The 249,465-nt window shown below is 42.0% G+C and overlaps 2 protein-coding genes across 5 annotated transcripts; one reads left to right on the forward strand and one right to left on the reverse strand.

Moving 5' to 3' along the window:
- Positions 1 to 1,039: 1,039 nt before the first annotated feature.
- SYTL5 (synaptotagmin like 5) lies at positions 1,040 to 85,534 on the forward strand (the record flags this gene model as incomplete). Of its 4 annotated transcripts, none has more annotated exons than XM_084259176.1 (17): positions 1,040 to 1,158; positions 13,581 to 13,790; positions 34,749 to 34,864; positions 36,294 to 36,396; positions 39,761 to 39,895; positions 54,642 to 54,777; positions 56,644 to 56,773; positions 58,378 to 58,484; positions 62,162 to 62,254; positions 63,351 to 63,416; positions 66,040 to 66,218; positions 69,089 to 69,188; positions 71,199 to 71,360; positions 79,695 to 79,803; positions 82,165 to 82,300; positions 84,173 to 84,381; positions 85,392 to 85,534. In XM_084259176.1, the coding sequence occupies 17 exons, from the start codon at positions 1,040 to 1,042 to the stop codon at positions 85,532 to 85,534; spliced, it is 2,253 nt and encodes a 750-aa protein (XP_084115302.1). The 4 variants fall into 4 exon arrangements, with proteins under 4 accessions (XP_084115302.1, XP_084115303.1, XP_084115304.1 ...); XM_084259177.1 differs by having other exon boundaries at positions 58,378 to 58,478; XM_084259178.1 differs by lacking the exon at positions 63,351 to 63,416.
- Positions 85,535 to 107,441: 21,907 nt separating this feature from the next.
- SRPX (sushi repeat containing protein X-linked) lies at positions 107,442 to 227,394 on the reverse strand (the record flags this gene model as incomplete). The annotated part of the gene is made up of 10 exons (XM_084258098.1): positions 107,442 to 107,625; positions 146,966 to 147,087; positions 149,359 to 149,492; positions 151,081 to 151,260; positions 151,995 to 152,116; positions 155,471 to 155,597; positions 163,068 to 163,244; positions 164,730 to 164,921; positions 170,216 to 170,275; positions 227,319 to 227,394. 10 exons carry the CDS (start codon positions 227,392 to 227,394, stop codon positions 107,442 to 107,444), a joined length of 1,374 nt encoding a protein of 457 aa, XP_084114224.1.
- Between the last annotated feature and the right edge of the window lie 22,071 nt (positions 227,395 to 249,465).

Raw genomic sequence — 249,465 nt, forward strand, 5'->3', positions numbered from 1 at the left:
CCATCTTGAAAATCAACCATTGCTCAATATCATTTAAGTTCCTATGCTCTCCTCTCTATCTGAATCTGCTGTGAGTTTCCTTATATTTATACTATAAATGTATGTATTCCTAAATTATATATCATTGCCAGGCAGGTTATTTCCTTCATATATATTCTGTAATTTTTGCGTGAATTATCCTGTAACTTAACCTTTTTCATTCAGCAGTATGTTTGTAAGGTGTATTGAGGCCAATATACGGAACGCTGCATCATATCTGCTTTGCCAGCTGTGCTTGTTATGAGTGGTCTTAGTTGTGGGGAGGGAGGGACACGAAGGGAACCACTTCCTGTTGTGGATGCACTTAGAGTGCCAACATGGTGAGACTGCTCACCCCGTGGGTCAGCTGCAGACTGATAATGGAATCCAGCTGGTAGTTGAAGTTAATTATATTGCAAGAAACTGAATTTTCATAGAGAATGTTGAATTAATGAAATCTAAAATTTCACAGCAATAAACATACAGTATTTAATAATGCCTGTTTATGGAATAACACTTGGGTGTTTTTGTTTTTTGGTTTTTTTTTTTTTTTTGCTACATGCACCACTATTTCAGAAATGAGAAATTAGATACTCTTACAAGTGCTGTAGGCTAACTTATTCTTCTTTGTTTTCTCCACATTTTTAGTGTTTTCTGGATTCTCTCCCAGCAGATCTGATTCCTGTTCTGTAGCTGTTTAAAGGATTGACCTGAGCGTCTTTAGTGAAACTTAATGGCCACCTGATTAGACACCAAACAAAGGTTTTGGAGATCATTTTTGGTTAAAACAATAATGACTTTCTTGGAACGCAATCCCAGTGGAGCTTGTTTTCTGTATAGCCTGGAAAACCACCTAGCAACCATCAGCAAGTCTTCAGGGGACTTGTAACAGTCACGACATCAAACAACTAAGTGACTCGAGGTTGTTTGGGGGACCTTAAGAATTGTGAATATCAGTTCATCTGGAAGATCAACAACTACTAGTCTGCTGACTCAACCGCTGCAGAGCTGCTGCTGAAATATGTCTAAGAACGCAGAGTTCATCAATCTGTCGTTTTTATTAGATCATGAGAAGGAAATGATCCTGGGAGTCCTAAAGAGAGATGAATATTTGAAAAAAGTGGAAGACAAGAGAATAAGGTAATACCCTTATCTTTTCTGCCCTGCTTGAATATTTTCTGTTTAAAACAATTTAGATCACAATGGGGGTACTGTAATCACTCTGGAGACAAATGATGATCATACATTTCTCTTTTCTGTCTCCTTACCCAAATCTCAGTTTTGCTCAGCTTTGGTAGTGGAATTTTAAAAACAATCACCCCATGACTGGGATTCCTCAGGCAACTATCATTGAACTGGAGGTGGACATGAGATCAAAGTTGACCCATTCAGATATATAGTCCAAATTTTGAAAGGCTGTCATTTCCACTGGACATGGGCAATGAAACATATTATTCTGGTTGCTGCTGAGGATAAAAGCGAGTACAACAATGAAGCTGAGCCTAAAGAATGGCAGAGAATTGTTAGCATCCTGATATACTGGAACCTGCCACACCTCTGGTCTTTAAGCAATATATTTCCATGTTATTTATAGCAATTCAAATCAGATTTTCTGTTAGCCTGTGGCCAAAAGTATCCTACAGTCCCCAAGATTCAGGAGTAATCAATATTTGTTGAGCACATACTAAGGGCTGAGTGCCATACACTTATTGGTGGAATAATGGAGGTGAGCCTGTGATAACCTTAATATAATAATATTAACCTGTAATGATAATAACCTGACCCTTCAAATGTTGCAGGGCTTTCTGCAATTTCTTGGTATTTCATACTGTTCTCAAGAACAGCAATAAAACACATTAAAGCCGTCCCAACATGTCGTCTTTTTTTTTTTTAAAGATTTATTTATTTTTATTCAAGAACCAGGGTACAGACTAGATGCGTGGGAGGGTGAGAGGATCACCAGAGACAGAGCGGGGAACAGAACAGGCAGACTGATGAAATACACAGCTGAGGGGAGCAGTGGGTGCGACAGGAGAGGTCTGCTGTGACGTGTGGGATTCTCACTGGCCAGCCAGGATCGAACCTGTGCTGCAGAGGCTGCGGACAGCTTCACAGTGCGGTGCTCAATCGCCTGTGCCACCAGGGAGGCCCCAACATGTCATCTTAATGCCTTTGTAATCTTAATGTTCATTGGGTCCATAAACATGAAGACATTTCCCTTCACACATCTGCCTTTATCTGTGGTGTAGATCAGGGGTCAGCAAACATTTTCAGTCAAGGTAATGTTTTCAGTCAGTAAATATTTTCAGCTCTACAGGGTATCTGTTCTCCATTACAGCTAACTTCACTCACCATTGTAGTATGAAAGCAGCAATAATCAACTTGTAAACAAATGTGTATTGCTATATTCCAATAAAACTTCATTTACAAAAACAGGCAGTGGACTGGATTTTGCCCAAGGGCTATTGTTTGCTGACCTTTGGAATTGAAGGCATTTGGTAGGTTCCAGCCTTGGGAATAACTGCATATACCTGAAGTCTTGATAAGGTACTTCAGGGAGAAGCAGGGCATAGATAATCCAAGGGATTAAATAGAGTTGGAGTAGAGATTACCAGCTATGAGAGCTAGAATCTGGGCTTCTGTTGGGAGCTTAGGTGATTTCACAGGCTTCTACCATCTCCAAATTTGTCTCACCCAACCTGTAATAGCTGACGTGCTGGGACAGCTTTAATATGTTTCATTGCTGTTCTTAAGTACAGTATGATGAATCTGGAGGTATAGAAAATACCAAGAAATTCCAGAAAGTTCTGCAACATTTGAAGGAACAGGCTACAAATTCATTTCTTAATGGTATAAGAATGATCAATATCTGCCTTTGCAGATGAGGAAACTGAAATACAAAGTACAACAGCTTGTCTAAGTTTGCACAGCTAGTGAATGGAAATACCACAGTTTGTAGCCCCAGAATCTGGTGCCAGAGCTCACACTCCAATCTTGTGCACTTGAAATGCTCTCTCTGACCATGCAGGAGGGTGGGCAGGAGAAAAGACACCATAAACTAGTCAATGCCTACCTCCCTCCAGAGAATGTATTGCTGGATTCCCCCCTGAGGATGGCGCTATTATAATGTACTATAGCTGCAGCACAGAGCTGAAAGAGATTCACTGATTAGTCCAGCTGTTAAAAGCATCAGAGCTGAGAGTCTTTGATTCCATATTGGCTCTTTTTCTTCTATACTCTTCTGCTTATGCAATAAATTCACCCATTTTGCGACCCCCGTTGAAAACCAACAGCCATACCTAAAAGCTGTCTGAGAAATGGGACAAACAAGCATTTCTTAGCATCCTGTTCACTGACAGTTCTGACGTATAAGCTGTAAACCATTATCCAAAGTTACTCTGAATTCATAGAAGCACTGCTCTTGTACTATAAAACCTGGTAAGCGTTCCTTATGATGGTCTCCTTTTTTAAGCTGACTAAAAATCAAAATGCAAGTCTCAGGTTTTATTCCACACACCTGGCTCAGCTGCCATGGGCCACTAAGCAAGTTGGAGCTTAGTATCGTTAGGGACCGTGGACCCCAGTCTGAAAACTGCCCATGGCTTTGTCTTTATGTGGTTAATTCCATTATTTTAGAGCGGCGTAGGGGAGGAGAGAAGAGGGAAACTGAAGGGGAAAGTATATTCAAATAGGCTATTTGGAATCCTGCTGATAAGCTAAGTATTTGGTTCAAATACATTTGAAGCAATTTGGAGAATTATGCATTCAGCCTAGAAGTTAGGGGGATCCAGAAAGTGCTAACCAATATGATCCTGTTACTACCGCACAAATGTTTGATCTGTGGGGCTGTTTGTTTTTCCAAATATTATCACTACCATTAAGAACAAAATTAGTTTGACCTTTTCAAAAGCCTAAAGACTCTCTGACCCTGTAAAACACCAGGAGAACTATAGGAGTGAACTTCTAGTTTGGTAAACATTCTGTTTTAATCCTAATGGAATTACCACCAAGCTTCTTAATGGATTAACAGAAAGTCCCAGCATGAACATACTGGCTTCTAATAGAATCCAAACTCTTGATGAATCATAAAGAAAAAATTTTAAAAACCCATCTTTGCCTTAAATGAATTAAAAGTCTTTTGGGTTTTACCATGAAAGACCTTTTTAATCTCTCTCTCTCTCTCTCTCTCTCTCTCATATATATATATATATATATATATTCTCTCTCTCTATATATATATATTTATATATATACACACACACACACACATATATATAGGGAACTAATTTAAATTTTGATTCTATCTCATTTTGCCTCCAAGTAATTCTTGTTGGGCTCCGCAAGGCACAAATACTTTATATTTGGAGAAATTTCAAATTTTGAATTGTCCAAATAAAAATTCCAGGTCTTTTTTTTGTGTGTTTGAATTAATATGGTCACCATAGGCATAGGTAAGATTTTTATCTGGGTATGTGTATGTGGGTGTATGTGTATGTACATGTATATATGTGCATATTATGTGCATGTGCTTGTATTTTGGACTCTTCCCCAAATCCCCCTTTATTGCTCTTTCTCTTCCTGGTGCATTGTCTTTAACCAGAATTGGAGCAGAGGACATACCCTAGGCAGCAGGTTTTGATCTGCATTCATATCCAAAAAACTACCATTCCCTTTCACTGTAGGTTGAAGACACAGTGAACTGTAAAGCCCATGTAACTGACAACATGGCTGAATTTTTGTGGAGTAGGATGCTGGGGCTGGGAGAGTGAATGAAAAGGAATCACACTCTCATAGCCCCCCACAGAGGTAGGTCAGTTCATAAAGGAAGATCTAAGTAAATACCAACTATGTTCTTGGGGGAAATGAGTACTTTATTTGTAAGGAAAAAAATATAAGTGAAAAGTTCATGAACAAAGAACATTACAGTTTCCAGGCATATCGGCTATATATATATGAATATTCCTGTATTAATAGCAGTTAGGGTTTAATTGACTTAAATCTGTAATGAGATTAGGCTAACATGCATTTAATAATTTTTCTGATCATTATTTCATTGGAGACTAAGCAGAGCTGCTGAACATTTCATGCAAATGTCTCAAACTTTGGCACAAGAAGATTTTTGAAGTTTTTAAAACTGTGTAATGCACTAGGATCTATAAAGGGCACCACTGTCTACCTTCAGATAATCTTAATATAAAAGTAGTGAGTTTGGACCTCCCTGGTGGCCGAGGGATTAAGGCTCAGCGCTGTCACCACTATGGCCTGAATTCAATCCCCAGCCAGGGAGCTGACCCACATATGGCACAGCAGACCTCTCCTGTCTCGCCTGCTGCTCCCCTCAGCAGTATATTTCAGTAGATCTGCCCGTTCTGCTCCCCACTCTGTCTCTGGTGAATCTTCTCACACCCCACAGTTATGGCCTACACCCCAGTTCTTCTATGCATAAATAAGTAAATCTTTAAAAAATGTAATGAGCTCATGATTAAAAAATAAGAAAATATATATACCAAAATATATATACCATGAACTTTTAAAAATCACTTAGGAGCCCTTTTCTTCCTAGAGATAGTTCCCACTTCTCATGATTTTTCTTCTCGTGGCCTTTCTGTGTGTACATATAATTTTTACATAATTGAAACTACGTTGTATATGCAAATTTGCATCCTCTTTTTTATTTTGTGCTTCATATTTTCTTTTAATTGAAAAATTGTTTTCCAGAAGTGTCAGCTGTTACACTGTACCACTGCCAACACCAGTTATAAATCTTTACTAATTTGATAGTATCCTCTGTTAATTTGTACGTATGTGATTATAAGTATTGTCACATGGTTCCCAATCATGATTACATGATTCTGAATTTTTGATTTCACATCCTTTGTTCATTTACTATTGGATGTTAGTATTGTTTTAGTATTGATTTGTATGAGTTCTTTTTTGTTATACATTTGGCAAATTCATTTCTAAGATACAGCAAAAAAAATCATCGAGCTCTTATATGCAAGATTTATGAGATGGAGATGAATTTCTAAATTAACAAAAGTAAAATTGTATTTTATAGGATTGTGCAAAGTTTCTACTTTCATGTTGACTCAGATTGAATTGATCAATTCTTTGTGTAAAATATAAATAATTTACATCTTTAACAGACTCCATCTGCAATAGTATTTTTAATCCAGGATTTGCATTATTCTCTGCTTCTGTAAAATTCACCATATGATCTATAGGTATAAGAATCAGGGTAAGTTCAGCTCATTGGAGGCCTAGGCTGCTTCTGATTGTTTGTTCTGCCACTATCAACATGGGCTAATCCCTGTAAAGTAAAAAAAAATTCTGACACTAAAATGAAGATTTATCCAGGACTATTGCGATAGTTGTCAAGACATATACACAAAACCAAATTAACAAAAGACTGTGGCAATAGGGGGGAGAGATGGGACAACCCCAAATACAGCCAAGTCACCTGGGGAATTATAACCAACAAGTAGAATGAGGAGTCACTGAATGGAAAATTACTTAGAAGAGACATGGATGGTGGGGATTCTTACTAAATTGACTAAACAGGATTTTTGCCAAAGGCAGGCCAGGGTAGGGGATGAGGAGTTGAGCAGATGTCTAGGGTGATCAGGTATCAAAGAGTAGGAAATTCTCACTAAACTATTGAGCAGGATTCTTGCTAAATCTAGGCTCTGCAAGCTAAGGAATGACAGGGTCTAAGGACAAGGTATAATTGAAATGAGAGCTTACAGGAGCCCATCTCTAGTTTGATAAAGGAGAGAGACTTAGTCACACCTCGTGGTCCAAGATAGCTGCTCTAGCTCCTACCATACCATCCTCATTTCAGTCTGCAGGGAGGAGAGCAAAGGGCAGAAAGAAAGGCAGGCCCCCTTGCCTTCAGGACATTTCTGAGAAGTTTCCCATATGTCTTTGCTTATGTGATGTTGGCCAGAACTTACACGTGGCCATACTTAGCTACAAGGGGGCTTGTGCATTGAACTGGGGAATGTAGTCTTTATTCAAGTTTGCATGTAACCAACTCTCACTTGAGAGTTTTATTAGTATAAAACAGTAGAAGGTATATTGGGAGAAAACCAGCAATCTGAAAAAAATGGATGCAGTTAAGATCATGCATCTTATGAATCAGAATTATATGTTGTTCAGCATATATCTGAAAGAAATTAATTGCCAGTGATGATTTTCCGTGAAGCACATAAGAAAGAAATAGCACATGAACGAAAAGCATTTATACTCATCCTTGGTGAATTTCAAAGAAATGGTGACTTGACATTTCTTATATCATATACTAGAACTGATAACCAGGACACTACTGGAAGTGGTCTTTGTAGCAGTCTTTGTCTATGAAAATTTGAGTCCCCATAAACATCAGCTAAAGAGGTAAAATGGGAAAACTTAAGTTTGTCTTTGCTAAGCATATGACTCCATTGCTGCATTTAAAATAGTTCATATAAATTCAATTTAGAGATATTTTAAGAATAAATTTCAGCCCTATGTTCATAAAAGTTGAAACTAAAATCCATATATGTGCCTCTGTTTAGCAGCAGGAGTAGTTTTAAAGAATTTTTCAAGGACAATATGTTCTTTTTAAATGATCTTTTTTTGTGTGCAAATGTCCAGTTTCCTCCCATCAAGTCAGTTCTATCCTAGCATTGTCATAGCAATAATCTTCACAAGCCCAGTATTTTATCCTTTTTTTCTTAATAAAAAGAAACACAGCTTTCCCACTTCTTACTGTACTATTGATTCTATTTTGCCTCCTCTTTTTCTGAGTAATTTACCATATTGGTGACAGAAATTTCTGCTCTTTCCAATACTCAAGATAAAGGTATCCTTTGGGTTTCAGATTGGTAAAAAAAAATATCCCTGTTCCTTGTCAGACCAGGAAATTGGGACGACAGTTATTTCAAGGTATTCCCAGATGGAAGACTTGGTTTGGCAATTACATAGAGATCAATTTCTGGTATGATTTTAAACCGATAGCTAATAATCAGTTGCCTGTATAGGTGCATGCTTTTTGAGATCTCCAGCTAGATTCCTGCGAGCCAAGTCTTCTCCTGGCAAGACGTGCTTGGTGTCATCCCCACACCCGAAGATTTCGCCATGTTCTTTCTCCTCGAGTCAATTTCTAAACACATTCAACTGGTACTGTTCACAAGATCCCTTTAGCAACACAAGTATTCTCTCAAACCTGTTCCTAGTTATTGTCTCTAAAATTGCTTTCTATCTAGAGGAAAACTTCTCCCCAGTTCTCAGAGGGGTCTTTCTTATTTTTAATAGCTTTTGATTTGAAAACTAATCAAAAGCTTTGTAATGTTTATTAGGACCAGAGTGATGTTAGTTGAAGAAGCTCCATTGGGGAGTGTTTGTGGTGGGAGAGTTTATGGTAGGAGGCCACTTGGGCAGATGCCACTTGGTGGGAGAAGCAGGGCAGGCAGAAGGAACCCTTTGTGTTTTATGAGACCTGGTTTTACACAAGGAAAGAAATAGTAGTTGTTTAATACAGTGTTCTTTCTGAACAAAAACATTTTAAGAGATTGAGCACTAATGAGAGGAGCCTGGAGTAGGGGAAGAGTGTAGATTTTGGAATATAAAATATTGCATCAGAATCCTGAATGCAGCGCTTACTAGCCCAGTGACCCAACTCAGGTTTCCTCTCTGAGATTCAGCCTTCTTGTCTATAATGGGAAACATGCCTTTCTCACAGGTTGCCGTCCAAACTTTAATGGCTTGCAAAACAGAGTGCCTGTCATTATTAAGGGTAATTGTTGTGATGTTTAGGTTTAAATAATAGGTTTTGCACACCCAAGCTTCCATCAAGATGAAAAAGTAATACTCTTATATTCAGCATTGAGAAAGGAGATCTGGTCACCCCTGGGTTTTCCTTAGGCAGATGTGCAACAGCCCCAGTGTTGAGGTGTGAGTGAAAGCTGGGAGTGCTACGGGCTGTGAACTCATCTACATCAGGCTGCTGTATCATTATTCTGCCCGCATATATTATTTCAGTGATTCTTGTCTCATTGTTTCTGGGTTGACAGCACTTTCTGGCAGTCCCCAGGGTCATGCTCTCTTAGAGGAGACTGAAACTATCCCTAGGCAAGGCTGAAGCTTGCAGGTATACAGCACAGGCTGAGAGCAATACCTCTGCAAGTCGACAATAATAACGAGCGCTAATATTTACTGAGTTTTCATTGTATTTGTTGGGAAATAGGTTTGACTGGAAGTGACAGAGAACATATTAACAGTTTAAATGTGATGGGAATATATTACTCTCTCATGGAAAGGTCTGGGTAGTTTGGCAACTTTGTGATACTATTAGATGGTTCCATTATAGTGTGGGTCTGGGTGCCATCTTGAGAGTTGAGCTTTTGATCCAGTAGTTCTTTTCTATGTTCTCATCTCAGCCTCTTGGAAGGAAGGAGGATTTGAGACAAAGAGATACATACCTCTGTCTATTAGGGGCATAACCTAGAGGTTGCCTGTGTCATTTCTGATCACATATTAGCTAACATTGAGTCTCATGACAAAACTAACAGAAAGGACACTGGGGCATATAGTCTTTTATTGTGAATGGCCATGAGCCTCACCAGACATCCCACTAATAGAAAAGATGAGGGCAGACATATTTGGAGACACATACCAGAATTGTTTCTTCTCCAATTTCTGTGCTTTACTCATTACTCAGTGCTCACAAAGGTACTGTCTTGAAGCTCACAACAACCCTATGAGGTTGTAACTATTATGGTTTTTGTTTTCCAGAGGGGGTGTTTTTGACACAGAAAGGTTAAACGTCTTTATGTCCTGAGACACAGATTAACTGATTTTCGTAAAGTCACCAAAGAAATAAGTGGCATTGCCAGGATTTGAATGCAGATTGTCTTGACTTCAGATTCCCGTAATCTGAAGCCACCACATGCTCCTTCCTTGCTCATTATCTGTCTTAGACCTAGAGGTTTAGCAAGAGGAGATTGGGGATTGTTTAAAAGCTTCAAGGAATCAAAGATGCTTTGTGAATTGATACCTATTGCTTCTGTTCTAAAATCCCTCTTATTTGGTGCAAAATAGTGTTCAGTGCATTTGGGTCTACACAGGATAACAAAAGAAAAATAATGTTACACAAATGTGACAGGAATTTTAATTAAAGCAATTCCTGATTTGAAGGGAATGTGTCTGCACAGTGATAAAGCAAGCAATCTTAGTAATGCATTGAACATTTTTGATGATGGGATAGCAAATAATGAATTCAGGATGTCATCAGAATATAGAAATAAAAAGATCCTATCATTCAATTACAGTTGAAATTTTTTTTCTCTCTTCAGCCTTTAAGCTTTCAAATACATATGGGTCATCAATTCACATGGTAATGTGGATATATCTGTAGCAACAAGGAGATCTAAAGAAACAAAAAGACACTGATATTTTAAAATGCAAGAGCGTCCTGAATTTATCTCAGATGAAAAACCGGTGTCAGCTGGAATAAAATGTCTTAAGCTTTTTTTCTTTCCTTGCATCCCTGTAGTCTTCATCAGTTTTGAAAGTTGGTTTTAGCCATATTTATCTGTACTAAACTTTTTCATCCATCTCCTATAATCTGCTCTTCAGACAAGCACAAATAGACAAAATAGTCATTTAATGTTTTCAAGAATCAAAATTTGCTTTCTGAACAGAAGTGTAGGAACAAGGAAGATAGAAAAAAGTTCTAGAATAATCTGTCATTTTCTCAGGCTTATGTTACTTTTTTTGCGGTGTATGTGATCTGAATTTTAGCCCATTTTAATTGTACTTTATTCTTAACAGGTCCAACATTGTACCTTTGTTTCTCATCTCATTCTCTTTTTAATAATGATGGCTTCATATTATAAAGGCCTTTATAATTTAAAAAGCTAAGTACTACCATAGTTTATTGCCTCTGGATCTCAAATAAATACCCTGGGAGGAAGAAAGGAAAAGTATTATCTTCATTTTGAAGTTGAAGTAACTGAGATCCAGAGGGGTTAACTGGAATGGCCAGTGGCATCTAGTAAGCAGCGTGGCTGAGCCTGCCTGCCTCCCTCCCTCCTTGCTTTGTTTGCTTTCACTCACTCATTCTTTCTTCTTCCTTCTCTTCCTCTCTCCAAGTGACTTCCTAACATAAGCTTTCTTTTATTCTTTCCGTGAAGTGAGATCTCTTGTGTTGTAGGTGATGGTTATGTGCTGCAAATTCAAAGCTGAACAAAATAAATAATGTATAGTCTTGCCTTCATGGAAATTACAGAGGATTTGGGAAGACAAACATTAAGCCAGTAAAACCAGCCCAGCTCTCTGTGTTTCCATTTGCTACTAATTCTTCAATTGGACAAATTTTTTCCTGATAGGAATTACCTTTCTATTGCCCCTCCTCCACTTCTTTAGTGTCTGAAAATGGCTGTGTCCACTTAATATGAATTATCCTAGATATGGCTGAAGTAGGTGAATTTATAAAAGAGATTTGAAAAACCTGGAAACTTAATATTTTGTGGCAGCCTATGGAATTCTTCCCAGCTGATCCCACTTGTCCTAGAGCTAGCTCCCAGAGTTTGGGGGGGCAGTTAGCTCCAATTGCCCTAGGAATTCCCCAACTAGTATATTTGAACCTCTAAATACTTGCTTCCTGGTGGCCTATATGTACTGAGCCCCAAGTCCAAGTCCTTTCAGATTCTAGAAATGTGAACTAAGTGAAACCCTATTGCTAAATAAATTCGGTTCAGCACAGCATAAGGGGAGAGGCAACATAAATGTTTGACTTTATGGCCATAGTTTCTCTCAGGGGTCTTACCCCCTCTACTTTAAGGAACTGCAAAGTGGTTAAAATATCAGGTATCTGATCATAGAATTTTTTTCTAGAAGAAAATAACCTCTAAAATATCCTGAATTACCCCCACTTTCTCAGTTTGTTACTCTCTGGTCCACTAGCCTATTCAGATATGAGTGCTGTGTGAGATTGCTATTTTTATTCCACTCATTTTGATCACTATGTTTCTTTATTGCACTTACATGAATTTTTATAGATTTTGAATTGGCAGTGTTTTGTTTCTCCTCTGGTCTGTGGTATTCAGAAATCTATTGCAATCCCCAAATAATATAATTGTGGTTTTCTTTTTGTGCCCCCCAAGTTTCAGACATTTACTAATCAATGTAAACCCCAATATAATACGCCAACATGATTTTGTGCATTTAGGGGAAGTATTTCCTGATTGAATGGAAAGTTGTGCTGATGGCTTCCAGAAGACCTTCATTTTAAGCAGGTTTATAGTGAAATACTTCATGTAGAAGCCTGGGCCTTCTTTCTTCAGTTTGCTGTCATCTACGCTCACCAAGTACAACTTGTGTTGATCATTGGGACCCACTTTGCTCTAGGAGCCTGGGTTATTCTTTCTGTTCCAAATAACACCTGGGTTGAACAAAGCCAGACACATGATGTACAGCGCTTGCTCTTGTCCCTCTGGCTCCAGTGAAGATGAAGAGGGGGATCAAGCCAGGATGCCTCTCATCCTGACTGGTTGTAGGAGAGACTTTGGGCTGGAAGGAGAGAGAATAAACCTGCCAGGCTCTGGACTAAATTTCTGCACTGAAGCCATTCGTTGAAGTAGTACTCTACTTCCAGAGTAGTGCTATCCAAATTTGGCGGTATATTACACTAAATAGGAAAGTTTTAAAAATATTATGTAGGCCACACCCTGAACCGATTACATTAGCCTCTGTGGAGAGGAGACTTGGGAAATGCCTTTCCAGGTATTTCCACTGTATAGCAGAATTTGAGGACAAATTTTCCAAACCAGTGCTGCTCATCCTTGAATCACCTGGAGATATGGTTAAAATGCAGAATCTACTCTACTAGGTCTGATGTGGGACCCGACACCCAGCATTCCTAACAAACCCCTAGATGATGCTGTTATTTCTAGAACAAGGACCCCACTTTGAATACCCAATTCTACAGTGTATTTTTGTATACATACATCATATAACCACACATCTTTACAGATCACAGGTCAGCCAGGAAAAGCAGGGATATGGAGCTAGCATTTATTTAGTACCTATGTGCCAGGTACCATGCTGGTAACTTTACATATATTATCACATCTAATCTTAAAAACTGTCATATAAGACCATTATTGCCCTCAGTTTAGAAATGAAAAGACTAAGCTGGAGTGGGTCACTTATTGCCTAAGTTTGGACAACTAATTCATGAGGGAACTTGATTCAAACAGACATGTCTGACAGCAGAGCCCACAGGTCAATGGAAATTGTTGGGAACCCTCAGACGCTAAGCAGAGCATTTCGATCTGGAGTGGTGGGCCAAGTCTTCCTAGCAAATTCTTCTTAGATCACTTAAGGAAAGTGTTAACAAGTTTGATTTTCAACTCTACGCTGGTGAAGTATACCTACACAGGTAAGGAATGTAATATTACACCTGCTCCTGGCCTGGGCTTGTGCTCCAAGGTAATGGTGTCAAAGATATACTGGAGAAGTTAAGGGAAATGTAAGCACACTCTCATGACAAAATAGTGATTTTTTTTCTCCTCTCCTTCCAGGAAGCTGAAAAATGAACTCTTAGAAGCAAAACGTAGAAGTGGGAAGACCCACCAGGAGACCAGGAGAGTCTGTGTTCACTGTCAGAAACACTTGGGCTTAATCTTTGACCGGGGAGACCCGTGCCAGGCCTGCTCACTCAGAGTGTGCAGTGAGTGTCGGGTCTCGGGCCTCGATGGCAGCTGGAAGTGCACAGTGTGTGCCAAAGTCGCGTGAGTTCCATTGCCCTGGTGTGAATTTTGTGATTTTGATGACTGAGGGGATTGGACTAGCGGAGGAAGCCAGAGAGAAAGCATATTTTAAATGTAGGGATAGAGAGAAAGGTTAAAAGTGTCACCCAAGCACCACAGGCTCAGCAATGCCTAGGCAGGTCTTGTGTGTGTGTGTGTGTGTGTGTGTGTGTGTGTGTGAGAGAGAGAGAGAGAGAGAGAGAGAGAGAGAGAGAGAGAGATAACAGTATTTCTACTTTTAAACACTACAAAATAGAGCAAACTTAGTACTCTCACAGAACCAGGTCTCTCTTTAAGTTTCAAAACCACCCAGGGCTTCCTCTCTTAGATCCCCAGTTGGCTTCTCAGAAGGCACAGGCTGTTTCCCTTAGACCTCCTCAGACATTTTGGGTGGCTGGCAAGATGACTATGAAATATGAAGCATGCTTTCCAGATCCGCTGAAGAGCAAATCTGGAGTAATTGCTGAATTTCCTTCAAACCTCCTTGAGAAATTAGAGACAGCCAAGGGAGGCAATCTTCTCACTCACTCTGTTTCGTCCACGGGAATAGAGTGGCCGTGAGCTTCACTCTGCTGGCCCGGGTGCTAGTCATGGATCTTTGTTCTCTAAGTTCAGTGAAACTGGAGTCGAAACGTGACACAGTCTCTACTACTCCTGAGATCTGCCCAACTCCATTCTTTTGAGACATTTCTCCCTGGATCCACAGGTATGTCTTCTCTCTCTCCAGTTACCTTTATCTCCTTTGTCCTGGGAGATCTCTAGTAATGTCATCTCAAGGCAACTTCAAGTTCATCTTTTTCTGCTGTGGTTGATGTCGCAGATGCTGGCATCACTTGGTTGGTTTGGAATTCATGGTTTCCCTTCATATTTCATCCTCTTATAGGAGTAAGAGATTATCTTAGGAAAAGTGCATGTTTAGTAGTAAGTGTCCGTGATTTTCCATTCCATTCCCAACTTCTTTGAATGTCAGCTCCTGCATTCTATTGCAGATTCCCATATTGGGTTTTTAGAATATTTAACTAGTGTTACTTTTCCTATACTTTTTCATAAAACTGATCCTGAATTGAGTAATTCTTATCACTTCAACAATGCATTGAGCTAAGCAGTCCTAAAGAAATGAAGCATTCATTTTATTACTTTCCTGGGGTACATTACTTTGATTTTGTTAAGTAGCCATGTTCAGTTCTTTGTCACACAAAAATAAATCTCCTTTAGTGCTTACTGCCCATAAAGAGGGAACTCTCTTTGTCAACTCTGGGGGAACGGACATTGATGGGATAATTGACATGGATCACAGCACAGCCTTTGTCAGTATCTGTATTTTCTAAACTGAGTTCAGTCACCTGCAAGTCAGGATGCAAACATACTTCTGGATACCCTCTGATTTTTCCCATGAAATCAAATTACTGATTTTGGATGTTTCTCCATATACTGATACAGATAAAATAGCATATCCTTATAAAGTATCAAGAATACACTTTGAGAGAACAGGATATGTTTTCATAAAAGTATCATATCATACTTTATCATATACTTATAAAGAATCAATAATCTGCTTAGAAGCAACAGGATACGTTTTCGATTTGGTTAAGTAATGTGAAAGTCTGTTGTACACAGAAAACACTTCTTAGAAAGTTTGTCTCAGAACGAGTAAGGGCTCTCCAGTTTTGCTCCCCTTAATTTGTCATTTCATGATTTGGCCATAATGGTTCTTCCAGTATCGTAAAAAATGAGTCACTGAGGAAGTAATAACTAAATGAACAGAATTTCCCCAACCCTAGTTTCCTGTGCTTACAATTTTGCAGGAACATGTGTCCCACTCAGCTCTTAGTGACCATTAGAAGGCAATAAATCAATTTAACAAGAAGCAAAAACTAAAAGAAATAAGAAAACTTGGAAAGAGTAGCATCCTTGTGTAATTGTGCACACATATGCACATGGCTTCTCTCTCTTTTTTACTAGAGAGTAGTTGCACACATAGTAAGTGCACATTGAGGTTTCTCACTTTCAGCGTTATTGATATTTTGGGTGACTTGATTTTCTTATTGGAGCAGGGGGTCTGACCTATGCATTGTGCTATGTTTAGCAGCGTCCGTGATCTCTACCCATTAGATGCTAGTATCACCCCCTCATCCGGAGTGACACCAAAAATTCCTCCTAGCATTGCTATATGTCCCCTACATTACCACTAGTTGAAAAGCACGGGTGTACTGCTTGGCAAAGTATCCCAATTTCTGTGTAACTGTCATTAGGTGAAGAAGTGGAACACTAGAACCACCCCCAGAAACATTTCTCACTCCTCCTAATCACTACTCCCTCTTTTCTTTCCCAATATAAATAGTATTTTGTTAACACCATGGATTAATTTTGACTTTTATATACTTTATATAAATGGAATCATTGAGTGAATATTTGTTTGCTTATAACTCTTTTGAATAACATATTTATAAGATGGATCCATTTCTGTTGCATGTAATGGTGACCTATATTCATCTTAACTCTTTTATAACACATTCTGTATTATAAAACATTATACATATAGTGTGCTTATGTGGATTTATATAACCTTCTACCATTGATGGATGTTTAAGGTGTTTCAATTTTCACCTCTTACAAATAATGTTATTGTAAATATTCTTGTGCATGTCTCTTGGTGCACATGTGGGTGTCTTTTTTTATTGGATAGGTACATGGGAGTCAAATTACTGGGCCACACATATACTGCACATGTTCACTTCCAGTAGATAATTCCAGTTTTCCAAAGTAGGTGTGCTAAGTTCCCTTCTCACTAGGCATACAGAAGATTTGCAATTACTTCACATTTTTACCCACCATTTTTAAAAAATAATTTTGTTGAGTGTACAGTGGATTCATTTGCATTTTCTTTATTACTAATGTGAATGGGGATTATTTTCATATTCCTCCACTATCCAAAAGTAGAATGTTCTTATTTGGTATGATTGGGTAGGTTATTTTTGGGTCTGAGGATGCTCAATAAATTTCCATATAAATTCATGGTAATAGCATTCCCATATCCAAAAATATAACCTGTCAAATCATACCAGATAGGAACGTTCTACTTTTAGATGGCAGGGGAAACCTGGATGTTTATTCACCATTTTTTTTTTCAAAGTGCTAATTCTAGTCTTATGCCTATTTTTTTTTTTTTTTTACTGGATTGCCTTTTACTGACTAATTTGAAGGTGTTCTTTATTTTGCATGTGGGCCATGTTGGTTACTATTTTGCATATCTCTTCTCCCCCTTTTATTTGCCATTTCATCTTCATTCTCATGCCTCTTCATTTTCTCCATTTGATGTATAGAAATCCCTCTTTTTAAGTAACTCAATGTGTTGTCCTTTTTCTGTATATTTAGTGTGATTTTTTTCTGTATTCTCTTAAAACTTTTCCTAACTCCTAAATCATGAATATATTCTCCAATGGGATCTTTTGTAGTTGCTAGGTTTTGGCTTTTACCTTAAGACTTGCACTCTACTTGGAACTGATTTTTGTGTACGCCATGAGTTATGGATTGGTTTTCACATTGCAATATGGGCATCTGCTGGGCATACTGACATTCATCGAAAAGGCCATCCTTTCCCTACTGGTCTATTCCACAAAGCAGTGGTCCTTTCTGGGCACTCTGTTATGTGTCTCACATTGTGCCAAGGCACATTTTATAATAAAGTTTGACCTCCAGTTCCATTGGTACTTTGTTCTTCTAGTTCAGAAATACTCTGGCTAGTCTTGGCCCTTGGTATTTTCATGCAAATTTTAGAATCAGCTTGTCAGGCACCGCAAAATACATGCTACCATCATTTTTCTAGGGAGTCCATCACATCCATAGATAATTTGTGGGAGAATTGATATCTTTCAATCTCTCAAGTCCACTATCTGCCCCTCCATTTATTTGACTTTAATGTCTCTCAGTAATATTTTATACTTCTCTGGTGCGAGATTCATACTTTATTAGATTTGTTCAAAGCATTTTATTTTCATGTTAGTATGAATAGTATTTTTCATTTTTATTTTCTAATTGTTGATATATAGAAATGTATTTGATTTGGGTAGCCTTACCTTTTATTCAGAAATCTTGCTAAATTCACTTATCAATTATAATTGCTTCTGTGGAGTTTGTCATATTTTCTTTATCCACAATCATGTCATCTGTGAAGAATGACTTTATTTCTTCTTTCCTAATACTATCTTTTTGGCACTTCCAATGCAATACCAGGACCTTGCACCCCTGTAGCTCCCTGTACTCTCCTCCTCATGCTAGTGTATATTTTACATGCCTATATATCTGTGTATATCTATACACATATGAATAAACACTTATCTATACTTAGAGGCTTAAATGCACACATATATTTTTGTAGTCCGTGCAGGCTGCTATAATAAAGTACTGGAGACTAGGTAGATCACAAGCAACATAAACTTATTTTTCATGGTTCTGGAGTCTGGAAAGTGCAAGATTAAAGTTAGGCAAATTTGTTATCTGGTGAGGATCTGCTTCCTGGTTCATAGTCAGTTGTCTTCTTACTGTAACCTTGTGGCAGAGGGGCAAGGGAACTTTCTGTGTCTCTTTCACAGGGCAATAGTCACTTCCCAAAGGTTCCAGCTCCAAATACTATCACATATGGGGTTGTATTTCAACATATGAATTATGGGGAGGGCACAAACATTCAGTCTATATGATATTATTGTTATTTCATTGTCAGTATACACTTAGATTTAATACATAGTTCTCCTGTCTGTTATGCTATATTCTTTAGTACTACTTCTCTGTGTGAGCATCTGAGATAATTTTCCTTCTGCTTTCTACAGGGTACCTTTTAATAGTTTCTTTTGGGTACTAATGATAAATACTCTCAATATTTGTTTGTCTTACCATGGCTTGATTTCACTCCTAATTTTCAAGCATGATTTTGCTGCTTATTGAATCCTAGGTTGAAAGTTATTAACTTTCAGTAATTTGAAGATAGTATTCCATTGGCTTCTATTTTTCAATATTTTTTTCAGAAATCTGATTCCAATTTATTGATGCTCTTTTGGTTTTTTATTACATTTAATATTTCCCCCTTTCTCTTGGATATTCAAAAGTTACTGTAACATGTGTGGTTGTTTTGTTTTTAACCATGTTGGAGAGCATCTTAAACTATACTTTAATGTCTTTTGTTACATTCGAACATTTCTCGGATATCACTTCACATATTACTTTTTCTCCATTCTCTTTCTCCTTTACTCTAGCTTTTCCAATTTGTATCCTAGTCCCATTTAATGTTGTTCATATGTCTCTTATGTACCTTTCCATATTTTCTATCCCTCTACATTTCTGAATTAATTTTGTATGTTTTGGCTAACCTATCTTTTAGTTCACTAATCCTATTTGGGCTTTGTCTAACTTTCTGATAAAGCCATCTATTTAAGTCATAAATTCAGTTGTGCTTTTCAATTTTAGAATTTTCATCATGTTCCTGTTATGTTTTCAAACTCTGCCCACCTTCTCATTGCTTTCTTGTCATTTCTTGAATAAATTCTTTGTGTAATTATTTGAAGTCTATGAATTATAGCTCCATCTTCAGAGTTCCCAGGGGACTGTTTCTGTTGTTTGTTGCTTCTCTTTGTTGGGGCCTAACTTTGCCTAACTTTATCTTCTTATAAACCTGATAGTTTTTGATTGATGGTCAAAATATATGAAAGTTGTAAAGCTTAGTGAGAGTCTATATACTATTTTATGTCTGTTGAGAATATAAGATGGTAATACTAGATTTTCAAGATTACCTCAATCAAGACAGGGTTTGAGCTCATTTCAAAAGCAGAGCTTCAGGCCCTGGGAAAGCTGATCTATTTTGGGATCACATTTACTCCTAGAGAATAGTCCTTCAGGGTCTCAAAATAGACCTACTAGGTAAGAAAAGCAATTGATGTTGTTTTATAGATAGTGAAAACAAGCACACAAAGTGGTTAGAATGTGTATTACTAGAGTCGAGATGAGCATCATAGGTTTTTTTTTTCTGTTGTTGTTTTTCATCTCTCAGCTCTTTTCCACCAAACTGCCAAGCTGAGGTTTGCCATTTCAGGGCAATGGAAAAGGAAATGGAATTTTAACAAATGACAACAGACCTTCCGTTTGTGGAGTCTGAGAACTTAATGGGGAATCTCTCAATAACTACTTCTCCATTTCATATCCAATATTATTTTATTTGATCTCTAATATTTAATTACTTCCATTTTTGTTCTATTGCTGTTTACCCTCTTCCCTACATCCTGAACCCAAATTTGCTCAGACAGCAGTAACTAGGGACTGTGCTTTATGGACACTTGAGTCAATCAGGAGTTACCTCAAGCTTCTATATGTAGAGTGGAATTTTGTCAATAACTTTTAAATGCCCCATGTAATTACTGACACATACTTCTTAATACAAGACTTAAGAGTCTTGTGTATTCACGTACTGCTGATTGAAAGTTTTGTCGTCAGCTCATCTGCTAGTCAGAATGGATGGTAACTACAAGTCTAAATCATACAGACTTTCCTCCTACATCTTGTCAGATCAACCTTAGGTTATATTAATGAGAAATAAATTCTTCATATATTAAGTTGGAATTTGGAGGTTGTTTGTTACAGAAAATATCCTACCTAAACTAATATAACTTCACCCTGTTTTTCCCTTAATACTGGTGTCCTGTATATTTTACTTATTCATCTTGTTTATTATCTTCCTCAACTAGAATGTAGTCTTCCAAACCATGAGGGTCAGGGTTGTTTATAATGTTCACTGATACACTTCTAGTGCTTAGAACACTGCCTATTGTGGGTGCTAAATATTTGTTAAATAACTAAATGAGTGGATAAATGAATGAATCAATGTATAGATGAATAGGTGGCAGGGTCCCATTTAAACCATTTTGGGCTTAAGCAAGTTATAGAAATTATGTATCCTGGCAGGAGCATGCAGTTAAAACACACACACATACACACATCCAACATCCCACATATATATTTCCCCACTGAACACAGTAAATTTATAGCTGTTGCAGAAATATATAAGACAACTTGAGGTCATGAGAGTATATGAATAAATTATGACAAGATGAAAGTTCTCTGTCCTCCTTAGGAGATGTTAATGTATCAATGTGAAACGTCTGAATCACTTGTATTTTTTTCTTTTTTAAAAAAAAAAGATTTATTTATTTATGCATACAAGAGCTGGGGTACAGGGCAGAGAAGGGGGGTGGTGGTGAGAGGATTCACCAGAGACAGAGTGGGGAACAGAATAGGCAGATTGACTGAAGTACATAGCTGAGGGGAGCAGCAGGCAAGGCAGGAGAGGTCTGCTGTGCCATGTGGGTTGTTCCCTGGCGGCCGGGGATTGAACTCATGCTGCAGAGGCTGCGGATTGTTTCATACTGCCGTGCTTAACCCCTTGAGCCACATACTTGTATTTTTTTCTGATTAAGCAATAACTTAATAAACCCAACCATCCATCTAGCCAATTGATCCACCCTCTACCCATCTTACAGCATATATTGCTAACCTGTTGGTATTACTGAGGACAAGGATGCAAACATAAATAAAACATGGGCTACCCCCAGTGGTTTGACAGTCTAAGGAGGAAGATGAATTTATTACATTATTGTCTAGCCAACAGAGAAAATACTTTTTCATACATTAAAATGCCCTGAGGAAGAAATTAAAATGCCCTGAGGAAGAAACAGAGCTTTTCATGTGTGGTTCTTTTTTTTTTTTTTTTTTTTTTTTTTTTTGAGAAGAGCTTGCAGTTCCGCCCTTTCGTGGCAGCTGTAAATTTAATATGATGAGTGTTTAATTTGACATATCACAGTCTCCCCTCATTTTTAAGGCTAAAGCCAACCACTGCTTCTCCTATATTCCAGCTACTAATCTGTGTGATCTCAGGGACTTGAACTTTCTATCATGATGGGAAGTATCTTGTTTGCTATTCATAGAGTGGTTTTCAAAAAGGAAACGTGTATGATATTTTATTGGCAGTGAACGCCCTTTGTTTGTTGTGAGAGAATGCTGCAGCACCACTGGGCTGTCTCCATGTTTAATAGACCATAAAATTGAAATTTCCACTCTGACCTCCAAGAGATGAGATGAGTCAGAAAGTGATTCATTCTCTAATCAGTTGGAAGCACAACCTTTATTGTCATTTACCTTCAATTGGGTAAAAGCAAAGAGATTTTATTGCAGTAGCACTGAAATGATTACAGCAAGGAATGATGGAGGGAAGGTAGCTGTCACAATGGGCTGGGCAGCCCTTGACATTTTCTCCAACTGCTTCAGATTCTAGCAAGTTGGTTGCTGTAGGTCTAGTTTTAAAACTAACTCTATAGAAACAGAATGAAAGGGACCCTGAGACCGACTGTTGGTTCATTTTGCTTTGCTCTCTTAATGAGACCTATGAAATTCCACATGATTATGTTAGCTGAGACTGTTGCCATTCAACACAAGGACAGTCCTAATGATCATTTTTCCTAATTAGCACCCCATTGAATCATAAAGATCCAAAAGATAACAGCAACATGACAGAGAACCAAGAAATGAAATACTAACTTAGTATTCATGAGCTGATCTTATTGTATTCGTGCCATGTTGTGACATTTTGTGCTACTATATGTCCTTGTTAGTCTGTCTTTTTAAAGGAGAAGGAACCTGGTGTTTTTGTTTTTGATTAATTGGTAATAATAACTGAAATAGATGAAATATGAGTCTCTGCCAGTAAATTTGAAAGAAGATAGTACCAATGGATGGAAGCTAGAAACAGGGAGTGCATAAGCCTTTGTTATGAGAAAGAGAAATACAGCTCCTGGCATCTGGAAACTTGTACGACCCTTACATGTGAATGTTGATGTTGTTAGAAGCTGGTCTGGCACTCTCAGGCTGGCCATGATGGTTTCCTGTTTGACATAAACAACCTCAGAGCACCAGCATCCTGCAGGATTCTTCTGCAACCATCATGAAGTGAGGCAAAATAAGAACACTTCATGATCTCGTGCAAGTGTAGACAAAAACAAGATGACTGATCAAACCACAAAGTACCAAACATTGCCCTTTTTAGCTGATAAATGATCTGCTGCTTCCTTACAATTAGAGTCTTAGTCTTATTCTACTCTGCCTTCCTAGATAAAATTTATTAAGATACCATTGACAGAAATGTCCCCACTTTCTGATATCACCTAATACAGAGCAAATCTGTGCTTCCATTGAACTTTAGCCAAAATTACTCAAGATTAAACCAAATCCTATAGTAAATCTTTTCAAATGTCCTCTTACCACAATGCCCTATGGTTTTTATGGTATGTGTTTTCATTCTTTATGGCATGTTTTTCTTTGTTGCAATGAATAAGCATCTCAACTTACTCAGCCAGAAGTCGGTTCATGGCTATATTTAGTCTGATGGGTATTGCCAGTTGTGACATAGTCATTTTCAAAGTTACCCCTAGTTTAGCAAATTTGCATAATCAAGCTGCAAGGAGAGAGTCTCATCAGAGATATTTGGAATGGTGAGAAGCTGTTTCGAGTACCTTGACATGCTGTTTTGCGTCACCTGCTTTACATTGTATTTGTGCCCTCCCCTTTTTAGAAAGCTTTGTGGATCTTAATACGTAGACTAGAGGAATTGTTTTAATGCAAAACATTCCAGACTTATCAAGACACCCTATAATGTATTTGTAAAATTTAAGCAATGATAAAAAGATTATTTGTGTATTTATCACAGTTCAGAAATGAGCATATTTTGTTTTGCATTTTGCATTTCCTTGCTCTCTTTTGCCACAGTTGCATGTGTCCTAAGTAACCCATTTTCTGCTTTTTCAGTGTCGAGTGCTATAGAACTGGAAGTCACACCATATGTTTTCTTTTGTGACCTGTTTAGCACAGTATTTATGTGACCTTTGGCAATGTTTATGTGAATATTGTTGCATTCATCTTCACTATCATGTCATATTTCTTTCATGTGTCTGTTTTCTTGTTGATCGACATTAATTTTATTTTAGTTTAGAATGTTAAAAAAGCTGTGATGACAGTCTTTGTACATATATGCACATGTGCAAATATGTACATTCTTTGTACTCATAACTTGATGAGTACATTCTTTGTACTCATAACTTGATGGACATGCACAAGAGTTTCCCTAGTGAGGTTTTTTAAAACTGTGAGTCTTGGCTCATTTCTGGGTTGTGATCAGTGTTACAAAGTAAAGAAATAGAATAGAAAACATATACACATACATAAGTATATGTGTGTATATGTGTGTACTAAACATATATACATAAATGTCTGTATGTAGATACTTATTTTCTGGATTGTGATATAAAATATATTTCTTACTGTGACCTTTGCCAAAAATATTTGGGAAAGATTCCCGTAGGGAGTACACCTAGGAATGAAATTGCAGGTCAAATGCAATTTTCAGCTCTACAAGATAATGTGAAATTGTTTTTCATAGTGGTTGTGCCAATTTAAACAGGAGCAGCATTGTATAAATGTTTCCTTTACCAACACGAAAAACTTCTTTTTCCAAACTGATAGATATAAATTGATATCATACTATGATTTAGCTTTGAAATTTTCTCATTAATGTAGTTGTGAGCATCATTTATAGATTTATTGGACTTTTTGTTCCTTTTCTATGATATGATTGTGTATATTGTCCAATTTCTATTAAGCTATTAGTCTTGTATTTACTAATTTATAGGTATTTTTTGATGACCCCCTTCATCTCTGGAAATGTTTTTTTTTTTTCCTTCAAGTCTATTTTGACCATTATTAATGCAACTACATCAAAATTCTTTTTTAAATATTTAAATGGTATTTATTTTTCTACCATTTGACTTTCCACATACCTAAGGAATGTGGATTCCTGTATGTAGCATATATGTTATTTTAATTGTATCTTTAATGCATTTAAATATTTGCTATCATATATGCTGTATATATAATGTATGTGTGGTATGTACAAATATGTATGCATGCTGTGATATGCTATATATATCTTGAACCTGACAATATTTTGTCTTAAACTGTAGCATTTAGTCTAGTTATATTCATTGTGATTACTGCACTATTAATACTTTTTTCTACTGTGATTACTGTTTTCTGCATTTATATTATCTTTAGATCGATGAAGTATGTTTCTCTCACTCAGTTTATCTTTTCTATGAGAATAGATAGTATATGAGTTTTTATTTCCACTGGTTATCCTAGAAGTCACAACATTCATATTTAATTTTACAAATTAGTGGTTTTCCCTTCTCCCAATAATTAAAAGGAACTTAATATTTAAACTCCAAATGTCTTCTCCTTGGCTTGTAGATAATTGTTTTCCTGTATTTCATGCATATCTTATTTTTAATGGAAAAATTTAGATATTAGAATTTGTGTATATATCAGTTTATTTAAATGTATCCGTGTGATTTACCAGTTTCATTGTTCACCATTCCTTTTTATATCTCAGATCTATTTTATTTCCTCTTGCAGTACAGTGTTTAGAAATTCCTTTAGTGAGACTCTACTGGTGATAAATTATCTCAGTTTTCGTTGTGCTGAAAAATGTCTTTATTTCATCCTCATTTTGAACAGTGGTCTCTAGATGTACAATTCTAGGTTGATATTTATTTTCTCTCAGAACTTTGAAGACATTTCACTGACTATGGATTTCATTATTACTAGTGAAAGTAAACTGTCATTCTAATTGTCACTCCTTTGTATGTAATCTGGGTCTTTCTCCCCCACACACACCTCACTACTTTTAACACGTTCTCTTTACCTATATAGTGTTCTGTACTTTCACACAAATCTTCCTGTTTGGAAAGAAAGACTACATGTAGACCATCATCTCCTTAAGTTCAGGGTCCTTGTTTTCTTACTCATGTCTGTGTTATGAGCCTTAACACCAGGGCCTCACACATAGTAGGGAAACAATAAATATTTGACATGTAGTGAATACATTTATAAATAATTATCATCCGCTTATGAATAATAAGGAAACTCATCTCTATATTTTTTTTTGTGTGTGGAACCCTCGCCGGCTGCCAGGGAACGAACCGGCTCTGCAGAGGCTGCGGGCAGCCCCACAACCCAGCGCTCAACCGCTGCGCCACCAGGGGAGGCCCCATAGAGACATATTTTTAATGTCTCAGCATATAGAATAAGCATATCTTGCCTCAGATGTCCTCAATAGTAGAATATAAAGGAGGAATATGAATCTCTTGGTTACTATATATATATATATATATATATATATATATATTTTTTAAGGATGAGGTTACCTATTTCCCTCTATAAATCTAAGGAGTGCTTAACTTGACTCACCATGTCAATAAGTGTCCAAGTGAAAGTTTGAAGTCCCGGGAATTTAATGTTAAAGAAATTAGGGCGGGATAAGTTCTGAATCCTCTGTAATCATTAACAACAAATAATGATTAAGCTACACACAGAATATGACTCATTTAATTTCAGTCAAACTCATTCTTCAGAACACAAAATAACTTAAGTCTTATATTTTCAAATACCAGAATGATGTGGCAGAGAGGGAGATAAATTCCTAGTGGATATGTTTATTTTCCTTCCTTTTTCTCTCCTTTTGGCCTATCATTCTATTCCCAGCATTCACACCAGCACTAACACACTAGGTTTTCACCCCTTTTTTTTTTTTAATAAATTTTATTTTTATATTCCCCATACAATTGCAATCCCCTTATTTTGACCCCGATCCCTCCCCTCCCCTCCCCCCAATCCTCAGAGAGTGTCTCTGGTTCATAGTTGTTTGTTGATTTTGATTTTCACTTTCTTATAGTTATTCATTTTCCTGGTCCCTTATTTAAGTTTTCTAGATTCCTGCTATGAGTGAGACCATCCGGTATTTTTCTTTTTCTTTCTGGCTTATTTCGCTGAGCATGATCCCTTCCAGCGCCATCCATGTTGCTGCAAATTGCATGTGTTTATCTTTTTTTGAATGCTGAGTAATATTCCATGGTGTATATGGACCACATCTTCTTTTTTTTTTTTAAATAATAAATTTTATTTTTATATTCCCCCATACAATTGCAAACGCCCCATTCTGACCCCAATCCTTCCCCTCCCGCCCCCCACCCCCCAAAAAGTGTCTCTGGTTCATAGTTTTCTGTTGATTTTGATTTTCACTTTCTTATATTCATTTTCCTGGTCCCTTATTTAAGTTCTCTAGATTCCTGCTATGAGTGAGACCATCCGGTATTTTTCTTTTTCTTTTTGGCTTATTTCGCTGAGCATGATCCCTTCCAGCGCCATCCATGTTGCTGCAAATTGCATGTGTTTATCTTTTTTGAATGCTGAGTAATATCCAATGGTATATATGTACCACATCTTCTTGATCCAGTCATCTATTTTTGGGCATTTGGGTTGTTTCCAAAGCTTAGCTATTGTAAACAGTGCTGCTATAAACATAGGGGTGCAGGTGCTCTTTGGAATTGATGTTGCTGTGTCCTTTGGGTAAATACCTAGGAGTGGAATTGCTGGATCCTATGGAAGCTCTATGTTTAGTAGGTCCAGAAATCTCCACACAGCTCTCCATAGTGGTTGGACCAGTTTGCACTCCCACCAACAGTGCAGAAGAGTTCCTTTTTCTCCACACCCTCGCCAACATTTGTTGTTGCTAGTTTTTTTTAATATGTGCCATTCTCACTGGTGTGAGATGGTATCTCATGGTAGTTTTGATTTGCATTTCCCTGATTACAAGTGATGTTGAACATTTTTTCATATGTCTGTTGGCCTTTGCATTTCCTCTTCAGGGAAGTTTCTTTTTAGTTCTTCTGCCCATTTTTTGACTGGATTATTTTCTTTGTTGTTGCTGAGTCTCATCATCTCTTTGCAGATTTTTGTGATCAGCCCTTTATCATTAGTGTTGTGTGCAAAAATGTTCTCCCAGTTGGTGGGGTTTCTCTTTGTTTTTGTTATTGTCTCTTTTGCTGTGCAGAAGCTCTTTAATTTGATGTAGTCCCAGCTGTTTATCTTTGTCTTCACTATCACTGCTTTGGGTGATGTGTCTGTAAAGATGTCTTTGATGTGCAAATCCCGTAGTGTTTCGCCTATATTTCCTTCTATGTATTTTATGGTTTCAGGTCTTATGTCTAGTTCTTTAATCCATTTTGAGTTGATTTTTGTGTATGGTGTGAGGTAGTGGTCAAGCTTCATTCTTTTGCATGTAGCGACCCAGTTTTCCCAGCACCATTTATTGAACAAACTTTCTTTGCTCCAATGCATAGTCTTTGCTACTTTGTCAAAGATTAGTTGACCATAAATCTGTGGGTTTATTTCTGGATTTTCTATTCGATTCCATTGGTCTGTATGTCTGTTCTTGTTCCAATACCATGCAGTTTTGATGATTATGGCTTTGTAGTATAGTTTGAAGTCTGGGAGTGTGATGCCTCCATTCCCTTCTTTTTTTTTCAGTAGAGCTTTGGCTATTCGGGGTTTTTGGTGATTCCATATGAATTTCATCAATAATTGTTCTATTTCTTTGAAGAATGCCATTGAGATTTTGATTGGAATAGCATTGAATCTGTATATTGCTTTTGGTAGGATGGCCATTTTAATAATGTTTATTCTTCCAATCCATGAGCAGGGGATGTCTTTCCATTTCTTTGTGTCTTCTTCTATTTCTTTTAACAGTGTTTTATAGTTTTCTTTGTATAAGTCCTTTACCTCTTTTGTTAGATTGATTCCCAAATATTTGATTTTTTTTGTTTCGATAATAAAAGGGATGTTTTTTTTGATTTCTTCTTCTTCAGATTTATTGTTTGTGTATAGGAAGGCTACTGACTTTTGCGTGTTGATTTTGTATCCTGCCACTTTACTGAATTGATTGATGAGTTGAATTAGTTTTTCTGTGGAGATTTTGGGGTTCTCTATGTATATTATCATATCATCTGCAAATAGTGATAGTTTGACTTCTTTTCCTATTTGGATTCCTTGGATGTCTTTCTCTTGTCTTATTGCTCTGGCTAGGACTTCCAGTATTATATTGAAAAGCAGTGGTGAGAGTGGACATCCTTGTCTTGTTCCAGATCTTAATGGAATTGCTTTCAGCTTTTCACCATTGAGAATGATACTGGCTGTTGGCTTGTCATAGATGGCCTTTATGATGTTGAGGTATGTTCCTTGTATTCCAAGAATTTCAAGGGCTTTTATCATGAATGGGTGTTGCACTTTGTCGAAAGCTTTCTCAGCATCTATTGATATTATCATATGGTTTTTATATTTCTTTTTGTTGATGTGTTGGATAACGTTGATTGATTTTCGGATGTTAAACCATCCTTGTGCCCCTGGAATGAATCCAACTTGGTCGTGGTGAATTATCTTATGGATACATTGTTGGATTCTGATAGCTAAAATTTTATTGAGGATTTTTGCATCAGTGTTCATTAGGGAGATTGGCCTATATTTTTCCTTTTTTGTGTTGTCCTTATTCAGTTTTGGTATTAGTGTAATATTGGCTTCATAGAACGTGTTTGGTATTGTCCCTTCCTTCTCAATTTTTTGGAAGAGTTTGTGAAGGATAGGCACGAGGGGGGCGGAGCAACATGGCGGCGAGGAGACGCTGCGAGTAAGATCTCCCATTAAAAAAAGTTAATAGGGAGGAAAAGCGGCAGGTCCCAGTGAGAACTGGGACACGGAAGATAAATGGGTGACGCCAGCAAACTACCCGAAGAAGAAAGTGGCCATAAAAGAGGACTAGAAGGGAGGGAAGCACAGAACCCTGCTCCCCTCCCCCGCCCAAAGAGGCGGCACTCTCCGACCGGCAGAGAGGAGGAAAACAACAAACCAAAACGGCCAACAAGAACAAACGACGCAGCAAGCGGGACTGTGAGTGGAAAGGAACTATTGCAGCCACCACACCCCGTGAATGGGAGCTGAGGCGAACCCTGCAGGATTCGCCGCGGCGGTGAGCGAACGGCTCCGGGCGCCATTAGAGAAGAACAAAGACCCCGGGAGACGCGCACACAGCCCGGGCTGCCGGTAAGCTTGCGCGGAAAAGTGGCATGCTGGGCGCGCTTGAAAAGCAAGTGCAGACCGGGATCGCGGCTGCCCAGCTCCCCGTGCCTGCGACCTAGGCTTGCGGGGAGACGCGTGGAGGTCCTCACTGAGGTGAAGGTCCCTCCCTGAGTAAGCAGGAACCAGACGCCCAGGCATGGGAGTGGTGCAAAAGGCGCCATTCCCGCGCCACTGAACTGGGCTACAGCCCGCGTCCTGGAACTGAGGGCTTTGAACTGAGACCCGGGGCACGAAAATTCGGGGCGTGGGTTCTCCACGACGGTGGGGCACAAGGCAGACACAGCACCCCAAAGCTGTTGAGGTGTACCCTACCATTCCCGCTCTGTTCCCTGTCCCACGGGGTAGGGGGAGGCGAAAAACAGCCCCCCAAGGACAATAGGAGAGATCTCTGGCGCCACCTAGCGACCAGGAAAAAAAAAGTCACTAACACCCCATAGAACAGGAAATTTCTTAAGACTGCTTGAAAAGGGCAGAAGGCTTCTGGAGGACCCAGTGGCCAGCCGGGAAGTTAGCCCACGCCAGGCCCCTTCCGACCAGCAGTCTGAGCCCACAGAGGGAGCAGGCACCCACGTCCGGGGCAGACCGGGTGCGCAGAAGAGTGTGCCTGAAACCGGAGGCGCAGGGACTGCATCCCGCTTCGCCATTTTAGAACAGGGACATTTCTTCAGTAAAAACTGCCTAAAACCAGCAGAAAGCTCCCCCAGAAGACAGAGATGGCTCCTGGAAGAGCCAGAGGGGAGCGGAGAAGTTCACCCAAGATGCCAGTCAGTCCGAGCAACACAGTGTCCCAACGCATACGACAAATTAGAAAACAGACAGTAGGGAGTAGAAGAACCACACGCAACCTAACAACTCCTCAGGAAAGAAGCACACCACAAAAAGAAAACCACTCCCCAGATTGCAACGACAGCAACTTGGAAGAACTTCTGAGCCTTCCAGAAAGAGAATTTAAAATTGCCATGATTAAAAAAGTGATAGATCAGAAGAAGGAAATTGAGTCCCTAAAGAGGGAAGTAAAAGAAATGCAGGAGATCAAAGAATTAATGGAGGAACTAAAGAACTCTGGGAAAAGCAATGAAAGCAGAATAGATGAAATGGAAGAACGAATAAGTAATCTTGAAGACACAGAAATAAAAAGAACCAAAACAGAAAAGGAAAGAGAAGTACGAAGGAAAAAGAATGAAGAAAGACTTCGGGAACTATCTGACTCCATGAGGAAAGGAAATATAAGAGTTATAGGAATTCCAGAAGGAGAGGAGAGAGATGTAGGAACAGAGAAAATATTCATGGATATAATTGAAGAGAACTTCCCAAATGCGAAGAAGGAGCTGAAAATTGATATACAAGAAGCAAGAAGAACACCAAACTTCCACGACGAAAGGAAAAACACAGCAAGACACATAATAGTAAAGCTCCCAAGAATCCAGGACAAGGAAAAAATAATGAAGCTGACAAGAGGGAAGAAACAGATAACATTCAAAGGAAAACCAATCAGGCTGACATCAGACTTCTCTGAAGAAACACTACGGGCAAGGAGAGAGTGGAGGGACATAGTCAACAGACTCCAAGAAAACAGATGCCAACCAAGAATACTCTATCCTGCAAAGCTCTCTTTCCTCCATGAAGAAAGAATATGGACCTTCCCAGACAAAGAGAAACTCCGGAATTTCATTACGACTAAACCTTCTTTTTTTTTTTTTAAAGATTTATTTATTCATACAAGACCTGGGGTACAGGCCAGAGGTGTGTGGGGGGGTGAGAGGATTCACCAGAGACAGAGTGGGGAGCAGAACAGGCAGATTGAGTGAAATTCACTGAGGGGAGCAGTGGGCGAGCCAGGAGAGGTCTGCTGCGCCTTGTGGGTTGCTCCCTGGCCGGCTGGGGATCGAACTCGTGCTGCAGAGGCTGCGGATTGCTTCATAGTGCGGTGCTTAACCCCTTGCACCACCAGGGATCCCCCTAGAGATTGTTTTGATGCAGCTCTGTGTTCAGACAGCTGACTCAAGTGCATGTCTGAGTTGAAGAAATACAAGGATTATAGTTACTGTTCTTGCAAGGATAGCAAGAGGTAGTGACTAATAATTCTGGGAAAGTCTTACTTGTTTTACGTGTTGGCAGCTCTAGACCTATGTGGTAAAGGCCCATGTCCTGGGGTGTCAGACTGTATGTTCCCTAATTTCCCCGTCACATGTGAAACTGCTGTCATGTCCTAGCCATCTCACCCCATACGTCTAGAATATGTGGGGGGAAGCAAATATTGTTTAAAAATGAACAATGCTGTAAAAAATAAAAATTTTAGAAAAAGAATATAAAAAAAGCAGCTGTGTTTTTGCGATGCCACTGTAAGATGGCTTTCAGACAGTAATCTCTATTAGTGCCCTTGTTTTTGTTTCTTTTTGTGTAAACACTGCCCTATTGCAGAGGTTCATGATTAAAAAAATAATCACAATGCCAGAAAGTCAATATTATAGGCTTTGCAGACCAGGCAGTCTTTGGTACAATGACTTGATTTTGCAGTTGTAGCAAAAAAGCAGCCACAGACAATATGTAACCAAGTTGCCATGGCTGTGTGGACACTGCATTTTGAATATAAATTCCATGGAATAAGGTGGTCTCCCCTTATCCATGGGGGATGCATTCCAAGACTCCCAGTGGATGCCTGAAAAACTGGATAGTCCCCAACCTTGTATATGCCATGTTTTTCCCTAAATTAAACTTTGATAAAGTTTAATTTTTTAAATTAGGCACAGTAAGCAATTAACAATCTTGACTGATAATAAAATAGTATAATTATAACAATATGCTGTGATAAAAGTCAATGTAGATATGCTCCCTCGCTCCCCCTACCACTCCCCTGTCTCCCTCCCTCCCCTTTTGGTTTTGTCCACCCCAAGGGATCATGCTCAGTGAAATAAGCCAGAAAGAAAAAGAAAAATACCGGATGGTCTCACTCTAGCAGGAATCTAGAAAACCTAAATAAGGGACCAGGAAAAAGAATAACTATAAGAAAGAAAATATCAAAATCAGCAAACAACTATGAACCAGAGACACACTATGGGGGGTGGGGGGCGGGGAGGGGAGGGATTGGGGTCAAAATAAGGGGGTTGCAATTGTATGGGAATATAAAAAATAAATTTATTTAAAAAATGAACAATGATGTAAAAAATTTAAATAAATAAAAATAAATAAAAAAGTTATAAGAAAAAAAAATGTATATACTATACCTAGCTCTTAGGCCCTACAAAATAGGTAGTGGAGTAAATCTGGCCCACAGGCCATAATTTGCCTTCTTCTGCCCTATTGCTCTTTTGATTTTTCCACATTTATCTTTTCATAATCTGTTGCAAGTCATTTCTTAGTTGAATAGTGAAGCAAGTATATTCTTATTTAATTATTGTATTTGTTTTCTTTTACTACTAGAACAAGTTGCCATAATTGAGCAGCTTAAAACAGCACAACATATTATCTCACAGTTCTGTAGCCCAAAAGTCTGGGTTGGCTTGGTATGTTTCTCTACTCAAGGTTAACAAGACTGAAATTAAGGTGTCAACTGGCTGAACTCTTGTTAGGAGGCTCCCGGAAGATTCTACTTCCAGGCTCATTTGGCTCTGATTCCTTTGTATGTAGGAATGAGGCTCCCGTTTCCTGTATATGTTATTCAATCACCCGGATGTATTACTTGTCTCTCAGCTGCTTTTCTTGAGCCAACAAGTCAGAATTGTCTCCAATCTCACTGATCCTCATCCTGAATGGCCCATCTCTCTATATATCTTAAATTTTACCCCTCACTTCATGATACTTGAGTTACAGCTTTATTTCCTATCCTATCTATTGGAATAACTTCCCAGTTGGCCTGCCTGCTTCTGTTTTCTTCCTTCGCCATATAATGCTCCAGAGACAATATGATCCAACCTGAACGTCAAAAAAAAGCTGCCCGAGTTCCCCATTGTCTCCAGAATGGCATTCTAACTCCTTCGGATCGCCTTCAGATATTTCTATTATGTGACCTAATCCTACCTTTCAACCTCATTTTCTATGACAATCCCTCATAGAGGTGTTGGGATAGTCGTAGGTGAACATGGCTGCCCCAGCACCCCATGGACCATGCTCTGAGAATAGCAGATCAACCTGTGTCACTGCAGTAAAGAGTTTGTGCAACCACAGCAGATAGGGCTTAAATGATGGGTCTAATTGTTCGAAGATCCTTCTTTCCCACCTTCAACATTCAATTGATCCTGAAATCCGGGCAGGCCTTTCTGCTGCCTACATGTTTCTCTCCCCCTGGCTGTTACTCTTGCCATTGCCCAAGCTTGGTGCTTGCCGTCTCTATACTGGACTGTTGCCCTGGCCCAGCTGTCTCGTCCCATTCTCTTTTCACTTCCGACCAGTCATCATATAGCTTCAAGGTATATTTCTAAAACAGAGTTTGATCTTGGTATCTTTGTCTTCAAAGCCTTCACTTGTTCCCTGGTTTTGTTTTGTTTTTTTTCCCTTATAGACTTAACTTACAGATCCAGTAGTTTAGAACTTGAACCCTAGGCCAAACTGCTTGGGATAGGATCCTGATCCTGCTACTTATCAATTGTGTGATATGGGTCTAGCCTTTTTTGCTCTAAGGCTCAGTTTCCTCATCTACAGAGTGGGGTTAATAGTGTTTACACAGGGTTGCTAGATGCATAAAAATATATTAAGTATAAATAGCACTAGCTAAGTACCTGGTACACAGTATATATTCAACTAATAGTGGCCAGTTTATAATCCTTCTAAAATGATTTTGAGTAGGGCTCTGTAAGTAACTATATTTTACTTAATTAGGGATTTTTGAGAGTTAATTATTTGGCTAAATAATTGAATTTCAATGATCTCTCATTTTCCTTGGAGTAGGCAACTAAGGATTGTAACTGGTGAATGGTTCTTTGAAGAAAAGGCAAAGCGTTTCAAGCAAGTCAATGTTCTAGGCACTGATGTTGTCCGACAGTCCATTTTAAGAAGAAGTCCAGGTAATTAAGGCAATTATTTGGTTTCTAAACTGCTTTAATCCTCATTTGGATGAGCTAAATAACTTCCCTGTAATATGTAGCAAATGAGAGTAGTTGAATTTCCTAAATCCCTTAGGTCATTTCAAAACGCAATAGCATGAAATCTCAAATCTGCGTTGCATACAAAAGGAGAGGAAGTCAGTAAAATCCATGTTGATTTTTTATTTATTTGACACAGAGATTTTCAAAGGAGACATTTATCTTCATTATTGGCAGTTCTTTTCCTGAATGCGCTTGCAGTATTTTACTAAACATTTAAGACAGTAACATTAAACAGATGAATTCAATGAGTCACATTATAAAAGCAAACTTTGATTTTTTTTTTCAACAGCATTTATTTCAAATTTCTTTTCAACATTACTTTTTCTAATCCAGTGGTTCATAGCCAAGGGTAGATATTAGCACTTGGGCTCCCATCCTCCAAGCCAGGGAAACATTTAGAAATGTAAGGGGCATTTGTGATTGTCACAATGACTTGGATGTGTGTGGGGGGTGGAAGATAAATAACCACATTTAGTGGCCTGAAATTCACAGGACAGTCTCTCTCAATGAAGAATTATACTGGCACCAAATACAAACAAGAGCCAACTGAAGAATGCAGGTCTGTGAATTGAAACTACAATTTAATTGGTTGGTTACTGAATGAAATATATTTAGGACCACACTTTTCATGTAGAAAAGGGCATCTTTTGGCCTATTTTTAAACTACTTTGTCTTTCATACACTAGAGACAAATGTCCTTGCATTTTAGTCTAACTTCTATGGCTGGGAGCCTTAGAACTAATTCCAGTGCCACTTGCCGTTATGGCCTGAGCAATGAAGGGCTTTCCCAGATGGGTAACATCAGGTCTGATGTCACAGAGTGACAGAGTAGGGTAGAGTTAGAATTAAGTGGTTGGCAATGGCTGATTCCTGCACTCAAACCAGCACCTTCCAGAGTGTCAACTGTCCCTCAAATCATGATACGTCTCTACAGATGCCTGTCCTCCCAGGAAGTCTGACTTCTATGCTCAGAATTCAGGCTATCATTTCTAGAAGCCTATGCTAGAAGCTAGTCTTCAGGAATTCGGAGTTCATGAACCTGGGCTGGTCTGTCCTAAAAATATCTATAGAGGGATGATGTATCATTCCTGCTTTGTATGGTTCCTAAGAGAGCTTATCTCAGCAAACCTCCCACACATGAGCACTCATCTTAGTCCTCAGTTAACTCTGGATCACTCACCAGATTAGAAATAACAGTGTGACTGGGAGACTTGGTTGGGAACGTCATTGCAAATTATTATAGACTTCTTTGTCCTGTGTCCATGTAGGAAAGTGAACACAGACTAGAAAATTGCTCTCATTTCTGGCCATTTGTATTTAAATTCGTCTTCTGATTGTTTTTAATGAGGAGCTGAAGAAAGCCAAGAGCAAACCCGCCAGGATGCAGCAAAGTCTGACACGTCACCTTCTGCTGGGCAGAAGGCCAGCCATGATGGGCCCAGGAGGAAGGGGTAAGACACAGCTTTTCCAGAGGAACTTTTGATCTTTCTTCCAAACATCTCTAAAAAAAAAAAAAAAAAAAGCCTTCATTACTCAAGTCTGATATCACTTCTGTGACCCAGAGCTGGTCAGGGACTGAAGCGAGGTAACAGTTTGCTATTATTGTCCTCAGGATATGTGATTTTAATTACTTTCAGTCTTAGATAAATAAAGGTCCTTTCTGACCTGAACGTGTAAGTTTTTCTTTCATTTGCATATCTGCTCTTGTATCAGTGTTCCTATTACTTCTAGGTGGAAGGTTTCATATCAGAACCAGTCTTGTCTATAAAGAGGTGACAAATGCCTCTGTAGAAGAATTTTAACCCTCGCCTCCCTCCACCCCAATGCTGACACATGAAATAGCCAAATCAAAGATTTGCTGATTGGGTTTAAAACAGTGTATCTCCTGTTTATTTTATTTTTTTAAAGATTTTTATTGATACATACAAGAGCTGGGGTGCAGGCCAGAGGTGTGGGGGTTGAGAGGATTCACCAGAGACAGTGGGGAGCAGAACAGGTGGATCCACTGAAATACACTGCCGAGGGGAACTGCGGGTGAGTCAGGAGAGGTCTGCTGTGCCATGGGGGTTGCTTCCTGGCCAGGGATCGAACTCGTGCTGCAGAGGCTGAAGAAAGCTTCATAGTGCTGACGCTTAACCCCTTGCGCCATCAGGGAGGCCACATATCTCCTGTTTAAAACGCAGGCTTACTTATGGTTAAAAAAAAAACCCACATTTCGCACCTCACTAACTTAATTCAGAAAGCAAATTTTTGTGTCAAGTATAGAGAATAGCAAAGGCACATGGGGAGGCAAGGCTTAAGGAAGTGTTAGGAAACTGGGGGCAAAGGGTCCCATTAATGGAAAAAATTCAAATTCAAAAAAATTCAAAAAAAGCCAAAATTCAGGCTGTAAGAACCAGAGGTGAATGACTGCTTCACAGCCCTGCATTTTACAGTCTTCTTTTCTCAGGCAGCTGCCAGCTCGTTTTGAGGCTGAGGTGGGGTGAGGTCTCGTACACATCAAGTCACATCACAGTCCTTTCCCAGTAGCGTTGCTCTGTGTTCTCTGCAGAAGTCCGTGGAGAGATCGCCAGCAGCTGAGTCTTCATCTGGCTCCATAGAAAGTTTGCAGGTTTTTTTTTTTTTTTAAGAATCTTGATTTCTGAATACCAACTAAATCTAAATGTCGTCTTACTCAAACTCTATTGACTAACCCTGTCTTGGCTAATTAGCAGAGATGAGAGGGGAAGATAGGCCAGAGTAACCATTCTTCCATGTTCAATATGTTTATCCTGAATCAGGGCTCCCACAGTGCCTTGTGCCATGCATCACTGGGTACTTTGCACTTTGACACCACCACCACCCAGCACACACACTTAATTGTAAGCTCCTGTTGTGTAGAACAGTAGCTCTTTTATTTTTGTGCAATACCAGCCACAGTGATGCGTGGGCCCAGCAGACACAGTCCATGGCCTTGTTGAATTAGAAACTTAGAGCCCAGATGTGTTCAAGAAGTTATAATTCGTAGGCTCCAGCCCAGGCATCACAGCATAGGTTACAGAATGGCAGACTTGGAACTGGGAGACAGTAGTGATTCCCAGCTCAATGAAATGTATAACCCTGAATGGTCCACACAATCCCAGCACTGAGCAAGCCCTGCTGGAAATCCACACTGGGATCTGATGGTTCTTAGTCTTCAAGGAACACAGTGCAAAGTTTGGAGAAAGGGTGCACACCTGAAAAGTAAATATGTAAAGAAGAATTGTTGGAAAATATAAGATGGCAATAAGAGCTGTCTGAAGCCTTCTGAAAAACAAAGTGGGTGTTAATTAACTACAAGAGATGTCATAAGGCAAAAGATAATCAAGTGCTAAATGAGTGGCTTATGTAATGTTGGGAAGATGCAGGGCCTGTCTGAAAAGATGTTGGACTGTAAGTGAAACACAGATGAGGTCCAGGATAGCAAAAGGGGGGAGGGGGGGCGAGTGAGTCCAGGTGGAGGAGACACCTTAAATGCCAGTGCATAGATGGAGACTTGTATCAGTGCTTTCCAGAACAGCACAGACTGACATTATGTTAAGTGCTATTCTCACCAAAAATGTAATTTTCCCAGTTCGACTGAAGTTTCTGACATTTTTCACAAGATAGTCTTCCAAGGGTCTTTGAAACAGAGACAACTTGGCAGATTCTATTAGTGTCCCAGTCCATTGAAATTTATTATTCCTCCAAGAAAACTGTAGAATGTAAAGTTAATGAACTGGTTTGTTTTAATGCCACCACCAAAAGAATATAGCTTTGCTTTATTATTATTATTATTATTTTATTTTTATTTTTTAAGATGCACTTAGAAACAACCATGTTTAGGGCATTCAGTAGCCTGGTTCATGACTTGAACCTTGGCTCCTCAAAAGCTATTTTTCCTAAGTTCCACATAATTTAGTGAAATGGGAATGCAGTTGAATTTCTTCCAACTGGAGACAATTCATTGTTCAAACTTCATTACCCTGGGGGATCGTGTCATGGAAGATGTAGAGATGATTTCCCCCACATGGGCTCTGTCGTTTCACAAATGCAGTTGGGTCCTAGTATCAGGCAGCACTCAAGGTCCAGGCACCAGGCAGCAGGCAACAAAGGCAGAGTTAGGCTCTCAGAGAGCACAGTCCAGTTATTTGCTACCTTATTTTGTCCCAGAGGCTTATCCAGCAAAGTAAATTCAAGCTCCCTTTTCTTAGCACCCTTACAAACAGGCAATATGTCTTCATTCTTAGGTGACCATGGTGAGTTGCTGTTAACGGTCTTTTTCTTAGCAGGGCCAGAGGCCTGACTTACCAGCAAGTCATCTGGCCTTGGGAAAGAATGTCCTAACCGCCTCCACTGCCACCCTTGACACTATGCTGCAGAGGCACTAGGAACTCTCCAGAACCCTTAGCCCCAAGGCCACTGTAAATATGAATCATTTAGTCTTGAAAATTACCAGAAATGATAACCTTGAATGATAATTAAAATGTTTTGGGGGCCTCTCTGGTGGCACAGGAGGTTAAGACACAGCACTATGAAGCTATCAGCAGCCACTGCAGCACAAGTTTGATCCCTGGCTGGCCAGGGAGCTACCCACATAGCACAGCAGACCTCTCCTGTCTTGCCTGCTGCTCCTATCAGCAGTATATTTCAGTAGATCTGCCTGATCTGCTCCCCACTCTGTCTCTGGTGAATCCTCTTACCCCCATACCTCTGGCCTGCACCCCAGTTCTTGTATGCATAAATACATAAAATAAATATTTTTTAAAAATAAAATGCTTTCTTTTTTACCTGACTTTTCAATATATATAATTTCAGATTTCTTCTTAGCAAGTTCAGATCAGCCACCAGAGGAGAAATCATAACTCCGAAAACTGAAGGTGGATGGAGCTACAGCTTGGACTTAGACTGCCAGCATTTTCGGAGTTTCAAGTCAGTCTCTGGTTCAGACAGGTAAGGGACCCTGAGGACATACCCTGAGGATCAGGTTGGCATATTTCCACCCAAACAGCGCTTCTCTATAGCCTGTAAAGTATTGCCTCTTGGAGAACTAACACATCTTGTGAAAAGCCAGGAGGCTATTTTTTTGGTTGAAACAGAAAGCATTTGCCCTTCTTCTGAAAATACAGCTTTTGAAATCATCTGTGTCACCTGCAGGGATGAGACTTTATGTTATTGGGATTCAGGGCTAAAATTCAAATGAAGATGCACGGCGAAAGTAAATTCTTTTCATTGATTTCTTGATCTTTCTCTGTTTAAACTTCTTCAAAAGAAACCCGTAACTGCCATATACATTCCTTGAAGCTCTTTAAAAAGTATTAATAATTTCGTCATTTGAATTGCCTCTGAGAATTTCCACAAATTCCACCTTTTTCTATTTCCACTTCCTCCAACTCATTATCAGTGGGGCCAAATGAGAATCGTCTATGCCCAATTATCACCCTGTTGAGAAATAGAAGTAGCTAAGAGCGTAGTCATTTTGTATCAAGCTTGATTTCCTTTAGCCCGCTGGAGCATATGTCAAAGCATATTTTCATGATTAGTGTATTATCAAAGCTAGAGATGAGAAAAAAAGTCTAGCCTTATGTTTCCCTGGTTTGTCTAAATACTAACTCCCTTGTGTTTGCTACCGCTGCAGCACTTCTGCAAAGTTAGATAGTAAAATTTTCTTCCCTCAAGTTCTGCAAGCAGAATTACATTCTCCCCTGGATTTATTTTACAGCATGGAACAGTGAATTCCCCAAAAGAGTACACTCTTGACTATTGGGCCTGTTTTCATGGTGACTCTCCATATCTGCTTTTTAGTATTCCTACAAACTATAGTCACATTTTTTGTCATCACAAAAAAATAAGCTAGCATTTAAGAAATCATTTGTCACCTACTATCAAAAGATCTTTACTGCATTTAGTATTTTCCCAATTTTCAAGAATGTAGGTAGATTTCCTTTGTCATAGGAATTTTTTTTTTATTTTATATATTTTTTACATCATTTTTCATTTTTGCACACTGTATGCTTTTTTATTTTGGCTATAGTCCCCCTACAATTCCCACCTTCCTTGTTTTGATCCTACTCCCTCCTCCCCCCACCCTGTAGTGTGTCTCTGGTTTATAGTTGCTTATTGATTTTAATTTTTACTTTATTATAATTAGTCTTTTTCCTGGTCCCCTTATTTAGGTTTTCTAAATCCCTGCTATGAGTGAGACCATCTGGTATTTTTCTTTTTCTTTCTGGCTTATTTCGCTGAGCATGATCCCTTCCAGCTCCATCCATGTTGCTGCAAACTGCATGAGTTTATCTTTTTTGATTGCTGAGTAATATCCCATGGTGTATATGTACCACATCTTCTTGATCCAACCATCTATCTTTGGGCATTTGGGTTGTTTCCATAGCTTAGCTATTGTAAATAGTGCTGCTATAAACATAGGGATGCATGTGCCCTTTTGAATTAATGTCTCTGTGTCCTTTGGGTAAATACCTAGGAGTGGAATTGCTGGATCATATGGAAGCTCCAACTTTAGCAGGTTGAGGAATCTCCACACAGCTTTCCATAGTGGTTGGACCTGTTTGCACACCTACCACCAGTGCCGGAGAGTTCCTTTATCTCCACATATGATAAGAAAAATTAACTGTGGTTGCCTTTGTCCTTAAAATAATTTCCTTTGACTTCCCTTGGGGTAACCCCATCTCATGTCCCATAATGCCTTTATATAAAAGTGTTGGCTTTGATTGTTAAACTCTGACTCTCAGAAAGCAATCAATTTTATCCGGAGGTGATGAACTAGCTTAGTGTTCCCACTTTATCTCCGTCTATCGGGACTCCATGCATTAGCATCTTGGCTTACGCTTCATGCTAGCTAGCATTTAAGGGGACAGAATATATAAAACAAGGGAATGTGTTGCTCCCAATTAAAAAAGTTCCCAATTGAAAAAAAAAGTCCCCAGTACAACAAAATTAGATTACTTCACCTTAAATTAATTTTTCTTGTGACTCATCAAAAATAATGGGCTCTCTCTCCAGTGTCAGGGTGCTTATACCATTTTTCCAGGATCTATCTGCCTGGGTTTATTGAGTCTTGTCGACCGTTGAGTATAAATAACCATAAAGCTATAAAGTTGTGTGGACATGTTTACCTAGGAGTTTCTTATACTTGTAGGTCTCCAGGTAGACTATCTTTTAAATTGTAAATACCTGAAGTGGTTTACAGATAATTAGGATACAGTCAGGTGTGGTTTGGCTTCAGCATGCCAAGAACATTGTTTTCCCATTAAGAGACCAAGATGAAAATTCATACATTGTGCAAAAATGAAAATTGATGTAATATATATATATATATATAATAAAAACCAAAGAAATAAAAATAGAGAGAGCAAAGATGCTTGAGATGTCAGTACCACAATATGTCCTTCCTTTTCCTACAACCTGCATTTATCAGAGGCTCATTAATGCACGGCCCCGGTGGGATGACTTACATTATCCCAAAATCCTTCCTTATAAAGTTGGCACAGGAGGTAGCACATCTTAAATCTCATCACCTAAAGAAGTTAATTTCCTTTTGTTTATTTGGAGCTGTAAGCAGTTCTACAACTCCAGCAAGTAAAACTCGTGGACTTTGTTTTCTTCTGATGTCCTGCAAACACAATTGCATTTTCCCCATGTAATTCATCTAAGCATATGCAACAGAAATTCCCCCAAAGAGATGGCAAGACTCCAGTCTCTCTGGTTTCTTACCTAACCCAGCAAGCAATTAATTTTCCTTTTTCCTCTAGAAGGCATGTTTCTTCATGGTTCAGTGTTCTTTTCCTGGAGCGGCTGGGCTTGAGCATTTTTTTTGACGCTTTAGAAACTTAAGGACAAAAGGATGTCAGCTCCCAGTCTCTTGGGGTGAACCAAAATAAATAAGGGCTAAAAGGAATGCAAAAGGCAGGGCAGGAATGGGTGGGGGTGCATGCCTTGAGGGCAGCAGAACCAACTGCAATGAAGCACAGGATGTTCCTGCAGTTCTAGCAATAGTAATTGACCACAGCTTTGGTGCAGACTTCAGTGGGCTCGAGGGAGGGTCTTGGCTGGGATAGCAGCATCTCTTGTCACCTAGGTGAACCTCATGGAAGCAGTGAATGGCTGTCACACAGGCTCTGAGATACTGCCTTGGGACTAGAGTTCGAGGGGGCAGACTGCTGGGGCCTGCCTGGCTTGTTGGGGGCTCAGACTGGAATGAATGAAGATGGGGCTGGCATAAAATAGGCTTTCAGAGATCAGACTAGTGGTCGCTTAGAGCCCACTAACTGCATTGGGCTAGATTCTGGGCTTCTAGATCCCAGGGAGCAGGCCTCTGCTACCCCTGATTGTACCCTCGGGGAGGGCCCCAGGACTCCAGTCTGCCCCTAGGAGTAGGTCTGAAGGGGTCCAGTCTTCATTGAAGAACAGGGTCCTGATCCCATAGGCTGTTCCTGGGCAGAGGGCGCTGGTATCTCAGCCTCTCTCCTAGGGCAGGACTCTGGGGGCCCTGGCTCCTGTGAAGAACAGGCCTGAGCCACCTCAAACTCTGTTCCAGTGCCAGACTATGGTTCCCCACATTCTTCTGAAAGGCCAGGCTTTGGCAACCCAAAGTGCTGCAATTGTTCAAAAAAGTGGGAGAAGCCTCAGATTTATGCTCTGGGGCATTCAGCAATTTAGAAATCTCAGCCGACGGGGCCTGTAGTTCAACCACAACCATAGAGGCCCCTCCCAGAGAGGTGCACATTGGCTACAGGATACTAATGTGCTTCATCCTCACTTCCTGGATTTTGGGGACTTTACTGGGGTGGGGTCTAGAAGGACTTGCCACAGGTGGTTTCCCAGGTACCTCCTCAAACCTTATACAACTCTTTTGGTCAAATACCCTTACTGTACTCCATCCCCAGCACAGGGCAGGTCTGGTCTACTGGACTCTGGGGGCCCATAGGGTGGGTGTGAACTGGGTTTTGGTGTGAATGGTGAGAAGCCATGACACTGAATAGGAGGTTGGAGCTGAGGGGTTAGGGGAAGGTTCCCTTTGAGCCCTTCTAACCTGGGATGGAAAGTGGCACCACCTGGCCAGGGAGGGCATCAGGTGGGAGTCGCTCCGCTGGAAAGATGACTCTGTGCAGTTTATCTTAATGGCATCCACTGGGCCAGATGAAGTGGCCCCTCCTCCTTCACCTAAGTGACACCTTCATGCTCTCTTCCAGGGAGAGAGGATGCAGGCTGGACTGGGGTCTCCGGGAGTAATCCTGAGACCTGGCTCTCTGATGCCCAGCTGCTGCCACCTGAGAGAGGTGGAAACTGGAAACTGGAGCAAGTAGAAGGGGAAAGGAAGGTCCTGAGGATGGAATCAGCACCTCTGACCTCTGGGGACACAAGATCTGATCCCTCCCTTCTCGAAGCAGGAAGTACTGGCAAGATCCAGTCACTGGGTGGAGGTTCTAGGGCCCAGATATGCAGAGGTCCAGGCACCCTGGTCCCTCCAGATAGGGTGTCCCTTCTTCCCTGGAATAAGGACTCTTATTCCAGACTGGACTGGCGCCCCCAGTGACAGCTCTATACCCCCTCACCTGACAGGATTTTGATTTAGGCTCCGGAAGCCTTTGTCTGGGGAAGGGACCCAGGCCCCACATTTTATCCCCCAGAACCTCAGGGGTCCTAGAGCTGAGTGCTCCCCAACAGTATTTGTGATTTCTCTGTTCATGTGTGGCTTTCGACCTGGGGTCTGCTGAGTCAGAGGGAGCCCTGACTGTGGAACTTCTGCTTTAATCTCCTGCACCTTGGTTCTCCTGGTCCCGGGTGCAGGATTTGACTGTCGGTTCTGGGTGGTGTGGGCTCTGTGAGAATGTAATGAGTAAAAGATAAACCCCAGAGGACAGGATCCTTCTTAGCTTGGAGGGTGCTCGTGACGGCCTACAACTGTGCCAGAACCCTTCAGGGTCACCCACACTTCCTTCTTTTTCCCCCTGACTCTCCCAGCTTCAGCAGCATCTACTTAGCTGGTTTGGAAATTACAGCAAGCTCCTGATTGGCTGGGCTGCGGAGGCGTGTGCCTCCTGACCCCGCTGTCCAATCCGCAGGCTTCAGAGGCGGGGCCCAAAAGAGCGTGGGCTTTGTTTTTCAAAACACAGGTAATAGAAGTCTGGAAATGATGCATTATCATATACCTAACTGGATTTACTTCTTTTCATTTGTTTCAAAGTGAGGAGAAGTATGAATGGGTCAGGCAAGGCCTAGCAGCCTCTCAGAAGAGGCTCTTCAGTGGTTGTTAAGGACCTGACATATGAGGCAAAGGAGATTTTTTAAAAGACTATAAATATAATCTATAAGTAATGAACAGAATGCTCTTTGAAGCACTGATTCCTAAGATGCCTTGTCGATGTGGTATGATATGTGACATCTTTATCTTAAGACATGCTCTCCCAGAAATGGATGCATAGGCAAGAATTCATAAGCCGGTGATTTATTAATGAAAGGATTCCAGAGGAAACCAATAAGGGAGTAAGAGTAGCAGAATAAAGAAGAGGGAGAAGCTACACATTGGTGCTGCCTCAAATGAGGTTTGAGTTTGAGGATGCTGCTTGATTTGCAGAAACACGCTGGGCATAAATTGTATCTCAGAGTTTTTCCATTTTTGAGGCGCTGGCTCATTCTACTATTTTACCAACCAGTCATTGACTAAGAGTCTCTTGGGTAGGGTTTCCAGTTTTAGAAAATAAAGATATAGGGTACCCAGATCAATTTGCATTTCAGATGAACAACTTTTTAAAAAGTATGCCTCATAAAATATTTCATTTATATGCCATATGAACATTAGTATGTTTTAATACTAAAAAATTCATTTATCTGAAATTCAAATTTAACTGAGAGTTATGCATTGTATCTGACAACTCTGCTGGGGGGATGGAGGAGACACACTCCAAGGTATGTCACCACTCTGAAGGCCTCAGGTAGAAGCCATGATAGAAAAACACTCAGAAACTAGGGTTTGACGTGCAAAGCTGGGACAGGGGATCCAATTGGGACTTCAATAATGTCCCCTAAAATGCATAAAGAGAAAGTGGAGTTTTGAACATGAAATTCACTCTGTTCAGTAAAAATAGATAAAGGATGATGCTCTGTTTCTCAGCAGCACTTGGATCATGTCGCTGGAGGAGAGGGCAAACATTTTACCACGGGCCCTGGTCTCATTTTCTTAACCAGCTGGTTTCTCACCCTTCTTCCTCTCCCCTGCACCTTCCACATCACCTCTCCCCGCAACGCATAGCGGTTTTCTCCAGTTACTCTCAGTTGCTGTCTGGGAGGCCTGGGATGACCATCTACTGTGTGTCACAGTTTCTGTGACACTTTACAAACTGCTTTGGTTGGCTCTGATCCAAAGCAGAGGCCACAGCACTCAAGGCCGCCCTTAGTCCTAGTGCGCATTCTAAGCACCGCACTTGCTGTCACTTTCTCACCCCCCCTCACCCCCCCCTTTCTCTATGGTACCGTCAAGACTAGAGCAATCATTCTTCCCTCATAGCTATTATTTTGGTAAAGTGAGCTTATGAAAGCGCTCCATCATTAAATGACACGACATCCTTTTCTCATCAGAAGTAAAATTATTTTCCTGTCCTGAATGTAATTTTCATGGACCATTTTGCAATCAAGATGCCAATTAAGCAGCATCCTCTTACTAATAATTGGAATAGAGCAAGGTGAGTGTGTTCGAGCTCATCCGCGAAGGCAATGCTGGTTGGTTTTTGCATAGTAGCTGGAATGCTTTGTAGTTAGTTGCAAACCCCTTTCCTTACTAGGCTTCAGAAATTATTCACATTTATAGCACATCTCTAAAAATACATAAATATTATCCCATAATCTCAGCCACAATAGTGTGTGACACAAAAGGACAAAGACTTTAAGGATTGTCCTCCAAAGGAAAATCACTTACCTCTTTCCTGTGCCTTTGCTGTGTCTGATACTCCTTCTTCTTTCTTCCTATTTTAACCTACTTGGGTGAACTCACCCCTCCATAGTGGGAGCAGGGGTAGGCGAGCAAAGTCACATGTCATCACAGATGCTAACAGCCTAATGCGATTCACAGAAATATGGTGACCTGAGTAGAGTAAGTCATACTTCCATGATGATGAACATGAGCTGAACAGGCAAGAAAAGGTGAAATCAAAAGAGGATTTCATTTACTTGTGCTTTGACCACATCAGTGGGAGTTCCATAAAGTCCGGAGTGGCCAGATAATTCCTCAGCTCTTAACTTCTACTTATACCTCAAGACTACCCCTTTTAAAACTCATCCTTTGGGCACCATGCCCATCTAACTTGACTGGGAGTACCAGAAGGAAACCCTGAAATAAGGATTTCAGGAGCAAGTAATTTACTTAGGGTGTAGTCTTGAAAACCCCAGGGGACTGAGAAAGTGAGCCATGGAATGAAAAGAAGGCAAAAGAATGTGTATCATTATGCCAGTCACCACTTCTGGCAACTACGGCTCAACCTCACTGGATGACTCTTGGGATGGTGTTCAATACAAGTCACCGTTGTCCTGTCAAGAGATTGGGGGTCTGGGGTCTATATAAACCAGCTTTCTCTTTGTTGGTTGAGGGCCGGTTCGGAGGCCTGGACTCTCTGGCACTTGTGTCTTGCTCTGTGCACAAAGCTTCAAGCTCCTGTGATCTGGAAAGGTCTTGGGCTTGAAATAGAGGTGTTCTCAGTACGCGGGGTTTTAATGAGGAGAGGCGAGTGCTGCAGGAAATGGGGGGAGCACTGATACCTGCTTCAGCATCCCTCCTTCAAAGATCCAGTCTGTCAGACTACCAGTTGCTCAGCCTCTGATGTATGTTTGCTTTACATTCCTGTGACTTACCGTATTATGATTCCCATATCAGGATTAAGGAACCTCAGTAGTTCATCCAGGCTCTTGACACTATCCTGTGGTTGCACCACAACTGAGTTCTTGACTTGTCTCTCCCTTGCTACTTAACTGTTTTTCTAATTTTGTTTCCCCCACATTCACTGTCTCAGCTGGTTTTCTTTCTAGGAACTAGATGAACACACTTCCATCCTCCAACTTAATACATTTCTTTCTTAGTCACTGCCATGTCAAGTGTATTATGTGATATATTTATTCTCAGGGTATTGAAGACACAATATTGGCCTTTCTTCTACAAATCATTGAGTAAAGATCTAGAAATTGCTCACCTATGCATCTTATCTGAATAAATTGAACACAGTGCTATCAGCATTATGGATCTAGAATGATATGCCAAGTGGAAAATGTTGACATTCTTAGGCAATGATACCATTCCACTCCTTATGAACTCCCAATTTGGCAGGAAAGATTGGAACAACTAAATAATTTCAAGACAATATGGCATTGTGATCGAAAGATGTTCTGTGTGTTATGGGAAAACTAAAGAGACTTTTGTACTTTCAGAGGATTTCAGGAAGCTTCATGGAGTGGGCCTCTAAGCGATTTGAAGGGATGAGGAGGAATTGGCCAGGTGAAGAAAATTAAGACCATTCTAGACAGAGAAAATAGAAAGTGCAAAGGAAAAGAGGCATAAAGCAATCTTGCCTGCACTGGAGAGCAGCTCAGGGTTGTAGAGCATAAATATTGAAATGTGGTGTGCAAGAGACAAAATGCAGAGCTAAGTTGAAACAAGATGTAGATGGATTTGTTTCCCTTGATAAGTTCCTAACTATAAACAACGTGGGTACAAGAGTTTAGCAAATCTGAACTAAGTACAGACTAAGTGCTTGCTCCACTTAGCTACCGAAAGCTCAGTTCTATTAAACATTTGCTTTCCTTGGTGTCTGTAGAAGACATGACTTTCTTACTCCTAACTTCTAGTCTACCCATGGTTTTCCATGGCTGCTGTCCTCTCTTCCCAGAGAGGGAGCTGCCAGACATTATTTAAAAAGAAGACATGGAATTTTGTATTTTACTGTGATAGTAAAAGACCAAAACAGTATCTGAATGAAAGTCTACCTGTTCTTAGCATCTCTTTCATCATAACTAGTCAGTCCTTTCTTCCCTCTTAGTGACTGTCTCCTCCATTTTAGAAGCATCCTTTTAAAGGAAACAGATGCTTTAAGGAAACCCTAGATATTTTAAACCACCCGTCAAATTAGCTTTTGTTTTAGCAAATCAAATTATAGAGACTCATTATAGAATTAACAGTGAGATCCACTGAACCAAATTTCAGTGAGTGCCCACCACATTGTCCTGTCTCCAGGGAAGAAAGGGAAGGAAAGTACATGTGATTAAGCAACAGAAAGCCTGGGCCTTCAGGGAAAATTGCAGCCGGAGAAACTGTCTGAAGAATTCCTGCTGCTGCTTCATTTCTATACTTCCTTAATTCTGCATTCAGGAGCCCCTGTGATGGTTCTCCTGTGCCTACATATAACGCACACGTGCATGCACAGACACACACACGTGCACACATAATACACATGCACCCAATATATGAAATGAAGTTCATTCCCTTGTGATATGTTGACTTCTTCAAAGAGTTTGGTCTATATTATTTTTTCTTTTTTTAATTTTTAATTTTTTATTATTTTTAAATTTTTTACATCATTGTTCATTTTTAAACAATATTAGCTTCCCCCCACCCCCTCAGGTTGAGTCCCCATAGAATTTCCTTCCCCAAGGCACCATCACCACAGTCCCCTGTGCTCCTCCCTCCCTCCCTCTGATCCCTCTCCCACCTCCTCCCCTGCAGGAGGTCTCTGATTTATAATGGTCCGTTTTTGCTTTGTTGTGTTTTGTACTGTTGTTATTTTTTTTACACTGATGTCTTATTTGGTTCCCCTATATTCCTGCTATAAGTGAAACCATCTGATATTTTTCTTTTTCCTTCTGAGTATGTGCCACATCTTCTTGATCCAGTCTTCTATTTCCGGGCATTTGGATTGTTTCCAGGTTTTACCTATTGTAAATAGTGCTGCAGTAAACATAGGGGTACAGGTGCTCTTTTGAATCAATGTTTTTGTGTCCTTTGGTTAGACCCCTAGTAGTGGAATTGCCGGATCATATGTTAGCTCCATTTCTAGTAGACTGAGGAACCTCCACACAGCTTTCCACAGTGGTTGGACCAGTTTGCACTCCCACCAGCAGTGTAGGAGAGTTCCTTTTTCACCACATCCTCGCCAACATTTGTTGTTGCTTGTTTTTTTGATATGTGCCATTCCTACTGGTGTAAGGTGATATCTCAGTGTGGTTTTGATTTGCATTTCCCTGATTATAAAGGATGTTGAACATTTTTTCATATGCCTGTTGGCCATTTGCATTTCCTCTTTGGAGAAATATCTTTTAAGTTCTTCTGCCCATTTCTTGACTGGGTTGTTTATTTTGTTTTTGTTGAGTCACGTGAGTTCTTTGATCAGTCCTTTACCCAGGTCCCTGTGTTTGTGTTCCTGTGCACATGGGCACACACAGTGTTCGACAAACTATTTCTGCAAAAGTACACACAATTGATATTTTGGGTTTTATGGACCACATGGTCTCAGTCTCAACTACTCAGCTCTGTTAGTGGAACATGAATGCAGTCATGGACAACACTTAAATGAGTGGGCATGGCCAAATTACAATAAAACATTATGGGACTGGAATTTGAATTCCATGTTTTCACACATCATAACATTTTATTCTTCTGAATTTTTTGATCAACCACTTAAAAATTCAGCAAACACTATTAGTTCACAGGCTGTATAAAAGCAGGTGGTGGGTCCATTTTGATCCACAGGCCATAGTTTACTGATCCCTGGTATGACAGATTCCCTCCCTGACACAGAAAATGTCCTTCCCCTTTATCACCATCTGAGCCAGGAGAACAGCTCAGCGATTTTGATGTGAGCACGGTGCTGAGTGAGGAAAATGAGGGGCAGTGAGGAAAATGAGGAGTCGTCTATGAGGAGCAGACAGTGTGGGCGGAGAAATGTCTGAGATCAATGAACTTAATCCACAGTTCATCTGGGTGTTGTCTGCATTGCTTTCATTTTGGAATTGCTGGAGGCCTGGTCCAGGGGTAGTGGTGGGTTAAAACATGCTGATGCCTAGATCCCATTCTCAGAGAGTCTGGTAGCATTAGTGTTGGGTATATTCTGGGCATGGGATTTTTTTAAATTGCCCCAGATATTTCTGATACGCAGCCAAGTGCAAGGGCCACCATCTCATACAAGACTGTTGACAAGGACATAGCATTGGGGGAATCACAAAAGACCAGAAGGGTGAGCTATATTCAACTTTCCCCTTTTATTTCTCATTTTTAACATCTCTACCCTATTGAACAGGCTTAGTTAACTTTCTCTCTTCCCTCACTTGTCTTTCTTACATAGTCATTTGTAAATCTGAAATAACTCCAAGGCAGAAAAGTTCATAAACTGCACAAAGAATATTCTACATTGTCTTTGTTGTGCTGCTCACTAGCCTCATTGCCCCAGGGTTAGTCCCTCTCAAGTGAATATTGCCTTTTGGTTCTTTAGGGCAGCACCTGTGTGACCAGGCAGGGCCACACTCAACATTGTCAGCCTAGCCCGGCAAAGTTGGATCCTGGGAAAGTCTTTCCTGACTGCAACTCCTGGGAGACTATTAGGTAAACCAGAAAGACAACTCCTTAAATTACAGTCTCTGCTCCTTTACCTTGGCTCCTTAATCTAGAAATGTATACATCTAGGAAGCCATTATCAAAGTTTGTGCCAGTAGGAATTAGAGGTAACAAAATGGAAGGATTTTTAAGTATGTTTCATAAAATGACTCTTTCCTACCCTAGGAGTTGTGTCTTTCAGATAACCCAGATTATCTAAGCTCCCCAGTATCCTATCCCCACACTTTGGGCTCTATTAGAATGAGATCAGTGTATCTCTTTCTTGTCAGTTTCCCCATAAGTCCAATGTACCTGGAAGGTTCATTGGCACTGATTTCTAATATTTCTAGTTTTGTAAATAATTTCTAAATTAACATTGGTTTACAATACTGCATATGATTCAGAAATATAGGATCCTACCTGTTCAGATGTATGTTGCCACATCACAGTGTAGGGACAGGAAGAGACAGAGCAGGATATCTATGATTTGAGCAGACGGGGTAAAGGAGGAGAGTTCTGGAGCCTTCAGTGGCTTTTGCAGGCCTTTACTGGGATTTATCAGGTACACAGCAGGCAGGGGTGCCAAGGGGGGAGGGGGCACCAGCAAGTCTTCACTCTGCCTAGTGTTCTCTCGTGGTCTCTGCTTCTCTTTCACTCATCTCTCTTTCGCTCCTTTTGCTCTGCTCTTTCCGTGACATCACCCTTATAAGCCCAGTCTCTCAGCCCAGGTGTATCTACCTACACATGCCCACACCCCACTCCATGTGCCCGCCATCAGGCATGCATTCATGACCACAGGGTTCCATCATCAATCCTAATGGTGGGAGGGCAGAAAAGCCTGATGCTTTTTTTTACCTTACCCTACAACAGCCTCCACCAAGGCACCCATAGTCCTTCACTCTTTGCTCCCCTCAGTTTTACTGAACTTTGTAGGGTTGGTTTTGGTTTGATTTTGCCTTACTCTTTGTTTTCTCTATATTACACCTATGATCAAAAATTTGTTATTTGTCTTTCTCCTTCTGGCATATTTCACTTATTTAAATACCAGCAACATGATATCTAAATCAAAAATAACTGTCCTAATTCAAATTTCAACTTTTCTAATTTAGACTTGAAGCTTTTCTCTTATTTGTGGCAAAGATACATTTTTACCATTTTATGTCATATTTTTAAAAAAGATTTATTTATGCGTACAAGAGCTGGGGTACAGGCCAGAGGTGGGGGGTGAGAGGATTCACCAGAGACAGAGTGGGGAGCAGAACAGGCATAATGACCGAAGTACACTGCTGAGGGGAGCAGCAGGCGAGTCAGGAGAGGTCTGCTGCATCATGTGGGTTGTTCCCTGGCTGGCCAGGGATCAAACTCGTGCTGCGGCTTCAGAGGTTACATCTTAACTGGTTGCACCACCAGGGAGGCCCTTATGTCATGTTTTTATGTCATATTTTATATAACATCTAAAAGGGTCTGCCTCATTAGACTAAATCTGATCAACTGAAACAGCCAACTGTGAGGAAAATATTTTGAGAGAAGCTCACAGTAAATGCCAAGCACAAATGTGAAAAGTGTCTGGCATTTTTGATATAATACTTCTGGCAACAATTCCTTCCAGCAGCTGTCTTACAATCACAGGAACTTTTTCCTTATAACAGGTTAGCCTCTTAATGTCATCTCCACAATGAATCCACTTCTGCCAAAGCTTCTACATAAACAGGACTTTGGGTTCTAGCAAGTTGAATCAATGTTGGGGACTTTTTCAAAACTTCTAGTTCTGGGAGACCCTTTCAGTATAGACACAAGAAGAAAAATCCATAAATTCCTTTAAATTGTAACTGATTGGCTCCTTTTTATTATTTTTTTTTAAGGAGAGTTTGCCTAAAACAGTAGGGAGAGAGATGTGTGTACTGTGTTCTAAAGCAGAGAACTTACAGTCAGAGCACAGCATCACTCAGTAGGTCTCTAAGCTCCCTTCTTTGTAGGACTAAGGAGATGAACAGAATCACCTAGAAAGACATCAATATGGTTAACTCTTGTCAAATGTGGGAATGTAGCTCCTGAAATAGGAGGGCTTAAAAAAACACCAATGAACATGGGATTTCAAAATGAATCAAGTTGTTCCATCACAAAATTTTATTTTGTTGTCAGAATGAAAAGACACAGTCCTGAATCCCTCCTGAGAAGAGTCCAATGGTACAATAATGTATTCAGTGTCCTCATTAGAAAGAACCCAGACACTGTTTCTGTGTAGTATTAAAGAATACTATTCTGAAAATTTTCATAGTTCTCTTAAATCCAAGATATGAACTCCTAGCTGTGTGATCTTTTGATTATCTTCTTAATAGCTTATTCTACCAATGTTGAACTCATCCATTTTCCTTAATCATAACTGAATGGAGTTTAATCAGTTTTAGCAAACGTGAAAGTCAGTCAAGCTCATTTACCAAATGTCATTGTTTTTATACCACATTTATTAAATATAGACCATGATCCAGACACTAAAACAATACAAAGAAAAAATATATGACTTTTGATTACTATGTACTGAGTGCCTCCTCTGACCAAGGCACTCTGAAGGTGCTGGCGATATGGTAAATACATTATAAGGCCATCCCCAGGGAGCTCATAGTTAAAAGAGACACCAAGGTCCTTGTATGTTGATCAGTTAGGGACTGATCAAGACATTGTGTAATCAAGGGCTATATAATTTGGCGAAGACTGTAAGCCAATATGAACTGAGTAAAACAAAAGTTCACAAAGCCTGTTATTGACAGGAAAGGCTGGATGAGGGAGGCTGAACTTTATCTGGGCCTTGAAGGATGGGGAAAATTTGAACAGGCAGCATCAGCAATAGGGCGTATTAGGTGGGAAAAGTGTGAACAAAAATACAAGCATGAGCTTGGTGAGAGTAAAGCTTAAAGGCCAAGACCCTGAAGTCAAACAACTGGGTAGAACCTAGCAAGCCCCTGAAGGTGCTTGAGGAGGAGGGTGACAGTATGGCCACCGCGTGGCTCTTCGTGTGGCCTGCAGGTTGCCTCATTTCCTTATGACCTCTTCCCTGACTGTGTCTTGGGTTGCTGCTTTGCTTCCATGTTAAAGTCAGAGTATTCTCTCATTTAGGGGGAGCACGGGTTCATCAGATCTCAATGAGCAGGAACCTGGGACACCAAAGAGCTGCCGCAGCAATGGTATCACTGCAGTCACTCAGAAGTCACCGGCTCCCAGCTCACGCAGTATGACCTCAGGCAGCAGTAGAGTGAGTACACAAATCTGAACGGATGCACAGCTCCAGGACTTGGCCTTGTGTCTGTGGCAGGGGGGGTTGCAGCCCTGTAACTCGAGGTGTGTTATTTGTGCTGCTTAATGGTAGGTGCTGCTTTATCAGCCCTGACCGTCCCACACCCCGAGCTCTTGGTAGGAAGTCTAAAGCAAGGAGGAAGGGAAAGGATGGGGGTTCAGAGGTGGCATTTGTATGATGGTTGGTTATGTGGCTTATATGATTTCTTTTCTTTTAAAAGATTAATTTTCTTATGCATGCAAGAGCTGGGGTACAGGCCAGAGATATGGGGGATGGTGGTGAGAGGATTCGCCAGAGACAGAGTGGATTACAGAACAGGCAGATCGACTGAAATACACTGCTGAGGGAAGCAGCGGGCGAGACAGGAGAGATCTGGGGCGCCATGTGGGTCACCTCCCTGACCGGGGATCGAACTTATGCTTCCGAGGTTGCCTGTAGCTTCATAGTGCTGTGCTCAACCCCTTTCAACACCAGGGAGGCCCTATGGCTATATGACTTAAACCAGATAGTCTTTAGAAGTGTCTCATTTTGAGCTTCCATGTAACTTCTTAGATTTTAGATTTTTCCAAACTGATTTATGTCAAGAAAGGTAGTATCTTGAGATCTTTTTATACTTTTCGTTTCTATGCTCTATTAAAATAAGGGATCAACACACAATGAACTTGTATCATGCAGTTCATTTTATATACAATGGAAGTCATTCTCTTGAATGAATGAGCATCTACTAGATTTTTTTTTAGGTAAGAGTCACCAAACATATTAAGCAAGAAACATAACATCTATATTTAAGAAATCTTTGTAGATGAACTATAATTCTTTGACTCAGTCAACATTTAATGAAAGCCTCCTGTATGCCAGACCCTGGTTAAGCAAAGACTTAAAGGAAGCAAAAGAATTAGCCATATAGGAGTCTGGCTCAAGGTGTTCCTCTAGGCAGGACAACGTTAATACACAGCAGGTACCTGCAGGGAAGACTGTTTCAGTTCCTCATGCTACTTTCCACCTTGAATGGTGAGTGCCCTTGCTCAACCAGTATCTAAAATATTTTTTACATGTGCAGATATTTTAATTTGTTTATTCAGGTAACATTGCTTTACAACAGTATATAAGTTTCAGTTGTGCATCAGTGGAAGTCAGCCTGTATATGCACTCTAATAAATGCCCCTGGAGAAACACCAGTCCACAGACCAGGAGCTTGCCTGGTATGTTCAAGGAAGAGCAAGTGGGCCAGAGTGGCTGTTGTGAGTGTACAGAGAGAGGATTACTAGGGAATGAGTTCAGACAGTTGAATTGGATCTCTTGTAAATGCTGATAAGGGCCTTGCCATGCACCAATATTTCATTCCAGAAATGGCATAACCAACCATGTTTTGATCACCCAATATGGTAGATGGAAAAAGTGGCATATCTTCTGTTAAATGGGGTAAAAGAGGTAATGGGGGTTTGGAGACAGAGGGTGTTGCCAGGGCAAACATGGAACCAGAGTGCTAAGCCTGAATGGCCAGATTCTTGTACATGGTTTGTGCACGTACCTTTACCATCTTGTTTAGTTACCATACATTAGAACACTCATTAATTTTGTGAATGGAAAAATTTTTTGAACACTTTTTGTGCTAATTAATAAAACTTTCTATGTAGATTTTTGACAGTAATTGTTGATAGTAAGTTTTAATAGTTGTATGGACTCTGACGAGGGTCTTCCAAACTCTGCTAATGGCTGATACACATCAGTGTGTTTATATTCAAGTACATTTCTATGGAAGGATTTTAAAGTTAGGGAAAGTCCTTTGGTATAATGCTTGTTTTCATTTTACTTTGTGAGAAGGAACGTGCCTTTGACAATTCCATGGATTTGGCTGCTGCTGAAAGCATCTCTGAGGACTTCACAAAGAGCCATCGCAGAAATACTTCTGGCACACCCTCTATAGCAGTGTCCAGGGCCTCCCTCTCCTCAGGTAGGTATTTACAACATGACTATTCTGTCATAGAATATGAATAAATTAAATGGAGTTGACTGCTATGTATAACAGTAAAATGGTTGTTTCATGCCTTAGAAAACAGTCACCCATTCTTTGACCACCCACAGTGTTGGACCCATGCCATAAAGACTGCTTGAATGTAGACACAAGTGATGCCTTAAGCCTCTTGCATTCATGCAAAACCCATTTATTAAATGTCTACTCTTGGCAGCCATCACTCTCAAGTTTCAGAGTTATACCAAATGCTGAGAGTGGAGTATAGGAAATGTCATTTGTTCATTCAATATGAAAGCTCAAGTACACCAAGACTGCAAGGAAATGGTAGCTCAGTTGATATGGGTGATGAAAGTTCCCTGTATCTAGACAGTGTTATCATTTCATGGTTGAAATAAGGAGTTATTTGCAAGCAGCATTAAGGTGTTAACAGTGATCCCTTGCATTTGTATGGTACTTTCAGGTATATCATGACTTGATCATTACAGCAACTCTTGTAACCCACAAAGCCATTTTATTACCTATGCTGAAGGAAACTCTTCAGAGAAATCTGCAGAAAAAGTTATTATAATTATGATGTTTATGTGCCATGCATAGAATTAAAATCATGACAAGATCCTCAACATGGCAAAAGTGACCTGCTATCTAATGAATTGTATTTGCATGAAGCTTAAGGCCGGATTTTGAGTTAGGGAGTCCCCTAGCCAAGTAGCTCCCAAAGGATTCTCTAAATGTTTGTGGTTATTGTTGCTTTTTGTTCAGAATTAGAAAACCAGTTCACCTATTAAACGAAATTTTTAAACTAGCCTGAAGGTCAATGTCAGACTACTTTTATTTGCATGAAGTTTGCATAACTCCTGTTTATTGAGCACTTACTGTGTGTGAGGCACTATGCTAAGTGCTTCTACATGTTTTCATTTACCATTTCATACTTAAGTACTTGGCTGCTCTTTTCAGTCTTTCTCATTTATAAACAGCCATATCTCAGTGGGGCTTTGACATAGATCTGTCTTGGCAAGCTCTGAGTCGTGCTTTATTCTTTAACTTACAGTTTTAAAAGGAGGAGATTCTGTTGGTAAAAAATGCTTGGCTACCTAAAGAAAACTTTCTCTCGGTTTACCTATAGGCCACTCCCTTTTTGTGTAAAAGGAACAGCCTGTGTCATTTAGTTGCATTTTATGACAAATATGAAAACACAGTGAATTTTCTAAAACATTTAAAACATTTAAATCAAGAATGGTTAATGTTTATTTTTTTTCTGAGAGTTTTTTGAAGTCTCTAAACAAAGCAGAGCCTTAAACAGCTTAAAAATGAGCATTTTATAGTAGAGCATTTAACCTCCTATGATCGAAAGAGACATAGGTGCATTTGGTAATTCAGTCCAAGAAAATTCAAAATAATATAGGAAAATGGATTTACGTTAGCATGAACAGTATGAAATTACTGACTCTGACTATTGCTTTTATGATACTATGTCTTATGTCTAGATAGAAGTAGAATGAAGATGAAACATTTATAATGAAAAATGAAGCCTTCTAACAAAACACGCTGATTCATATCTTTCTTTTTCTCTTCCTTTCTTCTAGACCGGAGTCGATCTGAGCTAGATTTGAGTGGGTCATTTACAGAAGACTTAGAGGATACTGTCAGCATAAGAAGCAAGTCTGTCTCTGGGACTTTGGACAAAGATTTGGTAAGAGGGATGCATAAGAATAAGAGTCTGATAATAATAACTAAGGCTGCAATCTTTTCTCAGCCTGTCCATTTTCAAATGATGATGAGTTGAGAGTAAAGTAAGAATGGATAATCATCTCTCCCTGTTAGCTTTTACCATCCACATACAAAACAACTAAATAATGATTTGGAAAAGTCAATAAGTTTTCAGGTTAATGAGTGAAGATTATCTCTAAGTAAACCTCTATTGTGGATTTCAATTCTTGGATAAAAGCAGATCACTTAATTTAAACCTGGAAAACAAGGGGTCTCAACATATCCTAAGCCAGACATTTCTAGATTTATTTGACTACATATTCTGTATGAATATTTTTACATCTCAGGTATTCCTAATAAGCTGTCTTCTTACTTGATACTAAATTATGTGAAAATTAATGTTTAAGTAAACTCATTTATAAAATGAGAAGGTTGAATTAGATTATTGTTATGTCTCCTTCCAGTTCTAATATTCTGATATTATGATTTCTGTAATTGCCATAATGCAATTTGAATTCCTTGCAAGAAAGATATAACACAAAAGTTAAATGACATTAATATAATTTTTCCAAAGCAAGCTGGGAAACTTATTGTTCTAAAATACAATGTTATTTATTATCATATAAAAAAACTGGAAAAGTATTCTGTGATTCACCACAAGAAGAGAGAGTAATACATTCAAATGGTTTCAAAGGTTACTTGTATTCAGCCTTTAAAAAACATCTGAAAGCTTCAAAATCATAGTATCACCATTATTACCTTAATATTCAAAGTGGATTTATCACAGGTCTACAAAGATATTTTAAAATAAACTTTTATTTTAGAATAGTCTTACATTTATGGAAAATTGATAAATCAGAATTCCCATATACCCTGTACCCATTTTCCACTATTGACATCCTATATTTGTCATATTTGTCACAATTAATGAATTGATATTGATATAATCAGCTAAAGTCCATACTTTATTCACATGTCCTTAGTTTTTACTTACTGCCCCTTTTATGTTCCAGGATTCCATCCAAAATGCTGCATTATTTTTTCATTTTCACTTAGACTCCTCTTGGCTATCACATATCCTCAGACTTTCCAATATTTTCAGTTATCTTAATAGTTTTAAGGTGTGCTAGTCATGTATTTTGTAGACTTTTCCCTTAATTTGGACTTGTCTGATGTTTTTTTCATTATGTGTTTGGGGGAGGGAGACCACCTTGGCCAAGTGCAATTCTCACCACATACCAAGGGTGCACACTGTCCACGTGGCTGGTCACTGTTGACATTGACGTTGATCACCTAACTGAGGTAGTGTTTGTCAGGTTGACCCACTGTAAAGTTACTCCTTTCCCCCTTTTCTGACCTGTACTCTTAGAAGGCTGTCACCTTGTTCAGCACACACTGACAGAGTGGGGCATTAAGCTCCATTCCTTGAAGATGGAATATCCATGCAAATTATTTGGAATTATTTTGCATTGGAGATTTTTCTCTTCTCGCCCATTTATATGGCATTTAGTCATGTATTTATAGTGGTCTGTACTGCTGTTTATTTTAGTTTGAGTTATAATTCAAAACTATTTTGTTATTCAAATGTATCCAGCCTGAGTCATTTGGAAATCTTTCAGTTGACTCCTGGTTCCCTTTGACAGACTCTTACCATTGTGGGTTGGGGTTTTTGTTGTTGTTATTGCTAGTTTTATTTTGATTACTTTCTTCCATGAGTGAGAAAAAAAGGCAAATGGAACAATGAAAAAATAAGCAAGTTTTGAGCAAGTACTTGACAAAACAGATGATTTAATTGGCCAATGTCCAGGACGAAAAAAAAAAAGTGCTCAACTTAGTTCTTAGTAATAAGAGAAATGAAAATGAAAATCATGAAGATTTGGAGTGCCTTCTGGATTCACAAAGATGAAAAATTATATGAAAACAAACTGTTGTGAGGCAAGGATATAGAGCACAGGGAACTATCAGACATGGCTCATTAGATTAAATTGGTACAACTACTGAAAGTTTGACATTCTCTTAAGAATACTATAGATAAGGGGCCTCCCCTGGTGGTGCAGCTGTTGAGCGCTGGGTTGCGAGGCTGCCCGCAGCCTCTGCAGCGCCAGTTTGATCCCCGGCCACTGGCGAGGGTCCCACAAAAAGAATACTATAGATAAGCATGTGGATATATGATGCTTTATGTCTCATCAGTTCTCACTGGTGTATGCTCAAAGGGACACTTGTGTTTCTGTGTGCCAAGGGACATTTTAAAAAATATTTTTAGCAGCTTTGTTCATAATAGAACAAATCTGGAAACAACCCAAAGATTTAGCAAAAGATGCAAGGATAAGTAAAGCGTGGGGTATCACACAACAGAACACTAAATCAAAATGAGCAGACTGCACATGCAACAGTTTGGGTGAATCTTTAGACTATGGTACTGAGAAGAAGAGGCAAAACCCAAAGGAATCTAGAACAGTTCATTCCATTTGCATAAAGTTCAAAAACAGACAAGGCAAAAATCATCTTGTTTAGGGATATATGGGGAGGTGGTAAAACAAAGATGTGATTACCATAAAAGTTAAGATATTTCCAGGGTGGGAGGAAGAGCTTGTGATAGGGACAGGAGAAGGGGGGCTTCTGCTTGATAATTTCCTATTGTTAATATACTGTATATTTAGGTTATGTGTACTTTTATAGAAAAAAGATTTTTAAAGCAAAAGCACCCCAGTAGATATATAAACTCAATTAAACTACAGCTAAAAGAGATTCTTATTTATGACTACTTTAATTTGTGTATTATGTAATTTTTCACACAAGTGGGAAGAAATGTATAAAATGGAATTTATACAGCAGGATGCAAAACATTAGTTTAACGTTGAGTGAGAGGAGGACCAGGGAAGAGATAAAGCAATAAAAAAAGGTATCCATAATTTTAAAAAGCAATGTATCTAATCCACATATGTACATGTGTGTATATATGTATGTATGTGATATAGTATATATGTATCACATATGTACTATCAGAAATTACTGATTTTGTTCATTAATCTGTTAGTGGGAGAACTAAGTTTAATTTGTATTTGTATGGCTTGAAATATTTTACTATAAAAAGGTGTCACTGAAATAACCAGGAAACCAGGTTTTTGTTAGGAGGGAAAAAAATGCAGGAGGCGAAAAGTAGAATTTGAGATTGTGGACAACAATAGCATCTGAAACAATTTATTCTATTGGAGAGATTTTCGAGATATATTTTCCCCATCTTGACAGTTAATATCACACACACAGTCCCTTGGTGATGGGTGTTGTGCAGTAACATACCTCTGAAGAGGTGTGATCCTATACCTCTGAATCATATACAGTGGTGTAAAACCTATGTTACCCTAAAAAAAATTAATTTAAATATGTTGTCCACAGTGAATCACCTTTGAGATCAGGGAGGGAGAAATTGAACACCTCGCTCTGTCTGATTCCAAAGTTCATGTTCTTTCCATAAAGGAAGCACTGGGAAGGAGACCCTATTCCTCTTTTGGCATAGTTCAAACTGAATGGAGGACAAAAAAGAACTAAACTAGATATTTTTACCTCAATTTTCATGTATTTAAAAAAGTGATTTTATAGTGAAAGAACTTTCTAGGAAAGAAAGAAACCAAACCACTGATTTTTTTTCTTCCATCTTAGGACTTCTTGGAAGAGACTGAAGAAGGCATCAATAACTTAGTGTCCACCCGGTTTTCTGCAAACACTTACAATTTAGCAAGTGGCCTGTCAACCGTATGTAGTTTTCTAACATGTGCTAGAAATTCTTGGCTTCTCTTGTTGATTTTCTGTACTTTTCCAAAGGAGATGTGAATGTCTTTGAGAAAATATGTGATAGTGAGTTAGAAGTTATTATGGGTTCCTGTTTGTCGTTTGCCAACAGAGTACACTTTGGTCTATTTGTACGGGCATTTATTTATTTTTTTAATTTATTTTTAAAGATTTATTTATTTATGAACTGGGGTACAGGCCACAGGTGTGGGGGGTGAGAGGATTCACCAGAGACAGAGTGGGGAACAGAACAGGCAGATTGTCTGAAATACAATGCTGAGGGGAGCAGCGGGTGAGACAGGAGAAGTCTGCTGCACCATGTGGGTAACTCCCTGGCTGGGGATTGAACTTGTGCTGCAGAGGCTGCAGATAGCTTCCCAGTGCTGAGACTTAGCCACTTGCCCCACCAGGGAGGCCCCCGGTATGGGCATTTATTAAAACTTCTGATTCCTTTTCTTTCCTTTCATGTTCCTTGCCTGGTTTAAAACCTCTTCACTTCTTTATTCAGGCTCACGTGAGATCAGGTCCTTAAAAAAATGTTGTTGGGCTCAACCTTGTTTTATTATATCACTGATGAGAAAAACAATTAGAGCCCACATTAAGGAAATGACATTGTTGGAAGACCTGGCTTCATTATACATTACATTTAAAGTTGCAGTTTCCAAGAACCTGCCTATGTTTAGTGAAGACTCACTGAAAGTTGTCTGGATGGCTTTTGACAAATTTCCCAACTACCATTCTCTAAACTCCCCAACCATCCTCCCGTCCTCCACACCGCCATTCACTTTCCTAACACTCTTGCTCAGTCAAGTTCTTCTCCTACTCAGACACCATCCATAGTTTCCCACCACCTACAGAATCAAGTCCCTTCTTAGAGCAGTGTTCAAGGCTTCCTTGAGAGGAAGGCTTTAGGCCCTGAGTGCTTGTGCCCGCCTATGTGCCTCTAAGTCTTTTTTCTTTTCTTTCTTTTTTTGTTTTTGTTTTTGTTTTTGCTTCTCTGATTTCTGTCTGTGGCTCTGATACCCTTTCTCCTTTTGACCTTTGGGCAACTTCCTTAAAGAATTCTCAAGCAGGCTCTGACAGGAAGTGGACCTACCTAAATGTGCCTGACGCTGACTCCGACACTGTGAGTTTTCATTCTTTCCTCTTCTTTCTTGCCAACCATACTTCACAAAGTACATGATATGGGAAACAGGATGAGGTGGGCAATTTTTCCAGAATTCATCTTTTCTTGTGTATAATTAACCAGGGGTTCTCTTTTAAAGGATAAGTAAGGTTATTGGACTCCAACTATTCCAAAGAAAAAATATTCATTAAACATTAGACTCTGTATGCCAGTCAAAAGACACATGGTCCTAAGTATTTAATGATACCAAGATACCTTTAGAATAAATATCTGTATTTTCAATCACAACATTAACTTCGTTAAGTGCATAAAATATGGTTAGTAATAAAAATGCCCTAACTGCCTTAATTTCTCCCAGGCATCAGCATTTGTAGATTCTTACATTTTCTTCTAAACATAAGGGCTTCCTGTTTAGGGACAACCCTCTCTGAAGATGTGGCTACAGAAAGACATGTAGACACAAGGTCATAATATAGGGAGGCAGTGAGAAGTGGTGGGAGGTGCTCAGATTAAAAGTCTGGAGAGTGTATCTTAGCACTGCCAGTAATTTCAATGAGCCACTGTTTTTTCATGTAACACAAGGGGGTTTTGGGCTTAATCTATTAGTTCCCGAAGCTCAAAGTATGGTCCATGGACCAGCAACACCACATCACCTGAATGAAATACTCTAGAAGTTAGTTCACAGAAACCCTTGTGTCTCCGTGTTTCTTAGACCAAAAGTAACACCTGGGTGGCCCATTTATCAATAGATCAGAAAAGCTTAATGAGCACGGGTCCATGTAAGTACTGGTTGCATCCTAACTTCTTAGTAGCCATTTGAAAAAAAAAAATAATGCACATAAGCTGAAAGAAAAATAGTATTTCTATTCTGTTGTTAAATAGCCTTTTTTACTATTCACTATTTTACCATTGGAATGCATGCCTGCAGGACACTGCATGAATTGCCAAACCTGGTATCTGATTGGTATCACCACTTTCATTTCCTTTTTCACATTGATTCTTGTGCAATACTTGCTTTTGGTCACAGCAAGTGCTGAAACTCAGTTTCACAATGATAGGACGTCATTGAAAAGAGTAAAGTGTGATGCAGTGTTGACACTGAACTAGTATAGTAGTTTGCATGGTGATCTGGTAGGTCTCACTGTGTTTCCCTTGATTTTTAAACTACCCTTTGGTACCCTCTGGGAGTCTGCTATGATGCTCTGGGATGCTTCGACACAGCTTAGGAATCGTGGGCCTAGAGTTGGTCAGAAAAGCCAAATCTTAGATCCCACCTAAGACTGAGTATATCAGAATCTTCATTTTAACAAGATCACCAGGTGATTTATATGCAATCAAAGTTTGGGAAACAGTGCTCAAAGCGACCTGTTCTGTGTGAAAATTCTGTTGTTTTAGGAATAAGATAGACGAATAGATCACTTGCTAGCTCTCTTTAATTATGCTCTCCAAATTATGGAATTCTTGGTTTGCACTTCCCTTTGACTGAAGCTTAGAAGAGATACTGGCCACATTACTACATTCTGTTCTCAATGTCTTTGTTGAGCAATTGGTGTAATATAATGACTTTTGGGTGCATGTGTGTACACACATATATACATACACGTGTATATATTGTATATATACATATATGTGATATTTATATAAACAAAGAGAGATTACATGTCATACCTTTTCGTGTGTGTGTGTGTATGTGTGTGTGGTGTGTACACACATATACATAGTCTACACTCTTCGTACTCACCATGATCCTTACTTCTCAGCTGCTCACAGACAGGGCTTTTGAAACTATTGGGTCAATAATATCAGCCTTCCGGGTGGTCTTTTGTGACAGTCATGTTGCTAAGATACAGATGTTGTGCTTCTGGCACTAAAGGATAATTTTATTACATTTAATTTAAACTATGTCTCATGTCATTAGTGTCTTATCAGAAACTTCATTTGTCCCGACAGATTGGGACTTTTTTCATTTTGTATTTTGTTTATTGGTTAGTGTGTGTGTTTGTGGTTTAGTGTTTTATTTTGTGAGTTGCTGTTTCACAGAGGTTTACAAAACTGACCACACAGCTGCTCAGGGAAATCTTAGCAGCTATGGGTGTTTGCTGTCTCTTGTTAAAGCTGCAGGCCTGGCTCCCCAGAGACAAATGGAGGAGTTAGAGAAGCTTGTGGTTCTTGCTCGCACAGACTTTGAGATGAGCTTTCCTTTGTCCTGATCAGTGCAGTCTAGACATTGAGGTACATTGACCTTGAGTCTACTGGTGAATAAAGAAGAAAGCAAGCTACACAGATGGGAACAGGAGGTGGGATTGCAAATCCCTCAGTGACCTAGTATTCATTAGCAAAGGATTAACAAAGGCTGTTCACTAACCCAAAAAGGCCATGCTTCCCCTCTCAGCAACTTTCCTGCCTTCTTACTAATTGTCCTTGACCTTGTTGTTGTCTCTCAGGATGGGATTTTTATACCTCCCCAGGACAACAAGCAAAACAAATGATTTTTGCTTTCTTCACTCACCATAGATGTCCCTGCTTTTTATAAAGAGCTGGAATTGTAATCAAATGAAAGTGTGGGTTCTGTAAAGAGATTATTAGACTAACACTCCACCTCTTTCCATCTTGTTTATTCCAGACCAGCCTTAACAGCATGATGAGTGTTTACAGCGAAACAGGAGACTATGGCAATGTGAAGGTCAGTGGCGAGATCCTTCTGCACATCAGCTACTGCTACAAAACTGGTGGACTCTACATTTTTGTCAAGAATTGCAGAAATCTCGCCATAGGTGATGAAAAGAAACAGAGAACAGATGCGTAAGCATGTGGCACATTCCTCAGACTATTTCAATCACTGCATTCTTTGTCAGTATGTGTGTTTCTTTTTAGAAAAGTCTTAGCAATCCTCTTGATTCCAAGCCTGTTCAAGGTTGATTTTCATGGTCCTCCTTTGCCACATTTCTAAATATTCTCTGACATGCACGTGTAATGGTTTGTCCACCACTGTGTGATTTTTATTTATTTTTTAAAAGATTTATTTATTTATGCATATAAGAGCTGGGGTACAGGCCAGAGATGCAGGGGGTGGTGGTGGTGTGAGAGGATTCACCAGAGACAGAGTGGGGAACAGAACAGGCAGACTGACTGAAATACACTGCTGAGGGGAGCAACGGGTGAGACAGGAGAGGTCTGCGCCATGTGGGTTGCTCCCTGGTGGGCCGGGGATCGAACTCATGCTGCAGAGGTTGTAGATTGCTTCATAGTGTGGTGCTTAACCCCATGCGCCACCAGGGAGGCCCCACTGTGTGATTTTTAAACAGCTATTACTCAACATGATTCAGGACTGACATATTTGTAGTTTATACAGAGGCAGCTCTTTGAGATAAAAAGTGGACACATTGGCCCATCCCGGGAGGTATAAGAGTATCCTGTTAATTTTTGTTCTGGGAAACCCTCCAGAAAAAAAAAAAAGCACCAAGCTGTTTGCCCAACTGAATAATTCAAAAAAGGCAGCGGTGGGACTCAGAGGTCCAGGGAGCCGTCTGGGAGGGCAGGGATGGACCGTGGCCTCTTGGAAGGGAGGCCTTGGGGTGGATGTTTTGGGATCCCCAAGGCCAGTATCAGGCTCAGTGATTCACTAGGAGGATTCACGGGACTTCGCATGTCATTCTTTTCAGCCACAGGAAAAGGCAAATGCAACAAAGTCCCGGAGAATCCAGACACAGCTTCCCAGTGTCCTTCCCCAGTGGAGTCACACGGCATGTGTTTCAGTCTCCCAGCAGCTAGCTGTGACGACACTTGCTCACCTAGAGACTCCGCTGGTCATCTAATCAAATTCCCATCTGCAAGAAGGAAAATATGTGTTAGGTATAAGCCATGTTGTTTTTTTAAATAGTTTAGTGATAGTGAGCCACATACATCGCTCTGAGAATGATGGAAGTCCTCCCAAAATCCAGGTTACCAGATGCCAGCTGATGCCTATAAGCAGGCATTTGTAGGTAGAGCTGTCTCGGGCCTGCTGTGATACCCCTTTTCCACATAATGAATGATATAGATTCAAAAAATTCAGTGACGTTCTCTCCAGATGTCCTTAGACAAATGAATTAATTCTGAGTGCAGATGGGCACCTAACTCCTCAGCTAAATATCAACATGAGGCGGTGTGAGCTGTTAATTTAGCCCTTGAACCACCACAGGCTCTTGTCCCATGAAGCCGTCAAAAAAAGAATTGGCAGATCAGGAAAAAGACTAATCAATACAAAGTAAAAATCAAAATCAACAAGCAACTATAAACCACAGACACACTGGGGGGGGTAGGGGCGGGGAAAGGAAGGACTAGAGTCAAAATAAGGGGGTGGTGTGCAATTGTATGGGGAATATAACCAAAATGAAAATGCATACATTGTGCAAAGATGAAAAAAGATGTAAGATTTATATAAAATAAAATATTTAAATAAAAAAGAAAGGAATTTGCAGACGTTTTAGATAAGTAAGCAGAGAGAAGCAAACTTTGTTCAAGGAGGTAAAGAAAAGTTTATTTAGAGGAAAAAGAACAAAGGCAAAGGCTCCAAGGCAGTGATGCCAAGGAGGGGCAGAAGACGCCGGATGGGCCTGTGTCCAGGGGATGTTTAAATATTTTTTCTCTTTTCTAAAATCTCGTCAGCTTTTGTGACTGGCTTTCTCAGTGGCTGTACTTCCCTGGGCAGCTGCGTCCAGCTTTACAGCTCTTGTCTTACCCTTTCTTTCACTGCCCTGTCCAAGGTCTCTTAAAATTTCCTCTCCTTATTAGCCTGAAAATGTACTGCCCTCATTAGCCCTCCTGGATTTCTTTGTCCTTATCTCAGAAGCTTTTTTTTTTTTTAACTCTCCCAAAGCCCCTGCCTGCACTGTCCCTGAAGCTGCCTAATTAACTCTAACTTGCCCTAAGACTCAAGAGGACTTCAGAATCACTGTGATCATCTCAACTAGCAGCGAAGGGGATCATCTAAAGCTCCAGTAGATGCATTCTGGGACTGTGGTAGTATCTTGTACATTTCAGTCTTGTGCATTTCTGGGTCTACCATGAGGCTCCTGCCTCAAAAGACTCCTGGGATAGCTCAAGGCAAGGTGTTGGGTAGAATTGCTATTGTGACTTCAGGTTGTTATTTTCTCTTTCTTCTTTTTCACCATTTTCCTTCATTTATCCATTATCACAAACTCTACTCATGAGGAGTCTTAACATCTAAATGGAGACGAATATAAGTCCATAATATTTTGTGAGTCCATTGAACATAATAATAGATTACATTTATTGAACAGTATATGTGAGCTCCTTGTATGTATCAACTAATTTAATTCTCACAATGCCACAAATTACTGTTATTCTCCCAGTTTTACATATGAAGAAACTAAGTCAGAGAGATCTCAAGTTCTTAAGTTCACCAAAACCAGGGAGACACAGAGTGATCCAAACCCAGTTGGCTTGAACCAGAACTCACAGTCTTTACCACTATCCTCCTTCTCTCTTAGGGAAGGTCTAAAATTACATGTTAAAGTGTCCTGTTATGTAGAGAACATTCTCATTGTTTCTCTTATGTTCATATAAAACTATGGTTTATTTCCTTTGCCCCTTTTACTCACTGAAGTCCTGAACATTTCTTGCAAGTTAGCTGTTTCCCAGTAATCACTTTTGACTTTTATCACCTACAGTTATGTCAAGTCATACCTTCTTCCTGACAAGTCTAGAAACAATAAGCGCAAGACCAAAATCAGAACAGGCACCAATCCAGAATTCAATGAAACACTGAAGGTAAATATTCTCTCTTCTCTCATAGAGTATCTCACATAGTATTCTTCTCAACCTCATTGGTTTAGAAGTAACTCCAGAGTCTTTTCATGCCAAGGCATGTGTATGTCTAGAAAAGCACAATTTGAGTAAATTAACATAATACCCTTGGCTTTCTTAACAATTTTTGGAGAAGAAAAATGTAAACCAATCTTAGTTTGTTTATTTCTTAGCTACTGCCAAAGTTCCACGTTAATTAGAGATGACCCAGCAAAATGACATCTGTGCTGACACATCTTGCCCAGAAATATGCTTCACCCTTGGAAAAACTGTTTTTTCTAGTTTCCCTTAAAAGAAGCGTGTCACAGTTTTGACACAAACTTAGCAGGTCAATTTGTACACATTCATTATTTTGTTAACACTGCTTAAATATGTTTTGTTTCTTGGTATGATTTCAGAACTTAGCTAAATTTAGGCATGTCGTTAATGAATGATAGAGATGCAGGGTTGGGCTTGAAAACTTGCAGAGAAGGTAGCCTAGATAGCATTTGACCCAGACTCCCCAACCCCAGAGAAATTACTTGTCCCCACGGGCTGCCATCCTAAGCCACCTGACCTGGTAAGGAATATCCAGAGATACTAGAATATAGACAGCATTGCCAGTTGTGGGGATGTTTTTGAAACATGTAGTCAGAAATGATGGAGAGTCTGCTGAAGCAAGAAATTGGTGAGGGTAGAAAATCATGAACCTGCATGCAGACAAAAGGAGCCAATGCCAGGACAGATGAAAATGAGAATGAATGAATACAGGCAGAGGGTGAATCCAGTGACCATAATAGGACAACAAAGATGAGCCCAAGTGGAACAGGTGAAATTGGTTACATGGCAAATTCAGAAAGCAGGGAGCCAAAGTTAATCATGCCAGGGACAGCAAAGACAAGCGCAGATGCAAATATAGATTCAGAAATCAGTCCATCCAAAGTGGTAGTTACACAGAAGAAGCAGGATGGTTAAGGATGTGTGCACAGTTTTGCCCTCATAACAGTCTGCTGGCAAAAGAAAAGGTAGCTATCCCTAAAGTAAAGAGATTTACTTTCTGCAAAATGTATGCATGTGTCTTTTCACCCCTGCAGTTAGGGTGGGCTTTATGAAGTTTGCTGTTTGCCTGTGGAGAGGAAGCTAATCTTCCTCTACCCTTCTAGGTCCTTCCTGTGGGAAAAGAATTAAGTTGACATAGGGAGATTAACAAAAGAAAAGACAGATTTAATTACATGATCCATAGAATATAGAACCTGTGATCTGTCAGCCAGGGATTTTATGTAGTTCTTAGAAAAGGGATAATAAAATGTGGGAGGAAAAGAAGATCAAAAAGAAACTTTGAAGTTTAGGAAAGGAATTTTCCTGGGGTTTATTGCATATGCAAAGAGACCATACAGACCCTAGTCTGAAGGATGCCTCTCTCTCACCACAAGGAGTACCACAGAGAAGAGTTATTTCCTGTTTTTAAGGAGATAATTTGGCAAAGCGTCATTCTTGGATTTTTGTTTCCAATTTCCTTCAGTTCAAAATAATCCGCCTGCCACTTTGACACATCCTGGGCAGCCTGTCCTAGGTCATGACATGAATTTGTCATTGTCAGTATTTTGGAGGTTCTAGTTTTGAATATAATTAGAGGAGTGGAGAATTGATCACTTAAAACTTGAGCTTAAAGAATAATTATTGAAAATAATGAGGCACGTGAAAAGCAGGTAAAGCTGGAGAGGGGGATAAGATTCATCACCTAACACTTTTTATAGCATCTGAAGGTTATTGACTCCCTGGATTAGTGTGTGTATGTCTCTCACTGCTAGGTCTGACACAGTGGGTTCATGGACTAGAACCTCACTGTTGCAGAACCCAAGAAATTATTTTCTTTGCATTTTGTTCATGTTACTAATGCATATGATCTGAAAGATGATGGAAGTGAATTTCAGCCTGTCCTGGAGCTGTACTGAGCCCTCTTTCTGGAAGGTGATGTTCAATTGTCATTTACAGTACACCATCAGCCATACCCAGCTGGAAACACGAACTCTGCAGCTCTCTGTCTGGCACTATGATCGATTTGGACGTAACAGCTTCCTTGGAGAGGTGGAGATTCCTTTCGACTCATGGAACTTTGAAAACCCAAGTGATGAGTGGTTTGTGCTTCAGCCCAAGGTAGGAAGTGCTTCTATATTAGTCAAATAGTTATACCACTAGACAAGTTATGAGCAAAATTGATGTCACATACCTAGAGAACCCTAAGACTACCAGTTGTCAAGTATACTCTGAAGGTTAGTACAGATAATTTTGAAATAAGTGCAAATTCATTCTTCTGGAATTACTTCAATGAAGAATGTATAATACAAGCCACATAGTCATATATATTATCAATTTGTTTTAACTAAAAATGCATTCACCATTTGAATAACCAAGAGAACATATCATATGAGCCTATAGAAAGAGAAAGTTTTCGTGTTCACGTAGATAAAACAAATCCATAGAGCAAGATCCATGCTAGAACATTCTCCACCATCAGACCAGAAGCAGGAATGGTCTTGCCTTGACTCACATGAGGCAGTGAGCAGTAGCTAAAGGGCCTGGTTTCCTACATCCCTTCTTAGAGATTCACACCCCAGGTCTTGAGAAATATTTAGAAAAAGAACTGCCAAGCTGGTTCTAGAAATTAAATGACAGCATAGTATGTTCTAAACTAGACCAATAGGTACCTTGGATTTACTCTGTGCATCTGGAATCTCTATACACTGGCAGTAATTTTTTAAACCCCAGGTGAGGTATTAAAAGGTCATATTTATGTAAGCAAAGACTGCTTTTTTTTAAACAGGGTTAAAAAGAACATGATGGTAAAGGCACTGGATTCAAATCAAACTTCATGACTTCACAACTGTATGACCTTGGGAAAATTACTTAAAACTTCTCATGCCTTGGTGTTCTCATTTGTGATATAAGTGGACATAGCTTGTAGAGATGCTGTGAGACTTGAATAAGCACTTTATGTGATGTGCATGAAGCTGTGTAAGGCACAGTGTCTATTTTCAGTAAATGCTAAGTAGTATTCATGTTATATCCGAGTCCTTATATTACAGTGGGCAGAAAGCTCATACTGCTTTAAAAAAAAAAGGAAATTATTGGTCAGTGGGTATCAAGCATGGCTTGATCCAGCTGCTCAAATCTTATCAAGCCCTGGAGTCTCTTGGTGTCTTTACTCCTCTATATTAGCTTCATTTTCAGACTTCACACATGCTGACCCTGCCTTGCTAGCTCCAGGTATGTTTTTCTTGGGCCCTGTAGCAGCTGCAAGCCTCTCATCATTGCATCATACTCCAAGAGAGTGAATACCTCCTCCTCCATCAGCCTAACCAGTGTCCTGGGCCTGGCTGTCCTAATTCTGATTGCAGTGTCTGCCCTGAGATGATCCCTTTGGCTGGTTTGAAATAATCAGCCTATACCCTGGTCCTGAAGACAGTATTGGCCCAAAGGAAATCAGGTACAGAGGTGCTAAAGGGAGTGGTGAGAAGATTCTATACAGCTGTATAGAAGATTCTATACAGCAAAGCAAACAAACAGAAAGCCCAATCATCATCAACAGCAGCGTTGTTCATTTTTCATGATAAATTTACAACAACCCCATGAGGTCAGTATCAGGATCCCCATTTTATGTGCAGACAGTGAGACTCAGCAGTTAAATGCAACTTTCTGGTGGGGTTTTATACCTGTTGCCCTCAAACTTGGTATAAATAACTCATGGAGGGCCTCCCTGGTGGCGCAGCAGTTGAGCGCTGTGTTGCGAAGCTGCCCACAACCTCTGCAGCACGGGTTCAATCCCCGGCCACGGGCGAGAGTCCCACATGGCGCGCAGACCTCTCCTGCCGCCCGCTGCTCCCCTCAGTAGTGTACTTCATCCATCTGCCTGTTCTACTCTCTGCTCTGGCTCTGGTGAATTCTCTCACCCTCCCACACTTCTGACTATACCCAGTGCTTGTATAAATAAATAAATAAATCTTTAAAAAAAAAAGAATTGAAAAAAATAACTCATGGAAACTTTTTAGGAGATGTCACTGAGCTCTGGGTACAATTGAAAATAAAATACAAAAATCCTTAAGCATAAAATAACTGCAAGTCCATGACTAACAGGTAACTACAGGTAAGGCCACAGCATCATAATGTTCCCCTGACATCAAGTATGGAAACCACTTGGCAGTGAGAGCACAGTCTCTTAGAATTGAATACAAAGCGTCGCTGTAAGGGAGAGCACTTGCTCTGACTCAGCATTCTCCTGTCAGTGCAAAACCTGATCCCCACACCATCTCCTGCTTCTTGAGTGACTCATCCTCAAGCAGAGCTGGACTCTGTGTGGTAGATTGTCAGCGAACTATGCAAGCATCTCTTCATGCTCAGACACTCAAAGCCATAGTCCCATCAGCTGCAGCTGTGGGGTGAGCAGCCCCGGGGACTTGGTGTCTCCTGCACATTACCCGGCTCAGGAGGTGAAGTATGTGCCACAGGGACTAGTTGCCTTTGTGATAGAGGATCAGAATTAACAGGCCTTCAGCACTTGGAAATACCGCCAGCAGTGGGACTGCTAGGAAGACGAGTGTTTTATTGCTTCTTGACTTTGTATTCATGGAAATCACTCGACCCAGACCTTTGTCTTCGCCAGGTCTTAGATCACGACAGCCAACGAGGAGGCTGGTGCAGAGGGAACTCAGGGTGCCCTAAGTGCTGTGAAGTCATTTAGCACTGTAGCTTCCATTTCACTACACGACACGGGACTGTGTGTTGTTATTGCTGTCTCTTCCGGAAGGGCATTCTAGCAGTTAGACGAGAAGCGTTTGTCATTACGAATTGCCTTTCATATCTTCCTCAAAGGTGCTATTATAAAAATAAGGACCTTTGAGTATCAATCACATGCTTAGATAGTTTTCCAAGAAACCCTCTCTGTTCTGCCTGCAGGCAGAGAGTAAATGCACATTCCTGTGGCATTATTACCTAGTAGAAAGACTTTCTCTTTATTCGGTAGTTTTGGCAGACTTCTCTGCAATTTATCACCTTAGATCTGTAAATGCCCTGAGAGTCTCTTCTCCTTACTCTAATGGAATTGGTATCTCTCTTTTCAAAAAGCAGAAGATAATGGAGTTATCTGATTCTGCCATACCTCTACTCAGATGACCTCCATCGCTCCCTACTCTTTGGGGATCTGGTCTGAATAAGTCCCAACCCTCACCCTGGCACTCAGTGCTACTGTGATGTGGCCCAGCCTTCTGTAGCAGAGGAAGATGTCAGTACTCTACTCATATCCCCATTTTCATTCAGGCGTGGTTCCCCAAGGCTGTCACTCCTACCAGCCAACACCCTCCAGTCTTTGTAGGAGAGGACTCCTCAGACTAGTTGAGTGGGCTTGGTCTGTGCATATGAAAACCCAGAGTTGCTTGGGTATTTCATCACCCTGGGAGTGGGGGAGGGCAGAGCCCTCCATCAGTGATGTGAATGGAGGAGCATACACACTTCTGCCCTTGCTTCTGATGGGGAAGCGCTGACGTAGGATCTGTCATATCTCTAGTAGTCTCCTGTGAGACTGAGCAAAAGTCACTCTCCATGGAACTTTGTCTGATGGTAAAATCCTTGTTAAGTTTTCCTGTATTGTGAAGTCCTACTTCCCTACTATCCTTCCTCATAAAACACTATAACATAACTTCATGGCTTTGGGTCTTCTAGACAATCTGTTTCCATCTTTCCTTCCCCCTGCATGCATGTGTGTGCGCATACACACACACACACACACACACTCACACACACATACCCCTACACCTCTAATCACACCTGACTTCCTACTAGTTCTTGAACTCATTCTACACAGTCCCCACTATATTTTGCTGGAGCTGCTTTCTTAATGTGGACTAACCTTCTTTCCATCCCATCTTCATCTGGAATCATCTCTCCCATCCTTTAAGATCCAAACAAAGGGCACCTCTTTATCCCAGTCCGATTGCTATCTCTTTGTACAGTAGTTTCTTTGTACTTGTATTAGAGCAGCTCTCACTGTCTGACATTGAACTTGCTGTGCAGTAGAAGTCCAAGAAAAAAAATCCCAGCAGGGGGCCTCCCCTGGTGGCGCAGCAGTTGAGCACTGGGCTGTGAAGCTGCCCGCAGCCTCTGCAGCACTGGTTAGATCCCGGGCCTCCGGCGAGGGTCCCACATGGCCCGACAGACCTCTCCTGTCTCGCTTGCTGCTCTCCTCAGCAGTGTATTTCGTCAGTCTGCCTGTTCTGTTCCCCGCTCTGGGTCTGGCTCTGGTGAATTCTCTCACCCTCCCGCACTTCAGACTGTACCCAGTGCTTGTGTAAATAAATAAATAAATCTTTAAAAAAAAAAACAGAAAACAAAAAAAATTCCCAGCAATCAGGACCAATGGTAGGTGAGTTAATAGAGAAAGTCATAGAAATCACACACATTAAAACATATGCCCCCCAATGCATTTCTTTAATATTTGTTTCACCTTAAAGCAAATAAATATGTGATTGTGTTCTCAAGTCTTCTTCAAATATACAATTATGCTTTCAAGTCTTCTGCTATAAGGGCAATTAATTTTGTTTGAGTACAGTTTTAGTGATTAAAATTCTGCCATATCTTCCTGGCATAAATTCTACCTAATGCAGCAGCATCAACAGTTTCCAGTTTGAGTTTCTCTAAAATGAAATAAGAACTTAAGAATACATTCAAAGTAAACCAAATGCAAAATATTCTCACATACAATATTTTTCCTAATTTGTTACAGCTTCAAGCCCAAATATACTCTAATAACAAATTTCAAATCTTTAGTTCTTCTAAAGTATTGAACTTAATTTTTATATGTAACAGCTGTCTGTTTTTGTAATCTGGTTTATGTGATAATAAATTACATAATCAGAACCACAAATGTCTGATATAGAGCTTGGGGGAATAATGCAGCTGACTCATGATGGGATAGGAACAGACATTCCTTCTTTTTGCAGAGAGGATTCTGCTCTTCATTAATCAATCTGAGTCCATTAAATAAGGGCAGATTAATAGAGCTTTTACTATACATATGTAGGTCTCCTAAATAGAATGAAAGGTCATTGAAAGCAGGGTCTGTGTCTTTTGTGTCCACAGAGCACATAGCAAAACTGCCTTAAAAGCATTACTTGGAGAAGGCATTTCACGTGTGTTCGTAGAATTGAATTGTGCTGAGTGGAAGTTAATATTATTAACTTAATTATTAACTATTAATAATTATAACTATAATCAATTATTAACTAATTATTAGTTGAATAATACAGAATGGTCATATGCCAGGAGAGGTTGTTGTCTTATGAGACTACCACAAATAGCTCGGGACATTACTTGTGTGCAGGCTGCCAGATGACACCCTCCTTGGAGTTTCTGTATGTGATTATAATGCTGTCAGACTTCATCGTGATTGTTTTCTTCTTTTCCAAGCAATGAGGACTGTGTTTATATAAGGTCACGAGCATATTTTAACTGAAGCTAAAAACCAATGGAACATGAACCTATACCGATAATGTGTGTGTTGATCCTTGCTAGTAAGTTATGTATGAATGAGACAACTGCACACATCACTTTTCTACCAGCGTATTTTCCTATCCAAACATCTCAGCCAAAAGCAAACAGAGCCTGCACTAGTTAACTGTTTTTGCATAGAAAACAACCCGAAGCCTTAGTGGCCAAAAACAGCAATTTATGGTGATCATCATCACTCACGATAATGAGGGTTAACTGGGCTTCATTGGGTGGTTCTTATTAAAGCTCTCATGTGGTTGCAGCTAAATGGTAGACTGAGGCTGATGTTGTCAAAGGCTTGACTGGGCTGCTTGGTCCATTCCCACACTGGATGTTGGGTGCCAAGGAGGAGCTCAGTTAGGCCTGTCAACTGGAACACCTATCTGTGCCTTCTCCATGTGGCTTGGACCTCACATGAGTTCCTGAAGGGAACATCTCGTGACTAGTCCTTCCAAGAGAGGAAGCCTCTTAAGGCCTGTACCCCAGGTACTTTGTTACTTCTGGCATATTCTGCAGATCAGAGTAATCACAGAACCCACTTAGCTCCCAAGAGAAATGACATATACTCTGCCCCTCGTTGGCTAAGTATCCAAAAAGTAGTGGCGTCTTTAATACTCTCCATTCTAACTTTCCATTTATGACACTCACATTAACATGTCTGACACTGTCAAGATAATAAGAAAATCCTTTTACAAGGCACCTGATCTAAAATAATCAGATTAAATATTGGATAGTCTAGTTCTAATCTCATTTTTGCCCCAGGTGAAAACATTGAGTGAAATACCTTCAATGATTTTTCCCACCCTCATGAATTACTTTTACTACCACCAAGAGGAAAGAAATTCAGACAAGGATTCCTTTTCTTTGTCATGGTCTCATTATGCTTGGTATTTTTTGCTGAGACTTGGACAGCCTCTGGCTTTGCTGTGAGTATGGGAGTTTCTGAATTCTTTGTCCTCTCTCAGAGCCCAATAATTCCTTTTTTTAAAAAAAAAAAATTTATTTATTTATACAAGCACTGGGTACAGTCAGAAGCACGGGAGGGTGAGAGAATTCCCCAGAGCCAGAGAGGGGAGCAGAGCAGGCAGAAGGACCAAAGTACACTGCTGAGGGGAGCAGCAGGCGGCAGGAGAGGTCTGCGCGCCATGTGGGACCCTCCTCCGGCGGCCGGGTTGCAGCCGGGGATTGAACCGGCGCTGCAGAGGCTGCGGGCAACTTCACAACCCAGCGCTCAACCGCTGCGCCACCAGGGAGACTCAGAGCCCAATAATTCTCAGTCCCTTGTGGAACAGGTTGTAAATAGTGCTGCAGTAAACATAGGAGTGCAAGTTTCTTTTTGAATTAGTGTTTTTGCATTCTTTGGGTCGATACCTAGGAATGGAATTGCTGGATTGGCTAGCAGATCCATTTTTAATGATAAGATGTATCTTATAGGGAAATATATAAAGTTTTAAATTTATTCATTTTTTTTCAACAAACACAAATGAAAATCCTATCCAGAAGGAGTCCACTGTAGTAACATCAAACATTTAAATGTGTACATGGAAAATACACAATTATGTAAAGACCTGACTGGATCAGCTTATGAGAAAATCTTTGTGATTTTCTTTGTCAGTATAGAAATGGAATCCGTGATCTTTCTCTGTTCTTTCTCCTCCTTCCTCTTCCTGCCCCTTGCCTCCTCAGATTCCCGAGAGGGAAAAAAGGCCTGAGAAAGTATACTCTATTTATGAAAAATCTAAGTTCAGTTGACTCAAAGGCAAGTATGAGGCCTTCAGAACGGAGGCTCTGGACATACACTCATATTGACTATTTTAATTTAAACTTTTGACTTTGAGATTATTATAGATCCACTGAGACAATCTATTTATGCTTTGCCCTGTTTCCTCCAATGGTTACATCTTGCAAAACTATATGATAGTATGATAGTATAACCAAGATACTGACATTGATATTATACACTGATTTTATTCAGATTCTCTCAGTTTTCATTTGTGTGTTGGGGAGGAGCATTGTTTATTTAGTTCTATGCAATGTTATCACATGTAATTCTCTGTCTCCACCACCACAGCCAAGGTACAGAGCAGTTCCATCACCCCAGGAAGCCCTCATGGTCTTCTTTTATAATCAGACCCATCTCCCTCCTGCCACCTCCATCCATACATCCTAGCAACCACTAATCTGTTCTCTGTATGTATTTTGTCATTTCATGAATGTCACATAAATGGAATTGTGCAGTATGTATCCTTCTGAGGGTGTTTTTTTTTTCATTCAGCATAATTCTCTAGAAATTTTTCCAAGTTTTCACATGTATCCATAGTCATTCCTGTTTATTGCTGCGTAGTATTCCATGAAACGGCTGTATCACAGTTTAATGGTTGAAGGGCTTCTTGGCTGCTTCCAGAAATAAAGATAATATGGATATTTGTATAGAGGTTTTTATTTGGGCATAATCTTTCGTTTCCCTAGGGTAAATGACCAAGAATATAATTTTTGAGAGGTGTGCTAGTTGCAGATGGATTCTTAAAAGAAACTGCCAGATTTTTCCAGAGTAACTGCACAAGTTTACGTTTCAGCAATGTTTGATTGAACCGGTTTTTCCACATTGCAACTGAATGTGAATTACCAGTGTGGTTTTTAATAATTGATGGTCAGCACCAGTTAAGTGCTATTGCCAATTTACCCCCTCTTGGTTACTTAAGAAAGCCCTGAGGCATTGAGGGCAGACAGGGAGGATGCCTTTTATGTGAATGTTAAAAGTTGTATGTAAATACCTCCATAGAGATTTCCAGCCTCTTTTCTCATACTGAGGCACCTCTTTTAACCAGTGGGTGTGTGGGAATGGATTGTCCAATTTAAGTCACCAAGTAAATATTGTACATTCAAACATGAGTTGCAAAACAACAAACACACATTGTTTTCTTTTCTTTTCTCCTGTCTCCCCTTGGTTAGGTGGAGTTTGCTGCCGACATCAGCCTTCAGTACAAAGGAGAGCTGACAGTTGTTCTGCGTTACATCCCCCCAGAGCACAGCTTGATGCTTCCACTAGGACAGCTTCAAGGTAGTTGAGAGTCTATGACTGTGATCAAGGGCATTCAAGCTTGGGGAGTAGGATCAGGGCTTGGGCAGACTGGGCTCCTTTTGCATTACACTTGTGAAATGTAAAGAGTTGGGTGTCACTGTTTGGGAGGAGAGCTGAGAAATACCTACTCTGTGTGGGGGAAGGGTATGGGATTCCTACAAGGAAAGGACAAAATGAATATTTAGAATCCAGTCTGATGGTGAGATTTCATTTGTGAAAGTTCAAGAGACATAGGATCTTCTGCAGAGTGGAGTGAGAGAAGGAGCGGGGTGCGGGGTGGGGACAGTGTGCTAAGAAGGGGAAGTGTAAAAAACTGCTGGATGGATTGATGACGTTCATAACTACTCAAGGAATCTTCAGGAAGAACTTGACTTAGAATATAAATTGCAAAGGAAACATCCAGATGGAATCAACTTTTAAATCCCTCTTGCCCTTCACCTGCCATCAGTTTTTACAGGCAGCCTCTCTTCCCAAACACGGTCACCCTCTTCCCTGTGACCTTGGGCAAGTAACTTACTTACTATCTTACTTGGGCACTTAGGTTGTTTCCACAGCTTGGCTATTGTAAATAGTGCTGCAGTAAGCATAGGAGTGCATGTTTCCTTTTGAATTAGTGTTTTTGCATTCTTTAGGTCGATACCTAGGAATAGAATTGCTGGATTGGCTAGCAGATCCATTTTTTTTTCTTTTTTTTCCAAAAAGATTTATTTATTTATTTATTTATTTATACAAGCACTGGGTATAGTCAGAAGCTCGGGAGGGTGAGAGAATTCACCAGAGCCAGAGCAGGGAGCAGAACAGGCAGAAGGACCGAAGTACACAGCTGCGGGGAGCAGCGGGTGGCAGGAGAGGTCTGCGCGCCATGTGGGACCCTCGCCAGCAACCGGGAATCCAACCAGTGCCGCAGAGTCTGCGGGCAGCTTTGCAACCCAGCGCTCAACCACTGTGCCACCGGGGAGGTCCAGCAGATCCATTTTTAATGATAAGATGTATCTTATAGGGGAATATATAAAGTTTTAAATTTATTAATTTTTTTGTCTTAGCCTCAGTTTCCTCAATACTTACAGATGTAGTAAGGATTAGATAGGGTCATTCACTTCCAGTGTTTAAAACAGTTCTAACTATAGGTGGTGGTGGTGGGTTTTATTCATGTTGAACATCCTTTGTCACAATAGAAATGTGACACTGGAATTTTCTTTCACTCAGAAATTTAATTGGGCCATGACCATAGCCCTTAGAACTGGCCCTGCACATAGTTGACAATTCATGAGGCTACAGTATCAAAGAAGGGAGTTATAAAACTTTCTCTTTTGGATATTTGGTGCTTGTGTGTGGCTTTCATTGTAGCACTTTCTCATTGAGAACAGGAAAGTGACACAAACAGTTCTCATGGTCTTTTCCTCCTTTGTGCCCTGTGAAAAAGATACGTGTTTTTTAAAATAAAATTTTTATTGACGTATCAGTGGCTTACATTGTGGTTAGTATCCTGACAGTACAGGATTTCCCATCTCAGGTGTCGTCACCGTAGCACACCCACCACCACAACACCCATAGTCCTCACCATAGTCTATTGTGCTCCCTCCTTACTGTGTTCTCTGCCCCTCCTCCCCTTCCCCTCAGCTCTGTGATGAGCTTTCATGGGTTAGTTTTACATTTCACTTTATCTGACCCTTTGTTTGGTTTCTCTATAATCCACATATCGGTGACAACAATCAGTATTTATCTTTCTTCTTCTGGTTTATTTTCCTTAGCGTAATCCCTTTCCCGCTCCATCCATGTTGCCACAGAAGGCCTGAGTTTATGTTTTTTGAGCACTGAGTAGTGTTCCATTGTATGCATATACCCTGTATTTTTGATCCACTCATCTGTTTCTGGGCACTTATGTTCTTTCCACAGCTTGGCTATAGTAAATAGTGCTATAGTAAATAGTGCAGTAAACATAGGAGTGCAAGTTTCCTTTTGAATTAGTGTTTTTGCATTCTTCGGGTCCATATCTGGGAGTGGAATTGCTGGATTGGCTAGCAGATCCATTTTTAATGATAAGATGTATCTTATAGGGGAATATATAAAGTTTTAAATTTATTCTTTTTTTTTTTCAACAAACACAAATGAAAATCCTATCCAGAAGGAGTCCACTGTAGTAACATCAATCATTTAAATGAGTACATGGAAAATACACAATTATGTAAAGACCTGATTGGATCAGCTTATGAGAAAATCTTTGTGATTTTGTCAGTATAGAAATGGAATCCGTGATCTTTCTCTGTTCTTTCTCCTCCTTCCTCTTCCTGCCCCTTGGCCCCTCACCCTCTCTTGCTCTCATTTTGATGGCTGATGCAGGAAAGAAGGCATTTAAAAGTGGAAAAAAGAAGGAGTCTTCTGTAATCTCTGGAGGAATACTGGAAGTTTTCATCAAAGAGGCAAAGAACTTGACAGCGGTGAAGTCAGGAGGCACTTCTGATAGCTTTGTGAAGGGGTAATTTTGTTTTGGCTTATTTTAAAATCATACTTAATAGAAGATGAGAGGATCTGTGATCCACAAGCAGTGGTGGCCGTGAGGCTTCCCGGTTCTTACTCTAAATATCCTAGCAAAGAGCCGTCCTCAGTGCTGGCTCCAACACCTAAAACAGTGCCCATGTAGAGGGAACTGCTGTTTCTGGTTTTCAGCCCCCTTCCTGCATATTTCACGATTTCCCCATCACTCTCACCCTCAAGATTGGCAAAATTTTCCATGAGATTCATTTCTCAAAGGAGGAGCAAACATGATTTTCTACATGTGGTATTTTTTATTGTGCTTTGTTATCATTCTGTGCTGGCGATGTGCAGCAGCAAAAATACTGGATCCTTGGCATTTTGCTCTCCTGGGGGAAATTGTAAAATGTGGAGATGTCAGAGCATCCTCCCCGGGGACATCTACTAGACATTGCTGCGGGTAGCTCCGCGACCATCTGCTTGGCATCGATGCCCACTTTGTGGCACAAAGGGCAGTTTCTTGAGGGAATGCAACTGTTTATATGAATGTGCTTACCCTTTCTAGACAGCCCAGACAGCAGAGCCCTCTTCATTTCTGTTTGAGATTTATTTTCCCTGTAATCAGAGGAACTAGAACAGGAAGGATAGTTTCTACTGATTGAAGCAAATTCATAAATACACATGGATCAAACCGTAAACACAGGTGGTAAACCACCATGTTGCCTATCATGAGGGTGATTCCTTGAATTAGATGACGCTGTTTTTCCTCAGTACTTCTTAGAAAATGGGAATTTTCCATTCAAGGAAATGAATGAGGCCTCTTACCCTCACATACTCTAACTCTGATTAGAGTTGGACATCAGCTGTCTCTTCTTGTTACTTGCAATGAAATCTCAAGTGTCCTAATATATCTTCGTCGCTAGAAGTTCCTTTGTTTTATGGAATTTTTTTATTTTTGCTTCATGTGGTAATTCCATACACATGTGTCTCCCTTCCAAGAGCATGCTCCCTGATCCATCAGCTACCTAGAGCCTAGTTCTCCACTACAGTCAAAAACTTTTTGTTTTAATATTAATTTGAATGAAGTGACATTGCTTTATAACATAATAGAAGTTTTGACCATAGTAGAGAAGGCCTGGGATTGCATGTATTTTATTGAGAAGAGATTCCAGGAAGCACCAGTGAGAGAGTAGAGAATATGAGACAGGGAAGGGAGGGAAGCTGCTAAAACTATAACATGGGTTACCCCTGTGGGAAAGTGGGGCTCATTTCCACTGGGAAAGCAACAAGGAACCCTGTGGAATATACCTTACGATTATCCCTTCAAGGGACAGGGAAGCTGGGGGATTCATCCACCAATTCCAAAACTCATTGGCTGAGGATTGCTCATAAGCATATGAGTTCCCCAGAAATCCCAGTGTTCTCTGTCCATAAGCTGAGCTCACACATCACCAGAAAAGTCCTTAATTAGAGAAGCCAAGAGATGCAGGTGCTTAAGGTGGGAAGCTGCCAACATGTGAGTAACTGCTCATCCTGCTGCAGGTCAATGCAAAGGTGTGCCAGAGGTAACAGGCAGTGTGACATTAAGTAGCATCTGGCACGGGAGGGTTTGTTTGTTTGTTTGTTTGTTTGTTTTGGTCATGATGAGGAAGGGGCCAAAATAGGATTAGAAAGGATAGTGAGGAGCAGTTTATTATTGACCCAATTAACAACAACAGTAACACCTTCCATTCAATAGATCCAAATTTAAATTTGTAAGCACCAGAGAGAGAAAATCAAAGATTTTCTCAGAGATCACGCTCCCACACCAGGAATTATGGGAAATTCCATTTTCTTCCTACCCAGTCACTGATGGCATGATTGTGTTTTCCCGCAGCTACCTGCTCCCTGATGATAACAAAGCCACCAAGCACAAAACCCTGGTGGTGAAAAAGAGTGTTAATCCTCAGTGGAATCATACTTTCATGTTCACTGGCCTGTACCCCCAGGATATAAAGAATGTCTGCCTAGAACTTACCATCTGGGACAAGGAGGCCTTTGCCAGCAACATCTTTCTGGGAGGAGTTCGTTTAAACTCTGGAAGCGGTGAGGGACTTGGGGACTTGAGGTGGTTTGTGACTGGGCACAGGACAGGGGAGGATTCCTGCAGGTATGACACCTGGAAGGTCTGTATGTAGCTGGACCCCTGCAATGCCCACAGGTGCTCCGTTCCTATTGCTAAGGATCTGTTTGTTGTTAAAACACTACTACATAATTTGTATCCTTGGGGTCGAAGTTTGGGATGTCTACTGTTCATGTTTGGTCCTTTCAAAGAATGTCATTTACACTTTAGTGGAAATGAGTTTCACCTCCTTTCTTGGGCCTTCGGGTTTTGCTCAGAGGGGTATATGCAAGACAGTGCAGCCTTCTGATGGGGTAGAGGGGGCTTCCAAGACCAACTTTCCTCCATCCTCTTCTCAATTCTGTCCAGCACTTGTAGTCATTATCTACTTGGTTGAATTGAAAAGAAATCAGTTATTTTCCCTAAAAAAAATAACATCTAACATTGCAAACAGGTTGTGGAATCAGACCACAGTAGCCACAAGACACAACAATAACAGGGTGAATGGTGGAGGGAGGGATTACAGTATTAGAGCATCTGCACCCCCACTGAACCCCCTTAGCTTAAGGCAGACATAGATGGTCGGCAAGCACAATGGTGAACAGGAGCCTCCCATGATGCTGATTTACAAATAAAGGAGAGCTGGGAGTAACCTGTGCCAGTAAAATAATCTGAGAAATTTGGAAGGGGGGGAACCTCAGCTCAGCTTCACCCTGTTCTCTCATGTTGACTCAGCTCAGATGAGCCAGCTCTGCTAAACTGCCCAGGAGGGAAAGAAATGAGCCATTAGTGCCATCCTGGTTTATCTCTCATTCTAGGCAGGTGACAGTATGCAGGCCGCAGAGGGCGTGTTCCGTTCTAGCACCCCCACTAGCTGTGTGAGAAGTCAGTGAAGTGCTTTGGTCCGAAGTCCCCTTCAGAGGTGGACTGGTGCCTTCCAGAAAATCCAAACTTTTCAGCTGTGAAGGGTAATGCTCCCCTTTCCCTTCTTTAGGTGTGAGCCATGGAAAGACTGTGGATTGGATGGATTCTCAGGGGGAAGAGCAACGCTTGTGGCAGAAGATGGCAGATAATCCGGGGACTCCTGTAGAGGGTGTGCTCATGCTCCGCTCCACCATGGGGAAATGTAGGCTCTAAAGGTACACTTCTCCATGAATAAGGCTCCTGGGACCGACTGGCTGCCATTTTCCACCAGTATCAGACTTGGACCTGGTATTTTGCTTCCATGACATTTTTCACCTGAGGGTATTGGGACATGTGGAGAGAGATGTCAGTGTTAAAAAAAAAATAGGGTCTTGCCAAGTGTTTAAAAAACATGTAGCTTGCCATGCTATGAGCCAGGGTATTCTTGATTGGATGATAGAAAGTGCAGCGCACTGTGTGCTCAACGAGCAAATTGTGTGATGATGCATGTAAAGGAACTGGTGCAAGTGTATTTGAAACTACATTTGAAAATGGGGGCACCCAACCTTTTACTAGATATGAGTTACTTTAGGTTTCCTCAAATGGTTTGCAGGAAAAGGGAGTCACTGAGAGCGTAGACCACTTGAATAGTAGGAAGAAGGGATGCTAGCCACCCTTCCTCACCCTGGGATTCCCATGATCCATTGTAGGGATGTTTGCTGGGTGAGGGGGTAGACCTGTTATTGTGACAATCTTGTGGATTAAACAGGTAAGTTTTTAAGATGAATTGACAGGTTTTTCTGTGGTGACTATAGAATTTATAATCAAAGTCAGCCCACTTTTGAGAATGAAGAGAGCTAAATCATTACATCAGAACAACTGATGTAAACCAGAATTGACCTGAGAAAATTGGGTTGCAGATTCACCATAGTTATCACCTAACTATTTAAAAGTTCTGTGGTAAACTTTTTTTTTTTTTTGAAAATTCCTAAGCCATTAACTGAGAGGGAATGAGAAATAATATGGTTTTTCAGCTCTGCTTGTGTTGTATCTACTGAGGTCCCACAGGTCAGAGGAAGTTACGAGACCAAGCCCAACATCAGGAGGCAGGGAGGTACTCTGTTCACAGTAAAGCCATAGAGGAGAGAAGGAGCTGGAAGGGATGAAGAATCAGGGCCAGTGATTCAATTTACCATACCTTCTGTCACCTGGAATCCCAGATGCCTTACCACACTTAGATGCGCAGGTAGTTAAAACTGAAAGGGGACCTCAGACCTGGTTGCTTATTTTGCAGTTTCCAAACCTGAAACCAGGAGAGCTGAAATGACTGGCCCAAGGTCATATAAAGGCTATAACTGTATCCAGACTTAAATGCAGGGTGGGTCTCCAAACTTTGGCATGATCCCATGCTTATCAGAATGGACAGGAGGACATTAGCTGTACTTGTTTATCATTATTAATGTCCATCCCCAGGGTGATCTTGTAAAAAAAAATTCTAATCTGTTAAAAAAAAAAAAAAAAAAGCTTTAAAACCCTCCATGACTTTCCATTGCTCTGAAAATAAAGACCCACATTCTTGCCTACCCCTGCCTAAAACAGTTGCTGCCCCCTCTCCAGCTGGCCCAGGCCAGGCCAAGCCAGGTCTCCCCACCCCTTCCCTTCTCCTCAGCCACTCTGTGTTCTTCTGCTTCTCAATTGTGTTAGGCTGTATCGCATCCGGCCTTTTCAGGGAATCTTCTTACTCCCCCTCCTCGTGGCCTAATTTCCATTAATCACCCAGGTCTTAAATGTTACCTGCTCAGGGAATCCTCCCCTGATCACCCTCTGTCTAACTAGGTCACAGCAGCCTGCCTCTATTTCCCCTTCACTGCACGCATCACAATTATAATAAATTATTCTCATAACGAATCCTTTCATGCCTGTGTCAGTTCCCTTCCCATAACATCTCCAGAACATATGCGTCATAAGAGCAGAGGCAACACTTCTGTAGCTTATATTTATATTCTGTATCTCTGTCCCCTGTGCTTGGTTCAGAGTGGAAGAAGTGAAGAAAAGCCACCATCATAGAATATTAGGCCAGTACGCATCTTTAGAGACTGCTGTTTGTAACTTGCAATTAACAGATGTGGAAGCTGGGGTCCACACAGATCAAGAAAAATATCAGCATGTGCTTACTGGTTGATCTTTTAAAAGCAAACTTTCCATAGAAGTACTGCAGTCACAGCTCTAGGCAGTGTGTTCCAGTCCGCCTTGACGCTGGTAAAAGCACAGGCTGCCTTCTTCTGCCTGGCTTATCAGTTTCTTGGGAGAAGAGACCCCAGCCATGCTTGGATCTTCCTGTTCCTTGTTTAGAGATCTCAACTCTCAATTTTCCCTCACTTGAACCAGACAAATTGCAAAGGCCTCACTTTATAAATTCAGTATGTAAATAGCATCTGCAGGTCACTCTCACTTCACTTAATGTTGTTACTGGCACTGGATCCATCAGGATGTACTTTTTTTCCAGGTCACAGAAACAAAGATAATTTTGATGGGACTTTGTATTCTTGGCCTTCTTTTCCATAAGGAATGTGCACAAATATATGACTAGGAACCATTAATTATTGTAACTAATAAATTAATTGAATATATCTCATTTAGAGTATTATTAGTTTCATCATCACCATTCCAAAGTTTATATTTGGTAGGGAAGGAGGAAGCCATGGAAGAAATAGGTTAACCCCACTTCTAGAAAGAAAGCAGGTTGCAATATCAACCCCCAGAAACACCTCAGAGTGAAAGCCTATGGCATTTGGGGTGTGGTCAGTGTTTTTTTTTTTTTTTTTTTCTTCCAGGTAAATAGTTCACAGTAAACTGAGTTGCCTCTAGAACCTGGCAGAAAGACTTTACTCCTCCTCCTACAGGGTCATTTTTGACCTCTGGAATTAAAGAAAAGCAGGAGAAAGTCTACATAGGTAAAGCAATGGCAAAAAATGTATCTGGCAAGGTTTGAACAATAGTCATGGAAGCTGGACCACATAAAAAATTCCAAAGGATTTTCTGAAGCATCTGAAATGTGAGTTTGTAATATGACTCCAGGGCATTGTTATAAGCCTACAGAACAAGAATCTCCATCAATTTTTATCAAACGTTTTGGGTGATTATAATACAAATGGACCACAGTGTGACACTGAAAGGACGAATTATGTGGCTATGTTATTTAGAACAAATATATGTCACGGTGGCACATTTGGCCAACCTGGACATTATTAATTGCATAGCACTAATGAGGAGGTGGAAAGAACTTAAACTTGGACTCAGACAACATTAGCTCAAGTCTTGACTACTTACCAACCATGTGACCTCAATCTAGTTAATCGTCCAATGTAGATCTTGTTCTGTTCTTCTATAAAATAGGAATAATGAGAGTAATGGAAGATATTAAATGAGGTAATTTATCTAAAAATGCTTTGTAGATTTTAATCCACTGTAAAAAAAAGTCATTACTACTACTACTGAGCTAGTTCTACCACTCTGTGTTTCATATTCTTTGAGGCCCCCTTTTCTGGATGCTGATGTGGACTAACGGGTTCTATGTGTAATGAAGCAGTAGATAGCAGAAGTATTCAGAAAACCCATTCTCCTGTGCTGTGTTACTCATTGTGGATAATAATTAGTGTATTTATATTCAGGCTGGAATTTCCAACCTTGTCTGATTAGATCACAGTTATTACAAAAAGTATTTGATGGAGAGAAAAATGGTGGTCAGATTTTTCTTAACTGGTATGGAGCGTACAAACAAGCCAGCTTTCCTTCTTCCACTCTGATGCCACCTACAGCCCTGCCTCAGCCCTGCCTGTCCCTCTGTGCAGCCCTGGCCTGCCCCCCACAGCAGGAAATCACACCTGCCTTTCTCAACGGCCTGTTTTTCTGAATACTGTTTTTTATCTACAGAAGGAAACTCACCATTCTGTCAAAACAACTCCCATAGAAATAAAAATTACTTCTGTCATTATGAGGAGAGGAGAAGGTCGTGCTTTTCTCTCCAGCATTTCAATGCAGGAGGAGAATTTGTTTTCCTTTTTCTCTGAATGAGGAAGAGGTTAACGCCACAAGCAAAGACAGTAGTTCATTACAATAATTAAAGAAAAAGTTGAAATCTTGGCATTTGCTGGAGAACAAAAAAGGTCTCTATAGAAGGGCAGAGAACTGGCTATATGTGCTTAACTCTAGATATTTTACTTGTATCCTTTTATTGTTAGATCCACTTACTTTGGGGGAGGATGTTGCTCCTTCCTAACTTTTTTTCTACTTATCGAACAGTTCATTTTGTTTTCAGAAATTTGAAACTCGTTTGTGCAAATCCATGGAAATAGATGAATCCCCACAACAAAAATTGCTTCTGAATTACTCTTGTTTTGAAGCAAGGAAGCAAACCATTCCATTACCAAGCAGTTTATGTCAAACATTCATGGTTGAATGGTAGTTGGAGTGATAGTGGTTGACAATCTTTCCTTTTCCATCCTATTGTTCATTATTCATAAATGAACATTTTTGAACAGAATTCATTTGGCTTTTAGTTGTCATGAAGAAAGAACTGTCTAGAATTTCCTGAATCTTCTTGCTTTTGACCTTTCCACACTGTCCCCACCCCCCGTTTACTTTGTCCCCCTTAATTCCTAAATATCTTTTTACATTGTCCCACTGGGGACAATGTATGTGTCATAAACCAGAAACTTAAAAGAGATGCCTTTAATGCTTTTTCCACATGGATTGGTGGAAAATATTATTACTAATGTTCAACTCTTTTCTGTCACCTCCAACCCCATCTATTGGAGTTACTTGGCTTGCAAAGCGTCTGAATGCACGGAACCAGTTGGACACTGCCAAGACAGCCAAATTATAAGGCCCACTAAACATCCCTGAAAAGGTAATGAGGTGGAGAGCTCCTCTTGGGAAGAGAGGAGTGTTAGCAGGAAGAGTAATGTCTGCTTGAGTGGATAAGTGAGGGAGTACCTCGTGCCTGAAGAACAATTCATGGTAGATAAATTCTCAGGAAGATGGGTCTGGTTAGAGGCATGGTTTTTGTTTTACTGAATGGAGTATACAATTTGAACCAGACATGAATTGCTAAGGACATAGGGGAAAGGAAGTGTGAAAAAAAGGAGTGTGTCTCCATTGGGGATTTCTTTTGAATCCCTTCCACTAGGCAGCTGTTCCTGAAAATAAATGTAAAACTATTTAAAGAACATCTGAGAGGGACATCCCATCATTAGTACAAGAATTAGCCCAACTCTGAATGCACTGGGGCCCCAGTCCTGGATTCAATGTACTTGTCACAGGCGGGCTGTTTTCCTCTGGGCCTGATGAGGAGTCCAGGTTTAGTGAGCCACAGTAGGAAGGAACACTTTCAATATCCAAAGAACAGCTGAAGACCACTGGATCGCTGGGACATTGGAATGGGGGCCCTCTTTGGGAAAACATTATAGAGTAACTTTCCAAACTCTGCCAAAGGCTGGGTCACCGACACGTGTTCATTTCTCTTTTGTTCCTGACACCCACCACATCTGGCTGCCAGTGAACTGTACTCCTACTCTGATAGGAAGTTGCTCTTCTTTGTCTGTCTGGTTTTAATGAATGGACTTCATTTCTTAGAATAGTATTAGATTTATTTTAAAAAAGTTGAGCAGAAAGTACGGAGTTCCCATATACTATAGCTCCTTGTCCCTTCAAGTTTCTCCTATCATTGACATCTGGCATTGGTGTGATACGTATATTACAGTTGCCGAACCAATATTGGCATATTAAGTCCATAGTTTACATTAGGCTTCCTTCTTGGGTTTTCACAATTACTTGATCATACAAGCATAGATATATTACCCTAGAAATCCCCTCTTCACAAACCCTTGGTAACCACTGGAATTTTTTCCTGTCTCCATAGTTTTGCCTTTTGTATTTGGAGTCATATGATATGCGGTCTTTTCCAACTCAATTCTTTCACTTATTCATATGCCTTTATGGTTCTTCTATGTCTTTTTGTGGCTTGATGGCCATTTTTTTTAATTGTGGTGAGTGAAATGATATATTATCTTTGTTTTTGAATAGAGAGAGAAAAGGATGGAAGAACTCTAAGTAACAATAACAACTTTTTAAGAAATTCCCTAGAGATGATGGGAGGTTTGCTTTCACTTTGCTAGGTTTTTATTGGTTGATTGATTTTATTTGTTGGCGACAAACATGTATTTCCTATTTACTTGTCTTCCCGTGTTTAGTGCAAAATAAGTAACAATATGTAAATGCTTAACATGTCTGTCTCTAAGCTTCTGTACGGACTGTGTACCCCAGACCAAAGCGTTGTTCCACCCTGTACTTGCTGCAAAGTGTACTGTCTTTTTCATTAAATTCACTTTCCGAACAGCTAATATGTTCTATTACAAGTTATCCTTGAGTTCTTGAGATGGATTGTGTACCCTTATATTGATTGTATGTCACCTTTTCCTCTTGTTTTTATTCTTATTTGTCTTTGGAGAAAAACACATCTGCTGAATTAACACACACATTTGCATGGTGTCTGGTTTCTATTTCCAAGGCTGGGATGATGTTGAATTCTTCTGAGTGTTCAGCTCTTGATTTTACCCCTCATTTTGGTTTTGGCTCACCCCTCTTCCTGTAAATCTAAACCATGACACCATCTTCCCTTGCCCTACCCTGAATAAATTGTGGGTAGTGGCTAGGGAAGGGATCGAAAATGACATTTATTGAGCACCTACACTGTATCAGGTGCTGTACAGCTTGTTGCCTAATCTAATAGCTGGTTTTTAAAAAGGCAAAGGATCACAAAATTATTTGAGTTTCAGAGAAGTAACTTACTCAAGTTACCCAGCTAGTATGTAATAGTACCTCATTCCACATGAACCCTCCCCCACAGTTCAGATTCCAAAGCCCATGCATGCTCTTTGTACTTTACTAAACTGTACCCCAGATACAAAGTCTGTGTTTGCCGTGAGCTGGCACCTTGCTTCTCAAAGTTGCGAGTCATGAGCCGGCATCCTCAGCCTCACCTAGGAACTTGGAAATGAAGAATGGTTGGTCCCAAGCCACACCCACTGAATCAGAATGCTCATTACTAGATCCTTAATTGAGGCTCAAGTCTGATAAACAATGGGAAGCATTTGGTATAAAGAATATGGCAGAATGCACCTTGTACCTGAGACTGTTGCTTGTTAGTTAGTAAAAATCATAGTCAATGTGAACATTGGCCTAAAATACTACACCTACCAGTCTTGTCTTTGAGCCTCTTCCTCCATTTTTGATTTCTTCCCCATAAACACGTGCTCTGTTACTAATGTCTATTTTATCCCTGTGTTCTGTCACTATTTTGAATCCATTCCCTGGGTGTACAGTTTAACCTTACTTCAGAATAGTTGGAAAGAAAGACCTGGATTTTTTTTTTTTATTCTAGCTGAGTTTTTCAACCTGCTAAATCCAATGAAGATCAACCGAATCTGGATAAAATCTCCTCTAAACCTGAAGAGGTAGAGCCCATGGAAACTTTATTCCATAATACTGGTCAAACATCTTCTAGATGATATCTCTTCTACTTTCAGTCAGAATTTAGCTCTCGTGTTACTGATTATAATCAGGTACAGATACCAGTTGTGCTTGGGCAGGCTAGTGAAAAATGTGAGTCTAAGCCAAGAATACATCCTTGTTAATCCAGCCTTGAAAGAGGAGAGTATATTTAAAGAACACTGGGTTAGAGGCTTAGGAGACCTCACCGTGGATTTTGAGCAAGACATTTCCTCTCTGTAAGTCTCAGTTTTCTTATCTGTAAAATGGAGGCCTTGGACTGAGTGACCGCCAGTGTCCCCCTCAAGCGCTAAAGTCTGCAACACCTTGCACATGCTTGAATTCACTTACTCAAAGATGCCATTTATTGTAAAATGCAACATTAGTCCATATGCTGCTACACGGGAGACACTCTGCCATTTATAACTAAGTTATCATTCTGGTGTAATGTCTGTCTTTCTATATTTTCTCTTTACCTTTCTTCAGTCGGCTTTCTGTCCAAGAAAGCAAACCTTAATGACTTGCTTCAACAGGGGCTCTCCAGCCCTGTGGATTTTGATTGGGTTTGACCAAAGGCCAGGATCAGTAGGAGATTGAATGATAGGGTGGAAAGTGAGATTGATACAGTTATTCCCCTGGCTCCTTCTTGCTGAGTAATGAAGGGACAGCAGTTGCATCTCTGTCAGGGCTGTAGGTGTTGCCAGGTGGCCCTCTCCTCCAGCTACAGCTGTAGTAAGCACCTCTGCTTGCCTTCTGGTCTAGGAGCTCTAAGTCTCTCTGCTGTTGCTAGCCTTGCCATTCCTTGTTTACTTTCTTGTAATCCTGACGTCACCTTTATAAATACCTCATTTACCTATCTTTCTTCCATGTCACAGTCAGGTTTAGTGCTCCATTTATTTCCTGCTGGGACCCTGGTTAACAACATAATTGGTATCAGGAGTATCCTTAGGCTCACAAAACAGAATTTTATGTTTATGTTGCTCACATATTTGAAAAGCAATCCCAGCCCTTTAGGTACTTAGTAAATATTACTTTGAATGATGGGGGGAATGATCTTCTGATCCTAGTGCCTTTAATCTCTAGAAAAAATATCAGGAAGCCATAAATCAAGAGGGATTTCCCATTTATATTCTCCGTAATGTGCGAACATTGCCATTTAAAATACATATACTCTCGGGCCTCCCTGGTGGTGCAGGTGGTAGAGCACAGCACTGTGAAGTTGTCCACAGCCTCAGTGTGGGTTTGATCCCAGCTGGCCTCGGAGATACCCACATGGCACAACGGGCCTCTCCTGTCTCGCCCGCTGCTCCCCTCAGCAGTGTATTTCGTCAGTCTGCCTGCTCTGTTCCCCACTCTCTCTTTGGTGAATCCTCTCACCCTCCCGCACATCTGGCCTGTACCCCGGTTATTATATGCATCAATAAATAAATCTTTAAAATACATATACTCTCTCAAGAAGATCTCCCGTGCTCTCTACACAGACACTCCTACTGTTGATTATATTTGCTGGTAGCAATGAAAACAAAACAGTTTCCCAGTCAGTACTGGGGAACCATGTACTAAAGGTTTGATCACTTTGCTTTAGTGAAGATGGCACATTTGGAGTGGCATGGAATGAATCAATGTTCTCCCTGTCATATGAATGCACTGCTGTATTTAAACTCAAAGATTACGTTAATGATATCTCCTCTATCAGGAAACTCATTTTACAGTGAAGAAAGTTCTGTGAAGAAAGTACTGTGAGCTATTGATATGGAATTCAGTGGTCTTACCATATGCCTCCTCATCTCCAAATAGCTGGTTTGATGAAATAATGGCGTGGCTTGCTCAAAGCTCGTTACAGAATTAGCTGATTGAGTCTACTTGGTGAGGCTGGGCAGATATCTTATATGATGTAGTATATGCCTTGAACCAACAGCCAAAATATGGTACTGCCTGCCTTATAGCCTAAAGCACATGGGTTCAGGGACCAAGATGTAAAGCTGGGGGCGATCCCTCTCATTATTACATCTAATATCCTACTTAAGAATTTTTTTCTGAACCAATGTAGACTGGTCCAGGAAAAATATCTTAAGTGGGGTAGTAGGTATAATAACAAGAGAGACCATTCCCAGCTCCAAAGTAGACTGGTCTAGTTCCTATGGAAAACACTGTGGCGGTTTCTCAGAAGACTGAAAATGGATCTGCCATATGACCCAGCAATTCCATTCATAGGTGTCTACTCAAAGAATACAAAAACACTACTTTGAAAGAAGAATTGCATTCCCTTATTTATTACAGCACAGTGTAAATAGCCAAGCTATGGAAACAACCTAAGAACCCAAAAACAGATGAGTGGATCAAGAAGATGTGGTATATGTACACAATGGAATACTATTCGGTGATGAAAAAAGATAAACTCATGCCATTTGTGGCAACATGGATGGAGCTGGAAGGGATTATGCTAAGCAAAACATGGGAAAAGACAAATACTGGATTGTGTCACTTATATGTGGAATACAGAGGAAACCAAATGGTCATATAAAGTCAAACTTAGAAACTAGCCCTTTAAAGTTGACTATAGAACCGAACCATCCAGAGGGGACAGGGAGAGGTGAGAACTAAGTATGGATGGAGCACAGTGGACTGTGGTGAGGATTAGGGGCGCTTTGGTGGTGGGTTCACTACAGTGACTACACCTGAGGGGGATAATCCTTTACTTCCAAAATACTAACAAAAATGTCAACTATTGTACTTCAATAAAGAATTTTTATAAAGAATTTTTGTTTTTGATCTCCATGGATTGGGGTTCATTGAGGCTAAGGGTTCTAGTGCCCAAGGCCAGATGCTTACCTAGGAAGCCTCTGTTACACTGGAAGGTGAGAATCCTTTTGGTAATCAGGGTTCAGAAAGTTTTCTTCAGGGCTAGCTAAATAGTAAATAGTTCAAGCTTTTCAGGGCATCTGGTTCTCATTCTGATTACTCTTCCCTGCTGTTGCGGAGCAAAAGCAACCCTGAACAACACACACAAAAATGTGTGTGGCAATGTTCCAGTTAAAACTATTTTTAAAACCAGACAGCCAACCTGTGGGCTGAGTTTGCTGACTTGTGCAGTAGATGACGTGGATGTAAGACTTCTATACAAAGAGGAGAGTAGATGCTGGGAATGAAAAGGAATGCACTATGCTGAGTGCTCTCTGTCCCGCCAGACCCACTCACTCTGCCATTTTCCAAACTACTTTGTGCTTTGCTCCTTTGTCCTCTGGGTTTCAGTTGGGTTTGGCCAGTTGGAGCCAACCCCAAAGAGACAATGGAAAGTTCTTCTTAGCTCAGCATCCTTAGGGTGGCCATGGTAAAGCGGTGTGTCTGTTTAAGCAAGATAGGCAACTGTCACATTATACATTATAACAAAGAGCAATAGAGATGATGTAGCATTTAGATCAGAAAGTAAACTGTTCTCTCTGTCGTGAATGTGTGGCCATATTTAAACTCAAATTATTACAGGAGATTAGAGGGCAGGAGAAAGGTCAGGGTGTTTATTCCTTGGCTTTCCCCCGCTCAGTCGAAAGTTATTAAAGGCTGTGCTGCTACTACAGCTCCTTTTAGGTGGTCTCTGCAAAACTGAACCTGTACTTCTCTCTGGGTTTCCACAATCCCTCTGTTCCCTTGACTTTCAGGCCTGGACTGGTAAATATCCTCTGGTGTAGCTAGCCTTGAAGGACTTCAGCATCCCTTCTTGAGTTCCCCTCATCATGCTTACATCATTATAAATAATCCTTTGATTATGCCCCCTTCAATTCCCCTTTGGGTCTTCCATCTGTTTCCCCCTGGGACTTTGACTAAGAAGGGTGTCATTGATAAACTCCCTTCTTACGAGATGTTAAAATGTGAACCCAAAAATATCCATCTTAGGATCAAAGTCTTTGCTAGCTGGCAGTATATTCCTGGTGAGTGAATGAATCAATGAGATGTTAGTATTCCCAGTGCAGCTCATTTAAAAGACAGATGCAGTATGGTAGCATGAGAGATTGTGTGCTGTTCAGAATGATCTTTAAAAACTGAGTCCACACTGATTCTTTCTATCCTTACAAGCTCTTTCTCAGCCTGGAGACAGACTTTCTCATTTTGGTGATCTGCAAGGTGGCAATGGCCTTGCCTAGGACTCCTAGTTGTTACCCCACAGCCCAGACATTAGAATGCTATTTACACATTCCATTTCTCCTGAGATAAAACAACTCCAGCTGCAGCCAGCATGGACACAATTTTCCTTTTTGTGACATGGTGCCAGTTACTGTTGTCCGTGACTCTTCTGGAATTGAGTTCAGAGCTTTTTGCAAGAGGAGGGTGGTCTAACATTCTGGGACACACCCGATTCCACAGCAGCTGCAGTTATCTCACATTGCCTGCCCTATGTGACATAATCTGCCCCAGCGTATTTTAACGTACATGGGCTATCTTCATAGCTCTTATTTCTAATCCATTAGTCTAGATTGCCTGTCTAGAACTTGCTAAGCTTTGAGCAAGCTGATGATCAGAGCTGCATAGACTGTATTATTACAGAAATGTAGCGGTGACTGAGGCTTCTTGAGCTGATGCAAGAGCTCCTGTGCCTTTGGAGAAGTCTGCTGTGTTTCCTAGTTCCTAACCGTCCCCATAGAGACAAACAGAACAAGTGTGCACCCCGGGCCCTCCTCTAAAGCAGTGTCACTGTACAGCACTGGTCCATAATGAAATAAGGAGCTTACATCAGAATGTATTAAATTAGTATGCTGCTTCCTTCACTGAGAGAGTTTTGCTATCAAAAAATATCAGCTGAACTAAATAATGCATTTACTGTCATTTTTGATTTACATTCTGGGCCCTGCTCCCATCTCCTGGTGAAACAGAAACAAATGATCTGGGGACCAGCAGCCCATAGGGGTCCTGTCCTCTGAGGAGTCCTGCTAAGATGGCCTCGGGACTCTGTCCCTTCGTAGGGCCACCTTTTGAAATTACTGACACTTGTTGAAAAATGAGAGGATTTCTTCCCTTTCCATTTTTTTCAATAACAACTTTAAGTCCATGTTTCATCTCAGAGAGCGTTAGAGAACTGCTTAATAGCCTGTCCAAGAGTCAACTGGAATTCCATGGGCCTAAGAGTTGCATTGGAAGATACTCAGGACTCAGATTTTATCTCTGGTCAGACAGATGACAGCATTTCAATTCTATTTGAAATTAGTCTCAGAGAGAGAGACTCTAAGAGAACACCAAATTCTGAACTCTTCAGAAAGTAAATGTCTCCCAAGGCCCAACACAGCCATAGAACAAACAGAAAAACATTCCCTTCAACTGAGCATTTTCAGATCCAACACCACAGTAGAAATGCATCTTCACATTGTAAATTCACCAGATTGATACTGACAAACAAAGATGTCTTGCACCATTCCCGTGCCTTTTTCATAAGGAGAAACAAGTAGTATGTTTAAAATGAGTTAAGCATAATTCTAACTTTGTGATGCAAACCATGGTTAGGCAGCGAAGCAACAACTGCTAAGTGTTTCCATCCTTCTCACCGCACCCAAAACAGTGATTCTCACCCTTGGCTGTACATGAGAATCCCCTTGGATGCTTTTATCTCTGGCAGTGGCACCAAGGCATCCATATTTTTTAAAGCTCCCCAAGTAATCCCAGTGTGCACCCCAAAGTTGAGAGCTACTGACATAAAGGGTTCTGGGAGAACTAGTAGGCCATGGGTGTGGTGGTGGCAGGTCTTGTAGAAAAAAACACAGCCCTCACCATGGCCAGCCCTAGGGTGCTGAGGTCAGGAGAACCTTGCCATGTCCCTTCCATTCTCTGTGTGGCAAAGTTGATGTTTAAAAGCAAGCAAAACTGGGAGGAGAGAAAATTTTGACTTTTCATAAAGATAATATGAGCTAATGAGCCTGCAGTGTTTCAGTTTGGATTCTCAACGGCCCAAAAGAAACCATTCATTTCCAATTAATTTAGCTAAGGCTATAGAACTTAATTGAAAGAACATTGCAGAAAATAAGAACAGATGCAGCAAGCTGGAAGGGATTTTTCCTTGCTTTTGTGGTCTCTACAAGGCATGTAGCTACTTGGGACACTTCGTGAGTCCTGTCAGAGCTGATTAAAACAAAAGCAAAATTTTTGTTATGCTTCCATTCCTTTCTCCTGAAGCTTCTGTCACCATTCCAGAACTCTATTTATCAGCATACTTCAGCTAAGCAGCAGTCCATGATGTGTGGTCTCAGAATGTCTGGGCATCCTAAATCTTTTTTGGGGATCCACAAGGTCAAAACTCTTTTCCTTATTTGTTTTTTTCACTGTGTTGGCATTTACATCCATGGTTCATAGCAGCAGTGGGTAAAGCTGCAGGCACTTTAGCAGGAATCAAGGCAGTGGGTTTGCCTTTATAATAAAAAAGTAAAATACCACATTCATTTAAGAAAGTCCTTGATGAAATAGTGAAAATTAATGTTATTACATTTGACCTTTAAGTATATGTGCTTGTATGTTTGAATTACAAATCGAACTGGCTGTACTTTTGATCATTTTTATTTTAATGGACAAGGAACAGAAAATCTATGTTGTTCAGGCTTGAGGATTGGGCATTTTCTCGAAAATGAACAAAGTGAGCCTGTCACTTCAAGAAAAGCAACTGACATTATTCGTTGCCATTGATGAAATTTAGGCTTTGAAGCAAAAATTAGAATTTTGGAAAATTCATCTATGCTGTTATGTCACTGACAGCTTCCCAATGCTCAGAGACTTGTCGATAAGATTGTCAGTGAGAAGAACCAATGTGATTTTTGATACTGTGTAACCAAATTTATCAACCATTGGAAGATCTGCATGACTATGTGAATCAATATTTTCTAAGTGAGCACTGCAGGAATTACAAAAATCACGCATGGGAAAAAGATCCATTCAGAGTGCAAAGTGGACCAATGAAGTGTAGTGCAACAGGGTACAAATAGCGCCCCATAGCGCCATTACTTTTAGAGCAAGCGCTTGCTGAGTTTTGATGAAGTGTCAAAGAAACATAGCCACAATCATCTCAGTAGGTTTTTAAAACCTTCCCTTTCCAAATATGTATCTCTGTGGGGCCAGATTTTCTTCATATACTTCAGTCAAAACAGCATGTGGATATTGTAGCAGACTGAATAGGAAAGCACGTATGAGAAGCCAACAGTCTGCTTTTATGACAAACTGTGAAGACACTTGGAATAATCTAAAATAATACCACTCCTTCTCACTTTGTCTTGGGAAACACTTTAGTTTTTCTAAAAAAAAGAAAAATCTGTGAAGATGTAATGAGTTTTTTTCTAAATTAATTGAAATATAAAATCATTAAAAATGTATCTCAGTTTTATTTTCGGACAGCTAAAATATGGATAGACGTACTCCACGTGAACAAAAGTGCTTTGGGGTCTTCCAAAGGTTTGAGAACTGGTGGTTGAAGGAGCTGGTCTTGTTTTTGTTCTGGCTGAGAGTTAAGGTACTGGTGTGTCAGCTTGCTCTTGTGAAAGTTTCATTTTTGGCTTTGTTAAGCAGGTCTATTTTGGTTTGTATTAGTCTTTTTACTTCTGTGTTGTTAGTGGAAACCCAAGATGTCAGGAGTCCATTTGCCTTGACTTTGTCTCTGGCACTGATCAGAGACTGTGCTTCAGCTCTTTTTCCTTCAACTTGATTGCTCCCCCCAACCCCCCAACTCCCCCACCATGGACTCCTTGGAGCTTCACTTTACATACCTTTCGGGTCATTTAAGGATTTGACATGAACTTACACATCTGGAGCATTCCTCCACCAGGCTTTCCCCTTCTCAGTATTCTCAATGACCAGCCCCTCTGGTCACCCCACCATGTCCTCTGAACCCGTACCCTGTGAGACTGCAGCCTTCTGCTTGAGCTCTGCATCCAGTGCACCAAGCAAATAGAGGAAGCTTCAGGAAAAAGCCAACTAATTGTGGATCTCCTCCACATTTCTTTCCGTGTTCTGTCTCTTCTTGTCTTTGCCTGCTTCTGGTTGAGTGTCTGTGAATTCAAACCATTTCCCCCTGGTTTTCCGGAGTTCTTTTAAGCCTGGAGAGGTCAGCATGTTATGAACTTACTTGGCTGTTAACTGACATGGAGTTCCTGTCTCTTCCTCCCTTTGAACCAAGATCAGTAAAGCCATGTCTAGGGGAGACAGCAAGTCCTTGAAAAAATATGTCTTCCTCTAAATGTGCAGTGTTCTATGAAGCATTTCTCCACAATCCACACACCAATTGTGATTTGCTATCCTCCTACCTGGGTGGTTGCGATGTTAGGCCAAGGGCCCTCATCAGACACCTGTTTTTTCACAGTCGACACCTTCATCCTCCATAGATGCTCATCTAGCCAACATCTTGGGTCCCACACTTGTCTTTTGTGATCGATTCATATCATAACACCTGCCTTTTTCAAGCACACTGGCCATTTTACATCATTATGATCTTATGGTTCGAGTTGATATGAACCATTAGATTTTTGGTGCTTAAACTGTTAGCACTCAGCCTTTCTTAGCCTTTTATTCACATTAAATTTCATTTTTATTCTTTTATAGCTAACTATAATTTAGCTACAATAAAATGCATCTATTTAACACATGCAGTTAGATGTGTTTTAAAAAATGGATACAGCCATATATGCCACATCTTTATCAACACAGAGACCCTTCTAATTCCCCCATGAGCTTTTCCTTGTGTTCCATTTCCAATCAGTTTCTACCCTGACAGTTGAAGCCACTATTGTGATAATTTCTCTCACTACAGACAAGTTTTGCCTTTTCACAAAGTTCATATAAAGGGAATTACATAAAATGTACTCATTGCAGTCTCACTTCTTTTGCTCAGGATAATGATTTTGAATTTCATCTTTATGTTACACGTATCAGTAGAGTTTGTTCATTTTTATTAACTGAGTCATAGTCCATCATTCCAGTTTATCCACACTCCTGAACTACTTCCGGTTGGGTTTATTATGAATAAAAGCTGTAAGCCTTTGTGTATATACATTTTCTTTTCTCTTGGATAAATACGTAGGGGTGAAATTGTTGAATCTTATGGAAGGTGTATGTCTAACTTACAAGAAGCTACCAGGTTTCCAAAGTAGTTTTACCACGTCATACTCCTACCAGCAGTGTATGAAGGTTCCAGTTTTTCCACCTTCTGCCAACACCTGGTTATCAGTCTTTTAAATTTTAACCACTCAGGTGGTATTTTATTATGGCTTTCATTTTCCTAATGACTAAAGATAATGAACACCTTTTCATTCGTATATCCTCTTTGCAAAACTGATCAAATCTTTTGCTCATTTGTTGTTGTTATTTGTATTTTATTACTGATGGTAAGGATTATCGTCACTTTTTAGAAAGGGGGGAAGGCATTTCTGCCTCCATTTCCTCTGAAAGCATTCTTGCCTGCTGACCACAGCAAGATGCTTCTGAGTTTTTGTGCCCCACACAGGGAACCAACTGTTCCTTAGGGAATCTTGTCCCCTTGTGGAACTCATGGTGATTCCTGCGTAAGCGCTTCTCAACCTCAAGACAGGTAGAGTCTGGCCCCCTCCCCACCATGGTGGATCTCCACAGGTATGCCCTGTAGGACCAGTAGGATACTCTGGAAGTAACGCTGTGTCTTCTGAGGCCAGGCCATAAAAGATACTGTCACTTGTACTTCATGCTTTCTTGGATAACTCCACTGAAAGAGGCCCACCACCATGTTACGAAAACACCCACGACACTCTCTGGAGAGGCCCATGTGGGAAAGAACAGAGGCCTCACTAAACAGCCAGTACCATCTTGCCAGTTGTGTGAAGGAGCCAGCATGGGAATGGAGCCTCCACCTCAGTCAAGCCTTCAGGTGAACAGAGCCCTGGCCAACATCTGACTGTACACTCAGGAGAGACTACAAGCAAGAACTGGTAAGCTAAGCTCCCCCCAAATCCCTGACTCACATTGTGAGAGAGAGTGTTGATTGTGGTTCTTGACTGGTAATTTTTACTCTTTCAATATGTCATTTCATTCTCTCTGGGCCTGTAGAATTTCTACTGAGAAGTCTGGTAGCCTAATAGGAGTGGTTTTATAACTTACCTGCTTACCCCACCCCTACCTCCAAACACCTTTCTTTGTCTGTCTTTATCTTAGTTAGTTGGTAGTTTCGCTTTGTGTTTTGGTATAGGTCTCTTTACGTTTAGATAACCAGATGTTCTGTTATCTTTATGGTCTTGTATATTCCCTTGTTTGGGAAGTTTTATTTTATTTTTTTTATTTTTATTTTTTTTTAAATAGAGGCATGTTTTATTTATTTATTTGTTTGTTTGTTTTTGTTTATACATGCACTGGGTACAGTCAGAAGTGCGGGAGGGTGAGAGAATTCACCAGAGCGGGGAGCAGAGCAGGCAGAAGGACCGAAGTACACTGCTGAGGGGAGCAGCGGGCGGCAGGAGAGGTCTGCGCGCCATGTGGGACCCTCCTCCGGTGGCCGGGGAGCAGCCAGGGATCGAACCGGTGGGCAGCATCGCAACCCAGCGCTCAACCACTGCACCACCTGGGAGGCCCTGTTTGGGAAGTTTTAAACTAGGTCATTGAATACACTCTGCTCCCTTCTCTCTCTCTCTCTCTCCACCCTTTGGGATACCCATAATTCTTAGGTTGCCTTTCCTAATGTAGCTGGATAGTTGTAGCGTTCCTTCACTTTTTTATATCTTAGTTCTCTGCTTCCACCTGGATCATTTCTAGGTTTCTATATTTTTAAATTTATCCTTAATTGGGGTAATATTTGGATACTCCCAGCTTTGTATCTTTGAGTTCACTGGTTCATGTCTCCGTGAGGTCTATTCTTTTCCCATAGCTTTCTGTACCGCTCTTGATCTAATTTATTGATTCTTCACACTCTGAATCTGTTATTTGCTTGTTTAAACCTTCAATTTCTATCCCTGCTTATCAGTTTTATTACTGATCGTATCGAGTTGCTTTTCTCAGCTATTTGTATATCTTTGAATTTCTTTTCTGAGTCGTCTTGTATCTCTTTCATTTCCTTTATGATAGCTATTTTGAATTCTTTATCTGTTCAAAAGTTATAGTCTTCCGTGTCTTTGAGTTTGCTTTCTGAAGAGTTGTCATTCTGTCCTTGTGATGTCATATTGAGTTCTCACTTTCCCTTGTGTATTTTTTGCCAGCCCATTTGAAATCTGGATCAGCAACTTAGAACTAAGCTGCTTATATTTTACTGTTCCAGCAGGTGGTGCTGTGGCTTTGTTTATTGGTTACTACTGGGTGCCTAAGGTACTCAGACAACGGAATAGGTGGTGTATAGCTGTTGTTTCAGTGGGGGCTGCATGGAGGGTACCAACCACTGTTGTGGTTGTGCTGGGGGAATGTGCTGGAGGAGGGCTGGCTCTTTTGAGATCCAGCACTGTTATCCTTTCTGTCTGAGGTTCCAGATCTAAGATTCAGCAGTTTATTTGCTATCGGAACTCATCATGGTACCAGCACAGATTCTAAAGTGTGGGAAAGGGGGAGTATTGTCTAGCACTTTCTCTGTTGTCCTTTCTGGGATCCCAGCCTGTATGGAGTACCCTAGTTCTTCCACCTTTGGCTTCACCCGGGCAAACCTAGAAATGATCCGGGTAGACACACAGAATTATCCTGACCCTATACTGCCTCTGCTACCCCCTTCTCAGAGTTGGGGTAACTTTTGATGTAAGAGTAAGTGAATAACATAGTCATCAGCATTCAGGAAACTAATCTTTCCTTCAATTTGCTTTCAGTAACATTAACTTCCTTTCTTCTCATTCATCCACCCCACCCCACCGATCTGAACTAAAGCCCAGAGTTGCAGGCTTATGGAAGTGAAATCTGTGGTTCTCTGGTAATGACCTGGACTCTTCCACCTTTTGGTTCACCCCTCACTAATCTTCTGATAATGAATGACCAAGCAACTCCTATGAGCCCAGCTTCTTACAGACAACTGCATCAGAAGGAAATATAAAAAGCTACCTGAAGGTGTTGGAGAATGACCAAAAGCAAGCAGGTGCTAGAGGATGATCATCACTTGGAATAAGGTAAATAAACTGAGTCATGAGGATTGGTTTTTTTCCTATATGTTTCTATCAGGTTGCAGTTGGGGAAAGGGATAAGTGCATAGAAAACTGTAATTTCGTAGGTTTACAAACCAGACGAGAGGGTAGCTATCATCACAGCAATTGAAAATTCAGGAGGGAAATCCCAGATAGGAGAGGGCAGAGTGGGAGCCCTTGGTTCTGCATATAAACTTCTCACTGACTGCTAAATTATGCATGAGCAGGCCAGGGGCGGGGCAGACTTCAAGCAGCCCAGCAAACGTTAAAATAACTGACCTGCTATTCCAGCTGCCATCTGTTGTTTTCACTTTGAGTTCAGCCAATTTAACTGCCTATCCTTGTACTACGCACACACAAGTTCTGCTCCACAAAATAGCGTGAGTAGGTAGAACTGAGTTGTTTTTTTTTTTTTAATGCGGTCCAGAAGGTAGATAGAATAGTCCTATAGAATTTGCAATGAGAAACCAGTTGTATAAAAGCCAATTAATCTTTAGAAGTGCCCCTATTGGGACCGATGACAGGTTGCCCCATGATGTGCTGAAGGGGCATGCTGATTATTTTAAATGGAAGGAAATTGAGATACAAAAGATCTAAGAATGATTTTTTTCCCCTAATTAGGTCCCTAAAAACAGGAACTAAATCTCTATGGCGATCATGGAAGTGACAGACCATCCTAGACTACTGTTTCTAAGGTGTATTTATGTTTTATCTTTTCCTAAAAACTAACCTCACTGGAATGACCAGATGACTGGTTCATATTCTGTGGATCCCCATGAACACCTGAAGTTGGTCTTCTCTTGCTAACCTCTTATGTCAATTATTAGGTCATCCAAAATATCTAAGCAGGAGAGTACCCACAAATTTGGTACAGGGTGTTTTAAAAAATGACCACAGTACATGCATTCTTCAAGTAGTCTGTGTAGCTTGTTGGGTGATGTGCCAGTTCATTGGGAAGACTGGTTTCAGGGGTTCCTTAGATATCAGCCTATCTTTATGGTTGGCCCTCTCCAGGCTGTGGGTTGATGGCACAGGCTGGCTTGTCACAGAGCTGTAATGTGGGCTGATATGATTTGTCACAAACATCTTGTGAAATTTTCTTGGCTTCTAAACTGGTCACTGGATAACAGTCTCCTCCCAAACATGCCACTGACCTTTGTTTGATATATCTGAGGGAGACAGAAGTCAGTGAGGTATCTAGTGTGGTTTGTGAAAAAAAAAATCAGTTATTCATAGACTCGCAATCATCACCTAATGTTAAAAAAAGTATCAGGTTTGATTTCAGTTTTAAACCTTTGTATGTTGGAATTTGGGCTTTTCATTATTTGTTACTTTGCTTATTCGGGAATAGATGAGCCAAACTGGTACTCAAAGGGCAGGGAGAATTTCAGGGTGTGAGTGGGATAGTCCAATGCCTGTTTATAAACCAATTTGATTTTTCAGGCAACACTTTAGGTAATTCCAAAGGCTTTACCCACAAGGTCTCATGGGAAAAACCAGCCATTTCCATCCAGATTTGGTCAGTCACTGCTGTCCAGTCTCCACAACTTCTTCCAGTCAAGGATTTGGTAGGCCCACGTGACACTAGCCATGTTTCTTCACGTACAGGTCTGAGTAATATTTGGTTTAACCTCATTTCATTGCAGATGAGGAAAACCTCCCAGCCTATGTTGAATGAAACCAAGTTTCCTTTTCTTTAAAGGAAATGGCATATAAAGCCATGGATTGAGAACTGAATGTCATTAGTTGAGAACTTAATGTATTTGTTTCAAAGCCCAGGTGCTGCCTTCATTCCAGGTTCATTTTCTGAGACCTCATTATAGGAGAAGGGAAGAATCTCGAAGATACTCTTCCCCACTCGGAATCAGTATGGGGTAACCTTTCTATTTCTCACCCCTACCTGACATCAGGGTCATAAAACTGCTGGAGCTTGGGGTTCCCTCAACAGTGTGACTGCCTGGTCTTCCGTGCTCCACCTGACCTTCCTCCGGACTTGGCCTCTTGTGTCTACCGTCACAGTAAGTGATAACAGGCTTCACTTTCAGCTTGTAGCTGAGCTGACAACTCCAGCACCTGCAAGTTGGAACTCAGCTACCCAGAAGCATTCCAGTGACCACATGAGCAAGGATGGCCACCACTCGAAAAAGTGAGTTTGAGAAAGTTCTCATAAATTTGCTCCCAAATATTTTATTAGGTTTTATAAAAAGTTTCATATAAAAAAAAACAGGAAAGTTATGTGTGACACAGAACACCACATGGAAAGGGTGCTGATGGGTGTGTTTTCTAATTTCTCTACAAAATTAACCAGCCATGATGAAGGGGAGAGAGTTAAAAAGTATCATTTCAGAGTACAAAAAGCATGTGCTAATTTTTAAGTGCAAAGAAAGCTCATAATAAAATAGACTTTAAAAATTACAAATAAAAATCTGTACATCGAGGATATTTTTAAGGCCTTTCCATGGATATAGCACTTGGTAGAAAGAGGAGACCGACCGCCAAGAGGAGGGACCGTCACGTCAGGTATTACAGGTCTGGCCCATTTCTGCTTGCAGGACCATCTCTTCTTTCCTCAAGGGGAAAGTGTCGATCAGGTTGAAGAGAGTCAGAGGCGTCACCAGGGAGACATAGCGCTCCTTGTCCGTTCCATGCTTATCCACTAGCACCATGCTGAAGGAATACAGTGGGATTTGTAACAGCAGCCTAGGAAAGACAGAGTCAAGAGAAGACGAGGTCAAACTCAACCGTCAGGAGTTCTGGCTAAGTACCATTGTCTGCATCATCCTTTACTCTCCTGCTACTAGAATTGTGGTCCCTACACATGGGGACTTGTTAGAGATGGCACATCCCACACTCCACCCCAAACCTACTGACCCAGAGTGTGCATTATTAGCAGGACCCTTAGTGACCCTTAGTGACAGCACTGCTTTAGACGATGGTCAGGGAGACTTGAGGCCAGCAGTGTTGCTATGCACGTGCTATCTGTATGCTACAAGGCGGGTCTAAAGTTATTTTGTGTTGGCTTGGAGTCAAACCAGTCTGTAGAATAGAAATGTTTGCACAGCCACATTAGGACTAGATCAATGGTTAGCAATAGAGGCATTCAGAGATGTTTTAATTACCACAATGGGGGGATTGAGCGCCCACAATGGGCACTCCTGGTCTCTAGTGAGTAGGGGCAGAGATGCTGCTAAACAGCCCACCATGCATACCCCCTCCCCACCAAAGAATTATTTGGTTCCAAGTGATAATAATAGTACTGCATCTATAGTTCTGGCCCATGGGGTGGCCAGCTCAGGACTACACAGTGAAGAGAGGATTGAACTTGGCCTCTATCCCTAGCTATATTGACTTGGTTAATTGTAATAGTTTTTGTACTCTGCCTCATTAGAATTTAAACTGCAAAAAATATTTTATATATAATAGTACAATGATGTTTAAAATTATTTTGTTTAAAAATATTCTTTTAATTATGATAACATTAGGATTTTCCCCAACAGATATATCCCTGCCATCTTGAAAAGGAGAAAATGATCAGTTTAAATACATGACTCTGGAAATGAGGTTTTGGATTTTCCTGCCTTTTTTAAAGATTGATTTATTTATGCATACAAGAGATGGGGTACAGGCCAGAGGTGTGGGGGGGTTGAGAGGATTCACCATAGACAGAGTGGGGGGCAGATCTACTGAAATGCACTGCTGAGGGGAGCAGCGGGCGAGTCAGGAGAGGTCTGCTACACCATGTGGGTCACCTCCCTGGCCAGGGATCAAACTCATGCCATGCCGCAGTGGCTGCTGACAGCTTCACAGTGGTGTGTCTTAACCCCTTGCGCCACCAGGGAGGCCCCAGGATTTTCCTGCTTTTGATACTGAAAGCATAGACATGCAAGTTTACTTAAGTTTATGCTGCTTCCTCTAGGCATAAGGGGCTTTTTCTTTTTTAAATTCTGTAATTAGGGGCCTCCCTGGTGGCATAAGGTGTTAAGACGCAACCTATGGAGCTATCCACAGCCACTACAGCATGAGTTCAATTCCAGGCCAGGGAGCTACCCAAATAGCTAGGCAGACCTCTCCTGACTTGCCTCCTGCTGCCCTCAACAGTGTAGTTCAGTCAATCTGCCTGTTCTGTTCCCCACTCTGTCTCTGGTGAATCCTCTCACACCCCACCCCTCTGGCCTGTACCTCAGTTCTTCTATGCATAAATAAATCTTTAAAAAAATAAAATGAAATTCTGTAATTAGGTCAAATATTTCTTTGCATCCTCAGCACTCTATGGAAAAAAAATCACATTTTGAAAGAGTTGGTAGTGTGTTCAACCAGTACTGTTTAGTAACATTGAACTACAGTCTCTAGGGCTTTTTGAATTAGTGGAAGTTTCTCCTCAATGTTCACTTATGTTCATGTCCTTTCCACCACACAGGCAACCTTTCTAAGGGCCGATACATTACCAAAATATGTGCGCATTTAAGGTTGTGTTCTGTGCATCTGAACTTTAATTTATATGAAGTGTATTATAAATCACATTCCTTTTCTTTTTATTCAAATGGGTTTTGAAATCTTTTTCCCTTTAAAGGTTCTTCACCAAGTCAGTATTTCAAAATACTTTTCTGTAGATTGATGACTTTATAAAACTTTTCCAATGGATTATTTATCATATTGGGTTGAGGAAATCCTACATAAAAATATATACTTTTATCCTTGGGATTTAGTCACAGTACTAAATTATCGATATATTAAAGTATAACCTTTATCTACCCATACATTCCACAGAAAAAAACTTTAGAAAACCTTGCTGTAGGTATATGTAAGTATACATGTGCTTTAACTATTTCTTGAACTTTACTATTCTTGTACACATTGCATCTTTGAAAATATTGCTCCAGTGAGCTGAGTCCACAATTTAGTATAAAGATGTTTAGATGAAAATTGGAAAAATGAAACACATGGACAAGAGAGCCCAGTGGGAAAAAACTAAGCCTGCTCACTGCCATCTTTGGATTTGTTTTAGATGTCTGCAGGCCGTATGTGAGGCAGAATACACACTGCCCTCTGGACTTGCTGTGAAATATTTTGGAGCGAGGTCACCAAGATGGCGACGTAGGTCATTCCTGACTTCACACCCCCTCAAGAGCTACTAGCAATTCTTAAAGGACAAGACTGCAGAACATCTAGAGCCTGGGAGTGAGACGGAAGTGCCCCTTGCACTACAGGCTGGATTAGAAAGGTAAGAAGCTGCTATTGCTGGCCGCACTGCCCTCTTCCTAGGTTGGAACATTCATTACACTAAGAGGTTTCCCTGGAGCCTAGGTTCCTCCAGTGGGAAAGGAACCAAAAAAGTGACATCCAGCACCCCCAGCATTGTGGGTCACTTTGTGGGAACCCCTACTCTGATTCTGCCACACATGCATCATGGGAAACAGTGGTAGAGAAACAAGGATGCACTTCTAGCACTAGGATCTTGGCAGGTAGAGTTCCTACCTCCAGAGCCCAAGTAGCAGCCCCAACTGGGTGCACAGTCTGAACAGGATACTCAGCAGGGTTCAGGTCTGCCTGGTTTGGGCCCCTAAATGCAAAGTTTTGCAGGCTCTGGAGCCTGGTGTGGTCCAGCCTAGGCAGGAGAGCTTAGTTGTAAGTCTTGGTTCCGCCAAGAAGGGCTGATAGCTTTGGAGCAAGGGCCACTTTGAGTCAAGACCACAAAGAGCCTTAATGGCCCTGGGGCTGCTTCCCCCCTGCACCCTGAAATGAATTCATGGGCCCACTTCATGCTGATACAGCCTACAGGCAACCTTACCAGCATGCAGGAAGCTGTGTGGCCCTATGAGCAAGGCTTTTAGTGGTTTTTGCTCTGCTGATAGGAAAAGCCACTACTTCAACCGGATCAGGATACACAGTGCACACACTTGCCTGATTTGAGTCCACAAACTATGTGCCCTGCAGGGCCTATCTACTGTGGCAGGAAAGTTAATTCAGAGCTGACCCACTGCTAGTAGGCCTGATCAATCAAGGCAACAATAAAGCGCATCCTACAGCCTCACCTGGGCAGGAGTCAAACTAGCTGTTGTCAGCCAGTGGGACACCCCCTCAACATTAGAGCTTGAGCAACTGCATCTCCCAAGTAGACCCTACTAGCAGGCCCCATCTGCTCAAGGATGTTACCAGAAGTGTCCAGAAAGCTGAGTTCACCATAGGTTTGCTTCCATTGAGAGAGTTCTTCTCCAATATCTGGCAGAGGATACCACTTAATCAAATATGCAGATACCAATGTGAAGAATCAAGGGTCACAAAATAACAAGTGAATACAAAACCACCAAAGGAAACTAAAATCTCTAGTAACTGATCCTAAAGAAATGGAAATATAGGAACTATTAGACAATAATTCAAAATAATCCTCTTAAAGTGAATTATAAGAACATGAGCAACTAAAATTAGCAGAATAGAAGAGAAAGAATTTCAAAGAAACCCCTAACAGAAATCCTAGAACTGAAGGAGGGAGGGAGGAGCACAGGGGACTGAGGTGATGGTACATGCGCGAATTGGTGAAGGAAAGTCTGTGGGGACACCTGAGTAGGGGGAAAGAAAGCAAACTGAAAAATTTAATCAGCAGCTTCAAAAGCAGGCTTTACTATGCAGAAGCATCAGTGACTTGCAATTCCCCAGTTAGAACAGCAAAAGTAAAGAGGGAAGAAAGTCTCCTGGACTTATGGGGACACGATGAAACAATGTTCGAATGGGGGAATTTTACGAGGAGAAAAGGATAGAAAGCATACTTTAGGCAATAATGGTTGAAAGCCTCTCAAACCTAGAGAGAGAGACAGCCAGGAGACCCAAAATAGAGTGAAACCCAATAGACTACACTGAGACACATATTGGAATTATATTGTCAAAAGCAGTAAGAAGATGTTCATTATATACACAGGAACCCAAACACAGCTATCATTTGATTTTTCAAGAAAACCTTTTCAGGACAGAAGAGAATGAGCTGCCGTATTCCAGAGAAGCTGTCCTTTAGAAGTAAGGATGAAGACTTTTCCAAAAAAAAAAAAAAAAACAAAAGAAAAGCTGAAGGATTCATCCTCTGCTTTAGGTCTGCCTTGCAAAAAAATATGATAAAGGGAGATCTTTGAATGGAAGTAAAAGTATGCTAATTAAATACATGTATGGCAATAGTAGTACACAATTTACATAAGTCTAAAAGTTAAAAAATGACCAAACCTGCAATGATTTGTTATAAAAATTATTTTAAATTGTAACAGCAATTGGGGGGGGGAGTGTAAAATTATAATAGAAAAACTATTTTGTTGTCGGAAAAGTCACGATGCATTTTTGCTTGAAAAGCAGAAAAAATAGGTCATGACATTTCTGAGAGCTGAATAGGTTTTTCTATTAAAGTCATTATAGTTTAAAATATTTTATGGTAACAAAAAAATGGGAAAACCTGTAGTAATCATGATAAAGAAGCCCAAGCATTCTGCTACGAGACATCAACACATAAAAAAAGACAGCAGGAAGAAACAATGGACCGCCAAAGCAGGCAGAGAACAAAATGGCAGTAGTAGTCCTCACTTCAAATGGACACATACTAAACCAACCAAAAGAGCCCTTCAGCCATTCTAAGATTTTTTTTAAAAAATGGGATCCAAGAAAGAGGTTCAAGGTGGAGGAGCAGCGAGATCCTGTGTCACCTCCTCCCCACAACACAAGAAGCCTGCAATGATATAGGAACAGCTGTTTCTCTGAAAAAGCAATGAGCATAAGAAGCTGTGATGGAAACCACTGGAAAGCATAGGAAATGCCTAGACAGTCTTACCAGGCCTGCCACTGGGCACTGTGGTCCACGGTTGGGATTCGGAACAAAGGCAACACAAAGCTCCCCGGCAACTAAACGGTTTACTTCCCACATTGGAAGCTCCAGCACCCACATCCAGGTAAAGAAAAGAGAATTTGAGTTCCCCAAAGGAGAGATGCCAGAATGGGTAACAAAGGGAGTAGATTGATCAAAGACCTAACTGAGGAACTGGAATTTTATTTTATTTTTTTTTTTATAAATTTTATTGTTATATTCCCCATACAATTGCAGCCCCCCATTCTGACCCCAATCCCTCCCCTCCCGCCCCTGCCCCCCTAAAAGTGTCTCTGGTTCATAGTTTTCTGTTGATTTTGATTTTCACTTTCTTATAGTTATTCATTTTCCTGGTCCCTTATTTAAGTTTTCTAGATTCCTGCTATGAGTGAGACCATCCGGTATTTTTCTTTTTCTTTTTGGCTTATTTCGCTGAGCATGATCCCTTCCAGCGCCATCCATGTTGCTGCAAATTGCATGTGTTTAACTTTTTTGAATGCTGAGTAATATTCCATGGTATATATGTACCACATCTTCTTGATCCAGTCATCTATTTTTGGGCATTTGGGTTGTTTCCAAAGCTTAGCTATTGTAAACAGTGCTGCTATAAACATAGGGGTGCAGGTGTTGTTTGGAATTGATGTTTCTGTGTCCTTTGGGTAAATACCTAGGAGTGGAATTGCTGGATCATATGGAAGCTCTATGTTTAGTAGGTCCAGAAATCTCCACACAGCTCTCCACAGTGGTTGGACCAGTTTGCACTCCCACCAACAGTGCAGAAGAAGGAACTGGAATTTTCAACAAATGTAAAGCCATCTGGAAGGAGGGGCAATCTCTCCAAGAATGGAGATGCAGCTCAGCGCCATCGCTGGGCCATGTAGTGCTGGCACAGGCTGATGCCACACTGGTTGAAATCAACAGCACCAGGGATGGAGGACAAAACACCCTATCCCTCCGCCTCACTGCTCTTGTAGCTTTTCAGATAGTTCTCGTGACTCCTGGGGGCCCATCCACCCACCACCTTCTGGACACCAACAGCTGGAGCTCATGCCTGTGGGGAAAACCAGAACCTGCAAGAACAGGCCAGTCACAGTTTCCTCCTGGGCCCGCAGCTCCCACAGTCCCCATGAAACACCCACCCCTCCAAGTTGGTGGTGCCTCCATTTCTATGCAGTCTATTCTGCTACAGGACACCCATATTACCTGCCTCCAGCCTACGTCTCAGTGGCCCTACTCTTGCCCACATTCCTAGGGGGAAAACCTTTGCTGAGACTAGAGCTCAGTTATGGCAGAGGGGCCAGTTCCAGCCTGAGACTAAGGGCGTGCTCTGCTATGGTGCAGATCCCTCCCTCAGCTTAAGCAGCTGGACCTCCAGCATGTGTCCTTGGCATTCCTCAGCAGCAGCAACCTTGCTTCCCACTGCCCTGAAATCCCAGCCTCGAGGCAGGGATCTCAGGCCATCACCCTGCACTGGCTTCCAAGTTCCAAATACCATGACTGTTGAAGAGATTTCATCCTGCACAGCAACAGGAGGCCCCGCATCCCGGCCCACACCCTAGGCCTACACCCTGCAACTTGCAGCTCTAACACAAGGTGATGCGTCAAGACTGGGAAAGAAAGCTGTTTACCCAAACCCACAGAAACAGACAGGACTAGACACTAATTTCAGGTTCAAGATAAAACCCCGGGGGGGGGGGGGAACCTCACTGCCACAGAATGAATTAAACTATCTTCAGATTTTCAAAGCATCAGTTTTAAGGATTCTCTCTGAAATGAGAATGGATGATGAACAAAATGAGAACTACAGCAAAGCAAAGAATGGCAAAGCTGCAAACAATCCTCGAGCTAAAGAATGCAGTACCAGAAAAAAATACAAGAGAGGCTCCACAGTGGACCAGGTGAAGCAGCAGACAGAGCCAGCAAGCAGAGAGAGGGTGGTGGACAGCACCTAACCAGACCAGCAAAAAGGGAAAAAGTTCAGATTCCTTTGTAAAAATGAAGATTACTGAAGAGCCTCATAGAATGAAATCAAGAATATTCACATCACGTGGGGGTCCATAAGGAGCGGGCGAAGGGGCAGACATCTTGTTGAGAGATAGCCGAGAATGTCCTCAGCCTGGGGAAAAGAGCATCTAGATCCACGAAGCTTAAAGAGTCCCAAGCAAACCCAAATACACATGTACCAAGACACATTATAAATATTACAATTAATTGGCGACTCCACCCACAACGTGATGGGGTTGGGATGCACGCCCTCACCTAAAAACAACTAGAAAAAAACGTTTGCTCATAGGAAGATCCAGAAACTGTCCTGTCTAGAGTCCCAGGACTTTCTTCAAACTAAGGCTGGTGGCCCCGGCAGGGAAGTAAGGGGCGGTGCCGGGGAGAGTAGATAACCCAGCCAGCAGAAGGGGCTTAGGGGTCAACAACCCATTCCACGAGGGGGCAACTGAGGGCCTAGGGAGAGTCCCTGGAGGCACGCTGCTGATACACGTGCAGGCGCAGACCTGGGAAATTGGAAAATTTGCAGCGGACTCGGGCACCAGAAGCTCCCTCCCACCCCGCTCCCGGGAGAGAGAAAGAAGACACCAGGTGGAGGCAGCCTGGCCTCCGGACTCCATAAAGGGCCCAAGAGCAGAGAAGGACTTCTGAGGTAACTCATAACTCCCATAGGAAGTAAACAAACAGCACGAGGATCCTGTAGCCCACACAAGCAGCGACCATTGTCAGTGGCCATGGTGATAAGGCAGCAGGTGCCCGCCTGCCAAGCACAGTCTAGACCTGGAGCATGAGCCTGGCAGTCCTGACCTAGCTCCCCCCACCAGAAGACTCAGGTTTCATAGATCACACCCTGCCGCAGGAACAGGGAGGTGAGGTGGGCAGTGAGATAACCTGCACACAGAATACAGCTTGCTGTGAAATGAAGGAGGTAGACGTGACCAATCATGCCTGTAATGGAGAATTAAAGCCCCAGACTCCCCTCCTACCCACACCTCATACCACAGCACACCGAGAAAACTAAATCCCTAGCACCCAAACACACACACACACACCACAAATAAGGCCACACATGCCTAGGAAGCAAGGAACATCTGAACACAGATGGAAAAGCAAAATGAAGACGCGAGCTCCTAGGACAAATACAAAGGATACAGAAATAGGAGCTGTCAGACAAAGGCAATATTACAATAAATAACATTAAAAATGCTAAATCAAAGTTCAAAGGCAGTTGTAAGATCTTAGGAAGGAGATCCAGGAACAAAGTTCTTCACCAAAGCAACTGAATAGATTTTTTAAAATCATAGAAAAAAGACTGCATGAAATGCAGGCAAATTCAGAAACCGCTTTAAATAGAATCAAACCAACAAAATGAAGAATTTCAGAAGTAGAAGATTCAAATGAACATATTGATAGGGGCTAGGGAGGGGGAGGCGATCTGTTGAGACACAGGGCGTGGTATAGTAGGAAATCTGCACACATATTGTTTATGGCCGCTTGTCTGCTCAGAGTTACTTTTCCAGCCCAAGGACACATCGGTATCTGAAGACCAGCTTCATTACACTGGGACAAGCATGAAGCCAGGTGTCCAGCAGGGTGATAAGGAGTTCCAGTGGGTGGACATCATGAGCTCTGGCAGCAGCGAAGGCCTGCTTACTGCTGCACTGTCTTGGTTCAACTCACTATAGAAAGCCAGCTGGAAATGAAATGTTAAGGTGGTACTTTAGGGTGTTAACACCCCATTTTCCAGATTGCCAGCTGTCTGATGAAAGCACACCTCAAAGAGTCAATTCTGGTCTCTGTTTTACTGGCATTCAGTGGTGACAGGCTGCCCAAACTCCAGTCTTCTGGTTACAAAATCACCCATTCAGAAAGAGAATCAAGGCAAAGAACAGGTGAGAAAACTCTGAGAGGTATCAGACTCAATTAGAAGAGGAAACTTAATTGGGATCCCAGAAGGTGAAAAGAGAACTAGGAGCAAAAATCCTATTCAAAAAAATAACTGAAAATTTCCCAAAATGAAAAAAATGAATTAAATATGGATGTCCAGGAAGCAGAGAGAATACCCAAGTTTTTAAATGGTAGAGAAAAAAATTTGGAGGCAGGAAGGAAAAAAAACTTATAAATTAGGCTCATCCAGACACTCTCCAGGCAAGAAGAGATTGGAAGGAAGTGTCCACAATCCTCAAAGATAAGAACTGCCAGCCAAGAGTAGTCTATCCTGCAAAATTATTATTCAAGTATGAATGTGAAACAAACTTCATTGGATTCTGTTTGGGAAAACCTTTGTCATCACCAGACCTGCCCTTCGAGAAATGTTGAAGAGTTCTAAAAGAAAAAAAATAAAACACAAATTCCTGAGCAAAATGACAATACAAATAGAAAACCAAAAGCATAAGCAAGATTATGTGTCAACAAAACACTAAGGGGAGGTGAAATGGACCAAACCTGTATAGTTAGAAGTTGGAGAGCAGGCACCAGCTCATAAAGATCTTAAAACATGGGAATGAAAAATTCCATCATAACCAAAAATCCAGAAGAGTCCCACAAACAAATTGATAGACACCATAAGGAAAGCCATTTAGAAAGAACAGAATCAACAACAAAATAACAGTTCATATCGATTATCACCCTAAAAGTGAATGGTCTGAATTCACCAATTAAAGACATGCACAAAAACGTGGGCAAAAGAGTTTCAGCCATTTATACTTTGTTTACAAGAGACCCATTTAAAACCAAAAGACAAAAAATTCCCTAAAAATAAAAGGTTGGGGCAAGGTCATCCATGTTAATTCACAGTGAAAGGAGGAAGTGCTGTTTTCATCAGATAACAGACTTTAAACTAAAAACAGCAAATTGGGGGCAAAGATAGGCATTATGTAATGACCAAGGGAACAATTCACCAAGATATAACTTATTAATATTTATGCACCTAATACAGGAGCACCTAGTTACATAAAGCAACTATTAACACACCTAAAAGATCAGCAAAACTATGGTCATTGTCTGAGAACTCAACACACCTCTGACATGAAGGGCTAGATGACCCAGACATAAAATTAAGAAAATAAAGTTGTTTGATGAAATGTTAGAACAGGTGGATTTATTGGACATTTACGGAGTGTTTCATTTCAAAGTAAATGAATACATTTTCTTTCCAAGTACACATAAAACATACTCAAGAATAGATCATATAATAGGATATATAACATGTCTCAGAAAATATACAAACATAAGAACCACACCAAACATCTTCACAGACCACAAGCTATAAACCTAGAAATTAACCAGAAAAAGAGTCCCGGAATAAACCAAAACATGTGAAGACAAAACAAAATGCTCAAAAAGAAGTCAAGGAGTACCTAGAGATTAATGAAATGGAGACAAGCTACTTGACCCTATGGGATGTTCTCAAAGCAGTACTTATATAGGAAGTTTATAGCAATAGGGCCCATGTTAAAAAAAAAAAAAAAAAAAAAAAAACTCAACAATCTAACGCTGCAGCTGAAAGAACTAGAAAAAGGAAAAAATAATCCAAAAACCAGTGAAGTAAAATTTGAACAGCAATAAATGAAATAGGAAACAAGAAGACAGTCCAACTGGTTCTTTGAAAAAAATAAACAAAATTGACAGGCCATTAACTAGGCTTCAGGAGAGAGAAAACTCAAATAGACTCAACAATAAAAGAGGTGAAATTACAACAGATACTGCAGAAATTCATAGGATCATAAAACCCTTTCACAAAAGTATGTAAACAAGCTGTGTAACCTAGAATGGACAAATTTTTATATTCATACAACTCCCAAGATTCAATCAGGATGAAATGGACAGCTTAAAAGTCCTAATCACAAGTGCCAAAATTGAAATAAAAAATTTCCCTAAGAAAAGCTCAGGACTAGATAGCTTCTCCAGTGAATTCTATGGAAACTTCAAAGAAGATCTAATACCTATTCTACTCAAATTCTTAAAAAAATTGAAATAGGAGATAAACTTCCTCATATATTCTGTGAGGCCCACATTACCCTGACCCCAAACTACAACAAAAACAGTACAAAGAGGTGGGCCTCCCTGGTGGCGCAGAGGTTGAGCGCTGGGTTGCGAAGCTGCAGCTTCTGCGGCGCCGGTTCGAACCCCGGTTGCTCCCTGGCCACCGGAGGAGGGTCCCACATGGCGCGCAGACCTCTCCTGCCGCCCACTGCTCCCCTCAGCAGTGTACTTTGTCCGTCTGCCTGCTCTGCTCCCCGCTCTGGCTCTGGTGAATTCTCTCACCCTCATCTTTAAGGGAAAAAAAAAAAAAAAGTACAAAGAGGGCCTCCACAGTGGCGCAGCGGTTGAGTGCTGGGTTGCGAAGTTGCCCACAGCCTCTGCAGCACCTGTTCAATCCCCGGCCCCGAGGCGAGAGTCCCACATGGCACGCAGACCTCTCCTGCCGCCCGCTGCTCCCCGCAGCAGTGTACTTCGGTCCTTCTGCCTGTTCTGCTCCCCGCTCTGGCTCTGGTGAATTCTCTCACCCTCCCGCACTTCTGACTGTACCCAGTGCTTGTATAATAAATACATCTTTAAAACAAAACAAAAAAAAAACAGTACAAAAGAAAATTATAGACCAATATCTAGTGAACATAGATGCAGAAATCCTCAACAAAATCCTAGCACACCAAATACAGCAAGTGGGTTTCATCCCAAGGATGCAAGGCCTGTTCAACAAACATACCAATGTCATTCACCAGATCAACAGAAAGGAAGATAAAAGGTGCACAATCATCTCAATAGATGACAAAAAAGCATTTGTTAAGATTTAACATCCATTTATGATAAATCATTCAATAAAATGGGAATAAATGGAAGTTATCTAAACATTATAATAGCCATATATGACAACCCCACAGCCAACATCATACACAATGATGAAAAGCTGAAAGTGTGCTAAGATCAGGAAAACGATAAGGATGCTCACTTTCACCACTATTTTCCCACAAGTCCTAACTGAACCAATTAGGTAAGAAAAATATGTTATATGAATCCAAAGTGAAACTGTCACTATTTGCAAATGACATTTAATATACTTAGACAAACCAAATGACTACCAAAAAAATAGAAATAAATGAAAGCAGTAAAGTAGCAGGATACAAAAATCAGTAGCATTGCTATATGCAAACAATGTGTCAGAGGCAAGGGAAATAAGGAATACAATCCCATTTATAGTCATGCCAAAAAAGAATGGAATACCTGGAGGTTAAGGGCTTATATATTTAAAACTATGAAACTCTGAAAAGAAAGAAAAGATACAAAGAAATGGAAAGATATCCCGTGCTCCTATTTACAGTAGGTAAGCTATGGAAACAACCCAAATGCTCAAAAATAGATGACTGGATCAAGAAGATGTACATATACACCATCGAATATTACTCAGCAATCAAAAAAAGATAAACTAATGCCATTCGCAGCAACATGGATGGAGCTGGAAGGGATCACGCTCAGTGAAATAAGCCAGAAAGGTAAAGAAAAATACCGGATGGTTTCACTTTTAGGAGGAATGTTGAGGATCCAAATAAGGGATCAGTTAAGAAAAAAAATTATAATAAATATCAACATTAACAGGCAACTATAAACCAGAGACATTCTACAGGCAGGAGCAGGGGGGAGGGGAGTAGGATGAGCACAAGGGACTATGGTGATAGTACATGGGTGAATTAGTGGTGGAAATTTCACAGGGACTATAACAGAGATGAGAAAGCATACATTGTACAAAAATGAAGAATGATGTAAAAAATATATAAAATAAAGAAAGTTATCCCATGCTCACAGATTTGAAGAATTATCATTAAAATGATAATTATCATGAAACATGGTCATATTACCTAGAGCAATTTACAGATTCAATGCATACCTGTCAAATTGATTTTTTTTCAAAGTAACAAAAATGTTATAAAAGATATACAGAATCACAAAAGGCTAAAGCAATCTTGAGAGAAAAGACAAAAAATGAAGGTATCACGCTTCCTGACGTCAAACTATAAACTTACACAGCAACAGTAATCAAAGCAGTATGGCACTGAAACAAAAAGAAACTAAGACCAATGGAGAATAGAAACTCCAGCGAAACTCACAGAAATAGAGACAGTTAATCTGAAAAAGGTGCTATAGTCATACAATGGAGAAAATTAGCCTCTTTAATAAGTGATTTTGGAAAATATGGAGTAAAGATCTGGATATAAGAACCAAAACCATAAAGCCCTTGGGGAGAAAACAAAACAATACAGGGGACACATTATAGGACATTTTTTCACAAAGATGTATTTGGGGACTCAACATCAATGACAAGGAAAACAAAAGCAAAAATAAGTAGGACTACATCAAACTAAAAAAGCTTTTGTACCTCCACAGAAAGCATCAGAAAACCATAAAAGACAAGCTACAGAATTGGAGAAAATATTTGTACATTGCAATCTGACAAGATGTTACTCTCCAACATTTGCAAAGTTCCTATATAATCCAACATCAAAACAATCCAGTCAAAAATGGGAAGAGGATCTGAATAGACACTTTCATAAATAAGACATTCAGATGGCCTACAGACATGAAAACGTGCTCACTATCACTTACTATAAGTGAAATGCATATCAAAACCACAATGATATACCACCTCACCCCTGTGAGAATGGCCAATTAAAAAAAAAAAAAAAAGACTGGAGTCTACTAATGTTGGCAACGCTGCAGTGGAAGAGGAATTCTCATCCACTGTTGGTGGGAAATACAAGTTGGTGCAGCCCCTGTAGAAAACAGTGTGGAGATTTAAGAAAATGAAGACTGCTGTGTCAACCAGCAATACCTCTATTAGGCATTTATACAAAGAAATGCCTGTGTACATAGCAGCGTTGTCCACAATTGTCAAATCATGGAACCACCTAAGTGCCCTTCAACAAATGGATAAAGAAATTGTGGAATATATATGCAATGGAATAATACACAGCTATGAAAAAGATTAAATAGTGGGCTATGGGACATAATGCATGGACTTTGAGGTGATTAAGTGAAATAAGTTAAAAAGTGAAACAAAGATAGATGGTTTTCTTCATTTGTGGACTATAAATAATAAAAAAAACATACAATGGCAAAATGCTATAGGAATAAATCCTGAAGTCAGTGAAAGAATATAATGGGTACCAGAGGAAACAGCAGGGATGGAGGAACAGATGGGGGGGTAGAAGTAGATGGGGTATTGGCATGATTGCTGGAGGGTGAGTGGTACATGTGCACATATGAAAGAGCAAAAATTAAAAGAAAATTTAAAAAATTGTAGTTAGAGGCCGATTTTAACACACCAGGCCCTCTTTGCCTTCTCTCCTGTCCCAGAATCACAGTGGTAGAGTGGGGATAGAGGGGGACGTGCAGGCGAACAAATGCTAATAGAGCACCCATGCTGGAGGCCAGAGAGCTACGGGGTAAGGGTACAGAGGCAGAGAGGGGAGGGAAGAGAACTAAAACTATGACAGTGGCTGCAAGTGTGATCTGGAGCGGGGGTACTCTACTACATCGATAGACACTAGGGGTAAAATTTTCCTGATTTTAAAATAAAGTCATGCAGTATAGGGAAAAAATTGCAATAATTCAAGAACCTTAAAAGCAGCTAGAGAAAAATGAGGCACATACAAGGGAAGCCCCTGTAAGATCAGCGAATTTCTTCCAGAAACCTTACAATTTAGAAGGAATGGCATAATATATTCAAAGTGCTAAAAGGAAAGGTTTCTAATCAAGAATACCAGGTAGGTTGCCACTCAGAACTGAAGTAGCAATGAAGAGCGGTACAGACAAATGTTAAAAAGAACTCACTATCACTAACCTGCCCATGCAAGAAATACTAAAGGGGTGTCTATAAAATTAAAGAAACACCACATAGAAGCAGCAAAAAACAAAGGGGAAGAAAACCCCATGCAACGAGCCTAATAAGTAAACATAGTAAAGGTGCAGAATCAATCACATAAAAAAATCTAGCACAAAGCTTGAAAGACAAAAGCACCATGAATAAAAATTACATAACCAGTTAATGGATACATAGGAAGAAATGGGAGGACAATAAAAACAAAATGTGGGGGTGGAGGAGAATAAGAAATGTGGACTGTTTAAATGAGCTCAAGATTAACTTGCTTAATGAATTGAACAAACCTAGTGGAAATGGACATTCTTAGAATTATACTATCATCCAAGATTGACTAGGGAAGAAATAGAAAACCTGAACAAACCAATCACAAGCAAGGGAATTGAAACAGTAATCAAAACTCTCCCCCAAAAAACAAAAGTCCAGGGCCAGATGGCTTCACAAGTGAGTTTTACCAAAAAAAAAAAAAAAAAAAAAAAAAAAAAAAAAAAAAAAAAAATCAAGGAAGAAGGAATTCTCCCAAACACATTTTATGAGGCTGACATTACAATAATACCAAAACCAAAGACAACAGAGGAAACTACAGGCCAATCTCTCTAGTGAACATAACTCAAAAATCTTCAGTAAAATCTTACCAAACCAAATCCAACAATGCATTTAAAAGATCATAAACCATGACCAACTGGGATTTATACCAGGACAAAATGATGGTTCAACATCTGAAAATAATCAATGTAATTCACCACATCAACAACCAAAAAAAAAAAAAAAAAAACATGACATATCAAATACTTTCTCAGCATCTATTGATAAGATTCAGCATCCATTTATGTTGAAAACCCATGGAAAATTGTAAATAAATGGAATGTACTTTAATATAATAAAAGCCATATATGACAAACCCACAGCTAGTATCTTTCTAGATACTAGAAAGTATCTAGTTTGGTTTTTTGGTGAAAAACCAAAAGCCTTTCCACTAAGATCTGGTACAAGACAAGGATGTCCACTCTCACCACTACTATTCAACATAGTGCTAGCAATCCTGGCCAGAGCAGTTAGACAAAAGAAAGCAATGAATGGAATGCAAATTGGAAAAGAAAACTGTATTATTTGCAGATGATATAATATAGAGAACCTCAAAGTCTACTCAAAAAAAACTAATTGAAACAAATAGTTCAGCAAATGGCAGGAAACAAAATCTACACAAAAACCAGAAATAGAAGGCACAAAGAAATGGAAAGCTATTACCTGCTAATGCAAAGTAACAATCAACATTGTCAAAAAGGCCATCCTACTCAAAGCAATTTATAAATTCAGTGCTATCCCAATAAAATTACCAAGTGGCATTCTTCAAAGAAATAGCACAAAGATTACAGCAATTCATATGGAACCACAAAAGAAAAAAACCAAATAGACAAAGCTATTGATTAAAAGAGGGGAAAATGGAGGAATTAAACTCCCAGACTTCAATCTATACTACAAAGTCATAATAAAAAAAAGCATAATTGTAACAGATCAATGGAATCAAGTTGAAAGCCCAGATATGGACTTTCATGGATAAAATGGATATGTATAGAAGACTTGAATGTAAGACCCAAAAACCATAAAATATATAGGAAAGAATATAGGCAAAACACTCCTTGGCATAAATTTCAGAAACATCTTTGAGGACTCATCTCCAGAAGCAAGGAAAACCAAGGAGAAGATAAACAGCTGGGACTACATCACACTGAAAATCTGTGCAGCAAAAAAGACAGTAGCTAAAGCAAGAACAACTACTGAATGGGAGAAAAGATTTGCACACCATACAACAGTTAAGGGACTGATAATCAAAGATCTATAAGGTTTTTATACAATCAACAAACAACCTAGTCAAAAAAATGGACAGAAGAGCTAAAAAGAAACTTCTCCGGGCCTCCCTGGTGGTGCAAGGGGTTAAGCACAGCACTGTGAAGCTATCCACAGCCTCTGCATCAGAAGTTCGATCCCCCGGCCCCCAGGGAGCAACCCACATGGCGCAGAAGACCTCTCCTGTCACGCCTGCTGCTCCCCTCAGCAGTGTATTTCAGTCAGCCTGCCTGTTCTGCTCCCCACTCTGTCTGGTGAATCCTCTCACCCCCCCTACACCTCTGGCCTGTACCCCAGCTCTTATAAGAATAAATCTTTAAAAAAAAAAATGACACTTCTCTAAGGAAGAAATACAAATAGCCAACAGGCAGATGGAAAAATGTTCATTATTATTATCAGGGAAATGCAAATCAAAAACCACAATGAGGTGCCACCTCACATCTGTGAGAATTAAAATTTAAAAAAACTAGAAACAACAAATGCTGGTGAGGCTGTGGTGGAAGAGGAACCCTCTTATACTGCTGGTGGGGATGTAAACTGGTCCACCCACTATGGAAAGATGTGTGAGGGGCCTCAAAACTCTAAAAATGTATCTATCATATGATCCAGCAATTCCACTAAGACTCTACTCAAAAAACACCAAAACACTAATTTAAAAGGAAAGCTGCACTCCTATGTTTACTGCAGCACTAATTACAATAGCCAAGATATAGAAACAACTCCAATGATCCAGAACAGATGAATGGATCAGGAAGAGTTGGTATATACACAATGATTTACTAATCAGCAATCAAAAAAGAAAGACATGCCATTTGTGGCAACATGGATGGAGCTGGGAGGGATTATGCTAAGCAAAAGGAAACAGATATCTAATGGTTGCACTAATATGGAAATGCAGAAAATCTAAATAAAGGGTCAGGAAAAGAGACAAAACTTGAAGCTGACCATAGGTCTCCTGCAACCAGTGGGGGAGGGGAAAAGATAGGGGTCAAAACAGGGAGGGAAGAGCACAGGGCTATGGTGGTGGAGAACTATGGGGACTACACCTGAGGAGAGAAATCAAATACTATCCAAAAATGAACACCAATGGAAGAAAGTAAATTTGATTAAAAAAAAAGAATCCTGGGCTTCCCCAGGGTGCAGTGGGTTGAGCACAGCACTGTGAAGCTGTCCATAGCCTCTGCAGTGTGGGTTCGATCCCCAGCTGGCCAGGGAGATATCCACATGGCACAGCAGACCTCTCCTGCCTTGCCCGCTGCTCCCCTCAGCAGTGTTTTCAGTCCCTCTGCCTGTTCTGCTCCCCACTCTTTCTCTGGTGAATCCTCTCACCCTCCCGTGCCTCTGGCCCACACCCCAGTTCTTGTATAAATAAATCTATCTTAAAAAAAAAAAGAATCCAAATTGGGAAAGTAAAACTGCCACTATTTACAGATGGCATGATAATATAAATAGAATCACTAAAGACTCCACTAAACGATTAGAAACAAATCAGTGGGCTAAAAAATTCAACATACAAAAATTTTTGCATCGCTATATGCAAATAACTAGATGATAAAAAAAGCAATCACATTTACAGTATCGTCAAAACATTAAATACCTAGCAATAAAGTTAATAGAGGAGAAAGATCTGGTCAACAAAATTTGTAAAACATTATTAAAAGAAATAGAAGACACAAAGAAATGGAAAGATATTCCCTCTTGTGGGTTTGTTGAAATTACCATCTTATTTATGGCAATTTACAGATTCAGTGCAATCCCTATCATTTTTGCCACATTCTTCAAAGAAATAGAGAAAACATTACTGAAATTTATATGGAACTACAAAAGACCCCCAATAGCCAAGGCAATCCTGACAAAAATTAATGGAGGTATCACACTCCCAGACTTCCAACTATCCACAGCCATAGTGATGAAAACATTATGGTATTATTAGAATAAAAATAGACAAAGCGATCAATGCAACAGAATTGAGAGCCCATAAGTAAGCCTACACTTAGTTAATTTATGATAAAGTAGTCAAGGGTATATAACAGAGAAAGGAAAGACTTCACCAAATGCTGTTGGGAAAAATGGACAGCCATATGCAAAAAAAATTATCTAGACCATTCTCACACCCTACAGAAAAATTAAAAACGGATTAAAGACTTGAATGTAAGACCCAAAACCATAAAATACACAGGAAAAAATATAAGCAAAACATTCCAAGACAGTGGCCTTATGGTTGTTTTTGTGGTTTCTACACCAATGGCAAGGGAAACAAAAACAAAAACAAACAGATGGGATTGCAACGAAGTAGAAAGTTTCCGCACAACAGAAAAAACTGATAAAGACACCCTACAAAATGGGAGAAAACGTTTGCGCATTACACATCCAACACGGGGCTAATGTGCAAGATCTATAAAGAACTCAGAACTTAACAAAAAGAGTTACCCAAATCCAAAAACAGCCAGAAGAGCTAAATAGATAGTTGTCCAAAGAAGACATACAGATGGCCAACAGTCACATGAATAAAATGTTCTACATTTATCAGGGAAATGCAAATCAAAACCATAATATAATGCCATCTCATGCCTTTAAGAATGGCCTATGTTGAAAGGAGCAGAAACAACAGGTGTTGGTAAAGGTGTACAGAAAATAGAACCCTCATACACACTGTTGGTAGGAATGTAGATCGGTTCCCCACCCCATGGAAAACAGCATGGATGTGCCTCAAAATATTAAAAGTAGAACTACCATATGACCCAGAAATTCCACTCCTTTTTATCCAAAGAATGCAAAAATACTAATTCAAAAGGATATATGCACTCTTGTGTCCATTGCAGCACTATTTACATTCACCAACTTATGGAAACAACTGGAGTGTCCAAGGGCGGATGACTGAATAAAGAAGATACAATATATACACAATGGACTACTCAGTGACAGATGAAATCTTGCCATTTGCATGCACCACATGGATGGACTGAAGGGCATCATACTAAGTGAAATTAAGTTAGAAGGAGAAAGACAAACACTGGATCATTCCACTCACGTGTGTAACAAAGAAGCAAACAAAGGAACATATAAAACTGAACAAAAAAACCCTAGAAATATGATTACAGAATTGAGGCCACCATAGGGGGAGGGGGCCTGATGTACTATGGTGGCAAATATTGGTGGTTGGTATGGTAACATATATCTGAAGAGTTGTAATCTATTCTAAATCATACATAGTGCTGTAAGCCAGTATTATCACAATGAAAAAAAATGAAATTCTCAGTATGAAAAAAATGGGAGGACAAACTCAAAAAGCTTCTATACAGCAAAAGAAACAACCAACAATATGAAAAGTACCTATGAAATGGGGAAAAAACAACAAATTGTATTATGTGATAAGTGGGTAATATAAAGACATTTAACAACCCCATACAAATCAGTTCAAGGGAAAAAAAATGATGAAATTTAAAATGGGTAAAAGTCTTGAATAATTTCTTCAAAAGAAGATTTAAGAATAGCTAACAGATATACAAAAACATCTCAACATCACTAGTCATTAGAAAAATGCAAATCAAAACCATAGCGAGGTATCAGCTCCTGCCAGTTAGAATGGCCATCGTCGAAAATACAAGAGATTATATGCTGATGAGGATGCAGAAAAAAGGAATCCCTTGAGTACTATTAGTCATATATTCCACAGTGGCCTAAGGGTTAAGTCTCAGTGCTTATCACTGCTATGGTCCGAGTTCAATCCCTGGCCAGGGAACTAACCCACATATGGCACAGCAGGCCTCTCCTGTCTCACCCACTGCTCTCCTCAGCAGTGTATTTCAGTAAGTCCGCCTCTTCTTCTCCCCACTCTGTCCCTGGTGAATCCTTTCACCCCCTGCACCTCTGGCCTACACCCCAATTCTTCTATGCAAAATAGAAATAAAATAATAAGGCAACATTTAAACAAATTTAAAATAGAGCTATCATATGATGTATCATTTCTACTTCTGGGAATATATCCAAAAGAAATGAAAACACTAACTCAACACATTCACAGCAGCATCATTTACAATAAGTAAGACATGGAAATAACTTCAGTTTCCATCAACAGATGAATGGGTAAAGTTGTGGTATATATACACACAGTGGAACATTATGCAGCCATTAAAGAGGGAATATTGCCATTTCCAACATTATTGGATGGACCTTGAGGGCACTATGGTTATGTGAAATTCAGACAGTAAAAAAATTACCATCTCACTTATACATAAAATCTAAACAAAAACCTCAAAAAAGGGGGGGTCTAGAATTGAGGTTACCAGAGGCAGAGGTACAGAATTAGCATTGGTAGAAGGTGGTTAAAAGGTACCAACTTCTAACATAAATGAGTACTAGGCTTGTAATGATTTATTTAACACTGCTGTATGCTACATGTGAAGGTTTAAGAGTACATCCTAAGAATAGTCACTGGGGAACAAATGGTTTTCTTTTACTTTCTGCTGTGTCTACATGAGACCTTGGATGCTAAATACTTCTTGCTATAATTGTTTTATAATACATATAGGTCAAGCAATTGTGTTACACCTTAAACTGATACAGTGATAGATGTCAATTATATCTCAGTAAACCTGGGGGAAATGTGACTTTTTCCTCCCTCCCTCAACTGGATCAAGAGGAAAAAGTCATGACTTAAAATCTAAACTGACTGCACTTTGCCTTTTAAGGGGGAATTTCCAAGAAGATAGGGGAAAGGAATATTTATCTCAATGGGTTGCTAAATTGCTAATTAACTTCTACTGACCAGAAATGAGACAATCTGAAGTCTCTCCCAGGTTTCCTGTGGTGTTAATAAGGACACTCGGGAGTAGATGACTTTGAGAAATGCATTAAAATATCTTTGGCCCAGTAAATGGAGACCATGATGTGAGGTATGAATGGAAAGTTAAACTGCTCTGCATCTTTAAGAAGAGGTGTAGTGGGTGGGGTGAGTTATGATGGGGAGAAGAGGGTTAAGTCCTAGGGCAGGGGGTGGTCCAAGAATCACAATGTTGTAGTGGCTGGAGCCCGTGGGAAATGGGAGCATTGGCGGTTGTAGTGATTTTGAGGCCAGCATGGAGACCCCCCCATGGTGCCAGCACATACATTCCTCACATGACCCTTGTGCCTTGACTGAGACTATAAAGAGGGAAACCAACCCTGGAAGAGCTGAGGCATCAAATCAGCACACTGCCAATAGGCATGGGAATGTATCCCACCACAGCAGAGAGACCACAGAAATCTTGGGGATGGATGGTTGGACCCCACATGTTGTGTGGGAGGAGGGGTGGTGCCAGCACTTTGTCAGGGTTACAAAAATATCTTGCATTTGAAATGAGGTTTCCTTGGAGAATCTTCTCCAGAGGGCTCTGGAGACTCAAAATATCTGGGAGGTTTTGGTTCAAGATAGTGATACAGGAAGATCCAGCACACACTTCCTCCCATGGGCACAATGAATCTATATCTACTTATAGAACATTTCCTTTGGGGTGGGGAAAACCCCTAAAAACTAGCAGACTGGCTCCTGCCTACCAAACAAGCGAGAAGGAAATGACATCAAAGTAGGCGGGAAAGAGTCTCACCAAAAGCTCCAGCCCCTGTGACCCACTATTGAAAGGCTCAACCTGGTGATTTTCCTTGAGGAGCAAAGGGTTTATACCCCATATCTGGCACCCCAACATTTAAGATCTGCAACTGTGAGACAAGGCCCTCAAACATTTAGCTTTGAAAACCAACAGGGTTTGCACCCATGGGCTGTGGCAAACTGAGAAAGGGCTGATGCAAGGCCTTACCCCAGGCACAGCACAGACTCCAGTACACTGAAAAGCACCAGTATACATGTGAAAGAGGCTCATTTGGTAATTTTAAGGCATTGAGCTGAGGAGCATGGGTCTGCCAGGGTACTCTCTCAGGACAGACTGGGGGGAGTGCATTGTTATGCTCTCCCTCTGCCTTCGCTAAGTCACAGGAACCGACTTTTCCTCCTTTAATCCCTTTTTTCTCTTTATTTTGCTGTGTGTCATCTTCAGACTCTCTGCCTGCCTTGATCCAGCCAGTGGGCAACATCTTCATGCTCTCCCTCCGCCATCCTCCAGAGCACCAGTCTCCCCTGGAGGGGAACTTCTACATGTTTCCAATACCCAAGATTTTTACATCTGATAATCTGTGTGCCTTGTGTCCAGGGAACGTCCCTTGATTGCCTGCCTCGGGCGGCCACTGGGGCTTGCTTTCCTGGGTCCTCTGAGATTCTAACAATTAGACAATTATTGGCAAACTACCATCCCTACCACAGTGCACAGACAGTGCACTGAAACACACCTCTAGTTTTTTTTCCCTGAAAAAGAAGCCTATTTGCTTGTCCAAGACTTAGGCCTAAAAGGCAAAAGCAGTTGTAAGCAGGCCTTCATAGTGATAAATACCTACTCCAAGAAGAAAAATCTCAAGACAACCTGGTGTCACACCTCAGAACTGGAAAAAGGACTTACTAAGCCAAAGTTAACAGAAGGATGGAAATACAGATTAGAATGAAAATGAAATAGAGACTGAAAAGAAAATAGATCAATGAAACCAAGAATCAGCACTCTGAAATGAAAATTGATAATCCTTTAGCTAGATTAACCCAGAAAAAGGGACCAAATAAAATCAACTAACTACAACTAATGCTACAGAAATATAAAGGCTCATGAGACATTAGTATGAATTATATACCAATAAATTAGACAACCTAGAAGAAATGGTTCAATTCCAAGAAACATAAAACCTACTAAGACTGAATCATGAAGAAATAGAAAGTCTGAACAAACCAATACTAGTAATGAAACAATCAGTAATTCAAAACCTCCCAAAAGTCCAAAACTGGATGACTTCACTGGTGAATTCTACCAAACAAAAATTAATACCAGCCCTGCTCCCTCCACCCCCCTCCCCAATTAAAGGAATGCTTCCAAACTCATTTTAAGAGACCAGCATTACCCGGATACCAAAACCAAACAAGGACATCACAAAAAAAAAAAAAAAAAAAAAAAAGTCAGTACCTCTGATGACACAGATGCAAAAATTCTCAACAAAATATTCACAAGCTGGATTCAACAATACATCAGAGCAATCATACACCATTATTGAATGGGATTTAGTCCAGGGATGTTTTAACATATGTAAAACAATCCACATGCTACATCATATGAACAAAAGCATAAAAATTAACAGTCATCTATTTTTGGGCATTTGGGTTGTTTCCATGTTAACTATTGTAAATAGTGCTGCAGTAAACATAGGGGTGTAGGTATTTTTTTGCATTAATGTTTTTGTGTCCTTTGGGTAGATTCCTAGGAGTAGAATTGCTGGGTCATATGGTAGCTCCATTTTAGTAGTTTGAGGAACCTCCACACAGCTTTCCATAGTGGTTGGACCAGTTTGCATTCCCACCTCCTCACCAACATTTGTTGTTGCTAGGTTTTGTTTTTTTTTTTTTCTTAATGGATGGAGCTAGATGGGATCAGGCTCAGTGAAATAAGCCAGAAGGAAAAAGAAAAATATTGCATGGATTCACTTATAGGCAGAATATAGGGGAACCAAGTAAGAGATCAAGAAAAAAAAATTAAAAATTAGCAGCAAACCATATATCAGAGACATTCTGCGAGGGAGGGGGAGGAAAAAGGAGCAAAACAGAGGAGAGAAGAGCACAAGGGACTACGGTGATGGTTCACTGGTGAATTGGTGGTGGGTATTTTACGGGGAATTTTACAAAACGATGTAAAAGAAAAAAAAATAACATGATCATCTCAATAGATGCAGAAAAAAATATTTGACAAAATATAACATCCTGTCATGATACAAACCCTTAACAGTTTGGGTGTATAAAGAACATGACTGAAGATAGCAAAGGCCCTATACAATAACCTGCAGCTAACATTACCCTAAATGGAGAACTATTGAAAACTAAGATCAAGAACAATATACTTACACTCCTATTAAATACAGTACTCAAAGTTATAGCTAGAGAAATTTGGCTAGATGAAGAAATAGGCATCCAAATCAGAAAGAAAGCTAAATTGTCACTGTTTGCTAATATATGATCTTATAGTTAATCCCAAGGAGTTCATCAAAAAATTCTGGGAAGTGATGAAATATTTCAGCAAAGTTGCAGGATACCAAAAAAAAAAAAAAAAAAACCACAAAAACCAACAACAACAGAAAACCCCAGAGAAATCATTTGCATTCTTTCACACTAATGTTAAAGTACCTGTAGAATAAAGACACCCATTCACAACAGCATCGAATATCAGAAAACACTTCAGAATAAGTTTAACCAAGGAAATAAAAAAATCTATATAATGAAAACTAAAAGACTTTACAGTAAGAAATCAAACAGACAAATGGAAATCATTGCATGGTAATGAATTAGAAGAAGTAAAACTGTTAACATGGTCATCCAACTCTACAGGTTCAGTATAATTCACATTAAAATATCCAAAGCACTCTTCACAGAAACAGAAGAAACAATCCTAAGATTTGTGTGGAACCACAAAGAAAAAAAATAAGCAATACTGAAAAAGAAAAAAGCTGGAGGTATCATGATTCCTAATTTCAAACTGTTATTACTAAACCATGGCAATAGAAACAGCACAAAAACAGATACATAGTACAGGAGCAGAACAGAGCCCAGAATTAAATCCTGGCATAGAGAGTCAACTAATATTTATCAAGGGAGTCAAAAAACACCCAATGGAGCAAGGACAGTCTCTTCAACAAACTGTACTAGGAAACTGGAAATATGCATGCACAACAATAAAATTGAATCCTTATTCCACACCATTCACAAAATTGACTCAAAATGGACCGAAGACTTAAACCAGACCTGAAACCATAAAACTCTTAAGTTATGGTGGTCATTTAAAAATATATACAAATTGTAATCATTTTGTAGTCCTTAAATGATGTTGTCAGTTATATCTCAAAAAAAATAAAATGGGTTTATCTTTTTTGATTGCTGAGTAATATTCCATTGTGTATATGTACCACATCTTCTTGATCCAGTCATCTATTTTTGGGCATTTGGGTTGTTTCCATAGCTTACATATTGTAAATAGTGCTGCTATAAACATAGGGGTGCAGGTGCCCTTTGGAATTGGAGCTGGAAGGGATCATGCTCAGCGAAATAAGCCAGAAAGAAAAAGAAAAATACCAGATGGTCTCACTCATAGCAGGAATGTAGAAAACCCAAATAAGGGACCAGGAAAAAGACTAATTGTAATAAAGTAAAAATCAAAGTCAACAAGCAACTATAAACTAGAGACACACTATGGGGGCGGGAGAGAAGGGAGTAGGATCAAAACAAGGGGGGTGGGAATTGTATGAGGACTATAACCAAGATGAAAATGGATACATTGTGCAATAATGAAAAGTGATGTAAAAAATATATAAAAGAAAATAAATAAAATGGGTACAAAAACAACAGTATTCTTGGTCCTTATCAGCCATGAGATTGCTGGACAACTACCCTTGGGAGTATTAATTGTCCTTACATCCAGATATAAAATGAGGACAAGGAAGCAGAATATGTAATGACCTTGCACCACCAGGCACTGTCTCCTTTCTGCTGTTGCCCTTTTATTTTTTGCCATGGTTTCAGAGCTATTTGAAAATTTTATAACCAGATGAGAGGACTTATAGATTTTCCAGGCATTATGCTTCTCTTTTTTCATGCTCCCCTATATTTGCCTCAATTGTTTCTTTTCCTATTAACTAGACTTTTAGGGTGGTACTCAAAGGTCCCATTTATAATTGCATCAAAAAAGAAATACTTAGGAATAAACTTAACAAAAGAGAAAAAGATCTGTACAATGAAAACTATAAGACATTGTTAAAAGAGAAATGAAAAGATAAATAGATCATGGATGGGACAAATCAACATTGTTATCATGGCAATCTTACCCAAGGCAATATACAGATAATGCAGTCCCTACAAAGTTTCCATCATATTCTTTAAAGAAAACATTGCTGAAATTTACATGTGATCACAAAAGACCCTAATATAGCCAAAGCAATCCTGACCAAAATGGAGGTATTGTTATAGGGCAGCCCCGATATTGAACAGGTTGCCTGGCTGTGGGTCCTCACCAGCACGCTTAAAAGGAACTTATTAATACTCCACTACAGGCACACACAAAAGGTTAATAAAAGGTTTATTTACAAGGGAAAAGGAAATAAGGAAAATGTACAACTCAGGGAGAAAATAGGGAAATAAAGTCTTTAATGCGTCCTACCCGATCCAACGACCTGGAAACCCAAAAAGCACTCTCAGAGCTGGCAGGACACTGCGAGCTGGCGGAGAGCCAAAATGGGGGAACCCCTCCAAAGCCCACGTGTCTGGCTTTATACCAACCTGGCTGCTTAACCCCACCCTCAGGTCCCAGCCACCTTCCCTTTGGTGGTGATGGGATTTGGAGTTTCCAGTGTCTTTGGCTTTGGCCTGGGGTGTGGGTGGAGTCCACAAAGCCTGTATGGAATTAGCTTTAGGACATCCTTTTCCCCCTAACAATTCCCCCCTTTCAATTTTTGACTTCCAAATATACTACAAGCCTATAGTGATTTAACAGTATGGTATTGGAATAAAAATAGACACACAGATCAATGCAATAGAGCTGGGAGCCCAGAAATAAACCCACACTTATGTGGTCAGTTAATTTACAACAAAGGAGCCAAGAGTATGCAATGGAGAAGGGAAGTCTCTGCAACAAATGGTTTTGGAAAATCTGGACAGCCATATGCAAAAAAGAAATCTAGACCATTCATACCATAGAGGAAAATTAACTCAAAATAGATTAAAGAAATGAATGTAAGACTTGAAACCATAAAAATACACAAAACATAAGCAAAGCTCTCTGCAACATTGACTTCAGTTCATTTTGGGGAACTTGACTAACAGTAAACAGAAACAAAAATGAACACATGGAACTGCAACAGACTAAAGAGCGTCTGCACAGCAAAAGAAACTCATTAAAATGAAAAAGAAAAAAAAACCCATTCTACTGAATGACAGAAAATATTTGCACATCATACATCTGACCAGGGGCTGAAATCCAACATCTTCAAAGAACACATACAACTCAACAAAAAGAAAACAATCCAAACAAAATATAAGCAGAAGAGCTATATGTTCAAGGAGGACACACAGAGGGCCAACAGGCACATGAAAAAAATGCTCATCATTACCTATCAGGGAAATGTAAATCAAAAATCACAAAGAGATGCCATCTCACACCTGTAAGAACAGCCCATATAAAAAGATCAGAAATTAAATACCTGGGAATAAACCTAACAAAAGTGATGAAAGATCTATACAAGGAAAATTAGAAAACATGGTTGAAAGAAAATAGACACAAAGAAATGGAAAGGTATTCCCTGCTCATGGATTGAAAGAATTAACATTATCAAAATGTCCATGCTACCAAAAGTTATTCACAGATTCAACACAATTCCAATAAAAATCTCAGTGGCATTCTTCAAAGAAATGGAACATATATTGCTGAAATTCATATGGAATCACACAAAAACCCAAATAGCCAAAGCGCCCCTGACTAAGAGGGAGAAGAATGGACATACTACACTGCCAGACTTCAAACTATACTACAAAGCCGTAATAAAAACAGCATGAAATTGGAAGAAAAACAGACAGACCAATGGAATCAAATTGAAAGCCCAGTAATAAAACCAGTCTATGGTCAACTAGTCTATGACAAAGGAGCAAGTAATATATACACTGGAACAAGGGAAGCCTCTTCAATAAATGGTGTTGGGAATACTGGACTGCCACATGCAAAAGAATGAAACTATACTACTATCTCACACCATACACAAAACTCAGCTCACAATGGATAAAAAAAACTTTAATAAGAGCCAAAACCCATAAAATATATAGAAGGGAACATAGACATAAACCTCAGAAAACATCTTTGAGGGCTTATCCCCAGAAGCAAGGAAAACAAAATAGCTGGGACTACATCAGACTAAAACGCTTCTCTACAAAAGGGACAATAGCCAAAATGAAGAGACTGCCTACTGAATGGGAGAAAATATTTGCACACCATACAAATGAGAAGGGACTGATATAAAAGATCTACAAAGATATGACTCAACAAAAACAAAGTAAACAACCCAATCAAAAAAATAGGCAGATGGGGCCTCCCTGGTGGCGCAAAGGGTTGAGCACCGCACTATGAAGCAATTCACAGCCTCTGCAGCATGAGTTCCATCCCTGGCCAGGGAGAAACCCACATGGCGAGGCGGACCTCTCCTGTCTCACCCGCTGCTCCCCTCAGCAATGTATTTCAGTCAGTCTGCCTGTTCTGTTCCCCACTCTGTGTCTGGTGGATCCTCTTACCCCCCATATCTCTGGCCTGTACCCCAGTTCTTGTATGCACAAATAAATCTAAAAAAAAAAAATAGGCAGAAGTGGCAAAGACACTTCTCCAAAGAAACACAAATGGCCAACAGGCATATGAAAATATGTTCAATATCGCTTATCAGGGAAATGCAAATCAAAACCACAATAACACTTCACACCAGTGAGAATGACCCATATTAAAAAAAATAAACAATAAGTGTTGGTGAAGATGTGGAGAAAAGAACCCTCTTACACTACTGGTGGAAAAGTAAACCTATCCAGCCACTATGGAAAGCTGTGTGAAAAGTTCCTTGTAGCACTATTTACAATAGCAAAGGTATGGAAGCAACCCAAATGCCACAGAAGAGATGAATGGATCAAGAAGATGTGATACACACATACACACTGGAATATTACTCAGCCATCACACATTCACACAATGGAATATTACTCAGCAATCAAAAAGATAAACACATGTCATTTGTGGCAACATGGATGGAGCTGGAAGGAATTATGCTAAGCAAACTAAGTCAGAAGGAAAAAGATAAATATCAGATGGTTTCACTTACATGTGGAATATAGAGAAACCAAACAAAAGTTTAAAATAAGACAAAACTTGCAAGCTGACCGTAGATCTAAGGCATACAGCAGGGTTGGGGATGGGAGGAAGAGCATGAAGGACAATGGTGATGGTTCATCGGTACTATGGGGGTAGGAGAAGTATGGGGACTACACCCAAGGGGAGAACCCAAATACTGTATCAAAATGAACAATGGAAGAAAATTAAACAAAAAGACCAGAAACAAGTATTGGCAAGATGTGGAGAAACAGGAACCCTCATATGCTGCTAGTGGGAATGTAGGCTGGTCCAGCCCCTATGGAAAGCAGTGTAGTTTTTCTCAAGATATAAAAAATAGAGCATATGATCCAGCAATTCCTCTCCTAGGTATCTGCCTGATGAATGCAAAAACCTTTAATTTGAGGCAATATAGGCACTCCTATTCACTGCAACATTTATAATAGCCAAGTTATAGAAACAAGTGCCTGAGAACCCATGAGTGGATAAAGATATGGTTTATATACCCAATGGAATACTACTTAGCTATGAAAAGGAAAACAGATCTTGCCACTTGTGATGACATGGATGAATCTGAAGGGGATGATGCTAAGTGAAGCAAGTCAAAGGGAAAGCATGATTTCATGCACATGTCCAATATAGAGAAACGAAAGAAAGAAACAGACAAAACTAAACCAAAACTAGCTCTAGAAATTATAGACTCTAGAATTAAAGACTAACAAAGCAGGAGGGTTGGGTGGGAAGCAAGGGTGGAGAGGACCCTCTGGACCACAGTGGAGGATTATTGGTGTTTTGGTGTGAATGTGGTATGGTGACATATGGCTGAAGAATTGTGATCCTATACCCTGAATCACAGATGGTGTTATAAGCATGCCACCGTATCTCAAGTAGAAACTAATTTAAAAAAATGGAAAAAAAATTAGTTGATTCTGCATGCCGTTTGCCAACTTCCTTGTTCCTCACTGATAAGCCTGATGAAGGGGAGACATGGCCTGACACCGATCATTAGCTAATGCCTCCGAGTAATCACTTCTCAGGGCATTCAACTGGATGATCTTCTGGCTACCCAATAATGACTGATGTATCTTACATGGGAATTTGCTTTGCAAAATTCCCATTTTAAAACCGAAGCCTTTGCTAAAACACTAGGCCTCCGGTTCTCACAGTATGATCTCCAAAACAGCAGCATCAGCACCACAACTTGTTAGACCCATTCTAGACTTACTAAATCAAACTCTGGGCATGGGGCCCAGATAGGTTTTAAATTTGGGTTCCACTGCAGAATTTGTTCATGCAACTTATGTGTTAAAATCCTCAGCCTACACAGTTCTGAAATAGCCCCAACATATACAACCTGAACGATAGCATTTTTCTTAAATCAGATTTTTCTTAAATCAGATTACTATTCTTCAAATTTAAGCAGTTTTAAATCATATCAAGATTTTATAAAGATTCCATTCCTTATATACCTGGAACCCAAAGATGTTCAAATTCTGCAATAGGTCATTAAAAATGTGAGCAGGTATTTTCTAAATAAGCAACTGCTTCATAAGACATACTAAGAATTTTCATTATAAATTTTCAGATGTCAGTATTACCTTTTCTCGGTTTGTGGTCTTCAACTTGAGGTGTTGGTAAATACACTCTTAAAGGGTCCTATTGCCCCGGGTAGTCGTATAGCTGTTTTACTTTAGAGCCATTTACTCCACCTAGACCAACATGGTGCCAGGGACTATGCTCGGGTACTAGGTTGCAAATGTTGAAAAGAAGATCTGGTACTGATATTACTCTAGCAATTACACTCTAGGGAGGTACTAGTGGAAATGCAGTAGGACAAAAATAGAATCTTATGTATGTGCCCAGCCTTCTTCCTCCATTAGCCCACTAAAGAGAATGCAGGTACCCTCTTATGTATGCCCAGGCCTGTGAGTTTTGGAGGTTGGTGTGGATGGGTAAGGTTCAAGTGGAGAGGGATATAAATCATAGACGGGGTAGGTCAAAGGTGGGTGGAAAATAATGAAACTGGACAAAGAAGCTGCTGTGAGTCTATAATATCACACATGCTAAGGGTGTATTTCCATCAAGGAATTTCTGTAAACCTCTCTGAACATGATATAGAGTTCACTAGGTCCTATTTCATTTTCTTCTTCCTAATACAGAAAGACTGCATTTCCCAGCCTCTGCTGAGAGTGTAAGGGATCATCTGATGAGTTCTTGCCAATGGTCTGGGAGAGAGCAATTTTATGCCTCCAATGTGACATATAAAAACGTGTGATTTGTGTTTACTCTTCCCTTTTACAGAAGCCTGGAAGCCACATGTTCCGGAGGCTGATGCTATGAGATGGTGGAGGGTTATCAGCCTGGGACCATGAGACATATACAGAGCAGAGACCTGCACCCTCCTTTTCAGTGTGTGAGAAAGCCAGGTGTTCAGGAGTTTTGCTTTAGACTAATTATGCTTTTCACGGTGATTTAAGAGATGCAAGTAAGGGGGCGGAGCAACACGGTGGCGAGGAGACGCTGCGAGTAAGATCTCCCATTAAAAAAAGTTAATAGGGAGGAAAAGCGGCAGGTCCCAGTGAGAACTGGGACACGGAAGATAAACGGACGACTCCAGCAAACTGCCCGAAGAAGAAAGTGGCCATAAAAGAGGACCAGAAGGGAGGGAAGCGCAGAACCCTGCTCCCCTCCCCCGCCCACAGAGGCGGCACTCTCCGACCGGCAGAGAGGAGGAAAACAACAAACCAAAACGGCCAACAAGAAAAACGGACGCAGCAAGTGGGAATGTGAGTGGAAAGGAACTATTTCAGCCACCACACCCCGTGAACGGGAGCTGTGGAGAACCCTGCAGGATCCGCCACGGAGGTGAGCTCCAGGCGCCATTAAAGAGAGTCCCGCCCCCCAGGAGGAGACCAGCACCAGCACACAGCCCCAGCCGCCCGGTAAGCTTGCGCGGAAAGCTGCGCACTGAAAAAGCAGACGCATATCCGGATCGGATCTCAGCTGCCCAGGTCCCCGCGCCTGCGACCTAGGCTTGCGGGGAGACCACGGAGGCCCTCCCTGAGTGAGCAGGAACAAGGCGCCCAGGCAGGGAAGCGGGATTCAAAAGGCGCCATTCCCATGCCACTGATCTGGGCTACAGCCCGCGTCCTGGAACTGAGGGCTTTGGAACTGAGACCCGGGGCACGAAATTAGGGGCGTGGGTTCCCCACGACGGTGGGGCACAAGGCAGACACAGCACCCCAAAGCCGTGGAGGTGTACCCTACCATCCCCGCTCTGCTCCCTGTCCCACGGGGTGGAAAATCAGCTCCCCAAGGGCTCTAGGAGAGACTCTGGCGCCACCTAGCGAATTGAAGCCAGCAGAGGCTCCTGAAGGAGCTAGTGGCCAGCTGGGGAGTTAGCCCACACGCGGCCCCTTCCGAACAAGTAGTCTGAGCCCACAGGGAGAGCGAGCACCCACAGCCGGGGCAGACCAGGCGCGCAGAAGAGTGTGCCTGAGACCAGACGCGCAGGGAGTGTGTCCCACATCACCATTTTAGAACAGGGACATTTCTTCAGTAAAGACTACCTGCAGAAGGCTTCCTCAGGAGCCAGAGGTGAGCGGGGGAAGTTCGCCCACACCAGACGCCCTCTGGCCTGCAGTCCAAGCCCAGAGGGGAGCAGGAACCCACCGCCGGGGCAGACCAGGTGCACAGGGGAGTGTGTCCCCACATCGGCATTTTAGAACAGGGACCTTTCTCCAGTAAAGACTGCTTGAAACTGACAGATGACTCCTGGAGGAACCAGAGGGGAGCAGAGAAGCCCACCCAAGATGCCGGCCAGTCCCAACAACACAGTGTCCCAACGCATACGGCAAATTAGAAAACAGACAGTAGGGAGGAGAAGAACCACACGCAACCTAGCAACTCTCCAGAGAAAAAGCACACCACAAAAAGAAAACCAGCCCCCAGATTGCAACGACAATAACTTGGAAGAATTTCTGAGCCTTCCAGAAAGAGAATTTAAAATTGCCGTGATTAAAAAACTGACAGAAGTCATAAAGGAAAACAATGATAAGGGAAAAATAATCAACGATCAGAAGAATGCAATTGAGTCCCTAGAGAGGGAAAACAATGGTCAGAAGAAAGAAATTGAGTCCCTAAAGAGGGAAGTAAAAGAAATGCAGGAGATCAAAGAATTAATGGAAGAACTAAAGAATTCTGGGAAAAGCAATGAAAGCAGAATAGATGAAATGGAAGAACAAATAAGTAATCTTGAAGACACAGAAATAAAAAGAACCAAAACAGAAAAGGAAAGAGAAGTACGAAGGAAAAAGAACGAAGAAAGACTTCGGGAACTATCTGACTCCATGAGGAAAGGAAATATAAGAGTTATAGGAATACCAGAAGGAGAGGAGAGAGATGTAGGAACAGAGAAAATATTCAAAGAGATAATTGAAGAGAACTTCCCAAATGTGAAGGAGGAGCTGAAAATTGATATACAAGAAGCAAGAAGAACACCAAACTTCCACGACGAAAGGAAAAATACAGCAAGACACATAATAGTAAAGCTCCCAAGAATCCAGGACAAGGAAAAAATAATGAAGCTGGCAAGAGGGAAGAAACAGATAACATTCAAAGGAAAACCAATCAGGCTGACATCAGACTTCTCCGAAGAAACACTACGGGCAAGGAGAGAGTGGAGGGACATAGTCAACAGACTCCAAGAAAACAGATGCCAACCAAGAATACTCTATCCCGCAAAGCTCTCCTTCCTCTTTGAAGAAAGAATATGGACCTTCCCAGACAAACAAAAACTCCGGAATTTCATTGCAACTAAACCCCCACTCCAAAAAATACTACAAGGAGTCCTAAAGCCAGAACCTCTGGGACGAATAACAATGAAAGAAGGCCAAAAAAAAAAGTTATTAAAAGAATAAATAAATAAAATCAAAGGAAAGACAAACACAATGGCAAATACAGATGTTAACATATCAATATTAACTCTAAATGTAAATGGACTAAACTCTTCAATAAAAAGACACAGAGTTGCAGCCTGGATTAAGAAACAAAACCCAACCTTTTGCTGTCTCCAGGAAACACATTTAGCTACAAAAGATAAAAATAGGCTCAAAGTTAAAGGATGGAAAACAATCCTACAAGCAAATGGACCAAAAAAGAAAGCAGGAACAGCTATACTTATATCAGATAAAACAGATTTCAAACTCAAAAAGATAAAAAGAGACCCCAATGGTCACTACATTATGATCAAGGGGACAATACTTCAAGAAGAAATAACACTCATTAACATATACTCACCAAACGAAGGAGCACCAAAATATATCAGACAACTGTTGTCCTCTCTGAAAACAGACATCAGAGAAAACACATACGTAGTGGGAGACTTCAACACACCACTATCAACAATGGATAGATCAACAAGACAAAAAATAAGTAAAGAAACCAAAGCTCTAAATAAGGACCTAGAGCAATTGGGCTTAACAGACATCTATAGAACACTAAACCACAAAAAAACGGAGTACACATTTTCTCAAGCGCACACGGATCATTCTCCAGGATCGATCACATACTGGGGCACAAGACAAACATCAACAGATACACCAAGATTGAAATCATATCAACCATCTTTTCTGACCATGAAGGCATCAAACTAGAAATAAACCATAAAAAGAAGGCAAGGAACTTTCCTACCTCATGGAGATTGAAAACCACACTACTGGAAGACCATTGGACTAATGAGGAGATCAAAGAAGAAATTAAAAAATTCTTTGAATTGAATGACAAGGAGGACACCAATATCCTAAATGTATGGGATGCAGCAAAAGCAGTAATAAGAGGAAAATATATAGCAATAGAAGCTCACATCAAGAAACAAGAAAGAACACAAAGAAACAACCTAATCTCGAAGCTCAAAGATCTAGAAAAAGAACAACAAAAAAACCCCAAAACCAGTAGAAGAAAAGAAATAATAAAAACCAAAGCAGAAATAAATGAAATTGAAACTAAAAAAACAATCCAAAAGATCAATGAAACCAAGAGCTGGTTCTTTGAAAAAAATCAATAAAATAGACAAACCCCTAGCCAGGCTCACAAAGGAAAAAAGGGAGAAAGCACAAATAAACAGGATCAGAAATGAAAGAGGAGAAATCACAACGGACACAGCAGAAATCAAAAGAATAATCAGTAACTACTATGAACAGTTATATGGAAACAAGTTTAACAATCTAGAGGAGATGGACAAATTCCTACAACTCTACAATCACCCAAAGCTAGATAAAGAAGAAATAGAACACCTAAACAGACCAATTACAATTAGCGAAATTGAAATGGTAATCAAAAACCTCCCCAAAAACAAAAGCCCAGGACCTGATGGATTTACAAATGAATTCTACCAAACATTCAGAGACGAATTAGTGCCTATCCTTCACAAACTGTTCCAAAAAATTGAGAAGGAAGGGACAATACCAAACACGTTCTATGAAGCCAACATTACACTAATACCAAAACCGAACAAGGACAACACAAAAAAGGAAAACTACAGGCCAATCTCCCTAATGAACACTGATGCAAAAATCCTCAATAAAATTTTAGCTATCAGAATCCAACAATGTATCCGTAAGATAATTCACCACGACCAAGTAGGATTCATTCCAGGGACACAAGGATGGTTTAACATCCGAAAATCAATCAACGTTATCCAACACATCAACAAAAAGAAATATAAAAACCATATGATAATATCAATAGATGCTGAGAAAGCTTTCGACAAAGTGCAACACCCATTCATGAAAAAAGCCCTTGAAAATCTTGGGATACAAGGAACATACCTCAACATCATAAAGGCCATCTATGACAAGCCAACAGCCAGTATCATTCTCAATGGTGAAAAGCTGAAAGCAATTCCATTAAGATCTGGAACAAGACAAGGATGTCCACTCTCACCACTGCTTTTCAATATAATACTGGAAGTCCTAGCCAGGGCAATAAGACAAGAGAAAGACATCCAAGGAATCCAAATAGGAAAAGAAGAAGTCAAACTATCACTATTTGCAGACGATATGATATTATACATAGAGAACCCCAAAAACTCCACAGAAAAGCTAATTCAACTCATCAATCAGTTCAGTAAAGTGGCAGGATACAAAATCAACACGCAAAAGTCAGTAGCCTTCCTATACACAAACAATAAATCTGAAGAAGAAGAAATCAAAAAAACCATCCCTTTTGTTATTGAAACAAAAAAATCAAATATTTGGGAATAAATCTAACAAAAGAGGTAAAGGACCTATACAAAGAAAACTATAAAACACTGTTAAAAGAAATAGAAGAAGACACAAAGAAATGGAGAGACATCCCCTGCTCATGGATTGGAAGAATAAACATTATTAAAATGGCCATCCTTCCAAAAGCAATATACAGATTCAATGCTATTCCAATCAAAATTTCAATGTCATTCTTCAAAGAAATAGAACAATTATTGATGAAATTCATATGGAATCACAAAAAACCCTGAATAGCCAAAGCTCTCCTGAAAAAAAAAGAAGGGAATGGAGGCATCAGACTCCCAGACTTCAAACTATACTACAAAGCCATAATCATCAAAACTGCATGGTATTGGAACAAGAACAGACATACAGACCAATGGAATCGAATAGAAAATCCAGAAATAAACCCACAGATTTATGGTCAACTAATCTTTGACAAAGGAGCAAAGACTATGCATTGGAGCAAAGAAAGTTTGTTCAATAAATGGTGCTGGGAAAACTGGGTCGCTACATGCAAAAGAATGAAGCTTGACCACTACCTCACACCATACACAAAAATCAACTCAAAATGGATTAAAGAACTAGACATAAGACCTGAAACCATAAAATACATAGAAGGAAATATAGGCGAAACACTACGTGATTTGCACATCAAAGACATCTTTACAGACACATCACCCAAAGCAGTGATAGTGAAGGCAAAGATAAACAGCTGGGACTACATCAAATTAAAGAGCTTTTGCACAGCAAAAGAGACAATAACAAAAACAAAGAGAAACCCCACCAACTGGGAGAACATTTTTGCACCCAACACTAATGATAAAGGACTGATCACAAAAATCTGCAAAGAGCTGATGAGACTCAACAACAACAAAGAAAATAATCCAGTCAAAAAATGGGCAGAAGAGCTAAAAAGAAACTTCTCTGAAGAGGAAATGCAAATGGCCAACAGGCATATGAAAAAATGTTCAACATCATTTGTCATCAGGGAAATGCAAATCAAACCTACCATGAGATACCATCTTACACCAGTGAGAATGGCACATATTAAAAAAACTAGCAACAACAAATGTTGGCGAGGGTGTGGAGAAAAAGGAACTCTTCTGCACTGTTGGTGGGAGTGCAAACTGGTCCAACCACTGTGGAAAGCTGTGTGGAGATTTCTGGACCTACTAAACATAGAGCTTCCATATGATCCAGCAATTCCACTCCTAGGTATTTACCCAAAGGACACAGAAACATCAATTCCAAAGAACACCTGCACCCCTATGTTTATAGCAGCACTGTTTACAATAGCTAAGCTTTGGAAACAACCCAAATGCCCAAAAATAGATGACTGGATCAAGAAGATGTGGTACATATACACCATGGAATATTACTCAGCATTCAAAAAAAATAAACACATGCAATTTGCAGCAACATGGATGGCGCTGGAAGGGATCATGCTCAGCGAAATAAGCCAAAAAGAAAAAGAAAAATACCGGATGGTCTCACTCATAGCAGGAATCTAGAAAACTTAAATAAGGGACCAGGAAAATGAATAACTATAAGAAAGTGAAAATCAAAATCAACAAAAATCTATGAACCAGAGACACTTTTAGGGGGGCGGGGGCGGGAGGGGAGTGATTGGGGTCAGAATGGGAGGGCTGCAATTGTATGGGGAATATAACAATAAAATTTATAAAAAAAAAAAAAGAGATGCAAGTAAAATACTGAGTTGTTCTGAAATTACCTTTTAGTTGTTGAATTGTTTCTTTAGTGCACTATTACTCAGAGGCTGGACACCATGTTTCTGGCTTTATAAGTGATACCAAAATACAATATAACTGTTAAAATGAGGGTATGGACAAGTGCCCTGGGAGCATGAAGGGATAAGCAGCCAAGCCTGGAACTGCTAACTGGGCATCTGCCTTCCTAATAAAACCAAAGATTGCTGAGGTCCTTTATTGCAGCCTCTCCTCTACCCACCCCACCCAAGCAAGAAACCCGCCCCCCCCACACACACACACATACACACGCACACACGCACATCACTTTGTTGGACAGAAGAGAAGCCTGGTCTCCCGCCCACTGCATCATTTATTTGGACAGCAGCAGCAGCCCGCTAACATGGTTATAAGACTCCTGGAATAAAACAATTAAATACTGAAGGCTGTCTGGAATCAATATCGAATAAAAAGAAATCATGGAACCTGATCAGAAAAAAAATACATTCGTAGGGCATGAAATATAGGGCTAGGTCTCCCCCTACCTGAGCTGCAGAGCCAGGGCTGGAGGCATGATCTTTGCTCCTATCCTGCCGATGAGGGTGGGGAACACACCCACCAGCTCCACCACGGTGATATGTCGAAGATCCAGGCCACACTGCGCTTGCTGGAAAAGCCCAAGAGGGGAGATGTGAGCATGGCTGAGAAAGAGGCTTCCCTTTGAAACTATAGGTGGACAAAAGCAGCACTGGTCTGTCTAGGGAAGTTTATCTGCCCACTCTGAACTGTTGTGAAAACAGTTGAGAAATTGGGTGTAAAGTAATGGCTGTGAAGTCTAAATACCTTCCTGAGAAATCATTCAGAACTGGCTTGGCAATGGGCTTTTGAAAACCTAAGCAAAAGGGTAGTTTATGTATTTCCAGATGGGGTGAGACCTTGCATAAGTCAAATTTCCTACAAATTGTCCAAGACCACCCCCAGAGAATTCTACGTTTGTCTCTGTAAGGAGAGTATTTCCAGAGTTCCCTCATCTGCCCTTGCTTCCACTCCACCCCGCCCCCCCCCCACACACACACATCCCCTGGCCCCCTCCACAACCAAACTAGGGCAAGGGGAGGAAGGGTTAAAGGTTCCAGCCCTTTGAGCTGGCCCCTGGCAGGAGCCTTGGGGATGTGGCCCACTCAACCAGGTGCCAGGCAGTCTCATCAGCACAAAGGCACAGGGAACCAAAGCGCAACATCAGATGAATCTGGCCAAATGGGTAAAGAAATGTTAAATTCCTGAATTATTAGAACACCAAACTTCTTACTACATTTCCACTGAAACACCCTTATATAGGGTGACAGAATTGGTAGAAAAATTAGAAGGAAAAAGGGTGTATTCCAACCTTTTCTACCTGAAATGCCTAAGTCAAGCAAACCTTTTCTTGAAGAGTCTGGTTAAAATGACAATGTAAATATGTTGGGGTGGGAGAGGTCACTGATGCACACCTGATGCCAAATATTTTACCCAAGTAGTGGGTTGGTAAATCAGCAAGTACTTGAGGAGTGGGATAAGCTAGGGCTGGGGCCAGCCAAGGTTTCTGGCAAGGGCCCCACAGTATTTGGGGACTTGGAGGGTCCCTCTCCCAACTACTTGATTATAGTGCATTATAGTGCAAAGGCAGCTGTGTACAATGCACAAGTGAGTGTGGCTGTAGTCTAATAAAATATTACATAGAAACACTGTCACCGGGGGCCAGATTTGGCCCATGGCCACAGTTCTCCAACAGAAAAAAAGCAAGTTGTGTCATTTATTCATTTTTCAATGGAATACAACAAGGTCAGGAAATGTGTGGTTATGGAATGAAGCCTGAAAGATTGATTTCCCACAAAATGGAGTGGCCTGGGCTTGTGTGACTTGAAGAGCAAGCCGGGACAAGGGGAATGAAGGGTGGAGGTGAGGTGCAGGGGTGAGGGGTGAAGATGCAATGAACTGGGTCTCTATCAAGGAAGCCTACATTTTTTAATGACTCTTCAGAGTTCCTGGGAAGTCCTTTCAAAATATGCAGACTTATCGTTATTCATTGTATTAATGCTAAAATGAGAAACCTTTAGTTGGATGAAACTGTGACTGTTCTAAATACTTCTATTCACTGTAATCAGTGAAACATTCCTCACAGAAAACATGCAGCACTGTGTCCATGACCCAGCGTGTGTCCCGACTCTAGCAAAATTGTCCTGTTGGCCATTATTATTGCCAACGAGCTTCAGGACAAAAGTCAAGTTCTAGTTTGATCCTTTCACTTTCTAGTTTTGTTTTTTAAAATAAGGCACTGGTTGCCTCATTTCGTAGCTATAATATTTACACATCTGAGAAATGCTCCTCAAACTTGAAGGTCTTATAGGAAGCACCTGAGGGTCTTATTAAAATGATTCTGATTCAGTAGGTATGGGATGGGGCTTGAGAATTTGCATATCTAACAAGCTCCTGGGTGCTGCTGAAAAAAGGTGGACATCATTCTCTCAGGAGCTCCATTCAATAATACTTGGGGAGTCTTCCTGGGGCCTGAAGGCTCTTGGGCCCCCCTCAATCCCTTGAGTCAGCCTTTGGGCAAACAACTGATTAATTGCCTCCAGTTCAAGTGCATCCTGGACAGGTTCAACAAAGACAATTGTTCTTTTACTGGGCCTGGACAGCATGTCAATTAGGCTTATTAGTGAAGACAAACAAGCCTCATTAGTTGGGAAACGATAGGGTTAGCTCTTGGCAGTCGATGCTAATCAAGTTATGCCCAGAACCAGAAATGAACGGTAGCAGCTCTGAAGTGCCAGTTCCTGAAGCTCACAGCGAATAGATCAGGCCCTGAATCCGTCCTTTGCTTTTAAGGAAATGACTGGGCCCTTCCTGCTAGAGGTCGTCCGCCCCCCTCTTCCCCCGCCCCCTTGCAAGGACTCACCTGTAGCATCCCCAGCTGTAGGCGGTAGAGAAGGTTCCGGGCTGTGGGTGTGGACACAATGAGGAGCCTCCTTTTCTCATAAAACTGATCCAGAAGGGCAGCTGCGGTTCTGACGCCCACATTGACATTCATAGCTATAATTACAAATGACCAGATGAGGCACAAACTCTGCTTGGTCTGTGAGGACAACCAGAGCGAGATGTATAAGAAATAGACCCTGAGGTAAGGATCCAAGTCTAATTCCAGTTGACCCCTGAAGAACACAGGAGGTAAGGGCACCCACCAAACCCCAGCCTACACAGGTGAAAATCCCAGTATGAGTTGCAGTCAGCCCTACATATCCCAAGGGGTCCGCAACCTCAGGGGGTCAGTTCCTTGACCCGTGCAGTTCAAACCCATGTCGTTCAAGGGTCAACTGCAGCGTATTCAGGAAGCGGTCCCAAGAAACACTGGTCAAAGAGCAGGGACGTGTATTAACACCTTGTTACTACTGTCAAATCCCTACAAACTTAGTGGGTTCTCCTCTCCCCACCCCTGTCTCCTCTCCGATGTCTGCCAGATCAGAAGTTGACTGCCGGTCTCCCTGCGCTAAGGTCACGGTGAGGGCAGGGCTGAGTTCCCCCCAGCTGCTCCAGGTGAGAATCTGTTTCCTTACCTTCTCCAGCATCCAGAGGCCACCTGCATGGCTTGGCTGGTGGCCCTTCTGCCATCTTCAAAGCCAGCAGCAAAGCATTTTCAAATCTGTCTGACCTCTGCTTCCACCATCCTTTCCCTGCCCTTCCTGCCCGCCTCCTTATAAGGACGCTTGTGAGTACATGGGGCCCACCTGGATGAGCCAGACTCGCCTCCCATCTGAAGACCCTTAACTTAATTACATGTCTAAAGTCCCCAGGCAACGGGAGAAATCACAGGTTGTAACGATTAAGATGCGGGCGCCTTTGGGGGATGAAAATTATTCTCCATAGCTTATTAAGCAGATGGGGAAGGCAAGAGGTATGCTCGCTTTACTTAAATGGATGAAATCGAAGACCTCAGGCATTTAGCCATTGTACATGCCTCTCACCTACTCTGAATGACTAGGATTAAAGGGAAAGAGTAAAGATGAGAAAGTCTAAGATACAAGAAAAAAAGGAGGGTGCATTAAAGAGATATGTGCAGCGTCTTCTTGGCCCATCCAACTTTTCTCACCGTGTTTGCTCCCCAGACCCACTCCTGTTCCTCATATCCCGTGCCATGCACTGCTTGGGGGGTGACCTCACTGACTCCTTACAACTCAAGTAGCAGCAAAGGGATGATCTTCCTCACTTGACATGGGAAGAAAGATTCCAAAGCCCCAAGGTCTGCGGGACATTCAAGCCAGTGTTGCAAACCACTATATTGTCTGTATGAGGTAGGTGATTGGCTTGTAAAAAAAAAAAAAAAAAACCTGCACATTCGTGGAAGGGAGGAACCAGGGTAACTACGGGGGACTTGGCTGGTTCACACTGTTGCTAAAAGCTTGCTCTGGATTCCCACCTGCAGCTTCTTCCTTAAAGAATGTGGAAGAGAAATCCCAAGGTAGGCAGAGGGGAGGGGGGAGGGGGGAGTTGGGCTGCAGCAGGAGCCCAGGGGCTATTTTCACCCTGAAGATGAAGTGTGGCAGTGAACCTTTCGAAGTGTGTAGAATGAAACCCTCGCTCCCTGAACTGGAATCCGCTGGCTAGAGAGCGCGCTGCACTGTACCTGCACAGCTGGGCTCCGTGCCAGACCAGCCCAGGTTGGACTGACATACTCGGGCAGAGCTGCCCTGGAGCTCGTAGCCACCGATGCAGGAGAACTCGCAGGTGGCTCCGTAATTATCACCGTCACTGGAGCACTTCATGTAACCATTCTCTGGGGCGTTGAGTTTGCCGCAGCGTCTGACTGTAGGGACACAAGCCCACAGGGGTCTCAGTGCTGAGCTCCCCTCCGCAGAGAAACCAGGGAAGGTAGGGGCTCCCGGGCTCCAACTTTGCAATGCGACTTCCACACTGGCCTGTGAGATGAGCGAAAGGGCAGGGGTGGCCATCCGGCCAGGGGTTGGGCCCTGGAATGGCCAATGTTCATACCACTCAGACACTGAGATCACCTGGTGGTGCCACCCCCTGCCCACCGTGTTTTAGGTATGGTGGAACCCAGAAAAGTAAAGTGTGTCATTTGTGCCCATACCATGAGGCATAATAACATAAACCTTAAAAACATTTTCTCCTGGTAGACCAAAGGTTCTGGAACACCAAGAACATGGTCTCGGGGCTCCTCGAGATGCCCCTAGCTAAGGGGTTCCTCACTACCCTGGTTATAGAAAACTTGCAGACTCTGGCTGGTCACCCGAACCCTGGGATGGAAAGTTATTGAGCAATATCCTTTGGGGACAGCCAGTCAGCGAGACCAGCTCACTGCTGTCAGACTCCTTAAATACTCAGCCAGCACGGAACCTCGTCCAGATTTGTACTGTGAGCTCTGGGGAATAACAGCAATATCCTGTAGCCTAGTCACCAGAGGCTACGCCAAAGCTGGCAGGGCCCCTGTGGCAGCGGGCACTCACAGAAGGTTCCTGCTCGTGGGCCTGCTTCCTTCAGCCTTTATAATGGGAGAAAGTCAAGAAGCACTCTTCTTACCTCTTACTTTAACTCGAAATTTGCAAGTGCCCTTGTTCTCGGCTCTGTCATAGACTGTGTACTGAATCTTGTGGTCTCCTTCTGGGAAATGCGAGCCTGGGGGGAGGCCTTTTAGAATAACACTTAAAGGGGGGATAAAAACAAAAACCACAGATGATTATCATGGGCATTTGTTGAGCACCGACTCTACCCAGGATGCAGGGATACCAAAGGACACTCATCAGCCAGTTGAGTAGAACAAAGAATTTACCGATAGAATTTCCTGAGCTGTACTCTGTTTTGGAAGAGTGGTCTGAGATCAGAAAATGAAGTCCTCAATTCCTGGGAAGTTCAGATTTCTTTTTCTTGGGGGAAGGTAGAATAGAGGATGGGGAAAGCTGAGAACCCAGAGACCAAGTCATCCTCCAAGCACACCTTTGTTCTAGAAGGGACCTGAATTGCCTCACTTCGAGAAGATGATGTCATTTTCTGGGGAAAAATCATTTGAGAGTATAGTCCAAGCAATCATTGACATTTGGGCTTGCAGCATGTGCCAGAACTTTCTCTGCTTTTTCTATCTGAGCCAGTAGAGACTGCTTCTGAGCAAAGGAAGATTTGAATGTGATTCCTTGGTAATCCTAATATTATCATCATCACTATCATCATCATAGTTCTCTGCATTTATATAAACCTTACATAAGTCAGACACAGTTCTAGGCATTTTACATAGTTCATTTAATCCTCACAATAACGCTGTGAGGTAGGTGTTAATATGTCCATTTCACAGATGAGGACACTGAGGAACTGAAAGATTAATGAATTTGCCCAAGATCACACAGATAGGGTGATTCTAGTATCTTTCTTCTTGGCTGCCTCCTCTCAATCTGCCAGAGTTCCAGAGCCCAGAGCTAGCAGTGGCTTGGAGCAATAGGTACAGCACAGTCAAATGCCAGGTTCTGTTTGTTTTTCACTAGATGTATAATTTCTTTTCTCTCCACACTTCTTAAGGATGTGAATAGTTGCTGATAATGGACAGGTTAAATATATTACTGTCACCATTAAGGAGACTCTTACACTTAGGTAGACAAGGTGGTTGTTTACAAGGTATGAAGAGGTCTTGAGAAAATGCCAGAAATCCCACCATTAGAGTCATATCACTTTGGGCCCCCAAATGCTTTAAGATCCTCAGGAGGCACAACTTGCATGCAGATAAACCTGAGGGGAATCAAACTTCAAACAGAGAGGTTGATGGCCTTGTGGAGATTCCACTTCATCTGGGACATATAAGTAACAGTCATAAGGACTAAATAAGGGCATTCGCAGGAAGCACTGGTCTCAGCTTGATACTAGAAACTTCTTTCTTCAAAGGGGTCTGCAGAAGTGTAGCCTTGATAGGGCACAGGGGAAGAGGGCCACAAGACCCCACATGCCAGAGAAGCAAGGAGTTCCTGCGAGAGCTGAACGGAAGTCAACCCTCTTGTAGGGTTAATGATTGTCAGGCTTTTCTGCCCTCCTGTCATTAGGACTGATGATGGATCCCAGTGGTCCTGAACGCATGCCTGATGGCGGGCACCTGGAATGGAGTGTGGGCATGTGTAGGTGGGTACACTGGGCTGAGAGACTGGGCTCATAAGGGTGGCGTCATGGGGACGCTAGGGGAACAGAACCACCAGAAGAGAGCAAGAGTAGCAGTGGTGGAAGAAATGAGCAGAGAGAACGAGAGAAGAACGAGAATGTCAGGGAGGCCAGAAAGAGTGAAGATTTGCTGGGGGCTAGGAGGCCTACCAGCCTCCTGGCCCTCCAGCACCCCTGCTTGCCGTGTACCTGGTAAACTCAATAAAAGCCTGAAAAAGACACCAAGGGCTCCAGGACTCTCCTTTACCCATCTGTGTGGGATAACAGAGATCCTGCACTGTGCCTGCCTGGCACTACACCTCAGATTCTTCATTCTGCCCAAGTGCCCCCCGCCACCCCCATCCTGCTCCAGGCCTCTGCTGGCTCTGGGCTATGGACTCTGGAAGCTTGGAGTAAAGTGGTAGGGGGATGTAACCACAGCACATAGGCCACCTGCAAATAGGTCAAGGTGAATATCCCCACCACACAGTCATCTGGGGACCTGATACATCCCTGATCGTTACCTAGGATTTCAACACTGCCACAGTGGTAAAAAGCTAAGAAGCTTTTATGAACTAATGGCTGGCCCAAGCCCCAAAGATTCAAAGACAAATAAAACCCAATCCCTGATTACGTCAACTGTGACTTATTGCTTAACTCCAATTGCCTAAACTTTCTCCTTTTAGCTTTTGTGGCAGGTCTATGTGACAGCAAATAAATAATTTTCTTAATACTCAAGTTTTATCTTTGAGGAGTTGCAAGGGGAAACACAACTAGCAATATTAGCTAAGCTAATATTAGGGAGCGCTGGGGGAAAGTTACCAGGTGGTAGGAATAAAATGTCCTGCTGGGGTGAGAGACTCAACTTCTTCCTAGTGGATCATTGCTTTAAAATGTTTTCTCTTTCACAGCCTGGATTGATGGGATTCTAGAATGTCTTTCCCTGATGTATGGCTCATCAGGGGGCAAATCAGAGGTATCCTTTGTCCACCCATGGAAATTCAGGAGGGAGGTCTAACAGGGCAATGAACTTCAGGGCATGGATGTGAATGTGCTGACTTATCGTAGTGGCCTCCAGGGAATGTGCAGGCCAATCCCATAGCTGCAGGGGTACAGGCTCATATGCTAAATTAAAACAACATGCAGCTGAATTTCACCAAAGGGAACCAGTCATTTTAAAAAACATTTTGGACGTGCATCAAACTATTAGTGCAGTTGGTTCTGGAGAATGGAGTTGGCGAGAGCTTTTTCATAAGCTTTTACTATCAATATTTAATGTGGTCACAAATTTGAAAAAATAAATTAAAAATCAAAAGTCTTGAAAGAAGCAGATGCAAAAAAAGACAAAGAGTGGGAAGTTCTGTAGTAAACCATACTCATGGGGTGCAAGGGGGCAGCATCTGGAGCCAGCTGGGAGCCTCATAGGATTCTCTGGGAGGTGATGGCTCAGGAAGACCCGGGGGCGTGAGTCAGAATCCCTGGGGGTTTGGGAGGAGGAAGTCTGGGTTTCTGTCTCTGAATTCATTAGGGGGCTTCCTGTTCCACCTCCTGTCCTCTCCCTTCCCACCACTCCTTTCTTCCCTCCTTTCCTTCAACAAGCATGTCCTGAGTACCAGCTCTGTGTGAGGCATGGTTCAGAGCACTAGGGATAGGACAGGGAGCATAGAGTAGCAGAGTCCTGCAATAAACACATATGTAAGCAAAATACAGAGTACAGCACATAGTGAAGACTAGAGAAAAATCAAGCAGCAGTAAGGAATTCCCGGAAGAGGCCTGGGCTGAGTCTGAGAGTGTAACTAGACCAGCACAGATGACACTTGCCCTTCTGAGAAGTAAGTGGCTCACCTGAGGCCACATCATTCCAGCCACCAAGCCGCACTTACTCAGTTAGAATGCCATCTGCGGTGTCTCTCCCCTCAGGGGTCTCCCAGGACACCCGGACTGTCAGCTTATTGGGCTCAGCAATCCGTTCCTTCACACTTGGGCACTTGATTCTAGGCGGTTCCATATCTGAAAAGATAACCACAGTATTCTCACCATCATCAAGAAATATCTTGTCAACTTGGGGTTCAACACCCAGCATTTGAAATGCCCAAGAGTCTAGATGTTCCCCATTTCGAAGGGTCTGTTCACCCTGTTGTGTTTCTCTTTCTTGTCTTTCTCTTGCCCTTTCTCTCCTGCTAAGTTTGAAGATTGCTTGTGTACTCGCATGTGCATGGCCAAACCTGCTCTGCCTACTGACTTTGCAACATGGCAGCTACCCAGCTAGCAGTCACTTAGCTGCAGTGAGTCCCTCTTGCTCTGAGAAATCTAGCTCAATTCAATTCAAAGCAAGAGAGTACTAACCCGGAGAACAAGCTCTCTCGTCTGCCTTTGTCTATTCACCACATATTCCTTGATATCTTCAAACAAACAAGGGTCTGTCTAGGTCCACCCTCCCCTCCAACTGCCGCTGGCCCACACCTACAGTTTTGTGTTTTGGGGACAGCAGTTTTACCTTGGTCCTAGCCCTGTAAGACTTTCCAAATTTTCCCCAAGTAGTTCCTCTACTTGCTTACAGAATTTCTGCCCCCTCACTATCAAGCAGGGGTTGATAATGAGGGCTAGAAATAACTAAGATGTCATTTCCACACTGGGTGGCATTTCATCTTATGATAGCTAAAGTTAAATCACAAGAAGGGGGAGCTTTGTGAATTCTACTTAATGATTCAGAACAGGTTGAAAATAATTTAAGCATAACAGCTTAACAACATTCAGATTTGCATTGCTTTACATGCCAACTGATAATTATTTAAATGCTGCTACAACCTGAATGAAAATTAAATATTTAATTCTGAATAATTTAATAATTTTGAGTTCAACTATCCAAATTCATTTTTATTCTATGTCATGCTTCCATGGAGTGTGAATTTACAGCCTTCATAGACTCATCCTAAATTGAAAACTACCCTATTTTATTGAATCTAAGTCACTATCAATTGTGAGATGCATCCCAATGTCAGGGATATTAAAATGTGAAAAAATATTTCATAGGATACTTTGTTAATTTGATAAAACATACAAGTGTTAGGATGAAATGGAAGCCACTTTAAATGCATTCAAGGTATAATTTCAGTGGCTATGTTTTTTTAAAAAAATAATCCACTTATTTTACTATGATAGATGAGAGAACACTTATTTTTATAATTCAGATGAACATATCACAATTTTGGGTGAATCAAAAAGACAAATATCCAATACTTGATCCCTGCTGGTCAAATATAGCTGACATTACACTCTCAGTTCATTTACAATGTTGTAAACCATTGTTACTTCAGTAAATATAATAAAATACCTTAAAAAATAAACATATCTGTTAAAAATAAGTAAAATTAAGGAAAAGAAAGCATATCTTTCCTTAAATTAAAAAAATTAAGGGCCTCCCCTGGTGGTGCAGCAGTTGAGCACTGGGCTGCGAAGCTGCCCGCAGCCTCTGCAGTGCCGGTTCGATCCCCGGCCGCCAGCAAAGGTCCCACATGGCGCGACAGACCTCTCCGGCCGCGCCCACTGCTCCCCTCAGTAGTGTACTTCATCAGTCTGCCTGTTCTGTTCCCCGCTCTGGCTCTGCTGAATTCTCTCACCTTCCTGTGCTTCTGACTGTATCCAGTGCTTATATAAATAAATAAATAAATAAATCTTTAAAAAAAAAAAAAACAAAATGAGGGAGGAGCAAGAAAAGTAGATTTTTAAAAAAGATTTATTTATTTATGCATACAAAAGCTGGGGTACAGGCCGGAGATGCAGGGGTGAGAGGACTCACTAGAGAAGGAGTGGGGAGCAGAACAGGCAGATCTACTGAAATACACTGCTGAGGGGAGCAGCGGGAGAGACAGAAGTCTGCCTCGCCATGTGGGTTTCTCCCTGGCCGGCCAGGGATGGAACTCGTGCTGCAGATTCCTTCATAGTGCAGTGCTTAACCCTTTGAGCCACCAAGGAGGCCCAGAAGATAGATTTCAATGTAAAATGACATCATGTTACCATATTTTCTTGGAGTGACATTATTAGAGTGAAGATGTAACTGTAATCTCCATAACAATGGGAGGTTCCAGGTTCCACGCCCTACCTAATGAAGGGTGGAGCTGAGCAGGGAGGAGAAGCTAAAAAAGACTGTGGAGAGAAGACTTGGACAAAGAGGAGACTTGGAGAAGAAGAGGAGGAGGGGGCACATGGAGCAGAGAGACTTGTGAAGAAGCTGTGCTTGCTTCTAGGCTTTGAACTTGCACCAGGGACGTGGGAGTCTTGGAAAGAGACACGTGGAGTCGAGACAGGCAGAGACACTTGGGAAACACGTGGTTGAGACACCTGTGCGGAGGCTGACAATGGCAGCCGTTACCTTGACTTGTATTCTGATTTTGCTCCTTTCCTTCCAGACTTGGCTGGCCCCTTCTGCCCTTCTCAAACAGGTCCCGCCAGAAGGGGCCAAAACAATAGTTGTTACATTCTAAGGTGTGTGTTTACATATATATCTCAATGGAAGCTGTGAATTGCAGGAGGGTAAAAGTATTTTTTTTCCTACATTGACTTATTTCTATCTAGATCTGTTTCTGAAATAACGAAGCCTGTGAGTCCACTGCCAGAGTGCGGTCTGCATAAAAGAATTAATTTTAACTTGTGGTACTTTCAAATTAGCCAGAGCATAGAACTGACCACCTCAGAGTCTAAAATAAGGCCAGTGTTCTCTCTCCTCCAGGTCTGAAAGAGACCTGGGGCAATTTTCTCAACACTCAGCACAACTTTGGCCAACATTTGCTCCTCAAGGATGTGTGGAAATCTGGGAACTACTCAGCCACCATGTGTCAGCTCCTAAAATAGGCTGAGGCCCCGCCAGCACACAAAGTTATTAAACTAATTTAATACATTTTAAACCAAATGAGTAAAGTAAATGACATTCCTGGAGTAAAATTCACCAGGACAAACTCCAGCTTATCTGTCACCAAAATCAAGGAAAGGATTGTCTTGCTTGCTTTGTCTATTTCTCTTCTTGTTCCTGGGAGTTCTATACTCTCTTGTGGCTCCTCGGACCTCTTTTTGCCATTCCCACCTAATTGCATGTTGCAATTCCCCTCCCCCCAAATACACCCTGGCAAACACAGATAAAATGCTTGAAATTGGGTTCATTTCCTAGTTCCTTCTCTCTCTCTGGGAAGTTTCCAGGCCCATCTGGTCCAGCTTAAGTCATGCTTTTTGCTTTTTGAGAACAATCAGCATTTTCTTTCCATAGTTGCACACAATTTGGGACAGATGAACAGTGTTGATCCTGAGAGAACTCTTTGCCAACACTTGCTCAACAGAAAGATTTTTGATCATCTCTCCTTCTATCACCTCCAGCCCTTCCAATCTGAGGGAAGAGAGATTCAAAATGTGCTGGGGTTGTTTTCAAGAGCTGGTGTGCACATACGAAGTCACAGGGGGAGTTAATGACAGCACATTTGTGTGGGGCCCTTCTCACCCAAACATCTGATCTTAGGTTATATCCTTCAAGCTGTTCACAACCTCTGCGCCATTCTACCTGTACAGGTCTGCTGTTTTGTGTGTGTGTGTGTGTGTGTTTTCATTGAACTGCAATGATTCACGATGAGAAGTCTTAAAGCTTAAAGAAATGTTGCTGTGCCAAATAGTTGGTCAATACTTGACTTTTTCTAGAAATCTCCTCTTTATTGCCGGGACTGGGTACCAGATAGGTTTGCCAATGGGAGACCTTCTCATGAGAACAGACGGCAAGAAAAAGGTGGAAGCCATTAAACTTCTGATAGGAGCTTCAATGAAGGTTGCCTGGGCTCCTGGAACATCAACAGGAATGTGGGCTCCTGACTTCTCATTGGTGATGCTATCAGTCATGCCAGCATCGAGGGGGAACTTACAGACCTTGGGTAACACTACCATACCACTTTAGCTTCTCCAGCCTTCGGTTGGTATGACTTTGTGCTATAACTAATCCCTGGTAGCAGCATTTCCCCTCTTTAGCTCCTAATTCCTCCTCTGTTTTTGGAATCCATTTCCTGTATTAAACTCTCCTGGGTTTGAAATACCTAGAATGGCTTCTGTTTTCTTGACTACTGACCAATACAAATGCCTATCTAAATTGTAGGGGGGGTGGAAAGAACAGAATAAATCTGAATCAATTATTTGGACCTGCCATTCTCAAAGGATGCAAGTATGGCCCAGGCTGTCACTCTGCAGAGTTTCGATAGAAGGGTTTTGATAATATTTTGGGCCAGAGGCCTTGGCTCTACCTCATTAACCACATAACTGCAGAGTGAAAAATGAGTTATGCTGCTAAGGAAGACAGTGGACAGAGGTGCCGTCATAAAGACACCTCTGGGGCTGAGGCCAGAGGGATTGTCACACGTCTGCCCTTAGAGGGTGGCATCTGCTTTCCGTCTTACTCCTGAAGTAGCTGAACAGTTGGGAAGGAGGATTTGGGCTAATGAACATTGGCCAGCTGAGCAGAAATTTTCCTGGAGGGCTGACAGATCCAAGCAGGGCAGCAGTCAGGATGCTGTGGCCAGCTGCCTTAGCCCCTCAGTGCCAGAGCTGTTCCTGGATGGGCAACATTGGACCTGAGAGTCTGGAGACTTTCCTGGCTTGGCTCTACGCAACCCCGAGCAAGTCAAGTGACCTCTCAGGCGTCCCCTGTAGAATGGGGCTGTTGACCTCAAACACAAAGTAGCCAGTTTTTTTTTTTTTAATCAACAAACAAGTTTATCTGATAACAACAACAAAAGGCTATTTGAAAAATATAGTCTTATGTGAGACACACATACCCTTTTCAAGGACAAAAGCCTGAACAAACTTACATATATTTCAGTGGTGCTATTGTAACCAAAATGTTCACTGGAGGAAACTGGGAGTTTGCTGTGTGGTGGCTGCTCATTCGTTACTTTATGGCATTCTCCCATTGGCTGAGCTACTCCCGGACAAAAAGAAACTTCATTCTTTCTTCCATTAGGGATAGGCTAACTGAATCAGATTTATTCTAGTGTTTTGTTTTTCTGGGATTTAGGTAGGAATATGTCAGGAAAACAAATCACTCCAGGTATTTCAAACACAGGAATTTAATAAAAATATAGGACAAACTGGAGGAACATAGCAGGGGAAGCAACATCACTTCCTGTCATAGATGCAAGTCATATTGGGCCTTGTAGTTTGTTGAGTGTGCATGTGCATCTAAGTAGGGTTTTTGTACATGTACATCAATTCTCATAGGGGTTGGACTAGAATGTTCCCTAATGGTGAGTCTTGGCAGCAGTAACACTGTATGAGTAATGATGCTGAGACAGTGGTTTTCCATGAGTTGGGGGAGCTTCAGGAAAAATATCAGGGCCCCAGAGACTCATATTTAAATGGCAGCCAGAGTTGAAAACTAGTGCCCTAAGGCAATTGGCCTCCACCTTTAAGAAGCATGGGACAGCCCTGGGGATCGTCTGAAATGCAGATTTTCATCAGTCAGGTTTGAGATGGGTCCCAAGATTCTACTTTTCCAACAAATGTCCTGCTTGTAGTAATGCGGGTCCCAAGGCAATATTTCAAGTATAAAGTTAATAAAGTTCTTCCCAAATGTGGCCTTCAAAGGCAGATTCTCAAACTTTAGAGCATCGGAATCCCTGAAGGGCCTGTGAAGTACAGTTTGCTAGGACTTACCCCAGCGTCTGTAACCTCACAGGTGTGGCATGGGGCTGGGCATCTGCATTCCTAAACTATCTCGGGCCATGCTGATGCCTGCGCTTTGAGAACCACTGCTCTCAGAAATGGTCCTTGATCTGAGCTACACTTGAAAACCATCTAGCTAGTTTCACGATGCCCCTCATCTCATTCAGCTGTTCCACATCAGCTGTCCCACTGACGGAATCAGCAGGTAAGAACAAAGCATGGCTGGGTTCTAAAAGATACCCAAGCCTCTCTCGAAGTAGCCAGGGTGGGGAGCCAAGGCCCCTCGACCAGTGATCCTCAGTGGGAGAGGGATTTTCCTCTCCTCTCCCATCTAGGGTACATTTGAGAATGCCAGGAGACCTGCATGGCTGTCCCAACTGGTGGCAGTGGTGGAAGGGGAGGGTGTTACTGGCATCTAGTAGGTAAAAGCCAAAGATCTGCTGAGCAGCCTAGAGTGAAAAGGACAGGACCCCACTATAAAAAATGATTTGGCCCCAACTGTCCTTGTGTCAAGATTCAAAAACCCTGTCCATAGAGCATGATCTAGCAGAATCGAAGCCCCCACCCAAACCTGCTAAATTTGAATCTGCATTGTCACCAAGGTCCCCAGGTGATCCCCACATTCTCTAACGATTGGGAAGCACTGCCTGAGATCAGAGGCTCCTTCCTTTAACACTTCTGAATGCCCAGGAGGATTCATCAAGCAGGGTCCCACCCCAGAGTTTCAATTGCGTAGATCTCAGGTGGGACTGAGAATGTGCATTTTGCAAGGTTCCCAGACCCTGCTGCTGCCATTGCTTTGCTTTTCCCAGGACAGGCCGGGAGAACCACCTCAACAAACTGAGTGCCTGCTGACTAATGGAGTCAAAGACAAAGGACTAGAAGACACGAAAGTGCTCTCTGCGGGGCTGACCCAGCAAATGTTTTGCCCTCTGCTGAAGGCCCCAGAAAGGCAACGCCGCCAGGGTGGGTGTGCAGTTCTGCCAGCTGGTGGCTCAGTTCTCAATAGTGAGAACTGAAATTGCTTCTGGCGATCCCTTTCCGGGTGTGACAGGCCAGAAGGAATGTCCAAACCCTAGCTACGACTCCAGGTGGAATTGGACTGGTCCTGTTCTGGGAAGTTATGTCGAGGAAAGTCACGCTGGTGAGGAAATGAAATCCACCACCTGGCCACCTCTGTCGCTGAAGGCAGGCAGTTACAGGAAGCCCAAACAAGCAGAACCCAACCGAAAATCTCATCAGCCGAGTTCGGGTCAAGTTTAACTGCCCTGATGTCTTGCCTCCCTGGGTGTACAGATAACAGTCCCTGGGTCAGAGAACCCACAAATGAAAACAAAAATACCCTGTCAAAATTCAGTGTGTGGTTTGATCACTATGCTGTTTGACACGAGAAACTGATTGTTCCCTTCTTTCCCAAGGGCACATCATCTCATTCAAACTTGCAAGTAGCAGAGGAGCTGTCTCAGTGTAAAATCTGTCAAACTGTTGGTGAGTTTGAATCCTCTCTTTGATTACCTGATAAGCTCTAATTTCACGATTCCTGGATTCCTGGGGTCTTTATCTCAATCACAATAGCAAGCAGGGAAAGAGACAAAAATCAGGTGCAAGTCATTAGCTGTGAAGTCAGCCCTAGGATAGAGGCTGCGCTTGGGCCCGGGCTGAGCTGAGAACTAGGGATAGAGTGACTGAAAGCAAGGCTGAGTGCCCACACTTTATGCAGGTCATTGCTACAGGAACAACCCCTGCTTCTCCCAAAATATGTACCACAAGAGAGCTGTGATATTTTCTTACCAACACAGGAGGCTGCTGGGCCGCTCCAGGCCTTGTTGTCCATGCATGTGACAGTCCGCTCCCCCTTCAATGTGTACCCCGGGGAGCAGTAGTATTCACACCGGGAGTTGAAGTAGGCGCCATCCACGCACTTGAACCCTCCATTGGCTGGCATGGCAAGAGTAGGACATCGCTTTTCTAAGGAAAAACCAGATAGTGAACATTTCTAAGTTTCTGTTCATAGAGTTTCAGTGTCCAGAAATGCTGAAAGCATAAGTTGAAAAGTTAATTTAAATATAACAGAATTAGATAAACAGTGGGTGGTTGCGCGTCACACAGAAGGGACACTAAGTTTCATATCACACTGGCTTGGGATGGGTCCCTCGGAAGCAGACCCAGAGACAAAGATCTGTGTGCAAGTGATTTAATAAGCAAGTGCCCCTCCTGGGGACCCAGGAGGGGTGGGGGGCAGGGGAGGAAGAGCAGCAGGTGGGTCTCAGGTTAGGTCAGTCTCCACCTGCTCCTGCAGGGGACCTTTGGGGCATGAAGGACACCTGACGTTATCCCCCCTCCAGCCATGGAAAGCAGCCTTCCCCCAACCTTTACCAGTTTGCAGTGGGCGGCTCTTCCTTATCCAAATAGAAAAGAGTCCTCTGAAGAAGCAGAGCCTCTTCTTCCTCCCAAGAAAATCCAAGGGGCAAATCATTATGAGCAAAGCTCTCTGAAGCTGGGAGCTGGATACTGAGAACTGGTAAACCAGGGAGATGGGGGGAGCAGCGACAATGGCCACTCGAGTCACCAGTTGCACAGTCTGGATCACGTGCCTGCAGCCTCCAGTCTCAATTCCCCCACCAATGAATGAAAGTAATGGCATCCATCATCATAGTGGGGTTGCAAAAACCAAATTATGGGACATGCTTGGCACCCAACGGGTGCTCCCCCAATGGTGGCTATTTTGAGTAACAATAGCATCTAAAATGCCCCTGGCACTTTCCCAAAGGAGACAGGACTTATCATGCAGATCCGCAGTCTCTGATGCTGTCCTGTCAGGCCCTTGATGGTGGGGACTGTGTGTTTCCTATCTGTTTCTAGATCCCCAACACTTTTTCAGGGTCTGGCCCTATCTGAACCAACATAACTTGTTTGCCAAACAAACCTCTGTTCTCTCCCCCTTTACCACAGTTGATGACACTTTTCTGGCAGAAAGGTGCCATCTCATTTCCCCATATCTTTGAAAGCTCACCGGCTTCTGCTCACAAAGGGAACCACAATACATTCAGTCAAAAGCTCTGATCTCAGGCCTCCCTGGTGGCGCAGCAGTTGAGCGCTGGGTTGCGAAGCTGCCCGCAGCCTCTGCGGCACCGGTTCGATCCCCGGCTGCCCCCCGGCCACAGGAGGAGGGTCCCACATGGCACGCAGACCTCTCCTGCTGCCCGCTGCTCCCCTCAGCAGTGTACTCCGGTCCTTCTGCCTGCTCTACTCCCCGCTCTGGCTCTGGTGAATTCTCTCACCCTCCCGCGCTTCTGACTGTACCCAGTGCTTGTATGTATGTATGTATAAATAAATAAAAACAAATAAATAAATCTAAAAAAATAAAAAGTTCTGATCTCAGAGACAAAGAACCTCAGTTCTCATGGGCACTCACGCCCCAGCACGCAGCTGGGCGACTCCCGGGCTACTCACGCTTGCAGACGACCTTGTCCGACCACCGTTTGTTGGACTGGCAGACCAGCTGGGATGAGCCCTGCAGCTCGTAGCCTTTCCGGCAGCGAATGTCGCACCTGGTTCCCAGGGCTGTTTTGTAGTAGCCTCCTTGCGGGGCCCTGCAGTACACATCCCCGTGCTTCACCTTGACGGGGGAACACCATGGGGTGTCTGCAGGTAGCAGAAACAAAAGATGGGAGAAATGGGAAGTGACAGCTTCAGAAACAGTGTCTTCTTACCCTAGTCCCTGACTTGCTGCCTTCCGGATTTTGGACCTCATGTAGTGCCTCATGTCTTTTGAGGTGTCTGGGTGGGGAGGTAATAATGAAAGAACTACGTGTTAGACATACCCTGAATGCAGATCTGAGTCACTCTATTACTCTGGGTTACTCGCTCTGCTGTGTGACCTTGGACATGTTACATAACCTCTCTGAGTCAGTACCTACACCTATGACATAGGGCTCTTCTGAGGACTAAATAAATAATGCCTATCAACCACCTAGCACATTGGCCAGCACAAGGAAATGTTTGATAAATGCTTGAATATTTTTAGTATTTCTCTTAACTGAGACATAATTCTTTGGGGGACAACAGAGATCATTATGACCTGTAACCTCAACCCTCTATACACAGGAGGGGTGGGGAGTCAATCAGTTTAATTTGGATTTTTTCCAAGGCTCTATGCATATTCCTTGAAGAACTCATAATATTCTTGTTTAATTAATGTGAATGAAGCTACAATTTCCACATTTTTGCCACAGGATATAATTTTGGCTTAAAGTCGGAGAATATTTGTTTCCTATAGAGAAGCAAAACTCCTTTCCAGATGGAAAAGGTATGCCTCCTCCTGGCCAGAGGCTAACATCCTTTCTACAGGGCAGAGTTGCAGGTTATTTTGATTTTGATCTTGCAGTTGCCCAGAGCACAGCTCGGATGACCATGACGCTAATAAATCAGAACATCTTCCCTGTGCCTTTGGAAGATGTTCTGTGAGATCCACAAAACTACAAGGGCAAGACCAGTTCATCGAGCGGGAATTACTACAGTGGCCACAGCATCCTGGATGGGGGAACACCGAGGAGCTGCTTAAGGCTGCCTGGCTCTCAACTCCAGGAGCAGGAGTCCCCCGCCCTCCAGCTGAGGGCTCCTCACACCACCACAGCACCTGAGCTAACGGTGAGTGGGATTCGTGCGCCATCATGTGGCCAGAAAGAGTACAGACCCTGTTTGTCCCAGGAATTCTCTTCTGAGGATGTGCTTTCTGACTTTTTTTTTTAAGATTTATTTATTTATGCATATGAGAACTGGGGTTCAGGCCAGAGATGCGGTGGGTGAGAGGACCCACCAGAGACAGAGTAGGGAGCAGAGCAGGTGGATTGACTGAAATACACTGCTGAGGGGATCAGCGGGCGAGACAGGAGAGGTCTGCTGAGCCATGTGGATTGCTCCCTGGCGGGCCCGGGATCAAATTCATGCTTCAGAGGCTTCAGATTGCTTCCTAGTGCTGTGCTTAACCCCTTGCGCCACCAGGGAGGCCCCTTCTGACTACTTCTTGGCCATGAAAATCAACAGTCCTGTCCAGAACTTGTGCATATACAATTTTTTACTTCAAAAAGTCTCCTCTGATTGACACTTTCATCATAAAGTATTTTGCATTCAGGTGAAAGTGGGTCCTAAAGTCAGGACTCAAACAATAGCCCCTAGACTATCGGTAATAGTGATATCCTGGGGCTTAACCTAGAGCTAACAGACCCATGGAAGCTTCCACCAGGCCTGCAGACCCTTCTTTCTTCTTCCGTGGTTTACACCGAGTGTCTGTATGTTCTAGCTTTTTTAAGTGAGAAAAATCTGGACCCTGAAGTAAGGTACAAAACATCAGGCATGTGTCCATCATTTTCTTCTAAGTATAAAAGAATACCTGAAGTAATTTTAAATGTTTTTTGCTCTTTCTTCAGTGATGGTTCCACATTAGCCATCAAAGAGGTTTCCAGATCACAGGTGAGAGTTTCTTGGGGTACATTTGCTTAGCATTGCCAAGACAGCTCTTGTCTAATGAAATGATCTTAAGATGAATTCTGGAAAAAACTCACAGATGGTACCCCCCCCTCCAAAAAAAAAAAAGAGGATTTAGAACCTTCTGATTTCTGTGACTCCTAGAAGTGGGATATATATTTCTCTCTGTGCATTTCTTTTCCAACTGTAATAAGGAAGATCATCTACAAGAAACCCCACAATGGACTTGGTTCTTTTAATACCAAGGAGCCACATTTTGTAGTTTATACCACAGACATCCATGGTATTAATCTTACAATATCATCTGTTGATTTACCTCTTCATCATCTTCCTCTCCCATCCCCCCAGCTTCCCCACTGCCTCATGTCATCTTCGTTTCCCTGTCTGCCCTGTTCCCCTTCTAGACCACAGTGTGTCTGTGCTTCACCATCTCTAGCCTTCCTCTCCTCTTGCCTCTTTTCTACCATGTCACAGGCAAAGCTGTGGAATCCTTAACTGAGAACTGAGCACACTCCAGAGAGAGAAAATGAATGTGGGGGAAAGGTCGTGAGGTTGGAGTGAAAGTGAGAAACCCAAAAGAAGATGAAGAAAATGGAGTGAGCTAGTCGAGTGTGCTGGACACACTACTGAGGAGAGTCAAGAGTGCTGGCACACATCTAACTCCAACTGATGTAACACTGGACTATTCACTAACTTTCTTGGAGAACTAGAATCCTCATCTATGAAATGCAGAAGTGGATTCAGCTATTTGCAAAGTCCCAACATACTTTGGATGCTGTCTAATCCCACCCGTCACGTCCATGCCACCTCCTCACTTTTTCTGACTGATAACTTCGGCCAGTCTCCTGGAACCCTTCCAACCAAAGGGAAATCCTTTTGCATTCTGGCTCTTGATCACAATTTCACTAATATGCAAACTAGAAAAGTGTCAAACCTCCACTTGTTTTTTACTCAAATGTTGAAAACACTCACATCCTCTAGCTTCTAGACATTAGTGTGAGTTTAGGAGGGACACAATATTCCTTTTAATTTTTTATTCATACAATTTAAATTAATATGTGGCAATATACCTTCAATTCTTAGCACACATTAGGGGTTGTTTTTCCCCACAAATATACCCAGGGCAAATATTTAGGGTCATACACATGACCTGTACATGACATGTATATGAATGTATCACAGATTCACATATTTCAATACAACATGCAATCAGCAGAATTTGCCCCATATTCTGAGTCTTCAAATCATCCCAGCAGTGCTGGCTGTGCATCCAAAAGCTGTGTTACTATCAATGTGTTGGGGGAAATATTTTGTTTTCATTTATTCACAAAAGGAGTATCTTTTGGGTTACTTTCCAAGACAAACTGGAAAGATATTTTAACAGTTTAATCGGCCTGCAGTGCAAATAATTAAAATATCAGCGAGTGACTTGAAGTACATTAAAGCACCACAAGTGAAAGAGGTTTAGCAAGACCTTTAATAGAGGTTTAGAGAAAGAAAGCTCTTATGCTGCTTCGATTAAGACAGGGTTTACTTAGGGAGAAATCTTAATCGATTATTCAGGAAAGTTTTTCATCCCCTGGGCCAATGTGGTAACTATTCCAGTTAACTGGAGTTCCTGGCATAGGCTGAGTCGTGGGGCAGACTAATGAGGAGTCACTAGTAAATTCTAGATGTTGAATGAAAACAGCTGGATTTCAGACCTAAACTGTAATGTTTGCTAGCTGTGTGACCCTGGAGAAGTTGCCTTCCCTCTCAAATCTATGATTTCTCCATCTGTAAATAAGGAATGACAACAGGATAATCTTAGCACCTCCCCTCTTTCCTCAATTAGAGTGAATATAGGTTGGCATTCCAAGTAAAAGAATCAAAAGCAATGCATGCCACATACTGGGCACATAATAAATGCTGGTTAAATTTCACTGTCTTCTTTCTTTTACTTTAATTCCAAAATACTGATTGAGTATATACTCTGTGTCAGACACTCTCCAGAGGCCTGGGGCTCTAAATCAAAACCCTGAGTTAGCAACGGTTTGCCTCTAAGTTTTAAAAATAAAAAAGTAACACTAGAAACAATTTCCTAAGAAGTATTTAAACATTCAGGGTAGGCTCTGGGGCAGGCATATATTTTGGCCATCTGGTCTACCTTCCATGTTTGCCATGCTGTGATGTGGGTATAGACACTGGGAACAGTAATTGGGGGCACTAGACAACTTCTACTGTATACATTAAAGGCCACATGTGCTTGCAATGTGTTTTAGGAAGATTTTTCAAAGGGAAAAAATTAAACACTCAGGAAGTGTTAGGACTCAGAATACATCCTTACCCCAAAAATCTAATGAACAACTTTGTGGTTTTTTTTTTTTTTGATTGGTTAACCCTTGAGGCAATGGATCTAGGAACTTTGGATAGGAACGAGCATTTACACTCAAAAGTCATAAGCAAATGTAGAATATGATGAAAACACCTCTGGACATTGGCACCAGTCATCATATTGGAAAGTCTGTTTGTTTGTGTGGAAAACAAATGAAGGACTCCCTGCAGCCAGAGACTGATGAGTACTACCCCAATTCTCCTAGAACTTAGACGTATCACAAAGAGCAGGACAGTGTTCTTTTGCCAGAATGTGGACTTATTTCTGGGGCCAAATGTTATAATAGGACATTGCTAGCCAATTGTCTTCAAATTATGCTTCCATTGTAAAAGGAACCCAATTCAGAGAGAAATAACCTAAATTAAACTTTGCTTTTCCCAGTGTTCCCTAAGCTTCAAAGAAGTGACTCACCAATAGAACTATTTGTGGACATACTTACCTGAGCCTGTAGAGAGTTCTTGATTAGGTTGTTTTTTATTTTTTTTAATACCTGCTTGGCGGGTTGCTGGAAATGTGTAGACATGGAGTTCTTTATGATTAAAGTTTTATTGGGCAACACACTTTACTCGACATTTCGGGAGCCAAGCTGAACTCAGAAGGAGCACCATGAAATAAGATTATGAAAATCAAGTTTTCTCATTCTCCATTAATCTCAGTACATTAACAGCACTGAGTCTAGATTGGACCTTGGGTGGTTTACTCCACGACTCTGGCTGTAATGTATGAATCAGGCAGAATTCACAGCTTGATTTTCACTTTCATCAGCTAGAGCTTGGCTTTGCAGAAATAAGAACAGTAAAGAAACTTCTGAGAATAAAATGACCACCAGAGTGCTGAAGGACAGCACTTCAGAGATTTGAAATGCTTTTTCTTCTCTTATTTTTTTTTTGGTTTGTTTCTTAAATTTTTCTAATAGGAGCATATATATATTCATTTTTAAATTCTTTTCTTTTCTGGATGGGGAATTAGAAGTTAAATGCATGGTCTGGTCACTTTATTACAGTCTGCTCCGCAGGACAAAAGGGAAAGTTCTCCTGGCATCAGCAGGTCCTCCTTAGCACATAAGCAAAGCATTCACCTGTGTATCTAGTGTGTGAGTAACCGACTTCATCATCTTCTAGTGGAGAGTCTCCAGATCCTACAATAAAACAGAACAGAAACTGCAGCAAGAAAAGCCACATGATATGAAATGTACATTTCAAAGCGTTGCTTTGGCACAGTCCATGCAAGAGGGGCTATGAGAACGCAGAGCCAGGAGTTAAAGCTTCTGTGGCCATTCATGAAGGGAAAGGGGACTTCTCAGAGTGAACCTGGCCGGGCTGATATTGCCAGAGCCAATCAAATTGAGTCTCAACTGTTTTGGACTCACCATATGCCAACTGAAGTTCTGGACTGAGTATAGAGAGAGTCAACTTCACTCTGAGAAGATGCCAATATATATCAATCTCATGCCAGGGGAGATGCAGTAAAATGTGTGACTCAGACCCGGCCCAGTTTCTCTAGCCATCAGAGTCATCCCAGTACGACTGGGAGTTTATGGTACCTGGAAACTGGACCATCCTGTGAAATTAATGGGGGTTGAGGAAAAGGAGGCAAATCAAATGTCCTATTTTAATGAGGAAAGAAATGCAAAGCTGCTTTGGTATATTTGTAGGAAATAAGGGCTGAAAGATCGCAGATCTGGATGATTCTTCAGAACTTTTCACCAAGGCATGAGTAAAGTGCTTCAAGAATCTTGCTAGCCTTGAAAATCACAGTCTCAGAGAGACTGTCTGGATACAATTTTAAATTTTAAACTCATCTGGAAGTAGGAATGGAATCATTTTTAGAATATTAACTATTGAAGTTCAGGGAGGTGGTAAATCCTTATTTTTTTGTTTTATTTTATATAATTCTTACATCATTTTTCATTTTTGAACAATGTAAGCATTTTCATTTTGGTTATATGCCCCATAAAAATCCTTAATTTTTGAAGTGGTAGCAGGCCTCATGCTTCAAAACAGTCATCTTAACTTTAGAGATCTTTCACTCTAAACTTCCTAATCTGATCACTGGCCGGAAAGACAGCACCATCTTGGCCACACATTTACCTACAGGGATCTGCAACACAACAGAGGAGGCTAGTCTCTGTCTTGAGATTGTTCAAATCCCCATGCAGTGTAAGCGAATGAGGAATCGCCTCTGTGCCACTTGCATTCTGGATGAGAGAGATGGTGATTGGAGAAATAAAAGTGGGGAGGTGATGGACACTGGACCATGCCCATTTGGAAAGGACCCCCCCCACCACGCCCCACTAATAAGGCCCAGTTCTATGTTCTGCTTTACTCCAGGTCTCTTGATCTAGTCTCTGGCCACCCAGACAGGTACAAAGTTATACAGACTGTTCATTATTGCATATTAAAAAGTGACCTGAAACCCACTATTAACTCTCAGAAAAGCAATCTAACTACGAGTCAAAAGTCTATGTTCTAATCCCTTGGTCTAGCCAGTCCTCTTTAGGAAATCAATCCCTAGACAAGAATATTAATTATAGAAAAAAATTACACACAAAGATTTCTTTGCAATGTCACTTATAATAGAAAAAGACTAAATATATCACAAAGTCAATATTCTGGTTAAATAAGTCATAGTAAAACCATTGGAAATAAAAGAGCCATTAAAAAATGTTTATAAAAAGATCCAATAGTGTGGGAAAAGCTTATGTTTTAATATTAAGTGAAAAAATATGATATAACAAAATTATATAAGTGGTGTAATTTATAACAATGCAAAATAATCAAATTCAAAAATAAACAATACATAGAAAAGAGTCTATTGTTGGATATTGTTTTTCCTTTTCTTCTCCATGTTGTACTATAAACAAGAATTACTTTCATAATAGAATAAAAACTTGATTATGCATGCAACTCAAAGAAACTTAGTTTCCAAAATACATTTTGAGTATATTAGAGATGTTTAAGAATCTCCTGTTCCTCCCTTCCCATCCTGGCTCCATTTCTCTCCATATTCAGAGCTGATTCCTCTAAGAATTGTTGGATTCTCTCACATTTCTAAGCATCAAATGATCTGTCTTATATTAAGATCCACCCCTTCTTCCCCCAAGTCATCTTGGCCTCCATATATGCATAATCTTCACAGGCAGAGAGAGACTCTGGATTTACTCCTGGCTCAAAGTCAAGAAACCAACTGTCACAGGCTGCATTCTCTGGGAACTAGCTTCCAAGATGGAGTTTAGTGCACAGGATGTTAAGGGTCAACACCCATGAAAGAAATAAGAAGGAAGCAGGTTTGGGCGAAGGGAAAGTCAGCTTCAATGTCAGCCCAATGACAGCCTCCTGTGTCGTGTCATAGCCTGCCTCTATCAGTCATTGGATATAGTCCATCTTGGAATGAACATGAACTTGAACAAAGCAGTCTCAAGGGCTGAGGCCCCCCTGAAGGGGCTGGAAGCTGATGGCTGTCTGAGAACAACAATTGCCCCAGTTCAGACAACCAGGCATTCCGTGCAGGAAGATCTGGCCCATGCCTCTCTGTGACCATCATAACAATACTCACTCATTGAGAGATAACTTGAGATGTGCAAACTCACTTGGGCGGGGGTGCTCCATCAAGAAGGCCAGAGACTGATACCTACTGGAGAGGCAGATGCACTTGCAGTTCACAGCCGCATTTCACCAGTACATGAGCATTCTAAGACATGTTCATCACATATTGTGTATTGTAGTGAAAAATTACATCTCTGACTATAGGGGAATAAGCACAAAATTACCTGATATCAACAGGCTATTACATAGTCAGTAATCAAGTTTGGAATGGGAAATGTGTATTACATACTGCTAAGCAAAAAAGCAGGTACTAGAAACTATATATAGGATCAAGCATGAAATTTTGTGTGTGTACATACATACATATGTATACATACATTTATACACATACATAATATTGAAACTAACATATGTCAAATTTGGGATATGATAACGTGAGATCACAAATCAGTGGGTAAGAGGCCAGTAAATATGCTGGCTATGCATATAAAGAAAAATAAAAACCCAGCCCAATCTCAAGCATACCAAAAAGTCATTTCCACAACAGATTAAAGATCTGCATTTCAGTACAGTACGGAAATGGCATAAAAAGGAGTATTTCACTGTGAGGAAACCTGGCAAATACTACTTCACCAAGGTTGGCAAAGACAACATCAACAGTGGTAAGGCATGGGCAAAGCTCAAAGAAGTGAACCATTTGCACATATTTTGGGGAAAGATACCAGTCTGGAAAAGCAACTGCCTTGGGCAATATTAGAAGTACATGGCTCATGGTCAAAGAGGTTCTACAGGATCAGCTTTCTAGAATGAAACAAAATGACCAACAATCCAAAAAAAAAAAAAAATCACTGTGTATGCATTATCCCATTTAATCTGAACCACCACCCTGGTAGGCTGATAATATTATAGTTGGTTTACAAACAGGGAGACAAAGTCTCAAAGGCCTTAAGCTACTTGTTCGTGTTTGTGAAGCCAGCAAGTGGTAAATCGGCATTCAAATCCAGTCTGCCTGACCTCCTAGTCTAGTATGCTCTTTCCACCTTCTGTGCTGGCATTTTTAAACAAATGAGATAATAGGCTCTGGGATCACTGATAGGCAATCAGCAAATCGCCTCTTCAGTAGGGCAGTAACAGGTATGCCAAGGCAAGAGTGCGTCCCACAAAATCAAGATGAAGAATCTGGGTGTAGCAGAAGGCTCTAGTTGCCTACCTGGAAGTTATTCTCATCTTTCTTCTTACTAAACCCCCCGAGGTGTATTCAACAGCAATATGCCCCTTCCCAGAAAATGATGATGCTAATTTAAAAATCCCCCTTTGCCAACAATTGTTTCAGCGGTACGCATAAAACACAGTATTGGCCAATGGCAAATAAAAAAATAAGTCTGCTTTGTGCACATGGGATATATGGGAAAGATTTTCTCATAAAAGAGAGAACTGAACAAGTAGACACATTTGTCTTCTTTACTCCCTTCCTGCTGTAGAAGCTATTGTGTAAGGATGATTACCTGATTACCTGATGCTATAGCAGCTATTTTGCCACCATGAGGTAAGATGTAACCGGATTAAAGATTTTCATCTGAGGATGGCAGCATGGAAGGATAAAGAGAAACCAGGGTCTATGATGACCCCATTGGGCTACTAAATCAAACTTAGACATTTTATCTCTATACTTCTTGTTAGGTAAACAATAAATTCCCTTCCATTTAAGATACTGTGAGTTGCATTGTTTGTTACTTGTAGTTGAATGTATCCAAACTGATAGACAAATCAATGGAAAATTGACAAGAGACAAAGGAAGTGAAAAGAAAATAAATGGGTATTAGGCAAGCTTTCTCCCAAATTTTCAGTTTACATTCAGCCTAAACTCATATATCAACTTATATAAAAAATAATGACCTGCCTATGTAATGGACATAGGTTGAGCAGATATACTTGGTAAAAGAGCAAAGGAGACTCATCGATAGTGGTGAGAGATTTTGCACAGGGTTAAAAGTAAAAGGGAGAAAAGAAGGGGGAAGGGTGAGATCCTAACAAACTCTTTTAATTCATTTACTAAAGGCCATTCCTTTAGAATTTTGCTTAATTGAAGCTTTATTATGGCATAACCATTCATCAGGCTTCATATGGTTCAGATTACCACTTTTTGGAAAGAATGTTTCAGTGCTTCTTCCACACAAATACAAATTCTACATTGGCTCAGGAGGATTCTGTCCCTCAGCCATGGCTAGAGCCAATTCCATTTATAACTCAGCTCTCCTTGCAGAAACTCCATCTAATCCAACAGATCTTCAAAGAAATAGCCAATCATTTTTTCCAAAGTTCAAAGAAGGACCTTCCTGGCCTCTTGAATCCCAACCTTCCATTTTGAAGTTCAGGTAGATAACATCATCAAGGCACCAAACTCACTTTTAATATCTGTTACATGAATTAGCATTACATCAGGAATTTAGATTTTAGAAGGAGAGCAGATCATTCCTTCCATCACCCAAGTTTTCTCGTTGTGGAGTGGAGTGGGCTGGGATTAGGGGAGAAGGAGTATTTTAGACTAATGGAGAACAGCCAATTTGCTAAAAGTATATATTCTTTTTAGGATGCATGATCCAAACTGACAGATGTACTGTTTCTGTGTGCTATTTTTAGCTTAAAGGGTTACATTTATTTTTTAGGTACTTTGAATACAGCTCTGCAACCTTAATAATTCATCAGAAATTTTTATTTTCCCCTAATCACCATTATTCTAAATGTAATTTTATTTTTTTAAGATTTATTTATTTATTTATACAAGCACTGGGTACAGTCAGAAGCGCGGGAGGGTGAGAGGATTCACCAGAGCCAGAGCGGGGAACAGAACAGGCAGACTGACAAAATACACTGCTGAGGGGAGCAGTGGGCACAGCAGGAGAGGTCTGTCGTGCCATGTGGGACCCTTGCCGGCAGGGGATCGAACCGGTGCTGCAGAGGCTGCGGGCAGCTTCGCAGCCCAGTGCTCAACCACTGCGACACCCGGGGAGGCCCTAAATGTAATTTTAATATTAGCAGAAATCATATTTAATTGTAAACTGCATTATTAATTTCATACTGAAAGTCAATGGGAAAATAAAATTCTCTTTGCAGTAGATTCTGAACCTGAGTCCCTGGGTTCCTAGAAAATCAGTGGAAGGGCCTGGGGTGGGGATGGGGTGTCCACTAATCCCCTGTAACTGAACATGCCTTTTGGTACAAGAATGCACTTTGTGGGGGAAAGGTTGTTGACTTTCAGTAGATTTTATTTTTTAAATTTTTTTAAAGATTTATTTATTCACACAAGAACCAGGGTACAGGCCAGATGTGTGGGAGGGTGAGAGGATTCACCAGAGACAGAGTGGGGAACAGAACAGGCAGACTGACTGAAATACACTGCTGAGGGGAGCAGCAGGCAAGACAGGTCTGCTGCGCCAGGTGGTTATGTCCCTGGCTGGCCGGGGGATCGAACCTGCGCTGCTGAGGCTGCGGACAGCTTCACAGTGGTGCGCTCTCCCCTGCTGCGCCACCAGGGGAGGCCCTCAGTAGATTTTAATAAGGGTCTGTGATCTGAAAAAATATGAAGAGCCACGGTTTTACAATATTATTTATTTAGAAGCATGTTAGAATATTTACTGAAGAAGTATATAGTATCTTTTGATATTTCACTCTTTAATACTGGAGAGGAGAGACAAATATACTTAAAAGGAGGATAAATGATTATCTCTATTAGATCTTAGTGCTTATATTTATATTACAGTTGTCCAATGGAACTTTCTGCAGTGATGGAAGTGTTCTCTGTATGTGCTGTCCAATTGCACATACAACATATAGCTAGTGCAATTCGGAAAACTGAATTTTTAATTTCATTTAATTTTAGCTATTTAAATATAAGTAGTAATTTGTGGCTAGTAGCTCACACACTAGCCGGTATAGGTCTAGACTTAATTAACAAAAAATATTCTATAGGGATAAATCATGTCCATAAATTGCTCAGTGGTGAGAACCATGTATATCTTACCATACATCAAGCATGTGATTGGAAATTGGTGGTTAATAAATGTTGGAAGAAAACAAAAATCTGCCTTAAGTTCTTATGGCACATAAATCATGTGTCCTTATCCTCAGGTCTGGAATGGTTTTATCTTACCCAGTACAGCTTCAGCATATAAATTTGAACCGTGATAATACTGGATAGATGTGGATGTTTAAAAAAAAAAAAGCATTTTACACTATTACAAGCCATCGGGTATTTATTTGCAGGAACCAGATAATTTAGTGCTAACAAATGATTTGCCAGTGGAATTAGAGTGCAGCTGCAGTAAAGTGAAAAAGAAATTTGAAATGGCTTCTGAAAAAAGATCAACTCCAGGACACTGCCAGGAAAATATAAAGATGAAGTCAAGGATAAAACCTTTGTTAAATCAAGGAGGTGTCCAAGAGTACCTGTAGTCATCCAAAAGGCACTTTTAAGGGTATGTCTCACAGGTCCTCCCAATCAAACAACAGAGAAGAGTTTGTATTTATAAGATTTGTGGGTGTGGCTTTTATTTACTACAGTGAACTCCAAGAAGATTCACAGGAGAGCTATAAAGTTCTTAATGAGTTTATATGCAGAAATATCACCAGCATGTCTGAGGGGGACAGAGACATTACAGAATGAAGAGAAGCCTTTGATCCCACAGAATTCTATGGCCAGGAGCATATTTACAGAGCTGTTAAGCTGAAAATATGTGTCAACTTTCCTGAAAAAGGGAATACTCAAAGGGTGGACTCAAGAGCCCAGAGGGCACAACAGAAAGCCATAAAAAATTCTTTCTAGACTGTGAGGTCTGAAAAAGCAACTGTTAATATTTAGCCAGGGAGATTTCAGAATTTCTGTGGGAGAATGACTCCTTTCTACCTCCCATTTAACTCCATTTTTTTTTTAATAGAGGCATGCTTTTTATTTATTTATTTATTTGTTTGTTTTTGTTTATACATGCACTGGGTACAGTCAGAAGCGCAGGAGGGTGAGAGAATTCACCAGAGCCGGAGCGGGGAGCAGAGCAGGCAGAAGGACCGAAGTACACTGCTGAGGGGAGCAGCGGGCGGCAGGAGAGGTCTGCGCGCCATATGGGACCCTCCTCCAGTAGCCAGGGAGCAGCCGGGGATCGAACCGGTGCTGCAGAGGCTGCGGGCAGCTTCGCAACCCAGTGCTCAACCGCTGCGCCACCGGGGAGGCCCTTAACCCCATTATTTTTGTATGAATAATTTATTCATAAAATTACAACCCTGACTATTTTTGTAGAAAAACTTACTCTCAAAAGGTAATAGTCACATCACATAAAGGCAACCTTCTTAAAACAAAAGATACATGATAGGATTTTTCTTAAATGAAATGTCTCTACATTACTGATAAAGTCTATAACAATGCAATTGTAGATTAAAAATCTATATTTGAAGTACCAGTATTGGTTACACAAAAGTAATTTTCATATCCTAGCTTTCACTTATACAATATATTCAACAAGAATATATTCTTTCTTTCTTTTTTTAAATAAATTTTATTTTTATATTCCCCATACAATTGCAACCTCCTTATTTTGACCCCAATCCCTCCCCTCCCAGCCCCCCACCCCCCATAGAGTGTCTCTGGTTCATAGTTTTTTGTTGATTTTGATTTTCACTTTCTTATAGTTATTCGTTTTCCTGGTCCCTTATTTAATTTTTCTAGATTCCTGCTATGAGTGAGACCATCCGGTATTTTTCTTTTTCTTTCTGGCTTATTTCGCTGAGCATGATCCCTTCCAGCGCCATCCATGTTGCTGCAAATTGCATGTGTTTATCTTTTTTGATTGCTGAGTAATATTCCATGGTGTATATGTACCACATCTTCTTGATCCAGTCATCTATTTTTGGGCATTTGGGCCTTAACCCCATTTTTAACAGGAGTCTCTATAGCAGTTACATGATGCCTATCGCACCAGCTGTAGATTGAGTACATTGGGAATAGACAACTTACACCTTTAGTTTTGCAGGTCTACAGAGAACTGTATACAATTAAAGAAGTACAAATGAGGTACCTCACCCTCACCTGAATCTAATATAGATGAGAGTCTGGATTTTGAGCTGTTGCTGTAATGGGAGGAGACTTAGGGGCCTTGGGACAAGGAGAGTGTATTTTAAACACTGGGTACCAAAGGGTGAACTTTGATATGCAGCCTCTAAGATGGCCTCCAGTGATTCCCTGTCTCCTGAAATTCATATCTTTGCATAATTTTGAGTATGGAGTGGGGCCTTGTGACTTTTCTTCTAATGAACAGACTGGCAGGAAGGATGCCATTATCTCTTTTGAGGTTAAGTTATAAAAAGATTGTGGCTTTCATCTTAGACATTCTCACTCAATGGGGCAAGTTAGCTGCCAAGACATGAGGGAGTCCTGTGGAGAGGCCCATGTGGTGAGGGACCAATGTCTGCCAAAAATCATGTGAACAAGGTTGGAAGAATCTTCCCTGACATACGCACACCAGTCAAGCTTTCAGATGAAACCTCAAACCAAGCCAACAACTGGAATGCAACTTCATGGGAAACTCTGAGTCAGCTAAGCCATGACCAGATTCTGATCTACAAAAATACTAACATGACAAGTGGTATATTTTTTTTTTTAATTTTTTACATCAGTGTTCATTTTTAAACAATATTTGCTTCCCCCAACTGCCTCAGGTGTAGTTGCCATAGAAAAAACAAAATGAGAAGAGGAGAGGGAGAGGGGCAGAAAGAGGAGGGGGGAGAGTATGAAGAGAAGAGAAGGGGGAAGAGAGAGAGGGGGAAGGAGAGGAGGAGAAAGAAGAAGGAAAGGAGGGAAGAAGAGAGGGAATTTGGTTTAGTCAGAAGATTCCAAGTACTTCTCAGCCTTGGTTTTCTAGCCTTCTATTAGGTCACTGCAGAAAATGTCGTGGATCCATAACCCGCATCCCTTTTATCCAGAATTATGTACCTATCTCCCAGCTGCTGTGAGCATGTGGTTGCTAATGGGTCACAGCTGCTCTGTTCTCCAGAGAACTGTCCACAGCTGATTGAGTCACTTCATTCACTCCCACCGTTTCCCTGGAGGCAGCCAACATTTAGTTGAAATGGGGAGACAGAGGTCAGACTTCTTGCCTTAAGCAGTGGGGTAGAAGTAGGGGTACACGTAGGGGTAGGAGGTAGAGATTAGGTCAGAGTGCAACCCTGCAGGATTTATGTCCCTGAGTCCCTTGTGGTGCTAGACTTTACCTGACACTAATACTTGTTTGGCTCTGTTTATCCTCCCACCCTTATATATAGATCTTTCCCAAGAACATTCCCTTAACAAATCATGGGGTCTGCTTCTGGGGAACCAATTCAAGATAGCCATTCAATTTCTATAGAACTCCAACACCCCATCAACTCAAACACCCCATCAATTGTGCCTTTTGGGGTTGCCACAAAGGTTAAATGGCATATGGATGTTTTTAAAATACTATATTAAAATACTTATTGTTATCCTTGGTTTGTTTTAAAAGCTTCTCATTTGATGGTCATCATCACATTTTCTGTTTAGTTCAGTGTGTGAATAATGACAGTTTTCATTGCCTTCAGCTGCTATGCATGTAAATGAACTGATAAAACAATAAAATAATAAAAACCTGTATCTGGTCCGATAATGATTTTCAAGAATTGTTTTAACAGGGTCTCCCTGGTGGTGCAAGGGGTTAAGCACCCACTATGAAGCAATTGAAAGTCTCTGTAGAAAGAGTTCGATCCCCGGCCGGCCAGGGAGCAACCCACGTGGCGCAGCAGACCTCTCCTGTCTCGCCCGCTGCTCCCCTCAACAGTGTATTTCAGTTAGTCTGCCTGTTCTGCTCCCCACTTTGTCTCTGGAGAGTCCTCTCACCGCCCGCATCTCTGGCCTGTGCCCCAGCTCTTGTATGCATAAATAAATAAATCTTTAAAAAAATTGTTTTAACAATTAAACATAGCCAGGAATCTCAGTGCTACTAAAGTTTTCTGGACATATTTTTAAATTCCTCTGTCTAAACGAAATTGTATGATTTATGACTCAGAAAATCATATTAAAAATATTCGATTTATGACTACCCCCAAAAGCCACATACTCAATCCTCGCCAGTAAAATAAACTGCTGTCAAGTTTTGTCTCTGAATTCGGATGAACAGATGGACAGATGGTAAAATTTCCCTTGGGAAAAAGTGATGAACCAAGATAGCACCATTGTTCATCCTTTGAGGCAGGAAAATCCTGTGGTTCCTTAAATGCCTTCCCAGCCTCACGATCTTTAAAAATAGTAGTCTACAGAAAGTTGGCATATTGTTGTGAAGTATTACTACTGAGCCTCTCACATTCTTGTGGCTCGTGTTAACACATATGAGGTATACACACATTTGGGGGGATACCGGAGAAGGAGGACAGAGAGTATAGTGGTAACCCCTTCGCTCATCCATGGGTAAATTCTCAAGGGTGTCTTAGCTGAAAAGTTCCCATATATGGGGTGGGTGTGGGCTTTGAAGAAGCCCAGGAGTGAGCCTGACTGGCAGGGGAGACCGGTGCTGAAATGTCCTGGCTAAGTTTCAAGACAAAGGAGAGATGTCCAGGAGCTGCATATAAATGTGTAAGTTTGAAGGATGGTGCAAAAAGACAATTTAGCTTTTCAACAGCATCAACCCTAAGACACAGGCCCAGAACAGATGAAAGCCCAAGGGCAAGAAAAGGAGGAGGAGTGAATAAAGGAAGATGATGCTTGCTCCCCGTGGTACAAAGGGATCCAGAAAGATCAATCTAAATTTTTCTCTAATCATGGGAAGCAGATGGAAGGTAATGGTTATGGCCAATGGTTGTCTTGGGGGAGAATATTCACCAAAATGCTCAGGGGCAAGTTTACAAAATGGGAGTCGTTTACAGTACATCTGACATTTACCTCTCCATCACCATCCAAAGAGCCTCACATGTACCAGTCCACTAGAGTAATATGTTTCAAACGCTCGACCCAATTTGATGGGTCATAAACAGTATTTTTGTAGTGGAATAGAATTTAAAATGTCAGGGTGCACTGCACCTAGTACGTATAAACACTACTTTGTGCAACTTTTGTTTCAATTGTGTGTGTGTGAGTGTGTGTGGTAGGGTGTCCCCAGTTTGCATGAGAAAGCCCCATTTTGTGCCTGTTTTTTCAGCATGATCATCAGCAGCACCCCCGTTCACACTCCAGAGTGTCCAGATTTGGGGAAAGAAGACTATAACCCACTATGGTGGAGGACTAGGGGTGCTTTGGTGGTGGGAAAAATATGGTTACCACACCCGAGGGGAGAAATCCTACATTGTGAAAAAATAAACAAGGATGTTTCAAAAATAATTGTACAAGAAGTTGATGATAATCATACTATATACTATATAGCTTTTTTGTCCTGTGGGTCCCAGCGGATTGTAAACCCTACAAACTGTAATGCACAATTAAATACTTGGCTAAACAAAAAAAAAGGTGTCCTGAATTGGATAATAAATAATAATCTAGTAGACTATATTTCTTCCTATGGCTCTTCATCAAAATGATTGGAAAAACAGTGATTTAGACTATTTTGAAAACCTAGGGCCTCCCCTGGTGGCGCAGCGGTTGAGCGCTGGGCTGCGAGACTGCCCGCAGCCTCTGCAGCGCCGGTTCGTTCCCCGGCCGCCGGTGAGGGTCCCACAAAAAAAAAAAAAAAAAAAAAAAAGAAAAGAAAACCTATAGGTAGCTTGTCCAGTTAATTCTTTGTTTCTCTCCTCAAAATAGAGGGTTATGACTATCTGAGAAAGGCTTGGGGTGGCAGGGAGCTGGGGGAGGATAAGAGGAAGTGTTTGCTTTCTCTGATTTGTTCAGGAGGTGGAGGTTCTGTTAGGGGGAAAAGGATGTCCTAAAGCTAATTCCATACAGGCTTTGTGGACTCCACCCCCAGCCCAGGCCAAAGCCAAAGACACTGGGAACTCCAAATCCCATCCCCACCAAAGGGAAGGTGGCTGGGACCTGAGGGTGGGGTTAAGCAGCCAGGTTGGTATAAAGCCAGACACGTGGGTTTTGGGGGGTCCCCCAATTTGGCTCTCCACCAGCTCGCAGAGTCCGGCCAGCTCTGAGAGTGCCTTTGGGTTTCCAGGTCGGCAGATCGGGTAGGACGCATTAAAGACTTTATTTCCCTATTTTCTCCCTGAGTTGTACATTTTCCTTATTTCCTTTTCCCTTGTAAATAAACCTTTTATTAACCTTTTGTGTGTGTCTGTAGTGGAGTATTCATAAGTCCCTTTTAAGAGTGCGGGTGAGGACCCATAGCCAGGCAACCCGATCAATATCGGGGCTGTCCTATAACAGTTCTATCCCTTGAAAATGAAGCAAGTACCAGGTTTCCTCAACCACTCACGGCCATCCTCTCTGCAAGGATACACACAGTTGAAAGTGCCCTGGAATTCCACCCCTATCTGGTCTTTACTGGGGAAGCAACTTTCCTTTGCTGAGTTTCAGTTTGCTCATCTGTAAAAGCAGCGACAGTAGTGGAGAGAAGAGCGCAGTAAACATTTTCGAATTGTTTCCCAGAACATTGCTCATCTTCACCCTCGGCTGCGATCACTGTAAGTTAGGCAAATCGTCTTGCCGGCCTCCTCGTCCTCCTATGGCTAGCACCGCACAGTTACATTACCGTGGTGGTGAATGACTCCAGATGTGCTCAGGTGCCTCTTTTCCATCACCTCTTTCAACCCCAGGAGATAGAGACAATTTGGGGGTGAATATCCACCCGGGGAGGGCAGAGACTCTCGGCTACTGTGGCCATGACCATACTCTCAGTTCAGAGAAGTATGTGAATATTGATTACAGGAGAAACAAGCATCAAACTCTTATGGTAAATCCTGTGCAAATTCACAACTATTTGTGTCTGTCTTCAAGCTATTGCCTGACCCACCTTAAAACCCTACCCCAGCTCTAAGTTTCTTTCCTGTTTTAAAAGCTCTTTCAAAGCCTAGCTCCTCGTTTGTCTTTTCTAAAATCTTTACTCTAAATGTCATTGTCATTGGGGTCCTCTATTCCCATTTCTGAATTAGCACTGACCTTAGATGGCTTTGGATTTTCAGAAGTTATGTCGGAAGTGTGTGTGCAGGTTGTTTTCCAGCTCAACATCAAACTCCTCCAGGAATATGGTTGCGTTTTGTCTCCCCTTAGTGCCCCAGTGAAACAAGGTTCGCCTCCACCAAGAGGTCCTCTCTCCCCTTGAGGTTTTAGTCTATACACTCACTCCTTGATCTACCTGAGCTGCTCCCCCAGGGTCAGAACAAGACATCTATCGCTCTCAGCGCAGGCTGTACTTACAGCAACAGATACTGTATTTAAGGGACAGAAAAAAATGCAAAAAAGCTGCCCAGATAAAGCTGCAACTAGTACATCATTCTTGGCAGTAAACTAGCAGTATCATTTACAAATTTTGGCGCATCATGGCAACACTGAGAACAGGACTCAGCAAAGAGAGATCCTAAGAAAAGAAAAGAAAATCACAGTGGTGTATACTGGGAATGGCAGGGAGCAACTACCACTTAATTGCACAACTGAAGAATGATATTTAAATACAGCAGATTAAATAGCAGAGAGAGGAGAAAGAGAGAGAGAGAGAGAGAGAGAGAGAGAGAGAGAGAGAGAGAGAGAGAGAGACTGAGACTCTACTCAGGACTAGAGAAGGAGGGAGGAGCAAGCTGTGGAGAGTGCTGGAGGACTGTGGGCACTTTGGTGGTGAGAAAACTATGGTGACTGCACCTGAGGGGAGAAATCCTATATTGTGAAAAAATAAACAAGGATGTATATAATAATGAAAAATTGAAAAACAACTTCCCCGGGAGAGTCAAATTCTGAAGGCAAATAGAAGATGGACTTGGAGTGATGGCAATTCTAGTCTTCAAAATGATGATCTGCAAGCCTGTGTGATGTGTGTGGGACAGCCTGAACCCCAGTACACCACGCCTGGGTTTGACAGCCGTCTACATGGTTTTTTTTTTGTTTTTTTTTTTGAGAAAAACTGGACCCCTCCTTTTGGAGAACAGCTTTATTCCCCTTGCCACCCATGTGGTTCTTTGTGGACATGCTTTATCCTATCCCCTGACCACAGGAATGATCACATGAGCCAAACTGGGACAATCAGATCCTTCAGAGAATCTTTCTCTGGGGGTAAAAAAAAAAGGAAGATGTGAGCTCTGTAGTTGCCAACGACAAAGGTTAAGTTTCGTAAAGGATGCTGACCTGAGAGAATGGACGCATTAGAGACAAGCAGAGACAAACCAGAAAAAGAAGGCAAGAGAGATCCCACAGTGCTCCACTGTTCCTCACCCACCACTATATCCCTGCCCTTCGCTAGAACGGTAAAGTCTCCCTTTTGCCAAGTTAATTCATGATGGATTTCTGTCTCTTGCCAGGAAGTTTTGCCTCCTGCATTGTTGGTAGGAATGTAAATTGTTGCAGCCATTATGGAAAACGGTGAGAAATTCCTCAAAAAATTAAGGTAGAACTACTATATGATCCAGCCATCCCACTTCTGGGCATTTAACTAAAGAATAAGGAAACACTAATTCAAAGAGCTAGATACATGCCCACAGGCATCACAGCATTATTTACAACAGCCAAGAGCTGTAAACAACCTGTGTTCAGGGAAAGTGATGAGACAAAAATATGGTATGGATATAATCACACAGTGGAATGCCACTCTGCTGTATTAAAATAAAAGATGAAGTCCTACCATTTGCAACAACATAAACGGAACTAGAGGTTATTATGTTCAATGAAATAAGTCAGGAGAAAGACAATATATAGGTCATTCATATGTGGAAACTAAAGAAACAAAGGAAATGAATGAACTAAATAAAAAATAAACTTTTAGACTGTGAGAAAAAAACAGTGGTCCCAGGAAGGGGAGGGAAGTATGGGTGGGTAAATCAGGTGAAAGGAGTCAACTGTAGGGTGATAGATGGAAACTGGAATCCTGGAGGCAAATGTAAGGTTGTATATACAGATGTAGATTTAAAAGGCGGTGGACTTGATACCTAAATAATCTTATAAACTGCCATCTGCCTCCAGATGGCAGTCCTAACAGACCATCATAACTTCGATTAGAAAAAAGAGTTCTGACTTAACTAGTAGGCCATTGATTCACATCAGAATGAAATGAATGACAACTTAGGGCATGACATCTGGTTTGCAGTCAGAAATCAGTCTCTACATATTGCCTCCAATTCCTATTTCAAAACAATATTGTAGCTCAGATTTTAAAATACATTAGGGTGCTGTTCAATACATTTAGTGAGACCAGCTTTATTTCTAATAAAATACATTAGATCAGAAAAGGAAAATAACATGGCCTCCCTGGTGGCGCAGGGGTTAAAGACAGTGCTATCCGGCTACTGGCAGCCACTACAGCATGCGTTCGACTCCCAGCCAGCCAAGGAGCTACCCACACAGCGCAGCAGACTTCTCCTGCCTCGCCTGCTGCTCCCCTCAGCAGTGTATTTCAGTAGATCCACCTTTTCTGCTCCCCACTCTGTCTCTGGTGAATCCTCTCACTGCCCCCCACACCTCTGGCTTATACCCCAGTTCTTGTATGCATAAATAAATAAATCTTTAAAAAAGGAAAAAACAATAAATACATATAACACACTGTACACGGTACAGGTTGATGAAAGTTTTGCTTCAGTATTATGTAAAGCTATATATATTTCTCCACTGTTTCTATAAAAGTAGTTTAATTTTAATTTCTCTGAATTCACAATCAACTTTATAATCAATGGAATAGCACAGTCTAATCAGCACATTTTTTCTTCTTAGTGTTACCAAAACAACCAATGCAATCTTAGGTTTGATGCACATATGTGTGTATGCTCTGGATTGGGATGTAAAACATATACCTACTGTGGGCAGCATGCAAAAGAATGTTACATCTGAGGAGCTATGAACCTATACGTATGAGCCATATACAGTGTTATAAACCAATGTCACATAAATAGAATTATACAACTTAGGAAGAGATTCCCAAATTGTTCATCAAACACAGCTATCTACATGCATCGATGAAAGCATTTCTCTTATTTACATATTGCTTTAACACAACTTATTATACTAAGGGTTCCCCAGAAGTCTTCCTTCTCATTGTTGAAACCCCTTGATCTTTATGGGGAAAGTTCAGGGAACAGGACAGCTAGTGGAGGTACAGGCTCTTAGTGTGGTTTGACAAAAGCAACTTGCAGCCCCCTGCCCAGTCAAAGTAAGGCCCAAGAAAGGGACCCATTGGCTTGTAACCCTCCAAGGATTTCAAGGCACTGACACAGGGAGCCCAAGTGACCTTTAACCTCCAGATGGCAGTCCTAACAGAGCATCGGCAAACCAGTTAGTTATTTTATTTATACAAGAGCTAGGGTACCGGCCAGATGCGCGGGAGGGTAAGAGGATTCACCAGAGACAGAGCGGGGAACAGAACAGGCAAACTGACGAAATACACTGCTGAGGGGAGCAGCAGATGAGACAGGAGAGGTCTGCTGCGCCATGTGGGACCCTCGCCCGGAGGCCGGGATCAAACCTGCGCTGCAGAGTCTGCAGACAGCTTCACAGCGCTGCGCTCAACTGCCAGCGCCACCAGGGGAGGCCCCAAATCAGTTAGTTATAATTTGAACTTGGAAACTGTATTTCCAATGGTGTTCAGGTCCCCTGGAAAGTCCACAAGAGCCACTTCAAGTCATAATGTAGTTGAATTCTAGATGTGCCTGGGGGTGATGCAGTAACCGCTAAAGGGAAGGAGATTATCCTTTTCCAATGCATGCTACCTCCCACATCTGCTTCCCCCAAGACTGCCCCCAGACACAGCCTTCAGGCTCATTCTACGGTCAGTGCAATCAATCTACCAGTTGGCGGTCTTGATGTGTTGACCTAGAGTTTAACAAAGAGACTAATATAGATACGAGTATTAATATGTGTCCCGGTTTCTCTTACTGAGAGTCCTGTGGTCCAAGAATTCAAAGCTCAGAAACTCTAGATGCAAGCACAAATCATCATTTGTGTATCTTGACTGCTCTCAAGGATGCTGCAACTTGTCAATACAGGAGCCTCAGGCATGTAGGCCCCCTTCCCAGCCCCTCACCAGACAGAAGCCTGCAATGTGAATGAAGCTCCCTTTGTCTTTCCTTCCAGTCAGCAGTAAGCCCCAGGGCCAGGCAAGACTGTCTGCAGGGAGGGAACTGGCAGAGCTGGTGACATCCCCCTTTGCAGGGATGAGGCCAGGGCTGAGAAAGTGATCAATGAAGAAATATATGCACTTAAGGGAACTCTGCCAAAGCCATGTCTTTCTGTGTAATATTCCAGGACCCTGATGAGCAGATACAAGCCTAGAGTAAGAAAGAAACAGCCAAAATAAATAAATAAATAAAAGTTACATGAAATGAAGTAGCAGATTCCTTCAGCTTCTCACATGCAGGAGCAGCTCTGTGTAGCATCACTTTATTTGCCCCTATTGACCAAAGTTGTTACCACTGAGGCCTACGTGTGTAGCTTGCAAGGGGAAAAGGAATTATTATCTAGAGGACAGACACTACCCTAGGGTGATTTACATAAAGTATTTGATTATAAAGCCTATCCAAAAAGAAAAAGGAAAGAATGCACACACACAATTTTGTATCCCGGACAAAAGTGATCAGTAGTTGTTTTGTTGGTATTAGCTCTTGAAAGTATTTTTAGATGTATGTCAGTCGTATCATATTCAAATTTTATACCACAAGATCAAACCAGGCGTGGGTCCTTTTTCATCATTAAGGATGCATCAAAAACTAAGACATGAGCATTTTTCAGAGAATAAATGCCCATGTCTCCTAATACTATCATCCTTCAGTGAAATGCTGGGCGAGGAATTCAAAGGCAAGTGTCATACATGGGAAAAATTCTAAGCAGGCTTTTCCTCATCTCCTCAGGTAAACACACACAAAAATTCTCAAATGTTAGCAAGTGGCAACTCTTTGTTTATTGTAATATCTTCAGCAAGTAATGGGATAGTCTTGCCTCTGAGAATTTTGTAGTTTGTGAGTCTGAGGAGCGCAGTTTGAGGAGGTGTGTGTTTCCTTCAGGTTATCAGATTACCAGATTGTTCTGATGCAATTCCACGAAATACACTTAAGCTGAAAATGGGAACCAATTTCAAAGTCAAGCTTAGGGCTCTGTTTCAGGCAGTGTGGGGGGTCACTACCTGAATATGCTCACACAAGGGTGAAAATTCTAAATGAGGTTTTTATTTATTTTTTAAATTTTGGAATCCACTTTTGAGTAGATTGAGCAAGAAACTAAGGACCACCAAAGGCCAAGACCTTTGCAAAAGTAAAAGCTGGTCAGGTGAGCAGAGTTTGAGGCTCCCCTTTCGTTCTGAGGCCCATTACCAAAACTGAGCTTTGATTTCCATGGACCAGTGGGAGACTCAATAAAGAAGACACACTCCAGGGTCTCCCTGGTGGCGCAAGGGTTGGGATGCAACCTATGAAGCTGTCCATAGCCACTGCAGCACGAGTTTGATTCCCGGCCAGCCAGGGAGCAACCCACATGGTGCAGCAGACCTCTTCTGACTCGCCCCGCCGTTCCCCTTAGCAGTGTATTTCAGTCAGTCTGCCTGTTCTGTTCCCCGCTCTGTCTCTGGTAAATCCTCTCGCCCCTCTCCCCCCATACACCTCTGGCCTATACCCCAGTTCTTGTATGCATAAATAAATACACCTTTAAAAAAAAAAAAGACAAACTCCGGAGACCACTCAATAGTTTCAGAAGAGACCTCCCACCTCCCCTTACTGCCCACCTAAAGCTGAGACACCAAATGTCTACATGTTCGGAGGAAAGAGGCACCTGGAGATAAATACACCTCAGGTATGGGGGCTCCAAAGAAAAGTTCTGGTCTCCTACCGTGGCACTGAGTAAACGATGAGAAAATGCAACCACATTGTTCTTGTTGCTATTATTATTATTAAAATTCCATCAACACCACTACTAACAATAATTAAAACCATGAGAAAAAATAACAATAAAAATATAACAAAACAAAACAAAAATAAACAGACAACTATAAATCAGAGACATTCTGCAGGGGAGGGGGAGGGAGAGGGATCAAAACGAGGGTGGGAACAGCACAAGGGACTATGGTGATGGTGCACGGGTGACCTGGTGGTGGGAATTCTATGGGGTCTACACCTGAGAAAAGAAAACAAACATTATTAAAAAAAGATGTAAAATATATATTAACTAATTAATTAATTTAAAAAAACATAATGATACCATTTCACACCCAACCAGTTTTAAATTCTGGCAAAAAAAAATTTAATCTAATAGGATCAAATGTTGACAAGGATGTTGAGCAGTGGAAACACATATTGGTGGTGGAAGTTTAAATCAGTACCAAGTTAAAATTTAATTTTTGTTCAATAATTCCAAATTATTTGCTAATGTCAAAGTTATGCTGGCACTGTGACCCAGAAATTCTACTCTTAGGCATTTATTCTAGAGAAATTCCTGCACATTGGTCCAGGGAAATGAACAAGAATCTTCCCAACAGCGCTGTTTATAGTAACATAAAACTAGCAACAACCCAAGTGCACACTGAGGGTAGTAGGAAGAGACCAAGATGGTAATAGAAGACATTCCTTGCTTCATTCCCAAAAGGAACAACAAAGAAGATCTTCCAGGAATAGGATGTCACGGCAAGAATCCCACAATATACAGATGAGGCAGAAGCACCCAGAGACCAGCCTGCACTTTAGAGACCAAAACAGACTGTATTAGAAGGGAAGCCCAGGACACCCACTGCATCGCTGTGACAGAAGGTGGGTGCAGAGAAGGCTTCAGAGACATCAGTCTGGGGTGGAGGGAGATGGCAGGGCTGCTGGCCCCCAATGGTCTCAGGCGAGGGAAGAGCAAAGACGGGGTGGAAGCACATCCCTGGTGGCGCAAGGGGTTTAGCATAGCACTGTGAAGCTGTCCACAGCCTCTGCAGCACGAGTTCGATCCCCGGCTAGGGAGCAAGCTACATGGCACAACAGAACTCTCCAGTCTCGCCTGCTGCTCCCCTCAGCAGTGTATTTCAGTCAATCTGCCTGTTCTGCTCCCCACTCTGTCTCTGGTGAATCCTCTCACACACCCCCACACCTCTGACCTGTACCCCAGTTCTTGTATGCATAAATAAATATTAATAGAAAAAAGATGGGGTGGGAGCACATACATTAGCCCAGGTGATGTCTATAATGGGAGAGCGCAGGTGCTTCACATAGGTTGGTACTCTGACAAGGAGGAAAACAGGGACGTGTTCTAGGTTTCACTCCCCTCTAACTCAGGCTCTGTACTGGTGCCATGAAGGGCTCTACCAGTGAATACACTGCTGTGTCTGATTTGGAACCCCAGCGAGCAGGGTTAACAGTGGGGCCACACACATGAACCAGACCTCTACCCAGCACATCCACAGCAGTGGTTGGTCCTCTCTGCCCTTCAACCACCCTGCCGAGTGCCTAAGACAGGCAGCAGTAAGGAAAACACATAAAGTCATAGAATCACATGCTGGTAAAGTAAGAGATACGCAGCTTTGTTCTAACTTGCTGATTAGTGATGGGTAGGGACAATTGGACTTTTAGTGGTAAACTTAATGTTGTATATGTAGATGTTGATTTATAATGATGCGTGCACCAAAGTTATATAATGTTACAATGTAATGTCACCTCAACAAAAATACAACAAAAAAATAAGCCAAGTAGAGCAAGGATATACTATGGCATGTGTTTACAAGAGACTTTTTTATAGGAATGTCAATGAATAAACTACAACCACACAATAACATGAACACATCTTAAGAATCTAGTTGAAGGTAGCAGTTAATTCATTAATTTCTTATGCCACATAATTTTGCACTGTGTACAGTGAGATAAAAAAATATCCATTCTGGTGTGGCTGAAACTGGTAGCTAGTTTTCCATATGAGAGAAAAGATAATTATTCAAATAAAAAATAAAAGAAATAGCTTCCTTGATTTGGAAAAAAGGGCAATTTATTTTTAAAATACAGTTATTAAATTGTATAAGGATGCATACAAATTGACAAAAGATGCAGTTAAATCCCATGAAAATGCCAGTGTATGGAGTACATGTTACCGAACACTCACAGTTTCACAGGATTCAACCTAACAGGATGTCAGAATAATTGATAAATACAGATTTCAAGATAGTGATTACCACTGGTTTGGGGGAGATGAAGTGATCAGGAAGACAAATACCAGGTGACTTTACTCATTGTGGAATATGAAGAAATAACACAACGGGACAAAATTAAAGCAAAGCAGGGCCTCTCTGGTGGTGCAGCGGTTGAGCGCTGGTTTGCTAGGCTGCCCTCAGCCTCTGCAGCGCCGGTTCGATCCCCAGCCCCTGGGTAAGGGTCTCACATGGCGCGCAGACCTCTCCTGCCGCCCGCTGCTCCCCTCAGCAGTGTACTTCGTCAGTCTACCTGCTCTGCTCCCCGCTCTGGCTCTGGTGAATTCTCTCACCCTCCCACGCTTCTGACTGTACCCAGTGCTTGTATAAATACATAAATAAATCTTTAAAAAAAAATAAAGCAAAGCAATACCTTGAAATCTAATTGTAGAACCAAAGCTACCAAAGAGGGACAGTGGGGTGTGGGGAGCAAAGGAGGGAGAAACCCCAAGGGACTATGGTAGAGGACTATGGGTGCTTTGGTGATGGGTGTGGTGTGGCAAGATACACTTGAGGAGGTGTAAACTTATAACCCTAAAGCATATACAGTACTGTAAACCAACATTACCTTAAAAAACTTAAACTAAAAAAAAAATCTAGTTGAGGGAAAAAGCAAGTTGAAAATGAATACATTGAGTATGAGTCCACTACTTTATACATAGGTCAAAAGCATGTAACAATACATCCTATGTTCTTAGGAATATAAATATGTCCAACAGTACTATAAAGGAAATCAGAGGAATGATAAGCCCAGAGTTAGGAAATTGGTTACCTCTGAGGAGCTGGAAGAAGCATAATGACGACTTCAAGGTCAACCTTACATTTTTTTGGTAATTTTTTTTTGGTAATTCTTTTTAATAAACTGGCTGGTAACTACAGAAGTGTTTGCTTTTTATTACCTTATTATACAAACATTTTTTGTTGTACTCAATGCTTAATTTCAAAAACATGTTTAAAGCCAGAGCAATTATAATGTTTTTGATGCAAAAAGTTGGTTAGTTTTTCATTTGTTTGCAATTACAGGAACTTGTTTATTCTAGAAGTTCTTAAGAATGACTATTTTGGCCTCAACTAAAAGGCCTGCTTTGTCAATAAAATTAGGCTTAGTTCTGGAATGATCTCGAAAGACAATGTATGCTGGGCCTCCCTGGTGGCGCAGGTGGTTGAACTCCGCACTGTGAAGCTGTCCACAGCCTCTGCAGGGCGGATTCGATCCCGGCCGGCCGGTGAGAATCCCACATGGCAAAGCAGACCTCTCCTGTGTCGCCCACTGCTCCCCTCAGCAGTGTATTTCTTCAGTCTGCCTGTTCTGTTCCCCGCTCTGTCTCCGGTGAATCCTCTCACCCTTCCGCATATCTGGCCTGTACCCCGGTTCTTGTATAAAAATAAATAAATCTTTAAAAAGAAAGAAAGAAAGAAAGAAAGACAATGTATGCTGATACCAGCTTCAAGGACTGAGAGTATACCAGTGAGAATTCAAAGGTTGGAGACATAGGCATCATGGTCTATTCTCAATTGGATATTGACATTTTACCTCTAGTATGGTCTAAAGTTTTCCCTTAAAGATCACCTAAACCTTTCTTGCTTTAACATGTATGCCAACACCCTACCTTTGGGTCATCAGTGCTCAGGAGAAGCTTTCTGTGTCGGGCAGATACTCCTGGGAAAGGGCTACAAAAGGGCTGATGATGGTGTATTCAATGGGACAGAAGAGGCCATTTGCAGCTCAGGCAATAAAACTGGGTCAAGTGGAGGAAAGGCCCAGGGCATGAAATCTCTCAAGCAGACAGTGGAACTTCCCCTCTCTGCCCAGGGAAGAAAGACTAGGAAGTGGGAAGCACTATGACAAGATTGGAAGGGATATAAATCCTGGGGAAGAATAAACGGGGAAAGGTTTACAAATAGAATCCATAAAATATAGTTTCCCAAAGAGATTAGAAAAACTTTTTTAAAAAATGGTAATGCCTAGTGTTGGTTAGAGAGTGAGAAAAAGACAGTTGTATATATTGCTTATAAAAGTACAACTGGGAAAACTCTGGGAAGCAAACTGTTAGGGGGAAAAGGATGTCCTAAAGCTAATTCCATACAGGCTTTGTGGACTCCACCCCCAGCCCAGGCCAAAGCCAAAGACACTGGGAACTCCAAATCCCATCCCCACCAAAGGGAAGGTGGCTGGGACCTGAGGGTGGGGTTAAGCAGCCAGGTTGGTATAAAGCCAGACACATGGGCTTTGGAGGGTCCCCCATTTTGGCTCTCCGCCAGCTCGCAGCGTCCTGCCAGCTCTGAGAGTGCTTTTTGGGTTTCCAGGTCGGCGGATCCGGTAGGACGCATTAAAGACTTTATTTCCCTATTTTCTTCCTGAGTTGTACATTTTCCTTATTTCCTTTTCCCTTGTAAATAAACCTTTTATTAACCTTGTGTGTGTGCCTGTAGTGGAGTGTTAATAAGTCCCTTGTAAGCGCACGGATGAGGACCCACAGCCAGGCAACCCATTCAATATCGGGGCTGCCCTATAACAAAACCATCGATACACCTGAAACTTTTTTCAAAAATGCATGTGTGGGCCTACCTGGTGGCGCAGGGGGTTAAGACCTATGAAGCTATCCCGTAGCCACTGCAGCACGTGTTCGATCCCCGGCCTGCCAGGGAGCAACCCACATGGCGCAAAGACCTGTCCTGTCTTGCCTACTGCTCCCCTCAGCAGTGTATTTCAGTAGATCTGCCTGTTCTCCTCACTCTGTCTCTGGTGAATCCTCTCCCCACCTCTGGTCGACACCCTTTTATTCCATGCAAAAGAAAAAAAGGGGAGAGTTTGGGACCGGGGTAGACAGTGGAGCAAGCCCAAAGCCCAGGTAGGTTATGCAGACCTTGCTGTTGCTGGGTGCACCATTTTTGGGACTCCAGTCCTCAATGCAACCACATGCTCTGAAGAACCTGAACGCTATCCCACCAGGCTTGCTATTCGCAGCCCTGGGGAAGAATTGCTGAATGAGGGCTATGTCTCTTTCCTACTCTGATGACACGGACTGTCCAGATGCCATGTATCTCAAAATCAATGAGGAGTTTTAAAGTGGCAAGAATATAAAGTTGAATTTTAGACTAGTTGAGAATCTGTGGAAACTGCAACAGATTAACAAAGTAAAACCAGTTTTCTCAGCCCCTGCTTTGTGTCCCTCACCTCCACTGAAATGAAAGCCATGGGAATAGGAAGCCAAGCATCAGGAAACAAGAACAATGAGAGCCCAGCCAACTGCTTTACCTCAGCTCAGATTTCCAGATTGATGGAACCTGTATCCCAGGGCTTCAAAGAACAGAGACTGCAGACTGCGGACTGATTCCTCATCACTGAAAAGACTAAGGGAGATCACAGCAGTGTCAAACTGGTAAAAATAATAAGGAGTGTGGAAACTATAGACATGAAAATTTTCAATTCTATCCTAAGTTTTATTTGAGAGCATATTATATTTCTAAAGATTTATTTATTTATGCATACAAGAGCTGGGGTACAGGCCAGAGATGTGGGGGTAGGAGGGTGAGAGGATCCACCAGAGACAGAGCGGGGAACAGAACAGGCAGACTGACTGAAACACACTGCTGAGGGAAGCAGCTGGTGAGACAGGAGAGGTCTGCTGCGCCAAGTGAGTTGCTCCCTCGCCAGCCGGGGATAGAACTTGTGCTGCGGAGGCCGCAGATTGCTTCATAGTGCGGTGCTTAACCCCTTGTACCACCAGGGAGGCCCCTTGAGAACATATTATTAAACAGAAAAATAGAGGGAATATTTTTATATGGTGATAATTTGATTCAGCATTGGTTCAAAAAGAACAAATTGGTGGGCCTCCCTAGTGGTGCAAGGGGTTAAGTTTCAGCACTATGAAGCTATGGGTAGCCACTACAGCATGAGTTCAATCCCTGACCAGCCAGGGAGCTACCCACATGGTGCAGCAGATCTCTCTTGTCTTCCCTGCTGCTCCCCTCAGCAGTGTATTTCAGAAGATCCGCATGTTCTGCTCCCCACTCTGTCTCTGGTGAATCCTCTCATCCCCCCGCACCTCTGGCCTGCACCCTAGCTATTGTGTGCATAAATAAATCTTTGGGGCCTCCCTGGTGGCGCAAGGATTAAGACGCAACCTATGAAGCTGTCCACAGCCTCTGCAGCATGAGTTTGATCCCCAGCCAGTGAGCTACCCACATGGCATAGCAGACCTCTCCTGTCTCCCCCGCTGCTCCCCTCAGCAGTGTATTTCAGTAGATCTGCCTGTTCTGCTCCCTGCTCTGTCTCTGGTGAATCCTCCCTCACCCCACACACCTCTGGCCTGTACCCCAGTTCTTGTATGCATAAATAAAGAAATTTTAATAAATAATCTTTAAAAAAAAAAGAAAAAGAAAAAATCGGGCCAAATTTGCCTCATGTCCTGGGTTTACTGAAGAGAATGCTAACTCTCACAGGGCACACTTGTATGCATAAGAGTCTATATACTCTGTGACAGCCCCATGACTGGATGGTAGTATGTAAAACACTTATAAATACCCAAAAGAAATACTGATTTATTTATGTATTTATTGTGTCCACAAAAGTAATGATTTTCAACTCTTCACCACAACCCACAGTTATAAATGAATGATCTGTGAGCCAGTACACACAGAAATTTTATGACTGAAAAACCAGTTTCATAGAACAACATTCAACCCGTGATGCTCTCTCGTATTTTCTAATCTAAGTCACTGATGTGTAACAGGGTGGCCCCCAGGAAAGGGGGAAGTTCCAGGTTTCCTGCCCCACCCAAAAGGAGGGTAGAGATGAGCAGGGAGAAGCAGCAGCTGCAGACGAGACTGAGGAAGGAATGAAGCAAGATGGAGAGCCAGTAGGAGAGCTGGAGGAGGCACATGGAGCCGAGAGACACGTGAAGAAACTGCGCTTGCCTTTTGGTCATGGACTGGGTGACACAGATGTGGGTGAGACCCGTGGGGAGGTGACAATGGTGGTTTTTGTCTTGATTTTGATTTTGCTCTTTTCCTTCCAGACTTGTCTGGTTGTTTCTGATCCATTTCTGTGGGTCCCCACTGGAAGATGCTTTAGACTTGTGGCAGGCTTTGGGGCCTTGCTCTGGGCCAATCCTGCTTGGATGGACTTTTACCCATGAGGGGACGGGTAACTCTGGGTGCTTGATTTAGAAACTAGATTCTTTGCCTTTCCTGTATTGTTTCCTGATTGTATTAAAGTTCCTTCCCATTAAAGTCTCTTATGTTTTGTGTTGATGTGGCGGATGGCAGAACCTATTTAGAGCAGGCAGGTTTGCGGGGTGTGGGGTGCCCCTCTCCCTGCCCTGTAACAGATGGAGGACAGGAATAGAAAAAAACTGAAAGGGAGGTGGGCACAAGGCCAGAAATCTTGCTCACAAAATGCCAAGATCTGGAGGTAGAAGGGATTAGCATAGCCATTGACCCAACTGTAGAACCCAATACCCTTAGGCGCCAAAGCCTAGATTACAAAGCATAAGATCCCAGCAGGTGTCAGCCTGCCATAGGGAGTGTGGAGACCACAGGCCCACGGGTAAAGATATGGAGATGGAGCCCATTGCAGAATCTCTGGTCCCTTTCAGATTCTACATAGTTAACCAAAGTCAACAACTAACCTAAGGCTCCTAAGAAGTGAGCCCCTCCCAAAGAGAAGACTGTATCACTGCAGTCTCTGCACAGCCTGGGGCAGCAATCTGTCTGCCCACCTGTGACTATGCAGGTGCTTCTTTTCACCAACTCTCTCTGCAGGGCAGCAGCTTCCTGCCTGCCCTGTGACCTGTCCCATGCCGGGGCTTCTCCTCACTGACCTCCCTCAGAGGAGGCTGCTCTCCTCAAGGCCGCCCACCTGCAACCATGCAGGCCTCTCTCAGCAAACCTGGCCCTTTCGGGGCAGCTCTTCCTGCCTGCTGGTGTTTATGCAAGTGTCCTTCATTCTTCTGTCCCTTTCCCTAATAAACCTGCCCTTTAAATATAACTAACTTCTCTGTCTTATGGAGACACTTGCCTGGGAAACTTGCTGCATGTCGCTGAAATGGGAGCTCCAGTGACACTTTTCCCAGAGTGACACCAAGGACCCTGCACTCCAAACCCGCTGACTTCAAAAACAACAAGAGTCATGAATCACAACACGAATTTTACAACACATTCATGGGTAACACTCCCTCAGGAGATGTGCTTTAGGTTTCTGTGTAGAACTATGAGTGAAAAAATTAAGAAGAATAAATTTGCAGAAGATACAAAATAGGAAACTCAGGGGACTCTGAGTTAAGGACTTGGGAGCGGTAGATCATTTGGCAGGTTTTCCCAGGAAGCACAGTGAGAAAGTTGGGGAAGTGAGAAATGAAGAAAAGAAAGTGTTGATGAGCAGGCTGCTTTGGGGGGGCAACCAGAACTCATTCCCACCGGGACTTCTGGGCACTACCACCCACTGAATTGGGAAGCTAGGGTTTTTATGCACTACTCCTGGCCCTCTTTGGCTGAGGCCTGGTGCCAAGGATGTTAAATCTCCTATCCTTCCAGAATTTCCTATTGAGTAAGCTCCCACAGCACTCCAGGGCCCTCTGAGATGAGAAGCTGTTAGCGGTTCTGTTATAGAGCAGCCCTGTTCCCCCTAACAGTTCCATGTCAGGTAGTGAGAATTGTCTACCTTGGCTGTGGGAGAAGGCAAAGGTGGGGTGAGGGAGGGGGACAGGGCAGCTACAACGTGGGCTACAAATGGACAAAACAAAGAAAGATGAGGAATCACAGGCTGGTTGGAAACCTACAAGTAATACAGAGTATAAACATAAACTCTTCTATCTTCCCACACGAAGCTGCACACATGCAGTACAGGGGAGGTGTGTCCTGGCAGAATCGGGAGAGACTAAACAGCCAGTTGCCCATATTGTGAGCTAGCAGCTTAGAGGGCTTCTAAGAAATGACAGCAATGGCCGTGACTGGCAAGAGGATGGAGGCTAAACCACAGAAATCTGGCTTAACTAACCACGTGGGTCATGTAGGCCAATTCTTGGGGCTACACTGAGGACACAGGCATGCTAGAAGATACCAGAAAGACAAATCAATGCATGACCAATGTGGGCTAGTTTTTGTCCCCCAAAACGGATGATTTCTAGCTGTCTGCAGGTTTCCCCCCAACCTCCAGTTATCCCTTAAATCCCCTGTTCCTTTCCCTCCCCCTTCCTCTTAACCTCAGAGCCCTCATGGTATTAATTGATGTCCACCGGTTTTTAAAAATTGTTATCAAATTGTCTGCTATGTAAATATCCAGTATTTGTTTTCATCATTCTGAATTGCTTCACTGCACATAATTCTCTCATACTCCATTTTGTTGAAAATGGCTGCATTTCATCCTTTCACATGTGACATAGTCCTCCATAGGATGGCTATATCACATCTTGATCCACTCATCTGTAGATGAACATTTAAGCTGTTTCCATGTCCCAGCTACTGTACATAATTGCTGCTGTGAACATTATGGAACATATGAATATGCAAGTTGATGGTTTAACATTCTTTAGATAGATGCCCAAGAGTGAGATTGCTGGGTCATAAAATTTCCATTTTTAATTTTTTTTTAAAAGATCCTCCTACTTCATCCTTTTTTTTAAAGATTTATTTATTTATTTATACAAGAACCAGGGTACAGACCAGATACGCGGGAGGGTGAGAGGATTCACCAGAGACAGAGCGGGGAACGGAACAGGCAGACTGACGAAATACACTGCTGAGGGGAGCAGTGGGCGAGACAGGAGAGGTCTGCTACGCCATGTGGGACCCTCACCGACCTGCCGGGATTGAACTGGTGCTGCAGAGGCTGCAGACAGCTTCCCAGCGTGGCACTCAACCACCTGCACCACCAGGGGAGGCCCTCCATTTTTAATTTTTTAAGGTAAATCCAGATTGCTTTCCATAATTGTTTCATCAGTTCACATTCTCAACAGGGCAATAGGTTTCTTTTTTCTCTACATCCTCTCCAAAACTTGCTGTTGGAGATCTCTTTAATACGTGCCATTCTCATGGGCATGAGACGGTATTTCATTGTGGTTTTAACCTGCATCTCTTATTGGAAGTGATGATGAACATTTTTCATATGTCTGCTGGTCTTTTGGATAGTATGCTTGGGGAATTGTCTGCTTATATTTGCTGCCATTCATTTATTTTTTTTATTGTTGAATTGTTTTTATATGTCTTGGATAGTGATTCCTTATCAATTATATATGTGACTATTTTCTCCCACTGAATAGAGTATCTTTTTAATCATCTTGTATGTTTTTTAAAGGTTTATTTATTCATACATACAAGAACCGGGATACAGGTCAGATGCACGGGAGGGTGAGAGAATTCACCAGAGATAGCGTGGGGAACAGAACAGGCAGACTGAGTGAAATATACTGCCGAGGGGAGCAGCGGGCGAGACAGGAGAGGTCTGCCGCGCCATGTGGGATTCTCACCGGCTGGCCAGGATCGAACCCACACTGCAGAGGCCACAGACAGCTTCACAGTGCTGCGCTCAACTGCCTGCGCCACCAGGGGAAGTCCACATCTTGTATTTTCTTACTGTATAAAAAGCATTTTAATTTGAGGTTAATTCTAATCATCTATTTTTGTTTTTAGTTCCCTTGTCATAGGTGTCAAGTCACCAAAAATATCTTTATCATTGTATCATGGAAAATATGGCCAATATTTTCTTTGATGTATCTTATTATTGTAGGTCTTATATCTGGTCCTTTAATTCAAGTTTTTATTTTTGTGTATGGGGTTGGTTAGTGCGTGATGCAACTTCATTCATTTATGTGTGGTTTTCCAATTTTCCCAGAACCGCTTATTAAAGAAACTGTCCTTTTCCTATTTTATGGTCATAGCTTGTTTTATCATAGATTAGGTGCCAGTATGTACAAGACGTTATTTCTCGGCTGTTGATTCTATTCCATACTATTGTCTAAAGTTTGAAATCAAGTAATGTGGTATTCCCATTTCCTATCCTTTCTTTCCCAGGGCTGCTTTTGCAATCTGAGGCCCTTTTTTAGTTCCGTATAAATTTTAATTTTTTAAAAAGATTGATTGATTGATTGATTGATTGATTGATTGATTGAAGAACTGGGGTGTAGGCCAGAGGTGCGGGAAGTGAGAGGATTCACCAAAGACAGAGTGGGGAGCAGAACAGGTGGATTTACTGAAATACACTGCTGAGGGGAGCAGTAGGTAAGACAGCCGAGGTCTGCTGGGCAATGTGGGTCAGCTCCCTGGCCAGGGTTTGAACTCAGGCATAGGAGGTGATAGCACTGAGATTTAACCCCTGTGCCATCAGGAAGGCCCCTAAATTTTAAGTTTTTTGGAAAATATTACTGGTATTTTTATGGAGATTACATTAAATTTATAGATATCATTTCACGCAAGATAGTCATTTTAATTACACTGAGTCTCCCCATCCATGAGCTAGGGCTATCCTTCCATCTATAATGTTGCTATCTAATTCCATTAAAAACAGCTTATAGTTCTCATTATCTAGGTCTTTTACCTCTGTAGTTTAATTCTGAGGTATTTTACTCTTTTGAAGCATTTATAAATGGAGTTTTTTTCTCAATTTGTTTTGTTTCATGTTCATGGATTATATATAAAACGACTATGGATTTTTTTTTATGTTTATTGTGTAACCTGCCACTTTGCTTTCTTCATCTACTGCTTCTTATAACTTTTTGATGGAGTCTATAGAATTTTCTATATATAATATCATAACAACTGTGAATAGTAACAGTTTCACTTCTTTTCTGACTTGGATCCCCATTAGTCTCTGTATTTGTTTGATAGCTTTGGCCAAAACCTCTAGCACTACTTTAAACAGAAGAAGTGACAATGGTCATACTTGTCTTGTTCTCAACCTTAAGGGGAAAGCTTTTAGTTTTTCACCATGAAGTATTATATTGGCTGTTGCTTTGTAATATGTGGCCCATTATTATATTGAGGTAAGTTTCTTTTACTCCCATCTTGTTTACAGTTTTTGTCATAAATCGGTGCTGAATCTTATCAAATCCTTTTTCAACATCTATTGATTATTATCATATGATTTTAATCTTTTGTTGACATGACGTATTACATTGATGGGCTAACTTTAATAACAAGTGAACAAATACAATGCTTGTTGAATGGTTAGGAAACTTTAGATTTATAATATGAAGAAAATTAGACTTAAGGGAAATAGAATCCCTGTGCTGATTTATTGATGGCCTTCACATGACTAAAATATGGAGAGGCTTGCTCTGTAAAGTTCCAAAATTGAAAAACAGGGATGATTTCTGGAACTTATCCACAGGTCGGTTTCAGCCCAAGAGAAGGCAGGCTTTTCCAAGGCTTCAAGACCATCTTGAGACATAATCAAAGCTCTCTGAGCCTTATGTGTTCCCAGCAGACTGCAGGATACTAGTTGTTGAAGTGAGATGGGGGAATTTCTGCAGTGGGGAGTAGCGGGGAGCACTAAGTTCCTTTTGAGGTTAAGAGTCTATGATTCTGTGAAATTACAACACCAAATACTGTCTTACACAGAGACCTCAGATTGACTTTTATGTCATTGAAAAGCAATCTTTGTGGGAGGGAAGGAGAGATAAGAAGATGGGAGAAGGGGAAAAAAAGACTCTAAAAATGAGAGAAATAATAAAAAGGCAGAGTGATGAACACCCACAAAAGATTATCTCCTCAGATCTGGGCAGGAAGGAGTTCAGTTCACTGTGGGTTATAAGCCTAGGCTCCTGCCCCTTTCTCTGCTGCAAAAGGTGGGGAGTGGAGAGAGAAGCCTCAAAGAATAATCATTTACATGTGATTCAGAGTCAATGTAAAAAGAGAAAAACAGAAGATATCCATGCTTTCACTTAAAAAAATAAATCACAGACTATCACACATATTGTTGGAGCCTTTGTGCACAGACAATCAGGAAAACTATAAATCCAGATGTGTCCTGGCTTGTTACAAGGGCGTGCAGTAAATATCAAACAAGAAAGTACCCTGGGGTGGGGGCCAAGATTACTGCCTGATTATGGCTGTGGTTTTCGGCTGTGACAAATGCTTCTTTTTAAATAGGACTCTGCAACATTGATGATACACAGATTATGCAGGCGCCAGGAAGCAAAAGTACCCAGGAGAGCAGAATAAAAGGACATTAAGAGAAAAATAAAATTTTAAGATAGATGAGAGAGATGATGTGTTACATAATAAAGGGTATTATTAGAATATTAAGTTCTGAGGCCAAAGCAAAAATCAGGGATCTTACCATGAGCCATTAGTCTCCTCTTAATGCACTTTTTCCAAACTATTACTGGAGTCATCCCTCTTCTGTATACTTTTTAGAAATGTTTTAATTAAAGAAAAATACACAGTTCACTGAATTGTCACAACTGAACATACCCACTCAAATGAGCAGAATCATGTCATTATTTGGGCTTCAAAACATCATCACAAGTTGGTTTTTTTTCCTCTGCTTATAAGGTTTGGAAAGTTGTGAACAGATTAAAAACTAAGTGTGGCATCTTTAGTTGTGAGTGAATTAAAAATTCAGTGCGATATTTTATAGGTGAGGTTCTGTGAATAGCACTGAGCCTTTCTAGAAGACTAGGAGGAAAACAATGGGATGAGACACTAGGAGGTCCCAGCCAGCTCTGCTACCAGCTAGCTGTGTAACCGTGGCCAGACCACCATCTCTTAGTGCCTTAGCACCTTCTTGCTTAATCATGGAGTTTGGTTTATTCTATTGAAGATTTTTAAATTAAGACACAGCCATTATATCAGAGGGAAAGACATGATTTCAATAGTGTGAGCAGGAAGACAGAGATGAGAAGGGAGATGGGATTGAAAGTGTCAGAGTGGCTGGAAAAAGAGCAACCATCTTAGATCCCAGGGTTGGATGCTCTAGTTGAAAACAGAACAACTGCATTTTCGATGTCAATCATGATTTATATCTTGAAGTGTTTTTATGAGCTAAGGATAAATTACATGTCAACATTGTTGGTTCACAAGAGAAGACTTCAAAGGAGCCTCTGAAATTGGGGAATTTGACTCTTGTTGATGTTCTGAACAGAATTTGGATATTAAGGCAAATGTTTCCTGTGCCTCAGCTATCAGTGGAATTGAGCTGACATCAGTTTCAGATGTCTGCTCAAAATCATCCGTGATTAGAAAGACCTAGTTGGATTAGGACGCCGAGATAGCTTGGGTCACCTATCACATAACCTACGCCACTTGTGGGTCTGCTGTGGAAAGCTGTCATTGGGTTGCAGTGAAAAAGCAGCTACATAGTTTCTCAGAGTTCACTCTTTTGCAGAGAAGTAGCTATAATGTCACTTATATTTGGAAGCAGTTTAATGTTGGATAATGCCATTACAAGTGCCAAATAAAAGCAAGTAGTTGAAAAGTTCAATGAAACAGTGTCAAAAGTCATGTTTTACTGAATCTCCTCCCCCTGCCCCCAATTCCACAATTTCCATTTTCAGGCTGAAGGTAGGATTGTTCATTCACTGCTCAGAAGAAATATCTAATAAAGCAAAATGACATATAGCATTTGATATGTAATTGTTCTGCATGGTTATATTCTTTTAGTCTATGAACATATGTTTACTGGCATTACCTCATGAAAAATGGTTTTGGATGGGACTGGGTTTACTTAAAGGAATAAAAGTAATATATCTGTGTCGGGAAGAGCTTTGTTATTCCTTTATACCTACAGTCTGACTCCATAACATCAGTATTCCCCACCTTTTAAATTGTGATTATTTTCTTTTCTCATCCTCATAGGCACAACTTTGGAAAGAAGCATTTTCCAACGATAAATATTTCAATCGTTCTCTAAATTGTAATTTTTTTTAGATTTATTTTTTATTTATAAAGAGCTGGGGTACAGGCCAGAGTCACGGGAGGGTGAGAGGATTCACTAGAGACAGAGCGGGGAGCACAACAGGCAGACTGACGAAATACACTGCTGAGGGGAGCAGCAGGCAAGACAGGAGAGGTCTGCTGCGTCATGTGGGATTCTCCCTGGCCGGCCGGGAATCAAACCGGCGCTGCGGAGGCTGCAGACAGCGTCACAGCGCAGCGCTCAACCCGCTGCATCACTGAGGAGGCCCTAAATTGTAATATTTATGACACCTCATGCAAAATAATTTCCCCGCCTGTAACAAAGCTACAAGTCAACGTTATTTATCAAATTCTAACAACATAGTTGGTACCACAGTCAAGAAAAAGTAGGAAAGGAAAGAAGGCAGGAGAGAGAGAGAAAAATGAGAAGACTGAAATCGCCTACTTGACCACCATGAAAAAGATCATGTAACATTAAAAAAGAGGTCACAAAATTTCTGTTATGGGTAGGATGGAGTAGTCATATTCCACCTTGTCTCTCCTACTGAATGCAGCTAAAAACTCCTAACAGAAAGAACTGAACAGTTATTTGAGAACTTTGAAATGGAAACATGAGCAGGCAGACTGAAGAAGACAGAATTTGAAGTACTACCGAATCGATGGTGACATTCCCACTGTTCCTCTGGTATCCTCTGAGCTGAACTCCAGTCAGCTCAAACACAGGAGTGGACACTGGATACGAGTTCCAGAAGGAGTCCTCTAGTTCTGGCTCCAACAGTGGGAAAAGGAGATACTTAATGAGAAAAGACAGTGGAGAAAATCCTCTGTCTTCTTTGTCTATGGTCTTTGTCCTTGTGTGTCCCAACCCCCAAACTATCTTGTGGTAGCTATGGGCAGAAGTGACAACAGTGGCATCTGTGGCAGTGGCATTGGGGGCTGGCAGGTACCTAAAACGAGGCAGCACCTGGGAACTTTTCTCTCTGATTGGACATGTGGTCTCAAGAGTTTGAGGCGATCACCCAGGGTTTTTCGTCTTTCTCTGTCTTCCCCTTGCTCGGTTAATTTTTTTTTTCAATCATTTTTCTCTATCGTTCAGGGACCTGTGGGACAAGATGAAAAGGCCTGGCACTTAAGTCATCAGAGTTCAGGAAGGAGAGGAGAAAGAATGCAGTAGGATGCAGCTAAAGTGGTGCTTGGAGGGAAATTTATAGCAGTGGATGCTTGTATTAGAAAAGAGGAAAGTCTCAGAGCAATAATTGAAGCTTTCACCATGTCAAATTAAAGAGCAAAATAAAACCAAAGCAAAAAGAAGCAAATAATAAAGGTAAGGAAGAAATCAATGAAACAACATAATAGAGAAAATCAAGAAGAGAATCCAAAAATTGGTTCTTTGAAAATATTTATAAAATTGATAAAACACCAGTAAGAATGACAAAGAAAAACAGAAAGAAGAAACACATTACCAGTATCAGGAATAACGTAGGGGCTATCATTTCAAATACTATACACAACTCTACTCATAACTTTGACAACTTAGAGGAAACGGATCATTTCCTCAAAAATCACAAACTACTAAAGCTCATCCAGGCTGAAATCAATAACCTGAATAGTACCATAAATATTAAAGAAATTAAATTTGTAGTAAAAAATCTCCAGGCCCAGATGATTTCACTGGTGAATGCAACCAAATTTTTTTTTTTTATTTTTTTTTTATAAATTTTATTGTTATATTCCCCATACAATTGCAGCCCCCCATTCTGACCCCAATCCCTACCCTCCCGCCCCCGCCCCCCTAAAAGTGTCTCTGGTTCATAGTTTTTTGTTGATTTTGATTTTCACTTTCTTATAGTTATTCATTTTCCTGGTCCCTTATTTAAGTTTTCTAGATTCCTGCTATGAGTGAGACCATCCGGTATTTTTCTTTTTCTTTTTGGCTTATTTCGCTGAGCATGATCCCTTCCAGCGCCATCCATGTTGCAGCAAATTGCATGTGTTTATCTTTTTTGAATGCTGAGTAATATTCCATGGTATATATGTACCACATCTTCTTGATCCAGTCATCTATTTTTGGGCATTTGGGTTGTTTCCAAAGCTTACCTATTGTAAACAGTGCTGCTATAAACATAGGGGTGCAGGTGTTCTTTGGAATTGATGTTTCTGTGTCCTTTGGGTAAATACCTAGGAGTGGAATTGCTGGATCATATGGAAGCTCTATGTTTAGTAGGTCCAGAAATCTCCACACAGCTTTCCACAGTGGTTGGACCAGTTTACACTCCCACCAACAGTGCAGAAGAGTTCCTTTTTCTCCACACCCTCGCCAACATTTGTTGTTGCTAGTTTTTTTAATATGTGCCATTCTCACTGGTGTAAGATGGTATCTCATGGTAGTTTTGATTTGCATTTCCCTGATGACAAGTGATGTTGAACATTTTTTCATATGCCTGTTGGCCATTTGCATTTCCTCTTCAGAGAAGTTTCTTTTAAGCTCTTCTGCCCATTTTTTGACTGGATTATTTTCTTTGTTGTTGTTGAGTCTCATCAGCTCTTTGCAGATTTTTGTGATCAGTCCTTTATCATTAGTGTTGGGTGCAAAAATGTTCTCCCAGTTGGTGGGGTTTCTCTTTGTTTTTGTTATTGTCTCTTTTGCTGTGCAAAAGCTCTTTAATTTGATGTAGTCCCAGCTGTTTATCTTTGCCTTCACTATCACTGCTTTGGGTGATGTGTCTGTAAAGATGTCTTTGATGTGCAAATCACGTAGTGTTTCGCCTATATTTCCTTCTATATATTTTATGGTTTCAGGTCTTATGTCTAGTTCTTTAATCCATTTTGAGTTGATTTTTGTGTATGGTGTGAGGTGGTGGTCAAGCTTCATTCTTTTGCATGTAGCGACCCAGTTTTCCCAGCACCATTTATTGAACAAACTTTCTTTGCTCCAATGCATATTCTTTGCTCCTTTGTCAAAGATTAGTTGACCATAAATCTGTGGGTTTATTTCTGGATTTTCTATTCGATTCCATTGGTCTGTATGTCTGTTCTTGTTCCAATACCATGCAGTTTTGATGATTATGGCTTTGTAGTATAGTTTGAAGTCTGGGAGTCTGATGCCTCCATTCCCTTCTTTTTTTTTCAGGAGAGCTTTGGCTATTCGGGGTTTTTTGTGATTCCATATGAATTTCATCAATAATTGTTCTATTTCTTTGAAGAATGACATTGAAATTTTGATTGGAATAGCATTGAATCTGTATATTGCTTTTGGAAGGATGGCCATTTTAATAATGTTTATTCTTCCAATCCATGAGCAGGGGATGTCTCTCCATTTCTTTGTGTCTTCTTCTATTTCCTTTAACAGTGTTTTATAGTTTTCTTTGTATAGGTCCTTTACCTCTTTTGTTAGATTTATTCCCAAATATTTGATTTTTTTTGTTTCAATAACAAAAGGGATGGTCTTTTTGATTTCTTCTTCTTCAGATTTATTGTTTGTGTATAGGAAGGCTACTGACTTTTGCGTGTTGATTTTGTATCCTGCCACTTTACTGAACTGATTGAGGAGTTGAATTAGCTTTTCTGTGGAGTTTTTGGGGTTCTCTATGTATAATATCATATCGTCTGCAAATAGTGATAGTTTGACTTCTTCTTTTCCTATTTGGATTCCTTGGATGTCTTTCTCTTGTCTTATTGCCCTGGCTAGGACTTCCAGTATTATATTGAAAAGCAATGGTGAGAGTGGACATCCTTGTCTTGTTCCAGATCTTAATGGAATTGCTTTCAGCTTTTCACCATTGAGAATGATACTGGCTGTTGGCTTGTCATAGATGGCCTTTATGATGTTGAGGTATGTTCCTTGTATCCCAAGAATTTCAAGGGCTTTTATCATGAATGGGTGTTGCACTTTGTCGAAAGCTTTCTCAGCATCTATTGATATTATCATATGGTTTTTATATTTCTTTTTGTTGATGTGTTGGATAACGTTGATTGATTTTCGGATGTTAAACCATCCTTGTGCCCCTGGAATGAATCCAACTTGGTCGTGGTGAATTATCTTATGGATACATTGTTGGATTCTGATAGCTAAAATTTTATTGAGGATTTTTGCATCAGTGTTCATTAGGGAGATTGGCCTGTAGTTTTCCTTTTTTGTGTTGTCCTTGTTCGGTTTTGGTATTAGTGTAATGTTGGCTTCATAGAACGTGTTTGGTATTGTCCCTTCCTTCTCAATTTTTTGGAAGAGTTTGTGAAGGATAGGCACTAATTCGTGTCTGAATGTTTGGTAGAATTCATTTGTAAATCCATCAGGTCCTGGGCTTTTGTTTTTGGGGAGGTTTTTGATTACCATTTCAATTTCGCTAATTGTAATTGGTCTGTTTAGGTGTTCTATTTCTTCTTTATCTAGCTTTGGGTGATTGTAGAGTTGTAGGAATTTGTCCATCTCCTCTAGATTGTTAAACTTGTTTCCATATAACTGTTCATAGTAGTTACTGATTATTCTTTTGATTTCTGCTGTGTCCGTTGTGATTTCTCCTCTTTCATTGATGATCCTGTTTATTTGTGCTTTCTCCCTTTTTTCCTTTGTGAGCCTGGCTAGGGGTTTGTCTATTTTATTGATTTTTTCAAAGAACCAGCTCTTGGTTTCATTGATCTTTTGGATTGTTTTTTTAGTTTCAATTTCATTTATTTCTGCTTTGGTTTTTATTATTTCTTTTCTTCTACTGGTTTTGGGGTTTTTTTGTTGTTCTTTTTCTAGATCTTTGAGCTTCGAGATTAGGTTGAATGCAACCAAATTTTAATGAAAAAATTGCCAGTTCTACAGAATCATTTCTAGAAAGTCTAAATGGAGAGAACATGTCTCAATTCATTTCATGAGGCCAGCATTACTCTGATGCCAAAATCAGACAAAGACATTGCAAAAAATTATAATGACAGGATAATATCCATTATGAACATACATGCACAATTTCCAAATGAAATATTGCGAAATAAAGCTTAGCAGTAGGTAAAAAGAATGACATGCCAATGTCAAGTGGCATATATCCTGGAAATGTAAGACTGGCTTATTATTTTTAAAAAATCAATCAATAGGAAAAAAGCAATATTATCCACCACATTCACAGATTAAACAGAAAATTCACATGACCAACTGATACAGAAAAGGCGTTTGACAACACTTAACACCCAGTCATGACAAAAACTTAAAACTAGGAACAGAAAAGAACTTCCTCAACCTGTTGAAAGGGGCCTACAAAATGCCAACCATTAACATCACACTTTATCTTGAAAGATATCTCCAATAGCTCCAGGAGATAAAATACTTAGGTATAAATTCATCAAAACATTTACTAGATCGGTATGCTAAAAACGAAAAAATACTGAAAAAAAAAAAATAAAAACATGATCGAAATAAATGGAGAGATATACTGGCTTAGAAGAGTCAAGATAGTAAAGATGTAAATTCTCCTCAAATTGACCAATTGATTTAACATAATTCTTTTTCAAAAAGATTTATTTATTTATGCATACAAAAGCTGGGGTACAGGTCAGAAATGCGGGGGGGTTGTGGAGGGTGGGTGAGAGGATTCACCAGAGACAGAGTGGAGAGCAGAACAGGCAGATCTACTGAAATATGCTGCTGAGGGGAGCAGCGGGCAAGACAGGAGAGGTCTGCTACGCCATGTGGGTAGCTCCCTGGCCAGCTGGGGATCGAACTCGTGCTGGAGTGGCTGCAGATAGCTTCATGGGTTGCATCTGAATCCCTTGCACCACCAGGGAGGCCCTGATTTAACATAATTCTAATGAGCATCCCAGGAGGAATTCTTTTTGGTAAACACAGATAAGCTCATTCTAAAATTTATATGAAAATTACAGCCAGAACAATTTTGGAAAGAAGAATAAAGTTGAAGGAAGCACACTATCCAATTTTAAGACTATTTACAAAGTTACAGTAATCAAAAATAATGTGACACTGGTTAAGGGATAGGCGCACAGATCAATGGATCAGAATAAAGAACCTAGATACAGACCTGCAAACAAATTGCCAATTCATTTTTGAAAACAATGCAAGGGCAATTTAGGGGAGTTTATTATACATCGAGTACACCCCAATCAATCATTCTTGAAAAAACCTGTGTGTTCCTTTTACAGTTTGTTTTTTTTAATTTCAGGAATTTCAGGTATGTGAAATGCATAAAATGCTTGAAGAAGAGCCTTTGGAATTCACAGAAAAAGGAAATTATTTGGGATACTGCAGCTGTTCATCTAAGCTTTCCCCCTCTCCTCCCCAAATTGAGAAACTAGATGACAATGGCCTATTGCTTACTCCTCGCATAGTGTCTTTATTAAGCATTCAGCACTAATTTTTAAAAAGATTTATTTATTTATACAAGAACTGGGGTATAGGCCAGATGTGAGCGAGGGCGAGAGGATTCACCAAAGAGAGAGTGGGGAACAGAGCAGGCGGACTGACAAAATACACTGCTGAGGGGAGCAGAGGGCAAGACAGGAGAGGCCCACTGTGCCATGTGGGTATCTCGCCAGCCAGCCGGGATCAAACCCACACTGCAGAGGCTGCGGACAGCTTCGTAGCGTGGCATTCAGCCACCTGCACCACCAGAGAGGCCCCAACACTAAATTTAGCATTAGGTAAAGGAGAAAAAAATAACCTGATAATATAAGTAATTCATTTCATTGATTACAAATGAATTCAAGAAAAAAATCAAGGTCAAAGTCAATATCTTAAGTACTAATAATATCCCAAGACACTAAAGCCCTTTGTTATAGGGCACAAATGAGGCAAGTTTCTTGACCTAAAAGGACTTTAGGACACTTGAGGGCAGAAAAAGTAGGCAGTGGGAGATTTTTTTTAGGGAACCCTAAAACCAGACTGGCTTGGAAAAGCATGGTGGGAGATACCCACGTCCACTTGAGCTTACAGTAAATGATCTGCTTCAAATTGCTAGTGGCTAGTGGTTACCTAACAGTCATGGCCAGCAATTTGTGGGTGTCTGTCATGTAAAGCCCAGTGAGGGAGGCAGAAAAAATGGTTAGTCAGCCCTCTACAAGGAACAGAAATGCATGCAAGTTGTTTTCTGGGAGTTATAACCATACCTATATTTGCACCGTACATTACAAATCTCTTCCCTAGGCGAGTGGATAGCATAGTCCACATTTGACTGATGAAAGCAGAAGTTGTTCAAGTTCATCCAGCTAGTAGCTGGATAGTGACGTTGAGCATCTTTTCATATATCTTCTTTGATGAAATGCCACGTTAAAATATTTTGCTCAATTTTTATTTTTTTATTTTTATTTTTTATTTTTTTAGATTTTTATTTTTATCTATTTATACAAGCACTGGGTACAGTCAGAAGCGTGGGAGGGTGAGAGGATTCACCAGAGACAGAGCGGAGAGCAGAACAGGCAGACTGACAAAGCACACTGCTGAGGGGAGCAGTGGGTGAGACAGGAGAGGTCTGCTGCGCCATGTGGGATTCTCACCGGCCTGCCAGGATCGAACCTGCGCTGCAGAGGCTGTTGAAAGCTCTACAGCGCTGTGCTCAACTGCCTGCACCACCAGGAGGCCCTTATTCCTATTTGTAACCTTTCATAGATCATCCTTTTGCTTCATGTCTAAGAAAGCCTTGTGTAACTCAAGCTCACAAAAATATCCTCCCATATTACCAACAAGAAGTTTTATATAGGTTTTCTAGTTAGCCTGATGATATATTTTGAGTTATTTTTTCTTTAACAAAATCTTTGGCTATGATGAAAGGAGAGACAGAAGCATGGGGAAGTAAGTACTGGGGAATGAACTTTGAATCTTCCCAGGACAACAAATTTACTCAGTTCTATGGCCTAACAATGAATTGGGGCATGCCACATTCTGTAGCTAAACAGTCTAATAAATTTGGAAAGGTAACTTGGGGTTCAGCATTCAAGTCAGAATGCACCCACCGATATTTGCTCCTGCCCCCCACATACACATCACTCTTCCCTTTGAAAGGTGGGTTATGTCCACAATCACCATGACCCCAAATCTAGGTGACACTGTGACAGTTCTGTGCCCATACCTTAAGCCTCCCAGCAGCTTTGGCATTCATCCATTGGGAAGCCATCTGTAAAGACACAAGTCCATTTATGTTGCTGGAAAAAAAGAAACATGGAGAGAGAGAGAGCAGACCTAGGAAATGGGAGACTGCAGTGGGGTAGAGAAATGGCCCAGTGATCCCAGCCTTCTAGGCATCCCCAGTGAAGTCCCAGACATGTGGAGAGCCATCTTGGATCCTTCAGTCCCCAATGAGCTTCCCCAGTCAACACCACTGAGCAGAGAGAAGCCACCCCACTAACCCCAAACTGCAGTGTCATGAGCAAATCAACGGTGGTTTCTCTTTTAAACCACTACATTTTAGGATGGTTTCTAGATAACTGAAACAATCCCCTAGCTTCCATAATCAACGGCTGCCTTACAGTTCACGTAGTAACCTAGGATAGCTCTCTTCAGTAGCAACCAAGTCAGCTGCAGGAAGAATCTTTTTTTTTAAAGATTTATTTTTATTTATACAAGAGCGGGGGTACAGGCCAGAGTCGTGGGAGGGTGAGAGGATCCACCAGAGACAGAGCAGGGAGCAGAACAGGCAGGCAGACTGAAAGGACTACTGAGGGGAGCAGCGGGCGAGCCAGGAGAGGTCTGCCGCGCCATGTGGGTAGCTCCCTGGCCGGCCGGGAATCGAACCAGCGCTGCGGAGGCTGTGGACAGCTTCATGGTGTGGCGCAGAAGCCGCTGCACCACCGGGGAGGCCCTGCAGGAAGAATCTTGAATCAGAAACCAAAATCCTAAGGTTAGGTTCCAGCTTAGCTATTGTCTGTATGATTTCTACCCCCCTCCCCCCAAAAAAACCTGTAAGACAAGGTGGGAGTATGTAAGTAGCCTTCACTCAATGTCATGAATAGGGTCTTGGAAACTGTGACTTTGTTCCCACTGTGTCCCTTGTTTCAACATCAGCTGGGACTGCTTTGTAGCCTGGATTGTTGTTTTTTTTCTCATCAATGTTATAATGAAATGATGTTATTGGAGTTCATTTGGGGAGAGATCTCAAGGAAGGGGGACAGGGAAGGGAGGAAGCCATAGCACAGTTCTTACTGAGCAACTGCAGCTCCACCCTGTTGTTGGGGACCCTTCCTCCCTAGCCTTGCCCTGGAACACCACCCTATGTAACTTTTTTCCCCATTAAGGCTACTTTTAAATACTATTTTAACCTTACTGCATCCAGAAAAAAAATACAATGATGGTAAGGTGAGGAGCTGGCAAGAGGGTGATCTTTGCAGACATGAGCTCAGAGGCAGTATTGCTTGGACAGTTGCTTCACCTGAGAGATGTTCCTCCCTCTATTCAAACTCTTCTGCAGGAGACCCCAAAAGGAAGACATTAGGCATAGTCGATGGCACAATCGTAAAGGCACTCGCCTTTAATTAGCAAAGACAATCAAGACAGCATGTGGTTTGTGAAATTTTAATTGTGGCCATATTTTACACAGCTAACACAAAGAAAGTTAAAAGGACAACTTTATAAATGAATTGCTCTCGTCGAAAGGAAAAATATTTTTCCAATATAGCCTGTCTTTCTTGTTTAATACTACGAAGACACAACAAGTATCCATGCCCACCCTCTAAAGCCAGAGGAAAGGAGAAACAGAGAAATGACAGGGACCTAAATCTGAGGTGGTCCTCCCAAAGCAGGGCCCTCATCAAATGTCAACTCTACTTCCCACCCTGGGGCACTGCCAAAGCCCTGGAGTCTGTCTGCATTCAACAAAGACAGACAAAAAGTGATCTAGCCTTCAAAGGAAAAGCAGACAGAGAATCAAAGTCATGGTACATGGCCCTCCAAAGGCTTACTGTCCTCCACAGAAGTCAACTGAGATACAGTCAAAATCCAAGATGGGAAGGCAGCTACAGCAAGGTCTTCAGCAGAAGGTTCCAGATCTCACACCACATTCAATTGGGGGCCATTCTCTCTTTCCTGACAAATGAGGTGATTCTGCCACTTCACAATTCTGTTCAGAAGGCAAAACCAACCAAAACCCTACCCATCCACATCAGTTTAGAGATCTTGAGGCCTCACCTCTGTTTTAACAAAAAACAAAGATCTGGGCAAGCAAACGTAGGGAATCCTCTCACTTCACCTCTAACTTCAGTGCCACTGGAACTGTCAAACTAAGTGACAGCACAACACTGACAAATTGTCTGAGGGCAAAGAACGAAAAGGGTTCACATGAAGGTCCAAGGCTCTGATGGCGTGGACCCTGATAAGAGACAGTAAAGAAGGAAACTCTAGAACGAGGCCTGACAAGTAAATCACAGCTGCCCCAGGCCGAGAGGTGCTGCCTGGACACCGGTCACACCTCAGCTCTTAGTTTCGAGGGGTTCACTTTTTGTCAGCTATGGGCCAGGGTAGTGGCAGAAATAATTTGCACTTGACTAGCCTAGAAGGATGGATCTGGGATTTGAATGAGGGCATTTTGCAGAGGAGGAGAGAAAGACCTCCTGAGTTCTGTTCCTCAGCTTTCTTCATTTGAATACACAAAAACACATTGAAAAGAACACATGTTTACAAAGGCCAAAAGTTGGTGGCTTTCAACTGGAGGAAGCTTCTAGCCAAGAATGCACACAGCTGCTCAGTGGGACAGATGTCAGGCAGATGTTTCTATCTAAACGTGGGCTTTTTATCTTATTTTCCCCTTGGGCGTTCAGTGGTAGCTGCCACCAGTAAATACTTCAGGAAATTCAATGTCATCTCCCCAAACAGATGTGAAACTCTGGTCTAACGAGATACTCTAAGAGACTTGGAAACGTCCACGCCAGTGATTCTCACACCTGAGCATGCAGCCCCATTCTCCAGGGGCTTATTAAGGCAGAGAGCTGGGCCCACATCTCCCCATACCCAGCTTCAGATTTAGTAGCTCTGGGGTGGGGAGAATTGACATATCTAATAAAATCCAGGTGCTGCTGCTGCCAGTCTGGGAACCCCAATTTTAGATTCTGTGGTCCTCAGTCTCCCCCCCTTTCCTCTGCCAGAGGGCAGGGAGGAACATTAGCATGCCACTGACCCCGAGGAATCTTGCAATAAGGAAATCTACTTGGCCCAGCATTTCCCAACTTACTGACTACGTATTCTGCTGTACACAGAACAGCTATGAATTCTCTGGAAAGCAGTTTTTCAAGGAAGCCATTTTGGGAAATGTTAGACGAAGGGTACTTGCACAGCTCGGGCCTGGTTCTGACCAGCAGAACGTTTGCAGGCCTCCTGTAGGAACAGCAAAAGGCAACTGGGCCTGGGGAGGGCTGAGCCTGCTGCCCAGAAATCCAGACACCATCAAGGAAGTCTGTCATAGGCAGCAAAGGCCAATCCACAGCCGCCTTGAATTAGGATGCCAGACCTTGACCAAAAATTAGCAAGACTCAGAGTTCTAGTTTCTAGAGTGTCTAAGGTATCAGGAGGTTACCGAGTCTCAGCCATAGAAAATGAGAGGCCCAGTTAGTTATCTGCCAGATGAATTACTAGTATGGTGTACAATCGTAGTTATAACACATTGGGCCAAGCCTTTTTTTTTTTTTGGTTCTTTTACTTTCTTTCTTTTTTTTTTAAATTGAGGTAACAGCAGTTTACAACACCATATATGATTTAGGGAAATGGGTTCACACCTCTTCAGATATGTGTCACCACACCACCCCCACCCATCACCCTCCACCATAATGCACTGTGGCTCCTCACTAAGTCCATTGAGAATTGACTAGATATGTCAATTCTCCCCACTCCAGAGCTACTAAATCTGAACCTGGGTTTGGGGAGATATGAGTTCAGCCATGTGTGTTTTAACAACCCCCCTGAAGGATGGGGATGCACATTTAGGGGGTCTTAAAAGGCCCCTGATGAAGGCCAGGATCAGCCCGGAGCTGAGCTTCATGGTGAAGGAGAAGCAGCTCAAAGACCTGAGGGTGTTGTTAAAAGATTCTGATTTTATAAGTTTGAGGTGGAATCAAGAATCTACATTCCTATAAAGCTCCCAGGGAGTAGCCAGGACCTGGTTTAGGACCAGACAGTAAACACTGTCAACTCTGCAGGCCATATGGACTCTGTCACAACTACTCAACTTTGCCATGGCATCAGCGTAGCCGCAAACAGTCCTCAAACAAAGGAGCATGGCTGTGTCCAATGGCACTGACGTTGGAATTTCATATAATTTTCACATGTGTTGCAGTATTATTCTCCTTTTGGTCTCTCTTGACCATTTTAAAATTTAAAGACCATTCTGAGCTCACTGGTCATATAAAACCAGGAAGTGAGTCATATTTGGCCTGCCTGGACTTAGTCTATAGACGCCTGGCCTAGATTACTGATTGCCACCCCAGATCTGCCAAAGGAGAACACACAGAGGTGGGGTCAGGGCAACCTCATTTCATCAGACCCCGAGGTCATCCTCATTCAGCTTGTCCAAATACCACTGCTGGAGTGGAAGTCCTACTTTCAGTGCTGTTAATAGTTCAGTCTTCCTGACTTTCCCAATTCGGGGGGCTTGGCAGGGCTTTATATAGAGGGCTGGGGGTGCTTTCTTATTTCCCCGCTGGTGTTCCATCCTCCAAGGTGCCGCCCGCTCCTTCCAGTGGTGTCAATTTCTGGTACAAGGATATACAGTCCCTGTGTCTTTAGGGGGTGGTCAGTTCCAGCACTGCTCAGCCCCAGGGTCTTGCTGGAGAGGCAGGAGGGCCTGATCATACTGTGTGGCTTTCTAAATGAGCGCAAGTTGTATCTTAGCTGCAGGGAAAAAACCACACAAGGACCTGTTGCCAATCGCTGAAGATGTGCTTTGCTATTGCTCAAGGATAGGCAGGCATGACTCTGGCGGGACGACTTAAAAGGAGATGAAATCAAGGGCCTCTTAAGGGTTGGGTTTGTTTTCTTTGTTTTTTATTTTTCTGTATTTTTAAATCTTTTTTTAAAAGTTATTTATGCATACAAGAACTGGGGTACAGGCCAAAGGTGTGGGGGGTGAGATGATTCACCAGAGACAGTGTGGGGAGCAGAACAGGCAGACTGACTGAAATACACTGCTGAGGAGAGCAGCGGGCGAGACAGGAGAGGTCTATAGAGCCATGTGGGTAGCTCCCTGGCTGGGGATTGAACTCATGCTGTAGAGGCTGCTGATAGCTTCTCAGTGCTGTGCTTAACCCCTTGGGCCCAGGCAGGCCCCAAGGGTTTGTTTTTGAGTTCTAGGAAGGAGTGGAAACCTAAAGGCCATACATGCTTATCTCAGGAATGTCGGGGACTTAGGAAAGGAAGTCTAGAGGATGCAGTGATGAAGCAAAGCCAACAGGAAAAGGGAAAGAGGAGGGGAAGGGCGGTATGTGAGGCTCTAAACAAGCAAGCCGCCCTGTCTTGGCAAAGGGCTGAGCTCATTCATTAGACCAGTACTTCTCAATTTTCATTTGCATATAAGAACCCCAGAGGAATCTTGTTCAAATGCAGATGTTGATTCATTAGGTCTGCAGAGGGATCTGGGAGCCTTTCTGACTTGCTCGCAGGTGACCCAAGGATTCTGGAATGCGAGGATGTGGCTGACACACAGGACAGCCTTTTGTTTTGTGCTCCTTTTAAACAGCCATGCTGTAAAGGAATATGGGGTCCAGGGCTCTGTCCCAGCCGGGGCTGAATTACTGCCATCCAGGACTGCCACATCTAACACTTCTCAGGGGGCTCCCTCCAGGACAGCACCTGCCATCACACCCACCAAAAGAGCAAGGAGGTGTGGGGGCTCAAATCATCCTGCCCTCTAATCTCCAAGGCACAGTCAGGCTCCAGTCTTTTCTTTATTAGCCCAAAGTCTGTCTCAGGACCCAGCCCCACGCCCGTGGAATTGCATGTGCCGAGAGAAGGTCTATTTTATTATTGTAATTCACCCAAAGGTGCCTTGTGGGCTAGTGGTGTCCCTGCAGCCAGGAGTGAGAGGGTGGCAGGCATCCTTAGGGAACTTTTGTCAGTAGCCTGCTACACTTGGCAGAGCAGACACACACTGCTTGGTCACTCAAGCCTTGCGTGGAGCTCGTGTTAACAAGCTGAGATAAAATGACATCACTTGATCAAAATGAGAAATAATATCAAGGGTTGGTGAGGTGTAGAGAAACCGGAACTCTCCTATACTCCTGGTAGGAATGTAAAAGGAATGCAGTCACTTTGGAACACAGTCGAGCAGTTGCTCCAATGGTGAAAGAGAGTTACTACATGACCCAGCAATTCCACTCTGAGGTACCTATATATGCAAGGAAAGTTAGACATCATTTGTCCACACAGAAACATGTACATGAATATTCACTGCAGTATTAATCGTACTAATCAGAAAGTAGAAACAAGCCCAATGCCCATCAACTAATGAATAGATATATCTAAGAAGTGGTCTCTCTACCCCCCACTACAACATGGATGAAACTTGAAGACATGCTAAGTTAAAGAAGCTAGACAAGAACAGACAGATACTGTATGAGTCCGTCCATGTATATGGAACGTTAAGAACAGGAAAATCTGGAGAGACAGAAAATAGATTAGGTGGCAGAAAACTGGGGAAGAAGGGAATTGGGGGTGATGGCTAAACAGTGTGGGGTTTCTTTTTAGGGTAATAAAAATGTTCTAAAATTGTGGTGATGGATTCATAACTCTGAATACACTAAAAACCATTGAACTGATTTAAATGGGTGCATTAAATAGTATGTGAATCATATCTCAATAAAGTTAGTAAAAATGTCATCATGTGCCCGTTGGAGAGCTCAAAACAAGTGGTGCAGAGGGAGGTTGAGACCTTGATAAAAGGGGACAAGGCCTGGCCTTGGGGCGGCAACTTCTCAGAATCCTTGAGGAAAATCCAAGCAGCTCGGGCATGAGATCCTAAGATCGCAGCCAAGTGTTGATGCAAACAACCACACTCAAACAGACCCTGGACAGGGGTCCAGTGAGGGCCCAGAGGGAGACTGATTCTTGCCTGTCTATCCCTGGTGCCCTGCAAGGCCACTCAAAAACTGAACTCAACATCTGCCTGTGGTAGAGTGAAGGGAATTCTGGAATCACCAGAATAAGCCCTCCCAGTAGGGGGCCCCACCGTACGATGAATTAGGTGGCCCAAGCAAGGGAACCTAGATGTGGTGAAGCATCTAGAGGGATCCTGGGACATGCCACCAGCAGCTTAGGCCTGGCCAGCGGTGTGCTCCCCAGCAAATTTCATTCCACAGACCCACCAAGAACCTCCAAGATGCCTCCAAGTTGCTCAGTTCCTTGCTAGGCCTGGAGGGCATGATGTGAAGAAGATGCTAGTACCTGCTTACAAGGCCGAGGACATCAGATCCACTAACAGCTAATGGTGAAACAATAGGGCTTGACCCCTTGGAAAGCTGAGTCAAAAATATACATTGAAACAAGATTTCAGCATTGAATAGTTACAGGAATGGGAGTCTCTGACAGTTGCTGAGTCAGTGGCAACAAGTCTGTCAGAATTTCTATAAGGGCCACTCAGAGGTGAGGGGCGGAGTCCACAACCACTTCCTCAGCACTGGGCAGTGGGCTGGCCAAGCCCTGGCCAGTTCTCACTCTGGGGGCCCTAATTTAACCAGCATTTTAAAACATGCTTGGATCCCTGGAACTTGGAAGGCCACTCAGCTCAACTACCCACGCAGTAAGTGGCAAGCCAGAGCTGTCCGTCAGAGGGTCCTGGGGTACAGTTGGCGCTGAAGAGATAGGTGCTCATTAGACACGACTGGACAGACAATGCAAACAGCAAGTAACAGGAGGGAAAATGAGTCCCTGCTACAACATATCACTGTAAGAGCAGGACCCAAGAAACAGTACGATATTTCAAGGCCAAGGCAGAAAGCCTGCCCCTAAATTCTATGTTTGGATCTGTCTGTTACTCATAATTTTTTTTTAAACCAATATACTCAATTTACAACCTCAAACCTCTGGGATAATCTAAGGTATTAGGTCCAAATCCAGTTGTCGTCTCCCTGGAGGACAATGCATACACAGGCCTCCAGTATGAGCTCAGGATTACCAGGGAGTGAATCACTCAGCTGGGGAATGAGCACTCCAGAGGCTTTTGTGGCCAACGTGCGCTATGCCCCCCATAAGATCCAGGTGCAACCGATTAGCACCTGGACAACCTGGGAGCTTAGCAAAGCTACCAATGATTTTTCTCTTGCGCAAGCTTTATCCTTAAATCTTTATCTGGAAATCCTACTCCTGGAACTCCTTGGAGTTTCTAAGTCTCCTAAAATAGTGGCTTAGGGTGATTCAATATCTAAGAGTCTTAGCAATTAACTATGCCCTGACTTGTTGCCTGTCCACAGGGATCTTTTGTTCAGGGTATTGTCAATTTTCTCAGACATTCTACTATCTCACTTTCCTATTTCTGTGGGAATTACCATCTTGGAAATTCTGGTTATAATCTGCAGGGATATTGGAAAAAGAGGGTGTTGATTCCTTGTTCAGTGAGTTAATCCACAAATATTGACTGAAGATCCCCCTTCAAGGTCCCAGACAGTGATAAGTGAGGGGTACAATAAATTCCAGCCCAGCCCTGAGGGAAGTTACAACCTATGATTATGTCTGCTTTGTCTGGTGGTGTTCCTTAAATGAGGAGAATGGGGAAACTGTACTGCTGGCTGTAACTAAGAAGCCACCTGCTTGTTGGTTCAAGCCAGGTTTGCCTACTCTGCAATTTCCTCTTTGTTGATTTTTGTACCCATCAGGTACCTAATCTCTCACAGAATTCACAAAGCTAGTAAAGAGTGGTTTTAATTTGGGGAGGGCCTTCTCCCCAGAACACAACACCCACACAGAGTTTTGTTTCCAATTTCAAAACTTGGAGAAGTTCTTAGAGAAGCCCACAGAGCCACTCCTCAGACCTTCCTTGGGCCCACAGTGCCACTCTCCACTAGTCTGGGTATCCATTAGCATCCCTCTCCCAGAGCCGGGCCCTGTGCTCCCGCAGGAGTCCTCTGTGCTGTCTGGAACCAATGGCCCATTTGCATTCTGACATTCTCCACCGGAGAAAACTCTGCTTCCTCAGAAGACAGAAAACTAGCCGACAGAAGTAATCTGCTACCTCCATCGTGGTATCCCAAGTACCTCGCCATTCAGTGTCCACTATAAAGCGGCAGTCTCTGGGGAGAGCCCAGATTTCATTTGAGAAGGCAGACCCTGTTTCATTTCTTTTACATTTTGAAAGGACAGGTTTATTAGGAAATGGTGAAAGAAAAAGAGGCACCTGCATAGTCACAGGCAGGCAGGAGAGCTCCACACGCTGTTTCTTACCTCAGAACTAAACCCAAATACCCAAGAGAAAGACTCAAACAGAAAAGACCCCTGAAACAAACAGCCCTGCAAATTGTCAGTCAAGAAATCACACAGCGGAAAACTAAGGGACTGGCTTGAGAAACCCTGGAACTGGAACTCCAGAGAGGCCGTTATTCACACTGCTATTTTGGAAGTGAATCTTTAACCTGGGTATTAGTCATAACGTGGCTGCTACAATTTCATACTATGCTATAGCCTGGCAAAGTGAACCTTCCCTTGAAACGCTCTCTTCCCTTTCAATGACCCATTTGAGTCGCCTTCTCCGAATGGAGAGTGGATGCCACACACATGTGTTTACTAAGGAACCCGTTCAACCACTTTGGAAGGGGCAGTAGCGAAGTGACCAACAAAAACAATGAATGCACACTCCAGCTTGTGGCTGCACAAGACTGTCCTATACAGCCCCGAAGAGAGAAACTTATTGCTTAAACAGAGGGTGTTCATGGACTGCAAAGCTATCACTACAGCCGCTGAGCCACGGTCCCTACGCATGCGGATTCACGGAGCTTCCCAGCCCTGTTGACCTGCGCACATCTCTCTCTCTCTCTCTCTCTCTCTTTTTTTTTTTTAGTTCACCGGTTTATTTTTTTTTTCATTTTATTTTTATATTCCCCATACAATTGCAACCCCCTTATTTTGACCCCAATCCCTCCTTTCCCCGTCTCCCACGCCCCCATAGTGTGTCTTTGGTTCATAGTTGTTCGTTGAATTTGATTTTTTTCTTTCTTATATTCTTTTTCCTGGGCGCCTTTTCTCTCCCACAGTCCATCAACCAAATGACCCGGGGAACGGCTCACTCAATAAGCACAAGTACCCACCTGACTCAATGTGCTCTGCCAGGCACCATGAGAAACACGAGGAAGAGTAAGATACAGCCTAGCCCCCACTTTCAAAAGCTCAGACTCTAGAAGAGTGTGAAGTATTATAATGCACACAAGGGATGAGGAATACCAGAAAAGGCACATTAAGGGCTGTGGGTGTGCAAAGGACAGAAGGCTTCCCAGCGAAGGGATCAAGGAAAAGTTTCACCACAGAGGGGCTGGTGCTGGGCGGTGGGCAGAATTTGGACAGACAGGTGGCTGTCTAGGCTGCAGGAAACAGCAATCGCCAAAAGAGGGGAAATGTGACTCAAGCTCTAGAAAAACAGTCTATATTGCTCAGATTTAGGAAACCAGAAGAAAGGTGCTGGAAAATTAGGCTGAAGTGAAATGAGGACCCCCCTGAAAATGCTGAGAACTTTCTACTAACCTTGGGGGAGGACAGGGAGTTGCTGCTCTTAAGCTTTGGAGTAAGAGTAATGCAACTTAAAAAAAAATACTAAATTGTATTTAAAAGACCATTATCCGAACACAGTATGAATCAGAAGGAGAGACTCAAAGTGAGAATGCTGTAGAGATAATCAAAAAGAGAAGAGCCATTATTTCCACTGCTTTCCATTCCATTATTACCACTGATGAGGTAGGAAGGGTTGAAGATGGTGCTTCAGCAGTGGTTTCCGGTGCCTCCGTTCACAGCTCTGAAACAAGAGGCAGCCACCACTGTATGCTGTGGGATGTGTTATCAAAGAACAAAACACCAACTGAAAAGGCCTGCTCTCCTCTGCATCCTCCTTTCAACTTTATTTTTTTAATTTTAAAATGTGATACCTTTTTTCATTAATTTTTGGACAATATGATTTTTCCGCTCAGGTGTGATCACCATAGTTTTCCCACCACTAAAGCACCCATAGTCCATCACCACATTCCCTTGTGTTCTTCCCCATTAGCCCTCCCCGCGCCCCGCCAACACATGGGGGCCTCAGATCTCAGATCTATGATCAGCTTTCAAGGTTTGTCTTTGTCTGACCCTTTGGTTCTTCTATATTCCACACAGAAGTGATACCATCCAATATTTATCTTTTTCTTTCTGACTTATTTCACTTAGAATAATCCCTTCCAGCTCCATCCATGTTGCTGCAAATGGATGAGTTTATCTTATTGATCGCTGAATAGTATTCCATTGTGTATATACACCATATCTTCTTGATCCAGTCATCCATTTTGGGGCACTCAGGTTATTTCTATATCTTGGCTATTGTAAATAGTGCTGCAGGAGAAAAAGGAACCCTCTTACACTGCTGGTGGGGATATAAACTGGTCCAGCCACTATGGAAAGCTGTGTGGAGATTCATCAAAACACCAGAAATGGACCTGCCATACAACCCAGCAATTCAATTCCTAGGTATCTACCCAAAGAACACAAAAACTCTACTTGGAAAGGAAACGTGCATCCTCCTTTTAAATGCAGGCAATTTTCTCAGTTGATTACATGTTTTAAATCCAAACAGAAATTTCTAGGCTAGCCCACTCCTGGTGAGACTTTAATTGTATATACTAAGCCAGGTGTACAGTTCCTAATACTTACACCCAGGAGCTTCATTTCAGAAGACTATGGCCGACATGGTCTGGTTTGATTTTTTAGCAAAACTTTACCAGTTTTCTCCAGGCATAAGATTCAGGAAGCCTTTCATAGTGAACATGGCATACATTCTCCATCTTCAGCCTTGCTTGCAGAAGGGGGTAGAGTGAACCCCCAAGACCTCAGATGGAAATGAGGTTTCAAGAGTTCATTTTAAGAATAGAATCAAAACTCCTATTTTTAAAAAATATTTTTTAAAGATTTATTTATTTTTGCACACAAGAGCTGGGGCACAGGCCAGAGATGCGGGGGCTGAGATGATTCACCAGAGACAGAGTAGGGAGCAGAACAGGCAGATCTACTGAAATACACTGCTGAGGGGAGCAGTGGGCAAGACAGGAGAGGTCATGTGGGTCAGCTCCCTGGCTGGGGCTGGAACTCACGTAGCAGTGGCTGGCTGGCAATAGCTTGATAGTGCTGAGAATTAACCCCTGCACCACCAGGGAGGCCTCAAAACTCCTATTTCTTATAGGCATACAAACACAATCAAAAGTTCAACTTTGCTATGGGCTCTCCATACATTTTATGTGGGTTGTGCAGACACTGTGTCTTTATGAGGCTGCAAAGAATAAGCGAGCAGGCCAGAAAAGCTGCATCAAATTCAAAGATGGAAGAACTCCAAAGACCTTCTAGGAGCAGGAATGGGAATATTTTACTCTCATTCTGACAGATTTGCTATTAAATCTCAGCTGGTTACATAATGGGGGGGTTAGTGAGGCCCTAAATCCCCATCTCCCTCTATCAGAGGTTCCTGACTCCAGGCCTCTTCCCTTCTCTCTTACTGGAGACATGATGTCCACTGGCTCAGAGAGTAACTCAGAAATGATCTACAAAATCTCTCTGGCAACCAGCACTCAAGTGAAATCACCTGAGCTGATGTGCCTCCGGACTCACCTGCCTCGTCTCCCCTCACCAGCCTTCCCTAACCTGTGGCTCAGACTGAATCCAAGAGCCAACTTGGATTCAAAGGCCCGGCAGAAAATATTTTCTAATACACCCCAAAGAAACATGCCGAGCTCAAGACAAGCGGGCTCAAGTGGCGTGTTTTGAAAGCCACTGCAGTCAGCTTCATTCATCTGTGGTCACAGCAGAATCAGAGGGCAGGTGAGGAATCCAGGGAAGGGGTGGCAAGGAGGAGCAGAGTGGCCCCCACTTGGGGGCAACATGCAGTCTGGAGGAGGGAGACAGGCCACCCAGGGGCAAGTCCCGGAGGCAGGAGAGTAGTGTGTGATGTGGGGGGAGGTGCTGGCAGAGAGCTCTACTACACAAGGGTACAACCCAAGAGAAAGGACAGGGGAGGCAGGGGAAGAGAGGGCCCGGAGCACAAATAGAAAGAGGCCCTTGGGGAGAAAGTTTCCAGATGTACAGGCAGCTCAGAGATGCTTCCAAATTCAGCATGATCTAGTTTCTCAAGGTCTCTTGATTTCCCCTCTTGATTCCCCTTGGCCTGCATTGACTCTCCCTTCCTCTCCAAGTTCATTTTAGCCTGACTGCTGCTGGGGTGGGGGGCATGAACACGTCAAGGAAACAGCACTTGCCTGGCACTGAGGAGACTCCTTCCACCTCGCCCTGAGTCAGTTCCTACCAGTCCACATAACACTTACAAAATTCAGCTCCAAACACAAATGTACCTGTTTATCTCTTTACACGTTCAATTTATCTCTTCAATTCATGCTGAGAATTTCCAACAGCCATAACCAGGTCTCCTGGAACACTCAGCCTCATCCTTCACCCTGAACCCAGCAAGTCCGTTTCTCAGACACCAGATTCAAGCTGCGCAGTGTAAATCCAAAGTCAAATATCTGCACACCTTAAAAACCACTCTGCATTAACACTCCATTAAAACGTGGCTGTGGACATCCTCTCCATTCCCGGGTGACAGGGGTGCATTCATGTGCTCCCCCGAAGCTCTTCGCTAACCTAAAACTCCCAGATGGAGCATTTAGCCGGAGCTTTCTAACGGGCATCTGCAAGGGTTTGCCAACACCACCAGAGGGTCCCCTTGGATGCCAAAGACCAGGCACTGCAGCAACGAGAAGCCACACCCCCGCCCAGCTGCGTCGCGCGCGTGTAGTCCTCTCTCCCTGGGACTCACCAAGCCAGCGCATGCCACATGTCACCACTCTCAGCGGGCACCTCTGTCCCAGAGGCGCAGACTTTCTTGGAATCCCCAGCAAGGGGGGAAGGAAGGCGGGGAAAGGCCCCGCCTAAGCTGTCCACGAGAGTCGCTCCACGGTGGCTCGTGCGCTGCAGACCCAGGGGGTGGCCTGCGGGCTCGAGCGGGAGGGGGCCGAGGCTCCCTCCAGGACCAGCTGCCAGCCCCTGGGCACCCGGGGCTCCAGAGCTACGCCGCGAGAGGCAGAACGCCTCCCGGTCGGGAGAAACTAGCTCGCGGCCAAACTTGTCCTCAGAGCCTCCCGCGCCCAGGAGGGTTTTGGCCCCCTGGAGCCCCAGACGCGCGGGCGCGGGGCTCGTGGCGCCGCGGGGGCGCTCAGCGCCTGACACCGCGCACACCGCACCGCGCTCCTCCCGCAGCCCAGACGCCAGGCGCCGGCGGCACCCCTCCCCGCGGCGGCGAAAGACACGCCGGGCGCGAACAAAGGGCGCCCCCCGCACCTCCCCAGGTCCACGATCCCAGGGTCCCCGCAGCCCAAATGGGGAGACGGCCCCGCTCGGCCCTACCTGGGAAGCCGCGGCTCGGCGGGACTCGCAGCAGCAGCGGCAGCAGCAGCGCGGGCCAGAGTGCGGGGCTCCCCATGGCGCGCCGGCCAGGATGGGCTCCGCGGGCAGCGCGCGTGCAGGGGGCGGGAGGCGAGAGCGAGACCTGGGGCTGCGCTGGGAGCGAGCGGGATTAAAACGCGCCGGGAAACTCCTCCTCTCGCCTCTCCCCCTCCCTCCTCTGCCCTCCTTCCTCCGCCTCCCCGGAACGCTGGCGTGGTTTGGGGCTCCGACCCTCCCCCCTCGTTTTGTACCCTCGCTTCTTCTGGCAGCGGGGCTGGTCCCCCCCGGGCCTGAGAGCGGCAGGGGCGCGCCCGCGGAAGCCAGAGGGCCCGAGAGTATCTTGCTGTTCTCTAAGTGTGTGCCCTCGCACCCCGAATACGCGCCTTGCCGGCCCAGCCGCCTCCCAGATCTCGGACCCCCGGCGAATGCCATGAGCGGAAAGGTGCCTGGGTCACACGGACGGGGCACCCGAGAGCTCCAGAGTGGCCCACAAAGCCGACTGTTCTAGGGCCACGCTGGCTGCTTTGACTCTCACGACCTGCCTCAAGCTCGGCATTACTCTGTCCGTGTCATCCGAGAAGAAACCGAGGCGTAGAAACTGCCCAGGTTCATGGTTATGGGCAAAGCGGGGACTTGAACTTAGGTGTGGGCTCCTGCCCGCGCCAGCCTCCGCACTCCCGCTGTTTTGTTTCTCTTTTGCAAACGACTGATTTAAAGGCTCGACCGAGGGCGCGCCTGCTGCCTGCTGCCTGCTGCCTGCTGCCCGCTGCCCTGGGATGCACTTGAACGTCTCTCTCCAGGGTCTGCTGATGGACAGGCACCAGGCACAGAAAGTTCCCTGTCTCACCCACCCGCTTGGAAATCCAGTTGCTGCAGTTTCCTGCAAGCGGATTGCCCCAGTTCCTGGGTTGTTCTTAACCACCCCAAGGACACCAAGACCCGCCTGGGGCCTCCACCCTGTGGTCTGGCATCCGGAGAGGGTTTCTAGGCTGCCTGCAGGACGGATTTGGTTTCTCAAATTGATTTTTCTGTAAATGGGTAAGGCAGGACCTCACCCCTTTCCTCCCTTGCCCCCTTTCCAGCCCCCAAAGGAGCTTAGGAAGTTATAAGCGGGCTGGGCTGCGCTGCGGCCTTAGGTTGGGCAGTTTGGGCTCTGCACAAAGGTGCCTGGAGAAAAGGGTGAGTGGGCGTCAAAATCCACCCACCTCTGGATTCCCAGAGCCCCTGCCTTGGCAGGAGCCACCTCCCTGGCGGAAGGGCACATTCCTCCTGGCCAAGCAGTCTGATCTGTTAGCTGGGCGAGGTGCCCTGGCAACATCCACCCAGGTGTTCCACTCTTGTATGAGAGGGAAAGTGCATTTCAAAGCACCTGCCTTGAACTTCCACATACTCTCCAGTGCTGAGGGGCTTCTTTCCATCTCCTGTGGGTTTCCCCACTGCTACTACCTTCTCAAAGAGCCAACAGTCCTTCAAGAACCCTCTTGTCACAAGCAAAAAAGGGAGGTGCGGCTGGTCTATGGCCTCCACCACAGCAACTCCAGGGAGTGGTCCTTAGTCTCACCCACAAGCCAGTGCCCCGGGGAGCTTCATGTAAATATCTTATCATGGCTGGACCCCGGAGCAAATAAACTAATCTTCGGGATGCAGGCTGGAATCAAACAAATGCATATCATGGCTCCCCCGTGCTCAGGTGCAGCTTTGAGACTGGGAGACTTCCAGGGTCTCTCCACCTAGGCTGTACTGCAATTGGGGCTGGATACTTCATTGTTGGGGAAGGAGGCTGCCCTGTGCACTGAAGGGTGTTTAGCAGCACCCCTGACTTCAATGCATCAGATGCCAGTAGCACCCCCTCATTTTCCTATTTGTGACACCAAAAAATGACTCCAGGTGTTTTCAGATGCCCCCTAAGGGAATATTTGCCCCCAGTTGAGAACCACTGGTCTAGGCCCATGAGCAAGGGTTAAAGTGCACCCCAAACTTCAGGTCCAGGTTAGTCTGTCTAGTCTTCCATTCTAATTCACCTCTGAAGCAGCTTTCCTCACAAAAACCAGCATTAAGTCTATTACTGGGCTAAGAGGGAACACCTGACATTCTCCTAGCACCTGAGTCTGGTTGAATTACGAGAAACAACATACTCATTTTAAAGAGTTGCTTTCTCAACAAATGCTGGGGAGGGTGTGGAGATAAAGGAACCCTCTTACACTGCTGGTGGGGATGTAAACTGGTCCAGCCACCGTGGAAACCTGTGTGGAGTTCCCTCAGTACACTTAAAATGGATCTACCATACGATCCAGCGATTCCACTCCCAGGAATCTACCCAAAGGACACAAAAACACCAACTCGAAAGGAAACCTGCACTCCTATGCTTACTGCAGCACAATTTACAATAGCCAAGATATGGAAACAACCCAAATGCCCTAAAATAGATAAATGGATCAAAAGGCTGTGGTGTATTTACACAATGGCATATTACTCAGGAATCACAACAACAACAACAACAAACTCGTGCCATTTGGGGCAACATGGATGGAGCTGGAAGGGATTATGCTAGCTGAAATTAGTCAGAAGGAAAAAGATACCGATGGTCTCACTTATACGTGGATTACAGAGAAACCAAACAAAAGGTCAAGAAAAAAGTCCAGACTAGCAGCTGACCATAGATCTGAAGCATGCAGCAGATGAGGGGCGGGGGGGGGAGGGGAGCAAAGCAAGGGAGGGATGAACACAAGGGAATGTGGTGATGGTTCACGGGTGATACAGTGGCAGGAGAACTATGGGAACTATAGTTGTAAGAAAAAATGAATTAATAAAAAATAAAGAGTTGTTTTCTTCGCTAACTTAGAGCAAACTCCAATCTGATGATGATGATGATGATGATGATGATGATGATGATGATGATGATGATTCCCGGCCTCCCTCTCTGTTAGAAGGGATGCAGGAGAAGGGGAAGTGGGAGAAGGACATTATCAACTCATCCCCCACTATCTTGGTAGACAATAGGAAGTTCAGGTGGATTCACAATCTGTCAAATAACTGCACCCAGAAGACGGCTTCACAGTTGATGGGAACTAAAAGAGAAATCACCGAGCTCTGATCCCACTCCTGTCCTGCTGACACAACTTTTCATGGAAAAAGACACTGGCAGGGTGAGACACAAAGCTCTGGGCAGGCAAGAAACTGGGTCCAGGCTCAAAACAGGCAAGGATGCTCTGTTGACTGAACAATAAACGATCCTAGGGATCAATATGAAGCCCTACATTGTGGGATCCTATGAGCGGGCTACGAGCTGGCCACTCATGGGCAACTGTGACCTATTTGCTATCTACAGATCACAGCAGAGCATTCCCTGACTACCTACGGCGTATAGTCCGTATCATGAGGCAGGCCCGGGGACGCCTAGGCCGCTGTTGGCCTGATTACGTAACTCTCTCCATGGTGGTCCTGGGATAACTCTGCCTGTGATAACATCACATACTTTGCTGACGCAAATGTCTCAACATATGCTCACGATGTCTCCCTCCCTGTTCCTTGTAAAACTTTGTCCCCCATTCCTATGTGACCCTCCTGATCCTTTTCCTCATACCATTGTCGCGTGATGAACGTTTACTAGCCTGTGTGCTTTCAATAAATGGCACAAGAACTTCTGCGCAAGAGTCTTGCCCTTCTGTGCCCCTACGATCTGCCTACACCTCCTCATTTGCCCACCCTCTCAAACCAGTTCTCTATCCACATTCTTTCAGAATGGGGGCAGAAGTTGAAGTTTAAAATTGGTAGCTCACTGTACCTTGGAAAAGGGGTTGGCAGTGGAGTAAAAGTGGAGGGGACACTCAGGAGTGATACTCCTCAAACCATCTGTGGCAAAGGACTATTATTTAAACCTTTCCAATCCATCATTTGATGGATGCTTTTGTAAAATCAAGAAATATGACTCACTAGAAAAATAACTTGGAAAAAGATCAGAGAGCAGCACCCATTCAGAGACCACACTTCGACTAGCACAGTGAGAGGAGGCTCATCTTTTACATGGTGCACATATACCAATTACAGCCTCCAGGCTTCTGAGCAACCAAGGCTAGAAGGACAAGGAGATTCGACCTCAGTCTGTTGAAATCATGCTAAATCATAGTGGAGTGACTTGTGCTCACTGCTGCCTATTAAAAATCTAGATCTGAGGGGATGAATATGAGACTGCCCAAGGTCATGATCAAAAAAGCTAAGGACAGGGCCTCCCCGGTGGCACAGCGGTTGAGCGCTGGGTTGCGAAGCTGCCCGCAGCCTCTGCAGCGCCAGTTCGATCCCCGGCTGCTCCCCGGCCTCCGGAGGAGGGTCCCGCATGGCGCGCAGACCTCTCCTGCCGCCCGCTGCTCCCCTCAGTATTGTACTTTGGTCCTTCTGCCTGCTCTGCTCCCCGCTCTGGCTCTGGTGAATTCTCTCACCCTCCTGCGCTTCTGACTGTACCCAGTGCTTGTATAAATAAATAAAAAAATAAATCTTAAAAAAAAAAAAAAAGCTAAGGACAGTCCAAGAACAGCATCTGTCTACAACCCCCTGGCTAACAGGTATTTCTTTTCTTTCTCTGGTAAATACTCAGAATAATACAAGTGAAAAAATTCTGCTGCACAAAGGAAAGGGAATATTTTTACTCTGAAGATTCAAAGGAAAACATCTCTTGCGAAAATAACCTACAAAAAAGGAAAGGCGATTTTTGACCATGTCTATTTGGTCTATTCAGTAAAAGATTCAAAGAAAGTGTTTATAAAGTAGGAATAAGAGGTCACAAGAAGAATTGAGAAATATAAGAATGCAGAGAAAAATAATGAAATGAACAACTTGCAGGTTCAATTGTCACAGGCCCGGAAGTCATTCTTCCTGCCCTGCTAACAACCACAACAAAAAAACTGGGCAAACATGAAAATCAGTGACTTTTGTTAGACCCAGGAGCGAACTGAATTTTCAGGGCAGATCACGAATCATCATTATCTGGGGAGTCAGGCATATCCAGGGGGCTGCTTACCTGGAGCAGAAGTCGTGGGGGCTGTACGTTGGTAGGAACACTTAAATGAAAATTTAAAGAAAAATTGCTGAAGGCTGATTGTGCACTGATAAAAGAAAAACTCCGGGGGTTGGGGGAAGCTGAAGGTAGAGCAGCTACCCCCACATTACTGTGGGCTTAACTTCTGTGAAGACTTAGGTTTTCATGACAAAGTTTCTAGAAACCCCTTCCTGCCCTGGCAGGAGAGGGAGAGAGTAATTCTGAAATGTACTCAGAGACTTCTCCATAAGAAAGGACTGCTTTACAGGGGGAAGAGTTTACCAGAGACTTGTCTCACCTTGAGGAGAAGCATTTCTCTTCAGCCCCTGAAGCCTACCTATCTACCTCAGGGAAGAAAGTAAAAAAAAAAAAAAAAAAAAGTCAACAACCACTTGCAGACAGAGTCCAGGGACACAGATCTACAAAAGACTGAGAACTGAGATTTAATCATAAAATTAAAGAACAGCTCTGCTCCCAATCACCTCATCGCCACCACACAGGGATCTACCTTTAGTGACGCTGGGTTGTAGCTGAAAGAGCTGCGAGACTTGGACTCACTCTGAGGAGTACTCAGGGAAGCCCAAAGTCAAGAGACTAGATACAAGCAAGGACACTAAAAGAATCTGAAGTCCCTGGCACCTATGGGTATAGCAAATATTAACCACCACCCCACTCCTAGTCAGTTAGTTCCTGGCAGTTACAGAATTGAAGTCCTGTTTTCTTGCTGGTTGTTGGTCAGAACTAGTGAGGTTCTCAGTGGCCGTGGCAGATAGACATGCATTTGGAAGTCTTTGGCAAGTCCCTATACTGACCCTTAGAATTCTGAATCAGAACGCTGCCACCCTTTGTGGATAACTTCTGTTCTTTTCAAAGGAGAGACTCTTGGCTTGCTACTGGGCCTTAGTAGAGACTGAAGGCCTAACCATGGGCCGCCAAATTACTGTGTAAACTGAGCTGCCCATTTTGAACTGGGCGTTGAACTGGCCAAGCCATAAAGTTGGGTGTGCTAGCAGCCCTCCATCATCAGATGGAAGTGATCTATATGTTATTAGGCCTGGGCGGGCCCAGAAGGCACAGTAGATTGTATCAGAAAGTGACCCAAATGCCTATGGCCCCTACTTCTGCTACATTAGTTTCTCCTTTCAAGCCCACATCTATGACCAATTGAGGAAGAAGGCCTGGTTTAAAGATTGTATGGAGGGCCTTCCTGGTGGTGCAGTGGGGTGAGCACAGCGCTGTAAAGTGTCCGCAGCCTCTGTAGCTCCGGTTCGATTCCCGGCCGGCCAGGGAGAATCACACACGGCGCAGCAGACCTCTCCTGTTGCGCCCGCTGATCCCCTCAGCGGAGTATATCGGTCCGTCTGCCTGTTCTGCTCCCAGCTGTCTCTGGTGAATTCTCTCACCGTCCTGCATCTATGGCCTGTACCCCAGCTCTTGTATAAAAATAAAAATATATCTTTAAAAAAAATTTAAAGATTGTATGGAATGTGGACACCCCCTGAAAGTAGAGCATGGTGGCATGTGGGTTCCTATGATCTGGCCGCTCACGGGCAACTGTGACCTATTTGCTATCTACAAATCAGAGCAGAGCATTCCTTGACTACCTACAGAGTATGGGCCCGGGGACGCCTAGGCCGCTGTTGGCCTGATTACGTGACTCTCTCCATGGTGGTCCCGGGATAACTCTGCCTGTGATAGCATCACATACTTTGCTGATGCAAATGTCTCTTGACAGGTGGTCACGATGTCCCCTTCCCTGTCCCTCGTAAAACTTCGTCCCCCATTCCTATCCCACCCTCCTGACTTTATTCCTCACACCATTGTCGCGTGATGAGCTTTGGCTAGCCTGTGTGCTTTCAATAAATGGCACAAGTACTTCTGCTCAAGTAGCAGAGTCTCGTCCAGCAAACCTGCTCCATGACTGCTGTGTCCCTCATCGCGTTCCTGCCGCAAAGCGGCAACAAAGTTCCTGTCGCAACAGTGACACTATCGCCCTGTTTTCTGCTGCAGTGGCTGCGCATAGCGTCACAGGTTGTGTCTTAACCCCTTGCGCCACCAGGGAGGCCCTTGGCCCTGCTTTCTGACAGCAGTGAAGGACGGGCGAGGGGAAATTCTCCCGGGGGCAGACTGTTGACTAGTCCACCTGGACACTTAAACAGACACTACACAGGATATGGATTTTTTCCCTGTCCACATGTTTCTGCTTAAATGGCCATCTGGTGTTTCAGAGAGCCCCTTAGCCACTGTCATGGTATTCCACACAACATTGTTTCTGATAAAGCAACTCACTTCCTTGAAATGAGGCAAATGGCTCATGCACAATTCACTGGCCTTACCCTGTTCCCCATCACCCTGCAGCAGCTCCATTCAAGTGGAATAGCTTTTAAAGAAACATTTATGGCTCCAGCTAGGTGGTAACACCTCCCAGGGCTGAGCAAGATCCTCCTGGATGTGTGAGCGTCCGATATCTGGTGCTATTTCTCTCATAGCCAATACTCACAGATCCGTGAGTCCTGAGAAAGTGGGAGTGGGGCTGGATGAGGAAGTGAGGCTGGGTGTAGGCACTAGCCAGAGTCAGGGTGCCCCAGCTCAGAGAAAAACTGGATGTTCAGAAAACCAATACAATTGGGGAACATCAGCCAAAGGCTCATTCTGGGAAAATAAAACAAATAACTGAAAAAGAAGACCCCGGGGGGCTACAACCAATCACTGGGGACACAAAGCTAAGGCACCCGAGCCCCGGCCCTCCCTCTGTGCTCATATAAACTCCTGCTTCTTGTCCCTCAGCAGCTACCCACCAGAACCCCCCTCCATTCAGAGAGCTTACCTGTCCTTATCTGACAGTAAATTTCTTGCCTTTCTGCCTGACTGTCTCAACTTTGAATTCTTCCCTCATGGAGACGAGGAAGAGGTGCAACCGGACCCCAGCCTGATTCACCATCCATCATCACCTCTAGTGATCCATCGGCAAGACGTTCCTTCCCAGCATATGTGCTGCTGCTCTACAGCTCCCAGATCCAAAGGGGGAATGTTTCCACCAGGAGCCCCAACGATGATGGCTATGAACTTAAAGCTGAGACCGCTGCCTGGCTGAGCCGGGCGCCCCATGCCACTGAAGAAGCAGGCAGAGAAGGGGACTACTGTCTGGCTAGGCGATCGTCATGACTACCAGGTAGAAACTGTGTTGCTACCATCACACCATGGGAGTAAGAATAATATCTGCCAAGCAGGGAATCTTCAAGGCTGCCTCTTCACACACCCCTTGTCCTATGATGAAAGTCAACAGAAAACTAACAATCCAATTCAGGGCTGCTGCTGTGCCAGCACCTCCAAGAATGAAAGCTGCATTTCCCAGAATTCACTCTGCTATTTGTTTCCACTTTGGTTTGGCCCCAAGGGAATTCCTTGGGTGCTCTGGAGGTGGGGAGGGAAGTAAGTGGCCATTTTGCCGCTCGCATGTCATGCTGATCTCTGTTGGCGTGAAGCAGCAGCTGGACCTGCAACTGCTCTGGCTTCACCTAATCCTCCCTCAAAAGGCAAAGGACCATGACCAGCAGCTGAGGTGCTTCCTGACAGCAAAAAGAATATCCAGTGGCAGAATATACAAAGAAAGTGGTTATAAATAGCAGCTCCGCCCAGTAATCACTACAAAACAAGGGCTGTAATGCAAGTGTTTTTCCGGATATTTGTTTTCTTTCTCATTCCCTTATCATCTAACACAAGACATAGTAATGATATTTAAACTTTCTGTCTCACTATTTAAGTTATAAGATATATCAGCATGACAAAGAATGACAAAACAAATGACAAGACAAAAAAAGGAAATTTGTATTCTCTTCTGGGGAAGGGTTAACATCTTTACTTTTTTTTTTTTTTCATTTGCATGCAGGACAGTTGTATGAGGCTAGGCACAAGCAGGACTCTGGTTTTTATTCAGAGATGAAGTATACTTCACAGAGATGTGTACGGATGCCAAGTTGACAAGGGGTGGATTTTAATGGCTTCGTGTCACCTTGGCGAGGCTAAGCTACATTTCCAAGAATTCACTCTCATTTGTTTCTAGTTAAGGTCAGTCACCAGGGAGATTTCTGGGAGTTCCAGAGGCTGGAAAAGAAGCAGCGGCCATTTTGTTAGTGCACACATCTCACTGCCTTCCTGTTGACTTACCTCATTTGGTGTAAAGCAGCAGCTGGGCCTGCAAAGGGTCTTCCAGGCCCTCCTTCAGCTGATTCCCCGTATCCTCCTTCAGCTTCTTCAACTCCTAGGCCAGGTCTATGTGACAAAGACCCCCCACTTATGCTGGATACCCTTATCAATAAGATCTGAGACTACAAGAACTAGCACGAGTTCCAGTTCTTCCTCAGGGGACTCCAACTCATGCTTGTTGGTTCCAGCCTACCCTTGACTCCCCTCCATCTTTCCTTCCATACCAGCTGTCTCATGAACTTCTGGTTCCAGCATTAGACTCAGAGATCAAAGTCCTACAGAGATGACTTAGTGAGCTCCCACAATTGGATAAAAGCGATTCCCTGTAACATATCCACTTTGGCTCGATGCAGTCACTATGTATCCCCTACTGATTTATTCCTCTGATTGCACTCAGCCTGATACAGGTGAGAAGCCAGGCATGGAGGGAAGATAAGTTTAGTTTTGAACATGTTGAGATTGCAGTACAAGCAAAACAACACCATGGAGATGTCTAGTGCAGGGATTATGTGAAATTCAGGAGAGATGGATATATTTGAAATGCTTGCATGGAGGTGAAACCTGAGGTCACTGAGGACAATGGAGAAAAAAGGAAAGAAAGGAGAAAACTGACAGGGAAAACTGAAGGAAACTACAGTAAACACCAACTTCTAGATCTTGACAGGAGACACCTGAGGTTCGAGGGGGAAGGAGCCTTTTTTTATTTCTTTGCCAGATAGAACCTGTGAAAATATATACAAGTGAGCATGATCCAGTTCTAGAAGCTGACACAAAATGTAATGACATGAGATGACATCAGTTAGACCCGAGGCTGAATCTCTTTCCTATAAGGTCTATGCCTTGTAACTTCAAAGCCCTCACCTTGGGTTGTAATGTGGGTTGTGACACTTCTCTCCGTCTGACAGAGAAGCAAGTGGCTAGAATACTTCTGACACAGGAATAATTTAACGTGGTAATAAGGAAGCAATCAATTTGTCCCCTAGAGGCTATGCATTTGAAGAGGAGTAACTAGTGTGAGACAGGGAAATTTTTTGGCATGAAATCTATCCTCAGAAATATGCTCCCAGCCAGCTATTATGATACTGATTTCCCAAAGAAGACCCCAGTTCTTGGCCTATGAGGTCAGCTCAGAGTCCTACAGAGGTGCAGTTGACCCTTACAAAAGGCTGCATCCATTGATTTGTCACTCAATCTCTTCTTATTCCTTCGGATTCTACTGATGTTTGGCATATTTAGGGGCTCTGACTGCTAGAAAGCCGATTCATCTCCAAACACACACTGGAGGCAACAGCTATGTCACATGTTTCAAGTCAAAGAAGGATGTGCGGAGGAGAAGGAAAGCTTTCACCTACTCTTTTATAATCAACCCAAAGGTCATCGTCACTGCCAGGACTTAGACTGGAAAATTAGTCTTGCAGGCTAAAGAAAGGCTTCCAGCTACGAGAAAGCTAACAAGCAACCTCTCCTCGTGGTTGTTCCCATGCCCTTTCTCCTGCTGTTCCTAAAGTTCTCTCCTGGAGGCTGAGTTTCTGGTGCATTGTGAGGTCTTCTGGGAGGCCAGAGTGCATACTGGAAACCTTGCTGTTTGGCCAGAGCTCTGAGCACTCCAGCCAACTTCAAAGCAAGCCAAGTTCAGAAACAATGAGTTAATAGTCCATTCTGGGTTGCATCATGTTGCTAGTGATAACTAATCAAACATTTCATTAATCAAATCCTGTTGGACTTTTTGTTCCAAGTCCTTTTCAAGGATCATCCTCTGTGTAACCCTGGTAAATAGCCAAAGTAAAGTGGATGCATGGAAAAGTTACAAGACTTGCACCAAGGACCACAAGCGTCTACCACATCCAAGCTGAATAAAGGTGCTAAACTATGAGCACTGGGATTATAGCAATATTTGTCAGGCAGCCTCTCGAAGTGTTCCTGCATTGCTGTGGCCCTGCTCTCTGTTGGAGTGGCTCCAATTTCTGTTAATCAGGAGCATGTAAGATAGAGGCATTTCCCCCACTTGCTTCATGCTCCCTTCTCTTTAAGAGAATAATACAGAGTGATGTGTCTCTTTTGTGTATGATCTGGTACAGTGAAACCCAATGCTTGGCTTCTAATTCTCAAATAGATGCTATCGCGTGATGGCTGCATTGTATAGTTTTTCTCCAACTCTTTTTTTCCCTTTCAGCAAAGTTGTCTAAACTCTCTGCCCCTATCAACCTACTTCAATCTGGGTCTGTCCACATGGCGCCTCTGAAATCACTCTTGTGTCACGACCTCAATGTTATTTGTATCTATAGACATGTTTAGTGCTCAGCTTGTGACTAAAGACAAGACATGAAGAAGGAAAATAGAGAACCACGAGAAAAACAACCAGAGTCCAGATCTATGGGCCCTAGCTTACCTGAAATCCTGCTTGATTTGAATGGTAAGAAATGTCACTAATACTGGCATCATTTGACTAGGGTTTCTTACTTGTGTCTCAAGCATCAGTATGAGAAACAGGACAAAGAAAGCTTCGATAATACCTAGGTGTTGGCAGCTATGGGCTAAGATGGTGACTTCTTTTTTATAGTCACAAACTTGTTTTGAGAATGACCAAATAAATAACAGGAACAATATTCTGGCAAGTATTTTAAATGATTGATACAGTAGATGTGTGTCTTTTTTTAAAAAATTATTTATTTATTTATTTATTTATACAAGAACCGGGGTACGGGCCAGATGCGCGGGAGGGTGAGAGGATTCACCAGAGCCAGAGTGGGGAACAGAACAGGCAGACTGACGAAATACGCTGCTGAGGGGGGCAGTGGGAGCGACAGGAGAGGTCTGCTGCCCCATGTGGGACCCTCGCCAGCCGGCTGGGATGGAACATGCACTGCAGAGGCTGCGGACAGCTTCACAGCGCTGCACTCAACCACCTGCGCCAACAGGGGAGGCCCTAGATGTGTGTCTTAATGACAGCTCCACACCACTTCCAAATAGTATCCTGTATTTTTTCCTGGAGTACTGCCTATTGTGAAAAATCTGGGGGTATGAGAAATCTGGATGGCTCCCCCTCCAACAAAATGGCTGCCTCCCTTTCACAACCTGGTGTGGTCAGGAGGTTACGTTTGGCGCTTGGGTGTGAGTGGAAGCAATGTATGCCATTCCAAGTTGTCCCTCTACAATGGACATTTTGTGTGCGCTCCTGAGTCGTTCCTTTTAATCTTAGCTGGAAAATGCAAACTGAACTCAAGTCATCTTGAGCATGATATAAATGGAAGCCCCATACTGAGGATCACAGTGCAGCTTTACTAGTCAGGACTGCACATTTTTGAACTGTGATCTGAGTGAGAAACATATACTTCAAATAAGCCACCGAACAGTAGATCTTCTGTTCTAGCACCTGGCACCGCTCTGAGGGATAGAACTTCCAATAAGTTCTTAATTTATGATCAAACGAACTTATCTGCTAGGTCTAAGAACTGAGTGTTACTAATATGAAAGTATTAATAAAATTCTGACTTTGGTGGGTTTTCATAGCCTAAATAGTGGTGGACATGAAATATTTAAACAGTTCTCCGGCCAAGAGAAGCTGCTGCAGACACTGGAATATTTATAGTGTAAGACAGGAAGAGTCATGATATTTGTGTTTCCATAAGGCTACGGAACCATTTTCATCTTGGATCAGATCTAGAAATTATTTTTCCTGCCAAAGTCTAACTTGGATAAAATCCTTTCCTTCACCAATGTGGAACAGAAGCCATAAGAGGAGAAAACTGAGTTTCCACTCAACAGAAAACAGAGCCACAACACAGAGAATGTGATCTTATTTCCAGAGTTGTATGATAAAAGTAATGGACTTTTTGTAGTGTTGGAGGGGATGAACCTGCCTAGAAATGGAGTTGCCACCTCTCAGGACTTCAAAGTAAACTTTGAGCAATTACTCATGCAGACATATAAATTTTCTGAAATATCCTATGGCACAGGCCAATTTCTGCCCACCAGATATCCATGTGCTCCCTTCCATTTCTGAGCCTTCTTGCAATTATGCAGAAACGTGGCCAGTTCTGGTCATGAGAAGTTTGAGGCATCCTTCCTCGGCTTTAGCATGTAAGAGCTATTATGTATAGTTCAAAACCTTTCCACAAAGAAAAGTCCAGACCCAGTTGACTTCATGGGTAAGTTCTACCTAACATTGAAGGAAGAAATAATACCAATTCTCATAAACTCCTAGAAAAAATTGAAGAGAAGGGAATATGTCCCAACTCATTCTATGAGGCCAACATTGTTAATCCGATGGCAAAACCAGACAAAGACACTAAAAAAAAAAATAAATAAAAGTATAGATCAATTTTCCTCATGGACATAAATGCTCTAAATTTTAGCAAATTGACAAGATGTATGCCCTGCTATTAGGCTCATAGCAGCACTGTCCAAAATGGCCAAGACTCGGAACCAACCAAATGCCCATTGAGAAACACTGCATAAAGAAATCATTGACTTTATAACTTAATGGAATATTAATCAGCTATTAAAAAAGATGAAGTAGTGCTTTTTGAGACAAAAATGGATGGATCTAGAGGTGGTTTATGCTAAGTGAAATAAATTAGAAAGTGAGGGCCTCGGGCCTCCCCGGTGGCGCAGCGGTTGAGCGCTGGGTTGCGAAGCTGCCCGCAGCCTCTGCAGCGCCGGTTCGATCCCCGGCTGCTCCCCGGCCACCGGAGGAGGGTCCCGCATGGCGCGCAGACCTCTCCTGCCGCCCGCTGCTCCCCTCAGCAGTGTCCTTCGGTCCTTCTGCCTGCTCTGCTCCCCGCTCTGGCTCGTGAATCCTCTCACCCTCTCGCGCTTCTGACTGTACCCAGTGCTTGTATAAATAAATAAATAAATAAATCTTTAACAAACAAAAAAGAACAATTTTTTAAAAAAAAAAAAGAAAGTGAGGGCCTCCCTGGTGGCACAAGGGGTTAAGATGCAACCCATGAAGCTGTCCATAGCCACTGCAGCACGAGTTCGATTCCTGGCCAGGGAGCAACCCACATGGTGCAGCAGACCTCTCCTGTGTCACCCGCTGCTCCCCTCAGCAGTGTACTTTGGTCAACCTGCCTGTTCTGTTTCCCACTCTGTCTCTGGTGAATCCTCTCACCCCCCACACCTCTGGCCTGTACCCCAGTTCTTGTATGCATAAATAAATCTTTTTAAAAAAAGAAATAAATTAGAAAGTGAAAGTTACTGGATGCTTCCCTTCATTTGTGGAATATAAATAAAGAAAAACAAACTGGCAAAACACAACAAAATAAACAGACTCTGGGAAAAATACAGTGGTTCCCAGAGGAGTGGGGTAGGAAGAAGGTTGACAGGGGAGCAAAGGTGATAGGGCATTGGCGTGGGAACCTTGGGGGGGGTGAAGCAAATGTATATATGGAGGCGTGAAGTTGTACGCCCCAAATTATATAGTTAAGTAAATGCTGGGCAAGTCAATAAAATTTGAGAAAAATAAAAAACTAGCAAATCGAATCAAACAATATAGAGTATAATATATCACAACTGAATGGAGTTTATTCTAGGAATACAAACTCTTTTTAACATTCAAAACTCAATCAATGTATTTCACCAAATTAACAGATCATAAAAGAAAAACTAATGATCACCTCAATACTAAATATTAATGCAAAGCATGTGACAAAATTCAACATGCATTTCTGGTTAAAATTTTCAGCAAATTCACACCAGAGAGAAACCTGTTCAACCCAAGAAAGAGCATATACAAAAGAACTGCAGCTAATATCACACTTCATGGTGAATAATTGTATATTCCCCCCCTCAAGTTCACAATGTCCCCTTTTGCTACTTCTATTTAGTATCGGAAGCGCTAATACAATAATAACTTGAGTGCAAACAGGCAAGAAATGGATATAAAAGTTTTTCAGATTGGAAAGAAAAAAGTACAACTGTCTACTTAAAGATGAAATGACTATTTATGTAGAAAATCCAATAAAATCTACAAAAAAGCTATTAGTGTAATTGAGTTCTCCATACTATTATATAATTTTGAAAACTGCAATTTAAATATAGTACCATTTGCAATGGCTTTTTTCTTGTAAAAAACAGTGTCTATTGCATTAATCTGTTTCTATAAATTCTAAACAATGCAAACTAGTCTATTTCTATAAACTCGTCCATTTCTATAAACTGAAAAAAAAAATGCAAACTTGCTATAGTGACAAAAAACCTATCAGTGATTGTCTGGGGGAGAGGATAGAGAAGAGTGGTAAAGAGAAGGCATGAAGAAGCACAAGCAGACTTGGGGGAATGACAGATTTGTTATATTGAGGGTGATATATGTGCATATGTTAAAACTCATCATATTGTACATTTTTAATAGGTATAGCTTACTATATTTCAATTACACCTCAATGAAGCTATTTTTTCCGAAGTGCTATAGGGAATAGATCAGATTTAAGGGTACAGCCCTCAATAAAACCTCTCACTTGTATAAAATCACTCAGAAAAGATTTAAGATTATGGCCTTCTCTGTCCCCTTGGAGTCCCTCACCACTAAATCAAGAAAGCGACAGATAAGGGATTTAGAAAACAGCAAAAACCGTGTGAGATCTGTAAACCATGTCTCCCAAGGGCTGCGTAGTTGCTACATGGAATTGACTACAAGCATTTTTTTATGGTAAATAACATTTTATTAAGTTAATTTTTTCCAGTGTACAGTTCAGCACTGCTGTACACTACAATTGTACCCCCATCACACTATCTAATTCCACAACCTTTTCCTTTTTTTAAAAAAGATTTATTATTTATTTATTTATTTATTTATTTATTTATTTATTTATACAAGAAGCGGGGTACAGGCCAGAGGTGTGGAGGGTAAGAGGATTCACCAGAGACAGAGTGGGGAGCAGAACAGGCAGATTGACGAAATACACTGCTGAGGGGAGCAGCGGGTGAGACAGGAGAGGTCTGCAGCGCCGCCACGTGGGATTCTCACCAGCTGGCCAGGATCGAACCCACACTGCAGAGGCTGCGGACAGCTTCACAGTGCAGCACTCAACTGCCTGCACCACCAGGGAGGCCCTCTTCCTTTACTTTTACATTCCTTGCCATATCTAAAGTAGTTAGGGAAGAACATCTCTGTCCCCTTATCCTGTGTAGCTGTTCTTGGAAGGGATTACAATTAAAATCACAAGATTGGGGCCTCCCTGGTGGCGCAGGCGGTTGAGTGCCGCACTGGGAAGCTGTCCACAGCCTCTGCAGTGCGGGTTTGATCCTGGCCGGCCTGCGAGTAACCCACATGGCGAAGCAGACCTCTCCTGTCTCGCCCACTGCTCCCCTCAGCAGTGTATTTCGTCAATCTGCCTGTTCTGTTCCCCACTCTGTCTCTGGTGAATCCTCTCACACTCCCATGCCTCTAGCCTGTACCCCGGTTCTTGTATAAATAAATAAATCTTGAAAAAAAAAAGTAAAGGAAGAACCTCTAGAGGTCAGATCCAGGGGCCACACAGAGCAGTAGAGAACTGAGTTCCTCCCAGACAGAAAATCTGGCCTGATTGACTTTCAGCAAGGGGTCCCCAACCACCTGCGGAGAAGGGTTCTGAAATCACTACCTTGGCCATTTCCATTTCTTCAAGGCCTCTTTTCAGGGTCTCCTGGGATTTATGAAATGTCACATTTTTCGAACCCCTCTATTTGCATGCAACAAAAAAAATTACCTTAGACTTCCTGTTTTCTAGTTTGTTCTTTAACTCTCCTGCTTAAAATCTGAGCCCAAATGGGAAAGATTATCAATGAGATAAATCCAGGACCCAATTCATTACTTCAACATATTTTCCTTCTAGACACATTTCTCTTAACAAAATAATGTACTTTATTTAAAACACAGGTCATTATTTGCCCTCTGTGGGCCGTGCTTGGTACTGCAGCTGTGAGCTTCTATATACACACGCCCATGTGAACAAACTGTCCACACAAAAACCCGATTTCAGCTTCATTTTCAAACAGCTGAGGGTCTGGCAGTACTGGGCTCAGCAGTGGGAGAAAGAAATCACCAGCTAGAACAGAGTGGCAGCAGCTCCAATATGCTTACCTGTCTAGCATCTGAAAATACTTTTGTTACATGACTCCTAGTTTAATTTTTTATTGAATAAAATATCCCTCTCCTGTGCTGAACACTTTCCTATCTTTTGATTTCCCCCCCTCTTTTCATTTGACTTATTATTCAAAGATTAAAAAAAAGTAAAGCACATTTAAAAATTCTGACTTCACTTAGCATAGTCACCTTAAGATCCATCCATTTTATCCCAAGAAGCACTGTTTCATCTTTTTTTTTTAAGATTTATTTTTATTTATTTATACAAGCACTGGGTACAGTCAGAAGTGTGGGAGGGTGAGAGGATCCACCAGAGCCAGAGCGGGGAACAGAACAGACAGACCGATGAAATACACTGCTGAGGGGAGCAGCGGGTGTCAGGAGAGGTCTGTTGCACCATGTGGGACCCTTGCCGGAAGCCTGGGATTGAACCGGCGCTGCAGAGGCTGCGGGCAGCTTCGCAGCCCAGCACTCAACTGCTGCACCACTAGGGGAGGCCCTGTTTCATCTTTTTTAAATAGCTGAGGAGTATTCCATTAAATATAAATTCTAGGTTCTTTAGCTAGTCATCTGTTGAGGGGCATTTATGTTGGTTCATGTTTTAGCTATTGTGAACAATGCTGCTATGAACATAGGTTTAATAGGCATAAATTTTTTGATATTAGCCTTTTTGTATTTGGATAAATACACAGAAGTAGCTTCACTTATTTGTGGAATATAAATAACCAAAGAAAACAAACAGGCAAAGCACAGCAAAAAAAAAAATTCCTAATCAAGAGGTTAAATACTCTAGGCCCTGACACCTGCTGCTATAAATGTCCTTAAGTTCATAGTGGCTTTTACTAATTTTTCCCAGCCTGGGCATCCCTGAGCTATCTACAGACCTTCAGGCCAGACTGGGTCAGACTGAGGTGCGGGCACACAGCCTCCATGAGACATTCACCCATGAGATGGTCACAACCTCTGCATGACCACTGAGCTCCAGCAAATTGATGCTCATAACTACCGACAAGAAAAGGACCCCACTTAGATGGACAAGTGAGCTTTACAATCTACTCTCCTGGCATTCCTGGCCGATAAAGTTGAATGCCTTTGTCTTTAACCCTTAGCCCTGGCACCTCAGAGAGTCTGTCTCATGCCCAGAGAGGTCTCCCCAGAGCGCTCTTTCCTTGCTCTTTGGCTCATCAATAAATGCTGACTCCTTGTCTGTCCTCCCTGCTGTCTGTGGGGTCCTCTGTTCAATCTTGACCAGAGGGTCTCAAGAGCTCTTTCCTGTGCTTGGGAGGAGGGCCCCTCAGTCCATCTTCCAATTCCAAGCGAGTGGAGCTGGTTCACCCTCAGATTATCCACTTGCATTGCTGGAGGGTGGGATAGTACTGAGGCACCAGGCCTGCTTCCTCATCTGGTGACATTTCCAAGCTTGATGATTATAAAACTAGTTTCGGCCCCCTTTTGATGTGTCTGATGGCTACTTCTGTTGGCGGAGACATATTGTCTCCTGATTATGCAAAGACTTTCTTTTCCATACAGAATTATTAATAGCCTATGGGTGGTAGAATTGCACTGCGATGAGCCATATGGTAAATGCTTTAAAAAACTGAGTTTAAACTTAAAAGTGTGCATAAACTTCTAAGAAATAGATCCTTGTCCAAACTCTACAACTGCAAATGTGATGATCGGATAATCACTTAACATTTAGTAGTGCTCAGTGTGCCTGGCTGGGGTCCTAGAAAAGATAGCCCTGCCACAACTCCTGTTTTGACGTAACTAGAAACACATTGATGGAAATCTCCACAGAGGATGCTTTATCATTGGAGAGCCAGGATGTAACACATTTTAGGAAAGTAACAGTGAATGTGAGAGACTAGGGACTACAAACAATTGAAGGTACTTTTTGGATGCTCTGCAGCCCTCAAACTGAAGCATTGTTATGGGTTGAACTCTGTCTAAAAAGATGTGTTGAAGTCTTAACCCCTATACCTCAGAACATAATACTTTGTGGTATCAGGGTTTTTAAGGCAGTTATTAAGTTAAAATGAGGTCATTAAGGCGAATTGCAACCCCCTACACTAGTGTTCTATAAAAAGGGGGCATTTGGAACCAGAGATGGACACGCACAGAAGGAAGACAAGGGGAAGACGGGGAGAAGGCCACGTGAGCACAAAGGTGTGAAGTGATGTATCACCAAGGCATGGACTGTCGGAGGCTAAGATAAATTAGGAGAGAAGCAGAACTTCCCTAGTGCCTTCAGGTGCAGTGTGGCCCTGCCAACACCTGGATTGCAGATAACTGGCCTCCAGAACTGAGACAATAAGTTTCTGCTTTAAGCCACCCAGTTTATGTTCCTTTGTTACAGAAACCCTAGGAGAATAATACAAGCACCTTTCCAGAACCATACATTTCTTCTCCATACTTTGAAGGGTTTCAGTGACGACCAATATTTTCATTATCTTTAATGTTCAGGTATGGATTTGCATGCTCCTGCTCTTTCACAATATCTTAGCATCTTATCACCACTGACATTTAGTAAATTAAGATCCATTTAAAATTTGACCCAATATACTCTAAATGATGTCAATAACCACCTCCTCCCCCGCTCCCGCCAGTCAGCAAATTCATTTTTCAGTCCCAAAAAGGTCTATTTTCAGGTCACCAAGAAATGTCCAAAACAACATAATTACAGAGAGGAAAGAGAAATGAAAAGATAATGAATAGTTTGGGGATTAAAACAAAATCATTTCAATTTGTTGAAACTATATTAGTAAATGCAAATCTCTTCCTTAAATCAGCGTAAACTGATTCCATCAATGATCTTTTCTAATTTTTTACAAGAGTTCCTAAATATGCTTAATTTTTCATTTCAAGTTTATTGTCCACTAATCTCATTTCCGTCCTAGGAAACAGGTTTTTAAATTGTCATAATATCTTCAATTGATAATGCAGTCACAGCCCATTTTCTTCTTTTTACTCTCACTGTGACTGTTTTCTGAGTTTCTAGCATAATAGCTGGCACAAGGGAAGTGTCAGTAGGTGGTTCTCCAATGTAAAAGCCAGATATGAAATGAAATTTAGAGAATACAAGCATTCCCAGTCCAAGGGCAGATGGCTGGGATGATTTATAACATTTTACAAAAAGTATGTTCTCCTATCACTAACATGGATTCTTGGTGTTGCTGATTCTCAGTAAATCACCTTATTAAATGCCTGAACTGCTTTGAGATATCTGACAAAGCAGGGTCACTATTAGTTTGCTTACGCTTGTCTCATGTGCTCTGCCTCATTTCCAAGGGCTTTGACTTAAAAATGACTCTTTGATCCCTAATCTGTCCCTTTTCTCCTTGGCAACGGTGGGTAGGTTTCTAAGACGGAGCCTAGGATTCTCGCCTCCTGCAATTCATGCCCTTGTGTTGTGTTGTACCCTCATTTTGAGTGTGGGTGGAGCCTGAGATTTGCTTTTTACCAACAGAGTATGTTAAAGTTGACAGGATGTCACTTCCATGATGATGTTACCTCAGGCTGTGACCCCTGTCTCGCTAGTAGACTTAAATGACTACCTTGTAGCTTTGATGAGGGATGCTGCCATAGAGAGAATAAAACTGCTATCAAGTTTCTATTGCTGCATAACAGATTACCATAAGCTTAGTAGATGAGGACCGTATCACGGGGCAGGAGTCTGGGCACTGCTTAGCGGGTCCTCTGTTCAGGGTCTCACAGGCTAAAGAAAGGACCCTGCCAAGACTACAGTCTAGTCTGAGTATTCAGTTTCTCTTCCAGGTGGTTGGCAGAATTCGGTGCCTTACAGTTAACTGATTAGGGATTTTAATTACATCTACACAGTCTTTCACCTTTCCCATATAACCTAAGGAATGGAGTGTATCATACACATGGAGCCCGCCCACACTTGAGGTGGGGATTATTCAGAGCAAGTAGACCAGCCGGGGGGCAGCTTGTAGGCCCACCTTAGAATTCTGCCCACAACAGGCCTGTCTTAGTACTGTATTGAGTTTTACTGTAGCTTATATTTTGGTAGGGCATTTTTGCAATACTTAACTAGTGCCACCACAGTGGCAACAGCAAAACAATTTTATTAATTTTACCATTAATAAAATTGAATTACACTAAATGTAATACTTACACAGACAACTATTTGGTTAAGATTTCAAAATCACATCTTTTCTAGACTAACACCCTTACAAGCTCTGTGAATGAGACACAAAGATGGAGTTTGTCTGTCTTTGTTTGAATGGGACAATGGTGGCTGATCGAAGAATAAAAGGTTTTTAGTCAGAAGCTGGAATGGGGGAAATGGAGGTGGTCCACACAGGGACGAGTTTCCAGCAAAGCAGACATGTAGGCTTTACCTTTCCTACTCCTTGAGGCAGAGCAATGTGAGGTGAGACCAGCCCAGGTAACCGCTGTCAGGGCTAGCTGTGGCGGGAAGGAGCCAGACTGGCCCTGCAGGGCTTACCTACGGTGGTGAGATGTGGCGTGGCCAAACACCCCACATCACGCCACACCATCTGCAGTGTTTCCATGCCAAGTTACCCTGCATAGACAGGTGTGGAGAGCACAGATGCGTACTGCTTATGCGGTTGCACTAACATTTTCTTTACTCAGTAGTCAATGCATTTTGTGTCCTTCAGTATTTTAAAATAAGATTTTTTGGCCTGCATTTTGTCAACTGATAACCCCAAGTACCTCTGACTTTTGTTCATAGTCATCCATTTAAACAGTAAACCGACCAGATATAGTTTATTAAAATATGTTCTTCAAAAACATTTTTGCTGTTTTAAAAATTGCAAATA

The sequence above is a fragment of the Talpa europaea genome (assembly GCF_964194135.1).
Source record: "Talpa europaea genome assembly, chromosome: X".
Classification (NCBI taxonomy): domain Eukaryota; kingdom Metazoa; phylum Chordata; class Mammalia; order Eulipotyphla; family Talpidae; genus Talpa; species Talpa europaea.